The sequence below is a fragment of the Lissotriton helveticus genome, chromosome 4_2, assembly GCF_964261635.1.
Source record: "Lissotriton helveticus chromosome 4_2, aLisHel1.1, whole genome shotgun sequence".
Lineage (NCBI taxonomy): Eukaryota > Metazoa > Chordata > Amphibia > Caudata > Salamandridae > Lissotriton > Lissotriton helveticus.
Window position 1 is genome coordinate 89043822 of NC_136064.1, and position 273309 is coordinate 89317130.

General features: G+C 45.0%; 1 protein-coding gene across 1 annotated transcript; it reads left to right on the forward strand.

The window, feature by feature from the left end:
* Positions 1 to 48215: 48215 nt before the first annotated feature.
* On the forward strand, positions 48216 to 243536 carry LOC144752209 (diacylglycerol O-acyltransferase 2-like). The gene is made up of 8 exons (XM_078640168.1): positions 48216 to 48600; positions 112557 to 112685; positions 123802 to 123909; positions 152117 to 152187; positions 163874 to 164078; positions 205889 to 206063; positions 228799 to 229001; positions 241924 to 243536. Exons 1-8 carry the CDS (start codon positions 48561 to 48563, stop codon positions 242076 to 242078), a joined length of 1086 nt encoding a protein of 361 aa, XP_078496294.1. The 5' UTR covers positions 48216 to 48560; the 3' UTR covers positions 242079 to 243536.
* Positions 243537 to 273309: the final 29773 nt, after the last annotated feature.

Here is a 273309-nt window from a genome sequence, read left to right on the forward strand (position 1 = left end):
CATAATGGCCATTTCAATTGATAATGTGTTGTCTGTAATGGCAGTGCACTATCACACCTTGTATACTCCACACTTTGCCACTCCACTTTACAATACTCCACTCTTCACCACTCTACACCACTTCACTCTGTAACACTCAGCTCCGTTCTATGCCCTTCCACTCTATGCCATGTCATGCCACTCCACTCCACTCTACGACACTCCACTGTAAGTCACTCTACGACACATCTCGCCACTCTACACCCTTCCACTCTATTCCCTTCTACACCACTTACCCCTCCAATCTACCCCGCTCCACTCCAACTTACCACACTCCAATCTACCCCACTCCACTCCAGTATACCCGACTGCACTTCACCATAGTCTACCTCAACCCACTCAAATCTACCCCACCCCACTCCAACCTACCCCACCCCACTCCAATCTATCCCATTCCACCCCACCCAATCTGTAGTGTAGTTCCTATATTCCCAATAGGCTCTGCGCATTGGAATAATATATCCTGCAGCTTAGACGTAGGACTTAAGTTGACTAGGTCTCTGCCGAATATATTAGACTTAATTGTGAGTGCCAGCTAGCTCAGAGGTCACTAGAAACTTTCTCGAAAGTACAAGAAGGGATTAGTCTCTGACATAGAAACAATAAATGTGGGGGAGGGTCTCAGGGTAAAAAAATATTTAGAGACCTAATAACATCCTATCCCCTTAATCTAACTGACAACAAATACACGAAGGATGCTAAAGGTCTGTGTGTGGCTCAGAAAATTATTATATGCTAGTTCAAAATTTAATGCATGAAAAGTGCTGAAAAGTAAGACAGAGAATAGTGTCTTGAAGAGGAAAAGAAATACCCATCAGCCCACCAAATGGCGGAGACTCATCATCTGGGATTTGTGGTAAGACTGGTATCTACTAGGTTACTCACTAAGATGACGTGAGAAATCCTAGTATATGATCCACCAGTGATGGAAGCCAAACAGATGTGGTACAGGTGCTGAAAATGGGAAAAAGTTGCAGTGCTCAGAAAGGTGTGTGAAACAAGAAAGAATGTGAAGGTTAAAATTGTCTAATGTGGCGCCATAAACGAACTTTAATGGAGAGGTCGCCACATTGACAAGGTTAAGAACAGAGTGTAGATAGTGCCAACAAATACTACTATCAAAAAATGGTCGACATGTTTCAGCCACTAAGTGGCTTTCTTCAGGACCTATTGATGTCAAAAACACTACTGCAACATGTGAGGACAGAATAGGAAGTGTCTGTCCATGAAAACAGAAACAATTTGTACCATGCTAAGCAGAATAGCCTACCGTACTTTAAGCACTGGTGGTTGGAGACATGGTCAATTAAATTTTTCACCTGTAAACAAACAACACAAATACATGCAAAAACAATTTTATGAAGATAGACAATATATATATGAATATAAAGAAAGGCTTAAAGTCCAGTTTAGAAGCCACTTTATAACATTAATTAATGACTCACCCAATTATTTGATGGGGAAAAGCCTCACCTCGCCTGGCAATCGCTCAGGTTAAGAGGCCCCGCTCTAAAGAGATTGGAGAAAGCGGAAAAAAGAATAGACAAAAATCCATTTCTTTATTGGCATACAATGTAAGGATAAAATCTACCATCTCTTATATAGCAGTCTCAGGTGCAAAGATGAACAAAAACAAGATAGCGACCTCAGCTGGCCCATGTGATTGACGCCGAGCCTTTGTTTAATTATTTAAAGCAAAAAGATATCCAACAGTATCTACAGTGGAGGGATAAATTGATGTTATACCATTAAAAGGTATAGTATAGGTCCAAATACGAAGACCCGCTAGTAAAGATATATACAAAGCCAAGCCATGCATAGGGAGTAATAACAAAAATGCAAAAATTGCAAAAGCCCTCCACAGGTATCAAGAACTCTCTCCAGCAGTAGTTCAAGATAAAATCCTGCACGGAAATCCTGCACGAAAATCCAGTGTTCAGCAGAAAAGGCCACCCACCGGTCCGTCGGTACCTCGGGCTAGAACTGAGCCGAGGGGAAGGTACCGGGACAGGCGGGACGGCCATTGAAAAAAGGAGGTGGCGGACCAAAGAGAGAACAAGTGTCCTCTATTATGATTGGTTGGTCCGCAAGCGGAAAACAGTGTCACCACAAGGTTGTGTATTTTTATCATGAGTAAGAATAGTAGCGGACCAAAGAGAGAGCCAGGTCTCTCTATTGTGAATGGTTATACTGAAACTGGAAACGGAAAGTACAAATGCCGCAGAATCTATGCGGCTCGAAAAAATTGGAAATTAAGTGCATAATCAATGTTAAATGTCTGTGCTTAGCAATCAGACAATATGTTTTGAAAATCAGGCCAGATAGTTATTTGGTTGTTATTTGGTTATTGGCACAACGTACAGGGGAAAAGCATGTTCCTCCATGAAGACAGTGTCAACAAATACCAGGAAAAAGGTGGTGGGTCACTATGAACCAATGAGGCAACAGCACCCTCCTACTTCTGAAGTGAATGGCTAACTGTAACCATCTGGACAAATATTTCACTGCCGTTCTTTTCAAACAGATCCATGTACAGAATGGACGTAAATGTCCATGGATTATCGCACAGATGTCTCGTGTGTCAATTTCAAAAGAGCGTTATACTCTGGTCTTGTGATAAAGTCTCTATTGCCTTTCTTTCTGCCTTTGTGAGATTTTGAAAAGTATCTTGTTTGGAAAAATTTAAGGCATCAATTTCGTGAATCACTGCTTTATCAAAGGTCCCGACCATGGAGGGTACCTGTTGGGGAAGAGGAGTAAAAGTAGATTTGTTTTTGAGGCCAGTATTGGTTTCAACATCTACCTGTTCCTGATCTCTCTTGTCTTTAGAGAAAAAGAAGTGAAGGCGAACTTTACGAAAGAACTTTTCAACTTCATATCGCAGTTGGAATGCATCACCACTATACGTGGGAACAAAACCAAGTCCCTTGTTAAGGACTTGATGTTCAATAGGACTCAAGGTTCGTGTGCTCAAATTAACTATCAAGTCCTCATCGCTTCCCGGGGTAGCTACTGCTGACCCCGCCTGCTGCGAGTGTTTGGTGGCTCTTGCTCGTCTTCCCAATGTACTAATGGTTGACCCCTCCGTCTGCCCCTGTTCCGGCCACGGCCCTGTCCTAAAAAAACCTGGCCGTCATAATATTGTGGTGGCGGGTGAAATTGAGGCATCGGTTGTGGGAAATGAGGATATCCCCATGGGGCTGGTGGCCACCACGGGCCTTGTTGGTAGAGATGGCCTTGTCCAGTTCTTCTGCGACTTGGTCGATTGTATTGACCTCTGCCTCTCATTGATGGCGTATTATTAGTCCCTGTCTCAGAATCACTAGAGTCAGGATCCGAACTTGATGTAGAATAATTAGATCCATATCTTTTACCCTTTTTAGTGAAATCTGGAGGTGTATAGCTTTCACTTGTGTAGGGGTAAATCTTCTCATGAGAGAATTTGTCCAAATCTTTCTTAAACTTATCAATCTTAGTAAAGAAGATGGAGTCTCTATATTGCTTGTTAGTCTTATTTGTCTCATCCAGTTGTTTCTGGAATTGTTTATTGGTAAGAGTGGTCTTGATCTGACCCTCCAGAACCTGGATCTCGATGAGGATGGCGTCAGCCACCCTCTTTGCGGTCGTAATAATAAGGATGAGCCAATCGTGGGTACATCGCCACGCAATCAGGGACCAATCTTTGAGGAAGATTTTATCTGTGAGGAACAGTCTAGGGGTGTTAGTTACTAGGAGTCCCGTTGGGGCACACTTCCCATGTAAATATTCCGCCATTATTTGTCCATGAATTATAGTTCGGGTATGGCTTTTTTTCAGTTCGCCTTCACTTCTTTTTCTCTAAAGACAAGAGAGATCAGGAACAGGTAGATGTTGAAACCAATACTGGCCTCAAAAACAAATCTACTTTTACTCCTCTTCCCCAACAGGTACCCTCCATGGTCGGGACCTTTGATAAAGCAGTGATTCACGAAATTGATGCCTTGAATTTTTCCAAACAAGATACTTTTCAAAATCTCACAAAGGCAGAAAGAAAGGCAATAGAGACTTTATCACAAGACCAGAGTATAACGCTCTTTTGAAATTGACACACGAGACGTCTGTGCGATAATCCATGGACATTTACGTCCATTCTGCACACGGATCTGTTTGAAAAGAACGGCAGTGAAATATTTGTCCAGATGGTTACAGTTAGCCATTCACTTCAGAAGTAGGAGGGTGCTGTCGCCTCATTGGTTCATAGTGACCCACCACCGTTTTCCTGGTATTTGTTGACACTGTCTTCACGGAGGAACATGCTTTTCCCCTGTACGTTGTGCCAATAACCAAATAACAACCAAATAACTATCTGGCCTGATTTTCAAAACATATTGTCTGATTGCTAAGCACGGACATTTAACGTTGATTATGCAATTAAGTTCCTACTTTTTCGAACTGCATAGATTCTGCGGCATTTGTACTTTCCGTTTTCGGTTTCAGTATAACCAATCACAATAGAGAGACCTGGCTCTCTCTTTGGTCCGCTACTATTCTTCCTCATGATAAAAATACACAACCTTGCGGTGACTCTGTTTTCTGCTTTCCGGTTGCGGACCAACCAATCATGATAGAGGACACTTGTTCTCTCTTTGGTCCGCCACCTCCTTTTTTCAATGGCCGTCCCGCCTGTCCCGGTACCTTCCCCTCGGCTCAGTTCTAGCCCGAGGTACCGACGGACCGGTGGGTGGCCTTTTCTGCTGAACACTGGATTTTCGTGCAGGATTTTATCTTGAACTACTGCTGGAGAGAGTTCTTGATACCTGTGGAGGGCTTTTGCAATTTTTGCATTTTTGTTATTACTCCCTATGCATGGCTTGGCTTTGTATATATCTTTACTAGCGGGTCTTCATATTTGGACCTATATTATACCTTTTAATGGTATAACATCAATTTATCCCTCCACTGTAGATACTGTTGGATATCTTTTTGCTTTAAATAATTAAACAAAGGCTCGGCGTCAATCACATGGGCCAGCTGAGGTCGCTATCTTGTTTTTGTTCATCTTTGCACCTGAGACTGCTATATAAGAGATGGTAGATTTTATCCTTACATTGTATGCCAATAAAGAAATGGATTTTTGTCTATTCTTTTTTCCGCTTTCTCCAATCTCTTTAGAGCGGGGCCTCTTAACCTGAGCGAGTGCCAGGCGAGGTGAGGCTTTTCCCCATCAAATAATTGGGTGAGTCATTAATTAATGTTATAAAGTGGCTTCTAAACTGGACTTGAAGCCTTTCTTTATATTCATATATATATTGTCTATCTTCATAAAATTGTTTTTGCATGTATTTGTGTTGTTTGTTTACAGGTGAAAAATTTAATTGACCATGTCTCCAACCACCAGTGCTTAAAGTACGGTAGGCTATTCTGCTTAGCATGGTACAAATTGTTTCTGTTTTCATGGACAGACACTTCCTATTCTGTCCTCACATGTTGCAGTAGTGTTTTTGACATCAATAGGTCCTGAAGAAAGCCACTTAGTGGCTGAAACATGTCGACCATTTTTTGATAGTAGTATTTGTTGGCACTATCTACACTCTGTTCTTAACCTTGTCAATGTGGCGACCTCTCCATTAAAGTTAGTTTATGGCGCCACATTAGACAATTTTAACCTTCACATTCTTTCTTGTTTCACACACCTTTCTGAGCACTGCAACTTTTTCCCATTTTCAGCACCTGTACCACATCTGTTTGGCTTCCATCACTGGTGGATCATATACCAGGATTTCTCACGTCATCTTAGTGAGTAACCTAGTAGATACCAGTCTTACCACAAATCCCAGATGATGAGTCTCCGCCATTTGGTGGGCTGATGGGTATTTCTTTTCCTCTTCAAGACACTATTCTCTGTCTTACTTTTCAGCACTTTTCATGCATTAAATTTTGAACTAGCATATAATAATTTTCTGAGCCACACACAGACCTTTAGCATCCTTCGTGTATTTGTTATTAGTCTCTGACAACCATATAACATGACAACTTTGTTTCCCCAGAATGAAACGTATCCAATCAGACCAAAAAATCATACCCATACCAATACACACATTCACATTCAAACAAGAACATTCAAGAAAAGCGCCGACGCGCGTTTCGGAACAGTCCGTCGGCGCTTTTCTTTAATGTATATTTTTCTACGTCAATAAAAAGAAATATTTGATATGATCCTACTGGTTCCTTTTGGGCTTTTCCTGTAGAGTTATTTAAAAAAAAAATATTTCCCTTTTAATTCTGGGAACCCCCCTTTCATGTTTTTCATATAATTATCTCGCCCTGGCGGGTTGTTCCCCCTTAGCTTGTTTAGTCTTCAGGGCCCCTCTTCTGTTCTTACATTCTAATCAGCTCCGTACCTTGGTTTAGAATGAAGGAGGTCTTGTATCTCTATCTCAGGACTCGATTTCCCAGCAACCCGCAAGGGTAGCCTGGAAACACTGGAGCTGGATTTCTCGGCAAGAGAAAAGACAGCGTCTTCTCAGTGCGTCAGTTGGAGGGTCGGCTTCCTTCGGCACTTGCTGCTGCAGGGCGTCGGGCAAGTAGTAAGTCGATCTGCTCCAAAACAACCGTGTGTTTGACTGGGCAAATGTAGGCATATTTATACTTTGAAGGTGCCGCGTTTGACGTAAGATTGGACATAATATCGATACTAGTGCCTCAGTTCCTTGAAAACTCCAGGAATTCTTGGATAAATAAATATTCAAGCAGGGGGAAGTCCCTGACTGCTGAAGGCGGGTTTTTCCAAGAAATCGTTGTGGATTCTCGGAGTTTAGTGGAAGTAGCCATGCCGTATTTGGGCTGCATAGGCTAAGACTAAATAAGGTAATGATTCCTATGCCTATATAAGGATTGGGGGAATTATACCTATATATGGGCATAAATCGGGAAAATTACACTAAGGTCCTAGATTCCTACATAACACCCACTCCACGGTTATTAAGTTCAATAATACCTAAGCACTGAACATATCTAAAGCAAAGTGTTCACAATCCCACCCCAAAATACAAAAATGCATTTGAATAGGCTTGTTCACATGAAATGAGTATATACTGTATGCAAAAGTTATAGGCGTCATCTGAAATCAAGCATAAATCATGAGCATATATTCTCTCATTAAATAAAACGAAAGTACATTCATCAATTGATACCTGAAATCTGTCCAATAGTATAAGTTTTTAACTGTGTTTGTTTTCAAGGTTGAAGCCAAGTATTGTCATTTAGGAAGTTCAAACACGAAATCTTGTTCTCTAAGAATAGTTCTACTTTAAGGAGATTACTCTGTGCCAAAAGTTCTATTTTGGAAAAAGTTCAAATTAGTAGATTGTTTTGAAAAATGAAGGCCGAATTGCAGAGTTCAGGGAACGCTGTGTGAAATAATCAAAAGTTATTCTCAGCAGTGTCAGGAGAAAGCACCAGATCATCTAGGCCGGCAAAGAAACCGTCTACCGTAGTAGGTGAAAGTGGAACCACTTCAGTTAGCAGATCAAAAGTGCAGAAGTGTGGATCATCGCCGTCAGCGTTTGATGCATTAGCAATGTCCGTAGTAGATGGTACCTGTACGCCTGTAGTTTCTCATATCTCACCCTCAGTTAGACTTGCCGGTGAGACCTCAATGAATGCCGTCATCAGAATAGGCAGCCGTTGGGGGCAACACGATGCATGAGCCGTTACTGGACCTAGCAAAGCGTCAACATCTGATGGCAGTACTGATGGAAGTGTAAGACAAATATCCAACACGCATTCCTGTCCGCAAAGCAGGCATCGAAGAACAGGTAAGATGCAATCTTGCCAGATTGGTCTGAATGATAGAAACCAGGTTGTGTTCAGATTTCTTAAACGAGCCAAGCCAAGAATCTAAAATTCTCTCACGATACCTCATGGCAAGGAGGCATTGTCCCATGGTAGTTTCGGTGTTGCTGGTGACCGGACTTGCCATATCGGAGCAGAAGGAACAAAAATAGAAATCCCGCTACTAGTCCCAAGATGAGAGGCAGGCCGTCGAACACAAAGTGCACGAAATTTGGCAAAATGCAGAGGACTGCTTCAAATGGTGTTAACAGTCCCGAACAAATCGTCTTCAATACATGTGCGATGACGCTCGTATCATACATGTTTAAGATTCTACGTAACATTTCTGCGAAGTGTATTGTGCAGTTTGTTGATAATAATGCATGTATCTCTGCAGAAGACCTTGCTACTTGCAGATCATACGTTTCTCTAAAAGAGGTCAGTGGCACATTTGTTTGTAAAAGAATGGCTTTCATTCTGCTTAAAGTATCAATTCGTATAGAAGAGATATTCAGTGAAGGCCATAAAGCCGTCTCCCTTCCTGTCTAATTTTTTGGATACAAAACTTGCATACAACAAGTGACCGTGGAGGACACAGTTACGAGATAACTTTTTCCTGGCAACATGCCACAACAGCTATGATCATTGAGCATAACGTAGCTGCCATTAGATAGCTGCCTGAAAATCGATACTATCGCTGTAGAGGGTGATCCGTGCTGGTGGCAAGAGAGGTTATTTGCAGAACCGTCGCAGGCTCCGTGCAAATTAATACCCTGGCACAAAAGTGTACCACTCAGTGAGTTTTTACAATTCTTACCACTAAGGAATACTTCATGTCCCCCATTCCAACATTTGTGTGTGTATGCTAAAACCCAGGTCGACTTAATGTATTCTTTACCCAACCTTTCATACAGGCCCACTGATATATGCTCCAGACAATACTGAAATAGGAAAGACGTCACTGGTATCGTAATGGTGCCATGAATTATCCATTCAATGACAGGTTTCTCAGAAACTGTTAATTGTAATCTTTCGAGTTTTTCAATGCTCAGCACCGTTTAGTCTGCTCCTCTTTGTGCCAAAGAGATTTGTTTATCTGTAAGGTTAAATACAGCAAACAATGACGTGGCATTGATTAGATGCCATTGACATAGCCTGAACGCAGATTTTGCAACTTCCAGCCTAGCAGCATGATAGAACGTAATTGAGACTGGCCATGTTGTAACATTAACAAGTCTTGTACAATAATGTCAATGGCAGATGACACGATGCTGTCCAAAGAATAAATTCTGGAGGATAGTCGTTAACCCATTGTCCACTACAGAGAGGCTTTTTTCTAAATTAATACGATCAATTTCTCGTATTTTTACTGCAGTTTCCATTTGCGTCACTTTCCATATTTCGTTGTATGCCGCGTATATTCCGGCGTATATGAAACGTTTTTGCCGTGGTTTGCGAGGCCCCTTTAAGAAATCTTGCAAATCATTGCTTTCTTTAAGTAAAGATAAGTGTTGTTTAATTTCTGGAAGTGTAGATTTCTGAAGCCACTCAAGGCACAGCTTCCCTACTCTGTAAGTGGTTACTATCCCTGGATGTTGTCTCTGGGAATATCTTGGATCTGGCCTATTCACCGTGAACCCTTGTGTCTTGTTCAGGAATCTATCTTGACAGTTATTAGTGTCTGTTTGCCAGGTTAACCATTTTTTCCAATCAGGATTAGTTCTGTTCTGTTTAATGATATAGGGTACGTCTACCTCCTCATCTGAAGTGCTATTAATATCACTTATGGGTTTAGGTATAGACGGTTTGTTTAACTCTTTAATCTTAGCCAGGCCAAGACAAGACGTCTGTTGAACAGTGTCATTTAAAAACATAATTTGTTCTGGGATGATGCAGGCTCTAAATAAGGCTTCTATACCTTGTACCTGCCAATCTTTAGTGCCCCAGACGGTTTTCGTCTCAATGTTGTCTTTCCAAAAGTTAAAACCTAATGCAGACAATTGAGCATAAACGTTTGCAGAATAAATTTGTTAAGTATTGGTCAACATTGTTTTCATTCCTGTCTTATTTAGATTTTTAAAATAAAACGTTTCTGGATTGGTAACATTAAACCCTGAGAAGTACGAAAACTTTTCTTGAAATGTTTTATAGCTGCCTTTCGGCGGAGTAGGACAATGTTCCCATTGATTGTAATGAAACACATTTCTAGGGCTTGCAGATTTATGCAAATAATGGTGACCACCATAATGATTAAAACAATACATTTGTTCATAATCTGATGACCCTTCTAAGTAGTCATGTTCTGTAAATTTAGCTGACATTTCAAAATCTTTCATCATGTTGTTAACAGTCTCAAAGTCCCAATCATCAGAAAATGTACTGGGTGCGACAAAGTCACACAAAGAAACCTTAAACTGATGTGAAATCTTCAATAATTCCACCGGACGATAGATGTCATAATCAGTTCTGTCCCATGCTATACCCCCAGGTATAGGAACGGCTGTGATGTTCACTGCTGACAGGCCTCTTCTTTCACAATGAGATTATTTGTAAGGTTTCAGGACCAAGTTGATTTTCTTACTTGCTGTGTCCATAGTACTATATTTTCTATCAATCATCCTTTCCAAGCTTAACACTAGTACGAGCCAAAGCAGGAGGAAAAATATACCTAATCCAATCCAAAATTCAACCCATGGTGAAACCAGATATGTTTTTTCCAGTAGATGAAGGAGTTCTGTTACTTTTTCCTTGAAGTTATCGAAGTTGATAAAGTGGCCAGAAGCAGTTCTGTCAATTGTTGGGATTGCATCAGGATTACTTGAAATCACTGGAGCTGTTTCTTGTTTCGCCATGTTTGTATAGTCAGATGTCACATCATTGTAGACAGGCGTGTCTTGACTAACTGTTATTTGGGTTTCTAGAGGTACAAGTTTCATGGCTTTGTTGCATAGTCCTTCTTTTCTTACTGCAGGTTTATCAAAAGTGATAAGTCTTTCAGTTTGAACCTCTTGGATTGTAGCAAGATTTGGTCGTCTTCTACTTCTCGGGAGTCCACTGGGCCTACTACTTATTATCGGACACATGTTGTGGTTTGACCAGGTCGATGGATACAACTCTGTTCTCCCTTTTACCAGCAAGGGGCGGTAGTACTACAGATCTTGTTCCGTGGATGGCCAAGACAGGTACTGCTTTTCTGTAAGAAGGCCCCAATTCCTTCTTTACTCCGATTTTCTCCCTGACCAGATCCCCAATCTTTGGAATCCAGACAGGCCTTGCTGGGACAGGTGGTTTTTCTTCAGTGGGCGTTTGCTTCGGTATTGTATTACTCAGACTTCTTCTTGTTTCATTTAAGTCCTGTAAAACAGTCAAACGATCTTTGACATCAAAGGGCTTTTGTTCCACCACTGAAGTCTGACAATCGAGGTCTTCGTTTATCATTCTAGTACCAAACATTAGTTCATACGGAGTGACTCCACCCAGAGAATTTCTTGGCAGATTGTTAAGACTATGTTGGACACTTATTAGATGTTTGGCCCACCCATCACCCAAACCTTAGCTGTTATGGATTGCTTTATGTCACGGTTTTTTCTTTCCACTACCCCATTACCCTCAGGATGGAAGGAACTAGAATACCGCAATGCAATGCCCAAGCTAGCCATGGCCTCCTTGTCAGCTCGAGAGCTAAACGCAGGACCCTGGTCAGAATGTAGCGTGCCAATTGCGTATGTGCCGATAAAGACTCGCAAATTCTTTATAACAGTTCTGGCGTCAGCCGAGCGCTGGGGCAACATCCAAATAAATCTTGTGCAGGAATCCACTGCGACCATGGTCTATTTATAGTTACCATCCCTTTGTAAGGGACCACAGTGGTCCAGATAAACACACGCTAGCGGTTTATCTGAAATCAGGAGGGGCGTCTGTGCAGGACGTTTCACTGTTGACACTTTTATTTTCTGGCAGATTTCACATTCTAGAACATAGTTTCTAGTTTGTTTCCTCATGCGCGGCCACCAATATCTCAGTTGTAATAATTATACTGTGGCGGAAATGCCTGCGTGTGCAGATGCCAGTCCTTCATGTGCTGCGAAGATCAGTCCTAACCTATGTTCCATGTTTGGAATCGCCTTATCCCCCACTTCAGGGATTCGAGCAAAAGGAACATTATTCGCATCAGTTATATATGAGTACTTTATTGGAAAGCCTTTCGGCTGTGTCTTACCACTGTCTTTAACTGAAGCAGTGACAGCATGCATTATGTCGCTGTCTATTTTTGTTTTTGACCGAGTAATTGCAGCTTCGGAAGCCGTTTGTATAGCTGCCTTCGCGGCTTCATCAGCCAATGAATTCCCTGCAACGTGAACGCCATCACGCTAATGACTCAGCGTATGTGTCACGTGAGTTTTTTGTGGTTCTTTCTGCAAAATAACTATTTGTTTCCAAAGCGTTTTATGCTTTATTGTGCCACCTTTTGCGTCTTTGAAACCGTTTTGAACCCAGTTCTGCAGATATTCATTGTAAGACTGGACGCAGTAATACGAATCGCACACTATGAGTGTGGTGAATTCGCGATCGGTATTTTCAAGCGCCATCTTGAAAGCTTGTAGTTCAGCTCGCTGAGCTGTACAGTCTCCGAGTGATTGAGTTTTAGTGACCATAGGTCTGAATTTACCTTCGCGCCAATGACCTTTAACGATCGCGCACACAGCACTATAGGCTTGTTTACCCCCAATTGCGGGTTGTGCTGATCCGTCTGTATAGATTACACAGCCATAATGTTCTAGAGGTTGAATTTCGGTCAGCAGGGGACATTCGTATTCGTATTGTAGGAATTCTTGTGTCTTCAAGTAGGGGTAAAAAACGTATTCAACGTCTGTTGCAGCAAGAGAATTAACCCATTGTATCCATCTTGGATGTAAAGCATTAGCATTTGGAATACTCGCTTTCGTCACTGCCTCTAAGGCAGGTACAGGTGTAACGATCATTATGCGTTTACCCTGCGCGAGAGCTCTCTCTTTTGCTACTGCAGTTTGAACCGCTGTCAGAATTTTTTCTATTGAAGTGAATTTCATTTCAGCTTGTGTGTACAAGTGTGATTTGTATGCAATTGGTACCTTTTCACCTTCATTAAAGGTCAGGTATGTGAATCCGCATTTCCCTGGGATGGATCACTGAAATATTATCGACGGTGACATTATCGACTTGCAAAAATATCGTTGAATAATTATCGACTACAAAAATATCGACTTTGTATACTCATTACAGCAACTACAAAAATATCGAGTACAAAATATCGAGTAATTACAATATCTACTACATAAATATCGCATTAATAAATATCGACTCCAAATATATCGTAATTCATGAAATTACCCCTAACAAGACAAAAATATCGACTACAAAAATATAGAGTACACAAATATCGTTAAAAAAAAATTATCGAGTTCATTTTTGTACCCTTTCATATCTAAAATACCATATTATTCGTCTATAAAAATCATTCCATTCTACAAAAAGCATTTCATCTATAATACCTGTAACTTTTGTAACATTCCTATTTATCTACATTTCCTATACATTCTATTAAATGTGTTCTATCATTAGAAAAATATTCTTTATATTTAAATAACATTTTCATGAATTTTCCCCACTTACACATCTTTTTTATTTTAGAACTAACCTGCTTTAATGCGAAAATCACCACATACCACCATTCTCACATCAACAAACACACCAATTAATTCAAAAAAAATTCAAACTAGCCTATTAAATCCTTCCTTTCATCCTACAACCAATCAAATCTAAGCACACTAAATACACATACTATAAAAGGGATACATGCATTCTACCATTTGCTGCTGCTAACTCTATAGAAGAAGATGGCAACACTCTGAATATTTGGTTCCTGAACAAACATCTTTACAGATCCAGCTCACAAGCTAATTATTCAAGTAAGTTACAGTGCATTATTTATAAATCTAAATTAGTAGTCTACTATTTTACTAATATCTCCTAACTCTTGCACTTATGTAATTTTTATCTCCCCCTACATTTCTGATAGAAACTACAACAAATAAATTCCTAATACATGCTCCTATTTCTTCACCTGGAAAATCAAATAGTAAGTATATACTTATGCTCTGTTATACACCAACTGCTGTTTTTAAACCCTATTTCCCAAGATTTAATCTTTATTTTAAACATTTTATTCACAGATATTCTGAGATTTTCCTATATCAACACTACAAATGTATAAAAGTGCACTAATTAAATATTTAAGTCTATATGTTTGTGTTCATAAACACCCAATATTGTAAAAGCTATTTTCTAAAGAACATATCTTGCATATTACATCTTCCCTACAGATCCAATAAAAAGATCCTACATCAACTATACCAAAAGACAAGACTACCTTTGTAAAATAAAGTAAGTATACTTGTAATTTGTCTAAAACTTCCGAAAATTTTCAGAAAAATATGTTCTTAACACCATGTTATGTATTTCATATTTCCTCTACAGATATTGTGAATACATCATACATCTATTCTACCTACAGCAAACCAAGCTACTTATTTAGAAGTTAGTATACTTTTAAATATTTGCAATTTCCCAACAGTTCCAAATCGTTTGTAGAATATTTTACATGTATTTATTCTATCTTCTCTACAGATCTGAACTTTACTACCTTGATTTATTCCAGCAAATACTACAACTCAACTATTTAAACAAGTAAGTATATGTTATGCTCACATCAAATGTAGTACTAAGCAAAATAAAAAACTGCTTTTTCCTAGGAAAAACGTTTCTTATGTGTAAACATAAACTTAGCATTTCTATATTTTTATACCAACAGTTAAAAAAGAAATACATACAAGAAAATCCTTCAAAATACAGTTCTGCATTTGTGATTACTACTTTTAGTAACTGTAAGTATAAATACATCAGTAATTATGTTTGCACCACAAACTTAAATATATGTATTTTGATGTTGTATCTTTCTACTCTTTCCTAGAACAAATAAAACAAAATGACAGAAGGTGCAGAATTTGTGATGTCGCAGAAAAATAAATTACTATTATGTTATATGGGTTATATTTATAATCAGGAAAGACAAAGTGGTAGAAAAGTTTTCTGGAAATGTACAAAATATTACTCAAACAAATGTTATGGAAGGGCTACTACTGAGGAAACTAATGTGTTATCTACCAGGGAACACAATCATCCCCCCAATGTCACAGAAATTGAAGTAAGAGATGCTTTAGAAAGTATCAAAACTGCTAGCACACAAAGTAATAAACCAACAACACAAATACTTAAAGAAGAACTGTTAAAAGTCCCAGCCCATGCTTCAGGTCAACTACCTTCTATAGAGTCCCTAAAACGCACTATTGCATACACTAAAAGACGCACTTCCACAACCCCACCCAACCCTACTACTTTTGATGAAATTATTATTTCACCAGAAATGTCCATCACACACAATAAAGACAAATGTATCCTTTTTGACAATGAAAGCAGTACAAACAGAATCATAATGTTTGCAACTGCAAGTAATTTGAGAAAAATCCAACAATGTCCCCAATGGATGATGGATGGAACATTTAAACCATGCCCAAAACCTTTTTATCAATTATATTCCATCCACGGTTTATACCATAACTATAACATCCCTTTCATTTACTGTTTGCTACCAAACAAACAGCAAAACACTTATACAGAAATACTAAATGTTCTCAAAAATGAAATCAATAATTATTTTCCTGACAAAATAATTATTGATTTCGAATTAGCTATGATTAATAGCATTTTGAGAACATTTCCCCACACAGCAATCCAGGGTTGCTACTACCATTTCAATCAGAGCATATGGAGACATCTCCAGAAATCAACTTTAAGTATTCTATACTCTACAGATAGCACCTTTGCCTATCAAATTAAAAAATTTATAGCACTGGCCTACGTTCCTGTTACCGATGTAGCGGAACACTATAATTTATTAATTGACAGCACATATTACAAGAGGAATGAAGATAAACTAACCCCATTACTAGACTATTTTGAAGATACTTGGGTGGGAAGGTTGCACAGATCTGGACATCGACGCCAACCCAAATTCCAAATCCCTTGGTGGAATGTCTATCTTAGTACTTTAAACCAAGAGGCTAAAATAAACAACAGCGTAGAAGGGTGGCATAATGCTTTCCAAGCTACCACAAGCAGAACCAGACCCACATTCCATAACCTACTAGAAGCTTTGAAAAAAGAACAAAGCTATCAAGAACTAAGAATGGAACAATCTGTGACCCAAATTGGTCCAAAACTAAGTAAACAAACTAAACAAATGTTCCAACTACTGCAAAGTCAAGTCACACTATATCCTACAACTAGAGGATTAGAATATCTGTCAATAATAGCTAAAAGCCTACTCTAAAAAATTACCAAAAATATACTAATGTCCTCTGACAATAATTCTACATATACAAATAATAAACATTTCTACACAATTATAAATAAAACATATTTGTGTAACAAACGTATGAAAAATGTGAGCATTATTTCTGAACAAATATGCAATATTTATAATTACATCACACATACACATTAAATAAAGATCAACATTTCCCACCCAATACAAAAAGTACTTTAAATACTTACAATTTGTGTAGATGGAAAAGACGTAATGAAGCAAAAAGCAATCCATACAATCCATTGCAAAGTAGTCCAATTCCAATAAGGGAAACCATCAAAAACCCGAAAATTGTGAAAAAATTAAAAAAAACGCTCCTGGAAATTCCGAAAACAGTAGTGTAGACACTTTAGTATTTAAAGTGATATACACACAACTTTTATAAAACGGTCACGCATATCAATGTATCTATCCAAAACGAAAGGCTCCAAAAACCCGAAAAAATGTAAAAATAACATAAAATCCGCTCCTGGCAAACCCGAAAATAGGAGATACACGTCAAAATTAAAAACAAAATAAATCATACATTAGTATTACGGGAAAAAAACACGCTTCCTTCCATGTAGTTTTCATGCGAGGAACCGGAACCTGTAAAAAAACATACATTACGAAACCCACCCACAAATAGCCCATTACTTTTGTAAAGACACTAACAATGAACATTAAGCATGTAATAAGACATTTCCTAACACTTAAAATAACACTAGAACTAAAACATAGACGACGCATCTAGAACGACGACATTTCACCTAAACGCTACCTAAACAATTCATACATACACACAAAAACACTACACACTTCGAATATACTCTCAAACATTACCACTCAGTTATAAATTGTATATAAAATTCACCTTACCTCTCTCCACACGAAGCAACTCCCAACCGCGAGCTTCTCCAGTCCTGAATGAACCGCAATAACCTTACGCGGTAACAAAGTAGTCCCCTTAAACCATTTTAGAATAGGTATCATAGAAAATACAATGTAATAGTATAAAAATATAATACATACACATTGTTATTGTAACAAATTAATACATTATACTCATTATATTTTTAAATGTTTAAAAAATATAATTGTATTTAATATTAGTTAATATATAGTAATTATTATATATTAATAATATTAAAAAATAATGTAACAGTGGAAAAAATATATGTAAATATTTTCTTATTTTGTACATTTATAGGAATAAAATTGTGTTTATTTATTACTTTACTTAATAATTGTTTATGTAAAAAATTAATAATAATAAATAATAATATAAGTTATTTATTATTATTAATTTAAAAATTATAACCATTTACTATATAAATGATGCCCTAAAATAATCTTTATGTTTTTGTCTGAATGTATGTTTTTCTAAAAAGAAGAGATACATTTTAATTTTAATAATTAATAATAATAATAATAATAAAATTATTTGTTATTATTTTTTATTAATTATTAAAAAATGTATTATTGTAATTTCTAAGTATTATAAAAGTATATAATTGCATAAATAATCTTTAGCCAATACAAGATATTATTATAAAACATTGTATTCCCCTTTACAGTTATAAAGTTAACAACATAATATATGTATATGTTTTATTTAAAAACAACATTGTGTGAAAAAGGTTGTAAAAAATTTCTTCATTTGTATTTCCATATGTTGAGCTAATATAATATTAGTCATGTTTGAAAATAAAAAGGTCAATTTCCAAATAAAATATTTAATATTATTAATATCTAATATTAATATAATTAAATATAAATGGAAGAAGCACAAAAAAAACTTGTATTTTATTTTTTTAAATATAAATACTTGTTAGTCCAAGTTAATGTTGTGAAATATTTTTATTTACAGAAAAAACTGTTGTGTAATAATTTTTTTTGACAAATGAAAAGATGTACATAAATGTTAATGTGTTAATCAGCAAATAGTACATTTCCAAAAAATATTATATTTTTTTTGATTGGGATTGTATTGTAGTACAAATACAAAAATGTACAATTTGTAATAAAATATTGTGAAAACATCCATGTTGCATTATTTTGTAATATAATAACACAGTAATAAAAAATTATATTGAAATGTGCTGGACAGTGACCAATTAATAATTGCTATTCCTACTCCACTCAAACTATTATGAGAGTATTTGCAAGACAGTGAGCAATTATTATTTACAATTCCTACTCAACTGAAACTAATATCAGCAAAGGTGCTGGATACTGACCATGTATAAATTAGAATAGCTACTTTAGTATAATGTTATTCTTTAAAAAGGTGTCCAAAAAGTATATATATTGTATTATATTAATTAACATATATATTTAGGATATGTTGTGCTTAGTAGTACATAAATATATTATTTGCATTAAAATTAGCAACTTTGTGTCATTAAAATTAAATAAAATATTTTTAACAATTTTATTATATTTTAGCACACTTTATATACACAAAACTGACCCAGAACCCAAAAAATACCCCTTCACCCAAAAACTGAAAACTGACACTGAACCCAAAAAATACCCCTTTACCCAATAACTGAAAACTGACCCTGAACCCAAAAAATACTCCTTAACCCAAAAACTGAAAACTGACCCTGAACCCAAAAAATACCCCTTTACCCAAGAACTGAAAACTGACCCTGAACCCAAAAAAAAACTCCATAACCCAAAAACTGAAAACTGACCCTGAACCCAAAAAATACCCCTTTACCCAAGAACTGAAAACTGACCCAGAACCCTAAAAAAACTCCTTAACCCAAAAACTGAAAACTGACCCTGAACCCAAAAAATACCCCTTTACCCAATAACTGAAAACTGACCCTGAACCCAAAAAATACTCCTTAACCCAAAAACTGAAAACTGACCCTGAACCCAAAAAATACCCCTTTACCCAAGAACTGAAAACTGACCCAGAACCCAAAAAAAACTCCTTAACCCAAAAACTGAAAACTGACCCTGAACCCAAAAAATACCCCTTTACCCAAGAACTGAAAACTGACCCAGAACTCAAAAAAACCTCCTTAACCCAAAAACAGAAAACTGACCCTGAACCCAAAAAATACCCCTTTACCCAAGAACTGAAAACTGACCCAGAACCCTAAAATATACTCCTTAACCCAAGAACCTAAAACTGACCCTGAACCCCCAAAAAAAACCCTTCATCCAAAATCCCAAAACTGACCCTGAACCCTAAAAAAACCCCTTTACCCAAGAACTGAAAACTGACCCTGAACCCTAAAAAAACTCCTTAACCCAAGAACTTAAAACTGACCCTGAACCCCAAAAAACCCCTTTATCCAAAATCCCAAAACTGACCCTGAACCCTAAAAAAACCCCTTTACCCAAAAACTGAAAACTGACCCTGATCCCAAAAAATAACCCTTTACCCAAGAACTGAAAACTGACCCTGAACCCAAAATAAACCCCTTAACCAAAGAACAAAAAACTGACCCAGAACTCTAAAAGAACTCCTTTACACATAAACAGAAAACTGACCCTGAACCCTATAAATACCCCTTTAGCAAAATACCCAAAATTGACCCTGAACCCTACGAATTGTCCTTGACAAAAAAATATTTATTATGATATAATTACCAATTAATTAATAAATATAAATATTTACAGAATTATACTAATTAATTTACTAATTAATATTTTATTGTAATTAATTAACTAATTAACAATAATTAATTACCAAATAAGTAATTATTCTAAATGATTTTCTAACATATATTAATTAAATTTATTTTTTTAATTACTCCCCACCCCTAGCCACTATTAACCCAACATCCCACTCCTAAACATTAACTACAATTTATTATTATATTAAATTAAAAATAATTATTAATAATTAATTACCAATTAATTATTATGACCAAAAATATACAAAAGTATACTAATTATTTTACTAATTAATATTAATTAGTTAATTATTTAACTAATTATCCATAATTAATTACCAATTATTTATTTATAAAATTAATGTTAAAACATATATTAATTAATTACTTATTTTAAATTACTCCCCACCCTTATCCCCTACTAACCCAACATCCCACTCCTAAACATTAACTACAATTTATTATTATATTAAATTAAAATTAATTATTAATAATTAATTACCAATTAATTATTATGACCAAAAATATACAAAAGTATACTAATTATTTTACTAATTAATATTAATTAGTTAATTATTTAACTAATTATCCATAATTAATTACCAATTATTTATTTTTAAAATTAATGTTAAAACATATATTAATTAATTACTTATTTTAAATTACTCCCCACCTTTATCCCCTATTAACCCAACATCCCGCTCCTAAACATTAACTACAATGTATAATAATATTAATAAAAAATATATCTTTATACATTTTTTCTACATATTATCGATATTTTTCCCTTTAACTATATATCGATATTTATTCTTCTCGATATTTTTTAGTCGATATTTTTGTCCTCGATATTTTTTTGTGATTATTTATTTCGATATTTTTTCAAACTATATTTTTGTAATAGATATTTTCTTATTATCGATATTATTTACTCGATATTTTGTCTATTCGATATTGTTTAGTCGATATTATGTCTAGTTACCCCCTGGGATGACATGGATCACGAATTTGTACTGAACGCAAAATTTCTGTATGTTTCTGAGTCCAATTTGTTGGTTTGAAATCAGGTTTGATTAGTTCATAGAGAGGTTTCACCCTTTCAGCGTAATTTAGAACATAAATTCTTCCAAAATGTAGGAAACCTAGAATTGACTGTAAGTTTTTCAGCGTCTTTGGAGGTTGGAGCAGCGCACATTTCTCAAGAAAGTTTGCTGCCAGGCTTTTGCCTTCACTTGACAACTCGTATCCTAAGAATAGGACGTTGAGGTGGGCAATTCGTGATTTCTTAAAATTGAATTTGTACCCTTCAGAAGCAAACTCAAGTATTATGGTATTCACTCTTTTCAAGTGCACGTCCAAATCATAGCCTGTAATATATATGTCATCGACATAAGATAATGCCTCATCATCATACATTTGTAGTATTTCTGTTACTCTGGCTGAAAATAACCCTGGACTATTCTTGAATCCCTGGGGGAGATGGCAAAATTGTCGCTCTGTCGCCAAGATTGAGAAAAAGGTCAAGTGCCTACTTTCCGGTGCAATGCTATGACAGAAAAACCCATTTGAAATGTCTAATGTGGTTTTATATTTTTTGCGCACAATGTTATTCATCAGTGCTGCACTATGTGAATTTCGTACTGCAAAAGTTTTGCAACAAGAGTTTAGGTGTCTGTAATCCAAAACTAGATGATATGAATTGTCTGGCTTGGAGACAGGAAACAAAGGATTGTTCATAGATGAGGTGCATGTTTCAATCACCCCTTGATATTCAAGTTGATCTAAGATCTCCCTGATTATCATCAAGTTTTTGGGCACCACTCAAATGAAATGTAGTCAAATTAAGTCTCTCAGAATCCTGTTCCAAGCAAGAAGTCTTGATATTTGCTCAATTCGTATTTATTTTCTTATATCAATTTGTCAAAAGAGTCATCAGCCAACGCGTTTTGTTCTGAACACCAGAACTTCTTCAGGGCGTATGTAATTGTGAGCACCATATGCAACGATTTCCACAGATGTATATTAAATTCTTCTAAGACTCGAAAGTCGATATTTTTCAATCAGCAATCTTGTTCATATATACTATCTGAAATAGCGTAACTGGATGAGTATATTTCTCCCTTCAGTTTTCAATTTAAACAATTCTTCGTGGGATTTAGAAAAGAGGATATGATAGTCCCACCTCACATATTTATCACAATAGGAAACCTTATTAAAGGTCTTAGGGTCTGTAAGTATATATCCTCCTAACTATTCCAAATGCCAGTCCAATGAAGTGTAGAAACCGTTTCCGGACTAGGAGGCAGATTGGTGTACGGGCTTACATGACCCCGCTACATAGGTAGTGATTAATATCACGCTGACTACACTTCATTGGACTGGCATTTGGAATAGTAAGGAGGATATATACGAATAAATACGAATTGAGCAAATATCAAGACTTCTTGCTTGGAACAGGATTCTGAGAGACTTAATTTGACTACATTTCATTTGAGTTTCACGTGTGGTGCCCCTGGACAGAGGGCATCGGTTTTTGCAAATGGCACACTGAACTTATTTGTGAAATAACTATCAGTGTTTGGTTGATACGAGATTGGTGCTATATCTTGGTGCGCATATCCACTGTCCACTTTTTGGTTTTTGTAAGATCTCCCTGACTTGCTTTTTAGCTTCTTGCTTGACTGGATACTGCCTCTGAGCAGTAGGTTGATTTTTTAACTGGATTTTGTGGTGAGGAGAATCCTCATCCCATCCTACGTGATTTTTATATAATGCTGGAGCCTGAGCTACTGCCCATTTCCTGGCATATGTATATTTTTTATGAATTGGAATGTGATTTGTGAAGGCGGGCATAATTATCTCTTCGCCGTGTGGGCACTCCCTAACAACTGCAGGTGGCCAGTCTCTTTCAGCTAGAAGTTGTGTCCTCAGAATCCTAGGCATGTCTGATCTTTACACTTGCTACCTTCTTCTTGGTGAATTGAGTTTTCTTATTTTTTGGAACGTGCTGTTTGTCTTTGGACTTCACGCGTTCTTCTTTCTGTTCTGACCGTCCTCTTCTTTCTGATTTCTGTGGTGAAGTCTGAAAGGTACGAGAGGAACGTGTATCATTATCTTGATATCTATCAGGTTTTCTCAAAGTATCCCTATTTCTGAGGTTGTACCTCTTTTCAGAGGGCTCCCGTTGGGGAGACCTACCTCCTTGTTGGGGAGATCTTCCTCTGGACTGGGAATGCTTCTCTCTAGGAAGCGTTTGTTTAGTGTTCTCCCACTTCTTTTTAGGAATAGTGAGATTATTTTTATTAAAAGTTTTTTCAGGATTCTCTGTTAGTTGTGGTTTTAGTGGTTTCCCACCCAAACTATCTCTACCTAGTTCTTCATAGGATTTTTCAATAATTCTGGCAAGCTCATATGGTTGCTCAGTAATATCTGTTTCTTTTAGTTTCTGACGGATTGCCACTGTTGCTGCTTCACCTTTAATGTTGGCTAATAGTATAGCCGAGACCTGCGTGAAATCTTTCAGTAATTTCATACCTTAAAGCCGGTTCTGGACCGTATTCATTTTGAATCTGTCTTAGAACGTCTGGTATTACCGCCATGGACGGAACACAATGTGTTTTAGAGTAGATTGAAGCAAAGACTGTGCCCCAAGTGTCACAATCCTCTACGTGTGGTGCAATCCCCATAGGTAAACAGATTGTCAGAATCCTGTGTTTCTCATGAGGTGCACTATCAGGAAATACTGCCTCTATTGGAGTAATTGTTTGTGCTAACCAGAACGGAATTTGTTCTCGTTTTGCTGGTAGTTTACCAATGACTGACTGTATAGTCTGTGGTTTGATTTTGTTTGTGTTCCCCTGGTGAGGGGTGTGCTGTGGAATTCTTACAGCTGGTTGGACTATTAATGTCCGCATGACATATTGAACCAATTGTCTATGTATTTTAATTAACTGTTTTAGCTGAGCTAACAATTCTGCATCTGACATCCTTTTAATGTCTGGATGTAGTGTATAGCTGGCTAGTACCGGCCATGTTGCTCCTGGTCTACCTAGTAGACCGAGCCTGGTAATGTGATTTTCATGTTTTAGGGCACCTTTAAACCAGAGCTGATGCTCTTGGTAAGTTAATGGAATTTCAATGTCCTCGTAAGGAATGTATTCCTCGGAAGGTTCCTCTACTTTGTAGTAGTGAAACTCGTGTGTTCCACCATCTGCTGTATGCCCCCTCAAAGGAATCCTCCATGCTACCAAGCCCAATGCAGCCAGCCAAATCTCCAGCTTCTCTCCCGGGTATCCCAGAAATGTTGGCCATCGCACCACTGCACGAACCATTGTCGGAGAATAGGTTGGTCTATACAGATGTCAGGAATTCAGTGACAGTAATAGCTCAGGTGCACCAGATTGCACCAGAAACATCAGTCGCAACCCTCAAAACAAAAACCGAAGCGACTGCTGAAGGTTTCAAACTATCTAGAACTAAAACAATTACAAACGGAGACCCTGCGGAACCATTGGAGTCAGAGACCCCCATGGGGGTAAGCAGAGATCGTGAAAAACTCAACTGCAGCCTAGAAGGAACAATATCGGCATTGAAGGATTTAACACCTGCCGCAAATCTCAAGGTCGGTACAAGGAAGAGTGCCAAATAAATACAAGATGGTCTAAGGAGGAAAAAATCAACTTAATTAAATCTGCAGCAAACGCTGCATCAAAGGAAGTGCTGAGCAGCAAATAGTTCTCTAATATGAGCGACGCAAACCTGATTGAAATCCTGGAATCATTAGAAGGGAAGGAACAGGAAAAGGAACACCTAACCCCCAGGCCAAGGAAAAGAACCCCCACAAAGAAGAGCTAAATTGGTTTTGTCTACTCCCCTAAGCCCTCAGGGACAACAAGACGTTCAGTATACAGAGCTAGCGGAGGCTGGTCATAGCCCCATAATAATCAAGCAACCAATTCTTTCGTCACCAATAACCATCTCCTCCGGAAGTGGGTCAAGCTCCGGATCGGTTGCCCTGACGCTGCACACCGAACACAACTACAACATACAATGGGCTCAAACACTGATCCATACCCTTGAAAAATCGATAAAAGTATTAAACTTTAAGTCAGATAAAATGGACGTGCAAATCGACCTTATTAACCTCATTGCCAGTGACGTTTCTGGAGTAAACACAAAATTAGACTTAATAACATCGTTATTAAAAAAAAGAGAAACCCTGGATCAGCAAAAAGACAAAAATAATCAACTATCCTCATGCTATTGCAGCCCAATAATTGAGAAACTGGCAACCCTTCCGGAACTTTTAAAAGACGTTTCAGGGGCAGCAAAACACTCTTATAATAACAAGTGCCATGGAATACCTCAAAAATCTGTCGATCAAGAGGAAATTGCAAATCTCCCCAAAGCCAACAACGAGGGACCAAAAGATACCAATGTAGCATCAGCAAAATTAGAATTTGAGACACAACTAAACCAAAGCGACCAACAACCAGTGGCCCTTCAGCCAACAGCAATGGTGGGAGGCAAACCCACAAAACGGGAAATAAAGCGTACGAGGAAGGCTTGGCTTAAATATAATAAACAATCCAGCCCTGCCCAGGTCAAATTATTTTCACTCTTTGCAGCAAAAACACCCATGGAAAAAAAAATCACTCCCCCCTTGCCCAAGGCGGGAACCCTTGAGAGTGACCAAGCCCAATCTATTCAGCTCTCCATCTCAAAGCGACAGGGCCTTAGCCATATTGCCAAACCTCAAACTTCCCCCCAAATCTATCAAGGCGCCGGAAGCTCACCATTAGAGGACAAAGTCATCGAAAATGCAACCCCGGCCGTGCAGCAACAAGGTAAAAAAACATAATTTGACAAGGAGGAGGATGAAGCAGAATGTAGAAAAAACCAGCAAACAGTGGGAAATAAAAGCCCATGGAGCTGCAACGGTGCAAGTATACAACAATGCGCTTTTCAACAAGCAGAAATAAACAAGGGGCCTGACGTAGAAAAGCATAATCAACCTTTGGCGAATATGTTGGATGTCCCAACTTCATTCAACCCTCAAAACCTCCCCAAATTTATCGCCGTAACAATCAGGGGAAAGAATCGCCACTGCAAGCTCCTTAATCAGGATCAAGTGGAGCCACCAACTGGGAAAGTGGTCCAAATATCATCGGGAACACCTAACGCTAAGTTACAGATGCCAACCACATACATGGCCGAGTATGAACAAGAAAGTGGTCAAAACATCCCATTAATCTCAACACCAAACGGTGAAAGAAAGGAACTCGTACCCTCTTCATACAAAAAGCAAGTCGATTCAGTTGAGTACGAACCGAAATTGTCTTTCATCCCGGAATATTCGTCAAAAGGCACCCAAGATATATTAAATAGGGGAAACCTTTTGAGACTCTTTTACGAAATACTCGAATTAAAAGGAATCCGTTCGTGTGACCTAACTTCGGTGGAATTTAAGGAAACTACTGGGAGGGGAGTGGAGGAGTCTCTGACAACTTGGTTGTCTAAGGAATTGGTGGACAAAATAGTAGCTATGAGTGGAAGATTTGGAGCATGGGGCATCAAGCTTAAGGCACACCAACGCCCAAGGTACCCAGACCCCTTTCTTAAAAAACCAAACGAAATGAAAAGCCCAGGAAAACACCAGCCCACATGTGTAAGTGGTGCGCGCTCCAACTCACCGGCAGCTCCCTCTTGCAAGAATAGGCACCCCAAAAGCGAATATACTGGTAATACCGAGGAAGGCCTACAGGAACTCAAGGGCTGGTCCTGGATCCCAAGAACGCTGAACAATAAGTATTCCTAACCAAGTAAAAAAAAGCATAACAATAGCAACGGAAGATGCCCAAATAGCCAACATCTCGCTCTGCTCGTGGAACGTGCACGGCTTCAGGGATATGGGGCAAGACCATGAAACCGTATCATTCCTTATGCAACAACACATAATCCTGCTCCAAGAAACATGGAACATGGGGGCAAGCTCAATTCCTGGTTTCATTGACCATCACTGCCTGGCAGAAAGACATTCAAATTATGGCCATCCGAGAGGGGGCTTATCAATCTTCACCACTCAAAAATTGAACTGGGCAACGGAAGAACTAGACACGGGGGCAAACTGGATCCAAGTGATCAAGGTAAGCAGCAAGGAATTAACCAGACAACTCCTATTAATCAATGTCTACATCCATCCGGAGAGAAAAAAGCAGAAGGGCAAACATCAAACCCTAATAAAGTTATTAAAAACATTGCAGAAAAGCCACGTGAATACCCAAATAGTGATTTCAGGCGACTTTAACAGCAACCTTCTAACGACTCAACGGGGAAGAAATAGTAAATCCTCCCAGGGTGCGACCGACCTTGTGTGTAAACTAGCAGCCCTCGACATGACAATCATGAACGGCAAAGCTCCGGGGGATTCGCCACCCGCCACAACATATCTGAGCGGAAAAGTCGCCTCAACAATAGACTTCATAATTATCAGCAAGAGCCTGCTTTCACAAATTAACAACTTTAGAATTGTCCCACAAGCCGAAAGTGACCACCTCCCGCTCACTCTGAACTTGAAGAACAAAACAAAAATCGCCCAAAAGTTCAATACCATCATGCAGCCGCCTGAAACGTTCAATCTACGTGAGCTAAAATGGCAAGGAGTGGCCCCCCCAATCCATTCAGGAGAAAGTCAAGGCTTTCCAAGACAACCAAGGCCCCGTACTAGAGCACGCCCACGTAAGCCTCTGGGAGCGACTGGCCAAGTTTTTGGTCTTTAATTTTCCAGTTTCCACTGGACGGATTTCAACAAAAGTTACCAGAAAGGACCGTGGTTCAATCAAGACCTCAGAATGCAAAAAAGAGAGATCGGGAGAGAAGTGTGACGTCTATCTCGAGCAGGAGAAAAGGGTCCAAAACAAGAAAAAACAAAGTTGGACGCACTAAGGCGCACGTACAGGAGGAACCTGGAAAGAGCAAAAACAGCGCACAAAGGGTCCATCTGGCTGCAATTATTATCTGCCAGTAAAAAATCCAACAGTAGCGATTTTGGGGGCATAGTAAATACATTAACATCCGGCCCAACACTTCAGCAAGAAGAAGGAATTGGTGCTGATATATGGATTGCCCACGTGAAAACCCTGTTTAACAAATCTGCGACGGGACCCGAACAATTGCCCCATGGGCTAGACCACGAATAGAAGTAAATCCAAGCCTCATCCACTCCGGCCTCCGCAGAAGGCATCACATCTCAATCAAATTCACTTATCAACGAGCCCGACTCCCTGACAAACTCCCTGTCAAACGTGAAAGAGCTAAGTGGCCTCATAGCGAAACTAAAGTCTGAGGGAGCGTCCGGGCCAAACAGCATACCCAATGCAATTTTTAAGAATAACCCAGAGCTGTGGTCCTCCATCCTTACCCCAGTCTTCAATGAGATCTATATGCAGTCCAGCATCCCGGCTTCCTTGAGGGGGACCATCATCCACCCCATATTCAAAAAGGGAGATCATCGTAAGCCGGGAAACTATAGACTAATCTCACTGATAGACGTTGAAGCAAAATTGTATGCTTCGTGCCTGCTAATCCAGTTACAAGGTTGGATGGAGGAAAAAAACATCATTCCCAAATTCCAGACAGGATTTAGGCAAGGCATGGGTACTATATCCAACCTTGCCACTCTAGCACTTTTGGCGGAAAAAGCTCAAAAAAGGAAACTCCGCCTGTTCGCCTGTTTTGTGGACATCAAATCCGCATTCGACAGAGTGAGCAGGAGTCATCTATGGAAAAAACTCAACAGATGGGGCTTGCCGAACATACTTGGCTTAATGCCATTATCTCTTTGTATACTGACAACTAGGCAAGAGTCAAGCTGGGCAATGGGTTGAGTACCACCGCAAGTATCTACACTCAAAGCGGCCTGAAACAAGGCTGTGTCCTTCCTCCCAGCCTTTTCAACCTGTACTTATCTGACATAGCTCTATACATAGAAAAACCAGACTGTCATCCCCCGAAATTAGCCAACGAACTGGTTGCAATCCTACAATATACGCACGATATAGTCTTGCTGAGCCAAACCCCAATTGGGTTAAAGATATCAATAAATAATCTAGTATCCTACTTGGACAAGGAACAGCTGGAGCTAAATAAAGAGAAAACAAAAATCGTCCGCCTAGTTGATAGCAAAAAATCAAAGTTCAAATGGATGGTCAATGGGGTTAATGTTGAAGAAAAAACTCATACAAATACTTGGGCGTAACAATCGGGCAGGGTACAACTCATAAAGAACATAAACTGGCACTCAAAGCTAAGGCACAATCACTGATCTATGCTTATAGACTAATACGTAAAAAAATGGACTGCCCGAACTATTCCCACTTGCTAAAAGTAATGGCCGTCCAAATCCAACCCAGTTTGTCCTATGGTTTGGCCCCTTGGTGTGGCAAAGACTCGCACCTACAGAATTGGTTGCAGTCAAAAATTTACAAAGCTGTCTTTGATCTGCCGAAATGTGCCTCGCCCGCCCAGGTCAGATTGGAATTCGGCCTCCAGCATCAGAAGTACAGGGGAATGAGTAGCTTTATAAAATTCTGCAACACTCTCCGCTCCTCTGACCCGGGCACTCTGAACAGCCTATGTTGGGACGAAATCAAGTCTCAGAGGGAGCAGGAATTGCCAAACTCCTGAGGGAGCTTCCTGAGTACCTCTCTGGTCAAGATGGAATTACAATCAGTATGGGACAAAGGGATGGATAGAGGAACTTTCAACAAAATAATAAATGTCGCAGCCAAAAAGAAATCTTTACTGGAGGACAAAATGGCGCTCACCAGGAGGCGGCATGGATGGAGAGTTATAAACTCGTACAGGTTTTCAAAGCCACAAGCTTATTTATCTGCCCATTTCAGCTCTTATCTAAAAACGAGCTTCATAAAGTTTAGAATGGGCGTGCATGACTCTAAGGACCTATACCCCTCATGGAAACCAGCTTTCAATTCAGAATCCTGTCGACTATGCGGATTTAAAAAAGAAACCCTAATCCATCTACTATGCGCCTGTCCAGCCATCTGAAATCCCTTTTTAATGAATTGAACATCCGGTCCAGCAGACAAGCAGTTATACGCTGGTTGGGGGGCTCGTCGTGTATCCTGGCTTGCCGAGGAGTTAAATTCATGAAATCCGTCAATAGTCTCCTATTGCAAGCTGACAAAGACTAAACACAAATTCACGTTAAATTACCCTCACACCCTTTTCAAAGGGTATATTTTGTTACTTTTTGATACTCGAGTTTTAAAACCGTTAAAGTAATATTTTTAATAATTGAATTTTATTGCCATGTACTTTTTGTAATATAAAATAGTGATGTAATCGATTCTTTTATTGCATGATAATGCTATTCGCCTAGGCAGTTTTTATTCCATTTTCTAGGGGGATCTTTGTAATGATTTTAACTAATCAAACAATAAACTTTGACTTGACTTGAATCCATGAATAGAATACCTCTGTCTGCCGATATTCATGAGCCTCTATAACAAATATTACTTTACCACCGCTAGGTGATACTCCATTATTAATGAGTCTGTAAGTTATAGTTTTTCTTACGTTTACCGGGATGATTATAGCATCCGGGTCATTCTGTAGCCTATTTCTGTCATCTAAATCTGCTTGTACTGCTGCTGCAGCTAATTCTTCGTCAGTAACCATTATTTTTACTGTTTGAAGAGTTTGCAAAACAAGTTTCAAGGAAACAAAGATTAGGTGAACAATATTTTGGAACACTGTATCCTTCAACGTTGTACAGACCAAAAACTAATACATAGGGTTTTTCGTCCTACTCAGTTTTGGCGGATATTATCCTTTCACCCACTCCAGACGTCTTTTGGAGTTTTTACGGGAGAAAAGGGGTCTGTGTGAAAAGCACGACTGAGTTACTCTAGTATCTAGCGTTAAATTATCGCCTTACCAAACGTTGGGCGCCATATGGTGTAGTTCCTATATTCCCAATAGGCTCTGCCCATTGGAATAATATATCCTGCAGCTTAGACGTAGGACTTAAGTCGACTAGGTCTCTACCGAATATATTAGACTTAATTGTGAGTGCCGGCTAGCTCAGAGGTCACTAGAAACTTTCTCGAAAGGACAAGAAGGGATTAGTCTCTGACAACCAGATAACATGACAACTTTGTTTCCCCAGAATGAAACGTATCTCTAGAGTCGCGAAAACAATAGACGGCTATTTAACTCAGTCAGATGTGCATGCTTTGTTTCACCAGAGTTGCTCAGAAATAGAGAGACGGGCGTTTTCAATAAAAGTATTTATTGAACAGTCTTAATTCTTAAGCATAAGAAATGCACTGCTACAATTGAAATGCTGGTTAAGAAGTACAATGCATATAATACGAATAGTATTATAAAATAGTGCTGTAAAAGCATGATATGGTTTCGAAGCCATAAACATAGAATACATAAAATGCATAAAATACATACAGTGATAAAATAGTGGCTAAAAGTACTCAACTGGTGTTTCTAAAATACGCCTACCCCGGTGTACCTAACCTAAGTCTAGCACGAGGGAGGAGTAAGTGTGGTGTAGCTTAAGTCTAGTAATTTTCTGCCAAGAATCTGTTCCAAGAATTCTCTAAGGGTCTAATCAGCTCCGTACCTTGGTTTAGAATGAAGGAGGTCTTGTATCTCTATCTCAGGACTCGATTTCCCAGCAACCTGCAAGGGTAGCCTGGAAACACTGGAGCTGGATTTCTCGGCAAGAGAAAAGACAGCGTCTTCTCAGTGCGTCAGTTGGAGGGTCAGCTTCCTTCGGCACTTGCTGCTGCAGGGCGTCGGGCAAGTAGTAAGTCGATCTGCTCCAAAACCACTGTGTGTTTGACTGGGCAAATGTAGTCATATTTATACTTTGAAGGTGCCGAGTTTGACGTAAAAGTGGACATAATATCGTCACTACTGCCTCAGTTCCTTGAAAACTCCAGGAGTTCTTGGATACATTAATATTTAAGCAGGGGGAAGTCCCTGACTGCTGAAGGTGAGTTTTTCCAAGAAATCGTTGTGGATTCTCGGAGTTTAGTGGAAGTAGCCATGCGTATTTGGGCTGCATAGGCTAAGACTAAATAAGGTAATGAGTCCTATGCCAATCTAGTCCAATCTTCCCCACTTCAATATATCCCATTCCAATCTACCACAATCCACCCCACTCTATTCCAATCTACCATACCATAATCCACCCAATCTATTTCACTCCAATGCACCCCCTTTACCCTTATCTATCCCCTCCCCTCCACTCAACTCTCCACTCCAATCTATCCAACTCCACTCCAATCTAGACTACTCCAATCTATCCTACTCTAATGTACCCAAACTACCCTAACCAAGTACCCCACTCCACTCCAATCTACCCCGCTCCACTCCAATCTACCCCACTCCATTCCAATCTTCCTTGCTCTAATCCACCCAATCAATCCAACTCTAAGTACCCCACTTCACTCCAATTTACTCCACTCCATTCCAATCTACCTTACTCTCATCCACCCAACCTACCCCACTCCCCCTCCACTCCAATCTGCCCCAAGCCAATATACCCCAATCCACCCCACTCACTCTTCCTCAATCTACCCCACTAGACTCCAATCTATCCTAATATCACACCACTCTACCCCAATCTACCCCACTCCTATCTACCACACTCCACTCCAATATACCCCACCCGATTCCAGTAGTAGCTGCTATCGGACTGGAGTGGTGAGGCAGGAATGGAAAAAAATAAAAAGGACTTATCTGCATTGGACGGACAGCCCCCTCTCCTCTGTCCTCTTCATCTTCCAGCTTCCAGTCCCAGCCGGCAGCAGCAGCAGAAACCACCCAAGGCACACATGCTCTCCTGGGCCAATCACTATGCTGCAGTGCAGCATTGTGATTGATCTAAGTGCCGTGGTTCGGTGCTCAGACGGGGACAGGGATGCTTTTTAATGTTCCTCACCAGGCTCTGTAATGCAGCCTGGTGGGAAACATGCAAAGTGTGCAGGACTGCTTGGCCACCCCAAGAGGGCCAGCCAACCAATCGATTAGCACTTAGGGAGTGCAAACCACTCCTCATCCTGCCAAGCCCCGTCCCACGAGCCACTGACTTCCATAGGAAATCTAAAATGATAATAATAATAGGTTGTTATCATTGTATTTTTCCTTTTGAGCAGTGGGGTGACGCTCCTCTATGTTATCGGAGGAGTCATCATTGCCCCATTCCACTCCAATCTACCCCACTCCACTCTAATCTACTTCACCTCATTACACTTCAATCTATCCCACTCTGCTCCAGGGTACCCCTCACCACTCCACTCCAATGTACCCCACTTCACCCCACTCTAATTCAGACCACTCCAATCTACCTCACCCCACTTCAATCTACCCCACTCCAATCCACCCCACCACACTCCAATGAACCCCACTATACTCCACTACAATTGACCCCACTCTAGCCTGCCTCACTCTAGTTCAATATTCCCCACTACAATCTACCCTATGCTACCGCACTCTACCCACTCCACTCCAAACCAATCTACCCCACTCCACACTAACTCAATCTACTCCACTGCTACCCCACTCCAATCTACCCCACACAATTCCAATCTACTCCACCCCATTACAATGCACCCCCTCCCATCCCACTCCAATCTGCCTTACTCGACTCTACTCCACTTCAAACTACCCCACTGCGATCTATACCACTCCAGTCTACACCAATCTATCCCACTCCACTCCAAGCTACCCCAATCCATTCCAATCTACCCAGTCCACCCTACTCCACTCAAATCTGCCCCACTCCATTTACCCCACCCCACTTCAATCTACCCCAATCCACCCCACTCCACTCTTTCCCAACCTACCCCACTCCAATCTACCCCAATATACTTCACTTGACTCTGTCCCAATCTATCCTGATCTACCTTACTCCTATCTACCCAAATCTACTCTACCCCACTCCAATATAGCCCACCCAACTCCACTTCAATCTACTCCAGACCTCTAAAATATATCCCACTCTGCTCCACTCCAATCTACCCCACTCCAGTCTACCTCACTTTACCCCAATATACACCACAGCAGCCTACCCCATTCAACCCACTCTACCCCGCTCTAACCCAATCTACCCCACTCCATGCTACCCACCATATCCCACTCCATGCTACTCTACTCTAATCCAACCTACCACAATCTACCCCACTCCATGCTACCCACCATATCCCACTCCATGCTACTCTACTCTAATCCAACCTACTACAATCTGCCCCACTCCATGCTACTTCAATCTACCACATTTCACTCTACCCCAATCTACCCACTCCAATCTACCCCACTCATTCTACCACACACCACTCCAGTCTACCCAATCCACCCAACTATTCCTCAATCCACCCTACCCCACTCCAATCTACCCCACCCCACTCCAATCCACCCCACTCCACTACAATCAATCCACTCCACCACAATCTACCCCAATTAAATCTACCACACTCAATCCATCCCACTACAATCTACCCCACTCCGGTCTACCTCACTCTACCTAATATACCCTACTGCAGTCTACCCCATTCTACCTCACTCTACCCCACTGAACTCTAATCCAATCTACCCCACTCAATTCTAAACCATTCTCCCCCACTCCATGATGCCACCATCTACCTCACTCCTTGCTACTCTACTCTACAGCAACCTACCCCTCTCCACGCTACCCCAACCTACCCCACTCCATGCAACTCCAATCCACTCCGTTCCACTCTACCACAATCTACCCCACACCATGCCACTAATGTTTAGCGGTACTGAACAGCAGCCACACTGGTGTACAAAATTGATAAAACACATTGCCAAAGCCAATAGCTCTCACATTGGCGAAATCTATTGGCTTTGCCAATGCTTGTTTAGCTATCTGCTGCGGTGAGGGGGGCCCTTTATTTTGGTACCCGGGCCTGTGTTTTTGACACTGCCTGACCCTGGGGGAGAGAAGAAAATGGTTTGATGGTTAATTCCATCCCCAACATTATTTGCGCTACACCTCATGGTCAGTGTGAGTCTGTACTACGCAGCGCCTTTCTTTGCCGTGGCTTCTCCGGTGAGCTATCCATGACATCTTTAATAAGCCCTTTATGAGATTAATTCCCTTTTTAAAATTAGAAATGCCAACTGTTGTCGCTATCATATACGTTCTCGTTGCACTGTGGAAAATGTCCTGCTTGTACACAGACACCCCTCTTGTAACTACGAACTCGTGAAATGGAATAATAAACGTTCCTGGTTTAACTTTCCTATCATAAATAGAAGCCTGCAATAACCGTATACATGTCACTAATTTCCTCAGTAGCGGCTGCTGCCAAAATAAAATGGTAGGGCGCTGGGGTAAATCATTTTCAAAACTGCACTTACCTGCTTCCCGCGTCCGTCTGCCTCAGTGCTCCGCTTCCTGAGGTCCTGGCTAGCACAGGCTCCCAGGCCCCCCGCCCAATTCCGACCAGCTCCCATGCTGTGAGAGCAGTGCCTGGATTGGCCTGAGCGGCTTGGTTAGGCGCTCACAAAGGGACTGGGAGCCTGTGCCATGTCTTAACCCAGCTGTACAATGCAATTGGGTCGACAAATTCTAAATGCGCATGTCTGTTTAGCTGGCCTGAGGCGGCTGGACAAACAGACATGCGCATTTACAAGTGCCCGCCACTCCTCCTCCCAGCCCCTCACTAGTGTCGAGAGAATTGCCTGGCCCCGCCCTCCATCCAGCAGCATCGGCTGCCAGTGAAAAATAAATCAACAATAACATTGTTTTATTGCCGTGTTTTTCATTCTCAGTGAGGCGACGCTCCATCGCCATTGCGGAGGAGCCGCCGCTGAATTTCCATGTCACGGTATAAGTGTGTCACCGCTACAGCTGTGTTTTAAAAGATGACTTTGCTTCTCTCTGGATTATAACGTATTAAAGTCCACTTGTGTCCTCACAATGCCTGCTGCCAGGTGAAAGGTGGGTCACTGACAGAATCACAATTAATGCTTCAACAAACGCACAATTAGTAGCTTTCTGGCTGAGTTTGTTCTCATGGATATTTACATAAAATAATCGAATGAAACATTCACTTTACATTTATTGCACTGATGATGTTGATTACAGGAAAGCGCAGATCTGTAAATTAATCTAAGGCTGGGTGGAACTTGTAGAATTTGAGTCTGTGGAATTGCACGATTACATAAAAACTCAGCAAGATACCCTGCAATTCTGCCAATGTGCAGACAAAGATAGACTTAAGACAGACTTAAGACAGACTTAAGACAGACTTAAGACAAAATCCTACCAAGTCTGTCTTAAGTTTGTCTTAAGTTTGTCTTAAGTCAACCTTAAGACAAAATCCAAACTTTACTACTACTAAATGCCTTCTTTGAATATCAAAAGTAATACGTTTAGGATTTTGTCTTAAGTTAGTTCTGTGAATCAGGCCCATCGTGCTGCTCGAGCTGTGATTCAGCGCATAGACCAAGTTCTGCACTAAAAACTCAATGGGTGCGATAGAGGGCGCAGCGACTCGAGGTGATTTTGCTGCTGCTCAAGTAGATTTTCAGCTCGAGCTGCAGCCTTCTGACTGTGAAAGGTTGCGCCTGCCCACGGTACAAAAATATTGACGGTTATTCTCCTAACGACCGGAAATCGTGCTAGGGGATGCTAAACTTAGCTTACACTTGCCAAACTGCCAGTTCTGAAGCTGCACGGGAGAAAAAAAGACCTCACGCAGCACTTGGCGGAATTTGGCCGAAACTCTGCATTACAAGAGTATCTATCGTGGAGTCACTAAAATTCCACCAATTCATTGCGGAACTGAATTTTTTGCCCACCCCTAAATCAATCCATTCTCACTCAGAGTAAGCATGGGAGAGATTGAGCTTAAACTGCTTGAAGGGGTCACCAGTCTGCGAAAAAAAAGCTCTGCCATCATTCTAAGGACCTGCACCGAAAGGTCTTTTCATAGGAAGAGCTCAGGAGCAAAGGGTGGGGTCAAGGTGATGTGTGTTGCTGTGTATTAAAAGTAATAAAATATCCCCTGTGTAGGAGAAGATATATTGCAAGCCACATATGAGTCTGTAACCTTTAAAAGCTGGCCTTGGCTTCATGCGTTCTTCTTTTCGGCCATAGAATTCCCCGTGACACGGAATATCCTCATATTGTGCCGTATGTCCAGGGCCGCTGGAATTATGCGGCAGGGGAAGACCAAACTATGTGACAGAGTTGACGAAAGTATGCGGCAAGAACGTGATAATTATGTGGTGTAGGGTAACTCATTTGTGGTAACACATTTTTAGTTCTCCTGTACCTAGGTTGACCAGATCCTGAGAACCTAAAACCGGGACATTTTGGAATAATAGAAGAAGGACTAACATTTTTCATCCACCGAAGGCCGCAGAATGACAGCTCTCAATATAGGATCACAGAAGATGCATTAAGAAAATAAATATATGTAATTTCTACAAGCAACATTATACCTATTAATTAATTTCCTTTCTTATAACATGTGCTAAATAGCACAGCTTCAGAACACCCAAAAAAGTGCCTCTCTCTGCTTTCAATTGACCTGCTCGGACATGAGCCAAAATTGCCGAAATCTGCCGGGACAGCTGGTGAAAAAGCCGGGACTTTTCGGGCAAACCCGAGACATCTGGTCACCCTACCGGTACCAGACAGCTTTTGGCTTTCTGTAGGCGAAAGCCTTGTGTGGATTATACCAAAATCCTACTCCCTTGCGTGCTGCTTTTACCCGCATTTTCCCTTTCTGCACACTCAGCTTTATTTTTTATTTAATTCACCCCCATCCACCTCACCCACTACTGCTCCCCCCACTCGCTGACCTGTTGGTCGCCCACCCCTACCTAAATATATATTTTGACAGCTCTTGAAGGGCACCTCCCATTTGCTGCTGGACCATTTTGCTTGCAGAAATGCATTTAAAACAAATAAAAACCTGCATCCAGTGGCAGCTGCCACCTTGGTTCTGCTAATAATGCAATAAATAAAATGGGACCACCAACATTCACCAGGTGCGTGCGTGCGTAAGCGATTGTATGTGCATGCGCATCTCATGCATTCTGTGTCACCACGTACGCACAAGCATACTCTGAATGACGCAGCATCAGCAGCATCGTGACACATTTGTTTTTTTCCATTGGCAAACCCAGGGCACAAGTCCTAAAAAACAGAAGTGGGGAGACTATCCAAGTTAGGTGGTGTCACAGGAAGTGACACCACGGCCGGAAGTGACACCACAGCCGGAAGTGACATCATGGGTGGAAGTTACATCACAACAGGAAGTGACATCACAACAGGAAGTGACATCACAACAGGAAGTGACATCACATGTGCAGCAGATCTATCATTTGTACATAATGCAAGATTTAACAATTGAAGCTGCTCAGTACTTAAGCCTGTGACCTAAGGTCCCTGTATGGAGGAATTAACAGCCCAAATGTGGATGAAGTTTGGCGTACAACTACATTAGTCAAGCCATTAAGTGCTGTAAGTGAGGCATACTAAAACATGGCATGCCAAGTTTTCAGGATGCTTGTGTGTAAGGCTCCCCGTTTTCACTGATTTTTTAAAGATAAACACAGACAGAAAACAATGTGTTTTCTGTCTGCTCTTATTTTTAAAAGTGGATAAATACTGAAAATTGTCCTACTTTTAAGTGACACTCCATGCTGTCTTTCATGAATTACAGGTCAGCAGCTAGACAGCATGGAAATAAAAAAAAAACAGGATGTCATTTCTTTAAATAATGGCATATGTCAACATACATTTATGGTATAATGATAGTATTATCCAGTGGAGGTATTATTATGTAATATTTGGCAGCTTAAAAGCTAAAACTCGACAGACAGCAAAGTATGAGTGCACTTCTATCAGTTAAATAAATATGCAAATGTACAGTTTGACAACGTCATTTATATGCAAAGCACAAAATAAACATGGAAAAATACAAATAAAATGGCCGAAAGATAAGTATGGATAAATACAGAGGGACATGTTAAAAAAATAAATACCATAAAACCAGGAACCCTACTTATGTGTGACATTTCCATGGTTTCAGTTTGTAGGTGTGACACTTAAATTGACACTTTCCACTCAGTGAAAACCAATCTACAAAGTGCAAAGTAATAGATATCAGTCATTGCACCCTATAAAGCAACGAGAAGCTCCACAATATTTTGAAACTGCTGCAAAACACCTGAAATAAAAAGTTGTGTTTCCTACCATGCTCACACATTCAAATGCAATCTATAGTTTTAAGAAATTGGAGAGCAAATACTGATCAGCCTACACATGCTTCAAGCAATGAAAATGTAACTTTCTAAAAGCCAGCCAATTAAAAGCGATGGTAAAGTACCTATGCTTCATGGGAGCGTTGAACAAGATTGGCAAGTCGAGACACAAGTACTGACCACACATCTTACTCTTCAGATTTGTGTGGCTTTCACCACCATGTGCTTTCTTCACCTTCTGAACATCCCTGCACTCTGTGTTGCTCTCTCGCTTGTGTGCTTTCTCTTGCAAATCTCTGTCTTGCTCATTTCTCCCCTGCCCTTTTACTGTATCTCTCCCTCTCGTGCGCTTCTTTCCCCTTCAAACCTCCCTTGCCCCATGATCTCTGTTCCTCCCAATCCATTCTGTGCTTCTCCCCCAGGAAGATGCTCCGTCTGCTCTGTGTTGCTCTCTTCCACGTGTACTTCCCCTAGCAAACTCCCTCCATGCTTTGTGTTACTCTCTACCCACTCTGTGTGCTTCTCTACCCTGAAAACACCCCCGCCCCACACTCCTTGTCACTCTCTTCCTTTTGTGGTCCCCCAAACCTGGAAAACGGATCACTGACAGAATATCGACAGTCAAAATATCGACTTACCAAAATATCGAGGTAAAAATATAGAATGCCAGAATATCGACTTCCTATCTACAAACAGGTAAGTACAAAAATATTGACTCCAAAATATCGAAAGGAAAAAATATAGACAGTCAAAATATCGATTTTTTAAAATATCTTAAAAGTAATTTTAAAGTACTATAATAATAAATATAATTAATTTAAACATACTTAAAATACTTAAATAAACTTAAAATTAATAAATAATTATTGTAACTTTAAAAAAACAAAAAATGTAAAACATATATATATATAATATTAACAAACCATATACAATATTTTTTCCGTAGGATAGCGAGAGGTTTAAATTTACTATTCCCACTCCAGTGAGTGCAACAGTAGGGAAAGCGTTGGATAGCGTAGGGGTAAAAATTACTATTCCCACTCCAGAGAGTGCAACAGTAAGGAAAGCGTTGGATAGCGTAGGGGTAAAAATTACTATTCCCACTCCAGAGAGTGCAACAGTAGGGAAAGCGTTGGATAGCATAGGGGTAAAAATTACTATTACAACTCCAGCGAGTGCAACAGTAGGGAAAAGCGTTGGAGAGCATAGGGGTAAAAATTACTATTCCCACTCCAAAGAGTGCAACAGTAGGGAAAGCGTTGGATAGCGTAGGGGTAAAAATTACTATTCCGACTCCAGCGAGTGCAACAGTAGGGAAAGCGTTGGATAGAGTAGGGGTAAAAATTACTATTCCCACTCCAGCGAGTGCAACAGTAGGGAAAGCGTTGGATAGCGTAGGGGTAAAAATTACTATTCCCACTCCAAAGAGTGCAACAGTAGGGAAAGCGTTGGATAGCGTAGGGGTAAAAATTACTATTCCAACTCCAGCGAGTGCAACAGTAGGGAAAGCGTTGGATAGCGTAGGGGTAAAAATTACTATTCCCACTCCAGCGAGTGCAACAGTAGGGAAAACGTTGGATAGCGTAGGGGTTAAAATTACTATTCCCACTCCAGAGAGTGCAACAGTAGGGAAAGCGTTGGATGGCGTAGGAGTAAAAATTACTATTCCAACTCCAGCGAGTGCAACAGTAGGGAAAGCGTTGGATAGCGTAGGGGTAAAAATTACTATTCCCACTCCAGCGAGTGCAACAGTAGGGAAAGCGTTGGATAGCGTAGGGGTAAAAATTACTATTCCCACTCCAGAGAGTGCAACAGTAGGGAAGGCGTTGGATAGCGTTGGGGTAAAAATTACTATTCCCACTCCAGTAAGTGCAACAGTAGGGAAAGCGTTGGATAGCGTAGGGGTAAAAATTACTATTCCCCCTCCAGAGAGTGCAACAGTAGGGAAAGCGTTGGATAGCGTAGGGGTAAAAATTACTATTCCCACTCCAGAGAGTGCAACAGTAGGGAAAGCGTTGGATAGCGTAGGGGTAAAAATTACTATTCCCACTCCAGCGAATGCAACAGTAGAGAAAGCATTGGATAGCGTAAGGGTAAAAATTACTATTCCCACTCCAGTGAGTGCAACAGTAGGGAAAGCGTTGGATAGCGTAGGGGTAAAAATTACTATTCCCACTCCAGAGAGTGCAACAGTAGGGAAAGCGTTGGATAGCGTAGGGGTAAAAATTACTATTCCCACTCCAGAGAGTGCAACAGTAGGGAAAGCGTTGGATAGCATAGAGGTAAATTTTAATATCCCCACTCTACTGAAAATAAATTAATATAAATAAAATAATTATAAATTAATCAATTAATAAATTGTAATTACCATTTAAGAATTAATTAATTACCAATTAAAAATTAATTAACAATTTATTTAAAATAAATACCAATTAATTAATTATCATGTTTAATTAATTATATTAAATTACTTCCCACCCTATTCCCCTATAAACCCACAACCCGCCACTAAAAATACAATAATATTATTCACATAATTATCAATTAATCAATTAATAAAAATGAATTATTAATTAATTACCAATTAAAAATTAATTGACAATTTATACAAAATAAATACCAATCAATTAATTCATTAACATATTTGATTAATTATAATTAAATTACTTCCCACCCTATTCCCCTATAAACCCACAACCCGCTACAGAAAATAAAATAATATTATTCACATAATTGTCAATTAAACAATTATTTACAATTAATTATCAATTAACAAATAATTAATTATCAATTAAAAATTAATTAATTGTTAATTCAAAATAAATACCAATTAATTAATTAACATATTTAATTAATTATAATTAAATTACTTCCCACCCTATTCCCCTATAAACCCACAACCCGCTACAGAAAATAAATTACTAAAATTAAAATATTTATCAATTAATCAATTAAATTAATTACCAATTATATTTTTATCAATTACCAATTAATAATTAATTAACAATTAATTCTAAATAAATAACAATAAATAAAATAACATATTTAATTAATTATAAATAAATTACTTCCCACCCTATTCCCCTACAAACCCACAACCCGCTACAGAATTATATTACATAAAAAATAAAAATTAATATTAACTTACCTAAAACTCGATATTTTTGTTGTCTATATTATGTCTAGTCGATATTATGTCCATTCTATATTTTTGATTCGATATTATCTCCATTCTATTCGATATTAAAATGTTCTAGTCGATATTTTGGTAGTCTATATTATGTCTAGTCGATATTATGTCCATTCTATATTTTTTACTCGATATTATGTCTAGTCGATATTTAAAACTCGATATTTTGACTCTATACCCTGGAAAACACCTCCCCTGCTCCGTGTTGGTCTCTCTCTCATCTGCCTCCCTCCTCTAACCACCTAAACCCCCGAAACAGCATTGGCAAAACCAGTAGCCCATCTTGTTGGGGGTTTCTTAGTTTTGTGCAAGGAAGTGTCAGGCGACTTACAAATACTGGAACTAACACATGACGAAGACGCGAGAAACTTTAGAGAAGCTTGGCATGTGTATAACATTAATCCAAAGTACAGCAACTACACACCGTGGCAAACACAGGAGAAGATTCCAGGAGAGTGACAGAGATAACACAAAGAAGCAAATCAACGGAACCTAAGACAACATTAACAGAGGATCAAGCTGGCCAAAAGAGGTACACCCGATGCTTCCCAAACGTAAACAAAATGATAACGATAGAGACATTTCACAAGGTACCCAAAACAAGGACTGAATGCATGGTTATTGCACACACACATTGGCGCCACTAGAAGCAGCTGCTCAGAGTGCAGTGTGCTTTTGACCAACTGGGGTGGCACAGGGGTAACAGTGTGAGGGAAAACTGAGGAACACACAATCTGCAGGAAAGGAGGACCTAGCACAAGGACTGTTGCAGCTGGACACCACCGCGGACCATGTCTTAAAATGCTGTTTCTGTGCCCTCTGATGTGTGCTGGATTTTTTCGTGGTTTTTTTTCCTGACACATCTGTATTTCCCCTATATCTCACTTTTATTGTCACTATTAATTTTAAGACAACTATAAAGGATCATGGGGTTTAGGGGTAACTACTTGGTATACATAAACTAGGCTTGGCCTCTTTATGAATGCCATGCCACCTACTCAGTGTGCTATGCTTTCATAACCTCACCTTCTTGCATGCTTGTGCTCCGAATTTTGTGTGCCAGGAGTGCACACAATGAATATCATCATAACATTCCAGTTCCGCTTTTCCTGTCATAAATGGCTTTAGTCAGAAATGTATGTTTCGCAGACGAACACTCAGATTTTTTCACACGCACGTGGCTTGCCACTTTCGGTCACCAACCTTCATATCCTCCAGCCGAGTTCAGTTTGCTTCTCTTTACTTTGCATGTTGTGCCATGTGTTGTGTAATGCTAGCTGATGTTACACTGTGTTTTGCTAAGGGTGTAACATTTGCCGCCAAGGAGAGCTCTCTGTTGACATTCCAGTGGCCTCCATGCAAGTGTCCATGCGCCCTCATCGTAGGGTGCCAAGGCATCCCCGCGTGGTCCCCCGACTCGTGCTCTGGGCAAAACCAAAATCTCCCATAGGCGCGACCTATTGCCTTTGCCAATGCTTGTTTTCCCTTAAGTTCAAGGCAATTCCAGATTTGCAACAGTCTGTGGTGGTTAACTGTAGACATTTGTACCACTAAAGCGGTGCTTACTGCAGTGTAACTGTAACAACAGACCTGGGAAAAATATCAATTTATGAATCAAAAACCAGGAGACACATTAGTTTTAAAAAATGTGCTGGACAGGAGCTATCATTGTCACTGCAAGAGTTCAAAGGCCATCAAAGTGCAGATGGCAGAAAATTACAACTTCTCTGACCTGCCTGTCAGAATCAAGCGCCTGTCGTTTCAAGCGTCCTTGTGAAAACAGACGCTGAGATAGCTCACAGAAGCCTGACACATGCTTGATGCACGAAAGCCAGCAAGCATTGAATAGGGGAGGCGTAGCATTCACATGCATTTCCAGATTTACTATTCCTCGTAAATGTCAGGTTCCATGGGTGTTGCGTGGGAACACCCACAGCAACACCCATGGAACGCCCCTTTCATGCAAAGTGCTGCGTGAAAAGAGGCCATATTTACAAGGACAGGAAAAGCCTCGCAGGGTGGCTTTTCCTATCCTTGTAAATATGAAGCAGGAAGATACGCCACCAGTACGGCACAAAAAGTGACGTACCCCCTGGTTTCTCCATGCAAACGCGTGGGGGAGGGACACTTGACACACTGCAGATAGGCGAAAGTGACTAGAACTCTGCTTCTCTCGTGAGAAGAACAAGAGACCTTGACTACTTGATACAGAGTCCAATGGTAACACTTCTGACCTCCAGTTTTCGCTTCCTTGTGCCATCTTCGGAACAAGAGTGCCAAATTTGTAAAATAATAAGTACCAGGGTTGTCGTCAGGACCCTCTGCAGTTTGCACCACTCATTCCCACAACAGCCCTGCTGGTGACACTACAAACACACCTACGAAAATGACACTCCTTCAAGTGTGGCACTTCAGGCTATTCCAGGCCCGCAAACCTATAAGAATGACTTGGGAGGCAGGTATTAGGCATTTTAATTTTACATTGAATTAATAAACAATTATTGCTGTGGTCAGTTCTAATAAACACAAGCAGCGCCACCATTTGGCAGACTGTCATAGGACCCCATGTTTGCAATTAAGTGCAACTTGTGGAGAAGTGTGGCTCACTGGTTAGAGGAGGTAGACCTGGAAGCAGAGGTCAGCCCGGGACCAGGGTTCAATTCCCGGCTCGGCAGGGTCTTGAGTCCTAAAATGTCCATGGACTTGACAATTCTCGCTCCAGTGCCTACTCGATTCACGGGTCCACACTCTGCGACTCTGGGCAATAGCTTGCTTAATCTCCACAACGGCCCCTCGCAGCGGGATGCCTGGCTTTCACCTTGTGGATACCCTGCCGGGGTTATCTCACAGGGGAATACCAGGACGGGTTCCCTAAGCAAGCGCTTAGAAACCGCTTGGTGATTTGCGCTATATAAATTCCTGTACATTTATGGAGTACCGGAAACCACTGCCTCAAATTAAGCATGGAATTGCTTGCTAGAACAGTTAGGCTGAAAAGTGCAAGGTACAACACAGGATAACAGAATGGCAGTGCAGTGTACAATAGTGCTAAGGCTTGCCTAAATTTTAAAAGGAGGTAAAAAACACAAATCTCAATTGTTAATACAAACAACATGAAATTTGCATTTACATTCTCACCATGCATTAGTTATAAGATGCTCATGCAGTTCAGCTTTGCATTCTGGGGCTTGTAGTACTGCAATTTAAATAGCATATGGAAACTACAGGTACCAGAATGGAAAGAATAATAGCAGGACAAGGTAGCATATTCATGAAAGGCGTGGACCTTCCCCCCTTTCCCATTGCCACCTGTTCTCTTTGCCAACTTTTTAAGCCTTTTCAACAGTTCTGAATAACATTTTATTTACAGATAAAAACAATTATTAATGGATTGGGTTATTTTTATAAAGCAAACAAGAGGAGCATGCAGTAAAAGAGAAAAATTCTACAAGCACAGGGCAAAGTCTCTCTTCTATCTCACTTGTCTGATGCTACAAGTGGGTGTTAAAATGTGTAGTAGGAGTTATGGAAATGGAAACAATTTACTCCAAGATCCCGTAGCGGTGCTTGGCTTAGTAAATACAAAGTAACGCAAGGGCGGGTGTGGTGCTGCCATGGTGCCTTACTTTGCGTCGGGGAGGGGTTACATCGGTGTAGCAGGGGCGTTCACATGCCTCAACACCTGTTACGGTAACTCAGAGTTACCAACACTGAGTTTGCGCGAAAATGGTGTGCCTACTCGACAGAGGTGTAACGAGGAGAAGTATCTTTATTTCTCCTTGATTCCTCTTTCCATGTGTTCTGCATGGATGTATGACATTACAACGCATGCTTTTACATCGCATGCCTTTACAATGCGGTTTTTACAACGCATGCCTTTACAACGCATAGCGCTTCGGAAAGCTGGATAGTGAATTGTTTAATTTACTATTCCAACTCCAGTCTGGATAGTAGGGAAGGTGTTGGATAGTACATTAAACCTATTCCCTATCCTAGAGCGCCCCCCAGCGCAATGCGTTGTAATGGTTTGCGTTGTAAAAGTTGCGTCGTAAAGGCACTGCGTGGTAAAAGTTGCGTTGTAAAGGATGTTCCCCGTTCTGCATATTCTGCAGCAGACATAGAAGGAGAAATATATCTCTAAGGGTTGTTTGATGCAAAAAGTTATCCCTTCCTGCACAAAAACACTCCTGCCTGTAACGCAGACACCCTTGCCTTATGGTGCCGATATCGCCTGGTGGCAGGGAAGACAAGTTGAAAAGTACTGCAAAGAGGGGCTTTCCAGCTCCCCTCTGGAAGCTGGAAGCAGTCAGTGTCCATTAAGGGGTGTGAGAACCCCAGGACAGACAGGCACAGAGATAGATCGAGGGACACAGTCTCTTTTGACTGTGTTGATCCTCCCCTGGACCGGGGGCGTTGTGAACCCCAGGCGGGGTCGGTAGTGGGAGTACCTGCCGGGCGGTGACTTGGGGAGGGGGAGGGGCAGGTGGGGGAAGGTAAGCGTGGATTACGGAGGTTTACAGGTAAGTAAACATATAAATAAATAAAACAAATTTAGTTGCGTGCACTGCATCATATTTGGGGATGCAGTGCACGCAACAAAATTCGTTTTATTTATGTATCTGTTTACTTACCTGTAAACCTCCGTAATCCATAGTTTACTACCCCCCACCCTGCCCCTCCCCACGTCACCGCCGGGCAGGTACTCCCACTACCGACTGCGGCTGCCCCCTCGCCCCCTGCTTTAGCAGCTACGGGGCGGGGGGGGGAGTTCCTGATGTCACTCGTCTGTCTGCAGCTCAGCACACAAAGGCTCGTCATTAACGGGAAAAGGTGGGAGAGTGAGTGAGTGAGTGAGTGAGTGAGTGAGTGAGAGGACGGATACTTGGTTTGATGTGTAGGTGAAAGGCTGGATGGATGGGTGAGTGAAAGGGTGGATAGGGAGATGGCTGGACGAATGAGTGAAAGGATGAATGGATGAAAGAATACATGGATGAGTGAAAGGGTGGATGATTGCATGAAAGGATGGATGGATGAGTGAAAGGGTGGATGTAAATGTGGATGGATGGATGGATGTATTTGTAAAAGGGAGCATGGATGGATGAGTGGAAGGGTGGATGGAGTGGATGAGTGAAAGAGTAGATGGAGGGATGATGGATGGATGGACAGGTTTGATGGACAGGTTTGGAGATGAATGGTGAAAGGCTGAACGATGGATGACAGAATGAATGAATGGATGACAGAATGTAAAGGTGAAATGGTGGATGGTAGTATGACAGAATGAATGGATAGATGCATGGTTGAAATAGACAAGTGAACCCTTCTGGGGAGTGTCATGATGACGTGCTTTGCTTGCTTGGTGCCAGAAGGGCTTTCCTTCAAAGTGTGTGTGTGTGTGTGTGTGTGTGTGTGTGTGTGTGTGTGTGTGTGTGTAGGGATGGGGGAGTATTTTCATTTTAAGGCTGTTCCACATTCCCACTCAGTGCATAAGTTAAACCTGTCTCTGCCTTTTGCCTGCGCCTAGAGGCAGTGCATACACAGGGGCAGGGTTTAAGCACTTGTTTGGCGCAGTAGGGTCTAAAGTCGTACATTAAAACATAATTCTCTTTCCTTAACATTTAAATGCCACACTATAATGATATTGTGTGCAGATATGGGGCGACTCCCCACCCTCTTCCAAACCCAATTGGCGCCTAGGCTGGCTTGCACCAGTGGGGGTGGACGTCGGCCTGGGTTTGGGGCGGTGACGTCACGCGGCCTTGACCTGGGCCGGAGAGGGTGCAGCAGATAAATGAAGCACACGCTGGCGCCTCTCCAGCTGGTCGGAGTCCATCCGCCCGCAGCAGTGTCCCTGGTCCTTGCAACACTGTCAGGAGTGTACCATTCCCTCCCTGGAGGGGTGGCAGAGGCGGGCCCTGGGCACCCACAGACAGGGCTCCAACACCTGGCCTGCATGGAGGGCTGACAGTGCCGGCTCCACAGGTGTGTCTGGCCCACCTGTCCTGGCCCACCTCTCCGCCCCCAGGACTTGGCACTGCCCAGAGCGGATCTTTGGGGGTTTTAAGAGTCGGCTCCCTGGGCACCGGTGGCAGAGGCTGGACGAGGCTCAGAGTTGGATGTGGGGCTAGAGGCCCGGACCCGCGGGGGGTCGGCAGACGCCATGAAGACCATCATGGCGGCCTATTCGCAGGACCTGCAAGGTAAGAGGCTCTGACCCCTGCCTGGCACGTGCAGTTAGTCGCTTTTTGTTTTCTGTTTTACCAACATGGCACATTTTGGTGACTTTCGGGCACTCTCGGATACTGGGAGCTTCCTGAATTATGAGCGCAGTAGCCAAATCCATAACATGTGCGCAGTCGTACTACGCCAAGTTGGCAAAGTATGTAAAGGGGTTTAAACTAGAGCAGGAAGTTAAACAAGGGGTGTCAACTAGTGCAGGAAGTTAAACAAGGGGTGTAAACTTGTGCAGGAAGTTAGGCACTGGGTGTAAACTAGTGCAGGAAGGTAAGCTAGGGTGCTAGCTACTGCAGAAAGTTAAGCTAATGTGCTAGCTAGTGCAGGAAGTTAAACAAGGGGTGTAAACTAGTGCAGGAAGGAAAGCTAGGGTGCTAGCTACTGCAGAAAGTTAAGCTAAGGTGCTAGCTAGTGCAAGAAGTTAAACAAGGGGTGTAAACTAGTGCAGGAAGGTAAGCTAGGGTGCTATCTTGTGCAGGAAGTTAGAATAGGGGCGTAAATCAGTGCAGGACAGTTAAACTAAGGGGCATATGTACAAGCCCCTATCGCCACCACAGCGTCACTTTTAACGACATTGTGGTGGCGACAGGGGCTTAGCTTTATTTACTTAGTTTGACGCTGCCTTGTAAATAAGGCCTCCTTTCACACTATGGTTAGTTTGAAAGGGGTGGGCAGGGGGTGTTGCGCTGGGTGTTTCACCACCACACCCATTGATTTTGAAGCGGCCCCCTATGTACAAGACCTGCGTACATAGGAGGCAGCGCCAACATTAAGACCAGTGAAAACTTGGAAATAACTTAGTGAAACAAGGAGAAATGCATTATTTCTAGGGTGACCAGACGTCCCGAATTTGCCCCGACAGTCCCGGTTTTTCACCAGCTGTCGGGGCAGATTTCAGCAATTTTGTCTCATGTCCTGGTTTTTAGAAGGGATTGACTGAAAACATTGAGAGGCACTTTTTGGGTGTTCTAAAGCATTGCTAGTTAGCAACTGTAATAAATAAGCAATTTAATGAATACGTATGATTTTGATTGTAGAAATGATATTGTATTTACTTTCTTAATGCATCTTCTCTGATCCTATGTTGATGGCAGCTGTCAGTTTGCGTCATTTAGTGGATGACTAATTGTAGTCCTTCTTCTATTTTCCCCAAATGTCCCAGTTTTTGGTTCTCAAGATCTGGCCACCCTAATTATTTCTCCTTGTTTTTGCTTTTCCCATGTGTGTTGCATTGTGCAGCACACATGGGAAAAGTAAAATGCCATGGATTATTGATATACATGAAGGTTCCCCTTCCTGTACATAAACAATCTGTAAAAAACAATGCCATTTTGTGACTTCCGTGTGTGCTGCATGAAGCAGCCTGGCCACCCCAAGATGTAATACTGCATCTAAAAGGGGCAGAGCCTTTTCCGTACTGCTCCTGCAACTCTGGAACCAGCTGTCCGACCACCTATGCAAAGAACCGGCTCTCCTCCCATTCAGGCAACAACTTAAAACGCCCCTGTTTAGGGAAGCACTGGATAATGTTTAAACACACCACACTGTTGGGCCATAATATCTGCCCACGTCCTCTGGCTATTCCCCTTAAAGTGCTTAGAGACGCGCTGGTGATTAGCGCTATAGAAATATCATTTAACAATAACACTAACACTTAGCACTGTAGCGCCAACGCAGGCACCCTTGCACCATAGTGCAAGGGTGTCTAAGTGTAGGGGAGGATTGTTTATGTACAGGAAGGTGTCCCTTTCTGCACATATCGAACTGTAAGGGGCAGTGTTTCAGCCCCATGCCCAGTCGCACAGATGTTGTGGTGAAACTACCATATTATTCGATCACTGTACTCTGTTATTTCTCCATTTTATCCATGTACTCCTCAATGATTTCAACTTTCGCATATGGGGCGGATGAACGACACACGATGGGATGTCATGCCATTTTTCAAAGTTTCTTGTGCTCAAGCTGTGCCCATCCGGACCTCTAGGCAAGAACGCAAACTGACGTATGGTTCGTCCAAAAGCAGTGTTTATTAAAAACCCAATGCATTTCGGGCTATGCAAGCCCTTCTTCAGGAATCACTGTAAATAACAATAAAAAAATATTCACTGTTGCACTATAGTTTACTGTTGTAAATATCAACATCAATACTGCCATTCGTTTTGTCTATGGAACAAAACCTTTCAAACAACGATGTAAATGCAAAAAACGATGTGCCAGAAAACATTTCCTAAAGCCCTCCCGCATAATCGCTTTCCACATCTGGTGAAACCTAATTAAATCACCCATCTTTTTTGAAGCCTCTGGTATGTGATTGTCACCTAAACTTGTGTACTTAACACTCAACTCCATAAACTTGGCTCAACGTGTTAGTAACCAACCAGCTTCATTCCCCCCCACTCTTAATCTGAGAATACGCACTGTTTTTATCCCCTTATCTGGCCGTGTACTCGCCACTCGTCCTCATGAACGGAAATCCCACAAGCAAACCTGCGGCCGCCCTATTCCTTTTCATTCTCCCTCCCAATCTCCCTGATACCCAAGCAACACCCACGGAATCTGACGCTGCCCCGGATTTACAAAGTCATGTAGACCTGAGGAAGCTCCAAATCCGTACGCCTCCCGAGGTGAGGCGTAACAAGGAGAAATATGTTTATGTCTCATCGTTTTTTCCTCTTTCCATGTGTGCTGCAGACATGGCAAGAGGAACATGCCTGGTTGGGTTGCTTTTGTGCAGGAAGTTTCCCACAAAAACATGTCTGCCTTGAACCAGAGGCACTCTTGCATCATGGTGCAAGGGTGCCTACGTTGGCCCAAGGCCGGCGAAACGACACCAGCGCAGGGAGAAAGGACGGAAATGCACCGTCTTGCTTAACACGGTGCATTCCTGCCCTTTCACTTTGGCGTAGGGCAGTGTGGCAAGGTGCCTTGTTGCGCTTTCCTATGCCAAAATACCAGAAATGAGGTCCGCGGTTTATAAAGCGCGTACTACTCTTAACGAGATGATTATGTGTTTTTAGCATGCAGCAGGCTACTCTGTAATCCGAAGTTAGTGGCGTCATCACAATACCTTGCAACGCACATTGTGCCTGTCTTCAAGGCCAGTCAGTGCTTCAGCCCCAAGGCCAGTCAGTGCGTCAGCCCCAATCACAGGTCAGGGGCACAGGCCTTTTCAGCTGTACTCAACTGAAGAAGGCTTTTCCGAATATGCCCTATAAAATCTGTTCTAGTCCCGATAAGTAGGGTCCGGTGGCATCCCTAGATGCAATTTTTTGAAAAAATCAAAGGATAAAGTGATGCTATAGTAATGGAAAACATAGCATTGTAAACTCTAAAAATGACTGAAATTCACCAGTTATCGTTAACTGATGTAACTATAACTCGCAGGCCCGCCAAGCCCAGTGTTGTCATCAATGATGTCATTTTGAGTGTCATTAGTGGTGTTTTCCAGTGATGTAAGATGTAAGGTTAAGCAGTGTATGTCGAGGGAGCAAGTTAGTTACTTCAGTTAACTGTAACTGGTGAATGTCAGTGGTGGTTTTTAGAGCTTAAAACAAATGTTATGTTTCACCTAACTATAACATCACTTTAACCTTTGTTTTTTCCAGTGAATTTCCAAGTTTTTTATAAACATATAGTAACAATATAAAGGGTGTCATTTTAAGTAAGGTAGACCTACTGGCTTTGTCAAAGGGTCAGAAGACCAAAATATATAATTTAGGTCTATTGGATTTATCAGGGGTCACAACATCAACATATATAAAGTACACCTATGGGTTTTGCCAAAAAGTCACCACAATAATGTATCAATGACCATCATACAAATATTCCTTTTAAATACACACTTGCAATGCTTAATAATAATTGTTGTCATAAAAGTAAAGCATTTTTCATCCAAACAACCATAAACATATATTTGAGTCTTTTTAACACTGTTCGGGCCACAAAATGCAGCCATAGGACCAACCACAAGGGCTCCCTGCTTCCCAGCTGCAGATCAGAGAACTCTAGCTTGGAGTGCCTAAAAATAATGGTAAGCTCCCCTGGGTGTAAGAAATTCAGTTCTTGGTTGAAGGGGTGAAAATCCTTCACAAGCAACAACCGCAATCCTAGTCAAGGTGAACCACAAAAGTTACTAAATTCGCCTGTACTTACCCCGCTGATAGCTTTGCACAAATGCAGTCGGACTTAACTTAGAAGCAATGTCTGAAGAAATTATGCAGCACACAAACAGTAACAAAGTGTAAAGACAACACAAGAAAAATCCCACACCAATTTAGAAAAATAGAGTACAGTTTAACAATTGAATGAGACCAAAATGACAAAAATGCAAAGAGTAGAGTCAGTGATATGTAACTTAACATGTTTAAGTGCAGCTATCGCCAAGAAGCAGAAAGTGCTGGCTGTGGGTATGTGTTTATGGTAGACTGGGACAAAGTCACAAGTTCAGGCCGACCGTGATGGAGTGCGCGTTGGATACATGGACCAAGTTAGACCCACTGAAAAAGTTACCTTCTCAAAGTCCGGCGCGCAGAGTTAAAAACTTCAGTATTTCACAGGAGGAGCTCTACTGATGCCAGCCAAGGGTCCAGGACCTGGGAGGCACCTCTTGGGGATCACAAACTCACTCCAGCAGAGGCCAGAAGGGCTCAGGCAGGTCCAGTTGCAGTTCCAGGCAGGGCCAGTAGGTCAGATCGGCAGTTGCAGGGAGGACTCTAGAGCTTGTTGTGTCCATGTAGCTCGGAAACGGGAGGTCAGCCAACTGACCCTTGGAGTCCCTCTAGTAGTTCTGGGTTCAAGGAAATGGCCCTCTCTCCTTCAAGCAGCACGGCAGGCCTCAATCAGCAGGGCAATTCTCAAGAAGCAACACAGCAGTGCTTTGAGAAGCAAGGCAGGCCCCAAGCAGCGGGGCATTGCTATGAGAAACAAGGCAGGCCCCAAGCAGCGGGGCATTGCTATGAGAAGCAAGGCAGGCCCCAAGCAGCAGGGCAGTCCTCAAGCAGCAACACAGCAGTGCTTTGAGAAGCAAGGCAGGCCCCAAGCAGCACGGCATTGCTATGAGAAAGAAGGCAGGCCCCAAGCAGCGGGGCATTGCTATGAGAAACAAGGCAGGCCCCGAGCAGCGGGGCATTGCTATGAGAAACAAGGCAGGCCCCAAGCAGCGGGGCAGTCCTTTGGCACAGCTGTCCTCTGAGAAACAAGGCAGGCCTCAAGCAGCCGGGTCAGGCTTGGAGTACAAGGTCCAGAGGTGTACTGAAGGGTGGGTCTGAGGGTCTGCTATTTATGCCTGGTACCAGCTTTGAAGTATAGGAAACATCTGAAGTTTTCACCCCACATATATTTCTAGAGTTTCCTCCATCCCTGCTCAGGTCTTAAGATGTTTGGGGTGACAAAAGCCTGGTGTCAGGTGCTTTGTGAGTGGGCCGAGGTAGCTCCTTTGAAATGTAAGCGGGGCATGGAACAGCTTTGGCCCTCCAATCCTGGCAGAATGGCCCTCTCCCAGCTACACCCAGGTCCTATTGCTCACTGTTTGGGCCAATATGCATTCCTGATAGGGGAATAATTAACAGGCCCAGGCAGCTGGAAACACCTAGAAGGCCTCAGAAAGTTTAGGGCAGAAAAATACAAACATTTCTATAATGTACAATATCTAAGTCAAAAAAACTGATAGACTGTATCAAACCATCTACAACCTAAGATGCGACAACTTACATCACCTGCCCACAGCTAATCACATTTTAGCCTTTCTTGTGTACTCTTTCTACTTCCCCGGATTGCATCCTCTGCCAACATTCCTAAAAACCCTGCATGAAAATGAACCCGATTATATCTGGTGGTTTTTCCAGTTCCTGCCTAGTTATTTGAATGATACTCTCCTTACACCCCATACTCTGCCTGCCTAAGAGGCTGTGAGGGTTCCTTACTCTGTCACATGTCTGCCTCCTTACTTTCTACTAGGCTTCAGTAAACTAACCTTACCTCCTACCTACAAACCATAAACTCTCCTTCTGAGTAACCTTACCTGTAAGACCTAACCCTTTTCCGAACCCACTTTTTCATCCGGCTCCATCAATCCTAGTTTCCTGTTGTGTGTAATCGCTCCTTGCAATCTCACAATATCTGACCTCCTCCACCCTATTGACTTATCCCATGTTATCCACTTGATTGAACTCACTCTGATAATCACACCTACCTCCTCTTAACTGCATCCACCACTAGAAAGTGGAGGAATCCCCTCATTTACCTCGCAGCGCAAGAAATGAAATGAAAAATACTTTTATAAAGCGCATTGCTACCCAAGGGCGTCCCAGCGCTAACAGCGGGAAAGAGTAGCGTGGACACCAGACTAAGGGAACAGCCAGGTCGTTAACAGTTTACGGAAGACAAGATGGTTAGGTTCTTTTCGTAAGTGAAGAGGAAGGGAATTCAAAAGCTTTGGTGCATTGTAAGAGAACATACGATCCCCACTTCTGGGTTTCCTAATCCTAGGAACAGTGGCCAGGTGCAGGTCGCCTGAGCGAAGGCGTCGGTTGGCACGGTAGGGACAAATAATAGAATGATTAATGGCCGGGCCTTTTCCGACTAACGACTTGTGCGCAATACACATCGCGTTGGAGTTAACTCTCTCCCTGATAGGAAGCCAGTGGAGAGATTTCAGGGCAGGTTTTGCTGATTGGAATTTTGGGATATCCAGAAGAATTCTGGCTGCCCAATTCTGTACCGTCTGAAGTTTGGAAAGAGTTGTGCATGGGGCCCCTAAATAAAGTTAATCTCCATAATCCAGATGCGACAGAATCAGAGTCTGAACCATAAGTTTCCTAGCCTGAAAAGGGAGTAGGGTGAAGACTAACCCAATAACCAACACATTTACAACTTTATTATTAGCCACTGGATTCACTGATAACTTTGGATTATGGAGCAGCGTGCTACCTGCCCCAAAGCACTTCAATGCCTAGCCAGGGGCAGTAGGCGCCATATAAATGTAATTATCAGGACAGTCAGGGGTCTGCCTCCTGTTGTGACATTAATGGTGTCTGTACAAAAAACCTTCTCGTTTAATTTTACCCCCTGTCTCTCTACCTCATCTCTATTGACCCCACCTCTCTCTCTCAACCTTATGTCCCTCCGGCTGTTGTCTGGGCATACCTCTGAATCACTACCTCCCTACCCTCAAATTCTCTCTACCTCATACCCAACTCTCATACCACCATGTATCGCAAGGGTTCTCTCGCTCTGTATACTATACCTTATCGATCCTGTGTCTAACTTGCCTCTTTTTACTTCACCATCTGCATCTAGTTTCGCTATCGCACATCTGTCTCACTGCCTCATTACTCGCTACTCAAATTATTGCACTCTCACATTACCTCAAACCAGGGCTTTAATTGGGGGTGTCTGTGGGGGTCTGAGCCACCCCCCCAGTTTTTTGGGGGGGACTCGAAGGGGGCTCCAGGGGGCTCTATTTTCAGGCCTCAAATGTCAAAGATAGGGTGACCAGACGTCCCGGTTTTTGTTTGGTGTTACTAGTGTGGGTGACATGTCTTGATAGTGAAATACTGCCAATTTCGTTTTTCACTATTGAAAGGCTATCTTGACCATAGGATAACATGGGGAATGCTGTGTAACATGTTTACCTGCATATCTTCCCATAACGGCAAGATAGACATCTGGAATCTGGTAACCCTGAACTCAGAATTTAATAACACATCCTTTAGTGAAGATGGTTTTTAAATTCTAAGTTTGGAAATAGCACTTTTAGAAAGTGGCTATTTACCTGTTCAACCTCTCTGTGTGCCTCTGCCTAGTTGTGTATTGACTGTCTGGTTTGTGAGTGACAGGGGCTGGGGGCTGCTCCAGGAGGCTGGCTGAGTCAGCACAAGCTGAATAGACCCATCTGCATGTACTCTACATGCAGATGGGTGCACTCTGCCAGTGCACCTCTTCTTCCTTTGTGAGTGAGGGCCAGGGCCATCAGATGCATCGCAGGAGGTGGAGCCAACATTGTGGCAGGCAGGCACAGCCCTATTGAGACCCAGGTGATACTCCTCCCACCACTCTGGTAAAGTGTTTGGTATTTTATCAATCAATCAATCAATCAAGACACTAGTAAAGCGCACTACATACCCATGAGGGTCTCAAGGTGCTGGTGGGGGGGAGTGCTGCTACTGATCGAAGATCCAGGTCTTGAGGAGTCTTCTGATGGCCAGTAGGTCTTGGGTCTGCCGTAGGTTGGTGGGGAGGGTGTTCCAGGTCATGGCGGTGAGGTGGGAGAAGGATCTGCCACCGGCGGTCGTTCTGCAGATACGGGGGACTGTGGCGAGGGCGAGGGCGGCTGAGCGGAGCTGGCTGGTGGGGGTGTAGAAGATGAGTCGTCTGTTGAGGTATGCTGGGCCGGTGTTGTGGAGAGCTTTGTGTGCGTGGATGAGGAGCTTGAAGGTTATCCTCTTGTTGACGGGGAGCCAGTGCAGGTTGTGATAAGTAGATTAGGTAGGTAGCAGGACACGTCTTCAGATTATTAAGATATATTTATTAAGATAGCTCAGCAGAGCATTACACCTCGCCAGCTGACCAGACCATTAACTGCCACGACTAGAACTTTCACATACAAGCTAGAACACTCATAGGTACTATGGGAGGTTGGGAAGGTGGAAACACTAAGGAGGGACTACTGACACCAAGTAGCCATAATGAAGGAAGCACAAATATGCAACATATCTTCTTCCTTTATAGAGAAAACAATAAGAAAGACGGTCTCTCAGGAGCTTGGCCGGCATTCCTGCGTAGAGGGTGTTTCCGTAGTCCAGCCTGCTGGTGACAAGGGCCTGGGTGACTGTTCTTCTCGTTTCGGTGGGGATCCACTTGAAGATCCTGCGGAGCATACGGAGGGTGTTGAAGCAGGATGAGGAGATGGCGTTGACCTGCTTAGTCATGGAAAAGTTGCATTCATGGTCGGTGGGTGTCGGGGCTGGTCCTAGCTTTGTCGGCCACCAGGAGTCGTCCCAGGCTGAAGGGGTGGAGCCGAGGATGAGGACCTCCTGCTTGTCCGAGTTCAGCTTCAGTTGACTGTTCCTCATCCATTCAGCGACGGCCTTCATTCCTTCGTGGAAGTTGTTTTTGCAGGTGTAAGGGTCTTTGGTGAGGGAGAGGATCAGCTGGGTGTCATCGGCGTAGGAGATGATGTTGAGGTCATGCTGTCGGGCGACGTGGGCAAGGGGTGCCATGTAGATGTTGAACAGTGTCGGGCTGAGGGAAGAGCCCTGGGGTACGCCGCAGATGATCTCGGTGGCATTGGAGCGGAATGGGGGAGGCGGACACTCTGAGTTTTGCCGGAGAGCTTATACTTAATAAATATACCTTTTTGCCTATTTTATTATTCTTTGCTGGATGCGATTTCATGGTTTTCTTAAGCACACAATGATAGTTATCTTGATTTAGACCACTCCCCTAGTCTGATAGGTCACACCCCTTTATGAAATTTGCCACGCCCCTTTTAGAGCACCACCAGTTTTTTTCCCACTTAAGATCCTGCCTCAAACATCAATTTACTGCCCCACCCATCAGTTACTTTACTACCCGCTTCACCTCTCGACCTCTCCTCCTGTTCTTTCTGTTTTATTCCCTCGACCACTGCCCCTCTGAGCCTCACCACTCTCACTACCTCACCTACATGCCCGTGTCTCTCTCTCTGACTCTAGCTAATTCTAAGTCACACTTTTTCTATCTTTCTTCACTCCCTCTCTTTCTCGCCACATTTCCCTCAACCTGTCCCACGCTTTCTCTAACACTCTACCGTCATCTTCCTACCTCTCTTGAACTTTCTCTCTGGCTGCCTCGCCTTTCCTTCTTTACCTTGTGCCTCTCCTTACCTCAGCTGTATCTCCACCTCATCTATCACTCCATTCTCCGCTCCTTAGAGTCTCTCGCTGTCCCATCCTCTTTAACTCTTTATTGTTTCCTGTCTCCCTTCTCTCCCTTTTTCCCCGTGAGAGTGAGTGTCTCGTCAGACAAGTGTAGACACAGAAAGTGGTGAATGAGTGTCCAGTCAGAGAGGTGTAGACACAGAAAGTGGTGAATGAGTGTCTCGTCAGACAAGTGTAGACACAGAAAGTGGTGAATGAGTGTCCAGTCAGAGAGGTGTAGACACAGAAAGTGGTGAATGAGTGTCCAGTCAGAGAGGTGTAGACACAGAAAGTGGTGAATGAGTGTCTCGTCAGACAAGTGTAGACACAGAAAGTGGTGAATGAGTGTCCAGTCAGAGAGGTGTAGACACAGAAAGTGGTGAATGAGGGTCCAGTCAGAGAGGTGTAGACACAGAAAGTGGTGAATGAGGGTCCAGTCAGAGAGGTGTAGACACAGAAAGTGGTGAATGAGTGTCCAGTCAGAGAGGTGTAGACACAGAAAGTGGTGAATGAGTGTCCAGTCAGAGAGGTGTAGACACAGAAATGGTGAATGAGTGTCTCGTCAGACAAGTGTAGACACAGAAAGTGGTGAATGAGTGTCCAGTCAGAGAGGTGTAGACACAGAAAGTGGTGAATGAGTGTCCAGTCAGAGAGGTGTAGACACAGAAAGTGGTGAATGAGTGTCCAGTCAGAGAGGTGTAGACACAGAAAGTGGTGAATGAGTGTCTCGTCAGACAAGTGTAGACACAGAAAGTGGTGAATGAGGGTCCAGTCAGAGAGGTGTAGACACAGAAAGTGGTGAATGAGTGTCCAGTCAGAGAGGTGTAGACACAGAAAGTGGTGAATGAGTGTCCAGTCGGAGAGGTGTAGACACAGAAAGATGCCACGAGAGACAAGCCGGGGAAGAATGAATAATGGAGAAAACTACCACAATTCACAGATGAAGGATTGAAAATGCTGAAATCTTTTGATTTTCACTTTGATAGCGATAGTGACAGTTCTGAGAGGGGATTTATTTGTGATTATGAAGATTCCTCAGTTAAGCACTACGTGCGAATGTCCTACTTTAAAATGAAGCACGAATTCACCAAACGTCCAGCAAGTTTTCCTTGCTCGGTACAAGACAAAGCCATCTAGATCCAAGCACAGAAAGAGATGGCTTTGTCAGTGCTTGTTGAGGCCTTGTTGGCCCTGTTTGGCTGGGAGCTGCCAGGCTGCTCCAGATTCCAGCTATTTTTCCAAGTTCCCAGTCCTGAAAGTTTATCTTCACCCTTTGGCCTAGGTGGGGCCTGCGTTAGGTGAAGATGGCTGGGTACTGCATTCACAGTTATTCCAGAGAGAGCAGCTCTTTAGCAAACTGGTACTGTGCACTGCCCCAGGGTCAAGGCCGCGAGGGGGACCGGCCCTTCGGCCTTATCTGATGACACCTGGGGAACCACACCCCTCTGGCTTCCGAAAATCTCGGACTCATCTGTCCAGGGCTTCGGGAGTCGAAAGGTTCCTCCAGATAAAGAGCACAAACAGGTGCCGCCCCGAGACAATAACAGGCACTTTAAACACCTGTTATCTCCAGGAGGTGAAGCTACGCGGGAAGGACGCGCTGCCGCAGCGATTCTGTGCCCCCCCCCCCCCCAGCACGGAAGAGCACCTGCCAATCACGGACCAGACCACGAGCTGTTCTTCAAAGCACTGCTGACCCGCACCCGGCAACAAAACAAAGGCAGGACTTATACAAAGCAGTGAAGAGGGCCAGAAAGCAGATCTGGAACTCCAGATTTTTTGCAGCTTTTTTTGCGGGACTTTATCGGCATTCTTTTAGTTTTCGATAGTTTCAAGCCCCAAAAATAGTGCAGTGGAGAGTGATCTCATATTGACACGAGGCCTAGGGCCTCATTTATGAGGCCTTGCGTCAGTTTTGCGCTTCCGATGCGTCACTTTTTGTGATGCATCGGAGGCGTAAAATATGCCTCCTGTTGCGCACTATTTACAAAGTGACGCATCTAAGCAGATGCGTCACTTTGTAAACCCCTGCGCTACATTACACCTGCGTCAGGTATAATGTATGCAGGGGGGCGTTCCCCCGCAAAAAGCCTCGTAGAAGTGACGCAGTGAAATCTATGAGGTTTCACTGTGTCACTTCTAGGACGCCGTTGCGCAAAAATCTTGCGCCTGTCTCACAGCAGGCGTAAGACTGACGCGGGCCATTTCACAAGGGGGCTTGCCCCATGTGAAAGGATGCATTGCTGGAGTTGCGTCACTTTTGTGACACACTCCAGCAATATGTCACTTTTGCGCTTACAGATACGTCAGAAATACTGACGTATCTATGACCCCTTGCGACATGATGCGTCATACAGTAAATATGACACATCATTGGTGTCGCAAGGAGTACGCACTGAGAAGTGACGCATCGCTGCTTTCACGCAGTGATGCGTCATTTCTCATAAATGAGCCCCCTAATGTTTTGTTACACACCCCTGTCATGTGTGGTAAATTCGAAACCCTAGACCAAGCTCCTAACACCTAAAGCGGGACCTCATCCGACACCCCCCACCCAGAGGAAGCCTGGGTGCCCTCCCCCATGCTTCCGTGATCCGGAGCAAAACCTTAAGTAAGTGAAATGTGCAAATTTCAAGTTGTGTGAAATTTCTAGAAATCTCACATAATGTGATTTTGTGGAAGGAGAGTGAAATTTTCTGCTCAAACTAGTATGGGCGTGGGGGACCCTGTACTTTGACACCACGAAACAATATGTGCCTCAATAGAAAGCCCATAATTCAATGAATCGGAGATGGTGTTAAACCTCAATTTCATGAGGCAATGTGTCCCTGAGGTAAGGCACCTCCCAACACATAAAAATATCAGAAAAAAGTCAATAAAAGGGCTCACTCAATAACCGAGTTCTAGAGTAGCAGAATAATTAAAGAGATTTATTACAAAACTGAAAAAGCAAGGTGACACAGAGTCAATCCACACATGCTCTCAACAAATAGGGCATTAAGAGAGGTGCAAAATCAAGATTATCCAAAGTCCCAAGGGGGAGCAAAATCAAGAGAGAAATGGACCGCAACCCTAGCAGCATTGGAAAGATTTCTCGCTCATCCCCAAATTTAGGTTTTTTTTAACATTATTTTCCCATATGAAATTAGTAATTCTGCAGATTCATTGTGATATGATCAAATATGTAAAATTCCTTGCAAATCACAGCAGAATTCTATTCTGCATCATATTGCCTGAGCACACAGACACATAGGGCCCGATTCACAGAACTAACTTTAGACAAAATCCTAAATTTACTACCATTTTGGTATTCACAAAAGGCACTTACTCATTTTGGTATTCACAGAGGCACTTATTCATTTTGCTATTCACAGAAGTTACGAGTCCTAGCTTTAGGACGCCTAAATGCCTTCTGTGAATACTGAAAGCCTTAAAAATATGATTTTTCTCAGTTTAGGAGAAAAATCCTAACTTTAAGACTTTCAGTATTTACAGAAGGCATTTAGGAGTCCTAAAGTTAGGAGTCCTAACTTTACTAATCCTAAACTGAGAAAAATCCTATTTTTAAGGCTTTCAGTATTTACAGAAGGCATTTAGGAGTCCTAAAGTTAGGAGTCCTAACTTTACTACTCCTAAACTGAAAAACATCCTAATTTTAAGACTTTCGGTATTCACAGAAGGCATTTAGGAGTCCTAAAGTTAGGAGTCCTAACTTCTGTGAATAGCGAAATTTATTTATTTATTTATTTATTTATTTATACAGGATTTATAATGCGCATGGCTGCCTCAGCGACGAGGCGTCCCAGCGCAACCAGAGACCAAAAGGGCGCAGTGGGAGTTACAACAAGCGTCCTTTATTGGGTTTCGCCTGCCGAAGGCTGCTGCGCAGCCTTTCAGCGCAGGTGAAATCCTATGTTGACAATAAGCACTTCGGGAACGTCCCCCGGCTCTCATTGGCTAGCTCCATAAATGGAGGCTAGCCATTGAGTGCCGGATCTGTCCGTCAAGGCCGGACCAGATTCGGGGGCGTTCCCGAGATTTTTTCCCAGGGCGGAGTTACGTTTTTTCCGTTCCCTCCCCTTTCACTGTAAGTGAATTCAGATGCGCTGTCCATTCCCGCCCCCTCCGTGTGCCTTTCCGCCCCCCCTCGCTGTCCTGTGCACGTTTCCCGCCGTCCGTGTCCTCTCCCGCCCCCTCCCGCCGTCCTTGTCTTCTCCCGCCCCCTCCCGCCCCCTCCCGCCGTCCGTGTCCTCTCCCGCCCCCCTCCAGCCGTTCGTGTCCTCTCCCGCCCCCCTCCCGCCGTTCGTGTCCTCTCCCGCCCCCTGTGTCCTCGTAGGTGCTTGTTTTAGGTGAAAAGGGCACACACGGTTGTGAATTCCAGATTTCCGCTGACACAGGTTGCACAGCGGCCTCCCTATTACTCAGCTTCATCTGTATAGTGTTTGGAGCAGAGGTGGGCGACAGTCTTCTTGGGTACATAAAAGCATTGCTATCCAGATAGTCCCCTAAGCTGTCTGGCAATGGATCAGTGTTACTCCTTTTTGCTGCGAAGTGCAATCTTAACCTCCTTGCCATTTCGTCTTCCCGAGCATGCTACTGAGCGAAATCCACAAATGTGTCTGCAAAATAACAAAAGGCAGCTGCACCGAATACACCACTGGCATCGGGATGATTGTAAGCAGCTTGAAAGAGCTCCCAAAGCTGGGGTATGTGCCTCGGATACAGTTGAGGAAGGTCATCGCCAAACGATGCTCAAAATTCATACGAAATAGATAAAAGCCGCCTCGAGGATGCAGTTTGGAAAACGTCTTCTACTTCTCCCAGTCAAAACCCTCCACTTACCCAGCACTCGATCTAGCTGCAGGACACTAAAACACTGCCAACTGTGCTCCAATCAGTCCTCGTCCAGTTTGCATCAAAGAATCCCAGCAGGAACAACAGTCCTCCAGCCTTTCAAAGTTATAGAACGTTCTTGCTGCAGGCACACGGGCTTAGCCGTCCGCCACTTGAATCAACATGTCGAAACTCTGCAGCACTCCACGGCCGCTAATATTTTTACCCGTGGGTGTAGAATTACAGGAAGTCAGTAGGAATGAAGTCCCACATAATTGAGTATCAAAGTTGGGATTGAATTTCCAAATACTATCCATACTTGGAAACGAGCTAAGTTGGAGTTTTCCGGGAAGCTACCAGTGCTTATTATAATTTCAAATTGTCAAAGCTCACAAAAAAATAATCAAAAGCAGTATTTCTTAATAATACACTCTTGGAAACCACAACGCTGATTTCAGCACTATATTTTCAGTTCCAGCTGACTCTAGAACTAAATGTGCAAACCCTACATCTTGCAGTAACAAACTAAATATGCATTCAAATCCAATTTTCCGATGAGAGCGAGGGAACACACAGAGAAAGCATGCAGTGCGTAAAGTTTTAAATAACATCGACAGACTGCAATATGGAACAATCCTATATAACTTGGATATATGATATTGTGAGCTGCTTAGTACTGCAAACGACAGAATCACAAATGGAAACGCTCAAAATATCGTGCGAGAGTTACATTCCGTTTCTGGGGACACCAATAACTATACAGCCTGCTTTTTTATAGAAGGAATTCACGAGGCAGCAATTCAAAAAAAAAAATTCAATACACTGCACAACATGGCCCTGTCTGCAGATTCTGTTTTGGATCTGGACTATTCCTGTCCCAACGACTGTACAAATATGTATTCTTCACAAACTAAGCAGCAAATGGCTTGCTACTCACATGCACAACCACGTGTAAAGGAAACGTGTGATACTGTAAATTACAACTCAGATGTTTTATTTTACTTTCACTTCATACACAATCCTCTTCCCCAGACAACGCATGTAGACTGCGAAAGGGTCCCAAAAGTTACAGGCTGCAAATAAAGAAATAATAGCATCCAATTCTGAAAATGCCACCACAGATATCCAGAAATGAAAATGTATTTCAGATGTATGCAAAGCACAGCTTTATTGACTTATGTATGCAGTGCACCTAAAGTATCACTAAAGCCGGACCAAATTACAATATGCATAGGCTAAAGTATATTGAGGCTGTGAACTAATTTAAACTTTTACACAGTAGACAAACTGAGCTAGTACCTACTGGTAATGTAGTTGCTGCTCTCAAAGCGTGTGTGTGTGTGTGTGTATATATATATATTTTTTTATCAGCACAGCAAATTTACATGCCCACTTACATTATTACATTAAGGAGGTGTAAAGGCAACCGCGCGCCATCAAGCGTGAGCTAGTAAAGCAGATCACGCCACATTCTATATCGTTCCATGAACTAGCTAATTTGATGTGTAAAAACAACAAGCATTGGCAAAGCCAATAGGTTACACCTATGCGAAATCAATTTGGTCTGTCAAGTTTTTTACATGCCGCACAGCAACATGTGGAAAATCTATAAACGATCAATCACAAATCTGTAACCAAAAAGAAAAGTAAATGGAAAATACTAAACAAAACTAGAAAATCAAAACTATCTTGGAGGGAGGGTACGGGGGGGGCTTTTTGCTGGTCTACTCACAACTAACCTGTCCTGCAATTCTTTATTCCAAGGTAGGTGCCCACTGCCTTCAACCAGGTCGATGAAAGTGTTATATATGACAAATAGCGTTTATGTCAACAAATGCCCAAGCGCTTTGGGGCTATTTAAAGTCTTTACTAGTTTTGCAGTTTTCTGGTCCAAACATGCTGGAACATGTAGTTTCACTATACCCACTGTTTGAGCCAGAAGCCCAAAAATACTCTTCAAAAGCCCAGACAGGCTGAGTGAGTGGACCATGTCCAAAAAGACTGACACTCCAGTAGGGTAGTGTAGTGCTTTCAGCAAGCGTTGCCTTAATGTGCCACCCCAGCACGATTTAACCCCCTCAGCTGTCAATTGGGCATCTGTCATGTGACACCTGCAGACCAGACTCTGAATTTCTTCAGTGAAATCCAGTAGGGTACAATAGGTCTTACATTTGCAAGAGATTAAGCTGTTGGCAATGTAAATGACAATGCCATTTATTTATCTGTTTTCAAAACCAACACATAAATAAAAATATTGTCATTTACAATGCCAATAGCTCTAACTGGCAAAGGCGAAACCGTTGCATTGTAAATGCTTGTTATTAAATGCAGGGAATAACCATGCTTTTACAGACTTCCGGAACACCAACAGATTAGATATGACTCTGATGTTCACTGGGAGGGAGTTCCAAAGTTTGGCCGCCAAATAGCCAAACGAGCGGCCCGCGCCCTAGCATTCTTTACTCGGGGGACACAAACCAAACCACAGTTGGTGGATCTCAAGGCACGCCCAGGCACATAGGGCTTCAGTAAACCCGAGAGCCCAATAGAGGCTTTGTGCATCCAGATTTTATGGGCAATGCACAGCACCTTAAAGTGAACCCGGGCTTCGATGGGCAGCCAGTGCAACTTTAAGAGCACATGAGCCACCGACTGCGATCTAGGCAGTGCTCCTAGCATACGTGCTGCCGCATTCTGGACTCTCTGAAGGCGTTTAATACTTGCTGTATTTGCGCCCAGATATAGAGCATTTCCATTATCAAGTCTCGCCAAAATGGAGGCTTGCAAGATGGTTTGGCGCACTTCAGATGGAAAAAGACCAAGCAAAGGTCTAAGGCCTCTCAGAAGCCCAAAACAAACCGCAGCAACAGCTCTTGTCTGTTTCTCGAAAGTTAGACCGGTGTCGAACCAAACACCTAAGGGGCAGATTTATGTTAAGTGGCGCATCCCCAGGGATGCACCAGTTAATGTGCACCACAGTGCGCCACTGCTCCGCCACCCATGGTGCGCCGCATTTACAATGCGGCACACCATGGTGCAAGGCAGTGATGATGCGTGACGCATCTCTCGGCGTACGGGCGGCGCATTGCAAGAGTCATGTCGCAAGTGCGACATGACTCCTGCAATGCACAGGGGCCACCTCTTCAATGCATGTTGCGTCACCCTTACGCCTGCTTCAAGCAGGCGTAAGGAATTGACGTAGAAAGTGACTGAGTGAAACCTCATAGATTTCACTCAGCCACTTTTAGGAGGCGTTCCTGCGCAGGAACGCACCCCCCTGCGCAGGAACGCCTCCTTATGGCGCAGCAGAAAAGGGGGTGGTGATGAACAGAGTGTCTGAATTAAGCAGACCACTCCTACCCAGTCCAAAGATCAGGGCTTGATCCATCACCGTTATTTATCTCACTGCCCCATCCCAGCTCAGAACCTGGCTATATGCAAATTAGTCTGTCCCTGGCCCAGTGCATCATGGGAACAGGGCAGACCAAACTACCAAGCCAATTCTTCACCAGAAAGGAGACAAGCTACCGGGGACCGGTTTCTGGCATTTCAGCCTCTTCGGCCCGGCTTGCTTGAATCCTGATGGAGCAGTGAGAAAGGGACTCATGTCTGAGTATACCCTGCCACACCTATAGTGGCCAAAAACGATACAGAAAAGGGGGTGGTGATGAACAGTGTTGGATCTAGCCCTGATCTCTTGACTGGGTGAGAGTACTCTGCTTAATTCAGAGACTCTGTCCATCACCACCCCTTGTTGTAAATAATTTTGTCCACCCTAAGCGTGGAAGGGTATACTCAGATGTGAGTCCCTTGCTCATTGCACCATCAGGATTCAAGCAAGCCGGGCCGAAGACGCCTGAAATGGCAGAAACCGGTCCCCGGAAGCTTGTTTCCTTCCCAGTGTAAGAATTGGCTTTTGTAGTCTGGTCTGCCCTGTTCCCATGATGCACTGGGCCAGGGACAGACTAATTTGCATACAGCCAGGTTCTGAAACTGGGATGGTGCAATGAGCTAAAAAACGGTGTTGGATCTAGCCCTGATCTCTTGACTGGGTGAGAGTACTCTGCTTAATTCAGAGACTCTGTCCATCACCACCCCTTGTTGTAAATAATTTTGTCCACCCTAAGCGTGGAAGGGTATACTCAGATGTGAGTCCCTTGCTCATTGCACCATCAGGATTCAAGCAAGCCGGGCCGAAGACGCCTGAAATGGCAGAAACCGGTCCCCGGAAGCTTGTTTCCTTCCCAGTGTAAGAATTGGCTTTTGTAGTCTGGTCTGCCCTGTTCCCATGATGCACTGGGCCAGGGACAGACTAATTTGCATACAGCCAGGTTCTGAAACTGGGATGGTGCAATGAGCTAAAAAACGGTGTTGGATCTAGCCCTGATCTCTTGACTGGGTGAGAGTACTCTGCTTAATTCAGAGACTCTGTCCATCACCACCCTTTGTTGTAAATAATTTTGTCCACCCTAAGCGTGGAAGGGTATACTCAGATGTGAGTCCCTTGCTCATTGCACCATCAGGATTCAAGCAAGCCGGGCCGAAGACGCCTGAAATGGCAGAAACCGGTCCCCGGAAGCTTGTTTCCTTCCCAGTGTAAGAATTGGCTTTTGTAGTCTGGTCTGCCCTGTTCCCATGATGCACTGGGCCAGGGACAGACTAATTTGCATACAGCCAGGTTCTGAAACTGGGATGGTGCAATGAGCTAAAAAACGGTGTTGGATCTAGCCCTGATCTCTTGACTGGGTGAGAGTACTCTGCTTAATTCAGAGACTCTGTCCATCACCACCCCTTGTTGTAAATAATTTTGTCCACCCTAAGCGTGGAAGGGTATACTCAGATGTGAGTCCCTTGCTCATTGCACCATCAGGATTCAAGCAAGCCGGGCCGAAGACGCCTGAAATGGCAGAAACCGGTCCCCGGAAGCTTGTTTCCTTCCCAGTGTAAGAATTGGCTTTTGTAGTCTGGTCTGCCCTGTTCCCATGATGCACTGGGCCAGGGACAGACTAATTTGCATACAGCCAGGTTCTGAAACTGGGATGGTGCAATGAGCTAAAAAACGGTGTTGGATCTAGCCCTGATCTCTTGACTGGGTGAGAGTACTCTGCTTAATTCAGAGACTCTGTCCATCACCACCCCTTGTTGTAAATAATTTTGTCCACCCTAAGCGTGGAAGGGTATACTCAGATGTGAGTCCCTTGCTCATTGCACCATCAGGATTCAAGCAAGCCGGGCCGAAGACGCCTGAAATGGCAGAAACCGGTCCCCGGAAGCTTGTTTCCTTCCCAGTGTAAGAATTGGCTTTTGTAGTCTGGTCTGCCCTGTTCCCATGATGCACTGGGCCAGGGACAGACTAATTTGCATACAGCCAGGTTCTGAAACTGGGATGGTGCAATGAGCTAAAAAACGGTGTTGGATCTAGCCCTGATCTCTTGACTGGGTGAGAGTACTCTGCTTAATTCAGAGACTCTGTCCATCACCACCCCTTGTTGTAAATAATTTTATCCTTATGGCGCAGGGCTTTCCAACGTGACGCATCTCCTAGATGCGTCCCGTTGTAAATAGGGCGCATTGTTTGCGCCGCCGTTGCGTCACATTAAGTGACGCAATTGCAGCGCAAAGAGGCACAAGGGCCTCATAAATCTGCCCCCATGTTCTTTACCATCTTTTTCGCTAACGGAGCGGGTTTAAGATGGTCAGGCCACCACTGCTCTTGGTCTTTCCCATAGAGAAGAATCTCAGATTTACTGGCATTCAATTGAAGGCAGTTAGCCTTCATCCAGTCTGAGATCACCGACAGATCCGTCCTAAAACTTTCCAAATTAGCACTGCAATTTTTGGAAAAGGCAATCAACAACTGGGTGTCGTCAGCGTACGACACCAAGAATAGCCCCCTACCTCTGGCCACCTCCGCCAAAGGTCCCACATAAAGATTGAAAAGAAGTGAGCTCAGGATGGAACCCTGCGGCACCCCACGAGATAAAGGATGATCCTGCGAGTGAAAAGGGGGGACTGACACCTGAAATGATTGTCCAGTCAAGAAGGAGCGAATCCACTCCAGGGCAACATACCTGATTCCGATCGTCCAAAGGCGTTCAAGAAGAATTGCATGTGACACCGTATCAAAGGCGGTGCTTAGATCCAATAGGACCAAGGCCGCTGAGTCTCCTGCATCCAGCCGGTTACGGATAGATTCTGTGACGGCAAGGAGAGCTGATTTGGTACTATGGCGGGGGCGAAACCCATGCTGAGAGGGGTCAAAGATGTTATGAGTGTCCATGTGTTTAGATAGAACTGAATTTACATGTGCCTCCACCACTTTCGCCATAAAAGGTAACTGAGATATAGGGCGATAGTTACCTGGGTCGTCCGGATCAAGCGATGGCTTTTTTTTAGAGTGGAATCACTTTTGCATACTTCCACTCCCTAGGGACTGAGGCAGATTTCAGTGACAGATTAACTAATTCTACTGCCACAGGAGAAATAAGAGGAAGAAGCTGGTGGAAATAGGCTGAAGACATTAGGTCCGCTGGCAAGCCCGATTTGATTTTAGCACTCAGGGCCCCAAACTCCTGCAGCGACAATAGAGGAAAGGCCGACAAACAATTGTCCACCCTCAAATCATATCCTGTCAAGACAGCGTTCTCAATGGGGATACTCTCAGTGGAAAAGTCCTGGTAAATGAGTTCCACTTTCTTCACAAAATGAAGTGCCAGGTCTTCGCAGCGATGGTTCGACGTGACGGGGGAAAGATTAGACATCCCTGCACTCTTCATGTTTTTAAGCAAGGTGAAAATGGTCTTCGTAGGGTTAGTGCTGGCCATAATTTTATTGGCTACAAACTCTGCCCGCGTTTTGCGGATGAGTTTGCGATAGTCTTTAACTGCCTTTTGATACACTGCTTAGGCAGAAGGCTCATAGGAATGGCGCCATGCACGTTCAAGTTGTTCACATCCCTTCTTTGCCTGAGTTAGAAGGTCGGTGAACCAAGGGTTGGATAACCCACGTCCCTTCCCACCTCGCTTGGCTGGAATGCAACTGTCCAAACCAGCTATTCGCCAATCGTGAAAGCTCCTAAGTGCCCCCTCAATATCTGGCGGAAACTGGGGGCTATGCTCCGTTAACCAGGTAGCAAGCCGCTCCTGGTCTAGCTTATGCCAAGGCCGTTTCACCATTGTAAATGGGCGGGCTACATCAATCCTACCCTGCCACAGTAGGGAGAATGGAATTACTGAGTGGTCTGTCCATGTTAGTGCGACGGGAGAGGCAATTTTCAAACAATCAAGATTGGAAAAAATGGGATCAAGCAAGTGTACAGCTACATGGGTGCCTCCCGCGACCAGTTGTGGAAGTTGAAAAGCTTCTAGATCTGCGAGGAAATTATCATTCTCAGCCTTTCCTTCCGGCTCAAGATGCAAATTCAGATCCCCCAAAATGGTGAAGTTGGCTGCTTTACATGCCAGCGGTCCAATTTTGGTTACAAGGTCCTCACGGAATGTTCCGGAGGGCCCCAGGGGTCTGTAAATTAAAAGGGACGACAATGTCAAATTGCTGTTAAGTTTTATTTTAAACAGTGCACTCTCACAATCTAATATTTTTTCCTTAGACAGGCTAACGGCGAAAACAGCCGTGGCTATCACTGCAATGCCATCCCCTCTTACCCCTTCTCTATTAATATTATAAAAAGAATAGCCAACCGGGAGGGCTAACCCTGGTTCTGCCACTGTATCCTGAGTAGCCATGTTTCAGTTAGGAAAAGAGCGTCTGGACACTCATCTATTAATAAATCAAATACCTCCTCATAATGACTTACCAAAGACCGACAATTAAGGCTGAGAAATTTGAATTCAGTGCAACTGGATGAGCAAGTAGGTTGCTCCTCAAGGACCGCCTTAAAAGCACAGTATTTGCACGCAAAAATAGGCTCTTGAAACGCTCATAATACTGATGGACATTTAGAGGCCAGATGCATAAGTTGTGCCTTTTGTGAATACCAAAATGAGTAAGGGCCTTCTGTGAACACCAAAATGGTAGTAAGTTTAGGATTTTGTCTTAAGTTAGTTCTGTGAATCGGGCCCTATCCCACTAAATGAGTAATTATTCTGCTCGATCTCTTCTGGAGATGGTGGAACAAACTAGATGAGTGAACAACGGTAAGCTACTATGTGTAACTATGGTACAATTAACTAACTGAAGGACCTTGGAAAAGAGAGACAGTTTTGTGACTAAGTTGGTGAAGGTTAATTGAGACCAACAAGAACAATGACAATGGAAATAAACAAATATGATTCTGTTTGACTGTTTGCTGAAGAAACAACTACCAGTGAAATGTGCAGGGGGGGGGGAGACAGGAGCGGCAGCCATTTTATAAAAGATGGCGGCTAGGCCCAAATTGAGGCCTAGTTTACAAGGGTCTGGAAAACACTTGTTTATACATCATAAGAAACTCATGTAAAAGGCAACAGCAAAACACTAGTGTGTGTATGTGTAATCGAGTGTGCACAACAGATTTTGTCAATAATGCTCAAAAACAAAAATGCACAAAATTCCTCAACACTGGTCTCCTACTGCTTTCATGTGTGACTTAATCACATGAGGTGTGTCCTTGTGTACAAAAATGACATGATACAGCAGCAAACCACATTTCAGATAGATGTGATTGTCATGACATTTTACTGAAAGAAATGTTGCAATTTCCATGCCAATATTAAACACTCTACATTTAGCTTACTAGAAGCAGAATAGATGAGCATTTCTTACATTTCTTCTCACTGGTGCTTTCATGAAAAGTGCTTGCTTGTAGCAAAAGCAGAGAATTTACACTGTTTTTGGGAGTCGCAAACTCGCGATACGCTTATGGGTCTGCCTAGAACCGTATCATATAAATTGTACCAGTATAGGGTGAGGTTACACCAGCTGAATCCAGTTTTGCACCAGTGGCATGCAGGTTTGCAGTGGTTTTTGCACCTGATGTGTTGGTGCAGGAAGCGGCCAAGCGCTACTAGCTTTGGACTGCAGGATTCTCTGCTCCTACGAGGCGGCAGCTACTGGGAAATGAGAAGAAAGGAGAAAAGTTTTAAGCACCTACTATCAAGATTCATAGTTAAACTAACACTAGAGCGCAGAGACGCCCTTTGAGTGATATTGGGGCATATGTAGGTAATTTCCATTTTGCGATTCTCAAATAGCGATTTTTAAGGAATCGCTATTTGAGAATAGCAAAATGGAATGTAGGTAATAATTCGCAATTTTTTTGCGAATCTCTATCATTCCTTATTTGCGATTAGCAAATTGTGAATCGCAATTAAGGAATGAGTGTCCCATTCATTCCTATGGGCCAACAGGCCCATAGGAATGAATGGGATACATTCTCAAATAGCGATTTTCTGTGAGAAAATCGCAATTTGAGAATCACAATTCCAAGGGTGCCAGGGTGTCCAAAGGACACCTGTTGCACCCCTGGAATGTGCCTGTAAGTACATGTGGCGCACATACATGCCCTAAGGGCATGTCTGTGCGCCACATGGCACTTTGAATTTTTTTTAAAAATGCATTTTTAAAAGAAATCGCAAAATACCATCTACTTGAAGTAGGTGGTATTTTGCGATTCCTTACGCCAAAATCGCAATTTTTAAGGCACCCCTACATAGCATTTAAGGAATCGCAAAATTGCGATTCCTTAATTGCTATAAGTAAAATAAGGAATCGCAATTTTTGCGATTCCTTATTTTGATAAGTGCAACCTACATACCAAAGGGGCGTTTGCGATTCGCAAATGCCAAAATTCGGCGAATTTCGGCGTTTGCGAATTTCAAACGCCTACCTACATATGCCCCATAATGAATTAAACTGACTACTGGTGACTGGTTGGGCCAGCTTTCTCAAACATTCAAGGAAAATACTGCAGAAGCTTAAAATAACCAAAGTCAGTAGGTTAAAACAACCTTATCTACTCTTATACAAAAGAAATAAGTAAGACACCCCCATCCACATACACTGGACCCTACTGTCAGCAATTCAGCCCGGCACATGCACCCCATTTCTGTCTATTTCTGTGTTGCTTCTTCCCTAGCTGCATGAACTTGCCGTGTTGCTAGGCAACTTGCTCCATCCACTGTTTTCTATCTCATCCCGGTGCAGCTGCTCTGCAGACGCATGCAACGCGTGTGCCGCTGTTGTGCCGCTTTAAGCCCATTTTCACCCAATCGTGCTCTGCTCGAGACCAGAGCCTGAGACTCTGCTGGGCTTGGATCCGGATTCTGTTACTCCCGCTGCTTAATTTGAGCCGCTGGTTTTCGGTGCTCTGCATCAGCACTTAATTATCAACACCGGCACTTATGACAGTCTGCCACATGGTGGCGCAGCTCATCTAATTTAGAGATTAGCACAACAAAAGTTGTTCATGACTACAATTAACATTAAAAATTACCAACATCTGCCTTCCCAGCCATTCCTATAGCTTTGGGGACCTGGAATAGTCTGAACTGTCGCACTCGCAGAAGAGAGATGGTTAGTATTTGTTTTTGTTTTGTCAATGACAGCAGTGGCAGTGGCAATGCTGCTGCAGTTGCCTCCCGATCAGGGCCCTGGCACTTATTATTTTACAAATCAAGCACTGGCCCTCCTGAGCGTAATGAATCTCTGTACATCACTTGGTACATAGGGTTATATTTATCAAGTAGTTGTGTCACCCTTGCACCATGCAAAGGGGGGCAAGAGTGACACAACTACTAAGTTAGATTTATCAAGCTATGCAAGGCCACCTTGCGTGGCCCGGCGTGGCTTAATAATTCTAGAGTAGCAGAACGCAGCGCAAATCACTGCGTTGCATTACTCTGCCCCAGGGAGGCGTTCAGTGGGTGAAGTTTTTGTGTTACCACTCATCCCCCCATGGATTTTGGCTCATTCCTAGATTTACCGTTGCTGGTAGACCTGGGAATGTGTCAAAATGCTACGCCTCCCTAGGTGAGGCGTTACGAGGGCTACGCCTCCCTAGGTGAGGCGTTACGAGGGTTACGCCTCCCTAGGTGAGGCGTAACTAGGGCTACGCCTCCTTAGGTGAGGCGTAACGAGGGCTACGCCTCCCTAGGTGAGGCGTAACGAGGAGAAAAAACTTATTTCTTCTCTTTTTATGTGTGATGCATTCTGAAGCACACAGAGAAAAAAGAAAAGGCCTCAGACGATTACTTTTGTGCAGGAAGGTGGCCCTTTCTGCTAAAAAAACACCCCCCGCTTTCAATGCTGACACCCTTGCAGCTCGACACAAGGGTGCCTGTGTTGGTGCTAGGCAGTCAAAGGGCTATCAGTGCAAGGGAAGGACAGGAATGCGCAGTATTATGTGACAGGAGGTCACTAGTCTGAGGAAGGAGATGGCTGATAAAAGTATCATCAAGCGTAGGGCAGGGGTCCTTTGGTAACCTTCTGATGCACATATCACTGAGGAGGAGTTCAAGGTGTGAACCTCTAATCACCCCCATGGTGAGTGTTTTATGGCTAGCAAGGTTGGAGACTGTCCTGCTGTGATAGACTGCTCTCTGGAGGAGGAGCTCAACTGAGGAGTGGGCACTTCAAAGTGGTCCACCCGCAAAACACAAACTTCAAAGACAGAATCACTAAATCACATGTGTTTCTGGAAATGGATTATAAAAACAGGAGTTTAGCACTCCCAAATTGTTAAGCTGAAGCTGTACATCAGCGCGGGGAAGCTCCGCACGAGTCCTGCCTGTTCTGACCAGGGCTGGGCATTTAGGGTCTGCCAGTCCTCATGCTGGGTGAGGGAACATCACTCAGGAGAATCTAGAACACTCACCCGGTGGGTGGAGCACCAGATTCTGCCGGAGCCAATAGCAGTGGGCCCTGTGAGGGAAGGAGATTGAATGGAGGAAGTGAGGTCCACTGGTGGTCCTATTGAGAGGATCCCAGGAGCTAAGTATGAGATTCTTGTCTGTCGAGAACAGCGTACCTACAGGCCCGGACTGGCAGTTGCGGGCACCGGGCAATCCCCCGGTGCGCAGCAAGGGTGGGGGCCGGTTTTGGGCCCCTGGGGGCCAGTTTTGTTACAGAGCCGTTTTTGCAGCACAGCTGCAAAATCGGCCGAAAAACGGCCCTGGAAAAGAGTTCGGTCGCACCCCCAAACCCTCGCCCCGGGAGGGAGGGGGGGAGGCCGAGCACTTTGCCAGGGCCGGTTTTGGTTCCCAGTTTGACCCTGCGTACCTATGTGCACTGTGCGACCCGCGTATGCCAGGTGGGGGCCACGGAGATTACTGGACAGCCGCACCAATTGGCCTGCTCGCCCCTGTGCATTGTGTGATCCCTTGATGCCAGGAGGGGGCGGGGCTGAGAGGAAGAGGTGTGGCGCCGCAGCCAGGGCGACTGACTCTGGAATCTGTAGATCACGGTTCGATTCCCAGTGCCGGCGGCAGATTAGCCCAGCATCATGTGACTCTGGGCAATAGCTTGCTTAAGGTGAACAACCTTTATAACGCAAATTTTAGCACGCAGTGCTATTACAACGCACTTTAAAATGAAAACCATTACAATGCATTACACTGGGGGGCGCTCTAGGATAGGGAATAGTTTTAATTTACTATCCAACACCTTCCCTAGTGTCCACGGGGACTGGAGTTGGAATAGTAAATTAAACTATTCACTATCCAGCACCCCCCAGTGTAATGCGTTGTAATGGAATGCGTTTTAAAACTTGCGTTGTTACAGCATGCGTGGTAAAAGCATGCGTTGTAACAACGTACATCCCTTGCTTAATCTCCCCGACGGCCCCCAGCGCCTAGAGACCCTTACGAGTGATTGTTTGCGCTTTACAAACGTAGATTCTTATTATTATTATCCTCTAGTGATGTACTGCCAGGAAGTGACATCCGTCTTCTTTGTTAGGGCTCATCTTGAACAGGGTTGTCACCTTATTATTGTTAGTAAGTGATCCCTACATGACTGAAGGGGATCATGGAGAAAACCAAGGACTGTCGCCTGTGCCCCCTGCACATCAGGAGGTGCCAGACCCTAGAAAGGGGACCACCACCCTAGGACAGCATGAGGCCAAATCGCCAGCAGAGAGGGAATCAAGTTTCACCTACCTGAGTCAGGGAGCACCCAAGACCTGTCCCCAGACCAAAAAGAAGACTTACCCCCAGATGTGAGGAGCGATGTGGACATCTGCCACCTCAGCCTCAGAATCCAGAGACCTGCTCAAAGCAGGGCTGGAAATGCCTGCCCAGGGAATCTCAAACAAACAACCCGGCAAGTGCAAATGAGACTGATACCTGGCCGTCAGGTCCTGCAGGAACTTGGCTGACATGCCCAGGCTATCAGCCCTCATAGAACTTCTAAGGCTTGAACTCACTGGTGGGGTCTGGCTTGGATGTCGCCCTATGTGAATGGGGAATAACCATCATTCATAGATGGGGAAGTGGGACAAGAGCTGACACAGGTAACGCTAGTGGGCCTGCCTTAAGAAGACTGTGTATATTATATGCAGTGTGTGGTACTGTACTTTGCTTAATAGATAAATACTCATTTTTACCAAAAAAGCAAATATTTGACTGGAGAAACATTTGTTGGGGTTGCAGGGCGTATTTTGAGTTGAGAGTCTGTGTTCACCCTGCACCTACCTCCTTGCTGAGAAGCCTTGGACTGCTCGACCCGCGCTACCACTGACAGTTAAGTGCTGAAGGGCTACTTGGCAGAGGAGTTCAGAGCCCTTGGTAGGCCGGACCCTGGGACATCCAGAGTAAAAGGTCTCAACCCCTGCGTTTGGGCCATGTATCTCCTGCTCGCCTCATGGCCGTCTGAAAGGGGTTCTAACAGTGTGACTGTAGGTCTGTGAGGAATGCAAGAGTGCTGTCAGCAACGTGAAACTGTGAAGGGCATGAGAGTGCTGAGGAACACAAGGGTGCTGACAGAAATATGAACCTCTGAAGTGCATTAACCGCGGGGAGGGGGGGAGCGCGTGCGGCGCAGTGGTGCTCGTGACGAGCCCAGCTCGTCATGCTGCACAGTGGAGCTGTGCTCATGACGAGCTGGGCTCGTCACGACTCCGCCCACTCCAATAGAACCCCCGCACAGTCAAGGAATTAGCCGCGCGTGGGCCAGCCGCGGCAGTTATGACGAGCTCAGCTCGTTATGAGCACAGCTCCACGGTGCCTCATGACAAGCTGAGCTGGTCATAAGCATGCAAGGGGTTAAGAGTGCTGTTGGTAGTGTGAGACTGCTACTCTGAGAGGTGTGAGATTTCAGTCGGTAGTATGAAACTGTTAGTTTGTGATCTCTATGGGAGTGCTGTGGAAAGGGTGAGACTGCTACTTCGCGAGGCATGTGAGAGTGCTTGCAGTAGTGTGTGACTGGTGGTCTGTGAGAAGTGTGAGAGTGCAGTCGATAGTGTGAAACTGCTACTCTGTGACTGGAGTGGCAATGCTGTCAGCAGTGTGAGAGTGTCAATATGTGACTGCTGTCAGGCTACTGTCAGTAGTGAAACAATAAACTGCCATTAGGGTGGATGTGTGTCTAAGATGGAAAAATGCAGGGGCATATTAGCAAGAACCTCGTTAAAATGATTGCCATTTTAGCAGAAGGAAGCTGCCGCTAAAACGGCGATAATGGACTTGCTAATATGCGTTATAGAATTCCAATAGAAGCCGAGGTTAGATGTCCTGCACATCTAACATGGACTTCTATTGGAATTCTAAAACGCATATTAGCAAGCCCATTATCGCCGTTTTAGCGGCAGTTTCCTGCCGCTGAAACAGCGATAATTTTAAAGAGGTTCTTGGTAATATGCCCCGCAGTTTATTATTATTTGAATAACAGAACCATAACCTCTTATCTAATTTGTGTCTGTCACATCGGAACAGATATTAAAAGTACAAAGAGCGATGTTTACGCACGCGCTCCTTCAGGACTGAGGCATCGCTGCCTATGGGAGTTCCCTGGCCACGTCCATAACCCCGCTATCTCGTCATGCGCGATGAGAGAACAACTATAATGAACGCTCCAGCTGAGCGCGTGCACACTGCATTCAGATATCACGTATGACTCGCCACTGATTATATGATGTGTCGGCACGTGGCCGGCGTTAATGATTTATGTTGGAAAAAAATATGTTTACAACTTATGTTATCTATTGAGAGGGGAATCATGAGCAGGTCAAAGGGGCGTGTGAAGCATGAGAGCTGCTCTGTATATATATATAAATATATTTCTTTTTTTTATTGAAAAAAAAAACAAAGGTTAAAGTGACATTATAGTTAGGTATGGTAATAATATCTTACTTTGTGCATCAAAAATAAAACCGTAGCAACCTCCAAATCACAGGGAATATGTGCAAGCACAAACAAAAGTGATGTTCACCTGCCAGCGTCAGCTTCCCTACGGTGAAGCAAGGTCTTAATCAGTACGTAATTTGTAAAATAATACGTTCTAGGACCAAAGCTATGGAAAGTATTTTATTTCCATACTTACCTCCAAACCCCAACGGGCGAGCAACGCTATGCAGTGCACGGTGTTCGTCTGTGCTCGGCAGAGTGTTGTTTCTAGCGCCTGGTTAATACATGATTAAAAATAATAATACCAGGGTGCTCAGGCCATTCTTACGGGGCTCGGTCACCCAGCGCAGTCCAAATTGTAACACTTGTAGGGCTGTAATGGTAAGAAGGTGTTGTTGGTACTGGTGTTTGGCAGCCCTGGCAGAGACCTGAGGTGGCACAAGCAGCAGTGGCCTCTCGAGGACTTGGGACCAGGCAATTATTACTTTACAAATTAAGCACTGAGAAGACTGCTGTCTTGTTTCACCTTAGGGGAGGTGACGTTGGTAGGTGGAAATCACTTTTGTTTGTGCATTGGAGTTGGCTTTCCACACGGTGAAGCGAAGAGATTTACCTGTGGCCTGGGCAGGCGTTAACCCCTTCCTGCGGGGCTAATTCCCTCGCTGTGCCGGGGGGTAGGGTGGGGGGCGTGCACAGCACTTCGGTGCTCGTGACGAGCTCAGCTCGTCACGCAGCACGGTGGTGCCGTGCTCATGAGGAGCTGAGCTCGTCATGTTATGTTATGTTATGTTATGTTATTGGGGTTTTATTGAGCGCTCAGCTACTCTGGCAGAGTGTCCCAGCGCTATCAGACCATACACAGCATAACCCCAACAGGGAAGAGAAAACAACCACGTCTTGAGCTCTTTCCTAAAGGACATTAAATTCTCACTCTTTCTTAAAGAGAGTGGCAGGGCATTCCAGGCCCGCGGCGCAAGATATTTAAAAGACCGACCCCCAATCCGGGCACGCCTAATTACCGGGATCGTGGCCAGTGACAATGATGCCGACCGTAAGGCTCTGGACGGGTGGTGAAAGCCAATTCTCTTCCTCAGATAGAGTGCACCGGTGCCATGCAGAGCCTTAAATGCAATGGTAAGGGCCTTAAACTTAATGCGTTTCCGGATTGGCAGCCCATGAAGAGACTTCAGCAGTCCTGCGGCATGGGATCTACGGCCGAGGCCAGAGATTGCCCGAGCAGCCGAGTTCTGCACTACCTGTAAGCGTGATAGCAGGTACTCAGGCAGGCCAAGATAGAGTACATTAGCGTAGTCCAGTCTTGATCCGACCAAGGCTTGCACCGTGATTTTCCTGTGGGCAATAGAGAGGAGAGGGAGGAATTTCCTTAGCATTTTTAGTATCCCAAAACACTGTCCAACCAGACCCAGAATCTGTGGTTTGAATGAGAGACAATTGTCCACCTTGACTCCAAGATTCTTAGCCGCCATGGTGTCAGCAGTGGGTGGATACATACCTGCTGGCCACCAGGACTTCCAACCGGGGTCCGGAGGACAACCAAAGAAAAGGACCTCTGATTTGTCTGAGTTGCATTTCAGCTGGTTAAGTTGGAACCAGGCAAAGACCGCACCCAGACAGCACTGGGCATGGAGCATGGGAGGGGTTAAAGTGGTCTCAGGATAGGAATAGGGAGGAGAGAGAAAACCTCCAGACTTGATGGAAGTTTAGAGGAGAGTTTCTCCGTGGGATAAAATATTTTCTTGGGCAGAATAATATATTGTGTAAAAATACTGTTTTATGTTCAATTTACATATGTAAAGTTGTACACCTGTTATAATGTCGCATTTTGAACTATCTACACTGTTAAGCATTCAAGGAAAACGACCTCTGTCTTTGAATTCATTGGCTAGTTGTACAATGCCAAAAAGTACGATTCTTAGATACCTCTGTGAGCCGGGCCCTAAAAGCAGAACATGTATGCTTCTGTCTTACACGTACAACTATTTGGGAATTGGCAAAAGAAAAAGTGTATAGATGGAAAACTCCAATGTTTGTAGTTACCGGCATAACACGGTAGCCCTCCACCCCAGGCATGGTGTATTGGCTACTGGAAGACTATTCTCTAGTGCACCGTGCCATTTATTGTAATTTAAATTGTTTTACTTTATCTGCATCCAAGTTAACGTTGGGTGTGGTACATGGTCATTTTCTACTCTTTTGTGAACATTTTGTTGGTGTAAGTTTACTAGTCTTTTCAGGGTGGGGAACTACCGACAACTGGTTTGGGAAACTCACCAAGTACAGAGAGCCTGATTCAAAGAACGAACTTAAGACAAAATCCTAAACTTACTACCATATTGGTATTCACAGAAGGCACTTACTCATTTCAGTATTAACAGAAGGCACTTACTCCTTTCGGTATTCACAGAAGTTAGGAGTCCTAACTTTAGGACTCCTAAATGCCTTTTGTGAATACCGAAAGCCTTAAAAATAGGATTTTTCTCAGTTTAAGAGTTCTAAAGTTAGGGCTCCTAACTTTACTACTCCTAAACTGAGAAAAATCCTAACTTTAAGTTTTAAAGTTAGGATTTATTTTATTTAACTGTTCGTTTCTCACATTATTGCTTCTCATTTCATAGGGTGGGACGCTTATTTCTTCTAATATTTCCCATTGTGATTCTTTCTTACTTTTTCTACATTCGCGGGTTAATCGTTTCCATGAGCTATTCTTGCTTAACTTGAATTCTCTTCAAAGGAGCCAATCTGATACTTGTTGTCATCTCTCGTTCCATCCTCCGGTTTGCCATACTCTCCCTTGTAGACATACACACATGCCACTAAAATGCATGCACATGTACATAAACGGATGCATTTCTTAAAAAGTTGTTACAACATGAACAACACTTGTTGATTTATTTGTTGCACAATCCGATGGTATCGGAGCGCTCGTTCTGTCCTCTGTCTTGCCATAGAACGAAAACGAGCCACTGATATTGGAGCGCTTTAAGTGCTCACCAGCTACATTCCACAATGACACATTAATTTTTACCGCTGATCCTGCTTCAATCAAGGTATATTTTTACCCTTTCATTGTTGCTTCCTCCCACCCTCTCCCATCTATACTTGCTCACCTCCCCATCCCCTTCTGCTTCCCTACTTGACCCATTCCCTCCCACTACCTCCATTGTCGCTGCTGCGTTTCTTGATTTTTTTTTTCACGAGCCGATGGTATTGAAGCGCTTGTTCCTTCCTTCATCTTGCCATAGTGCTGACACCAGCCGATGGTTGGAGCACTTTCAGTGCTCACCAGTTACATTACACAATGACACATTCATTGTCGTATGCAGGGGGAAGCGTAAGGGATTTGCCCAGAATTACAAACTGTTCACCCTACCCCGAGATTCGAACCTGGTTCCGCAGTTCCCACTGTCGGCAGCTCCGTCTAGTACACCACATCTCACTTCACTTCAAAGCTCCTCTACTGCTTCTCACTATCACTTCCACATGTGTTCAGCAGGACTCTTTCAACACTGAACAAGCACTGGCAAAGCCAATAGTTTTCAGCAATGTCCGATCCATTGGCCTTGCCAATGTGAATGTCTTTTAACCATTGTTAGAAAAGGGGTTCTCTAGCTGGCAATGGCTGGCGCCACTGTCCAAATATGGACCCTTCTTCCCAAGTCAGGGCGAGTCAGCTACCCCCTTTGACAACCCCTACTCAACCCTGGGGTCACGTAGCACGAGCAGTTAGGCTTATCTCAGAGGCAGTGTGTGAAGCATTTATGACCACGTACAATAAGGCAGTAATGACACCACAAAAGGACACAACTCAGGTAGGTATAGAAAAATAATATCTTTATCTAACAGTTTAACTCAAAACTCTCAAAGCGTTTCAACAACTACAGTTCACGTCAACCCGTAGGACAATGACGTATTCACCGAAGTGTGACACTAACTGAGTTCAGGACCGGGGCCTACGCGACCCGTTGCGCACCAGATACCTGTCGTTGAAAGGGGACACTACACAACACAAAATAGAAGGGGGTTCCCCGAGGGAATTATTGATATAGGCAGGAGAAAAGGGGATTAACGCAATACAAAATAGAAGAAACAAACAACCCTGCCAAGATAAATCTCAAAAGGTCCACAAAATTATAAATGGGGTGACATCAACTATGTATCAGAGCCAATAACATCACTGATGTTTTAGTCCATTATTTTTTTTAAATATATTTTCAGATTATTTTCAGATTAAGCATTTCTTAGATTGGATATATTCCATATACAAACAATTAGGATTCATTTGATAAAACAAGCAAAGAAGAGGGGATATTTCACCCGATATATCTAAGAGAAGGATTAAACATACATAGGTGTTCCACACACTCCCATACATACAAGGTACATTCACATACATATACTCAGGGATTCAATTAAATACACATTCATTCGTACACATCATTCATACTTGTACAACAAAGCCTGCAACCGATAGAAAGAATTATGGTTGCATGGGCAAGGGTGCAGTTTATGAAGGCAGTACTGATGGAAAAAAATGTTGTCCACAGGGTCTAGGATGCTGCCGTCCATATGAATCACGCCGACGCGCGTTTCGGTGTTAGGCCGAGGTAGGCCGCCCCTTCGTCAGGGCAGGGGAGTTCAACCTGGGAGGGGGACACACAAGCTGTGAATAAAAAACATTTCTCATTACGATGATCACATATGGATTTAAAAAAAAACAATTTCAACATCAATAATACATCCGATATTTTGGTCATTCATGTTAACAGATATCTTTAGATATGTATGTCAAGGCTCTGATATCATATATTCACTCCCACATTTAGTCTTCCCAAAATGGAGAAGCCAAAGGTCAGTACATGATAGACCAGGGAGAAGGTGGGGATATCCGCATTCTAAACTTTCAACACTCATTCACTATATTTTATGGTTCATTCACACTCATCATATGTGCCGCTACATTTCCCTAAGAGTTCACGAAGGTATACCATAATGGGGCCAGAGTAGGCTTTGGTATAAAATATATGCCATAGAGGTTTTTTTTGGGATGTTCATCAAATAGTGCTATCGCTATACCCTAGTGAGGCCATAATGGGGCCAGAGTAAGCTTAGGTATAGAATGTCTGCCAAAGAGTTTTTTTTTAATGTTAATCATAGCGCTATCGTGGTGGTAAAATGAAGATTCCATAGGGGATAAAGCATATGAATCCAGATAACATAAGGGATACTTACACAGGGAGAGTCAAGGATGAAGATTTGTAAGAAATCACGTATATCCGGACAGATATTCGATCTCAGGTATTCTAAGCAGTAAAGGGGACAAATGTATCCGTTAAAAAAGCACATTCCCTGTGTTTAATGATAGAATCCAGAACCTTAGACTATTATACTAGGGTTGGAAAGTACCTGAGATTAAAATGATTTTCAGCCACATTTGGGGTTCAGAGGGTCCATAGTTGACACAGTGCTTCAGTAGAGTCTCAGATATAATTATGATGTAATCGAGTTTTTCTTCCCCATTCAGGTCGAGTTGCGCTAAAAAAGGGATCGTCTGGATAGGAACAAAAGGACAGAAGGATAGACATGCTTAGAGAATATATGTGTAAACCTAATTATCCGTTAGATACCCACAGCTTCAGAGTTCTCATTATCTTTTTAAGGATACGGCCATCTTTTTCCTATATATATGTGCATCTTATATGCACAAAACTAATTGCCCGTTGGAAACCCGCAACACTAAAGTTGTCAGTCTCTTTAAAGTAGACGGCCATCTTTTTTTCCCCTATACGTACTGTTTTTTTACGTCTAAGATTAGGCCTGGTTCGAATGAACACAGGGGGGCTAAGGAGGGGGATGATCACATATCTAGAAAAAGGTTAGGGTTCTCACAGCAATTCCCAGTATTCTAACTCATCCAATACATTTATGTTGTATGGAGATGTCCCCGCATGGGATATATCGGCGTTCTTTACTTCCGCATAGGTGTGATAAAAACTGTGGGGGAATGAGAGAAGTGTCATTATACTGTTTACTACAAAAAGATGATCACTAGAGGCTTTCGCATCGGGTCATAGCTATCGATTACATTTTGTAAACAGAGTGATTGTTATATGACTCGAACAGAGTCGGGTATTGGCCCAAAAGTGATATGCAGGGCTCACCTTACTGATAACCCGATTTCCAGCCGGAAAGGTAAGGGTAACGGTGTGTTCGCCTGCTGATCAGGGCATCCCTAACGTTGGAAATCCGGTAGAAGAAATTTCCCTAGGGTGAACATAAACAGAAGGGAGTTATTTCAACTTCCCGCTGGGAAAGCCTCTCGTTCAAAGTAATATGGGCGCAGATATGGACGGCTTACCGGGGCAGGTTTCAGTTGATGAATTTCCTGGCAGCAAGACGACGGACCCTCGTCTAGTGGTGAGGCGGAGTCCAAGGAAACATTCGAATTGTGAAAAAACCGCGATTATAAATAGGGCGTAAAATTGGTTCAACTCAATTCAGATAGTGATCGCGGGTAGATACGGATGACGGACCAGAAACCTTCATTCCAATATAGGGCGCCATCTTGTAATGATAATTTCCAATCCAGGTGAAGATCAAGAGTAGAGGTAAGAAAAGGACCAACAGAGATCGTGCCTACGGTATGCGCCATCTTGGAAATGTCTCACATATAGGTTCTAATGTGGTTAAAGGAAAGAGGCAATTCCCCAAGTAATACATGGGGCCTGTTTCATATGGTCTATAACTCGTGACTGAAGCGCGAACCCAGGCTAATTCAGAGAGGACAATTGATTCCCAAATGGAAGGGTGATATTTGGTAGTTAGTCAATCTATATATTCACAATCAGAACTTCCATATAGAGAATCGAAAAATTAGGTTTCTCAAAATTTAGACAGGAGAGGGTCAACCAAAGGCATACGGGGGTCGCCTTAAAGTTAAAGAAGGGCCCGAGCTTCAGATCCACTCTGCTTGCGATGTCTGGCCACAATGTCCCAATCAGGTAACAATCATGGTTTACTTATAAAAAGGCATTGTGCCAAGGGCATTCTTCATTCAGACCCTTGGTTACAGAATTCAGCATGAAGATCCAAAAGACCTCTCTCTTCTTACGGAGGCTGATAGGATCTATTCCCGGTTTAGCCTTGATTTTTTCGAGTATAAACCACCTAAGGTCTAATTCGGTATGGGATTTCTCAAGCCAATGTGTAACAAGGGGGGCCGATGTTTTTTTGTTCCTAATGTTGGATTTGTGTTCTCCTATCCTCACGCGACATTCTCGTCCTGTTTCCCCTACATAGGGGAGGTCACAGGGGCATAGGATCACATAAATCTCATTGGCAGTGCGACAGTTGGTAATTTTTTCATTGCATGCCACAGATATGGTACGTTCCGTCGTCGTGATTTTTTCTCCAATCACCGCATGGGGGCATGCGTGGCATGTACCACAACGGTGATTTCCAAAGATAGGTTTGAGATTGGTGACTGCAGCTTGAATACTCGGAGGGGCTTCTGGCATCTTACCTCTGACTAGGTAGTGCTTAAGGTTCTTGTTTCTTTTGAACGCGAAGATCGGCCTACTCAGTGGGGTCTTATTTTTCTCCAAGTTCAGTAGATGCCAGCAAGAGTTTATAGCCTGGCGGACCTTGTGGTTAAGATTGGAGTGGCGGGTGACACACACCAATTGGTCAACGGTTTTAGTAGGCTTGGGTTGAAACATGATGTCCCGATTGGCCCTTTTAAATGAATCCTTCACAAGTTTACGGGGGTATCCTCGATGTTTTAATTTTTCTTTGAGAGTATCGGATTGGGTCAAGAAATCCCGTATGTCAGTACAATTCCTTTGAATACGAAGGAATTGGCTGTAGGGGATACTCTCCTTCTGACACCGCGGATGCAAGCTGGTATACTGAAGCAAGGCGTTACGAGCAGTGGGTTTCGTATACAATGAGACTTTTATGGTGTTGTTTTGATGTTGCACCCATATGTCCAGAAATTCAATTTTGGAATGACTGGAATGGCAAGTAAAGCCTATGTTGGGATCAGCCACATTGAGCCATAGAATAAATTCCTCCAGAGTTCTCTGGTCCCCCTTCCATATAAAGAAGGTCTCGTCGATAAATCGTTTCCAGTTTTTTACGTTCTCATGGAAGGGGGCCATCTCGTTAAAGATGTTTATTCATTCAAATTCCCCCATGTAGAGGCACTCAATGCTAGGGGCACAACTCGCCCCCATGCTGACTCCCATTTTCTGCCTGTACATAGTTTGATCGAACTCGAAGTAGTTTTCGAACAATACCACTTCAAGGCACTGGAGAATGAATTCGGTGTTAGTGGCTTCCGGTCTCATAGATAAGATTTTTTCAATAGTGTCATAGGCTCCTTGCTGAGGGATGTTGGAATACAATGATTCTACATCCAGTGTCACCATTAATTCACGATTATCAAAGAAGGGGATACCTTCCACTAGACTAATGAAATGTCCAGTGTCCTTCACATAGGTTTCCAATTCTGTTACCAAAGGTTTTAGAAATTTGTCTATGTACTTAGACAGAGGTTCTGTGGCCGACCCTATGGTAGACACTATGGGTCTAAGGGGCGGATCTGCACTGTTTTTGTGTGTTTTTGGTACCCCATATATAATGGGCATCCTGGTCATGCTGGGAGTAAGAAATTCCGCTTCTAATTCACAGATGGCATTGGTTTCCACTGCCTGTTCCACTAGTGTGAGGATTCGTTGTTTTAGCGAATTTTCTGGTTTATGGGTAATTTGTACATAATGGCCTGACGAGGAAAGGAGGTCGTTCATCTTGTTTGTGTAAATAAAAGTATCAAAGATGACGATTCCTCCACCCTTATCGCAGAGTTTAATGGTGATGTTCTTATTTTCCTTCAATTCCATCAGGGCCATGTTTTCCTGTTTCGGTAGATTGGTAACCGGAATAGGTACATATTGGGTCATTTTCTCAATTTTTCTCATGACGGCTTTTTCAAAGATATTGACCTCCGGACCAACCATTTCAAGGGATGGACTAAAAGAGGAAGGGGGTCTACAACCGGACTTGTTATCAATGTCCCTGGTGGGGGGACAGTCCTGGAAGGACTTTTTAATGCGTACTTTCCGAAAAAACATTTGCAGATCTCTGGTAAGCTCAAACTTATCAAAGTTAGCAGCGGGGACAAATGATAGGCCACGGGTTAACAATTTAGTGGCAAAAGGATCAATCTCTTGATTGGTTAGATTAAATACAGGGATGCCCCTTATGTTCTCCAATACTGTTGATGGCGAGTTTGGACATATATTTGGGGTTGGCCTCGACCCGGATGGAAGTTCCTCGTTTGTGGGGTTTGTTGGGCGGGGCGTGAATTTCCCCGACGATTGCCTAAAAAATGGTTCTGAGGGTTGTTGCGTTCATATCCTCCATTCCTGATGGGTCGGTTAGAGCCATGTCCCTGATCATAGTTGGGATCATATTCGTCAGGTGTGTCCCCCTCAGAGTCGGTGGTGTCCGAAAATGTAGTTACCTTTTTGTGGCCCCATCTGGGTGCTTGTCCGCGTGAACTATTATCATCCTGATTGGTGTAAAATCCTGACGCTAGATAGGGATATGCGCGTTCTTGGGAGAACAGGCGGATGTCCTTACGGAGCTTATCCGTTTTTCTTTTTAGAAGATAATCCGAAAAGGAGTCAAGCTCCTGGTGGATTTCCTCTAATTTCTTTTTTCCAAGATCGACCGCATCTCCGTTCTGTAGTTTATCCTCCAGCTCTGATATCTCCTTGTTTAAGAGGTCGATGACTATCCGGGCGGTCTCAACGATGAGCAACATCCAGTCCCTGGAGCAACGGTTGGAGATAAGGGCCCATCGCTCCAGGAACTGTCTGATCTCAATGAACATGACTGGTATATTGCGTACTCTCAAGCCAATAGAAATTGTACCAGCCCTCAAGTAGTCTAACATAAACTGGGCATGTAACTCTGTTCTCTTAGTTTTTTTCTTTAAATTTAGTAACTTGGTCCAATCCCCATCTAACCCTTTGGGTAAGGAAAATTGTTGGTTTCCATCCGTGGAGGCGCCTATCATTTTGGCGAACTCCTCGTCGGAGAAACCAAAAGTCTTGATACTGTCCATATTGGCCCCCGGGCAGTCACAGGGTTTGTCTAAGTGTAACCTGTGATATGTAAGTGATGTAGCTTTCCACCACTTAAATCTTAAGGATGGGAGCGCCTCGTTCCAATGTCACAATCACTTCTAAACTACTCATACACACATTCACACCGGTTATCCACCTTCACCACATTACCCAGAAAACCCCCACAGCACAGGGCTGTGAAGACAATACAAAATAGAAGGGGGTTGCCTGAGGGAATTATTGATATAGGCAGGAGAAAAGGGGATTAACGCAATACAAAATTGAAGAAACAAACAACCCTGCCAAGATAAATCTCAAAAGGTCCCCTAGGGGATCCACAAAATTATAAATGGGGTGACATCAACTATGTATCAGAGCCAATAACATCACTGATGTTTGAGTCCATTTTGTTTTTTTTAAATATTTTCAGATTAAGCATTTCTTAGATTGGATATATTCCATATACAAACAATTAGGATTCATTTGATAAAACAAGCAAAGAAGAGGGGATATTTCACCCGATATATCTAAGAGAAGGATTAAACATACATAGGTGTTCCACACACTCCCATACATACAAGGTACATTCACATACATACATATACTCCGAGATTCAATTAAATACACATTCATTCATACACATCATTCATACTTGTACAACAAAGCCTGCAACCGATAGAAAGAATTATGGTTGCATGGGCAAGGGTGCAGTTTATGGAGGCAGTACTGATGGAAAAAATGTTGTCCACAGGGACTAGGATGCTGCCGTCCATATGAATCACTCCGATGCGTGTTTCGGTGTTAGGCCGAGGTAGGCCCCCCCTTCGTCAGGGCAGGGGTGTACAACCTGGGAGGGGAACACACAAGCTGTGAATAAAAAACATTTCTCATTACGATGATCACATATGGATTTAAAAAAAAACAATTTCAACATCAATAATACATCCGATATTTTGGTCATTCATGTTAACAGATATCCTTAGATATGTATGTCAAGGCTCTGATATCATATATTCACTCCCACATTTAGTCTTCCCAAAATGGAGAAGCCAAAGGTCAGTACATGATAGACCAGGGAGAATGTGGGTATATCCGCATTCTAAACTTTCAACACTCATTCACTATCTTTTATGGTTCATTCACACTCATCATATGTGCCGCTACATTTCCCTAAGAGTTCACGAAGGTATACCATAATGGGACCAGAGTAGGCTTTGGTATAAAATATATGCCATAGAGTTTTTTTTGGGATGTTCATCAAATAGTGGTATCGCTATACCGTAGTGAGGCCAGTGTAAGCTTAGGTATAGAATGTCTGCCAGAGAGGTTTTTTTTTTAATGTTAATCAAATAGCGCTATCGTGGTGGTAAAATGAAGATTCCATAGGGGATAAAGCATATGAATCCAGACAACATAAGGGATACTTACACAGGGAGAGTCAAGGATGAAGATTTGTAAGAAATCACGTATATCCAGACAGATATTCGATCTCAGGTATTCTAAGCAGTAAAGGGGACAAATGTATCTGTTAAAAAAGGACATTCCCTGTGTTTAATGATAGAATCCAGAACCTTAGACTATTACACTAGGGTTGGAAGGTACCTGAGATTAAAATGATTTTGAACCACATTTGGGTTTCAGAGGGTCCATAGTTGACACAGTGCTTCAGTAGAGTCTCAGATATAACAATGATGTAAGTCTCATTGTATACGAAACCCACTGCTCGTAACACCTTGCTTCAGTATACCAGCTTCCATCCGCGGTGTCAGAAGGAGAGTATCCCCTACAGCCAATTCCTTCGTATTCGAAGGAATTGTACTGACATACGGGATTTCTTGACCCAATCCGATACTCTCAAAGAAAAATTAATACATCGAGGATACCCCCGTAAACTTGTGAAGGATTCATTTAAAAGGGCCAGATATGCCAATCGGGACATCATGTTTCAACCCAAATCTACTGAAACCATTGACCAATTGGTGTGTGTCACCCGCCACTCCAATCTTAACCACAAGGTCCGCCATCCTATAAACTCTAGCTGGCATCTACTGAACTTGGAGAAAAATAAGACCCCACTGAGTAGGCCGATCTTCGCGTTCAAAAGAAACAAGAACTTTAAGAACTACCTAGTCAGAGGTAAGATGCCAGAAGCCCCTCCGAGTATTCAAACTGCAGTCACCAATCTCAAACCTATCTTTGGAAATCACCGCTGTGGTAGATGCCACGCATGCCGCCATGCGGTGATTGGAGAAAAAATCACGACGACGGAACGTACCATATCTGTGGCATGCAATGAAAAAATGACCAACTGTCGCACTGCCAATGAGATTTATGTGATCCTATGCCCCTGTGACCTCCCCTATGTAGGGGAAACAGGACGAGAATGTCGCGTGAGGATAGGAGAACACAAATCCAACATTAGGAACAAAAAAACATCGGCCCCCATTGTTACGCATTGGCTTGAGAAATCCCATACCGAATTAGACCTTAGGTGGTTTATACTCGAAAAAATCAAGGCTAAACCGGGAATAGATCCTATCAGCCTCCGTAAGAAGAGAGAGGTCTTTTGGATCTTCATGCTGAATTCTGTAACCAAGGGTCTGAATGAAGAATGCCCTTGGCACAATGCCTTTTTATAAGCAAACCATGATTGTTACGTGATTGGGACATTGTGGCCAGACATCGCACGCAGAGTGGATCTGAAGCTCGGGCCCTTCTGTAACTTTAAGGCGACCTCCGTATGCCTTTGGTAGGCCCTCTCCCGTCTAATTTTTGAGAAACCTAATTTTTCGATTCTCTATATGGAAGTTCTGATTGTGAATATATAGATTGACTAACTACCAAATATCACCCTTCCATTTAGGAATCAATTGTCCTCTCTGAATTAGCCTGGGTTCGCGCTTCAGTCACGAGTTATAGACCATATGAAGCAGGCCCCATTTATTACTTGAGGAACTGCCCCTTTCCTTTAACCACATTAGAACCTATATGTGAGACCTTTCCAAGATGGCGCATACCGTAGGCACGATCTCTGTTGGTACTTTTCTTACCTCTACTCTTGATCTTCACCTGGATTGGAAATTATCATTACAAGATGGCGCCCTATATTGGAATAAAGGCTTCTGGTCCGTCATCTGTATCTACCCGCGATCACCATCTGAATTGAGTTGAACCAATTTTACGCCCTATTTATAATCGCGTTTTTTTCACCATTCGAATGTTTCCTTGGACTCCGCCTCACCACTAGACGAGGGTCCGTCGTCTTGCTGCCAGTAAATTCATCAACTGAAACCTGCCCCGGTAAGCCGTCCATATCTGCGGCCTTATTACTTAGAACGAGAGGCTTTCCCAGCGGGAAGTTGAAATAACTCCCTTCTGTTTATGTTCACCCTGGGGAAATTTCTTCTACCGGATTTCCAACGTTAGGGATTCCCTGATCGGCAGGCGAACACACCGTTACCCTTACCTTTCCGGCTGGAAATCGGGTTATCAGTAAGGTGAGCCCTGCATATCACTTTTGACTCTGTTCGAGTCATATAACAATCACTCTGTTGACAAAATGTAATCGATAGCTATGACCCGATGCGAAAGCCTCTAGTGATCATCTTTTTGTAGTAAACAGTATAATGAAGCTTCTCTCAGTCCCCCACAGTTTTTATCACACCGATGCGGAAGTAAAGAACGCCGATATATCCCATGCGAGGACATCTCCATACAACATAAAGGTATTGGATGACTTAGAATACTGGGAATTGCTGTGAGAACCCTAACCTTTTTCTAGATATGTGATCATCACCCCAGAGCCCCCCTGTGTTCATTCGAACCAGGCCTAATCTTAGACGTAAAAAACCCGTACGTATAGGGAAAAAAAAGATGGCCGTCTACTTTAAAGAGACTGACAACTTTAGTGTTGCTTGTATCCAACGGGTAATTAGTTTTGTGCATATAAGATGCCCATATATATAGGAAAAAGATGGCTGTATCCTTAAAAAGATAATGAGAACTCAGAAGCTGTGGGTCTCTAACGGATACTTAGGTTTACACATATATTCTATAAGCATGTCGTAAGATATGGGGTTACCCAAATCTCCAAGGGGGTGGCATGGAACCAAGCGGGCAGGCCAAACTTCGAGGACATGTGAAGCACTCACGCAGTACCCACAGACGACACACCAGGCACACCACAAAAGAGGCCGGACACCAGTTTGAGTTGGAAAATTAAGAAGTTTAGTATCTCCAACCTGCAAAGCAAAAATGCATAACAGTGGTATCATTACACGGCGCCAACTGGCACCAGAACCAAGTGTATCCAGGGGGGATTATTTACATGGGAAGTAAGGGCTGAGTCTGTAAGTCCATCTGAAATATAAAAATGTGACTAAATTAACATTGAACCTGGGGCCAATACGGCGGGGCCAACTCAGGCTCTCATCCTTAGTGATAGGCTGTAATTGCAAAATACTATCAGCAGGAGTACACACCGTGCACTATAACTCCAGCCCGACCCCTATAAAGGAAAACTTCAGGGCATCACCGTAAATCCCAACATACAGGAACACCTGCAATAAATCAGCATAGGGATGTCAAACATCAGGCGGGAAACATTAATATGCATTGGCATCAGTAACATTACAACAGGGGGTATCCTTAAACATTTCCTATCACCTGGTCACTGTGCAGGAATAAACATGTCACTCGGGCCACCCTAAATACCTCCTCAGGCGTCTAACACTTCCCTAGAGGGGCAGTCGGCCTCAGCAGCATAACGCATGGGGATGCCCACCACTAACAGGGGCATTAACACTAGGCCGTAAGCCCACTAGGCGCAAAACCATCGGCCTGAACATCAACCCAGCATTAGCATAAATCCTGGCCCTAACTCTGGGGGCTTTAATACTTCCTTGGTGGACCCAGGGGCGCAGTATGGACCTCCAGCCTACAGTAGGATGCACCTTCCATTAGTTAAGCACATTCACCAGGCTACCGGCAACATTTCCCTTCACAAGGATAAACATCCCATTGGGTAAAGCAGTCTGTTCATAAAGCCGCCATAATAAGAATGTCCTTCCCCTAGCAGTCACTCGTGGCTCCACTCGTTTCCGGGGCCCTTAGGCCCTTGCCAGTTAACCGGGAGGGGGGGGCCGACACCAACCCTGTGTCCCGCTGCCCTCTCCACCCTCCGCTCGGTATAATCCAGGCCCCACTCTCCGGGCTCCTAGGCTCTTCTGACGTCAGGGGCTCTGGCCTCACCACTGCCGAGGCTTTTCTCCTGTGCTGCTCCTCCTCGTGGGAGCACAGATAGGTAGGGCAGTCGTGCGGCTGGCTTGGGCGCGTGGGGCTCTCTTTGGCGGTAGGGGCAGGCACGACAATGTGCCTCGAGGCCCCTGCTGCACAGCGCTTCACTCACGGGGCTTCCCTGACCAACCGGGAGCCCCGCGGGTCCTGCAGCACCCCCTCGTCATGGCAGGAGGAAGGAGGGGTTCGCGCTTCCTCGGGCGCCCCCCCGGCGGTATCTTCCTGCTTCTCCCGGGCCCCTCTGCTTCACGGGGACCCGGGACCTCCAGGCAGCCGTCACCTCTCCCGCGGGGCTCTCCTTCTCCCCAGAGCCCCGCCGACACCGGCGCTCTTCGCGACTTCCCCGCTCCGGCCTCAGGCCTCTTCCTCGGCTCTCCCGGCCGGCAGCCAATCGCTGCGCGGCCTTCAGGGGGCGCGGCCGCTGGGCCAATCCGTGCGCGGCGTGGCTGGGGGCGTGGCGGAAGACGTCACAGACGCCCCAGCCACGTGATGCGGGTCAGGCCTGCTTCAGGGCCTAGCGCGGCCCTCTCTTCACATCGGCGGCCCTCTCCTGGCACCGGGCGCCGCCGCGACAATATCCACAACGGTGGGGTGTCCCCACGACAGCGCCGGGCCGCGGCGGTGATTTTCAACAATTTATCACCGGCGCAAGGCAGCGCCAACACTCCTCGGGCTGCGGCGGTGATATCAGCGGCAATAAGCGGTAGGCTCCCTTTATTTAATTATTTATATGGCGCTATTCACAGCGCACCGCTCCTCCCTCTGCCCACACAGCTTTCAGGGCCAACAGCACTCCGGAGGCCACACCAGCCCCAGCGCTTCTCTCCCCACACCGCTTGGTAGGCAGTCCCGGGGCAGATTATCTGAGGCAGGTCAGCGAGACACATTCCTCGGGGGCACAATCCTCCCGGTCCAGCGCTTCCACAGGGGCCACAGCTTCCCAAGGGGGGTGGACAGTCCCAGAACAGCTCCTCAGGGGCACACTCCCTCTGCAGCGCTTGATAGGCAGTACCTCACAAGGGGCAACAGTTCCTCCAGGCAGCCCAGGGGCACACTCCTCACCTCCTGGGGCTTCTGTCGCGCTGCGCTGGCGCAGTTCCAGGTCCAAACAGCGTCAGTGTCCTGGGTAGGGGCCCTCCCTCTATCAGGGGCCTGGGGGACAGCGGAGGGGGGGGGGGTTTAGGGGTGCAGGGCCCAGCTCACAGGCCCATGTGGCGGTAGCACCTCGCAGCAGGTCCCCTCTCTTCCTTGTCCCAGCGCTGACTGACTCTCTGGTGGCACATCCCCCTTACTTATACCCTCCTCCCAGGCAGTGCCAGAACCTTCTAGAATGTTGGCAAAGCTGGCCTAAACTGGCTCAAGGGGAGGGGTTGAGCACCCTGGGTGCCAGGCTTTCCCTCCAAAAGCTAGGGGTAGCTGGGTAATATTATCTAGACCGCTGACCTATGGCAGTCCAGTGGCAAAACCCATGGTAATGGCATCCATTTTACACACAGTACATTCTAGTCAGGTGCATTTTACAATGGGGGTAAATTTACAAGTGCTCATCATTACATGACATTACATTTTTAACAAGGTCTCTCACACCACTCATGGCCTATACAGGTTTAATCCCATGGGGGAGACATTCCAAATTAGGGGGGCAAAAGCGAAAAATTTCAGGGGACAGGCCAAGTCCAACACATGTCTATCCTTCTGTCCTTTTGTTCCTATCCAGACGATCCCTTTTTTAGCGCAACTCGACCTGAATGGGGAAGAAAAACTCGATTACATCATTGTTATATCTGAGACTCTACTGAAGCACTGTGTCAACTATGGACCCTCTGAACCCCAAATGTGGTTCAAAATCATTTTAATCTCAGGTACTTTCCAACCCTAGTATAATAGCCTAAGGTTCTGGATTCTATCATTAAACACAGGGAATGTGCTTTTTTAACGGATACATTTGTCCCCTTTACTGCTTAGAATACCTGAGATCGAATATCTGTCTGGATATACGTGATTTCTTACAAATCTTCATCCTTGACTCTCCCTGTGTAAGTATCCCTTATGTTATCTGGATTCATATGCTTTATCCCCTATGGAATCTTCATTTTACCACCACGATAGCGCTATGATTAACATTAAAAAAAAACCTCTCTGGCAGACATTCTATACCTAAGCTTACACTGGCCTCACTACGGTATAGCGATAGCACTATTTGATGAACGTCCCAAAAAAAACCTCTATGGCATACATTTTATACCAAAGCCTACTCTGGCCCCATTATGGTATACCTTCGTGAACTCTTAGGGAAATGTAGCGGCACATATGATGAGTGTGAATGAACCATAAAAGATAGTGAATGAGTGTTGAAAGTTTAGAATGCGGATATACCCACCTTCTCCCTGGTCTATCATGTACTGACCTTTGGCTTCTCCATTTTGGGAAGACTAAATGTGGGAGTGAATATATGATATCAGAGCCTTGACATACATATCTAAAGATATCTGTTAACATGAATGACCAAAATATCGGATGTATTATTGATGTTGAAATTGTTTTTTTTAAAATCCATATGTGATCATCGTAATGAGAAATGTTTTTTATTCACAGCTTGTGTGTCCCCCTCCCAGGTTGTACACCCCTGCCCTGACGAAGGTGCGGCCTACCTCGGCCTAACACTGAAACGCGCGTCGGCGGGATTCATATGGACGGCAGCATCCTAGTCCCTGTGGACAACATTTTTTCCATCAGTACTGCCTCCATAAACTGCACCCGTGCCCATACAACCATAATTCCTTCTATCGGTTGCAGGCTTTGTTGTACAAGTATGAATGATGTGTACGAATGAATGTGTATTTAATTGAATCCCTGAGTATATGTATGTATGTGAATGTACCTTGTATGTATGGGAGTGTGTGGAACACCTATGTATGTTTAATCCTTCTCTTAGATGTATCGGGTGAAATATCCCCTCTTCTTTGCTTGTTTTATCAAATGAATCCTAATTGTTTGTATATGGAATATATCCAATCTAAGAAATGCTTAATCTGAAAATATAAAAAAATAAATAAATAATGGACTAAAACATCAGTGATGTTATTGGCTCTGATACATAGTTGATGTCACCCCATTTATAATGTTGAAAGGGGACACAGCACTCAGCTTCTCGAAGAATTGGAGACGGTGACAGGCGGGCACTCAGCGGCAGCAGCACGCGGCTGCGGCGGCCCCGGGCTGGTGGTGGCGATGACTCTCGCCGTGCAGCTCCGTGGTGGGCTCACAGCAGCAGCAGCTCTCTCTTAGCTGCGGCGGCCCACGAGACGATAGTGACAATCCTCAACCAGGGTGAACAAGGTGTGGGCACACATCGGCAGCAGCTCTCTCTCGGCTGCGGCGGCCCACGGGACAAATCCCAAGGATGCAAAGTTGTCAAAGGAGCGGGCGCTAAGCGGCTACAGCTCTCTCTTAGCTGCAGTAGCCCACAGGACAAATCACAATGAGGCAAAGGGGCCAGGGGTGTGGGCACTCAGCGGCTATAGCTCTCTCTTGGCTAGGGCAGCCCATGGGCCAAATCACAATGATGCAAAAGTTGCCAAAGGGGCGGGCGTCCAGTGGTCACAGCTCTCTCTTAGCTGCGGCGGCCCAGAGGACAACTCACAATGATGCAAAAGTTGCCAAAGGTGCGGGCACTCAGTGGCCACAGCTCTCTCTGAGCTGCGGCTGCCCACAGGACAATTCATAATGATGCAAAGTGCAAAGGGTTCGGGCACTCAGCGGCAGCAGCTCTCTCTTAGCTGCGGCGGCCCACAGGACGGGCCACAATAATGCAGAAGTTGGCAAGGGTGCAGGCACTCAGCGGTGGCAGCTCTCTCTCAGCTGCGGTGGCCCACACAACAGAGGATGGTCTCAGCCAGGCTGGCACTATGCTGGATGCTCAGCAGCTACAGCTCTCTCTTAGTTGCAGCGGTCCACACATATTCAGTGAACGGCTCGAAGGTGCAGATTCCGGCGGGCTCCTAGCGGCGGCAGCTCTCTCTCAGCGGCAGTGGACCACACTGACCCAGCAGAAGAGTTGAGGGTGCAGATTTAGGCGGGCTGTCAGCGACAGCAGCTCTCTCTTAGCTGCAGCGGCCCACACAGGTTTAGCAGAAGATTCAAAGGTTCAGATTCAGGCAGGCTCTCAGTGGCAGCAGCTCTCTCTTAGCTGCAGCGGCCCACACAGGATCAGTGAAAGAGTCGAAGGTGCCCAGTCTGCGGTCCTCACAGTAGAACTAGAGGCTCCGGATTACTTGACGGATGCCTCACCTGCAAGTAAAATTCCTTGCACAGGAATTCCGACTGCTGATGGGGTGAAGTCAAATGTCCCTGAGACTTCTGCAGTAGGCGCTCTTGATTTAGGCCCTCTGGTAGTTTCTTTGGCAAGCTTGGTGAAAGTTTCAAAGTCCTTTCCTCTGTTCACTCGGACAGAGTTTCGTCTTGACATCCAGAAGGAACACCCTCGGACAAAGTTCCAGCGCAGCATTTTATACCTAACAAGTCTTTGTTCTCTAAGGTGCCAAATCACTGAGTCCATGCAGAACCAGTTTGGTGGGGTCGAGGAGCACTTGGTTTACGAGGCGACACCCTGCCCTTTCAGAATGAGGGAATCTGCTTTCAGACACCCAGTGGGAGGTGGAGCCATCATTTACCTTACCAAGCACGGCCCTGCTTGGATCAAAGAGTCACCCCTCCCCACGCTCTGAATACCGATCTCTCTCTTACTTTGGTATATATGCTTGTTTAATGGGGTTACACCCTGAAATAAACTTTAAAAAGTGGAAAGAGTGGTCTTTGTGAGGTCCGACAGTCTTTTCTCCACCAATCCACTTGCTCTGCACAGCCTTCGGCAGTAACCAATGCATATTGGAAGAAGGTGTAGCCTTCATCCACGTATTGTACCTTTTCCAAACTCAGTGCTCTTGGTCACAGTCTTTGTTGTGACCAGAGGAAGCTTGGAACAGTTAGAAGTATAAAATGACTTGTGGCTATGTCTAGTGATGCAGCGGGTCTAACACAAAACCCATATATATATCTGCCAATTTTCCCCTTTAAAGTCCCCTTTTCCTTTTCCTTTTCTCTTGTAGAAATCTAAACCGATTTAATGAGTTGAAAATCTACATAACAACTGCTGCCTGCTCTCGAACAATTCACATATATTTTCATAACATATTGTTTTTTACACTAGGGTTCATTCAATTGGTATTTTGTTAACACTATTTAGAGTTATTTACACAGTGGTATATTTTTACTGGTGAAAGGGCCTATGTTTGGCAAGGGTAATAATATACAAGATTGCTCGATTGTGAGAAATTGGTAAATGAATGTACAATTCATCCAGCCTCTGATTTACTTGTAAATATTACTATGATGTATTTCTGTGTAAAATAATGAATTAAGTCTGTACTGTATGTATATATATACTAATCAATTGAGAAAAGATCACTCGTCCTGCACAACCTTAGGTATGCTGGAGGAACGGGGGTGTCCCAAATTAAAAGACCCTCATGCACGTGATGGGTATGGTGGTATCTGAGCGGTATATCTTGGTTCTCCGCTGTCTAATCACGTGTGTGCATAATCATCAGGTCGATCAGGTTATGCAGCCTCCACCAGGAGGTTCTTACCCAAGGTTGAAGCAGTAGTGAGCCAGTGATAAAGGGTCTTAAAAGGCCCGGAAAACCAGAAAAATAACTTTAATTAGGTCTGGGTTCGGGTCTGGTAAACTCTGGAACAGTGCATCTTGTGAACTTTTCTATGAGCAATAGGTGCACTCAGGGTATTGTTAAAAAATTGTGAGGGGGGAGGGAATTAAAAATTGGTCGACATGTTTCTGCCTTGTTTGCCTTAATTAGGACTTACGGGCTTTCATCAGGACCGTTCAGGACCGTTAAGGTTGTGCAGGACGAGTGATCCTTTCTCAATTGATTAGTATATGTACCCTGGAAACTGAACGGATCGGCTTTCCACCTCCCCCCCTTTGATTAGAAGACTGTATGTATATATATATCACATTTTTCATGTGGATATGTAAATAGGTATTTAAATATTTAATTGAGGTTATGTGTACATATATGTGTAAAAAGGTACAGAAAATCGAGGTAGACAAAAATCAAGCATTTAAGCATCAATTTTGTACAACGAGTGATGTGTATTAACACCAGATTGCAATAATTATCAGGCCTGCTTTTACAAAGTTTAGATTAATTTATGCACTGGCACTTTAAGGGAGTATGTCACATGACTTAAGCATCTACGAAAAAGAAAAAAACTGTAAAATATTTAAACCAATGGCTGAACCATGAGCGTGTCATGTGATCAAGTCCCCTGCGTGGGACGAAACGCGTCATGGCTGCCCCTGCATCGCAAAAGGGTTACCATTAAAAATTGCAGCTGATTTAGCCCATGTGGTCTGCGCTCTTTCTTTCACGCTGGATGTGAATTGGGGGGAGAGTCAACTGATATATATATATATATATATATATATATATATATATATATATATATATATATATATATATATATATATATATATATATATATATATATATATATATATATATATTACCTACTGGCGGTCGCCAGTAGGTATATATAGTTAGGATTTTTTCTCTATGGGTTTTTTGAAAATTCTGTGTCTAATAACTTTGGCGTTTGTGGACGGAATTGGCTGAAATTTTCAGGAAAATGGCACATTTTGTTTCTGAGCAGCCCCTGAAAATTGGGGGGGGGTTCGTCCAGGGGGGGTCGAGAAAAAAGGGGGGTCCCAAAACGTGTTTTTAACATTGAGTTTTCCATAGGGCGGTTGGCCTCACTTTTAGCCCGAACGGCTGAATGGATTTGCACGAAACTTGGCAAAATTGTAGGGACTGGTAGCCCGATGTGCCTTTTGTAGGTCTCAATATATGTGCTACAGTGGATTTTGAGAAATTAACGTTTAAAAAAAGATATATATCTGTAACAGCGGACCGGGCAGCGTTCCAGGACGCGTACTTTTCGCGCAACGGAGCTTTGTGAAGCGAAGCTGATTGGTTCTCCGGCGTCTGTCAACATTCCAAACAGTCCGTAGCGGCCGCCATCTTGTCTCTCGGTAGGATCGAGAGACAAGAGGAGGCCAAAGCGAAGGGGCAAATGACCATAAGGGGGAATAGTAGATCCTCGCTGACCCCCTAGGTTTGATGTGGAGGTTTTAAAAGGGCCCGCGGGGCAAAAAAAAAAAATAATAATAATAATCGAACGGCTGAATGGATTTGCACGAAACTTGGCAAAATTGTAGGGACTGGTAGCCCGATGTGCCTTTGCTAGGTCTCAATATAAGTGCTTCAGTGGATTTTGAGAAATTAACGTTCAAAAAAAGATATATATCTGTAACAGCGCACCGCTTCGCGTACTTTTCGCGTTACGGAGCTTTGCGAAGCGAAGCTGATTGGCTCTCCGGTGTCTGTTAACATTCCAAACAGTACGTAGCGGCCGCCATCTTGTCTCTCGGTAGGATCGAGAGACAAGAGGAGGCTAAAGCGAAGGGGCAAATGACCATAAGGGGGCATAGTAGATCCTCGCTGACCCCCTAGGTTTGATGTGGAGGTTTTAAAAGGGCCCCGCGGGGCAAAAAAAAATAATAATAATAATAATCGAACGGCTGAATGGATTTGCACGAAACTTGGTAAAATATTAGGGACTGGTAGCCCGATGTGCCTTTGCTAGGTCTCAATATATGTGCTTCAGTGCATTTTGAGAAATTAACGTTCAAAAACAAGATATATATCTGTAACAGCGCTCCGCTTCGCGGAGATAAAATTATATCTGTATTACCTAGCTGTTGCTAACACCAGTTAGCGACGGCTAGTAGGAGATAGCGACCATCTTGGGCCCCACTTTGCATGTGAGTGATATTTATCACTAATGACATGCAAAGTGGGCATGCCAAGATGTTAGCGACTGGAAACAGTCGCTAACATCGCTATCTCCTATTATCAACTTTTGGAAATATTCGAGATAAGCGCGAATATCTCCAAAAAGTAACAGCTGCCCTGAGCAGTTCTTAGCCATGTTATCCAATGGGAGGTGGATAACATGGCTAAGAGCATTAGCTCGGTAATGCATGAATATCGCTGAGTTTTCAGCGATATTAATGCATTGCGGTCGTTTTTTATCGTATTTGCGATAAACCTTGATAATAGCAAGGTTTATCTGCGATAATTTCTGACGGTAAAAAAATCTTTGCAATGCATCGTTAGGGATAAATATCGCTTAACTTTGGTAATATGCCCCAACGTCTGTTAACGTTCGATTCGAAGGAAATCAGGAAGTGTTGAAAAACATTGTCTGCGCCATCTTGTCTTTTTTCAAATGCCACACTTTTGTCGTGCACGGCAGCCATTTTAGATGCCTTGACCAGACCCACTCTGTGCACGCTGTCGATCCTTAGCATGGCTCCCCACCCTCGCAAGCATCTCACCCAGGCAGTGGTCACCCCCGCTCTCTGTCTTATGCATGGGTAATAAACCTCCCCCCATCTGCGCTGCTCTTCCCTGAGAATCACACCCTGTGCCCGCCCGACACCTCCCTTTCGCCCTATTCACTACCGCACCCTCTGACACTCCTTTTCTTCTGTGTCCGATTGTCCAGGCCGGTCCTAGGCTATCAGCTAGCCCTGCAGATGTAGTTTATGGCCACAGCTGTAAAGAATCACCCCTCTTCAAAGGAGTTATAGTAGATCAAGGCCCACACTCGATGAGATCCGTCACAGCAGAAGCGTTGCTATTATCTGAAAACCATCCTGTATTGTGATTGGGGAGGGGACCGAGCGTGAAGCGGAAGATTCCAGGGATGACTCTTTGTACATCAAAGTTTTTACAATTATGTGTCACATTAAAAATATATAGCACTCCGACAAAGTAGTAAGATTATAAAACTTTAATAATTTATAAATATATACAAGAAAACAAAAATAGTAATAACATATAAACATTTTTAGGGAAAAACAACGAAGTAGCGGTCGGCTGTGCGAATAGTCCCAACGCAGCACAACGTCCAGATTTCCGGCGTGGGGCGTCGCGGGGGGTGGGTCATCAGTAGCAAACTGTTGTGCGAATAGTTCCAAGGCAGCAGAACGCGCCGAAATCTAGATGACACGAAAGTGATGTCTAGTAAGTTGCCACCCAGCAAATAACGGCGTGGGGCGTCGCGGGGGGTGGGTCATCAGTAGCAAACTGTTGTGCGAATAGTTCCAAGGCAGCAGAACGCGCCGAAATCTAGATGACACGAAAGTGATGTCTAGTAAGTTGCCACCCAGCAAATAACGGCGTGGGGCGTCGCGGGGGGTGGGTCATCAGTAGCAAACTGTTGTGCGAATAGTTCCAAGGCAGCAGAACGATGGCACCAAGGTGATGTCCAGTAAGTTGCCGCACTGGTTTTGGTATCCTACAATGCTGCTCCGAATAACGGCGTGGGGCGCCCCGGGGGAGGCGGTGTGAACGGGCCTCTCCAGGTGGAGTGTCATCTGTTGTAGTGGGGCGCCCCTTTACCGTTTCAGTTGCCATTCCGTCCGTTTTTGGTCCACTGTGTCAAAAGCCGCAATTCAGCTGAGTTGCGCCCACTCTTGCGGTGCAGCGATAGGCGGCTGTCACAGGACTCTCAAAATGGCGGCAGGCTCTTTCCTTTTTGGGCCTGGTCCACTGAAATGGCCCTGGGACACCTTGGAAATCGGACGCTTGTCTGCTAGGTCTTGGACCCCATTCTCGAAAGCGTCCCCTCCGCCTTGAGAATTCATCAAAAGTTTTGGGGGCCCCGACTCCTGCAGGCTTCTGGTAGGGAGCGGCTGCCATGATTGCTCGCGGAATGACCACGACGGAGCTACGAGATGGTGGTGCTCTGATGCTGACACCAGTTTAGTCTGAAACATCCAGAAACAAGGTGGGGCTTTCATCGTTTGGGAAAAAAAAAAGTTTTCATCCAATGAAAAGTGTTGTTTTTAGGTCATATGATCAAGCCTTCCATCATTAGGAAACCAAAAGTAAAATGAACCAATGAAAAGTTTTATAAAGAAGTCACATGACCTGTTATGCGGCATAGGGTATAAAATGCGGAGAAAATACGTTGGCACGTGAGGCGGCGTCAGTAGCGGACCGATGTGCGAATAGGCCGAAGGCAATACAACGCGCCAAGATCCGGATGGCACTGAGGTGGTGTCCAGCAAGTTGCAGCACTGGTGTGGCCATCCTACAATGCTGAAAGTCGGCGTGGGGCGCCCCGTTGGCCTGTGAGTTTGCGTCAGTAGCGGACCGATGTGCGAATAGGCCGAAGGCAGCACAACGCGCCAAGATCCGGATGGCACCGAGGTGGTGTCTAGTAAGTTGCCGCACTGGTGTGGCCATCCTACAATGCTGAAAGTCGGCGTGGGGCGCCCCGTTGGCCTGTGAGATGGCGTCAGTAGCGGACCGATGTGTGAATGGGGCCGAAGGCAGCGCAACAATATTTTCGGAATAGAAGACACTACTAGGCGCTGAGATGCCAAGATCCGGATGGCACCGAGGTGGTGTGTAGCAAGTTGCCGCACTGGTGTGGCCATCCTACAATGCTGAAAGTCGGCGTGGGGCGCCCCGTTGGCCTGTGAGTTTGCGTCAGTAGCGGACCGATGTGCGAATAGGCCGAAGGCAGCACAACGCGCCAAGATCCGGATGGCACCGAGGTGGTGTCTAGTAAGTTGCCGCACTGGTGTGGCCATCCAACAATGCTGAAAGTCGGCGTGGGGCGCCCCGTTGGCCTGTGAGATGGCGTCAGTAGCGGACCGATGTGCGAATAGGCCGAAGGCAGCACAACGCGCCAAGATCCGGATGGCACCGAGGTGGTGTCTAGTAAGTTGCCGCACTGGTGTGGCCATCCAACAATGCTGAAAGTCGGCGTGGGGCGCCCCGTTGGCCTGTGAGATGGCGTCAGTAGCGGACCGATGTGCGAATAGGCCGAAGGCAGCACAACGCGCCAAGATCCGGATGGCACCGAGGTGGTGTCTAGTAAGTTGTCGCACTTCTGTGGCCATCCTACAATGTTGAAAGTCGGCGTGGGGCGCCTCGTTGGCCTGTGAGATGGCATCAGTAGCGGACCGATGTGCGAATGGGGCCAAAGGCAGCGCAACAATATTTTCTGACTGACACCACAAGGCGCTGAGATGCCAAGATCCGGATGGCACCGAGGTGATGTCTAAGTTGCGGACTGATGTGCGAATGGGGCCAAAGGCAGCGTAACAATATTTTCTGTATGGAAGATACCAGTAGGCGTTGAGATGCCAAGATTCGGATGGCACCGAGGTGATGTCTAGCAGGTTGCTGTACTGGTGTGGTCATCCTACAATGCTGAAACTCGGCGTGGGTCGCCCCATTAGCCTGTGAGATGGCGTCAGTAGCGGACCGATGTGCGAATAGGCCGAAGGCAGCTCAACGCGCCAAGATCCGGATGTCACCGTGGTGGTTTCATAGTTGAGAGGCACTTCATCTGCAGTGGGGCGCCGAGATCCGGATGGCACCGAGGTGATGTCTAGCAAGTTGCTGTACTGGTGTGGTCATCCTACAATGCTGAAACTCGGCGTGGGTCGCCCCATTAGCCTGTGAGATGGCTGTTCTTTGGATTTGGGCCTGGTCCACTAAAATGGCCCTGGGACACCTTAGAACTCGGACGCTCGATTTTTTTTTCCTTTCCTGTACATGCAAAAAAAGGTAAATGCCCGGTACGTTACACGCTTCATCTGCCACGATGAACTCTCCAGAGGAACCGAAAAAAAATATAGTTGTGGTAACTATACCATGCATCGTCATATGGAGAGGTGGCACCAATTAATTATAGTGCTGCATAAAAGAGAGATTTGGAGGAGAACCCCTGACCTGCTAGTACATTCATCAAAGAAGTGGCACTGAGAGCTTCAGAGGCAAGGGAAACGGTCCCAAATATTTAGAAGAACTTTGGAAAGATTAAAATGACATGTTTAGATTGTGGCAAATTAATTTCATGTGGACAGATGAGTGTTACTCTAATAAATACAGCATATGAACATCATCATAGTCGATGGTTGGTAGAGACATTTTGACTATATCCTGGACCTGCCCGTCCTCGCCCAAAATGGCGCCGGAATAAATGGGACTCGTAACTCCTTGTTGTGTACTGGTTGCAGAACCTTGAAATCACGAGATACGTATGCAGTTTTGAAGCACATGGCGGGCGGGGACGAGAATTGATTGAATATTTCGACATCCCTATTGATATTAAGTTCTGATGTGTTATTGATTACTGTACTGTTGAAAGTTCGAATTAACGTCACCCATGGTACTTGCCCGCAAATGTATATCTAGATAATTTTATTGTAACTGGCCCTGTCGTATTTTAATTATAAAATGTACGTCCACCGATTCCGTAACTGTTAGACACCTTAGTTCTTGCAACCTAATGGCCCGCCCGTTACGTTCCTCTACAGTGTAAATGTCTATTCATCATATACGATTACAGTTTGCTCTGTGGCAGGCCCACGTGGTTATAGGCTCGTATTTGTATAATGAAATTTTCACAATAAAGGTTTTTAAAAGAAAACATGGTAGTAGTATATACATTGGTAAAGTTTTTAATAATAGTGACTGTTTTAGAATCATTAAAAGGCAAGTGAAATAAAGCAGACCAAGTACATGAAGGGTAAAAGGTATAATACGAAGGAACGCAGTAAAGATAAATGGTCAAGGGCTGTTGTGTTTTCTATTCCTGCAACATAAAGTGATCGATAAGAATCTCATATTCAGGCGTATCGGCGACTAAGACAGCAGGTCGACCCTCTTTTGCTCAACGGCTCCGTCATGGGACGAAGAAACGCTCTTTTTCTCGAAAAAAGAATATATTTTACTTGCAGGACAGTTGTAAAATTTCCGGGAAAGTACATTAGCCTGGAACATTATAACATATATTTAAGAAAAAATAATGTTCGGAAGTAATGAAAAGCGTAATTTTTAGGTCATATGACCAAGCCTTTCATCATTACAATAAGAAAAGTAAAATGAACCAATGAAAAGTTTTATTAACAAGTCACATGACTTGTTATGCGTACATTACGCGCTGCGCGCCCCGGATGACTTCCGGATGCGCTAACGCGGCGCGTCATATGACGCATTACGCGACAACGCAGGTACAGAATATAGTCAAAATGTCTCCACCAACCAGCGGTCGGAACACAACCCCTTTCAGCAGGCTAAATAGTTCTGTTAAATGACAACAGAAGGGACAGGCAACAAGAACCATCAGTCAAAGAGGGGAGGGCTAGTTCTTCTCTACCGGGTTACATTGGGGCGCTACCGGAACTGATCGAATTGGTAGTCTACAGTGTTTCTGGTTGTTTCAGACTGAAGCTGGGGTTAGCATGAGAGCAGCACCATTTCGTAGCTCCGTCGTGGTCATTCCGCAACCAATCATGGCAGCCGTTCTTTATCGTTATTTTGGGCGGGGTGGGTGGCGGAGCCGAGCTGTTTTGCAGCCATCATTGTGTGGAGTTCAGTTCATCTCACTAGTTTTGTATTTGTCATGAGGGGTTGTTCCTAATGTTTCTATTTTAGCGAGGTCAAAAAGAGATCCCATTAGTGGCCTACTGATTTTGCTCGATTCCTTTTCTTTTTTTTTACACGATTTTTCGTTATCTGCAAAGACTAAACAGAGTATTGCGACTCTGTGTTTGTTTGTAAATAGAGAATGAACCAAAGAGAACTAATTCTAAAACAGTAAATACTTGGATAACAATCAATCAAATGGAGAGAGAAGCAGGCACGACGGATTACAACGGGGGCAAAGGCCTGCGTTAACTACCTTTCACTATCTGCAAAGAGAGAGTACTCCTAATAGAAATGAGGGGGTGGGGGGCACCATTCAAAGCAGATCAGTGTGCATAAACACGAAAATGTTTTCACTTACCACGTACTTGACATTCGACAGCTTATGATATTTGCTATTAAAAAACCATTGAAATTCACTGAAAAAACCATAGGTTATAGACCATATATAGTTAGGAATTAGCATTTACAAAACCTTGAAAATTCACTGAAAAAACCATAGGTTATAGACCATATATAGTTAGGAATTAGCATTTAAAAAACCTTATTTTACTCACACAAAACCATTGAAATTCCATATATAGTTAGTTGCACTAACTATATATCGCGCACCCGCAATCCACTGCTGATCATGTCACATATTACATCATTCATGACATGGTCAGTGACATCACTGATGACATCACTGATGACATCACTGATGACATCTCAAATGACATCACTGATGACATCTCATTTGACATCATTCTTGTGCTAATACGATAAACCTCTTCAGACTCTAATATAACCTTAGATACACTCAGTGTATACAGACACTCACACACTGCCACTCATCCATGGAGTTACTCACACACCCAGTCAGTCATGCAAAGAAACAATCTCACCTCCATTTCTTCAACTATACAGTTAAACACACCTTACTTATTGAAACATATACTAACACATATTTACTCTCTTATACAATCCCTGATACAAGTTCACAATGATCGATACAACCACTCACTCATTCAGTGGCTCTCATGCACAGTTATTTATATATGCCAACTCTCACATGTACTGTGTTTTACATATGTACTTACTATGACATGTAGCATTGAGATATCCATTCACTCATCAATACACTCATGCACACAGTCAACTGCCCATGTAGCTGTTTCCACATGCACTCTTGAACTCATACACCTAGTGAATAAACTGCTCACACATCTATGCATAGAGTCACACACCTTCCAGCCACCCCCACACAAACTCAATCTCCCATAGAAATACTTGGGCAACCAATTAATAACACATACAGCCTCTCGTATAGCTAATGATCAACACATGCAGCAGTTTACAGAACAACAGACATAATGATGCACAAATTAAGACAGTTTAGTCACTAACCCATGCATTCAGTGAGACACATTTAATCACTCACTCATACAGTCAGTCACGCACCTACTAAATCCTTCATCCAGACACTTATACATCCACTCATTCTTCAATATGTAAGACATATTTTAACTTTACAGAAACATACAGTCACTGGATGTTGTCATCAGTGATGTCATCAGTGATGTCATTTGAGATGTCATCAGTGATGTCATCAGTGATGTCACTGACCATGTCATGAATGATGTAATATGTGACATGATCAGCAGTGGATTGCGGGTGCGCGATATATAGTTAGTGCAACTAACTATATATGGAATTTCAATGGTTTTGTGTGAGTAAAATAAGGTTTTTTAAATGCTAATTCCTAACTATATATGGTCTATAACCTATGGTTTTTTCAGTGAATTTTCAAGGTTTTGTAAATGCTAATTCCTAACTATATATGGTCTATAACCTATGGTTTTTTCAGTGAATATAAATATATATATATATATATATATATATATATATATATATATATTTATATATATATATCACCAATCCAGGAGCAACCTCTTTATTTTACTCATCGATGGGGCCCATAGCACCGCAAGTCACACACAATTCTGCCCTTAAATCAGTGACAAGTAGACGAGCTGCAAGACATGCGGGGCACCTTATCAACCTATACAGTAACTTTATACATTACATATATTAGAATCTTAAACGCCCAACAGTCATAAAGAACAACATCAAGGTACTCCGCTATTTGGTCGATGGACCAACTATTAGGAATCAGTTGATGGCGATTAAGACCAGCTCAAACGCAATATTCTCATAACTTTTAACATTTAATCATCATGACTTTACTTTGATAAACACTGACTCGAGTTTATTTTTATAGAATTTTATTTAGATCCATTAAAATAGAGTTTTATATTGCGAAAAATGTATTAAACAAGTAGATTCTAAAACACTATTCAATACATTTTAAGTAAAGAAAATTAAAAGTACTCATTACCCCTTGGCCATAGGGCGATGATAGAACCGCAGAACATAGAATAGATTCCCAAGCTGACTGTCTTTCTAACCTCCTCGATGTCTCCCCCCGACATAGAATCTCTGCAACAGATCTCGTTTCTTTTCCCCATCAAAGTTCAAAGTCTAAAAATGTCAAAGTCTCTTGCACCATAAGAAAAATCGTCCCAACCGACAGCATGTCGTGGTGCGAAAATAACGGCCACACCGAGATCATTTACACAAGCTATTTTATACCCTTTCACTAACTATCTAAACCCAAAATTGAAACTTTTAGGGGCTACACTCATCTCTCATTGGTCCATTGGAAGGGTGACGATGAGCACCTCATGTCCTTCTTGCTCAAACCAGTTCGTAAAAGTGCAAATTCATACCATGGTTTCTCATGACTTCATCCAATGTTCACATTTGTATTTGTTTAGCACTTTGCAACAGTTCCTCGCATTTAGGTTTCAATGTTCATTCTTTCCCAGCCTTTTAAATGCAGACAACTTTGGCACAACTCCCGTTTGCAGGCCAGGCTGGCCTTGACATCTCTTGCTTCGGGCATAGGCCATACACTCGTGACTGAGCATCCTCTCTTCACGCATGCATGGGGGCCATCTTTAATTTCAATTCCACCATCGCGTTCTTAGCAACAGACACTTTTCAGACTAAGCCGATCAGGCCGTAATGGGAACTAATATGAAAACAAACACAACAGAAATTAGATATAGTAAATAAGCTCTTCTGTTTACCTCCCGCCATTCTAATTACCCATGTTAGGTTTTACCTAGCGAAGCAACATGTAAGCAATTTTACTTACCATCTGCATTCTTTTGCCACAATACAATTTTACTATATGCACAAATACATGCGTTTACTCTATTATATTTACGTTATCACAGTTCTATATTAGTTTGACTCATGTTTTATTAATAAATTAGGTTTTTTGCAAATCGCAGTTAGTTTTCCCACATGTAGTGTCTAATATAATGTGCATTTTGTTGATAAGTTTACATGCTTCACAAAATTAATAATATGAAAGTTATGAGGAAACAACATTGTAGGGGGTACAAAATGTTTTTGTTTCTCCCCTGCTCCATCACTAGCAGTTATGGGCACAAATATGGCCTTAGTGATGGCTCTCCTCCCAGGCCTCATCAAACATTCCTTGTGAGAATTTCAATGGAAAATTCAAGTTTTGGGATTCAGCTTCTCAACACCTTTTCTCTCCCTTTTCTGTGGGGGCAATTTTCTCTTCTTGTGAGGAAAAATGTAAATATTTTTACAGCCCCGTACTGCCGGGCTTTTCGCAGCAGTAAGGGATATTAGAACATTGGAAGGTTGGGAGCATTCCATTGTTGTCATTCAAAGCTGTTGTTGTGAATAAAGGCCTCAGGGTGCCCGAGGGGATTTCAGCCTCATCTGGCTCCTTGAGGCCTTTGTTTTACAAATTAAAACATTCTGCCCTCTATTTACAGAATTTTCTAAAAGCCTTACAGCCCTCCGTAGCGGGCTATACCGGCCTCGGGCTCGGGCCTTTAACACTGGAGCGGGCCTTTCATGCCCTGTTTTGCCCGCTATGGCAGACTATAAGGCTATCATAAAAATATAAAAATCTGTTCATTTGACCGTACACTCTAAACCAGATGGGCAGTTAGCTGGCCAAACATATGATGGCCTTTACTCTGTCCGGCTGTCGGACGAGTATATAAACCAGTAAATGAGAGAGGTGGACCTTTAGTTTGGCAGAGAGGGCTCACCGTCGTTGATGCGCACTGTCGTTATGGCTCCCGGTGACCTGTTGCTTCCAATGTCTGCACCAGTGCCTGCAATACAGCACTGGTGCAGGGTCAAAGAGTTTACTGTATATGCATGGGGTCGTGCCCCGTGTAAATGAGGGTGCACTCACATGGGATGGCACATGTGTAGAATTTGAGCCCATAGACTGTATGTTACTGAAGGGGCCCAGCAAACATCTGCAGCAGCTTCAGTAATACCAAAATGACCCAGAGGTGCAGCAATCAGATTTAAATTCTCTTATTGCCCCAAGGACACTTTCTTTATTCCGCCGCAGGACATGGGTCTAAAACGCAGTCTTGGTTCTCCTCCACGCTGCATTAAATAACGCGCAAATGGATTGTACGTGGTCAGGCGCAGGTTTGAAAAGTGTGTTCTCATTCCAGGCCTGTTTGCTTTCCGTGAAAACGTATTGATTTCCCCTTTCACCATAACAACATAATGTACCTGGTTAATCAGGGATTGTGTGTATACTGAGTGTGCCATGATGTTGACATATTCCTAAAAACAGACTATCTTGGCTCCAGCTGAGCAATGGGTGTGCTGCGCCACATCCCCTTGGCCTGAAGCACGCCTGACCCGTGAACAGAAACATTATTGATTTAGCATTGAAAAGCGCCTGGTCCCGCCCCCACCCGTGACCATGTCAATAGATCAATGAGCTGATAAGGCTGGATATAACCTCACTCTCTTTTGGATTCCAGGAAGCCGAGCCAGTGTCCAATCAGCGCTGCGCAACCTCTCCGTGGACAGCTGGCTGCCCAGGGTGGAGTTCACCGGATGTTTACAGCTGATCTCTGTCCTGCAGTGGCTCTTCACCTTCCTGGTGATGGGTGAGTGTCATGGATGGGCCACAGGCCTTTGTTTATAAAAACTTTGAATCCACCTCCTGCCGCTGGTGTCCTTCTATCACAGCACTTCTTCTCCTCAGCCACCGCCGACAGGGTGTGCAGGCGGTCTGTGCTTCAGCAGTAAAAGTTTGGTGGTTGTCTGCAGGTGAGGTGTGGCTCAACAATTGACAGTTGGACAGGGTGTGAAGTTGGTCAGTGATTCAGCACTAAATGTTTGGTGGTTGTTTGTCTGTAGATGAGGTGTGACTCAACATTGAGAGTTGGACTAGGTGTGAAGGTGGTCTATGCTTCAGCAGTAAAAGTTAGGTGGTTGTCTACATATGAGGTGTGGCTCAACATTGAGAGTTGGACTGGGTGTGAAGGTGGTCTGTGCTTCCGCAGTAAAAGTTTGGTGGTTGTCTGCAGGTGAGGTGTGGCTCAACAATTGAGAGTTGGACTAGGTGGGAAGGCGGTCAGTGCTTCAGCACTAAAGTTTGGTGGTTGTCTGCAGATAAGGTGTGACTCAACATTAGGAGTTGGACTAGGTGTGAAGGTGGTCTGTGCTTCAGCAGTAAGAGTTTGGCGGTTGTCTGTAGATGATGTGTGGCTCAACATTGAGAGTTGGACTAGGTGTGAAGGTGGTCAGTGCTTCAGCACAAAAGGTTGGGTGGTTGTTTGCAGATGAGGTGTGGTTCAACATTGAGACTTGGACTAGGTGTGAAGGTGGTCAGTGGTTCAGCACTAAAAGGTTGGTGGTTGTCAGTAGATGAGGTGTGGCTCAACATTGAGAGTTGGGCTAGGTGTGAAGGTGGTCAGTGATTCAGCACTAAAAGGTTGGTGGTTGTCAGTAGATGAGGTGTGGCTCAACATTGAGAGTTGGGCAAGGTGTGAAGGTGGTCAGTGGTTCAGCACTAAAAGGTTGGTGGTTGTCAGTAGATGAGGTGTGGCTCAACATTGAGAGTTGGGCTAGGTGTGAAGGTGGTCAGTGGTTCAGCACTAAAAGGTTGGTGGTTGTCAGTAGATGAGGTGTGGCTCAACATTGAGAGTTGGGCTAGGTGTGAAGGTGGTCAGTGGTTCAGCACTAAAAGGTTGGTGGTTGTCAGTAGATGAGGTGTGGCTCAACATTGAGATTTGGGCTAGGTGTGAAGGTGGTCAGTGATTCAGCACTAAAAGGTTGGTGGTTGTCAGTAGATGAGGTGTGGCTCAACATTGAGAGTTGGGCTAGGTGTGAAGGTGGTCAGTGATTCAGCACTAAAAGGTTGGTGGTTGTCAGTAGATAAGGCGTGGCTCAACATTGAGAGTTGGGCAAGGTGTGAAGGTGGTCAGTGGTTCAGCACTAAAAGGTTGGTGGTTGTAAGTAGATGAGGTGCAGCTCAACATTGAGAGTTGGGCAAGGTGTGAAGGTGGTCAGTGGTTCAGCACTAAAAGGTTGGTGGTTGTCAGTAGATAAGGCGTGGCTCAACATTGAGAGTTGGGCAAGGTGTGAAGGTGGTCAGTGGTTCAGCACTAAAAGGTTGGTGGTTGTAAGTAAATGAGGTGCAGCTCAACATTGAGAGTTGGGCTAGGTGTATTGTATTGTATTGTATTGTATGTTGATTTGTAGAGCGCGATTGCTGCCCGGGGGCGTCCAAGCGCTAAGAACCATCAGATCAAGAGGGGTGACCGGGGGATTTACTGAGGGCAGTTGAAGAGGAATGTTTTAAGCTGTTTCCTGAATGAGGAGAGATTGGGATTGGCTCTCAGATGAAGGGGCAGGGTGTTCCATAGCTTGGAAGCATTGTGAGCGAAGGTCCTACCGCCGGTTCTGGATTTCTTTATTCTGGGAATTGTGGCCATATACGTCAAGTTTGATCGGAGGTTCCTAGTAGGTTGGTAGTGCGAGACTAAGTTGAGGGTGATGAGGGGGCCCGTTTTTCAGAAGGCCTGATGCGCGATGCATAGGGCTTTGAATTGTATTCTTTGGCGGATAGGTAGCCAAGGTGGTCTGTGCTTCAGCAGTAAACGTTAGGTGGTTGTCAGTAGATGAGGTGAGTCTCAACATTGAGAATATGACTAGGTGTGAAGGTGGTCTATGCTTCAGAACTTAAAGTTAGGTGGTTCTCTGTAGATGAGGTGTGGCTCAACAATGAGAGTTGGGCTAGATGTGAAGGTGGTCGGTGCTTCAGAAGTAAACATTAGATGGACAGTATAGAATTGGCAGGTGAACAATATAGAATCTGCAGATGGACAGTATAGAATATGTAGATGGACAATATAAAATCTGCTGGTGGGCAGTATAGGATTTGCAGATTGATAGTGTAGAATCTGCCAGTGAACAGTATAGAAGCTGCAGATGGACAGCATAGAATCTGCAGATGGACAGTAAAGAATCTGCAGATGGACAGTAAAGAATCTGCAGATGGACAGTATAGAATATGTCAGTGGACAGTATAACTCCTGCCCTGAACCTAGTCGTATTCCACGTCGAGTGGCTGAATAGAATGTACGGGGCCCTGCAAACTCGAGGGGCCCGATTCACCTGTTAAATATAAGGGTGTAGAGTATATTTACTAATAAACCGAGGCGGAGCTCTCCACTTTTTATTTGCTGTGCACCATTTCCGAGTGGAGAGTTACATCTAGGTGTCGACTTACCACATCAGGGGGTGGAGCCTCGTGTAGTATAATTTATGAGTGGGGAGTTACTGCTCGTAGCTTTTCATTTCTTGGTGGGGATCTCCACCGCCGAGGGGAAGAACTCCACATGGCACAGTAAGGAACATCAATTAAGGTTTATTAATCTATTTAAAAAAATCAAATTATTTTAATGTATAAAATAAATTTAAATTAATTTAGAAAATGTTATGAGTCTAGAGCTATTACAATAAATGGTTACACTACATTAGCTTATCAACTTAAATGTATATTAAATAATACATCAGTTTCAGTATATTTGAATGTCTAAACAATGCAGTTTTAAACAATATGTATGTACGTAAGATATACAGCGCTTACCAACAATGCGATGTATATTACATGGCGTTGGGAGTCATCCTACAAGTTCATGTACAACTAAGAAGGGATTACAAAAATTTATTTTACACATTTTTACGTACAAGAAGATAGGTGCTTTGCCCAGAATCACACAATGTTGAATCTAGCTGCGAAGGCCAGGATTCAAGCTGGGTAAGTTGTTTCCAAAGGTGGCAGCTCGAGCCACTAGGCCACACCTCCGCCTTTAAAATGTTTACCTCCTTTAAAAGTGTTACGCACCCTCACTAAAATTTTTCTTTGTATTTAATATTGCCTAAATGTTGTTTAAAACTATTTGTTTGTGTAATTTAAATAGTTTTTCTTTTGTAATAGAGGTTTAATAGTTTAATTTATTTTTTGTTTAAATTACGTGTATTATTAAATTTTTAGCTAAAATACAACAATGAGGCAATAATTATACTGAGCCAAAAAGGCAGCAGAGTTTGGCACTGGGTCAAAGTGAAGGATATCGTCAACTAATGGTAGTAGAGGTAGCTGGTTTGTGAATTGTTACTGCCTTGGTATGTAGTGTTATTTAACAAGTTGCGTCTCCCGCTCTTACCTAAATTCAGGCAGCGTTGGGCGGTCCTTATGCATAAGGGGGTGTTGTTCCAGGTTCCGGGTGCATGCATAGGACACACATGTTGCTTTCTTTTTCCTTTTTACACTTCCTAATTTACAGTCTGATGGTGACCTGGCTCCAGTTGAGCCACAAGAAATGGTGAGTTTGTCTGCAAGATAAAGGGGGGTGCTGATTGTGATAGCTTTGTAAATAACGCCGCTGATTTTGAGGATGGTGGGCGCCCGTAAGCAGAGCCAATGGAGACCCACCAGGGTGGAGGCGATCGTAATATATTTAGTCAGGCCCTGGATGGGATGTGCTGCTGTGTGCGGGATGACTTCTGTGTGCCTGTGAGGCAAGAGAGGAGGGTGTCACCACCATCCAGATGTGAGAGTACAAGGGCTTGAACAGATGTTTTGATGAACATTTGCAGAAGAAACAGTTTCACTTTTTCCTATATTAGCTTCCACCAGGGCATCTTTGTTTTTGGCACTGTTCCTTGAGGATGAGGCTCGCGTCCAAGATGAATCCAAGTGACGTGATAATTCTGTGAAACTTGGGGATTCAAGATGTCAAGGGTCATGTAATTGAGCCATTTTGAACTAATTCCTGCTTGTTTTTTAGGCAAAACCCAGGAATTCTGTCTTGGTTGAGTAGGGCTTCAGGTGGGTGCTGGACATCCAGGTCTACGTGAGGTGCAGGCAGCGTTTGAGACATTGGATGTCTGGAGCACAGATGATTTTCAAGGAGAGTTGTGTACCGCATATTTGTGAGTAGTTGGTGAGTCTTGATGCTGGGATCTGTTAGTAGTTGTGAGTCTTGATGCTGGTATCTGTGAGTAGTTGGTGAGTCTTGATGCTGGTATCTGTTAGTAGTTGTGAGTCTTGATGCTGCTATCTGTGAGAAGCTGGTGCATGTTGATGCTGTTATCTGTGAGAAGCTGGTGCATGTTGATGCTGGTATCTGTGAGAAGCTGGTGCATGTTGATGCTGGTATCTGTGAGAAGCTGGTGCATGTTGATGCTGGTATCTGTGAGAAGCTGGTGCATGTTGATGCTGGTATCTGTGAGAAGCTGGTGCATGTTGATGCTGGTATCTGTGAGAAGCTGGTGAGTCTTGATGCTGGTATTTGTGAGTAGAGCCCAAGGAACTCCATGTAGAGGTTGAAGATGGCAGGATACAGAATAGAACCCTACAAGACTCTACAGGTGATGCAGGTCTTTTTGGACCTGGCAGTCCCCGTGCCAGCAAACTAGTGTCAACAGGAAAGGTAGGGGGAGAACCACTGAGAGACAATGCCAGTGAATCACATTTGAACTCCAGGGTATGGATGAGGGATGGGTGGTTGGTTGTTTCTAAGGCAGCGATATCAGCAGGCGGGGGCATCTTCATCCTGGGTAAAGAGGGTGTCGTCTATGATGTGTAAGGGAGTGGTCTCTGTGCCGCAGCATGACCTGAAGCTGGACGAGTAGTCATGCAGGAGATGATTAACATTGATGTGATCTTGTGGTTGAGTGTAGACTACTTTTTCAATCATCTTGCAGGTGGTAGATAGGTGAGTGATGGGCCAGTAGTTGGCGAGGTCATCATGGTCTAATGTAGGTTTCTTTGGGAGTGGGATCTGACCTGTCTTGAGAGCTTCTGTGATGATGCCTTGAGTGAGGGAGGCATTGACAATGGTGAGTTTGGGTGAAAAAGCTTCCATGAAGAGAGCTTTGATGAAGGACGAGAGTAAGACATCATCTTTATAGGAAGTGGTTTGGGGGAAATTGAGCAGGTTGGCAAGAACTGTGAGACACAAGACTTTGAAGTATGACCATTGTGGAAGCCTACGCGAAGGGGAGGATGCACGACAAGAAGGAGGATTGGTTTTGTTGATGTGCCCTTGAATTTTCTTTATTTGTTTCATCAAAGAAGAGGTTCATTACATTATACTTGTCTGTGGAGTGTTGGATAGATGGATCAGGTAGAAGGTTATTGCAGTGCTTGATTGTTGTGAAACCGGTTCTGCTTCTGTTATTGGCTTCATTGACGGTGTTACTTTAAATACTTTTCTCTGGATGATTTGATGAGCTGCCTGCATATTGGTCAGAGGGACTTCCATATAATGATGCCATTGTGAGTTCTGTTTTTCTTCATTTTCCTGTACTGAATATAGATGTAGAGTTCATTGTTATTATTATTTATTATTTGAAAGTTTTATATAGCGCGAACAAGATCTTTGCAGATATCAGAGCGCTTTACAAATGCAGGAGGTAGGAAACAAGAAACATGGGAGAGATTAACAGACTTTTGAGCATAGAATACTTGTAGGTAAAAAATGAAAAGCAAAATGAGGTGGGTACATGGGGTAGCATAATAATTGACTAAAACCAATGATACAAATCGACAATCGAACAAACAATAGTGCAGATAGGTGTATATCTTCAAATAGATCAAGAGTACAAGTTCAGGTGAATTTAGTCATGAGGATAGCTTTTACTTCTTTTTAGGTCTCGCCTGTCGATGCGCATGCGCATCGAGCAAGCGAGACTATAGGGGCTCATCGACTCTTTATCTAACTTGCAAGGAATCGTGGCGATTCCTTGCAGTGCCCGTGACTTTTAAGCTCAATGCGCATGCGCATTGAGCTTAAAAGCGCGTGCACAGCCGCCCGCATTCCTCCGACACCTTTGAAGTGAAGCTTAGCTTCACTTCAAAGGCCCGGCTTCCACGGCCGCCAGGCCACATCAAAGGCTTCCCCAGCACTGCCCCGCCCATCAATCACCCTCCCACTGCCACCCCCCTCCCTCTCCATATGGTGCGCTCTGCCTCAGGCCTCTGAGCCGTCCCTACGCTCCCCGCCCACCCCCATCCTTCACACCCTTTGTCATTACTTCGGCCCCGAGCCACCCCTACGCTCCCCGCCCACCCCCATCCTTCACACCCTTCGGCACCACTTTTACATGAGAGCTAGTTGCATAGTACAAGAACACATTGCCTTCTTAAAGCCGCAGGAACATTAACTAATTCTCCCACAGTCACAGTATAGTGAGCTGACATTCTAACTTGTACCTGGCTTTCTAGCTTTTCGCTTGCAGCTCTGGGCATTACGCCACATTCTTGTTATCTCATTCATCCTCCCTGGCTGACCCACATGCATGGCGCTCCTCCTCTCTTTAGATGCCGTCATCCTCCTCGCACTTCAGTCTCCCGCCACTCAGCTCGCGCCCCCTCTATGAACGAAGATGTTTACGGGCGTCGGTCTGAAACAGGCAATTGTCTTCCAGCTCCCGTGTTCTTAAACCCGGACATAGCGCAGAGCTGTAAATAACAGAACTCAACTTTTCAGAGAATATTTTGATCAATAATGTTCGTGTTTGTCTTCAGGCCCTATTACTTGAGTCAGAATGTGGCATAACGGCAAAAGCTGCCGACTTTGGAACTGGGAAACAGGGTTCGAGTCTAGGCGTCGGCTCAACATCCTGTTGTGATTCTGGGCAAATCACTTAATCTCCGTTGCTAACAAAAATGTGTTCTTGTGTAATGCAACTTGTGCTCGTGTAAAAAGCGCTCCTATACCATCGCGTCGAGTTCATGCTATATAAAACTGCAAAAACACATGAACACTCGGAGACGCAGAGCTGTGCCAGGGCACTGACTCAACTTTTCCTATTTTTTATTTTTATTTACTTTTGCCCCTTGCCTCCATCGGATTGCTTCCACGAGCCTTCTTCCGCCAGTAGTTTGAGACTTTGTTAATCACGTCTTAGCTCGGCCTCATTATTTATCTCTCGCCTATCGCCTAATGATATTTAGTGGTAGCCCTCCGCTCCTACCTTACAATTAAACTTCAGCTACAGCCCCGTTTGTCCGCTCCTGCGGACTCCCTGCTGTGTGCCTCACTTGAAAGCGCTACTGCTGTATGTGTTAGCACATAAAAACAAGACCTGTTCTCTTTACCAGTGCTTCTTTTAATAGCCTCGTATTCTTCATTTTCCAGGGTCTGTTTGCCTTAAATTACTATAGTGTTAGAGTGATCTAACAACCCCATCTCATGAGCCGAAATGGATAGAGCCACATGGCGGCAGGGCTTGAGAACCCTGCGCTCTGGCAACTTGACGAGCGAGGAACTGGTCAGTATTACAGAGAAATAACATTAGAAAGGTCAGAATGCTATTGGCATTGTAAATGACAATGCCTTTTATTTATGTTTTCAAAAGCAACACATAAATAAAAGGCATTGCCATTTACAATGCCAATAGCTCAAAGTCTAATAACTGCGAGACCTATTGCATTGCAAATGCTTGTTTAAAGAATGCAGAGGAGGAGATAAGTCTGGTTTCGGGAGGGAGTGAGTTCCAGATCCTGGGTGCCATTCCTGAGAAAGAGCGTTTATATGTTTTTTCCTTCCGGAATCTACGAGGTTTCAGGAGAAGATTCTTTGTGCTTCTAGTGGTTCTTGAGCCACCAGATATTCTCAGTTTCTGAGTGAGGTAGCCGGGTGAGTTGTGGTGTACAGCTCTGTGCGTCATGCAGGCAATTTTCAGATGTATTCTGGCTTCAAAAGGCAGCCAGTTCAGGGATTTTAAGTCAGGGGAAATATGCGAGTGTTTTTTTGATCCAGTGATGAGTCTTGCTGCAGCGTTCAAAGAGGCTCTCAGGGGTGCAGTTGTAGATAGAGGGAGTCCGCAAAGGGCGACGCTACCGTAGTCTAAGCGAGGAATTACTAGGGCTTGTACAGCAGTTTGGAAGTCTTTGGCTGGGAGGAAGGGTTTACGTTTCCTCAGGGTATTAATTTGGAAATTAGCTCCCTTAGTTGCTTTGCTGATATGCTGCTGCATGTTGAGATTGGTGTCAAGTGTAATGCCTAAGGATTTCGCTGAGTCCACGATGGTAGGTTGGACATTGAGTGCAGATAGGTGTTTAAGCCAGGTTTGGGTGGTGGAGATTTTCGCGGGAGGTGAGATCAGAAGGAACTCAGTTTTCAGAGCATTGAGTTTGAGGTGATTATCGGCAAGCCATGATTGGGTGTTTCTGAGCGTTGAGTTAAGAAGTTTGATGTCTTTGGGGGATTGTAATTGTTAGTAATGTTGTTAAGAAATTCCAGGGTGCTGAAGGTTGCCAAGCAATTGCTTGTTTTTGTTTGAGCATAGATGTTCACATAGTTTTCCCCAAAAACTTTTAAGCCATTTAGACGGTTGTTGGACCTGGAGTTGGCAGGGCGAGAATTCATTTCAGCCTCTAGATCATCAGTGGAGAAGTCTCTGAAGGATCTGAAGGTTTGCTTTTGGCCTTTTGGATTGATCTCTGTTTTTTTCGATAGACTGCTGAGCAAGGAGATAAGCATATTGAAGTGGTCAGTCCAGGAGAATGGGTGGTTCGCATTGCAGTGTTAGTGATGGTGAAAAGGCAAGATTGAGGATCTGGGCTTTGGAGTGTGTTGGTTGGCTGACGTGCCAAACCACGTTGCACGTGTCGAGGAGGCTGAGGTGGGTGTTTGTGATATTTTTTGAGGTTTTGTTGTTTGGGATGTTGAAACCATCCAAGTGATGGCGTGGTTGTATTAGATGGATGAGATGGCAAGGAGATCCGGGAATCCATCAGTGAAGTCCTTGTTCTGCCTGGAAGGCCTGTAAATGAGATGGATGGCAGCGCCCTGAGTCGCAGACAGAGGGAAATGACAAGTCAGCAACTCCATTGAGTCAAGTGTTTCTTACCCGCATAGGGTGCAGGACCAGGAGGGCTTATGGATGACAGCAAGACCTCCTCCCTTCTTATGTGTGTGGTCTACCCAATGGATGCTGTAGCCTTAGGAAGAAGAACATCTAGGTTGTGGAGGTGAACCATGTTTCTGTGATGAAAAAGATGTCAAGCTTGTGGTTGGTGATGAGGTCTGCGATATCTGGTGCATTGAGTACCTCAGAACAATTGTTAATGAGCATTGGTTGAAGTGTGTGTTCTGTGGTTTAAGGGTGCACGGCTGCCGTGGCCTGTGCAGGTAAGAGCAGTGGGACCGGGTTGTGGGGGTGGGGGGGGAGGAATTCGACAGACGACCACGAGGGAAAATTAAATAAATAATTAATGATCCCTCGTCGTCGTCTGTCGTGATCCCCCCACCAGACACACAGCCCTACCACTCTTACCTGCACGGGCCGCGCTGGTGCAAAGCAGTTAGTGGGCTAGGTATGAGGTTGGGCTTATGTGTTGTGAGGATGCTATTGGTTGTTGGGATTGGCAGTATGGGTTGCTGGGTGGGAATCAAGATTATATATGTTACCATGTAGGTTTTTAGAGAAACAGGGGTTCTGCCCAATGCTCTTCCTGGTCCTAACAGGCCAAAACTGGCAATGTCATTGTCTGGGTCTTTCCTTTACTGGAGACACACGAATGAGGTGACTGAAGTAAGGAGAAGTGAGAGGAAGTCATGTCATTTCCTGTGCAGGTGGATGATGGGAAATGCAGTGAAGTCAGTTCCTGTGCTGATGGGTGATGAGGAATAAAGGCCTCTCTTCTTCTTCTTCCAAAGATAGTTTTGGTGGGAAAGCAATGATGTAACTTCTTGTGCAGAGGGAGGGAAATAATGTTTGTGAATTGCATTTTTTAATATGTGAGTAGTACTAGGGTAGTTCTACTTATGTACTACAAACCCTCTCGGAGTGCTAAATTTCTCCTCCTGAAACCTCAGATCTTTCGCAAATAGAGAATGTGTCACCGAGCTTTTTCTGGCTCTGCGCCAAAGATCTGGAACTCGCTCCCGCCGGAAATACGCAGAATCTCCTCCAAGGCTGCCTTCAAATTGGAAGTAAAAAGATTCCTCATGAACAAGTTCCAACCTTCAAAGGGTCTTGGATCCTCTGCTCTAAGGCTTTGGACCTACACCCTAAGTCCTGTGTTTGGTGTTATTCTGCTTTACTAGTCACTTGCTCCCTTCCCAGTTGTTTTTTCCAGTTTTTATCCTATCCTTTATTGTCCCTTTCGATTGTAATCTTTTGGTTTGATATGCATATGTAATTTGTTGAGGTTGGTACCCCTTCTGACGATTGTACTGCTACTATTACCTTCCTTTCCCTCAAATTGTAAAGTGCTCTGATATGCTTCGGGATCACGTTTGCGTTATATAAAACTTTATAAATAAATAAATAAAATGCATTTTTTCCATTGGGTTCGTAATGTTTACCTTTCTTTGCTTTTATGAGGAGGCCCATTCTGACCAAGACACTACAGCCTGCTGGATACATGTCATAATCTGTGAATATCTCTATAAACTTCCTTCAGGGCCTGAATTAAAAAAATATTCTTACTCGAGGTTTATGCAGGCGGTACAGATGTGTAGAAAGATATAATCATATGAAAATAAATAGAGACCGATAAATATGACTTAGAGTTACACAGATATAAAGTTACCTGTCCAAAGGTCCAAACCAATACCTGGTAATGTCAGACCCCTCTTACCTCTCTGGATTTTGGGCGCTTCTCTGTGGAAGCGACGTGCACTAGGCTCGTAGCTGTGAATACTCACTCAGGTGGTTTGTCGGTGCACTCATTCTACCCTGTTCTCCTCACAGGAATTATTTTTCTGCTGATCCTCATCTATCTGGCATTCACCGTCTTCTGGCCTGTGTCCATCCTCTACCTAACCTGGTTTCTGCTGGACTGGAACACGCCGCAGCAAGGTAATGCTGGACATGCACACATTCATTCATGTGGGCATCAGCCATTTCATTTTAAATTTATTTATGTATGTTATTAAAGGATTGATAGAGATAATTTGTATATAAACACTGTAGAAAGACAAGGTACATCTTATAACACTGTAAGTCACAAAGTACAAATAAATTGAATTTACAAATATCCTAAAAAAGAAAGCTCGACACCCAGTAGTAACAATAGTCAGTCTTTCTCTACCTTGTGGTAACCATGCTTAATGGTTTGATCCTTGAAGAGCACTGTGGTTTTATACCGGGTCACAGCACGGCACTGAATATACAAAGGTTTACACTCGTATTGCTTTTGGTTTCAGATAGGGAAAAATAATTGGCACTGGTAGCAGTCAATCTTAAAAGAGCTTTTTTGGCACTTTGAACTGGGCCTATCTGATGGAAGTCCTGAGGCTCATGGGTTTTGGTCTTTCGAGGATGGGTGAATTTGCTGGAATTAAATCCTAGTCCCAGTGCCCGGAGCAGCCGGACGATATCCGTTGGGTGGAATATAGAACGTGGCACTAGACAGGGATGCCCACTCTCACCCTTACCCTTCACTCTGCCGCTTGAACCATTGTCAATCCCAATGAGGAAGAATTGAAAGAATAGAGGGTCACCGTCGGAGACACTACTCTATCACCTCCTTCGGTGACGATGATGCTTTATCTTACTTACAGCTGCCTAGGAATTCTGTACCAAGGCTCATGGTGCAATGGAGGGAATTTTGGAGGTATGCCCCCCCCACCCCGGCATCTACCTTTTCGACCTTTTTTTAATGACCTTATATCAGGTAATAAAAAAACCTTTGGAGATGCCCACCCTCAGGGCTCATATGGCAAGGAGTTTTTCCTGGCATGTACAACTAAAGGTGTGTTTAGATAATGCATGCTTCAATCCTACCAGGGTTAAGTTCTAGCAATCAAAACCATTTAAAGTGCAGTCTTGACAAACACCTGGTTTTGATAAAAATATTATTATTCACAATCATAAGCTTTTGGCAAAGTACAATCCGCCCTCCTATTTATTATGCATTCTGCATTTACTTCATGTATCTTAGCATTGTTTATGCACCTGTGCCTGGCTGGCTCATTCCATTCTGGAGCTTGTGGTAAATAAATAATTAATTACCGGTTCTATTTTTCAGGATACTCATATAAACAGATAGCTCAATAAATAAGAGTCAAGATTCGAGGTATCTTGAGTCACAGGCTTTAATCAGGCATAACAGGACAAGGAACAGGACAGCCTGCATGGGAATAGGATGGCAGCTGCCGGGGGGCCGGATCTGGGAATAATGCGCTAACATTCAGTAACAATACATTAGTATATATACCAAAACAAATACATTACATTCAATACAGTAGGCGTAGCAGTAGGCGTGGTTTCGTAGCAGTCGCGAAAGATAAGGGCAAAATGATGTAACAAGAAGGCGTGTACAGGGCGTATACATAGACATGTGATGTAAACGTAACAGAAGTGTCATAAATGGGGCGGAAACATGGAGGGGGCTACCTGAGCAGCTGGGACCTCTAACCTAGTGGTGCGCGCAAACGGGCAATGACGTGTTACCAGGGAGAACTGGGGGCTATGACTTCTGCGCTAGAAGAGGAGACTAAAGTCTGGAGTGTCAGAGCGACATGTACCCAAAGCATATCTAGTATCTGGTGTTTAGAGTACATGTTGATAGAATCCAAAAGTTATCAGGGCAAAGGCTACTGGATACTAAGACTGGTGCATGCATAATTCTACATGTAGTTCGTGTGCGAGGAATATTCTATGAATATTAATACAGTATTTCTCTTACATGGAGACATAAAGGCTAGACCATGACGGAAACTATTGATACGATTCAGTAGCTTAGGAATGCAGAGAAGGAGGGCTGGACTGATAACTAGAAGCATAACATACTCTTGGCAGACTGGGAGGCAGAGCCAGGCCGGGCCGGGCACTGCGAGGCATGAAGTAAGCGAAGGGTCAGGGATACAGGTGGGGGCTGTATCGCTCCTCGGAGAGGGTTCAGGAGACAGGAGCTGAATCTGAGTCCGGGCCCTTTTGAGGCCTAAAAACGGGGACAATTCAATGAATGAACGTGCACACTGTAAAATGTGGCAACGTAGGTTTACATAGGCCTAATATTCGTTGTTTTCATGATGACTGGAAACTGGCATACTAGAGATGGACACAACTGTAATTGCGTCTTTAATTGATCAGAAAGGGAATACATGCATATCGATCATGCACATATAACATAAGGTGGGGAACACGTAGGCACATATAACATGGCAAAATTTTTACTTTTCCACATTCCCTCCTTGTGCCCTACGTTTCCATCAGGAAGCATCAATATTCATGATACCATCTATCATTTCATATAGCATCATTTGCTCGTCTCGAATTGTCTTGGAACGGGATTTAGGACTAGGAATACAAGAGGTAGCACACATGCCGCAAATCGCAGGGCCACATTGTATACAGAGGCAGCAACTGAATATGATCATTACTGCAATACCTAGGAATGACAATACTTTCCATCCCCAGGCAGATATAATACTCCAGAGCCAACCGGACCATGTCCAGGTGCCTGGATTCTGGTGTAACTGATGGGCAATTTTATGAAGTCTGGTTATAGCTGAATAAACAGACGGCGCGTTATTAGGAATGAAAATGCAGCAACTAGATCCGATGACTCTACATGCTCCTCCTCTATCGGCCAGTATGACGTCAAGAACGAGACGATTTTGGAGCACGACAAATCTCATAGCAGATTGCTCTTCAGTTAAGTTACCTAGAGCAGAAGTAGTCTCATTCACTACTGCTTCAAGGGTTCTGGTTAACCTACGGATTAGCTTACTATTCTGGACAGGTCCTATAAAGAAGAAGAAACCTTTATTAAAATCTTGATACTGTTCTAGAGTAGTTTCAGTTTGATCGACAATTGGGGACTCGATCTCCCTTTTATGTCTGACGTGTACTAGATGTGTGTTTCTATGATAATCAGATGGGGCTAGGAAAACTGGTGGCAGTAGGAAGGCAATGTAACATGTTCCATCCCAATCGAGGGGCAGACGAACATATGCGGTCTGACCACAAACAAAATAAGAATGACGTGAGGCTTTGAAAATAGATTTCCCACTGTCACTATACTTGACAATAGTAGTACAATCACTATGTCCTACATGTGCGGAACCATTCTTTCTGACACATAATTCGCCTTTGACTGGTAGTACTGAAATAGCAGGTAAATCTGGAGTAGTATCGGACTGAACATTCAAAACCATGAAATTCGAAGAATAATTACCTAAATCATATACTTCATTTTCTAGGTCTAACCCTGTTCTATGGGAGAGACCTTGCTTGTCTGGAAAACATGTTCTATTCAGAAGGGACATATCAGTTGAGGATGACGTTAACGTGGACCATGCTCCACACGAACCATTATGTGAAAACGGATAGGGAAAGAGTGGCAGGACTCCCTTCGGTGTCTGGAAAGGGGGGAGTCGACCACACACCCAACAATTAGTGGCATTGCTGGTCTGGTGTGAATAGTGTAACATTCTGATAAATGTGTTATTTCGCATAGCAAGACGATAGGATAGCTCGTGAGGAGGCAGATCACTAAATGTGTGCTCTACTGTAGCATTAGAAAACATATTTACATGTGAAACTGGAAAACATAAATGTAAAGCATAACTTGTGCAGGTAACCATAAGACTCAAAAGTAGCAAAAAACTTAGAACAATAATACATTTGATAGAGTTTTGACTAACTCTCTCACTGTGGGGGTCTATCTCATACATGTCAGGGACCTGTCTAACCGTTTCACCCGAGAGGGACTTAGACAATTAAACTGGCTGACTTATTTTACTAGACCTTAATTTCTTTTTATACTCCTGTTGCGGAGTTTCCTCTAACAGGGGAGGCTTGAGTTCAGAATTAAGTTCAGAGTCTGTTTTTAGGCAGTCTTTAGAAATGCGGCAGTCCTTAGAAAAAGTCTTGTCTGGTAGTCCATGGAATTTCTTTATATGGGGCAGGTGGACCCATCCTTTCCTGCCCTCTAACTTCACGGCGGTCCTTGTTGTTAACAAGACGAGACGGGGCTCCTTCCAGCGGGGCTCCAGCGGACTTGAACGATCAAAATTCCGCACCAACACGAGGCTTCCTGGAATGACTTCATGCGGTTTCACCTCGGTGTTGTCTGGAAATGCGGCGGCAACCTGTGAACGACAAGAGTGTAGGGCAGACATCAAGGAAGCTAGGTAATCTGTCAGCATATTACTGGAAACATCTGTAATACTGCGGGGTCTAGGTGTACCCCACATGTTTGGGGGGCGGCCGAATACGACCTCATACGGGGACAGACCTGATCTGGAATGTGCAACCATCCTCATGTAGAATAGAGCAACTGGCAGGGCAACTAGCCAGTCTACACCTTTCTCTTTACACACTTTTGCAATGCGGATTTTCAGAGTTTGATTATGTCTCTCTACGAGACCGGCTGCTTCAGGATGGCGCACACAATGGAACTTCCACTGGTACCCTAACAGAAGGGAAACATGTTTCATAAGCTCAGATGAGAATGGCTGGCCGTTATCAGAATATACGACCCTAGGGAGTCCATAGCGGGGAAAGAATTCACGAACCAACTGCCTGGCAGTGGTCGCGGCTGTGTAATCTGGAACTGGATATGCTTCTGTCCACCTGGACAAAGCGCATACAACTACGAGGACATACTTGAAACCTCGACATCGCTCCATCTGAATATAATCCATCTGGAGGACTTCAAAAGGGTGGTCAGGAGGTTGGAATCCACCTTGTTCCACCAGGACACTTTTACCTGGATTGAACTGGCAACATATCATACAGGTACGGACTTTCTGCTTGGCTGCAGCTCGTAAGTGCTTGTTGAACCAAAGGTTCTGAATACTGTCTAACATAGCTTTTTCTCCTAGATGTGCTGGACTATGTGCGGTATTAATAATGACTTGAACCATAGAGTCGGGGAGAAACCATGTGGCTTTTCCCTTCGTCACCCATCCTTGATCTGTCTGGACCCCTCCTTGTTCGGACCTTTCTTGATTTCTTCGGGAGTAGCATGTAACTGTATGTCTATGACATCTTGTGTAGGGTCCTTAACTGTCATACAAGTAGTCTGATCTGGAGTGAGTGTCTGTGTCGTGTTAACTGGAATGTCTGGGGTCTGAGCTGTAAGCTTGGCTGTTCGATCTGCTAGATCGTTACCTTGGGAAATGATGTCAGTGACTTTCGTATGTGCCTTGCACTTCATGATAGCGATAGCTGTCGGTAAATGTATTGCATCTAACAGAGCTTGAATGAGGAGACCATGCTGAATCTTGGTTCCATGAGAAGTCATGAAACCTCTCTCCTGCCAGAGCACTCCAAAGTCGTGTACGACTCCGAATGCATAACGTGAATCTGTATATATGTTTACTTTCAAGTTCTTGGCACGTATGCAGGCTTGGGTCAGAGCAACTAGCTCTGCTGCTTGAGCAGACAGGGTGTTAATACGATGTGTTTCTATAACTTCGGTTTCAGTAGTCACTGCATACGCGGCTACTAGTTCTCCTGTACTTGTTCTCATACATGAACCATCCACATAAAGTGTCAGGTCGGGATTAGGTAATGGAATGTCTGTCAGGTCTTGTCTTGGCTTTGTCATGGTGTTAACAACTTCCACACAGTCATGTGTGGCAGGATTTGGAGTAACTGAGGGTAACAGTGTAGCAGGAATTAAAATGTTGCAGCGTCTGATTTCTATGTGTGGCTGAAACAGTGTCAGTTCATAACCTGTTAAACGTGCAATTGTCAAGTGCTGAGTCTGTGTTCGGTTTAAAAGAACTTCCACGGAGTGTGGAACTTGTACTGTCAGGGAGTGTCCTAACACTATGGAATCACTTTGTCTGATTGCTAGAGCTGTGGCTGCAACTGACTTGAGGCACGCAGGCAGAGCCTGGGCCACTGGATCTAATGTGCTCGAAAAATAAGCACAGGGCTTGTACTGTCCTGCTTGATCTTGTGTGAGAACAGATAATGCAGTACCATCACGTTCTGTGACAAAAAGTGTAAAAGGCTTACTGTAGTTCGGTGTAGCTAGGACAGGTGCTTGGCATAAGGCTTTCTTTAATTCATTGAAAACAAGTGTATGTTCCTGGGTCCAAGGGAGGACAGTCGATACGGCTGCCTCCTGTGTCGTTAACTGTATCAGTGGCTTGGCTAGAAATGCATACTGAGGAATCCATTGTCTGCAATAAGAAGTGAGGCCAATAAAAGCTCGTACCTCCTTCTGTGTCTTGGGCTGTGGAAGACTCGCTATTAACTGGATACGGTCTGGTGTCAACTGCCTACCCCACTTGGACAGTAAGTGGCCTAAGTAGATCACTTGCTGGACACAGAATTGTAATTTGGAAGGGGACACCTTGTGCCCCTGCTCGGCCAGAAAATACAGAACTGTAAGTGACGCTCGCTCGCAGTCACGTTCGGAACGGGCGGTGATCAGTAGATCATCGACATACTGGAGCAGGGCAGTGTCAGCTGGCATGTGAATATTGTCTAGTTGTCTCTTAAGTGCTTGACTGTAAATACTAGGACTTTCTGTGAAACCTTGAGGAGCTCGTGTGAATTTATAGCTCCTTCCATTTAAACAAAAACCGAAAAGGTACTGGCTGTCTGGATGAATGGGGACACTAAAAAATGCGTTTTTGAGATCGATGACAGTGAAAAACGTAGCTTCAGAATCAATGGCTGTTAATAGGGAAGAAATATCAGGGACTACTGGATACTGGGGTATGATACATTTATTAAGTTCTCGAAGGTCAATCACTAATCGATATACTGGAGGTGCATTTGGATCAGTACGTTTCATGACTGGAATGATAGGAGAATTACATACATTGGAGTCAGTTTCTACAACCACTCCTTGAGCAATAAGCTCGTCAATAATTTTGGATAAGGCTGCTACAGCCTCAGGTGGCAATCTGTACTGTCTGATTCGTGGCAAAACTATACCTTGCTTGAGAGTCACACGATGGGGTGTGATGTGCATATAACCAACATCAGTTGGACCTTGCGCCCATAAATGCTGTGGTACATTCATTAATCTTGGATCAAAATCACGTAATACATAGTGACCTTTAAAGTCACGTAAAAACAATCGGACTCCTTCTGGGGAACAGCATATAACTGCTCCTAATTCTTTTAACGTTTTAATGCCTAACAAATTTTCTGGACATGATTTCGTAAGTAACAAATCAGTAGTTCGGGACAATGGACCTACTTCTAGAGTAACTGGTTTTGAAATTTCATTAACAATCGGCTTTCCTGAAAATCCAAGGGAAACATTTCTAGAGCCTGAGAGCGGAGCCCCTGGAACCTCGTCATGACTGATAGTAGTCCTACTTGCCCCTGTATCAATAAAAAACTTTCTGTCTTTCCCTAACACTTGACTGTGTACATAGGGACCCTCTTGATCTACAGGTATCTCGATGAGAGGCAAGCCTACCTCCCTCTCTAGGCTGTTTCATGAATACTGTTGATACTCTGGATACTCTGACTGAGCATACTGGTACATCTGCTGTGTAACATGCTGTGTTGCAGCGATAGGCTGCAGTGCTGGAACTGTCTGTTGTGCATTCTGTGGTGGCTGAGAAGTCTGTGAAACTTGTTCTTGTCTAGGCGGACGTGGTCTTTCTTTAGTCTTACCAGTAGCTATGTTGTGTTTCAGAACTGCACACTCGTTTATAAAATGACCTGGCTGTTTACAGTAATTGCAAGTCCCTTTAACGGGAGCCGCAGGATGACTGGCTAGATTCGGACCCCTCTTCTGACTGTCTTGCGGAACAGATTGTGCAACTAATACTTTCATTTTCGTGTCTTTCATACGTCTCCTTTCGTGTTCCTGCTCTTCCCTGATTCTGTTCTGGTGATACTGGAGCATCTGAAGCATTTGTGACGGGGTATTAGCTTGCCAACTACTTTCGACTTTCAAAACTCGATTTTTAACTTGTGGACTTGAATTCTCGACTAGTTTGGTAACAAAGAGATGAGGGTACGATTCACTACTCGTCTTCAGACCACTGTTAATAATAAAACATTTTTCAAATCTAGAATAAAAATCACTAGTGTCTTCATCTTGTTTCTGTTTACAAGCTGAGATTGCATCCCAATCTTCCTTTTTCGTGGCTAGTAATCTTGGCAAAACCTGAATCAATAACTCGGGCAATTCTTTAACTTTAGCCCCTAGACCGGTACCTGGTACTCGTGAAGTATCTTCAGCTTCTAGAGCTGTCCAATCTATCTTTTTCTCTCCCACCTCCCATTCTTTTTCCTTGAGTTTTTCATATACCCCTGCGGGCAACAGGACCTTTAACATTTTAATGATATCAGGATACGTGTATTCTCCCATACGGAGCATGTCTTTTAATTCTCGATTAAACCCTGCTGGATCTTTGTCGTGACAGGGAATTAACTTTTTCATCTCTAAGAGTTCCATCTTGGTGATAGGGGTGTAAACAAATACTCGTTCTAGCTCACCACCCGCTGTCCTAACTGGGTGTACCTCTCGTAACGGATGCTGTCTATCTATGTAGAATGATTTACTTTCTGGAGGTGGGACATGAACAAAATGCGGGTTCAGAAACGTTCTATATTTGTGGCGCTGTTCTAGAATGATACTAATTAGATCGGTACCTAGACCTCTCCATCTATACTGGAGTAACTCGTTCAGAACATCATGTAACGGACCTGGATCAGAATGCTGTCCCTCATACAGTGTAATGAGGTGCTGGATCATATACATACCCACCAGTCGCTGCTCGGCTGGGGGCAGTTTCAGAAACATTTGTGCCACAATTTCGTCTAGAAAAGTGGTAGAATCAGTAGTCCATCGGACTGCTGATCGGGCTAGTTCTTGTTCATGCATGGTACTAAGTTCACTATAACCGATACGTGATTTCAGAATGTGATCGGTAGCTTGAAATACTTGCTCAAGAGAACCTTGTTCTGGTGCTGGAGGAGGGAATACTTTCTTGTGTTCTAGGCGTGAATGTCGGTCGGGAAGTCTAGTTCTACCTACATACGCTATTCTGGAGGGATTCTCGTCGTCTACCTCTTCAGTAGAAGAGTCGTTTTCTTTCTCGGACACTTGTATTGCTTTTCGTTTCTCGTGTAACTTTATTATTTCTCTACGGATCTTCTTGTACATACTCTCTATACAGGTCTGTGTCTTGTGTCTTCCCTCAGCTATGTGGTCACTCCACCTGGTCAGGACTTTCATTTCTTCCGGATTTTTATCCGGATAATCTTGTTCTCTTATTAAACAATTAATTAGAAACTTTAAAAGCATGAGCTGAATTTCGACTTTTCTTTGAGTCATGGCTTCGCCAATACTCCCTGGATCTGCTCCTGTACGGATGAAACGATATATTCTGTCTAGATATTCTTTCATATTTGGTAGGGTGTCCAAGTATTCGGTCACCCGTCTTACGCGCAATGAATATATGACCATATTATCATCGCCTGGGACTGGATCATAACGGCATTCGGTAAGGGCTCGCTTGATATCTGCAACGGACTGATGTTTGGGCGAACGCTGTAACGCTCGTGCATGTAACTCGATTAATGTCAGACGTTTGTGTTGCGGCGGGGTTCCAGGAGGACTTCCCCCCGAGGCCCCTTGACTAGAATCGTCGACGGGTATTGTACACGCTGGGAGAGTGACTGATGTAGCGGGTACATGTACTGTGGGCTGGACCGGGGGTACCGTAACAGGTGCTGTAACGGGTGCCCCGGTGGCTGGAGGAACAGGAATTACATTATTTACAGGAGCTGGCGGAGCAGGATTGGCATATTCTGGGACTGTGTCGTCCAAATAGGACGAGAGAAAAATATCAGCTGCGGTCGGTTTGTGACGTAGCTTAATCGGAACTAATGGCGGCGGAAAATTACATGGTGCTTCCTGGTTTGCTTTTGGCAAGCCCTCGGCAAGAAGAGGATACATACCCTTAATAAGGGCATTTCTCTGTCTGTCTGACTGTTCTGCTTTAACTCGTTCACCTACTTCGATTAATTCCCTTTCTTGGGCTCTTTCTGAGGATTCCCTACTTAATTCTGTTTTTCTGATTTCTTTTTCTGTTCTTTTATGAGATTCTTTGCGCCATAACTCGATGGCATCTTTCTGGGACTGTCTGGCTTTCTTTTTCCATAATGCTTCTTCTACTCGCATGATGCACTCGGCATCCCATGTACCTGACATGGGCCATCTATATTTCTCGTCTAATTCCTTGGTATACTCCACCCATAAGTCTAGATATAATATGGCACTTAAGCCATGCTTATGATACATAAAATGACCTGGACTGTCCCTAGGCGGGACAGGAACTGCTTCCTCGAGCAGACCTTTTCTTGTTTTTAACTGACGTAATTTCGAGAACAGAGGCATGACTTAGACTGGAATCTGGACACAAATCCAATACACAATAAACACAATAATAACTGAAAAAACAAATCATCCATACCACGACATTGAAAACACATGGAATAACATTTAACATAACAGTTCGGACAGAAATACTACCTGGAATACTGGGAACAGAAACACATGAATTTATCGAGAACAGAACTTACTAGAATGACTAGATGTACTGCTAAAACAGCACGAAACTTACCGGTCCCATAAAGAGACACGTCAGGACCCGCATCCACCTAGGTGGACACTTCGTGTTGGATCTGTGTACCCAAACCCACGGACCAGAGACAAATTAATTGACCCTGTCTAGATACTACCCCAGCAACGGTACTCACCGGGCAGCAAGAACGGAAGGCCTCGGACTGGACTGCTACGACGACGGACTACGAACTTCGGACTTCAGTTACAGGTGGGCCTCCGGATACCTCGGACCTTGGACTCTCGGCTTGGGCTCTGGTCGGGACTCGCCGCGTTCCTCCACCGCCTCGTCTGGACGCTGGACCGCAACCTCCGTCTCCTCCGTGGGCCTGAGGGATACTTGAAGCAGAAATATCTGCACGTGCACGGTATGGTTCCGTCACGGCTGCAGAGGATCAGGGGGCCTGCGTGGCTTCTCCGGCGCGTGGGGAAAGGGCAAGTCCCTATTCGGGCGCCATTATGTGGTAAATAAATAATTAATTACCGGTTCTATTTTTCAGGATACTCATATAAACAGATAGCTCAATAAATAAGAGTCAAGAAGCCACATGGGAGGAGGACATAGGGCGCGCACTACACGATTCTGAATGGACTAAAGCACTGGAGGCCCCTAAACGAGTCTCTAGAAACGCCCGCTTCAAGAACATCCAATACTACATCCTACACAGGGCATACCTCACCCCAGCGCGCCTGCAGAAGTTCTATCCCTCCACTACATTCCTATGCCCCAGATGCTGCTCTCCTACGGCGGACTTTCGGCACATGTTCTGGAGTTGCCCCAACCTTCACCCCTTTTGGCGGGCGGTACATGACACTCTGGCGGACCTCACGGGTCTCACTACACTAGCTACCTGGGAGTCCAGTGCACTAGGCATCTTTCATGTTCCCAAGAGAGACCCAGTGCGCAGACGTTTCGTATCACTAGCACTCCTGTTGGCAAACAGATGTATAACCATGCGCTGGCGCTCCCCGGAAGGTCCCCCTGTAGCGGCATGGAGGGGCGCGGTCGGTAAATGGGCGGCGGCGGAAGAGGATGCCCTTAGAGAGGAAGAAGCCAGGGGTGCGCGTAAGGTTCCCTTGTCCATGGACTGGGCCATGCTCCTCCACAGCTTCCGACAGTCCACATATGCAGAAGGCCAGCCTACTCCTCCCCCCCCCCCCTACCCAAGAGAATCAATAGCCTCTACATGGTACCAACCGTCCCAGGACCGTCTCCCGGCACCCTCTACATCCTGATCAAACTCTCGTATGCCTCGCCACCCACCTTGTTGCCCACATCCCCGAGGGTACTCACCCCCTGCTCACCCCTCTTGTTCCCCTCCCTCCCCCTCTCATGGTGCGTAGACCAACTGGCTCCGAGGCCCCCCCCTGACGCCCGTCGCCAGTATCCCCTTGCCTAGACCCTGCTAGCGCCTATAAGCTTCCCACCCACGGTTTTTGTCCCCCTCGTTATCAGGTGCCACCACTGTATGGACAGTGCAGACCTTGATCCAACGCTCTCAAGGTGGGATCCTATATACCCGCTATTATCCACCGCCCCATTGGCGATATAGATTCACTGTTTCCCGACCTGCGGACATGTTTGCACGATCTACATTGATCATTCAAGGAAATGTATGTTAGCGCCAGTTATGTAGATACTAAAAAACGTTGCACGCCTGACTGTTCGTGGCTGAATGTTGAGGCCACGTCAGCAGATCAATTACACTGTACCTATATACCTTGATGCAACAATAAAATAAATTTCAACAAAAAAAAATAAATAAGAGTCAAGATTCGAGGTATCTTGAGTCACAGGCTTTAATCAGGCATAACAGGACAAGGAACAGGACAGCCTGCATGGGAATAGGATGGCAGCTGCCGGGGGGCCGGATCTGGGAATAATGCGCTAACATTCAGTAACAATACATTAGTATATATACCAAAACAAATACATTACATTCAATACAGTAGGCGTAGCAGTAGGCGTGGTTTCGTAGCAGTCGCGAAAGATAAGGGCAAAATGATGTAACAAGAAGGCGTGTACAGGGCGTATACATAGACATGTGATGTAAACGTAACAGAAGTGTCATAAATGGGGCGGAAACATGGAGGGGGCTACCTGAGCAGCTGGAACCTCTAACCTAGTGGTGCGCGCAAACGGGCAATGACGTGTTACCAGGGAGAACTGGGGGCTATGACTTCTGCGCTAGAAGAGGAGACTAAAGTCTGGAGTGTCAGAGCGACATGTACCCAAAGCATATCTAGTATCTGGTGTTTAGAGTACATGTTGATAGAATCCAAAAGTTATCAGGGCAAAGGCTACTTGATACTAAGACTGGTGCATGCATAATTCTACATGTAGTTCGTGTGCGAGGAATATTCTATGAATATTAATACAGTATTTCTCTTACATGGAGACATAAAGGCTAGACCATGACGGAAACTATTGATACGATTCAGTAGCTTAGGAATGCAGAGAAGGAGGGCTGGACTGATAACTAGAAGCATAACATACTCTTGGCAGACTGGGAGGCAGAGCCAGGCCGGGCCGGGCACTGCGAGGCATGAAGTAAGCGAAGGGTCAGGGATACAGGTGGGGGCTGTATCGCTCCTCGGAGAGGGTTCAGGAGACAGGAGCTGAATCTGAGTACGGGCCCTTTTGAGGCCTAAAAACGGGGACAATTCAATGAATGAACATGCACACTGTAAAATGTGGCAACGTAGGTTTACATAGGCCTAATATTCGTTGTTTTCATGATGACTGGAAACTGGCATACTAGAGATGGACACAACTGTAATTGCGTCTTTAATTGATCAGAAAGGGAATACATGCATATCGATCATGCACATATAACATAAGGTGGGGAACACGTAGGCACATATAACATGGCAACATTTTTACTTTTCCACAAGCTGCTGTGTTGATTCCAGAACTATGTTGGGGTATAACGGTTTCTGCTTCTAGGGGTTGGTCGACTACAGCTTTGGTTAAATAATGACAATGTTTATTCACTTAAGTTGTGCGATTATTCACCAAATTATTGCCAGGGATTCACAGCATAATTTGAACCTTTTTAAAGGAGTGGGACACTTTATTTACATTTCACATAGCCCCGCTCACAAAAACACGATCCGCCTCCCATCTTACGGCTTTTCAACATATATTGAGGCAGATTTACAAATCCCCTGCTCCACCAGTACGTCACTTTTCGTGACGTACTGGTGGCGCAGGGGGCTCTGCCATATTTACAAGGACAGGAAAAACCACCCTAGGTGACTTTTCCTCTCCTTGTGAATACAGCCCCTAAGGTTGTATGTTATTCCAACGAATTCCGTTGCAACGCATGCCTTTACCACGCATGCGTTACAACGGAATGCTATTTCAACCCATAACCTTTTCCTCTCTTTGTTCGTGGTTAAGAGGAAGCGGGTTTCTTTCCGTTTCCTCTTAAACGACGCAGAGTGACTTTAGGTGAGTTTCTTGTTTTTTTGGGGGGGGGAGACCCCCCCAAACTCCCTTTTTTAATGTTAGCCTTTACCACACATGCCTTTACTACGTACCTCGTAGTAAAGGTATGCGTGGTAAAGGCTTTCGTGGTTAATGTTTCCGTGGAAACGGCCGCGTTGTAGTGGCCGTTTCCCAGCCCCTTCATACGCAGCACTTTGCGTTGAAGTGTGGTAAATAAATAATTAATTACCGGTACTATTTTTGAATACATTAATAATAACAGATAGCTCAATAAATAATAGGCAGGATCCGAGGAATCTGAGGTTAACAGACTTTAATCAGGCATAAGGGAAGGGACAGGATCGGGACAGCCTGAAATAGAATGGCATAGAAGGCACGGGATGGCAGCTGCAACGTCTCGTTAACAGTATACAGTATATATAGTAAAACATCACAATTACATTACATACAGTAGGCGTAACAAGTGACAAGCGTAAGATAAGAACACATGGGCGTAAAAAGTAGGCGTGCACAGGGCGTGCGCGAAGACATGTAATGAGAACGTCACAGAAGTGTCATAGATGGGTGGATGCATGGAGGGGGCTACCTGAGCAGCTGGAACCCTTAACTTAGTGGTGCGCGCAAACGGATTATGACGTGTATCTAGGGAGAACTGGGGGCTCTGACTTCTGCACTAGAAGAGGAGACTAAAGTCTGCGGTGTCAGGACGACATGTACCTATAGCATATCTGGTATCTCGTGTTTGGAGAACATGTTGATAGAATCTAAAAGTCATCAGGGGAAAGGCTACTTGACACTAAGGCTGGTGCATGCATATATTCTTCATGTATTGCGTGTGCTAGGAATCTTCTATGGATATTAATACAGTAATTCACTTGCATGGAGACAGAAAGACTAGACTATAGCTGAAGCTGTTTATGCGGTTCGTTAGCTTAGGAATGTGAAGACGGAGAACTGAACTGATAACTGGAGGCATAACATATTCTTGGCAGACAGGCAGGCAGAGCCAGGCCGGGCACCACGCTGCGTGGCAGGAAGTAAGTGAAGGGTCAGGGATTCAGGTGGGGGTTGCATCGCTCCTCGGAGTGGGTTCAGGAGACTGGAGCTTGAATCTAGCGTTCGGGCCCTCATGAGGCCTAGAAACGGGGACATTTTGCTGAATTAACGTGCACAATGTAAAACGTGGGCAACATAGGCCTGGAAGCCTAATTCACGTTGCTTTCACAGGGACTGGAAACTGGCATACTAGAGTTGGACACAACTATAATTGCGTCTTTATTCGGTCATAGAGGAATACATGCATATTAATCATGCACATATAACATAGGGTGGGGAACACGTAGGCACACATGACAAGGCAAAATTCAATTTTCCACATTCCCTCCTTGTGCCCTACGTTTCCATCAGGAAACATCAATATTCATGATACCATCTATCATTTCATATAGCATCATTTGCTCGTCTCGAATCTTCTTGGAACGGGACTTTGGACTAGGAATACAAGATGTAGCGCACAAGCCGCAAATCGCAGGGCCACATTGTAAACAGAGACAGCAACTGAATATGATCATTACTGCTATACCTAGGAATGACAATACTTTCCATCCCCAGGCAGATATTATACTCCAGAGCCAACCGGACCATGTCCAGGAGCCTGGATTCTGGTGCAACTGATGGGCAATTTTATGAAGTCTGGTTATAGCTGAATAAACAGACGGTGCGTTATTAGGAATGAAAATGCAGCAACTAGATCCGATGACTCTACAAGCTCCTCCCCTATCGGCCAGTATGACGTCAAGGACGAGACGATTTTGGAGCACGACAAATCTCATAGCAGATTGCTCCTCGGTTAAGTTACCTAGAGCGGAAGTAGTCTCATTCACTACTGCTTCAAGGGTTCTAGTTAATCTACGTATTAACTTACTATTCTGGACAGGGCCTATGAAGAAAAAGAAACCTTTATTGAAGTCTTGGTATTGTTCTAAGGTAGTTTCAGTTTGATCGACAATTGGGGACTCGATCTCCCTTCTATGTCTAACGTGTACTAGATGTGTGTTTCTGTGATTATCAGATGGGGCTAGAAAAACTGGTGGCAGTAGGAAGGCAATGTAACATGTTCCATCCCAATCAAGGGGCAGACGTACATATGCGGTCTGACCACACACAAAATATGAATGACGTGAGGCTTTGAAATTAGATTTCCCACTGTCACTATACTCGACCATAGTAGTACAATCACTATGTCCTAGATGTACAGAACCATTATTTCTAACACATAATTCGCCTTTTACTGGTAGAACTGAAATAGCTGGCAAATCTGGAGTAGTCTCGGACTGAACATTCAAAACCATGAAATTCGAGGAAATTACCTAGATCATATACTTCATTTTCTAGATCTAACCCTGTTCTATGGGAAAGACCCTCCTTGTCTGGGAAACATGTTCTATTCAGAAGGGACATATCATTTGAGGATGACGTTAACGTGGACCATGCTCCACACGAACCATTATGTGAAAACGGATAGGGAAAGAGTGGCAGAACTCCCTTCGGTGTCTGGAAAGGGGGGAGTCGACCACACACCCAACAATTAGTGGCATTGCTGGTCTGGTGTGAATAGTGTAACATACGGATAAAAGAATTATTGCGCATGGCAAGACGATAGGATAACTCGTGAGGAGGCAGGTCACTAAAAGTGTGCTCTACTGTAATATTAGAAAACATATGTACATGTGAAACAGTAGGAGGAAAATATATATATAAAACATAACTTATGCCTGTAATCATAAAACTCAAAAATGCCATAAATACAAGAGTAATAATACATCTGCTTCGGAGATTCTTTTGATAACGGATTCTCTTAGAGTTTCGACTAACTCTCTCACTGTGTGGGTCTATCTCATACATGTCAGGAACCTGTCTAACCGTTTCACCCGAGAGGGACTTAGACAATTAAACTGGCTGACTTACTAGACCTTAATTTTTCTTTATACTCCTGCTGTGGAGTTTTCTCTAACAGGGGGAGTTTAGAGTCAGTATCTGGGCAGTCCTTGAGAACCGGGCAGTCTTTGAAAAAAGGTTTTGGATGGAGTCCATGGAATCGCTTCACGTGACTGGAGTGCAACCACCCTTTCCGGCCCTCCACCTTGATAGCCGTCCTCGTTGTGAGTAGTACTAATCTTGGCTCCTTCCAACGGGGCTCCAGCGGACTTGAACGATCAAAATTCCTCACAAGGACTAGGTCGCCTGGTATGACCTCGTGCGGTTTCACTTCGGTGTTGTCTGGAAAAGCGGCGGCAACCTGTGAACGACAAGAGTGTAGTGCAGACATCAAGGAGGCCAGGTAATCTGTCAGCATATTACTGTCAACATCAGTTATCTTACGGGGCCTAGGAGTACCCCACATGTTTGGGGGACGACCGAAAATTACCTCAAAAGGTGACAGACCTGAACGGGAGTGAGCGACCATTCTCATATAAAAGAGGGCGACTGGCAGTGCTACCAACCAATCTACTCCTTTTTCTGCGCATATTTTAGCAATGCGGATCTTCAGAGTCTGATTATGTCTCTCAACGAGACCGGCTGCTTCGGGGTGTCGTACACAATGGAACTTCCACTGGTACCCTAACAGAAGGGATACTTGTTTCATGAGTTCGGATGAGAATGGCTGGCCGTTATCTGAATACACGACCCTCGGTAAACCATAGCGAGGAAAATACTCACGAACCAACTGCCTGGCAGTGGTCGCGGCAGTGTAATCTGGGACTGGATATGCTTCTGTCCACCTGGACAAAGCGCATACAACTACGAGGACATACTTGAAACCTCGACATCGCTCCATCTGAATATAATCCATTTGGAGGACTTCAAAAGGGTGGTCAGGAGGATGGAATCCACCTTGTTCCACCGGGACACCTTTACCTGGATTGAACTGACAACAGATCATGCAGGTACGCACTTTCTGCTTGGCTGCTGCTCGTAAATGCTTGTTAAACCAGAGGTTCTGAATACTGTCCAACATGGCTTTTTCTCCTAAATGTGCTGGACTATGTGCGGTGTTAATAATGACTTGAACCATAGAGTCGGGGAGAAACCATGTGGTTTTTCCCTTCGTCAACCATCCTTGATCTGTCTGGACCCCTCCTTGTTCAGACCATTTCTTGATTTCATCGGGAGTAGCATGTGACTGTATGTCTAGTACGTCTTGTGTAGGGTCCTTAACTGTCATACAAGTAGTCTGATCTGGAATGTCTGTCTGTGTCGTGTTAACTGGAATGTCTGGAGTCTGAGCTGTAAGCTTGGCTGTTCGATCTGCTAGATCGTTACCCTGGGAAATGATGTCAGTGACTTTCGTATGTGCCTTGCACTTCATGATAGCGATAGCTGTCGGTAAATGTATTGCATCTAACAGAGCTTGAATGAGGGGGCCATGCTGAATCTTGGTTCCATGAGAAGTCATGAAACCTCTCTCTTGCCAGAGTACTCCGAAGTCGTGTACGACTCCGAATGCATAACGTGAATCTGTGTATATGTTTACTTTCAGGTTCTTGGCTCGTATGCAGGCTTGGGTCAGAGCGACGAGCTCTGCTGCTTGAGCAGACAGGGTGTCAATACGATGTGTTTCTATAACTTCAGTTTCAGTAGTCACTGCATACGCGGCTACTAGTTCTCCTGTACTTGTTTTCATACATGAACCATCCACATAAAGTGTCAGGTCGGGATCAGGTAATGCAATGTCTGTCAAGTCTTGTCTTGGCTTCGTCATGGTGTTAACAACTTCCACACAGTCATGTGTGGCAGGATTTGGAGTAACTGAGGGTAACAGTGTAGCAGGAATTAAAATGTTGCAGCGTCTGATTTCTATGTGTGGCTGAAACAGTGTCAGTTCATAACCTGTTAAACGTGCAATTGTCAAGTGCTGAGTCTGTGTTCGGTTTAAAAGAACTTCCACGGAGTGTGGAACTTGTACTGTCAGGGAGTGTCCTAACACTATGGAATCACTCTGTCTGATAGCTAGTGCTGTGGCTGCAACTGATTTGAGGCACGCAGGCAAAGCCTGGGCCACCGGATCTAATGTGCTAGAAAAATAAGCACAGGGCTTGTATTGTCCTGCTTGATCTTGTGTGAGAACAGATAATGCAGTACCTTCGCGTTCAGTGACAAAAAGAGTAAAAGGCTTACTGTATTTCGGTGTTGCTAGAACAGGTGCTTGGCATAAGGCTTTCTTTAACTCATTGAAAACAAGTGTATGTTCTTGGGTCCAAGGGAGGACAGTCGATGTGGCTGCCTCCTGTGTCGTTATCTGTATCAGTGGCTTGGCTAGATATGCGTACTGAGGAATCCATTGTCTGCAGTAAGAAGTGAGGCCGATAAAAGCTCGTACCTCCTTCTGAGTCTTGGGCTGTGGAAGACGTGCTATTAACTGGATACGGTCTGGTGTCAACTGCCTACCCCTCTTGGACAGTAAGTGTCCAAGGTAGACCACTTGCTGGACACAGAATTGCAATTTAGAAGGGGACACCTTGTGCCCCATCTCGGCCAGGAAATACAAGACTGTAAGTGACGCACGTTCGCAGTCACGTTCAGAACGGGCTGTGATCAGTAGATCATCGACATACTGGAGCAGGGCAGTGTCAGTTGGCATGTGAATATTGTCTAGTTGTCTCTTAAGTGCTTGACTGTAAATACTAGGACTTTCTGTGAAACCTTGAGGAGCTCGTGTGAATTTATAGCTTCTTCCATTTAAACAGAAACCGAAAAGGAACTGGCTGTCTGGATGAATGGGGACACTAAAGAATGCGTTCTTGAGATCAATAACAGTAAAGAACGTAGCTTCGGAATCAATGGCTGTCAATAGGGAAGAAATATCTGGAACCACCGGGTACTGGGGTATGATACATTTATTAAGTTCTCGAAGGTCAATCACTAATCGATAAACTGGAGGTGCATTTGGATCAGTACGTTTCAGAATCGGAATGATAGGAGAATTACATACATTGGAGTCAGTTTCTACAACCACTCCTTGAGCAATGAGCTCGTCAATAATTTTGGATAAGGCTGCTACAGCCTCAAGTGGCAATTTGTACTGTCGGATTCGTGGTAATACAACACCTTGTTTCAGAGTGACACGATAGGGTGTAATGTGCATACAACCTACATCAGTTGGACCTTGCGCCCATAAATGCTGAGGTACATTCAATAACCTTGGATCAAAATCACGTAATACATAATGACCTTTAAAATCGCGTAAGAACAGTCTTACTCCTTCTGGGGAACAGCATATAACTGCTCCTAACTCTTTCAGGGTCTTAATACCTAATAAATTTTCTGGACAAGATTTCGTGAGTAACAAGTCTGTAGTTCGGGACAATGGACCCACTTCTAGGGAAACTGGTTTCGATATTTCATTAACAATAGGCTTTCCTGAAAATCCAAGGGAAACATTTCTAGAGCCTGAGAGTGGAGCCCCTGGAACCTCGTCATGACTGATGGTAGTCCTACTTGCCCCTGTATCAATCAGAAACTTTCTGTCTTTCCCTAATACCTGACTGTGTACATAGGGACCCTCTTGATCTACGGGAATCTCGATGAGAGGCAAGCCAACCTCCCTCTCTAGGCTGTTTCATGAATACTGCTGATATTCTGGATATTCTGACTGAGCATACTGGTACATCTGTTGTGTAACGTGCTGTGTGGCAGCTATAGGCTGCGGTACTGTAACTGTCTGTTGTGCGTTCTGTGGTGCTTGCGTGTTCTGCGGAACTTGTTCTTGTCTAGGAGGAGGTGGTCTCTCTTTCGTCTTACCAGTAGCTATGTTATGTTTCAGAACTGCACATTCGTTTATATAATGACCTGGCTGTTTACAATAATTGCATGTCCCTTTAACGGGAGCTGCAGGATGACTAGTTTGACTCGGACCCCTCTTCTGACTGTCTTGTGGAACAGACTGTGCAACCAGTACTTTCATTTTCGTGTCTTTCATACGTCTCCTTTCGTGTTCTTGCTCTTCCCTGATTCTGTTCTGGTGGTACTGGAGCATCTGGAGCATTTGTGACGGAGTATTAGCTTGCCAGGTACTTTCGACTTTCAATACTCGATTTTTAACTTGTGGTAAAGAATTCTCGACTAGTTTGGTAACAAAAAGATGTGGATATGACTCACTACTTGTTTTCAGGCCGCTATTAATAATGTGTGACATTGATCCACATTCTGTCCATCATTGTTGTGTTTGCAGTTACCGCTCTAAGTGTACTGGGGATGCTCAGACGTGAGTCCCAGGCACTCCACACCACTGGAATCAAGCTAGCCGGGCTGAAGAGAGGTGTTACCTCGAAACCGGGCCGGTCCTCGGATGCTTGTTTCCGTTCTGGGAAGGACATGGCTTTTGTAGTTCGGACTGGACTGTTCCCATGGGGCACAGGGTCAGCGCTGATTTGCATATCGCCATTGTCTAACCCAGGGTGGTGTGGAGTGGAAAAACGATGGATTTGGGCCCAGATCTTTGGACTGGGGTGAATGTGTGACATTGATCCACATTCTGTCCATCATTGTTGTGTTTGCAGTTACCGCTCTAAGTGTACTGGGGATGCTCAGACGTGAGTCCCAGGCACTCCACAGCACTGGAATCAAGCTAGCCGGGCTGAAGAGAGGTGTTACCTCGAAACCGGGCCGGTCCTCGGATGCTTGTTTCCGTTCTGGGAAGGACATGGCTTTTGTAGTTCGGACTGGACTGTTCCCATGGGGCAGAGGGTCAGCGCTGATTTGCATATCGCCATTGTCTAACCCAGGGTGGTGTGGAGTGGAAAAACGATGGATTTGGGCCCAGATCTTTGGACTGGGGTGAATGTGTGACATTGATCCACATTCTGTCCATCATTGTTGTGTTTGCAGTTACCGCTCTAAGTGTACTGGGGATGCTCAGACGTGAGTCCCAGGCACTCCACACCACTGGAATCAAGCTAGCCGGGCTGAAGAGAGGTGTTACCTCGAAACCGGGCCGGTCCTCGGATGCTTGTTTCCGTTCTGGGAAGGACATGGCTTTTGTAGTTCGGACTGGACTGTTCCCATGGGGCACAGGGTCAGCGCTGATTTGCATATCGCCATTGTCTAACCCAGGGTGGTGTGGAGTGGAAAAACAATGGATTTGGGCCCAGATCTTTGGACTGGGGGGAATGTGTGACATTGATCCACATTCTGTCCATCATTGTTGTGTTTGCAGTTACCGCTCTAAGTGTACTGGGGATGCTCAGACGTGAGTCCCAGGCACTCCACACCACTGGAATCAAGCTAGCCGGGCTGAAGAGAGGTGTTACCTCGAAACCGGGCCGGTCCTCGGATGCTTGTTTCCGTTCTGGGAAGGACATGGCTTTTGTAGTTCGGACTGGACTGTTCCCATGGGGCACAGGGTCAGCGCTGATTTGCATATCGCCATTGTCTAACCCAGGGTGGTGTGGAGTGGAAAAACGATGGATTTGGGCCCAGATCTTTGGACTGGGGTGAATGTGTGACATTGATCCACATTCTGTCCATCATTGTTGTGTTTGCTATTAATAATGAAACATTTCTCAAATCTAGAATAAAAATCACTAGTATCTTCATCTTGTTTCTGTTTACAGGCTGAGATAGCATCCCAGTCTTCCTTTTTCGTGGCTAGTAATCTTGGCAAGACTTGTATTAACAACTCGGGCAAAACTTTAGCTTTTTCCCCAAGACCGGTACCTGGAACTCGTGTGTTATCTTCAGTCTCTAACGCGGTCCAATCTATCTTTTTCTCTCCCACCTCCCATTCTTTTTCTTTAAGTTTTTCATATATGCCCGCAGGCAACAGGACCTTTAACATTTTAATGATATCAGGGTACGTGTATTCTCCCATACGGAGCATGTCCTTTAATTCACGGTGGAACCCTGCTGGATCTTTGTCGTGACAGGGTATTAACTTTTTCATTTCAAGAAGTTCTATTTTCGTGATAGGGGTGTAAACAAATACTCGTTCTAGCTCACCCCCCGTTCCCTTAACTGGGTGTACTTCTCGTAACGGATTCTGTCTGTCTATGTAGAATGACTTTCTGGCTGGGGGTGGAACAGGAACAAAATGTGGATTCAGGAACGTTCTGTATTTGTGACGTTGTTCTAAAATGACGCTAATCAAATCGGTACCTAGACCTTTCCATCTGTTTAGGAGTAACTCGTTCAGTACATCATGTAAAGGACCTGGATCAGAATGCTGATCCTCATACAGTGTAATGAGGTGCTGGATCATATACATACCCACCAGACGCTGCTCGGCTGGGGGCAGTTTCAGAAACGTTTGGGCCACTATTTCATCTGGAAACGTGGTAGAATCACTAGTCCATCGGACTGCTGATCGGGCTAGTTCTTGTTCATACATGGTACTAGGTTCACTATAACCTATTCGTAATTTCAGAATTTTATCTGTAGCCTGGAATACTTGTTCCAGAGAACACTGTTCTGGTACTGGAGGAGGAAAAACTTTCTTGTAATCTAGGCGTGAATGTCTGTCGGAAAATCTAGTTCTACCTACATACGCTATTCTGTCGGGATTCTCGCTGTCTACCTCTTCACTGGAAGAGTCATTCTCTTTCTCGGTTGCTCTCATTGCTTTCTCTTTCTCGTGTATACGTAGAATTTCCTTACGAATTTTCCTATACATACTTTCTACACTACCTTGTGTCTTGTGTTTTCCCTCGGCTATATTGTTACTCCATCTCGTCAGGGCTTTCATCTCGTCTTTATCTTTATCAGGATAATCCTGTTCTCTTATTAAACAGTTAATTATAAACTGCAGAATCATACTTTGAATCTCGACCTTTCTGTGTGCCATAGCTTCATGAATACTTTCTGAATGCTCCCCTGTACGGATAAAATGATATATTCTGTCTAGATGTTCCTTCATATCAGGCAGGGTGGCCAAAAAGTTGGCAACTCGTCGTAAACGTACTGAATACAAGATCATGTGATCTTCACCTGGTACTGAATCATATATGCAGTCAGTAAGGTGTCGCTTGAGGTCTGCGTATGTAGTCAGTTTTGGCGTACGCTGTAACGCTGCTTCTCTCAGCGTCATTCGTTTTACTTGAGGCGGGGTGGTAGGAGCACCTCCCGCCGCTCCTCCTGAACTAGAATCGTCTATTAATACTGAATGTGCTGGTAAGGTGACCGGCAAAACTCGTGACGTGGACTGGTCCGGAGGTACTGGCACATGGGCAGGGTTCCCGGGACCAGTGTCTGGAGGAACAGGAATTACATTATTAACAGGATGCTGAGGGTGAGCAGGCGGAATGGAATTTGCATATTCTGGGACTGTATCGTCCAAATAGGACGAAAGAAAAATTTCAGCTGCAGTCGGTTTATGACGTAGCTTAATCGGGACCAATGGTGGCGGTAAATTACAGGGTGCTTCCGGGGTTGCCTTCGGCAAACCCTCGGCAAGAAGAGGATACATACCTTTAATAAGGGCATTTCTCTGTCTATCTGACTGTTCTGCTCTAACTCGCTCACCTTCTTCTAGAAGTTCCCTTTCTTGGGCTTTTTCTGAGGATTCCCTACTTAATTCTGCTTTTCTGAATTCTGTCTCGGATCTCCTGTGAGATTCTTTGCGCCATAACTCGATGGCGTCTTTCTGGGACTGTCTGGCTTTCTTTTTCCATAATGCTTCTTCTACTCGCATGATGCACTCGGCATCCCATGTACCTGATACAGGCCACCTATATTTCTCTTCAAGATCTTTCGTGTAATCCGACCACAAGTCTAGATATAATATGGCATCTAAGCCATGCTTGTGATACATAAAATGACCAGGACTGTCCCGAGGAGGGACAGGAACTGCTTCTTCGAGTAACCCTTTTCTAGTCTTTATCTGGCGTAATTTCGAGAACAGAGGCATCTTAACTTTGTATTTAGACTTTAACACAATATACAATAAACACAGTAATGAAATGGCAAACAAATCACTCATACCACGACATAAAAATACATGAATAACAGATCGAACAGAAATATTACCTGATACATTGAAAACATAATACTTGAATTTCTCGAGAACAGACTTAACAGCAATACTGGATGCACTGCTAAAACAGTACAGAACATACCGGTCTCATAAAGAGACAAGTCATACCGTACCCACCTAGGTGAATACTTCGGACTGGATCTGTGTACCCAAACCCATCGGACCAGGAACAAACTAATGATCCTGTCTAGATACTTCCCCCGCAACGGTACTCACCGGGAAGCAGTAACTGAAGGCCTCGGACTGGACTGGACTGCTACGACGTCTGGTTACTACTACGCACTTCGGGCTTCGGTTACAGGTGGGCCTCCGGATACCTCGGACCTTGTTCTCTCGGCTTGGGCTCTGGTCGGGACGAACCGCATTCCACACCGCCTCGTCTGGATGCCGGACCGCAGTCTCCGTCTCCTTCGTGGGCCTGAGGGAGACTTGAAGCAGAAATATCTGCACGTGCACGGTAGAGTTCCGTCACGGCTGTAGAAGAGTCAGGGGGCCTGCGTTACATCGCCGGCGCGTGGGGAAAGGGCTCGTCCCTATTCGGGCGCCATTATGTGGTAAATAAATAATTAATTACCGGTACTATTTTTGAATACATTAATAATAACAGATAGCTCAATAAATAAGAGGCAGGATCCGAGGAATCTGAGGTTAACAGACTTTAATCAGGCATAAGGGAAGGGACAGGATTGGGACAGCCTGAAATAGAATGGCATAGAAGGCACGGGATGGCAGCTGCAACGTCTCGTTAACAGTATACAGTATATATAGTAAAACATCACAATTACATTACATACAGTAGGCGTAACAAGTGACAAGCGTAAGATAAGAACACATGGGCGTGAAAAGTAGGCGTGCACAGGGCGTGCGCGAAGACATGTAATGAGAACGTCACAGAAGTGTCATAGATGGGTGGATGCATGGAGGGGGCTACCTGAGCAGCTGGAACCCTTAACCTAGTGGTGCGCGCAAACGGATTATGACGTGTATCTAGGGAGAACTGGGGGCTCTGACTTCTGCACTAGAAGAGGAGACTAAAGTCTGCGGTGTCAGGACGACATGTACCTATAGCATATCTGGTATCTCGTGTTTGGAGAACATGTTGATAGAATCTAAAAGTCATCAGGGGAAAGGCTACTTGACACTAAGGCTGGTGCATGCATATATTCTTCATGTATTGCGTGTGCTAGGAATCTTCTATGGATATTAATACAGTAATTCACTTGCATAGAGACAGAAAGACTAGACTATAGCTGAAGCTGTTTATGCGGTTCGTTAGCTTAGGAATGTGAAGACGGAGAACTGAACTGATAACTGGAGGCATAACATATTCTTGGCAGACAGGCAGGCAGAGCCAGGCTGGGCACCGCGCTGCGTGGCAGGAAGTAAGTGAAGGGTCAGGGATGCAGGTGGGGGTTGCATCGCTCCTCGGAGTGGGTTCAGGAGACTGGAGCTTGAATCTAGCGTTCGGGCCCTCATGAGGCCTAGAAACGGGGACATTTTGCTGAATTAACGTGCACAATGTAAAACGTGGGCAACATAGGCCTGGAAGCCTAATTCACGTTGCTTTCACAGGGACTGGAAACTGGCATACAAGAGTTGGACACAACTATAATTGCGTCTTTATTCGGTCATAGAGGAATACATGCATATTAATCATGCACATATAACATAGGGTGGGGAACACGTAGGCACACATGACAAGGCAAAATTCAATTTTCCACAGAAGGGGCGTTCCATGAGTGTTGCTGTGGGTGTTCCCAGGCTACACGGATGTACGTTGTTATAACGCATGCTTTTACCACGCATGCTTTTACAACGCAGGTTTTTCAACGCAAATCGTTACAACGACTTGCGCTGGGGGGTGCTGGATAGTGAATAGTTTAATTTACTATTCCAACTCCAGTCCCCGTGGATAGTATGGAAGGTGTTGGGTAGTAAATTAAACTATTACCTATCCTAGAGCGCCCCCCAGCGCAATTCGTTGTAATCACTTGCGTTGAAAAACCTGCGTTGTAAAGGCACTGCGTGGTAAAAGTTGCGTCGTAAAAGATGCGTCGTAAAAGATGTTTCCCACGCTACACCCATGGAACGCGATGCATCTCTAGATTTATGAAAAATCGTAAATCTGGAGATGGGTCTGAATGCTACGCCACCCTAGAGGTGGCGTAGGGAGGTGCAACGAGGAGAGATTTTTCATTTCTCCTCGAATTTTCCTCTTTCAATGCGTGCTGCATTCCACAGCACGCATTGAAAGAGGAAAATGCATCTCCCCATGGCCCTGGCATCCTTGCACGCATGGCTGCAGTTTGTGCAGCAGCGCAGGGGAGAGCACAGAAATGCAACATATTCTTGTAAATATGTCGCATTCATATGCTCTGAAAGTGCTGCAGCGTGGCACAGCCAAAGGGCTTGCGGTGCTGCACTGCGGCAAATTCTTGTAGACCTGCCCCAGAGTTTCCATTTAAAATGAGAGGGGCACTTGGCCTACATTTCCCCCGCGACCCCGCTCGTCAAATGATGTCATCACACATTAAGCAATCCATGACGCAGGTAAGTCACTTGACGCACACATTCTCAGAATGTGGAATAACAAATACTTGAAGGCGTCCTTCTTGTTGCAACTCGCCAAGATGATCTTCTCCTAACGTGTTCTCATATATGTTCCTTGGTTTAGAGTGTGTCTACAAGGGTTTCCTTGTGAAACCCCCCCTCCCCCTGGGGGCCCTCTTTATTTCAAGTTAGGGATATATGCCTCAACCTGTATGAATGTGGACAGCATGCTATTCGGATCCCCTGCATGGATTTGCAGTGGTTTGCAGTGTGTACTTATCACAAGTGTTGCATACAGATTATTAGAATAGTCCTCGTGAGCATGGAATGGAAACTAGCACCTTCTATGTTGTGTAATGTTTGTCATTTTGACCATTTTTTTTCTTGTGGTGTCTATAAATATTTGCATTGCCCCAGTGTAATTATTGATTTGCAATGACGTGCCACGCCTTCTAACGTCTTCTCTGTTTTCCAGGAGGGAGACGGTCCTCCTGGGTCCGGAACTGGACGGTCTGGAACTATTTTCGGGATTATTTCCCTATTCAGGTGAGAACCCACGTGGATATTTTTACAGGTTGTACAAGGTGCAAATGCAGTAGCCACCTCTCTTACACATTGACAATGATCCTCAGGTCTTACACTGTGTCCGTTTCTGGTTTTTGATGAGTTGTACTGATCACATCAAGTGCGATGGAAGCCTTACTTCGATAAAGTTTGGTAAATCTCTCCTTGTGGTTTGTGGATTTGTGTGCTTCAACTATTGAGGTAGCACAACACATGGGGCCTCATTTATGAGGCCTGCGTGAGTTTTGCGCTTCCGATGCGTCCCTTTTTGTGACGCATCGGTGGCGTAAAACATGCCTCCTGATGCGCACTATTTACAAAGTGACGCATCTGCGCTACATTATGCCTGCGTCAGGTATAATGTATGCAGAGGGGGCGTTCACCCGCAAAAAGCCTCGTCATAGTGACGCAGTGAAATCTATGATATTTCACTGCGCCACTTCTAGGACGCCGTTGCGTCAAAATCTTGCGCCTGCCTCACAGCTGGCGTAAGACTGACGCAGGCCCTTTCACATGGGGCTTGCCCCATGTGAAAGGATGCATTGCTGGAGTTGCGTCACTTTTGTGACACACCCCAGCAATGCGTCACTTTTGCGCCTACAGATACGTCAGAAATACTGACGTATCTGTATCTCCTTGCGACATGATGCGTCATATTATAAATATGACGCATCAATCATGTCGCAGGGATAGCGCAGTGAAAAGTGACGCATCGCTGTTTTCACGCAGTGATGCGTCACTTTTCATAAATGAGGCCCATGGAGTGAGACACACACCTACCGTAAAGATCACATGTCTGCAAATGGGAATAAAGAAGGACTACGTGTATGTTCATAAAAGAGAAAGATGATGCAATATAGGTGCACCTTGACTTTAGGTTTATAGGTTTTATCCTTGTCATTCTTATATTATTATTATTTCATTCAGTGGTTCTCTTAGAGACTAGGAAATGTTAGGTGAAAAGCAGGAAAAGACTTTGCTTAGACATTAACATGGACATGTACAATCTTACAAATGTTCTGTGAGAGTTCATGTAGGATAATTGTTAGATTTGGGGGTCTCTAGTTGGCAGAGGTAGGTACCTTTGTCCAAGTGGGGACCCTTGTGATTAGTCAGGGTAAGGTGGTACACTCCTAAAATAGCCCCTGCTCACCCCTTTGGTAGCTTGGCACGAGCAGACAGGCTTATCACAGAGGCAGTGTGTAAAGCCTTTGTGCACACATACAGTAAACAAGTGACAACACTACAGATGGACACCAAACCAGTTGTATATTAAAAATAAGTATTCTTTATATAGATTTAACACAAGACCACAAACGACAAAAATCCACAATACTGTACTTTAAAAATGGTAGAAATAGCTCAGTTCTTTTAAGATTTAAAATGCGACACTTTGAGTTCAATATACCTATGGATGCGTAATGCTGTACAACGAAAGTGTTGCAGGGAAGGTGATGCATCGGTTCCTTACACGCAAGAACAGTGATGCGTCGGGTCCCTACTGATGCGTAGGAAATGAGTCGGTTTTTCTTGGCGTGGGGAGGTGGCATCGGTTTCTTACTGCGCTTTCGGGGCGATGCGACCAGCAGCATGGTGATGCGATGAAGATCCGATGCAATGAAATAAAGATGGCATCTTCTTCTTGATGCGACACGATGCGTGCACACCCGACGGCAGTGCGGCGACTCAATGATTCTTCTGAGCCGGAACAGGCCCTGCGACACGCTTCCCAGTGATGCGGCGAAGTCTGATGCAACCTTAACCCTTGAAAGGGTTGAAAGGGTTGACGAGTGCTTTCGGTGCTGCTTTGAATTGAAGACGCAGCAAGCTCGCCGGCGGTAGAGTTCGGTGTTTTGGACTGATTCACCCGTCCACGCCCAACCAACCCTTTCCAATCATCCTTCCGTGCTGTGGCACTAGGAATTGTACGATTCTTTCAACCCCTGCACAGCAAGCCGACTCCATGGCATTAGTGAAATGAGGGCACCCTAACCTATTACTCAGGAGGTCACTCTTGGGAATTTTGTTTACTGAGAAAAAAAGACTGAGACGCTTGGCCCTGATGAGAATCCTGGTACTCTAAAGGATTCGAAACGCGTAGGCCCTTTGGTCTGCTCATTCTACCTTGGTGTTTATTTGTTTTGCACCTCAAGTTCTGTTGCTAAATTTATTGTTGCAAAATGATATGAAAATTATTGCAACCCTATTGAATTACTAATGGTGCATTGTTTATAACATTCTAGAACATTATTGAATGCTTTTTTTGACTTTTGAGCAGACCCTATACTTTACCACCTGGTTCATTCCAGCCCCAGGTTGTGTGAGGTATCCAGTTTGAATGTTTGAATGATAGTGGTTTGAATGTGATATGTCTGATGATTCACGAGTGTTAGTTTGGACGAGTTTTTACCGTACCATTTGGTGTCCTGATGTCCTTTGTTTTTTCATGTTTTGCTTTTGAACTTGAATACTAAATTAAAACTGTGCATTTTCAAGAAAAACTTTTTTTGAATAAACAGCTATTCAATGGCATTCCTGAATATTGAACTGTTGTCTGTATTTGGGTTTGAAATATTTGCTTTGAATAATGTATCACTATTGGCTTTTCTTTCTTGTTATTTAGTTGATTGGGCTCAGCCTTACTGATTAGAGCCAACCCCTTTTGTTACAAGCCCACCAGCAGAATTTGATTTACAAGCCCTGGGCACACTCAGTGCACTGTAATAGGGTTTGACAAGTAAACCAAACCAGCCAATCACTGAGTCACTTATCCATACATCAATTTATAATATGGAGAGCATATGCACTTTAGCATTGATCAGCCATGGTAAAGTGCCCAGAGTCATAAAACAGCCAACAGGTCAGAAAAAATACAGGAGGAAGGCAAAAAGTCCAGGGATGACCCTGCAAAAAGGGCCAAGTCCAACAAGAATTATATGACTTACTTTGGAAATAGTAAGAGAATTGACATGATAGAATCCATTATGGAAAGATCTACTCAACACCTCAATCATCTGCCTTCTCGAGTGACTTCAACATACCAGATAATGCAAGCTAAAAAAACAAGGTATACCCTTGATACACTCAATATGATACAGCATGTCACACAACCAGCACACTCCAAAGTCCACGTTCTTGACCTAGTTTTCTTAATATCACCAACCATTCAATAATAGTCACCCATGCCCCTGGACTGGATCGACCAGTTCACCATTTCTCTCTCCCTGCTCAGCATCCTTCCATCAAACCAATGTCAACACAAAAAGAGAAGACCAAATCTTCTGATTTTTCAAAGAATTCTCCACGGACAATTCAATGCATGATCTCATCTCTCTCTATTTACTCCACGTCTGATGCCAACACCCTTCTAAACAACTTCTATGCTTTTATTGAAACCTACGTGAAAATCCATGCTCCAAATACTCCATGCAATTGTGAGCGAAAACCTTCAGCACCCTGGTACTCTAAAGAAATTGCTAACAATAAACGATCCATCCACAGACAGGAAAGACGATGGAAGAAAAACAGAACTCCTCCTGACCTTATTATACTGAAGTCACTCTACACAACACAAAGACAGCTCATTACATCTGCCAAAGCAAAGTACTGCACCAAAACCATCAATAAAGTCACCATCAGATGAACGACGCTGATTAAGACAGCTCATGCCAGAGCGACCTATTTCTCACTCCACAGAAAAGTGCAGTACCATCATCTTCTTCAGTGAATGATACAGAAGATTCAACGGCACGTCAAAAGTAAGTATGGGCGAATTTTGCGGATTTGCGGTCCGCGAAATCGCGCGAAATGGCAAAAAAATCCACGAGTTCGCGAAAAAAGTTGCGGACTCACAGATTTGCACGAATATATACTAGAGTACTGTCTACTCTACAGGCTAATCAGTAAGTGCTACCTCGTTGGGTAAATGTATAGTGCTTTTCCTACACTACAGCTGCATAAAGGGCCAGAAGAGTTGTCTCCAGTGACCATGTGAGTCTGTACCTTTGCCACCGCGCCGATAGGCGACGAGGTCCCTCGAGTGAGCTGTCCATCACAGTGGGGGTAAGGGCTGGAGGATGTTGCATACCCTAGTGTGTGGAGCGGGGCCAAACGGGCGGGGTTTCTAAGCGAGTTCACATGCCTCTTGTTTATAAAGGCTCAGAGGCCGATCAGAGCAGCAGATGAAGAGGAAGCAGCCTCCTGGTCAGAGGAAGAACATAGGGATTGCGCTCGAGAAACTCGTGGATGCAAAGACCTCCATCAAGGATTACAGTTAATTGTAGATGGTAGATCTGGGGAGAAAGCACACCTGCACAGCCTCGACCTTGCTCACTAGATTCTTGGGCTGATTAATAATGCGTTACTGAATTTGAGCTTCAACTCGGGCACCTGCTTTATTTATATCTGTAAGTGCTTCCTGTTGAGGTTTAAATTTTGTGACAGGACTATCGTGCCAGAATAAATCCTGCCTGCATATTAATCTACGAAGATGCCACTGTGTTGTGCCATACCTCTACTCAACTGGAGTACTTTCTACTGGCTAATCAGTAAGTGCTACCTTGTTGGGTAAATGTATAGTGCAAAAAAAATAATAATTTCGCCCGCGAGCGGATTTGCAGATTTTTGGGCAATTTCGCAAGATTTGTGGATCGCGAAATTGCAGAAAATCTGCAAATTCCGCGAGCGGCACGGATTTTCGGACCATACTTAGTCAACAGCACCAAGCAGGTTCATTCCTTAGGCCCACACCCCTTGTATAATCCTGCAAAACTCATACTTAAAACCCCTGTCTCTCACAGATCTCACTGACATATTCAACTCCCTCAAAGACACTGCCTCTAAGGATGACCGCTGACCTCACCCTTCATTACCATTCATCCGCAAGATAATTGAAAAAGCAGGCTATCTTCCACTCCAAGATCACATCATGCTAAGCATCTCCTGTACGACTACCAGTCTGGCTTCAGATCACGCTGCAGCATGCAGACGATACTTTCTCGACCACAGATGAATATGACCTCTGCCTTCTGATATTGCTGGACCTCTCAGTTGCCTTTGGCACAGACAGGCATCCCACCCTCATATGCACCCTGGAGTCTCAAATGGGATTAAACACCAGTGTCCATTACTGGTTCCCCTCCTACCTTTCCAACAGGCATCACTTTGTTCACATGGTCAGCTCCAGGTCACATAAGATCCCTATCACCTGCGGGGACCCTCAGGGTTTATACTGTCATCTGTTATCTTCAATATTTACATGGAGGAGCCACTTGGTGGTCTCTTCACAGATACCAGCATCAAAACTCACCAATATGCTGATGATACACAACTCAACTTGAAAGTCTCTTCTGTTCTGACTTCCATCTCCTCAACCACTGCTTGTACATCATCCAGACCTGGATGTCCAGCCCCTGCCTGCATCTCAAATTAACCACGAGAGAATTCCTGTTATTTGTAAAGAAAGCGAAACAAGAAGCAGTACACACCTGGTTCTATGTTATGAACCTAGTCAACTTTGATCTCTAACTTTGACTGAATGGCAGGCAACTTCGATTCAAGCATAATACAAACTTCACCTTCAAGAACCACACTGACCAAAAAAGAAGTTCTAGAGCCAGCTCTTTGTTCTGAAAGTCAAACTGTTTCTTCCAGAAAGCAACTTCAGAACTGCTGTTCAAGCGCTTGCACTCTCTCCTATCTGGATGGAGGTGATGCCCTACTCATGGCCTCCCAGGCTCCACGTTAGCACCCCTTCACGGCATTCTACATGTGGCAGCACGTCTCATCCAGGGCCTGAAGAAATATCACATCACCCCCCACTCCATTGACTCCCATATCCAGCCCACGCCCTCTTCAAAAACAGCTGCATCATCTACAAAGTCATGCAGACTAGACCTCCCTTATGTTGTAGGCAAACACTCCAGCTCGGGTGGTTCCTGGCACATGTGATGCCCGGACACCATCAGCCTGCAGAGTAAGAAGTGTAAAAAAGATAAACAGGACAGCAGGCCCTTCCCATCTATGCACCCAGTATGTGGAAATATCTCCCTCCCCCCAACGCTGTTTCAATTTAGGGAAAGAGATGAAGGCGCACCTCATCAAAGAACACTACATCACATTAACCATCCACAACCCAGAGACATCTCCTATCCCTCGTTGACTTTATGCATGACTTTGATCATGTACAGCGCTCAATTGCCTTTTGGCTAGGTTTTCAATTTATAAATCGACCTTATATGTATATATAGTGCATACACAGAAGATGATGGACGGAATGTTGCACAATGGCAACACATTCACCCCCAGTCACAGATCTGGGTTTAATCCATCGTTATTTTGATCACCATGCCACCCCAGTTCAGACATGGCCATATGCAAATCAGACTGACCCTGTGCCTCATGGGAACAGTCCAGCCCGAACTGCCAAGCCATATCTTCCATGGACCGGGATCAAGCATTCTAGGACCGGTTTCTTCAGCCAGGATAGCTTGACTCCAGTGGCGTAATGAGCATGGGACATAGTGCATACATACATACAGCCATATGCAAATCAGTCTTGACCATGTGCCACATGGGATCAGTCCAGCCCGAACTGCCACTGGACTGGAAACAAGCATCCTAGGACTGGGTTCGGGGTTTCACCTCTCTTCAGCCAGGATTGCTTGAATCCAGTGGCATGGAGAGCATGGGACCAACGTCTGGGCATACCCCTCCTACTCGGGGTGACAAATGCAAAAACAACAGTTGATGGACAGAATGCCGAACAATGTCATACATTCACCCCAGTACAGAGATCTGGGCCTAGATCCATTGTTTTTTTGCACTCCACACCACCCCAGTTCAGACATGGCCATATGCAAATCAGCCTTGACCCTGTGCCTCATGGGAACAGTCCAGCCCAAACTGCCAAGCCAGGACCTCATCAAAGAACACTACATCACAGTGCATTAACCGTCCACAACCCAGCGTCCTCTCCTATCACTCATTGACTTAATGCATGACTTTGATCATGTACAGCGCTCAATTGACTTTTGGCTAGGTTTTCAATTTAAAAAACGACCATACAGGTATATATAGTGCATACATACATACATATTTTTATGAGCACCATCGTCCTTTATCTATGGATTAGCAGGACATTGATGTTCTTTAAAAGCTTTTAAGATGTCTTTTGTATTTAGACCTTTATTTGTGCCCCGCTTTATGATCTGGTGTTAAGATGGCAGGGGACTGCAGAGCTGGTTATTCTTGGATTCGTACCTCCATGCTATCCACGTTTTATATGTTCTACTCAGTGCTTAGTTTGTAAAAAATGGTAGGTGCCAGCGCCCTTCTCAGGAGACCACTGCAGCTTGCATCACCCATTGCCCCTGCCAGGGCTGCCAATGACAGCAGTACCAACACAACTACTAACCATCACACTCCTACAAGTGTGACAATTCAGACTATTCCAGGCCCTCAATGCTAAAAATGTCTTGGGACGCAGGTAATAGTCATTTGTATTGTAAATTGAGTTATTAAACACTGTTGTTCTGCTCCTCTCAAAATTAGACAGACAGCGCCACCATGTGGTGAACTGTAATTAGTGCTGGTGTTGCGAATTAAGAGCCGGAGACCGATGGTTTAAATTAAAAGCTGGTTCTACACTGCATTTAGTTTGTGTTATAGTTGTTTGTCTTGTTGTCTGGTTTATCTGAGCTACCGCTTAATTTTAATTGGTCAGTCTTTAGATACTATCTTATCTCTCCCTGGCCTGTTCACTCCCGTTTTCTTCAATGGATAGTACATACATGCCAACATTTTAAAGCAGGGAGATTTAAAGAAAATAGTTGAAAGAATGTATTTCCCCATTGATTTATATTGAATTAGAAGACAATCTGTCTGAATCGGGTCTATTGGCATTTCATATTGGGCTGTTTAATAGCGTGGCACAAACAAAAACAGAGTTCTAAACTTTTTGGATATGTTATGAAAAACTGCCAAAAATAGGAAATAAAATGTCCAGCCTGTCACATGCTCTAACCTCTCCCTCCAAGGATTACTTACAAAGCGTTAACTTTTGATGCCAGAGATTCTTGGAGCGGGAGATGGGCGTGTGCGTGTCAGGCATCAACACTAAGCATGGGCGGAATTTGCGAATACGCAATCGCGATGCAAATTTTTTTTTTGCGAGTTGGCAAGATTTTTTTTACCAGTTCGGGAACGAGAACTTGCACATGCAGTCGCAACGGTCGCGAACATGTTGTTTTCACTTAACCAGCCTGCTCGCAATGGCTTTTTCCTGTTTCGGGTCGCCATGACGTGTACGCGTTCGCAATTTCCTGTTTCGGGTCGCAATGACGCGTTCGCAGTTTCCTGTTTTGGGTCGCATTGACGTGTTTGCGATCGTGGCATCGCTCAGCCAGCTACCAAAGTCTCGCAGCGCACGCGAACAGGGAGGAAAACTCATCAGCGAACGCAGAATCATGGTAAGTCAATGCAGCACGCGCAAGATTGCATTTTTGAAGCGTGAACAAGAAAAAAAATCCACCAACTCGCGAATTGCGGATTTTTGGGCAATTGTGCGTGATTCGCGGATTCGTGAAATTGCCAAATATTCGCAAATTCCGCGAGCGGAACGAATTTTCCGCCCATACTTAATCAACACTTCACTTCTACCTGGTTTCCAGCAGATCATTCATGATCCAGCAATCCAAACCGGGTTTCTGCATGCAGGAATGGGGAGGCGGGATACTAGCCTTGAAATCGGTACTCTCTGCCTGAATCGAGAGGGTTGGCATGCATGCGAATATAAACTTTAAATTGTTTCATTGAGTGGGAAAGGATTGAGACAACTAGTCAAAAGGAATTAAATATTTGAATATTTAGCTGGACACAAAGTGGATATTTGCCTACTCCAGGAATGACATATTATTGACAGCATTCTATCCTCTTTGATTAAAGGGCGAGTAGAAAAATTTGTCTCTTAAGGAAAATCAAGCAACAATCCTTTTTTCCAAAAACCTTCAACTGCAAATTTCCGACTGGCGCTCATAGACAGGTGGTAGGGCTGTGTGCAATGAAGTCAAGTTAGATAAATGTATTCTGCACTTAATTAATAAATATATGGTCCTACAGTGGACAACCTTATTTTTTGGAGGGATATTACTGTCACAAGTCCGCAGAGAGCCGTGTGGAGGAACATTCCTCAGGTGCTAGTCCACCAAACTCCACCCGGTAAGAACTGTAAGGGTGGAATAGGCAATCTCACATCTACTTGCTCGAAATTGGGGGACATGGGTAAAGGGGAGAGAAGAGAGAAATACCCTGGAGCAGAGGACACGTCTCTCAGCGGGTTGATGAAAGGACTCTGGTAAGCTTCTCTCCTCCTGGTGTCTTAAAGGGACCACCCACACCACAGTTTCTTCTGGTCTCGCCGAACAGCGAGACAGTTGTGAAAACTCTTGAAACTGTAGAACCTTTAGAAGAATACAATCCCAACCCCAATCCACCTTAGTTGATGCTCTGTAGACAAGGCGGGAATCGAGCTCAGGTAGTACCTTCTCCAAGTTTGGGAGTACCAAGAGGCGCTGAAGATTGGCGGGTATGAGTAATCAAGCGGGAAAACGAATCTCAAAGGTAAGGAAAAATGAGGAAAAGCGAGGATCAAAACAACAGTGCAGGGATACGCCAAGCGGTGAACAAACTGATCAAATGGGAACCATACAACTAGGCGGTCACAAGGCAACTTGTTCAAGCCTTTGGCTGCTTAAATTAACCAGGAAACAGTCCTTCCTGTGGACCTGATTGGCTGTCTTCCTCTGCTTGACCTGGAAGACCGCCTCCTGCATCTCAGCCCCATCCACTTATGAACCGGTCTCCTTGAGTCTCCACAGCTCTGCATGTTTCTTCTTCCCTATTCCTCTCCAAATCCTTCCATGAGTCATGATAGTTGCCTAATGAGGGCCCCCTCATTATTTAAAGAGGTGTTATTCTCATAGGGGCCCATTTTTAGATAGACCACCGCTACCAAGTTACGACCACCAAGGTCCATTTGCTTCATTTGGGGCATTGCTCAAGAATTCAAAGCTTGTTGATCAATGCACACATAATGTCCTTAAATATAAAAAAATCCTTTTATTTCCAACTCCACCTCTCACATTCCAAAAGTGACTGTTCACTTCAAGAAGTATATGCCCTTTAGGGCCAGATTTACATCTTGGCGGAGAGGGAACTCCTTCACCGCTGATTTAAATGTGGGTGGATCACAGTTTGACGATGGCAAAGACTTCTCTAACGGCCTGACGAATAAAGGGCCGTAAAGGCCGTTGAAGGGTTGGCTATATGTTCACCCACCATGTGTACTTCTTCCCACCCCGTTATACTCTCTCCCTTGTGTGATGCTTTTCGACTCCCCGCTCCCACCAACTGTCCCCATTCGCTCTTCCATTGCCTGCCAAACCTGCAATCTTTTTTTTAAGTGCACTTTTTCGCTAAAAAACTTTTTTTTTTACTTACTGATCCGTGGCATCTGTCATCTTGAATCAATAAATAAAAAGTTAAAGCAAATGGTGCTGCATAATTCCACTGGTGCGTGCATGCTAACGCATGCAAGCTCATAAATCATCAGGCATGCGCATGGCATTTGAATGACGCAACCTCTGGTGACGTTCATTATTTTTTTTATTTTTTTTGCCAATACTGTACAACATCAGTAAAAGCTCAGCCCTTTAGAGCGTTGGTAAAAGGTACTGGGAAAGCCAATAGGTCAGAAAGGCAAAACCTATTGGTGTTGCCAATGGTTGTTTTCATTGAAGAAAAAAAAATCTAATTAAACTCGATTTGTAGAGGGGGGATTTACTAAAATGTTTTTGCTTGAAAAGCTCCTTGTTTGTACAGAAACGCTCAGTCAAAAGCCTATGTGGAGGAAATTTTTTACCCAGGAGACAAAGGGCCTAATTTAGAGTTCTGTCGACAGGCTACTCCGATACAAAAGTGACGGATATTCCGTCTGCCTTACTTCGGTGCCACTGGATACAATGCACTTGTGATACAGTGGACAGGATATTCCTCGCGTTTGTGACAGAGTAACCCATCCGCCGAACTCTAAAACAGGTCCATTATCATGAAGCACAACAATTGCTGTGATCCTTTTGCAGACCCCTATTTAAAATATCAGGCCGCAGGCTGTGTGTCCAGACTTGAACAGCCATTCCTGGTTTTCTGCCCTGGCTGCACCCTCAGGGCAGCCCTTTCTCCAACTCAAAATTACTACTTTTCAACCTTTCCTAAAAATACGTGGGGAAATTCTAACTTTACCCAACATATTCCAGGACTGGAGCTAGAATAATAAATACGCCTCCAGCAATATTTGGGGGAAGGTTGCTCTTTTCTCAAATACCCTAGGACTGGAGTTATAAAAGTACATTTGACTACTTGAACAGTTCAAACAGTATCTGTTTGGGAACAACATATACTCGCACTTTGCACACGTATTCTTTGAAAGCTACACCGGGATTTCCAGCCTTCCAACCATGCATTGCAAAGGTTGGATGGAGACCATACCTTCTTTATCGCCCTCTTATGAACTGTGTCTGAATCATGTTTCTCCTTCTCCTCACTGTTCACTTCTTTGATGTTTTCACCCCCACATTTCACTCCCTAACCCCTGTGATTTTCCTCCCTCCAGCTGGTGAAAACCCACCCTCTCTTGCCTAGCCGCAACTACATCATCGGGTACCACCCCCACGGAATCCTTTGCATTGGCGCATTCTGCAACTTCATCACTGAGTCCACCGGATTCTCTGAGAAATTTCCTGGCATCAGACCCTTCCTGGCGACACTGGCCGGCAACTTCCGGCTTCCGGTCCTGCGGGAGTACATGATGAGTGGAGGTGAGCCCTACTCTCTGGTGTGACACGCAGAAGGTGTGTTGACGGAGGCAGACCACAGGCATTCTGGTGGTCAAGTACCAAGGATTTTGATTGGCTCATTTGAATTCTGATCAGGGTCTAGGTTAAAGAATGGAATCCACTTACTAATTTGAATCTTACTGAAGCATGAATTTGTCTGTGATTGCTGGTTTAGCTGCTGTGTGTGGGCTGTCGGCCAGTTGTGTGGTGCAGTGGGCCAGTTTTCAATCATCCTTTCATAATGACATTCAATATTATCCTGATCCATGTCAAAATTTCAAATGTCCACAAAAGATTAATTTTGTTATTTCCACTTTATTTCTGGTCTTCACATGTATCCAAAAATTCTGCAAGAAATTGTAGCCAACATGTGTTTCGTCTCACTGTAGAAATTCTATTGACTTCATCAGGGCTACAAAACAAATGACAACCAACCCCAAACCAGGAAGTAACCTTGAAAAATAGTGTAGAGTGTTAGTTCTCGATGCAATTGTATTGCAGTTCCATAGTTCATTCAAAGCGACCCTTATTCCACCACTGAGAGCAGGGAGTAAAATAGAGAATTTTAGTAAAAATAAGAAATTATAATAAGGATAAAGGTTGGAGGGGTGAGCTTATCCCCTTGCTAAGAGCCTACCACGCTTTACACCGCATTATCTTAACCTTATATCCAAAAAGCTCCAGTGATCATCATTACTTTGGCCAAGTAATCCATCCTACTCACCTGTACGTCTCTAACAAAGAAAGTCTCCAGTGCAGCTTCCAATATTCATTACCTGTGAGTCATTATCTCTATGTGTTTTTGACATGCATTGCAAAGGTTGGATGGAGACCATACCATCTCTAACTCTCTCTTAGGAGCTCTGTCTGAATCATATTTGTCCTTCTCCTCACTGTTCACTTCCTGGTTATTTTCACCCCCACATCTCACTCCCTAACCCCTGTGATGTTCCTCCCTCCAGTTAGTGAAGACCCACGCCCTCTTGCCTAGCCACAACTACATCATCGGGTACCACCGAGAAACATATTCAGTTCTCCAGTCACAGCAAGCATCTTGTGTTTACTGTTAGCGTTGAATAAATATCATAGTCTTACCGTATCTCTTTGTGTGGACACCAACCTGTATATCTGGCAATTCTTCTGATTAAGATGATATCTATTCCTCTGTAACAAAATAATTATTTCACATCGTCATTTCAGACACAACTACCTTCACTATCTCAAGGACCATATACTATCAATGTTAGTGCCTTCCGTAGGCGTAACAAGTATAATCTCATTTTGTTCTGTTCACGCGTCATATCTTCCATCACGCAATCAATAAAGACAGTTGGCATCAGCTAATTGTACCCATCCTTTACAGCTGAAAACACAGTGTCGTGTTAATAAAGGTTGCACGGCGGAACTACGTAGGGAAATACATCACTAGCCTTAACCACGCATTTTTTATCACACATTTTTTTACAACGTGTATGTTTTTACAATGGTTGCCATTGCCACACATTATTTATTTATTTAAAAACAAAGTATTTGTGGGGGGAGACCCCCACCAACTTACCTTATATGTGTGGTAAAGGCATCCGTTCAGGGCCAGACTGGGAACCAAACCCAGCCCAGGCAAAGTGCTCGGCTGGCCTCCTTGGGGATTGGTGTCGTGGCCGCGTTGTTTGCAGGGCCAGTTTCGTCCGTTTTTGTTACAAGGGCTGATATTGCTGCTATGCTGCAAAAATGGCCCTGTAACAAAACGGCCCCACAGGGCCCCAAAACCGACCCCCACCCTGGCGGCCCACCGTGGAAATGCCTGGTGCCCACTACGGCCAGTCCGGCCCTACATCCGTTGTACAAAACATACACGTTGTAAAAACATGCGTGCTTAAAAATGCGTGATTAACTCACAAGTTGGTATAAACCTCATTGTAAAGGCTGTTGCCCTTTTGCCCCATGTCCATTTAGAAGCCTAACCCGATGAAGAGCAATAGATGGTCGTGGGATAGCTTTCGCCAGTTCAAATATCAGTGGTGAGCACTGGAAAGACACTAGAATACTTCACAGCTACTCATACCATGTTGCACTGTATGTGACCTAGCTCAGTTTGCACCAGAGCTAAAAAAGATATTCCCAATGTTCCCAAACTCAGGGGCATATTTACAATCCCCTAAAGCCACCAGAACGTCACTTTTTTTTACGTTGTGGTGGCGATGCAGGCTTTACCTTATTTACAAGGCAGCGTTAATCCACTTACCATGGCTTAACGCTGCCTTGTAAATAAGGTCTCCTTTCACTTTATACTCAGCGTGAAAGGGATGGTGATGTTGCGGTGGGCGGGGGGAGGAAAGACCCGATCCAATCGAGAGCTCTATCTGTTATACCAGTTCCTTTAAATCTATCAATGAGTATGTTATGGGAGATGGTATCGAACGCCGCCGATAAGTCAAGCAATATCAAGATGGCGTTCTTTCCCTCATCTTGAATGAATTTGATGAAATCAGTTAATTCCATAAGAGCAGTTTCCGTGGAGTGCTTAGGCTGGAAGCCAGATTGTTGATGATGAAGGATGTTATGAGTTTCCACGAAATTAGAAAGTTCTTGATGAACCATGGCTTCAGTTATCTTACCGAGTATTGGTAAGAGTGAAATGGGACGTAAATTGGAGAGCTCGGTCGGATTTTTATTAGATTTTTTCATTAAAGGTTTAACTATGGCTTTTTTCCAATCTCTGGGTACAATGCCTGAACTCAATGAGTCGTTAACTATTCTGTTGATTCAAGGATTTACCATGTCCACAATTTGATGGAGAATAAACGGGGGACAGGCATCTTAAGGTGATCCAGATCTACAGGATATAATGGCATCTCTTGTAAGGGCAAGAGTGGCAGGCCTAAACCTCCTAAGGGGTTCATAAGTCATGGCCGAGGTGTCTTTAAATTCCTTAAGATTAGCCAGGGTTATTTGAGGAAAGTCCTTTTGAATGAGGCTTATTTTCTCCTCAAAGTAATCCGTGATCTGATCGCAGAGCCCCTGAGAGGGGGGAATTTCTGTTTGAAGCACTTTGGGATGGGTGAAGGATTTCACTATAGCGAACACGGTTTTTTGTTTTTGTTGGGCCTCAGAAATCATTTTAGTGTAGTAATTTTTCATGGCTGTTTTTATATATGCAAAATATTCATTCCTTTTTGTTATAAAAAGATCTTTTGCTGAAGGGTCATAATCCTTTCTCCATTTCCGTTCGCTTTTTCTACATTGGAGACGAATTTCAAAAAGGGCCTGTGAGTACCATGGGGCGCTTATCTTCTTAGGTTTATCATTTTTCCTAAGGCGCTTTGGCGGTACCAGATCATACGTTGCAGACTGTATCCAGGTATGAACGTTTTTGGAATCTTGCTCAACATCGCCGGTCATGATGGGGGCTAGTGCCTGGGCTGATTGCTTAAGTCTGGTACTCTTAGCAATAGCTGTCCAATTTTGTGAGATGGCAATAGGTTGTAGGGTTATTATTTTTTTTCAACTTTAGGTGGGCGGTAGGTATTTATGCTAAAAGGTATGAAGCAATGATCAGACCATATTTGGGGTATAGGAGGATAATCTACTAGTACTGGGAAGTTGGAACATATGCTGTCCAAAGTATGACCGGCTAAATGTGTAGCGTGTACTATTTTTTGAGAAAGTCCAAAAATGTCAAGGGTGTGTAGAAAATTTTCAACTTGAGGATCAGTCTTTGATTCGAGATGCAAGTTGAAGTCTCCCAGAAGAGTAAAATGAGGATAACGAAGTAGCTGCTGACCTAAGAATTCGCCCAGGGATTCCATAAATCCAGAGGCGTTGCCCGGACGATATATCAGTCCTCCTGTGAAAGACAACGAGGCGTGGAGGGAAATGGAAAAGCCAATGCTTTCAGCCCCTTTAATATGATCAAGGCTGAACGTATGACACCTCCAAGAATTTTTAATTATTATAGCTACCCCTCCTCCCCTGTCTTTCAGCACGTCCACTCTAAATATGACATAATCATCTGGCAGGGCAACAGACAGATCCGGGGCGCTCATTCTTTGAGCCAAGTCTCAGTTATAAAAAGAAAGTCGAGGTGATGTTTCAAAATCAGGTCCTTAATATCTTGGTTATGTTTGCACACAGATCGAGCGTTTATAAGCCCTCCTTTAATGCTACATTGAGAAGGGGAAGTATGGATCTGCCTTTCAGATACCGGCCAGGGCATAGCCCATCCACAGGTTCTGCAGGAGATAGGGCCCCATATATTCGTCATAGGGAGAAGGCACTCGCACTCAATGTCGTCATTAAGCTCTCTAAGTACATTCGCCTGATAGATCAGGTGAGGGGAATTTTTCCCCGCATGGCCTGCGCCTTAGCATGGGTCTCACAGTACACACATGGTAAGCATGGGTCTCACAGTACACACATGGTTAGCATGGGTCTCACAGTACACACGTGGTTAGCATGAGTCTCATAGTACACACATGGTCAGCATGGGTCTCACAGTACACATGTGGTTAGCATGGGTATCACAGTACACACGTGGTTAGCATGGGTCTCACAGTACACACATGGTCAGCATGGGTCTCACAGTACACATGTGGTAAGCATGGGTCTCACACTACAAACAAGGTTTGCATGGGTCTCACAGTACACACGTGATTAGTATGGGTCTCAAAGTGCACATGTGGTTAGCCTGGGTCTCAGAGTACAAACAAGGTTAGCCTGGGTCTCAATGTATGAGGATGGTTAGCTTGGGTATCGCAGTACACACGTGGTAAGCATGGGTCTCAATGTACAAATGTGGTTAGCCTGGGTCTAATAGTACACACGTGGTTAGCCTGGGTCTCACTGCAGTTACATTTCAACCCCAGGATAATGACCCCTCCCGTCTCTAAGCTCAAGACCTCAAACGCTCCATCATGAGCCCTATTGTAAAGAAACACTTGGCGTACCAATCTTTCACACTACCAATCTACCTGCGGTTGTAAAGGCACCTGAGACATTAGTCATCAGCCAACTTTCCTCAGCCCAGGATCAAAGGACATTGACAGTGACTTTCAAATGGGGGTCAGACCCTGCAGGAGCACAGAGCCAACACTTACAGATCAAGGCAGAACCACGGCATGTCCTGCACCTTGAGGTTCTCAGTCCTCATGTCAACAGCATTAACCACAAGCTTCTCCACGATAACCCCTCCTTTCGTAGCATCCACATCATAGAGATCTCCTTGTTTGCCTCCTTCCTAGGCATTTCGGGCCTCATTTATGAGGCCTTGCGTCAGTTTTGCACTTCCGATGCGTCACTTTTTGTGACGCATCGGCGGCGTAACACATGCCTCCTGTTGCGCACTATGTACAAAGTGATGCATCTAAGCCGATGCGTCACTTTGTAAACCCCTGCGCTACATTATACCTGCGTCAGGTATAATGTATGCAGAGGGGGCGTTCCCCCGCAAAAAGCCTCGTAGAAGTGACGCAGTGAAATCTATGAGATTTCACTTCGTCACTTCTAGGACGCCGTTGCGTCAAAATCTTGCTCCTGCCTCACAGCAGGCGTAAGACTGATGCAGGCCCTTTCACATGCTTGCCACATATGAAAGGACGCATTGCTGGAGTTGCTTCACTTTTGTGACACACTCCAGCAATGCGTCACTTTGCGCTTACAGATACGTCAGAAATACTGACGTATCCGTAACTCCTTGCGACATGATGCGTCATACATTAAATATGACGCATCAGGTATGTCGCAAGAGTGCGCAATGAGAAGTGACGCATCGCTGCTTTCACGCAGCAATGCGTCATTTCTCATAAATGAAGCCCTTCATTTTTTTGTAAGGCAAGTTTGCAGGAGTCTGCACGTGCATGGGCTCAGATGTACAGAAGACTGATCATGGATTAAGTTCTGGATAACAACTAAACATCTGTTGAGTGGTATTATCAGCCATGGGTATCCATGGTCTTATGTGTGCTGATAGAAGGGTGATAAGGCCTAGTTGAGCCTTCTGCAGGATAGCCTTGTGACGCCGGCATCTGTCGATAATTCTTATAATGGCAAAGCGTGTCTGTAGCCACATAGTCCCAGAATTCGACACCAGTCTCTCTGCGACAGAAAAATACATGCTACTATAAGCATTCATGCCTTGAGTTGACGACACTCCCCTATACGTATTACCCTTGCGTTCTTGACTCCAAACAACACAACCCAAGTGTACCGCTTAGCGTATCCTAAGCTCGTGACCTTAAGTCTAATACAACACATAGTTCAGCACTCCACGTGCTATCCGTAAAGAATCCTATATTTTTTTATGTCTTATACATAATCGTTTGTGGCCTCGAGGAGAGGACTTCCGCTGTGCGCTTGAAAATACCGGCGTGCTGTCGATATGCACTACATTAGATGCTGACCCAGATGGGAAACAGCCTTTACAACGAGGTTTTTATCACATTGTGACTTGACCACGCATTTTTAAGCACGCGTGTTTTTACAACATGTATGTTTTTTACAACGGATACCTTTACCACGCATTTAAGGTACATTGGTGGGGGTCTCCATCCACAAATACATTGCTTTTAAATAAATAAATAATGTGAGGTCATGGCATCCGTTGTAAAAACATACACGGTGTAAAGAAATGCATGGTTAAGGCTTTCGATGTATTTCCCTTCGTAGTTCCGACGTACAACCGGGGCAAAGCGTATTTAATGCACAAGATCATTTTTTGAAGATGCTCTTGGATTTCCCCAGCTTCATCCAAATGGGGTCGGTGAGTCTAAAAGCAGTTGTATGACATCAGGTTGGTTGTGTATCTGTGGAATACAGTTTCCTGGGACTGAAGAAGGATTCATTTTTTAGGTCTCGGCTAGAAGCGAGCGAAGCTCGCTCTCGCCAAAGACCTATAGTGAGCGTGTCAGCGTTCCAGGAGGACAGCACTGGCCGCGCGCGGCGATTTGTTAAGGTCACGCGCACGAGAACGCGCTCGCGGCCAGGTGCTGTCCTCCTCGAAAGCTGCCTCCCTTCCCCGTGCAGGGCGGGCCGCCGCGCTGCCTGCGGCGACCCGGAAGCATTGCCGGCCAAACCGGAAGTAGGTGCTCAAATAACACAGCTCGATTTAAAACAAGCCCTCTCACTTATGTTCATATTTGCTCGTCTGCCCCAGAGCTTTGAGGGACACTGTGTCTGGCTCTCAGCGTCGGTGCTGTGAGGCTGCTGCGACGCTGGGTCTGAGACTACAGGGTCTGGAAGCAGCAGGACTGAGTAGAGCATGTACTGGAGGAGGGGGCAGGCTACCGAGGGTGATAGCTGCGGCGGCGGAGGAGCGGGGTGAGTAATGCCAGAGCGCAGACAGAGGCACACTCCAGCCCTGAGCCTGCACGCACACACACACGGCCAGGCACCTCCAGCTGCCACTCTGCGGGAGCGCAGCCCTGCCCCACCCCCTCAGCCGGAGAGCAGCCGCGCACAGACCGCGGCCCCTCCGCCTCCAGCGCTTCTGACAGAAACTTGTGCCTGGACCCGCCGGCGCCCCGGACGGACCACGGAGGTGCCTTCAGGGAGACTGACCCATGCAGAGGGTACCGAGGAGCCCGCTGGGGACACCCCGGCATTGTAGAGCAGCAGGTAAGGGCCGGAAGCTGCTTCTTTAAAAAGTGTCCCATTTGGGAGTCTTACATCTACTGCATTAGTTATTATTGCATTTTTTTCTTAATTGGGATGTGGGAGAGCGCGCCACAACTGCCGAATTTTCTGATTAAAGAGCCTACTCTACAGACACATACATCTTTGATTAATCCCCTCAGCGTTTGGAGATGCTTCAGGAGCGCGATTTTGCAGCAGAGTAAGGCTCTATTTGTATAGCGAGCTGCTTAAAGAGTAAAACAGATAGAATTAATTATGTCCCAAAATAATGATGCCTATTACACAGGTGCCTACAGATAAAAAAAATGTGCAGGCTATCACGATGCAATAATTCACAATATATAATGTTCATTGAGCTTGGCAACGTCGTATATTAAATAAAGTACTCCTTGATGTCAATGAGGTGTAGTCAGGGGTAGTGGCTGCAAACCCTGGATAGACCACCGGTGCGACAGCAACAGGCAGGTTTTTAAGCCCTATTTACTGTTGTCTGTTACCACACTTGGACAATTCCCTAGTTACCACATCTATTTTATTTATTTTTGTAAAAATGTATTTATCTTGTGATGTTTTATTATTGCTCTAGTGGATTTCGAAGGAGTCAAAAGTTTGAAATAAACGTGCCTTGTTCCTTCCAGTTGTCACACTTTAACAATTCACTAGTTGCAACACTTTGACACTGACTCACTCACACTAACTCTCTTACTCACACTGACTCTCACTCACACTGACTCTCACTCGCACTGATTCTCTCACTCAAACTGACAGACTCTCCAACTCTATCACTCACTCACTGTCACTACCAGACTCTCACTGGCTGACTCTCCCACTCAGTAACTCACTCACTCACTGTCCAGACTCTCACTGACCGACTCACCCACTCTCTCTCACTCACTAACTGACTGACTCTCTCACTCACTGACTGACTCGCCCACTCATTCTCACTCACTGACTCACTCACTCGCTCTCAACACATATTGCAGTACAAATGCAATAGGTGTCACATTTGCGAAAGTTATAACTATTGGCATTGTTATACACAATGCCAATAACTCAAACTTTAATGCTGCGAGCCCTATTGCATTGTAAATGCTTGTTTTTTATACCTAACGCATTTTCATGAAGAAGTTAATTAACCCATGGTCTGACCAGGGAACTACTGGGAGCTGATAAGGAGGAGCTTAGTAATTGTGGAAAAAAAGTGAAGGCAATGTCCTTGCGAGTGAGCTGGGACACAAACACATTGGGAATCATGGGGGAAAGAGAAGTGGGTGAGTTGTCGATGTTACATAAGTATGGAAGTGTAGTTGAAGTTGCAAAGGGGTGTACCCCATGGTGTGCGAGACTGGGGAAGGATAGGAGCCTGTTGTGTGAGGATGCATGGGGGATTACAAAATATTTCAGCTGGAGAGAAGGTGTTCCTGCAAGAATGTGGAGCCATTCAGGCAGGAGGAAAGGTCTTCATACCATGTTAGGCCCTTAGGTTACAATCTCAGTTTCAAAGGTCCTGTTAGGGCTCCATTCTCCCTCAAACTGCAATATGCTCCCAGGTTTCACCCAGCACACATTCACCAACATTCAATGAGTCATCACATTCTCACAGCATCAATACCCACAATTCAACAGCATCCACACTCAACATTCTAACTACAGCATCCACACTCAACATTCTACCACATCCACACTCAAGATACTACAGCATCCATACGCAACAGTCAAAAACATTCACATTCAAAATTCTACGGCATATGCACCCCTCATTCTACAGCATACACACTCAAAATCCTATCTAGAGCATCACACTTAACATTCTATCTACAGCATCCACGCTCAACATTCTATCTACAGCATCTGCACTCAACACTCTACAGCATGCATACAAGTAATTCTACAGCATCCACACTCAACATTATATCTACAGCATGGAGAAGTGTGGCTCACTGGTTAGAGGAGGCAGACCTGGAAGCAGATGTCAGCCCGGGACCAGGGTTCAATTCCCGGCTCGGCGGGGTCTTGAGTCCCAAAATGTTCATGGACTCGACAATTCTCGCTCCGGTGCCTACTCGATTCACGGGTTCACACTCTGCGACTCTGGGCAATAGCTTGCTTAATCTCCACAACGGCCCCTCGCCGCGGGATGCCTGGCTTTCACCTTGCGGATACCCTGCTGGGGTTATCTCACAGGGGAATACCAGGACGGGTTCCCTAAGCAAGCGCTTAGAAACCGCTTGGTGATTTGCGCTATATAAATTCCTGTACATTTACATTTACATTTACACAACAGTCGACAACATCCACATTCAACATTCTACGGCATCTGCACCCATCATTCTACAGCATCCACACTCAACATTCTATCTACAGCATCTACACTTAACATTCTATGTACAGCTTCCACACTCAACATTCTATTTACAGCATCTGAACTCAACACTCTACAGCATCCACACCAATCATTCTACAACATCCACACTCAACATTCTATCTACAGCATCCACACTCAACATTCTACAGCATCTGCACTCAACATTCTACAGCATCCACACTCAACATTCTGCAGCATCCACACTCAACATTCTGCAGCATCCACACTCAACATTCTGCAGCATCCACACTCAACATTCTACAGCATCCACACTCAACATTCTGCAGCATCCACACTCAACCTTCTACAGTATCCACACTCAACATTCTACAGCATCCACAGTCAACATTCTACAGCATGGCTACTCAGTCCAGGCATACACAGACACATCACGTCACTACATCACCCCCTTTTATCAGACTCTGAACAAACCAAACATGGCAGACCACAACAGACCCAAACTCTTCCATTGCATTTTTTCAAAGTCCTTTTTTGTTGGGCATGTTTGACCTATGAGTATCATACATCAGCAGCTACAAGTGGGCAGAGCAATCAAGAAGGCAAGGTGGGGCTGCTGCCCCTTCATAGACCTTAACATTGAGGTCAGCTCTTGGGCAATGGGAGGCCACAAGTTTGAAGAGCAGCCGTTGTGTTGTGTGCACAGGGTCTAGACACCCTCACACTCCGGTGCCAAGACAAACTGATTACCAGCACCCACCCTACCTTACAGGGGCCAAGTATTGAGACAGCAGAAGTCCATGTTTGTCCCATTCACCCTATGCACTGTCAGCTCCTGGACCAGCCATGGACCATCGGGGAGTGTCGGCATCCTCACTGGCTTACTGCAGGTATTTGGGTGACCTCGTGGGACAGAAATCTGACCGGCTCACCAGGGCTCACGTTCAGATGCAAAATATCCATGCACAGCTGCCAACTCCCCTGTGCTGCAGGGTTACCAGAGGTTATAAATGCCATAGCCCTTGGCACATGTCCCAAATCAAACAGCAGGCAGACCGGCCGCCGGCAGAGATGCTGGGTGTCAAGAGCCCTCTAGTCCCTCACATCTAAGGATGTTTTAGGCTCATGTGATATTAGACAACTCACTCTCTCATATAACAAGCATATTCTCCTCATTATATAACTTACAAAAGCCTATGGTTCGCAAAGCGCAAAAAGTTGTATTTACGTCTGTTTCCTCTTCTTTCCCTCAATATGCTTTGTTCTCATGCATGCCGCTCTTACTGGACTAAGTTTATCTCTGGTACATAGTGCTGGTCACACCAAATTTCGAACAACTTCACCAGGTCCATGAAGATGTAAATTATGAGAAATCCCCAAAAGCCTATTACATTGTGTATTTTCAAAAAATATGCTTTCTACGACATCTAGAATTCTTTTTAGTTGAACCCCCACTTCGTCCTACTCTTGTCTACGTTGGAGAAAACTTGTATGAATCAGGGGGACATAGCTTGCATGTGTGTCATGTTGGACTTGTATCTGAGTTACGCATGCATAATTTACAACTTACTGTATGTCAGATGTATCTCTGTGAACATCTTTCTGAATTGTTCCGTAAATCAGCTGAGGAGTCACTCACATATTTGGCTCCTTACAAGGAGCAGAAATAGATAGGTGAGCATTCGCCGTTGATTTGTATTTATTTATTTAATGCATTTTTATATAGCACAGACTTTACCCAAAGGTGTCAGAGCGCTTCACAATAGAGCCAAGTACGTTACATGAGGAAAACATTTACATATTCACACATTACAGATACAAACGAGATAGATGAAAAAGTAAAATAAAAACAATAGGTGGACGTCACACAAAAAATGAAAACACATTAGGATGAGGATCATACAGGCATAGAGGCCAATTCACAGAAATTATTTACGACAAAATCCTAAACTTACTACTTTTGGTATTCACAGAAGGAATTTAGTAGTCTTAATTTAGGATTTTGTGTTAAATTAGGATTTTGTCTTAAGTTAGGATTTTGTCTTAAAGTTTTTTGTCTTAAAGTAGGATTTTGGCCTAAATTAGGATTTTGTTTTAAGCTAGGATTTTGTCCTAAATTAGGATTTTGTACTAAATTAGGATTTTGTCTTAAATTAGGATTTTGTCCTAAATTAGGATTTTGTCTTAAATTAGGATTGTGTCCTAAATTAGGATTTTGTCTTAAATTAGGATTTTGTCCTAAACTAGGATTTTGTCTTAAATTAGGATTTTGTCCTAAATTAGGATTTTGTCTTAAATTAGGATTTTGTCTTAAATTAGAATTTTGTTTTAAGTTAAACTTAAGACAACTTAAGTTTAATTTAAGACAAAATCCTAACTTAAAACAAAATCCTAATTTAAGACAAAATCCTAATTTAAGCAAAATCCTAATTCAGGACAAAATCCTAACTTCAGACAAAATCCTAATTTAAGACTACTAAATGCCTTCTGTGAATACCAAAAGTAGTAAGTTTAGGATTTTGTCGTAAGTTAGTTCTGTGAATCCGGCCCATAGATTACATATTTACAACATTGTAAAACTTCCTTGAGGGACAAACAATGGGATGTATTAATTTTGGAAGTTTCTTTGGAAGAGAAGAGATTTGAGGTCAGTTTTGAAGGTCCGGGTAGAGGTGGTGGTACGGAGTGGTGGAGGAAGCGAGTTCCAGATTCTAACCGCTTTGCCTGAGAAGGATTGAGTCATCGATCTTTCCCTTTTGAGGGTGGGGGCCTCAAGCTGTAAATGTTTGCCATTTCATGAAGGTCTAGAGCCTCCAGAGATTTTAATTTTAAGGAATTCCGTTTTGGAAGGATTCAGAATGAGTTGATGAGCTAACATCCAGTTTTGAATAAAGTTGAGAGTAGTGTTGAGGATTGAGATGTCGTGTGCTGAAGACACCTTAAGGTAGATTTGGGTGTCATCTGCTTAGACATGGTAATGGATCCCAGATTTACTTAGGAGATTTCTGAAAGGACACAAATAAATATTGAACAAAGTGGGTGCGAAGATAGACACTTGAGGGATGCCTTGACCTATCAGTATTAAAGACAAATGGCTGTTCGCTATTTTAATCACATGTGAACTGTTCAAGAGGACTGATGCAAACCATTTAAGCACTGTGTCTTCCAAACCCATTCTCTGTTTTAAAGTGTTTAGGAGAGTGGTGTAAATAACAGTGTCAAAGGCTGCAGAAAGGTCTAGAAGAATCAAAAGACAAGACTCCCCCAAGTCAAGTACACACTTGCAGCAAGGTTGTTTCAGTGCTGCAGACTTGTATGAAACCAGATTGGAATTCGTCGACAAGATTGTTATCCTTAATATGTAGGGAAAGTTGTTTAGCAACACACCTTTCTGTTATTTTCGCAAGAAAAGGGAGGTTGGTGATGGGCGGAAGTTGTTGAGGTCATTCTCTTCAGCGGAAGGTTTTTTAAGAAGTGGGGTAACCTGTCCAGTTTTAAGGGCAACATGAAGGGAGCCTTGGCTGAGGAAGAGGATAAAGCATCACATGAAAGTCCAATAGGAAAGAGTGCGGGTGTAGAAGTCAATGGCGATGTTACTCGGGATGGGGTCGGGGGAATGGTTAGAGGGTTTTGTTTCGAGGATGCATCTGAAGAGGGCACCTTCAGAGATGACGTCAAAGTTCTGCCAAATTACTAAGGATTCGCACTCCTCTAGGGGGGAAGGGTGAATGACCTGATCTACCAGTGATTTCACTTTTTTTTTTGGAGGATCGTCAGGCTTGATGGTTGAGGGAGAGACGTTTGTATTTTTGATGAGGTCAAATAGTTTTTTGGGTCTGTTTTTGGCTGAGTCGCGAGGGCTCTGAGTACTCACAGTAGCAGTGTAGGACTCTCCCACGAGCCCCAGGAAGGCCTGGTTTCATTGTGCGGCATGAGGTGACTGGAATTAGACTGCTGAGGTCTGCAGCTTGTAAAAGGAATGAGGGTTGTGTGTCATTAGAATGGAGGCCTTTATGAGGGCTTCACTCACCCCTGCTGGCGTGGTGTGAGCGATGATGAGGTGGGGGTTTATTAAACAGTCTTCTGTTGACTTCTTGGGTGGAGAGGTATTGTTTATTCAGAAGCAGTCGATCCGGGATCAGGGCCCACAAACATCACATTTTACCCTCTCTTACACACAGGTTGGTAGAATTCTCTCTCTCTCTCACACACACACACTCACACACACACACTCACTCTCTCTCTCACACACACTCTCTAGCTGTGCCTCTTTTTCAATTTCTTTCTTTTGTTCTCTGTCTCTCCCTCTCTCTCTCTGTGTCTCTCTCTCTCACTTTCTCTCTGTCAAGCGCTCTCTGTCTTTCTCTCTGTCTCTCTCTCAGTCACTTTCTCTCACTCTCTCTCACTCTCTCTCACTCTCTCTCTCTCACTCTCTCTCACTCTTTGTCTCTTTTTCTCTCTCACTTTCTGTCTTTGTCTCTCTGTCACTCTCTCTTTCTCACACACACTCTCTCACTCTCTTGAAACAAAGGGAAGAAACTAACACATACCTGTTAAAATACTTAGTTTTGTACTTCTGCCACATACTGTTGTCGGGTCTTCAGTTTCCAACTTGTCAGTGGGTGTTCTCTATTTCCCTCTCATCCCCATCACCCATCCTGTAGCACTTTCCACGCACTCTGTGACGTTCATTAGACAGGGAGACACGAGTCTGCCCTGTGGCGCCTTAACCTCACACTAACTTCAGTTTTTGAGACCCCTTCTCCTCTCTCTCTCCCTCTGACTCTCTGCCACGCACCTGCTTTCCTTGCTGTTACCTGTTGTCCTTCCCTTCTGGTCCGATTGTCTCCATCATTTACACTGATCCGCCTGGCTCTTGATTCAGTTTGTACCCTCGATGCACCTCTACCTGTAATTAAGCCTAGACGCAGTTTGCGGAGCATTGCTTAGTGGAACTCTTCAAAGTGCCAGATAACTCTTCCGCGCTCCATGGAGTTCCGCCAGCAGTGGAGTCTGTTAAGTCGCGCTGCTCACACCGAATTTTAGCACCAGTATTTTGGCCTGTGCTTTAAAATGAGCGGTAATGGCCCCATGCGTCGAGCTAGAGGGCGCTGCTGCTTTCTGCGCGCTCGAGTAGACATTCTACTCGAGTGGCAGCTTTCTCAACGTGAGTGGCAGATTTTTCAACACAAGCGGTTGCGACCTGCCGAGACCACCCACAATTAAAATCTGGCTGGGAGGAGGTCTAGATCGTGATTTTTTTTTTCACAAGCCATCGTAAACTCACTGAGCCGCTCGAGAGAAAAAACTGCTCTGCGTTACTTCGTGAGTTTTTCAGGACTCCACAGGGAGCACAGAGTGGGCAAAACTCCACAAACTACACCGGCGAAGCGGATGTCTTTGCGCACAGCTACCTGTAATCTCTGTACGCCAGTCTATAGTTGGTACTCACTCTATCACAACAGCTTTCCCAATGCAGTTCATAGCTTGCTGCGTGTGCCGTTACATCCATGAAAGTGGGGTTCAGTCTCTCCCTGATATTTAATAGCCCCTGGATTCACCCTCTCCTGGCTGTATCCTCATCACCCAAGAGCACAAAGGCACAAGCTTGGGATGTCCACCCGACAGCGAGTCTCCTTTCAGTGGCTGGCTACAGAGCGCCTTAGGGGGCTATGCAAACGGGGGTTCAGTTCATGGGTGTGACACACCCTGAGAAGCCCCTCTCTGTTTCTGTCAGCTTCTGCTGCAGCTCCATTTTCAAAGCTTCATTGGTCCCTTGTAGACTGAAAGTTATGTTCACTATCTTCTGCTTTCTAGACCAATCATCTCTTGCGTTGGTTGGCTGACCGCAAGCACACCACCAATGTTCACACCCCTCGTCCAATGAACATGCTCCCTTGAGTAGTCCTCTTTCATTACTTATTACCTGGAACCTACCCGTCAAGCTCACTTATAGATTGGTAACAGGAAGGGAACATAGACACCATAGTGTCTGTGCAGGTAACTCCTGTTCACCCTCAGGACACCTCGAGAAACGGTCTGCGGGGTAATTATGAATAAAAAAAAATAAAAAAACGAATGACTGGATAACAAGAAATGAAGCAGACTTCCTTATCAATAATGACCCCAGGATGCCGAGGTTCTACGTTCTGCCCAAAATACATAAAAACAAATTTTCACCACCTGGCAGACCTATAGTTTCAGGCATAGACTCTGTGTTAGAACCTCTATCGCAGTTTTGCGACTGGTTCCTTAGACCGATAGTCCAAACATCAAGGTCGTATCTACGAGACACTAAAGATGTCCTCTGCCATCTCCGAGATATGGATATCAACCAAGAGGAAGACATCTTTATTACTATGTACATCGAGGCACTCTATACGAGTATCCCACAGAGACGAACATTGGAAGTGGTCGAACGAATACTTTTCGACCAGGAATGGAACTATGTTACACCACAGCATTTTGTGATGGGATGCTCAGAGATAGCGCTTACGGGATTTTTTTTTAATTCAACAACGTCATATACCATCAGATACAAGGCACGTCAATGAGGAGCACATTTGCTCCCAGCCTGGCGTGCCTGTATGTCCGGCAATTCGAGGAGGACAACATCTTCGAAGACACTAATCCTTTTGCCATGAATCTAAAAACATGCAAAAGATTCATAGATAATGTCCTTATTGTGTGGAGAGGCACTACAGAGGAAGCACTTCTATTTGTGAAGTGGGTTAATGGAATTGACCCACACTTGAGATTTACTTATAAGATGGAAGAAAAGCATGCCATATTCCTGGATTTAGATATAAATCTTACCCCAGAAGGGATACGAACCAAGGTCCATAACAAACCAACAGATAAGAACAGTCTGTTACTCTTCGAGAGTTTTCATCCCAAGGCTTTGAGACAAAATCTCCCAATGGGCAATTTCTAAGGATCCGTAGGAACTGTTCAGACATAACGGATTTCATGGCACAAGCAGAGGATCTAGAGAAGAAACTTCTGATCAGACATTATCCAAAGAAATTGATAACCAGATCAAAAAAACGAGCAAGAAATAACCATCGTGAGTCACTATTGGAAACCACACAAAAAGAGAAAACAGACAGACCGGTCTGTGTAACAACCTTTACTCCTGCTTCCAATAGAATCCAGAACATTATTCGTAAGAAATGGCATATTCTAAATTCAAGCCAGATGAAGTGGGCACAACCACTCTTCGCCTTTAAGCGGAGTCGTAACATCAAGGATGTACTGGTACACACAACAAATACCACACAGGGAGGAGATAATCAGCTAACACTATGGGGCCACCAACGACCTGTGGGCCATTACCCTTGCGGTGGTTGTGTTGTATGCCAATTCAATGACATCATGAAAGAAGTGGACATAGGGACTGGCAGACCCTGGGTTCTAAACAACTTTAGCAACTGCAACACTGAACACGTGGTATATATGTTGACCTGTCCATGTAAGAAAATGTATATTGGTATGACCACACGAAAGGTGAAGATTCGCATCAGTGAACACCGCAGCACCTTCAGACGGAAAAAAGATAACACCAAGCTCACCAGGCATTTTCTTGAGAGTAACCACACAGACTCGGATCTGAAATGGACTGTACTGGAAGTACTGAAAAAGGAAGCAGTAAATCGCACACATGCCCTTCATGTGAGAGAACACCGCTGGGTGTTTAGTCTTAACACTTCCAAACTTGGCCTCAACGATGATATCCCATGGCTACAAATGAATTAATGAAAATTTGGACATACACATGCCTGGGACACACACACATAAGAACAATGGTATATGGCTCTACCCGGTGTTTCTCTTACCTAAACAACAGTGATGGTCTGAAACTGAACCCCGAACCCTGCACTTAGCGCCCCGGGGTGCAACCTGGGCACAGACAGATAACGTCTAACTTACAGGACTGCATGACTGTCATTCAGTATGGCAACACATTCCAATACTTTAGATCGTGCACATCATACATATAACATCAATGCACATGACCGCTCAATACTCATTACGCGCGGTAATGTGTGCATGTATGATAAATATGTAAACTTTATATATGCCATTGCAGATCTAATGCTCTAACGTTAATACTGACTGGATAAACATCCTAACACTGTCTCTATGACATCATGTACTATCTCACCTGCAGTGCATCCCATCTATAAAAGTACGGGACTATAAGCCCCCTTTTCTATTTTTAACCGTCCTGTTTATTTCACCCCGCCTGTGAAATTACGGACTGCCAGCCCCTGTCTTGCGAGCTATGCACCTTTCTGAAGTAATATCTGGCCCCATTCGACCTTTGGGCTGTAAACGCTTTGACGCGCATTTGAGTAGAGCGTCTCTCGTTTCCATAACTACTAGACACGGACGTCCATCGCCGGGCGTACATGTGTCTAATCACGTGCCCGCTCAAACCAATCCTATCAGGAGCAGGTCACGTCCAGGCAAGAGAGACACGCCCGCCCGCCACTGTCCTGCAAACTATGCACCTTTCTGAAGTAATATCTGGCCCTATTCGATCATTGGGCTGGAAACGATGTGACGCGCATCTAAATAGAGCGTCTCTCGTTTCCATAACTACTAGACACGGACGCCCATCGCCGGGCGTACACGTGTCTAATCACGTGCCTGCTCCAACCAATCCAATCAGGAGCAGGTCCTATCCAGGCAAGAGAGACACGCCCGCCCGGGACACCGGATATCTCCCACGTCCCGGCAGTGCGCTGGATTTCCAGGTACGGATCAGACCTTTCACACGCCCTCCCCCAGGCATATAATCCAATCGGGTTTATCCTTTAACAAATTCCCTTCGGACACAGGAAATTTAACGTCATAGAAGTGCGCTTAACCGTCCTGTTACCTTGCTAACGGGAATCACTTCACCTGCGCACAATAATTCAAGGATGGGCCACACTATAAATACTCCCTTTTCCACACCATACGATGTCGCCGGGGAGGAGGAGAGATGCATACCATAGGTGATCCTACAGGGAACAACCCAACAGTCAGTAAGTCTCTATCTCTAGCCTGTAATTCTTCATTCGCTTGAAATATGTATCCGATTGACCCGTATACCAATATGGTGTATACATCACCCTCTGCTTTCCTTCTCTCTCCAGCTGAGTGTGATCACGGGGTACTCCCTAGTCCTCGCCTCCCATGGGGCAAGTCGTTCCTTCCTAATGGGTAAGATGAATGACTGAACATTTGTCCTTGTTTACAGCATAATCCCTGTTAACTGGCATTTCTCTAGATTAACTCAATAATGAGTCTACAATCTAGTACAATAGACCACGTATGATTGAACACATGTTATATAAACAATAATATGGTTTCATTTTTTGCTTTTAAAAATTCTACAGGTCAATGGACCCCCTGAGTGGACGGTGACTATAGGTCACATCCGCAGAGTGGCACGACCAGTATTGTATGGTAAGATTGGAGCCCCTCAGTTCGGCCCTGATGAAAGCCACGTACCCACAGGGACCTTTGGCTGAAACATGTTGACCTATTTCTCAATATTCACATAGCGGTGACGGGATGATTGTTTTCTTATTCACTGCGCCTTTGTTTTTAGACTCCACACAGTTTCCTTACTGAATAAAGTCGCATGGGGGAACTGTGATGGCTTTTTAAACTCACTATTTTCCTTGGGCCCCCACTCACTTTACAAAGTGCATCCCTGTCGTCAGGTGTATGCCCGCCCTCCACCAAAGGGGTTTCTGGAGGGCGAGGACTGGCAGATGATGAAGCATGACACCTGGTGGTGTGTGATGCCAGTCTATCACTTTTTGTGAGATGCCCCTGTCACCACTCGGCACTTCACATTGACTTGGTCATATTCTAGAAGTGGTCTCTATTTGTGATATATGTTTGACTGGAGGCTGACCATCTTCTAGCGCCCTATTGCCTCTTGTTCCCTCTTCGGGTCACAACCTGAGCTTCCTTGTGTTCTCCTTCCAGTCTCATCCATGTCTGAGTTCATGCTGAGCGACAGCCCCTCATGGTCAAAGCTGGTCACCTTGGGGTCCTCTCTGTGAGGAAGTCACAAAGAACCCCTGGGCAACTCCTAACTAAAAACAAGTTCATTTCTGGAGCATGTAAACTACAATGGGACCTAAAGAGGAACATGGTATGTGTTCTTCTTGACCCAACTGTTCATAGCTTCAGGGTCAAGGTTCATCTGACTGCTCCCAACTGTCTCTTCCGCATCATCATTCCAACACAGACCAGCAACCAATCAGAGTCCTCGCAAACATGACAAGCTACTGGCTGTCATCACTTGACCAGCCTGCTTACATGGCATACAGGGCAATCCATCCCCTCCTTGCATAACCCGTGTTCACTGTGCCATGGAGGCCCAACAGGAGAGCTTGGTGTGAGATGCACCAGAGATGCTTCAGCGCAGCCGTCGACGACGTAAAATGGACCACCTCCACATTTTCCATAGAAGGGGAAGACGACCATTTTCCCTAATTCCTGTTCTGTCCCCTCAACATTATTTCCAGCTCCCAAAACCACTCACGGTTGTCGCCGAAGGTGGCACGTGCCTCTTCCAACCTGAGCCACAATGTAGGCGTGGCCCTGAAGCGCCCAGAAGTTTGACTGGGTGCCTAGATAACTAGCCTTGCAGACTCACCCAGAGGTGCCAGCTCGCCTTGCCAGCAGGTTCTCCTCAGGCAGCATTTATTCCATGTACTTTGGCACAGGGGGCATTCTCCCGTCCAGGTCTCTTGGGTCGTGCCAGGTGATGAGTGCCACCTAAACTGATGCCAGCTGGACCAGCAGGGGTGCCCAGATAAGAAACACCAGAGGAAGCACAACTCACGTCTCTGATTGATGGTGCTGTCTGTTTTCACTGCCCACTCCACACTTTGCAATTCTTTTTCGTGCGTATAGCAGAGGACAGTCAAACTCTTCAAAACTTTCAAAGTGTCTCGAGCAAAGCACAAGGCTGACAACCGTGAGACTGCTGCTAAGTTCGTGGATCCGGGGTACTTCATCCAGACACCCAGAAATGTCCATGTGGAACTCCGTGTCAAAATGGGAACGTACCACGAGAATAGGGCTTGCTTGGTATTCCTAATTGCTCCTGTAATTCCTCATTTCTGAAGGCACCTCAAGGTATAGCTTTCTCTGTAATTCCTCATTTCTGAAGGTGCCGCAGGGTTCAGCTTTCTCTGTAATTCCTCATTTCCGAAGGTCCCTCTGGGTACAGCTTTCTCTGTAATTCCTCATTTCCAAAGGTGCCTCAGGGTACAGCTTGCTCTGTAATGCCTCTTTTCTGAAGGTGCCTCAGGGTACAGCTTTCTCTGTAATTCCTCATTTCTGAGGGCACCTCAGGGTACAGCTTTCTCTGCAATTCTTCATCTCTGAAGGTCCCTCAGGGTACATCTTTCCCTGTAATTCTTCATTTCTGATGGTACCTCAGGATACAGCTTTCTCTGTAATTCCTCATTTCTGAGGGCCCCTCAGGGTACAGCTTGATCTGTAATTCCTCATTTCTGAGGGCACCTCAGGGTACAGCTTTCTCTGTAATTCCTCTTTTCTGAAGGTACCTCAGGGTACAGCTTTCTCTGTAATTCCTCTTTTCTGAAGGTACCTCAGGGTACAGCTTTCTCTGTAATTCCTCGTTTCTGATGGTACTTCAGGGTACATCTTTCTCTGTCCTCTTTTCCGAAAGTACCTCAGGGTACAGCTTTTTCTGTAATTCTTTGTTGCCGAAGGTACCTCAGGGTACATCTTGCTCTGTAATTCCTCGTTTCCGAAGGTACCTCAGGGCACAGCTTCTTCTATAATTCCTCATTTCCGAAGGTCACTCAGTGTACAGCTTTCTCTGTAGTTCCTCGTTTCTGAAGGTTCCTCAGGGTACAGCTTTCTCTGTAATTCCTCATTTCTTAGGGCACCTCGGTACAGCTTTCTGTGTAATTCCTCATTTCCGAAGGTGCCTCAGGGTACATCTTGCTCTGCAATACCTAATTTCCGAAGGATCCTCAGGGTACATCTCCCCAAAAGCTGAAGTGACGTCACAGACATACTTAATCATTGGAATTGTATTTTTGTAAATTACTCAACAACCTGAAAGAATGTATAGCTATGTTTCCATTACTGCACTGATTCATGTTTTTATGGTGTACTCAACTATGTTGTTACACCTGCCAAGACTTCAGGAAATCCAAGCACTCTGGAAATATTAACCTTGTAAGCACATGACGCAATCACACTGATTCCACTGCAGCAGTTCAGTGTTCTTTGATACGTTTTTAGTTTGATATATTGTTTTTCCCATTTCCATTTGAGTTCCCTGGAGAGAAAGCATGTTTCCCTGGATTCTTTCAGGGTAATTGACTGTCACAACCATGATGGGTTGGGTTAGACTCACTGAAACATTATGTCCCAGAATTTCTGAAGCTGTCACTTGTGCAAAGCGGCAGAATGTGACATTTTTATTTTTTATTTATTTATTTAAAAAGTTTTGTATAGCGCGAACAAGACCCCGAAGAGTATCAGAGCGCTTCACAATAAAGGAAGGGGAGAACAAGGTAAAAGGGGAACATCGTGGAGGGAGTAAGAGAGGATAGCATAATGAGCTAATAAAAATGTACAAGGATTCGCACAAGCATTACTTGGTACGGTAAGGTAGACAATACTGGGTATCACAGTTGTTAGGCCAGAATTTTTTTTTAAACATGTTATTTAAAATGGGTCTGTGGTGGAAAGTGGCATTTTTCTCACAGCAAACCCTCTTTATGTTAAGTAGTGTTACTGGGGCAAATCATCGAAAATATCCAAAGGTTTTAATCAGTGCTTAATTTGTAAAATAATAATATTCCACAAAGGTATGAGAGGCAATATATATGTAAGGTAAAAACTCTAGAGTATGTACATAAAGTAAAATAATACTTGCTTGTGATCTTTAGTTGCTTTTATTCATGATGCACTTGGTTTTCAAAACAGCCAACGCGTTTCGCCCAGACATGGGCTTCTTCAGGGCAAGGCAAGTGTTAGCTGCAGGGCCTCGGGGTAAGGTTCTCGTCCAATATTAATCAAGTCTGTGTTGGGACAGAGGATAAATGAGGAAAAAACCCTCTCAGTAATGTAGCAGAGGTGGTCCAAGATTTAGGAGGAAACAGTAATCTGCCTCCTTCTGGCTGATCCGTGGTAGGTATGTGGGTATTTCGGTGAAGTGCTCCATGTTGGGGCAGCCATCAGCGCCGTTCCGTCTTCGCTGGAGCTGGTGGTACCAAATTATTGTAAAATAATAAGCATAGATCAACTGACCTACAGGGCAGTCAAACGGAGCCCGATGGGCTGGTCTGACTGGTCAGTGTGTGGGCCGGTTTTTGGCTGTTTGTGGGACGGGTTTATCGTCTGGTGGGCCAATTTTATACAGTGTGTCTGTACAAGTTCAAAACTGCCCCAATTTGCAAACATGTGCCACTTTCTTAGCTATCTAATTCACTAATGGGGCCCATTTTTATCTGGGCACCCGGGCCTTTTTTCTGTCCCGGTCAGACCTTGAGAATAAGTGCTGCGGCCAAGGTTTTGCTCAGAAGGCTGAGGCCAGAACTGTCTAGTATCGGGATTGCCGAATGAAAAGGCTGCGTAGTCGTGGTTTTTTTTCCCACTGAGTTTTATATAGCGCAAACTTGACCCAAAGGTATCGGGTATCAGAGCGCTTTACATAGCACCAGTTGCGTTAAATGGGACACATTCATTTTTGTTAGGCAGGGGGAGATTAAGTGATTTGCCCAGAATCAAAATATGTTCAATATCGTTGCCGAAACTCGAACCCGGTTCCCTAGATTCGTGGTCGACCGCCCTAGCCGTTAGGCCAACTCCTCTCCTCAGGTTTCCACTTTATGGCTCTTAAATCCTCCCAAGATTCTACCTGCCTCCCTATCTCCCTCTCGCATGGTCTATTTCATCCAAGGCATTCTCTCTTTGACATTGCTTTTATGCCATTTTCTTCCTTCTCCTTTCCTCCTTTTGTACTTTTCTCTCTCTTGCTTCGGATCTAAGTCTGTTGAGGAAAAATAAGAGCCGAGGTGCCCCACCTCGAACCACATCCTAGCATACAACTTTGTCCCAATAGGTATCTGCCAACATGACTGTGATTCAAGCCTTGATTATGTCAAGGCTTGATTATTGCAATATCTTGGAGTTACTCAGGGAAGAATTAAAAGACTCCAGAGAGTGCAAAACCCAGCAGCACCCCTACTACTGAATTTGCAGAGGTGTGCCAATATTTGGTCTATGCTGAGGAAATGACATTGGCTGCAGAATAAGCAGAGGTCAGCTTTTTTCAAAGCACTGTGCTACTGTCACTAGGCTTTTACCAATAAAGTGACAGGATACCTTCAATCCCTAGTAAACCGTGTGAACATTTAAGGGGCTTAAGATCAGCAGGGGAGATGCTGGCGATTGTTCCTAGGGTCAAGAGAGGTGGTTCTTTTGGTCACCTGGGGCAAAGGTTATGGAACGCCCTGGCTTTTCGCTTCAACGGGTGCAATCAGAAGAGCTTTTAGGAGGAGACTTATAACCTGGTTTTTGTGGCATGAGGTTTGAGAGTTGAAAGTGGTGCAAAGGGGGCGGAGTCCAGCTTCTCATGTGAGGTAGTTATGCGCTTTATCAATTATATAATTATTATTATCATTAAATGCCAACTTTAGAAGATTTGTGTAATACTTAAGCAATGTATTATGAAGCGTCTAAAGTTGCTAAGTGAGGATACGATTACAAACCACAATTTGCGTAAAGATATCACTTAATACATATATACTTAAATACAGCAAAAACAGACAGTAGAAATGTGTAAAAAATACAGGTACTTGGTGTAATGTGAATACAAAGTGCTTAAAGAGTTGTGCAGTGGGCGTGAAAAAGTTATCAAAATAAAAAATGTTTTAAAAAGATGGCAGGAACTTCAAGGCTTTGTGAGCTAAAGAACTTGCAGTGACCATAGTCCACAAAGGATCAAAGTATTGTTCAATGGCTATCACTATCCTGCACGATTATCAGTTAATCAAAACCCTTCTCCGTCAGGTGGTTGGCGATGATGTTTCGACCCATGCCACTTTAAATGGTCATCATCAGGACAAAAGCTGGGTGTAACTGAGCACACTAAGCAAAGTTTTATAATGCAGATCATCTGTGCATAGAATTCTTTTTTTTTTTTAAATATATTTTTATTGTTGTATTAAACACATCATCTGCGTAAAAGATAGTGACACGGGCTGGCTTCAACATTCAGCCAGAGTCCGTATGGACCGCAACTTTTCATTTTCCAACGTGGCGTATCCTCCCCCCCACCCCCCGTAACAGTGCAATTCAAACCCAAGCATGCTATAACTGCAACTCAGTGAGAAAAACAGCCCCCCCAACAACAGCTCCTGCCAGCCCGCCCCCCGCCCCCACCCCATCGTCCTTCCATACTTTCTCAACGGAGTCAGCCCCCTTGAACCAACGCAGAGCAACTCCCCAGTACAGTTTAACAGGCTCAGACTCTTCCCCCCCTAAATTTGTATATGCCTCTCTCATCTGGTGTAACAGTGCTTTCCTTTAGAACTCTAGTGTCTTCACTCTAGTCCGTGGTAGAGCCTCCACTTTGTCCATACTCTCCTGAACTTCTTTGGGCACCCTCTAGCCTTGTATGTCACTCTCTCCGCCGCCATGTAGAGGTCGAGCCCCCTCCTCCACTCCTCTAATTCTGGAGGCTCGGCCGCACCCCATCGCCTAGCGATGTCCCTCTTAGCCACCACTAGGGCTAGTAGTAGAAATATGGTCAGAGGGCGAGCCAAGTCGACTTCGGTCGTCAAGCCCAGCAGTGCTAGCTTGGGGTCATGTGGTAAAGTGGTCTCCAGGACCTCTTCCAGTTCTCCAAATACGTCCTCCCAGTACCTCTGTATGATTGCACATTCCCAAAGTGTGTGGTAGAAAGTTCCCTCTGGCTGGTGGCACCTAAGGCAGGACGTGTCAATGCCCTTCCCCATTTTAAACAGTCGTACCCTGTCGTAGTATACTCTATGGAGCACTTTCAGCTGAATGAGACGGAGTCTGGACTTAATTGCAACCTCACGAGGGTGCATGAGGACTAGCTCCCAGTCCAAGTCTTCCATCTCCCCTACATCTGCCTCCCATCTATTTCGCAGGTCCTGTAGTGTTCCTAATGTATTATTAGTCAGTGTTCTGTATGTTAGGGACACCGCCCCTCTCCCAATATGCTCCTGCAGTAACCTGCCCTCTAAGGGGGCGTATTCCGGGATGTCTGTCAGATCTATGTTTTGTGCCCTCCAGGCGTGTCTGAGCTGGGTATACCTGTAGCGCTGAGTGTCGTGCATGCTAAATTCATCCTGTAGGGCGCCGAATGTTTTCAGTTCTCCCCCGGCAATCACGTCCCCGATAGTCGAGATGCCGATGGTGTCCCATTGTCTACAGCCCGTCAGTTTGTGGAGTTCGCCCAACCACCTACAGTGCCATAGCGGGGTCTGCCGGGTGGGCCGTTTGTCCCATCCCATGCGTTTAATTGCCCTGTTCCACGCCGCCAGTGTGATCTTGGTAGCCGGTAGGAAATGTCTCCCCGCTGGACCACCGTAGAGGTAGTACAGAAGGTTCGTGTGATACCATTTTGAACGTTCTAGCGCATATGTGGGGTGGTCCATTGGTGCGTGTAACCATTCATTTATCAAGGCGAGGTGTTCTGCCCAATAGTATGCCTCGAGGTTGGGAAGGGAGATCCCACCGCTGTACTGGTGGCGTTGCAGCGTGGTTAAGGCTACTCTTGGGTGTTTCCCCAACCATAAGAATGTTCGCAGATCCCCGTGTATAGTAGACAAGGTTGCGGGAGGGAGTGGATAGTATTCATTCTGCAGGGCATAGAGGAACTTTGGCAGCAGAACCATCTTATATAGCGCTGCACGTCCCAATATGGTGAGAGGAAGCTGCTTCCACCTGTCCATGTCTACTTTAGCACTCGCCACGACGCGTGTCACATTTTTGGTAAAGGAGAGTGTTTCATTTAGTGTTATGAATATCCCCAGATACTGGAAACCCTCAGTGGTGTGAATGAGGAGTTCCCGCAGGCACTCCCTCCGCTCTCGGCCGTGTGGGTCATATAGAATCGATTTATGCCAATTTATGGTATGGCCCGCTCGCGCCCCAAAATCATCCAACTCCTTGAACAGGGCCGGAATCGTGGTCTCCGGTTCCGTCACAAACAGCAGGACGTCGTCCGCATACATTGAGATTTTTTCCTGAGCAGACTCCGGGGTTCCCCAGGTAAACCCCCTGATCCCTTGATTCTGTCGGATCCGGATCGCTAGTATTTCTATCGTCAAAGTGAACAGTAGGGGGGACAGTGGGCACCCCTGACGTGTTCCCCTGTTAATGTGGAATTCGCGGGACCGTCGTCCATTTACTCGCACTCGTGCCTTTGGACCCGAGTACAGGAGCCGAAGCCATTGCAAAAACATAGGTCCAAAGCCGAACCTCTGCAACGTCACAAACAAGAAGGGCCAGTGTACCGCATCGAAGGCCTTCTCGGCATCTAACGAGAGGAACCAGTGGGGCTCGCTCCTCTCTCGGACTTCCTGCAGCCAGTTATGAGTGCGGCGGAAGTTTAGCTTGGTCGCCCTGTCTGGAAGGAACCCGGACTGATCTGCATGCACTAAGTCAGAGATGACCCCCCGTAAGCGCCTGGCTAATATCGTAGCCAGAATCTTTGTCTCCATATTAAGGAGAGAGATCGGGCGGTAGGAGGCGCACCTGTCTCTAGGCTTACCCTCCTTATGTATAGGGACAATTGTGGCCAGGGCTAGATCAGGTGGAAAGCTCTCCGCTTGGCGTGCCTCGGCAAATAGCTGTCTCATATGGCGTTGCAGGAGGTCTGCTGTACGTTTGAAAAATTCTGCCGGGAAGCCATTAGGACCCGGCGTCTTCCCCGGCTTCAGGGACGTTATTGCGTCTCCTATTTCTTCGAGCGTGATCTCAGCCTCCAGTTCCGTAGCGTCTTCCTGAGACAGTTGCGGAACCTCCATGTCACACAGATAGTGGTTAGCGTCTGTCTCGTCCCCCAAAGCCCTAGCTCTATAAAAGTCCTCGTAGTACGTTGCAAAGGCCTCCGCTATAGCCTCGTCTGTACAGGCTGTTATGCTCCCTGCCACTTCAATCCTGTCAACCCATCGCTCCGCCCTTTCTCTCTTGCTCAGCCACGCTAGGAGTTTTCCCGATTTGTTCCCCACGTCATAGAGGCGGTGGATTGTCGCCAGGGCTTGTGTGCGTGCCTCCCCCGTGACCAGTTCTCTATAGTGTCTTTGTGTGTCTAGTAGTTTTCTAAGTGTCTTTTCTTCCTTTCCCTGGTGGTATTCTGATTCGAGGGCTAAGATCGTGGCCTCCTCTGTCGTAACCGCATGCTGTAATGCCCTCCTGGCAGTTCCCAGTCTGCTATTTATACGATCCCTAAGTACTGGCTTCATTGCTTCCCAAAGCGTGATCCTCGATTCTACTGAGCCCTCATTCTCAGCCATATAGACCTTTATGTCCGCTCTGATTCCCTTCAGTATATCTGGTGTTTGCAGATCCCACGCTGCGAGGCGCCATTCCCTAGTTGCTTCCCTTCTCCCTCTTCCCAAGTGTACATACAGGGGGGAGTGGTCCGAGATTCCCCGTGGTTTGTAGTCCGCTAAGTCATTAACCGTGATTTCTTGCCTAGAGGTAAATAGGTAATCTAGTCTGGAAAAGACCTTGTGAGCCCCGGAGTAAAAGGAGTAGGCCTCCCGTGTCGGATGGAGCCATCTCCAAACATCAGTGAGGCCCAAAGTGTGCATCTGTCTAGCCAGTGCCGTGCCATGTCCTGCTGTACGTGGGGACCCGATCTATCTCTAGTAGTACACATTACATCGTTAAAGTCCCCCCCCACTATCTGAATCGTGTCCGCCGTGTCCAGAAGGATAGCCGTGACCGCAGTGAGGGTGCGTGCCTGCAGTTTTGGTGGGGCATAAACTGAAACAATTGTGTATCTGCACCTCTTCCATGTTCCCTGTACCCCTGCAAATGTCCCCTGCGGGTCCAACCATGTGCGGGTGACGGCAAACGGTGTGGATTTTTTTACTAGGACTGCCGCCCCCCTGGAATCTGCCGTGTAACCTGCGTGTGCCAGTACCATGTGCCTACCTCTAGCTATAAAAGCGCATTGAGTGCCTCTGAGATGCGTCTCCTGAAGTAATACTATGTCAGGCGCTAGCCTCCTAAGATATGCATTCACCAGACCCCTTTTAATCTTAGACCCAAGGCCATTCACATTCCAAGAGAGTATCGTGACGCCAGAGTCACCAGTGCGGTTGTGATCTAGTGGGTCTGCCATTGTGTGTTTCTTCCGTAGTTCCCCGAATGGCACTCGCAGTGATGTGGTGTAAGGAGCGTAATGACATGCAGTCGCTGTTTCTCAACCTCCCCCCTCCCCCAACTCAAGAGAACTCCGGTCCACATGGACCCCCCCCCCCTCCCCACCACCCTCCCCGTCCAGACTCATCCCCATATAGGACCGAGCTTTCAGCGGGAGACGGTCTGTCGCCCACCCTCTCTACCCCTTAACTCAACTAAACTCTTACCTTTCCCCCCAACTTGAAAGGCAGTGAGCGCACCCTGTCCAGTGTTTACCTAGTCCAATGCCTCAACCAAATCAGGAGAGAAAACATATACACTGAACAGGGGAATGACAACCAATACAAGGGAGGACTGGGAACTTGCTCCTCCTCGTGCCTCCCGGCCGTCTGCTTCAGTAAGCCACTCTGCAGTGTTCAGGAGTGTGAGTCTTGCGTGGCGGTGTCGGTCCCGCTCTGTTTGCCGGATGAGTCTAGTTCCAGATGGTGGATCTCCTTCTCCAGCGGGTGCATCGAGCCACTCTCCTCGCCCGGGTCTACTTCCCCAGGTTCCGAATCCCTATTGTCTGCTCGAACTTCATCGTCACCTTCCGAGAGTGCTGAATGGCGTGGGATTTGTCGTCTTGTGCCTGCCGTGGAGGACCCTCCTGGCGATTCCGATCGGCCTCTCCTGGCCCCAGCGGGCGCCCGCGCTTGATATGGTGTCCCAGTAGCACGGGAGTGTAGTCTCCTCGATGTCCGCCGTTGTGGCTTTGGGAGCCCCCAGCCGACTCTCTCTCTCAACGACCTGTCCAATTCCTCGCGTCCTGCCGTCTCTCTGCTGTTGAGGACAGGCCTCTCCTCCAGCCACTGCCAAGCATCGTCCGGGTGCGTAAAGAAGATCGATTTGTCCTTGTATAGAACTTTAAGTTTCGCTGGGAACAGCAGCATGTAGGTGATATTCAGTGTTCTCAATTTTGCTTTCACCAGGTCAAAGGAGCGTTGCTGTTTCTGAACCTCCTGGCTGTAATCCGGGAAGATCATGACGTTGGTATTCTCTAGCCTGATCTCCCCCAATTTCCTGGCCTCACGAAGAATTAGATCGCGATCCGCAAAGTTCAGGAAACGTGCTATTACTGGTCTAGGCCTTGCACCCTCCGGGGGTTTCGCCAGCAGCGCCCTATGGGCTCTTTCGATTTTGAAGCACGCTGAGAAGCGTGCCGTAGGGAAGGTCGAGGTCAGCCACGTGCGGAGGAAGGCCGCCATATCGTTCCCCTCGATTCCCTCCCTAAAGCCCACAAAGCGGAGGTTATTGCGGCGTGCCCTATTTTCCGCATCATCCACCTTCCAGAGGAGTTGTCTATGAGATGCTTGGAGTTCCACCATTTCTCTGCGGAGCGTGGTAATGGAGCCCTCCGCTTCTCCAAGTCGTGCTTCATTTTCCGTGACCCGCGCTGAAAGGTTCCTGAAGTCCTGCCGGAGGAGGGTGACCTCCGACCCCACCTCGCCTATTTTAACTTCCAACGCCGCTCTCGATTCCTGGATGTCGGATCTTGAGGCTTGAATGGCTGCTAGAAGCCTGTCAGTGTCTGGCAAGCCCTCTTGCGGTGCGCTGGGGTGTTCCTTCCCTGGGCGGGAGGTCGCGAAGTTGTCCATTGGGCCTTGCTTCAGGGATTTGGGAGCCGGATTGTTTTTCCCCATGGCCACCTACCGACAAGGCGCACGCCTCCGGGGCCAGTGAGGTCTGCTGCCCCTCCTTGAACTGACGGATGTATTCCGTGTGGATCTAGTGATTGCAGATATCCGCCGTCAAATCCCACTCCGTAGCCCGGGATATCGCCATGCGTGTCTGTTCCCTGTCTGCTTGGTGTCCTCCACTCCGTGGGCTGACGGATAATCGCTTCTGCTGTGTCACAGTGTGGAGTGAGGATCTACCCGTAGATGAGGAGGCCGAATGGGGCAGGGTCAGAGTAGGAATCCCCACAGACAGAATCCGCAGTGTCACTCAAGACTCAGATGTTGACTGGGTATCCCACTGCGGGGTCTCACACGGCTTCCCCGCACTCGTGGATAGTATTGGGTGGGCGGGTGGTCGAGAGGGAGGAGGCCCACGTGGATGTGGTGACTGGTAGGCCTCCGGGCCGGTAATCTGGTCCCACCCAGGTCTGGGGGTGTCTCCGTTTACTTCTGGGCCTGTCGCCCCAACAACACAGAGCCGGCACTCCGGTGACCGCCACCGATTGTCTCCCGATGGCGCCCGCTCCTCAGACTGTTTCTGTCCGCCTCCCCTCCGTGGTCACACCGAGTTTGTCTCTCGGGCTGTTCGTGTTCAGGCGCGGGGCCACCTTATTTGGGCGCCATGTTGGTAAAGGGCGGCCCCGTGTGAGTCGGGTTGTGTGGGGCCGCTCCCCGCCGCGCCAGCTCCTCCGTGGGTGGTAGGGATGTTTCCCCCAGTCTTGCACCCCAGCCCCAGGCAGGTCTCGCCGCCCCCCGGCAATCCCGGACCCCCAGCTGCCAGTCAGGCCGCCATGTTGGTAAAGGCTGCCGGTGTTGCGGCGCGGTGCGGGGGGAAGGGGGTCGGGGGGGGCACCTCTCTCCTCACCTGGGGCTGGCCGCAGGTCGCCGCCGCCGCGGGGGGGTCCCAGGCTCCGGTCGGAGTCAGCTATGCTGTGTGGTGGAGACCCCCGGCGTACCCTGCTGTAATCTTCTTCGCCCGTACCTCCGCCGACTGTTGCGGCTCCAGCCTCTTTCGGAACGATTCGTGCGGGTAACCTGGCCGCAGCAGACTCCTCTCTTGTTCCGCGCCCAGTAGCGCCAGCGCTATCACCTCTCAGAAGCCGCTGTGTGCTCCCGGTGCCCAGCCGAGTCTAACGCCGAGCCCGGGGCGCCATCTTGGTTTTCGCCGTCTCCTCCGTTTTCGAACAGGGGATTCACGCGATGTAGGCTCTCTGCCCGTCTGCGGACTCCTGCCGCGGCGTCGAGGCTTCAGGGTCCCTTCCGGAGCTTATAACAGTGATTTTTGCGTTCGTGGCATGTAATTTAAGGCGGATTTGGTTAAAGACGGCCGGGAGCTCCCGAGCCCTGGGTCTAGCTCGGCATGCTGCTAAGCCACCTGTGCATAGAATTCTTGGAATTGCTCAAGTTTATATTGAAAAATCCGTTGATGGGCGTAGAAACATCTCACAGGGCAGTCCTGTAAACAGCAACTCCAGCTGTTGTCAAATGGTTGTAAGTAGAAAACAAAGAGATTGAGACACCAGCTATCCCAATTATGAGTGTTAGATGGCCACGTGCAACAATTAGAAGATTCCAGGCCACCAACAAAAAATAATACCAAGTCATCAAGTGGAAGCCCTTCCTGAGAAGGAGCACTCACGCAAGCAATCCAATCTGGCCCAAGAATCCTGCCAGGATTGGGCAACCGCGGCCCCTGCGGGTAAGAGTGGTGGGGCAGGGTTGTAGGGGATTCGACAGACAACAATGAGCGAAAATTAAATAAATAATTAATTTGTCATCGTCTGTCGAAATCCACCCCCACCCGTCCCGCCGTTCTTACCTGCAAGGCCACGGATGGGATTGGACAGGATTATCTGGCCAGACTGGATCACTGATTCTTTAATAGTTGAAGCCTCTGTCCTATTTGGTCGACGGGTCGCTCACGTGGTATTTACATACTACTTCCAACCACAGGCTGAAATTAAGCACTGATTATGATGCAAAGCCTGATCTACTAAGAGAGCCAGACCACAACTACTTTAGGCGGAGCAACAAGAAGAAATATGCTCACACATATATGTGGCAGTGCACGGCACACATCCAATGCATGCTAACCTCTCTTGGTCTCTTAATGATTTCTTCCTGGAGAAGATTGCCAAGATTAAAGCCAATATTCCTTCCACCCCTCCCTCTCCCCCTTCCTCTCCCCCTCCTTGTCCTCCCCTCCTCTTAATCAGTTTCCCCCTATCTCCCAGGATGCTTTCTTGGCTCTTCTCCAGAAAGTGAAGTCCGGTTCCCCTGCCGACTGTGCGCCAGCTCGCATTTTGAAAGTACTTTTCACCCATTGCCCTGACACTCCTCTTTTTCTCCTTAATTCCTCTATTTCCTCTGGTTTAGTCCCCAATTATTTTAAATCTGCTATAGTTCGTCCCATTCTAAAAAAAACTGGTTTGGATCCTTCCCTCCCCTCTAACTTTAGGTCTATTTCCCTTCTCCCCTACCTCGGAAAGATCTTGGAGAGCTATGTCACCTCTTGTCTCTCCTCTTACATCGAGGATAACCATCTCCTGGCCTCCCACCAAGCGGGCTTTCGACCGGCTCACTCCACCGAGTCAGTTGTCCTGTCCGTCTTGGACGAGCTAAAGAGTAAGGCAGACTCTAACCTGCCCCAAGCCTTGGTGCTCCTCGATCTGTCCGCTGCGTTTGACACGGTCGACCATGCCATCCTTCTCGACCGTGTCTGCGCAGCGGGCGTCCGGGGCACTGCCCTCTCTTGGCTCGCCTCCTTTCTTAAAGATCGGACTCAGGCGGTGCATCTTTCCAGTTACTCCGCCCCTTCCCGCTTGGTCTCTTGTGGAGTTCCCCAAGGCTCCTCCTTGTCCCCTCTTCTTTTCAACCTTTATATCCGTCCCCTTATTCTTTCCCTTCTTGCTATGGGGGTCTCCGTGTATAACTACGCGGATGACCTCCAGCTTGTTTTTGATCTCTCTTCTCCCCTGCACTCCCTACCCAAATTCCACTCCACTCTGGTCTTTATTTCAGATTGGATGAATCGGAATCAACTGAAGCTCAATCTGGACAAGACGGAGCTGGTCCTGACTGGCTCTTCCTCTTCCCCTTGGTCGACCGCCTTTTAGCCTTCCATCTCTGGCCCTCCACCTTTACCAACGGCCTCGGCAAAGACCCTGGGCATTAAAGTCAGTCGGGAACTCTCTATGCATGCCCAGATCAGCTCGGTTGTCTCCTCCTGTTTTCTTTCCCTCCGAATCATCCGAAAGGTGTCCCGTTTCTTTTCTTCTGACGCCCTTAAGCTCATCATCCTGGCCATGATTCTTTCTCGCCTCGATTACGGGAACAGCCTGTATGTGGGCATTCAAGCGTATGAACTTCACCGCCTACAGGCTGTTCAGAATCAGACCGCCCGCCTTATCCTTCACCTCCCGAAATCTTCCCACATTAACCCCGTTCTGAAAGCACTTCACTGGCTCCCCATCTCTCAGAGATCCCTCTTTAAGATGGGCTGTCTGGTCTTCATGGCTCGGGCCCGCATTGGCCCAGCCTTTATCAATTCTCTCATCACTCCCTATACCCCTAACCGTTCCCTCCGTTCCTCTAATCAGTTCCTTTCCAATGTACCTCGGTTTCGTAGATCCAAAACCGGAGGCACCAGATTCTCTGTTTTAGGTCCCTCTTTCTGGAACAGTCTCCCTCTGTCGATCAGATCAATCACTATTTACTCCCAATTTCGTAAGGCCCTAAAACCCCATTTGTTTTCTATTGCATATTCTTGTTAAACAGTTCTGGCTTCTCTCATCTCCCTCAGCTTCTACCTCTAGCGCCAGGAAGCCGCTTGGTCACAGTGCGCTTTATTAAGAACCTTTTTCATTTCATTTCATTTCATTTCAACATTCTGAGGTTGTCTATGCTTAGACATTTGTACAGAGATTGCATGCTTCCAGTACAACTCCTATGCCACACAGACTCCACTCACCATTGCAGAGGGCTGTGCACTGCTCAAGGCAGCCTTGTGTGAGCAGAAGTACAGAGGATGCATCAGCAGCAGCCAGGCTTAGTATCTATGGTTCTGTGCTGTGTTTTCTCCCTTACGCAACACAACCAAATTCCATGCAGCACTGAGTTTGATTCAAAATGAGTGAATCTAGGACTCCTTGGAAAATAAATCCAGGAACAGACTGAGAGGTATCTCGAGACATGAGCTTGCACCTGAGCTGAGGAATGAGTGCGAGTTAAGAAATGATTTACTTTGAAAATGTAGCAGCAAGAAATCCAAACTATAAAATGCAGATGGAAGGCTGGATGAATGTCACTATGAGACCAGCACTGTAAGCCAGCTGTGGACAGGCGGCCGCCTGGAGGCAGGTCAACCAAGGTTTGATGATATGGCTGGAAGAGAAGGTGGTGGAAGAGCCAGAATTATAAGCTCAAACTTTGGTGATATTTCAAATGGGAGTGTTAATTTAGCATTTAGAAAAACTTGATGCTAACTTTAAAAAAAGGTATTTTAGTGTTTGAAGTGTGAAATAAAAGTGTTCGCTTCATCATGACACCATCATGAAGTTACATGGAATACGTAACCTATATACACTCGTAAATATATGCATCAGGAGCTAAAATCAGATGAAACCGTGTTGCTGAATGATGGCATTAGAACTACCCACAGCCGTAGCGCCAATATAGGCAACCCTGCCCACGCATGATGAACACAGTATGCACTGCATAAATAATCACACAAAAGCAGGTTTGTTGGTAAACAATATGCTGCAGGTTTATTACATGCAAGAAGTATGCCGACATGGTGGTTAACTTATAGGTGATCCAAGGACAGGCAGCGGTGACTGACCTAAGCTGCCCTGCCCACCTGATGAGCCGAACTGCACCTTGGCCAACCCAATAGGTGCTACCATCTACCTGGGGGATTATGCCCCATAAATTACTGTGAACCCCCAGACCAATTGCCTTACTCATGCCTTTTTAGGGGCAGAGCGCTACAATGGAAGCCATCAGTTCTTCAGCTTACAACCGCCCGAAGGACTAGCGAGGCGCTGATGTTTTCATCCAGGGTTCTGCCATAAAGACTCCTGGGGTTTGGAGTAGGGCACCCCTGTTGTAATAATGAGCTGGGACCCCTACATACCAATCAGCCTCCAGATCGCCCTGTACCTCCACCTACAATACAAATTGACATGTTAACATGTTCCCCACCTGACTGCACCCTCCAGCCAGCACACCGGGTATGCGGTAGGGAAGGAGACGGCGTGACCAGGAAGGATAAAGAAGGAGGCCAGTGTGCGGGGGCAGGTATGAGTACATCGCCCGACGCTCTCCGCTTTGAAAGTGACGCGGCCTCGGTGCTGAACGTTGGGGGGACTCCCCAGGGTCCCAATGACAATAGCGATGTGAAGTGCCGGATGCTGGGCTAAGGTGGTCACGCCTTTTATATGAGCACACTGCATGTGCCATGGGCAGCCTCATAGTGCAAGGCAAGCCCCCGGTTGCTCAGGCTTACAATTGCCTGAAGGACTAGGAGGGTGCTGATGTTTTCATCCAGGTTTATGCTGTAAAGACTCATGGGGTTTGGCATGGGGCCCCCCTGTTGTGCTCCTGAAGATGGTACCCCTATGTACAAATCATCCTCTGGATCGCTCTGTAACTCCACCATCGCTCTGGATGTGGCAGCCGTCAAATCCAGGGCTCCCCCACCAAGGCAGGCAACTTCCTTCACTTTCAACCCACTGTTAACAGGGCTTCACCGAGGTCCAACAAGAACAAGTCCATGCCCACCTTTGACAGGCGTACCCTGTCCTCCTCGAAATACCCCTTGGTGTTGGCTTCTATCAGTCAATGTCTTATGAAGCCAAAACCCCTGTGCTCCGTGTATCTGCGCATGGCGCTGTTTACCCTTCTGCGGGAATGATCGAAGGCCTCCCTCGACCTGGCCCTGTGCCAGCGCCTCCTCGAGGTTATCTCTGACCACCATAACTCGCATTGCCCCATGCATTTGCTAATCTCAACCATCGGGGCTTTCATTGCCTGTATTAGTGCACCTCGCCCCATAGACGTAAGGTCATTGCCACCGAGGTAAATGACTAAAATGTTAGCCGGGGGTCCCTTCCAGCTAGTCTCTGCTGCAGCTTGTTGAGCAGGCTGTGCCATTACATGCCCGGGGACCCCACCCAAGCTATCTGTGTGCAGTAGAACCCGTGACTCCAGGTCCTGGTCCCTGCCCATTGTGCCAACCTAGTGATGCATGCTTGGCCGATCACCCTCACCTTGAACCCTGACGAAATAAAGAAATGTGAATTTGTACACACCATTTAATTTTACAAACACAATACACCTTCATGAATCCTGAGTATGCATGATTACAACTACAAAACCACAATGTAGGTAAACAATAAACACTGCACGCCGTAAGCTAATGACACTTCTACAAACCACACAAATTTATTTTGTTCGCCCCCTTTTTCCTTTATGACCCCTTATGGGCGAATATAGTGCTTATAGCACTGGGAGTCCCACCGCCCCACCTTCTTGATACGGCAGGGGGGAAGGCCCACCTTAAAGGCTGAGGTGGCCGCTCCAATCTGGAAGGAATGGCTGGAAAAACGCTTTCACGGCCCAGAGTTTCCTGAAAACTCAAGGCATGAACTCATACCGGCTCAGCTTGGAATTTGGTGAGGGGAATGATGTCCACATGTATTAACAGGCACCCCCCTGTGTTGGGGCGGAGGGCCATGTAGTCTGAGACCAGCCCCACAGGGCAGTACCTCCCGTCACCCAGAGGATGTAGCTTTATGTCTTTCCTCTGCTCCGCCTGGTCCGTTTTGGATCTTCTCACAGATTTTCTTAGAGAGTCTCCTAGCAAATGAGGGCCTTTTTTATGAGAAGTGTTGCATCACGGTGACAAAGCAGCGATGGAACACTTCTTAGTGCGCCTCCCATGGGTGCGCCGTATTTACAGTACGGCACCTCATGTCGCAAGGAGTTACAGATACATGAATATTACTGACGCATCTGTAGGCACAAAAGTGATGCATTTCTGGGGAATGTCTGAAAACAGACGCAGCTCCAACAATGTGTCCTTTCAAAGAGCCTGTGTCACCCTTACACCTGCCATGATGCAGGCCTAAGGTTTTGACGCACTGGCATCCTAGAAGTGGCGTACTGAATTCCTATAGATTTCAATTCACCACTTCTACTATGCTTTGTTGCAGGAGAATTCCCACCTTGCATTCATTATACCTGACGCAGGTATAATGGAATGCAGGGGTTTACGAAGTGACGCATCTGCCTAGATTAGTCACTACGTAAATATAGAGCAATGTGGCGCATATTTACGCTGCTGCAGCGTCACACAAATGGATGCAACGGTGGCGTAAATGTGATGCAGGGCTTCATAAATAAGGCCGTGGATGTCCTTTCTGTATATAGCATCACCTGACCCATCCTTTCTAGATCTGGCTACCAGCTCACTGACTCTGAAGGCCCCAAAAAAATGCCAGGCTGAATACAGCAGCAAGAAGGCAGGCCTCATATGTAGAATATGTGGTCCCGTACACTTCATCTATCATACCCTGTAGCGTGTGGAATTCAATATGTGATCTGAAGTCTGGTACCTGTGTCTCCTATCTAGCCCATCCCTTAAGTGCTGCCCTTATGGGGAACGCCCTGGCAGGGCCCTGTTGCCCCCTGAGTTTGGCGTGGTGGCTCACTGCAACTAAGTGTCCCATGATCCAGGAGTGGCTCTTGACCTGATCCTTGGCCCATAGAATAAAATGTTGCACCCTGTCCTCCAGTGTTACTGTATACCCGGCCCATGCCCCTGACACCTTGCAGAAAATGGAAACGCAGGACTTGCACCGCCTCCTGGTCCCCGGTGTGAGAGACAGTTTGCCCAGTTCCATTAAACACTGGTCCATGTAGTAGGTGTCAGAGGTGTGCAGGGAAAAGAGTCATCTCTGCTCCCACTAGCAACTAAGCCTCTGGGAAACGGAGCCACTGAAAATGAGAACCAGCGTCAGCTGCCACGTTCTTAATCCCTTGAATGTCCCAGGCCCGAAACTCTACGTTGTTATGCAGGCAAGCCCTCACTAGTTCCCTTAGTAGGCAGAGTACCAGTGGACACTTTGCAGATTGTGCATTTATGGCCTGAACCACCGCTATGCTATCAGACCAAAACAAACCCCCTTTTGCCACCAAGGCCTCTGGCCATAGAAGGAGCGCTGCCACTATGGGGAATAGTTCCAAAACTGTGACGTGGGCTGTGATCTTCCTTTTTTGCCATGAGGTAGGCCATATCTGTGCACACCACGCACTCCCCATTATTGTGCCAAAGCCTTCCCTGCCTGATGCCTCTGTAAACAGGCACAATTCGGGGCTGCCCACCCAGGGTTCTCTCCATATCAGTGTGCCATTGGAGTCAGCCAAGAATTCCACCCATATTCCAAGGTCCTGCTTCAGCCCTTTGCTAGGTCTGACTAGGTGGTGTTTCTTTTGAACATTAGCTGTGGCCCTGGCCAGCCTTCTGGCAATCACCCTACCTGCTACCATCACCCTTGCTCCCAAATGTTGTTTTCCCAGAAGGCTCTGAACGACATCCAAGGACGCTTTGTCCTTCGCCAACGTTGTCTGTATGTCCTGCATCAGGGCCTGCACCTTGCCCACTGGTAGTCTGGACACACCTGCCACCGTGTCTAGCTCAATGCCCAGAAATGTCAACACCTGTGCTGGGCCCTCTGTCTACCCAGGTGGCAAGGGGACCCCTAGGTGTTCAGTCAGTCCCTGGAATGTTTGCAGTTCCTCCATGTAGTCCCGTGTCCCCTCCTCCTAAAGGTACAAAAAATAATCCAAATAGTATGTCACGCCCTTTACAACATAAGACCATTGGAGTGACCAATGCAAGAAGCAGCTGAATGCCTCGAAGTAGGCACAGGACACTGCACAACCCGTCAGCATGCACCTGTTGTAAAAAAACTGTCCTTCCAACTTAAAACCCAGCAGGTGGTGACTGCAGGGGTGAACCGGCAACAGGAGGAATGCTGATTCGATGTCCAGCTTTGCTTACCACACTGTCATGTCGAACGTGCAGTAAGTGACAGAACAAAGCCCGCCCTCCAACCAGTGGTTCACTGAATTACCCTTGGGGTATGACAAGTGGCGTATCAATCTGAAACTCCCTGGCTCTTTCTTGGGGACCACTCCCAGGGGAGAAGCCACAACGTTGTTCAGCAGGTAATAGAGGAAGGGTCCTGACACCCGCCCTAATGCTAGTTCCTTCGCGACCTTATCCTGTACTGAGGGGAGCTCAAGGGGTGCAAGGGGGGTGTATGACATAATAGCAAAATATGAATAAGAAAATATGAAAGAATGCCAAAAGATTGCAGCCTTTCATTCAAACACAAGTCCTTTTGCCCCGTCTTATCAGTTTGTACTTCATTGTCTCCAGTCTCGTAGATCCCCATCCCTGGGTGTAGACGGCTTGGGTTCTGGGATGCTTTCTCATTGGCCACCATGTTATGTTCTGTTATGTTAAAAAGGCTTATATAGCGCATGGCTACCCCAGCAACGAGGCGTCCCAGCGCTGGCGGAACAAGGCGACAGAGATGGAAGGTGAAAGGCTAAAAGAAGGACAGCTCAGAAATGCCCAAGATGTAGGCGCCACGGGGCAGAAGTGCCCAGCACAGGCATCGTTGGCTAGATGGAAGAGAATAGCCAGGTTTTAATCTGCTTTCTGAAAGCCAAGTGATTTTCGGTGCGGCGGGCCGAGATTGGAATAGAGTTCCAGAGGGCAGGAGCCAGGGACCTGAATGAGCGCCCACCCGCTCTGCTCCTGCACACCCTGGGAGTACAGGCCAGGTGCAAATCTGCAGAACGCAGAGCACGTGTCGGCACATACAGTGAAAAGAGCCCCTGCAGAATCTGGGGGCCCTGATTGTACGGGAAACATCCTTTACAACGCAACTTTTACAACGCACTACCATTACCACGCAACTTTTACAACGCAAGTCATTGCAACAAATTGCGCTGGAGGGCGCTCTAGGATAGGCAATAGTTTAATTACTATCCAACACCTTCCCTACTATCCATGGGGACTGGAGTTGGAATAGTAAATTAAACTATTTACTATCCAGCGGCCCCCAACGCAAGTCGTTGTAACGACTTGCGTTGTAAAGCCTGCGTCGTAATGGCATGCGTTGTAAAAGCATGCGTTGTAACGTCATACATCCGATTGTACAGAATCTTACCATTCCATTTACATACAAGTTCCCTTAAATGTACTTCCTCCATCTCCAGCTTTACTTCCGGGGTGGGTGCATCGGTTAAATACAAAAGCTTCTTAGACCTTTGGATTTGAAGCATGTTTTACAATATTGGTGCAGTTATCAGATGTTGGCTCTGCTGAAGCGGGGTAATGGGGAACTGAGTGATATGGAAGGAGGCAGCTTCTTACATGGGAGGCCAAGGAAGAATGACAAGGCTGAATAAACAATGATTGTTTGAATACACGTGTATTAGGTTGGGTTTGCTATGTTGCTGTTAGACAGTATCATCTGCAGAGTGGAGAAGGGGTGGTAACAAAGAATATTTGGAAGAAGTTAAAAAAAGAAAAACAAACTAGTGCGCAATAACCCGGCATCCCCATATTTGTAACCCCCACAATCGCTTTGAGATGGATGTACACCTACAGATGTTGATTTCTCCCTTTCCTTGTGGTTTCTTCCCAGGTCTGTGCCCTGTGAACCGAAGCTCCATTGAGTTCTTGCTGTCCCAGAATGGTAAAGGGAACGCTGTGGCCATAGTCATCGGGGGCGCCGCCGAGTCCTTGTCCTGCAAACCTGGAGTGACGACTCTGATACTCAAGGAACGCAAGGGCTTCGTGAAGATGGCGCTACGACACGGGTGCGTGAAGTGTCCGTCATTCTGTATCCAAGCTCCGCCCACTCCTCACTGGTCTGTTCTATCTCTCTGCCCTAGCCTCAGCCTCTCCCCTCAGAAGCCAGTCTCAGGGTCCCTTCTTTCTCCATCACCAACGTTAGCTGCCTCCCTGCTTTAGCTGGCCATGAACCATCACTGGCCTCTGGGAGCTCCCTCTCTGCTTCAGCAATCCCTGGCCCTTCACTGCCTCTGGCAGCTGTCTCTCTCTGCTTCAGCTGGCAGTGGCCCGTGACTGCCTCTGGCAGCTGAGTCTCTCTGCTTCAGATGGCCCTGGCCCTTGACTGCCTCTGGCAGCTGTCTCTCTCTGTTTCAGCCGGCCCTTGACTGCCTCTGGCAGCTGTCTCTCTCTCTCTCTCTTTCTCTCTCTCTACTTCAGCTGGCCCTGGCCCTTGACTGCCTCTGGCAGCTGTCTCTCTCTGTTTCAGCCGGCCCTTGACTGCCTCTGGCAGCTGTCTCTCTCTCTCTACTTCAGCTGGCCCTTGACTGCCTCTGGCAGCTGTCTCTCTCTGTTTCAGACGGCCCTTGACTGCCTCTGGTACGATAAGCAGAAATTCTATTCTGCAATTCCACCCTCCAATCTAGAGAATTAACTCTAGCTAACTGAATTCCCTCTTTTAATGTCTTGTTTAACCTTTCCAGAGAACCATTAGATTCAGGATGATATAACGATATTTTTTTGTGAACAATACCACAGGCTGACAAGTAATTTTCAAACTCAACTGAACAAAATTGTGGCCCATTGTCTGAAAGTAATGACTTTGGAAAACTTTCTCTTTTAAATAATGAATCAAGAAATGTTATCACAGAACGAGAAGTAACCTCTCGCTCAGCACTAACTTCCACCCACCGAGAATATAAGTCCATCAACACCAACAAATAAGGAGTATTCTGCTCACCATGTAATGGACCTACAGTATCTATTGCAACTTCATCCCAAGGACACAACGGTAATTTCCTACAAACCATAGGTGAACACCTCAGTTTGAGTACTTTGTCACTTAGTTGGCACGCCACACAGTCACGAACAGCTCTCTCCACCATCAAATCAAGTCCGGGCCACCAAAAATCTTGCCCGATGCGCTCCTTTGTTTTCGAAATACCCAAATGACCAATATGAGCCATTTTGATAATATTGTTTCTCAAACTCACTGGAGGAATTAATCTAGTTCCTCTTGCTAGAATCCCATTCAACACAGCCAGTTCATGAGAAATTAACAACCAAGGTTTTGCTAATTTCCCATTAAGATTCTTAGATACATTATTCATTACTTCAACCAGTTCACTATCCTTAGATAATTCCTCCTTCCACTCATCCTCTTTTATCGCACCTAATGTGATTTCACAAACTCTGACTTCACTTTCCTCATCTCCTTCATCAATATTCTCATTATTTTCCACGTCCTCCACACAATTCACTAAACGTGACAAACAATCTGCAGAAACATTAGTACTACCAGGAATATTTTCAAACTTAAAATCAAATTCCTGAAGTGCAATTACCCATCTCCTAATTCTTGCAGAAACAGCATCAAGACCTTTTTTTCCAATATCTCTCTTAAAGGTTTGTGGTCCGACCTCACTACAAATGGACAACCCCAAACAAATTTTCTAAACTTATTAATAGCCCAGAAAATGGCAAGGGTCTCTTTCTCTATCACTGAGTAATTTAACTCAGCACCTTTCAAACACCTAGATGCACAAGCAATGAGATTTTCTCTACCATTCCTAACTTGAAACAACAAAGCTCCAAGCCCTTTACAACTCGCATCCGTTACTATGAAAGTAGGTTCACCAGGTCTAAATGTTTGCAAATTCGGTGCAAGTTTGAGTTCCTTTTTAATTTGTACAAATTCCTTATTGCATTCATCAGTCCAGACAAACTCACTTTTCCTACACATCATACTTCTTAATTTCTCAGTTTTGTCTGCAAAGTTCTTAATGAATTTATTGTAAAATCCCGCCATGCCCAAAAATGACAAGAGTTCCTCCTTTGAACAAGGTTCCTTTAGTTCTTCAATTGTTTTAACCAAATCCTCTTTGGGTCTCACACCAAAACCAGAAATATGATGACCTAAATAATCCAGTTCTGTCACTCCAAATTTACATTTGTCACGTCTAAGAGATAGCCCTGCTTTTAACATTTTCCTTAGCACACACTTCAAACTACTATCATGTTCTTCCTTAGTACTTCCACAAATGAACACATCATCCAGATAACATTTCACGCCATTTACACCCTTAAACAAGTCATTCATAATCCGCTGAAACACCGATGCTGCAGAAATTAGGCCAAACGGCATTCTTTTAAATTTGTAGGAACCGAAGGGAGTTATGAAAGCAGTCAACTCTTGTGATTCAAAAGACAGTGGAACCTGATGATATGCTGAAGCCATATCTAACGTCGTAAAGTAACATGCACCGTCCAATGTTGCAACCAACTCTTCTATGTTTGGAGGAGGAAATGTATCTACAATTACCTCCTTATTCAAAGCACGAAGGTCCACACATAGACGAATCTCATCATTGGGTTTTCTCGCAACAACAATGGGGGCCAACCATTCAGTCGCCTCCACTGCTTCAATCACCCCAGTTTTTAATAGTCTATCAATTTCTTTCTTTACAGCATCTTGCATGCAAATTGGCACACGCCTAACTTTTGCTGCAACAGGGATAGCGCCAGTTTTCAACTTGATTTTGTGTTTGTAACCTCTCAAATATCCAAGTTTTTCACTGAACAATTCTTTAAAGTATCTCACCACATCTTCACTATCATCATCCACAGATTGCACTTGAATTGGTGGATTTGCATTCGGATTGAGCACCACACCCAAATTAGCCTGATGTGACCAGCTTATTAAGCTATCACCTTTTTCCGCAACATAACACTTCCCCACAACATATCTCTCATTGTATTCAATATTCTCTGTGAAGTAACCTAACATTTTGATAGGATTTTTCCCATAACCTGTTGGTTTCACATCTGTTTTTTTTTAACACAAATTTTCCTTTAAAATGTTTTAAATAATCCTCTTTTGAAACAAATGTTAAGTGTGAGCATGAATCAAACTTCTTCTTAATCTTAACTCCGCCTACACTAACCCAGTCAGAGGGATGTTCTATGATGCCATCATTAATTTCAAATGTAACTTCTTTAATTTCAACTCTAGTCTCTCTTCTAAATGTTAGTCGATAATTCTTTCCCAAATGACCTTTCTTCCCACACACATTGCAGACAACTTTCAAAATTGGGCAATTTTTATCATAAGCCATATGTCCCAATCTTCCACATCTGTAGCATTCGCCTTGAAAAGTACTCCCACTTTTCTTTTCTAACACTGCTTTGCCCGCTTGACTATCACTAACGCCACCTTTCGTATCAACAGAATCTTTCTTCTTTTTCTCCTCTAGATTCTTCACTTCCTGAACTTGTACTTCCTCTATCTTTTCGTTACTGCACACATTTTTCCCTGCTTTGCTCAACTCTCCCACACACTTAACCATGTGTTCCACCCGCTTAGCAATACTCATCACTTCATCCAAAGGTGGTTCATCCTTCATCCAAAGTTCTTCTCTTATTTTGTCATTGGTACATCTCAACACAAATTGATCTCGTATCCTCTCTTCAGTTAACTCACCAAACTTACAGCTAGAAGCTAATTTTCTTAAAACAGTTACATACTGTTCAACCGTTACTTCTTTTCCCTGCTCTCTCAGTCCAAAATAATATCTCTTCATTATAGTGCTTACTTTTGGCAGAAAATGTAGGTCTAATTGTTTTATACAAATTTCATACTCATTAAGTCCCCTTTGATCAGCCTGACTTAATGTAGGTACATTCTCTAAAACGTCCTGCCCTTCACCTCCAATGCAATGCATCAATAGAGCATGCTTCCTTTCCGCACTTAGATTTGTGCCACAGACCCTTGCGTAATTCTCAAACATTTTTTTCCACTTCTTCCACCTAATCGGTGGGTCACCTGGATCAGATAGAAAAAACGGTGGCGATGTTACATTCTGCATATTCACACACCCTTTCTACTTATCTTCACCACAGTCTAATTTTTTTTATAGTACTCTACTTATTGTAACTAAATTTAATCCACCAAAACTTTACTTCATCTCACAGAGAGTATATATTACGAACGTATTACATGAATCACCATAACATCACTTTACTTTACAATAATATGTTATATCTAACTTATTATACACAACAAAATACATTTTGGTGTGCTTGTCACCGTAAGCACAAACTCCTTTTCTTTTGCGCAAGTTTCCAACTGTTTGTGACAACTAAATACTTCACTAATGATATCCCCTCCTTTCCATGTCTATGTTGAACGGCGTTCCTTTCTTAATGAAACAGATTCTTCCTTTTAAAAAAAAAAATAAAAATCTGACTCCAGACGGTAGTGTCTTTGTTTTAACCTCAACGCTTTTCACCAAAAGAGCTTATTTCCTTTTCTTCACTTTTCCACTCTTAATATGCCTGCAGCGTACATGAATTCCCCTCAAGTGACGTTTTGAATAAATCCGACTTTACTTTCCAATGATATCCAAGTTTTCTTTGTTCCGTTTTTTTTTACACTTAAGATGGCCACCACGTGACGTTACACACACTCGGTTCTTTTCTTTAGGCAATTGGGCACACTTTCCAACAGTCAGATAATTTTCTAGGGAGAGTTCTGCTTGTATTCTCAAACTCACGGCAGTGGAACGCAGGCTGGTTTTATGCGTTTCACCCTTAAACACATCTGCTGATCGAACTGTACGAAGCGCCACAGCTCTCCCTCAGCAATCCGCCTCTCAGTTCGCCAGCATCCAACACCGCTTTCCGCTCACCGCCGTTGTAAAACCTGTTCGGGTCGGGGACAATCGATATTTGCCCGGCGGTATTGCCTCTGTGACCCACGAATTATTAATCAATGAAGAGGCAGGCGCTGGAGACTGGAAAGCAGGAAACAAGGTTTTATTCTCTCCGGAGGAGAACACAGCAAAACAGACAGCAGGTATCGTTCTGAGGTGCTCTAACTTATTTCTGAGGCCTGGCCCCTTATATACAGCCTTTTGCGGTTTTATTACAGTTTACATACTCATGGCAATGCTTTGATGTACGGAAAGACATCCCCGGAATCCCCCCTTCGGGCCCGTTCCCACACATATTTACAGTAGAAGTCCCCACCCTGGTCACAACGGGTGATGACTATCGCGCAGCTGGATATTCCGCCAATTCATGGAATGCGGAGTTCGATCAGATCTCATGGGGTGGGGGCTTTGATCAACTCGGGGGTCCTTTGATGAGGGAAGCTTTCTATTGTACGGGGAGGGGCAAGGAATAGTATCGGCAGAGCTGGGCGTCGGCCTGGGAACGAGGAAGACAAACGGGCACACGGGGAAAAAGGGGTGTGCATCAAAGGGCCGGGGACCAGGAAAGGGAAGAAGGGAGGTGTCGTGCTGGGAACAGGATGAGGTTCTGAGGCAGAGCCGCGCTGAAGAGGGGTTTATGATTCAAGGCAGGTGCGAGCAGGGGGGGTTGGTCAGCGTGCAGGCTTGGTGAGGGCGAAGGGCTATGTCGGGGGCCAGTGGCATGCAAAAAGGGATGGTCCTGATCGAGGCACCTAAAATGGCGGGCGCGCACGACAAAAGTGTGGCATCAGGGAAAAGGCAAGATGGCGCAGATAATGTTCACCAAACCGTACTAATTTTCCACAGTCCTCCCTTTAACATATTCAAGACATCTTGCTGGTTCATTTTCTACTCAGTTCTATTATGGTGGGCATAAGAAAAAGCAGTAGGAACCCTAGGTGAAGGAGTCGTAAACATTACATTTAAGATCTCTAGTTTTAGGAGGCGGACCTATTGATAAACTTTGATAAACTTGTTTAGCAGGGAAGTCATAGTAATGCAATACAAAAATGATTCGAAGTGCGGGCAGTGAGTACATTTCATAAGGTGAACTGATGGGTTGTTACATAATTAATACAATGTTGGCTGGGAGAGAAACGAGACGTAGCAGAAATGATAGTGAAGGAATGTTCGAAGTTTAGTAAGTCTTCAGCAATTTTTTCGTCTTCTGTTGGCACTGTGGAGCACCGGCGGTGAAGCCACGAGTCCAGCTCTATTCTAAGTTCCGTGTTGCAGGGCACGACCTTTCCTCTCGTTTCTGATCAAGAAAGGGTCTTTTTCGCCCTGTGTCCTTTGGAATCAATAGTCAAAAGTTCAGGTGGAAGAAGAGGGTACAAATAGTCCATCGGGTAGGTCGGAGAAAAAGGGGGATGGAGCAAGGCCAGATCGGGAACAAACTAGGGGAACGAGAGATTTCTGGTAGGCGGGCTCATGACCGGGTCTAGAGAGCGGGGACTTCTCAGCACACATTCGAACATTGAGCAGGGGCATCGGGTTAGGCCTTTCCTCTCATTTTGTCGGAGATAGTGCCTCGTCCTGCAGCTCCGTTCAGTCGCGGTCTCGCCTTGGCCCATGTCGCAGACGTTCCATAGTCTGTAGTCAGGCCACGTGCTCCCACATCCGGTCCTTCTTTCCTCCGACAGCCGTACCCTTGAAGGAGTTTGAAAAGACAGTCTTTAGAGAATTGGTAGAGGAAAGTAATCACATAAGTCTATTTCTCTCCCAGCTCCAGGTAAATGAGAATAGAAGCGTCCGTTATATTAGGGTTCACAACTGACATATTAATGATCGATGGTGAGCCTGCTGGGTTTACTATGACTTTCCTTCACAACTGTTTACTATAGTCATGACAGTTCATCTGATGGGGACCCACCTTTTTTAATACAAGCCTGACAATGCTTATACCGTTCTCTAGGGGTTTATATTTACAAAAAGGGTGTTGTGAGCTATCAACATGGTACTAATAGGCCTCTCGCTGAGGGACGAACATAGGCTAAACATTTTTCATATTATCAATGCATCCTGCCCTTTAACTAAACATTTTCACTTTCGACAAGGTCCATTGTAATGATTTTCTTCGCTTCGGTCTAAACTTTAACTTTGTAAAACATCATTCTGGTTCCTATGCAGCCTCTCACGGCCTGATTACTAAATTAGAAAAGACAGGGGTCTCATGGGAAGACAACTAGGGACATAGAAAACTGTGATGGGGGGGGCATCATCTTACTTCGAGTTATAAGGGTACTATCGGCCGAAGGCCATAGTTCAGTTGGTGAGCATTCAGTGGCGTTTCTCGAATTCCAAACTCTGAAATTTGCCTATATAAAAAATCATTTCTAGGAACCACAGCTGGCCTGTGTTAGTCGCGGGTCGACCCACCTTTTACAATCGGGGGATGAAGGATAGTTAAAAAACTCTTATCGGGGGGGGCAACTGAACGCAATACTGGGTGCGTCCTGAGAAGATGGGGAGGTTTCGATTACCTTTATGGTTTGGGTATCGCGACAATTCGGGACGGGGAAGGTCGCGTCATCTGAGGCATTTTATCTCATAATAGGAGCCGCTGACATGTAGTTCCCTCATTTCGGGTCAGATTAGGGAACCTCAGTCGTCTTACCTGTCCTTTCCTTTATGGCCAAATCTCGGTTTCATCGAAATATTTTTCGGAAAGGAGAGGTGGTGACACAGCGTTAGGGTGATTTTATTAAAGACAAGTTTTGTGCAAATACTGGCGGTATTTGGAGCCAATCGGGTGGTGCGCTAGGGGTGGCAGTCTGCCAATTTCGGAGCTGATCGCTCGGCTGAGTAGGAGAGAGAGAGAGAGAGAGAGAGAGAGAGAGAGAGAGAGAGAGAGAGAGAGAGAGAGAGAGAGAGAGAGAGAGAGAGAGAGAGAGAGAGAGAGAGAGAGAGAGTGCAACAGCAGGCTAAATAGTACACGTGCTACATGGAGAGTGGCGGTGTATTTAAGAAAGGCTATTTAGTGCATTACACAGCAAAGGACATTTACGGGTCTGTGTTAGAATCTTGAAAGCATGCAGTTTGAGGCGGGCGAACATTAGACAGGGTAGAGGGGACATGCTTTGAGAAGAGGAAAAAAGGAGGTACCATTGTGTCGCACTTTCTTGCATTCTTGGTCCGTCGACCAGTTGAGTCAACGCTTCAGTCACACACGCACATTCTCTCATAGTTTCGATTCACCCGTGACATGGGTTCATTCGCGCAGCCTGGGTTAAGGGTGATCACTTTTCATCAGATCATACTGGTTTTACGGGCTCGTTTGCTACATGAGTAGTTTGTAGGCGTGCTTAGGCGCCACCTTGCAGCGTTGGTCCGCTTCGCGTATTAGACGGGGCAAAGCTTCAGATCTTCGCCATACCTCGGTTGCGGCCCCTGATGTAACCTGTAGAGGGAGGAAAAAAGAGGGGAAGGGAGGGGGGACAACATTCGCGCATATCAAATACATGGATTCGAGAGTCCTTTACTTACCTCATACTCGTCTTTCCTCCTCGGGGTAGAATCCCCGGGGATATGGTTTCTGGAGTCGGGGGGGGGCAGTGTGTCCTTAAAGGTCGTGTGCGGGGAAACATAAAAAAGGAAACCAGAGGTGCCTAGTGCGAGGTATCTAGTTAGTAGATGTATCTCACTATCGGGGTCCTTAAAGCTCCTTCAACACTGTGACGTTCTAAGGTTCTTCGGTTCTTGGGTCAGCTCTGTTCCCTAATACCTTTGGACGTCGTACTTTGTAACATTTACGTTGTTTTATTTTACCCTTCTTTTACCTTCCCTCATATATACCGTTCGTTTTACCCATCCTTGGAAGCCGAGGTCTTCCTCCACGCGAGAGTTCATGAGTCGGTCGCGTACCTTGGAGGCAGAGTATCGTGTCGTAGATCCAATCCGTCCTCCGGGGCTGGGCAACCATCTTCTAATAACCTTAAAGAGAGAGCATAGTAGGGTGCACAGGAAAGAACTCTTCCGCCCATCCCATATTTCAAATAAAGCATGCAATACCCGTTCATAATTTCAAAAACCTTTATTTTTGCAAAATCATAGTACGTGGATTTATGAGGGTGCAGTCGTATTTGGCCGGACACGGCAATGGCTAAAGTGCGTACAGTGGGGGGTGTTGTTTTGCAGCAATAAAAACATTAGAAAGTTTTAGCAATTCATTTGTAGCAAACTAGAACGTCTATCAGTTGGCCGGGGGCTCGGGGGCGTTTATTTCATAATTTAGAAGCATAGTCAGACTAGTTGCAATCAGATTTCCTATATGCATACCGTGTGCGTGCGTCATAAGCGAGGTTATACATCGGCTATATATATAAAAAATATAATACATTGTACATTTATAATCATCATTTTTAACGGGATCCCTTTACATGTTCCTTGAGTGAGCTCTCCTTTCTTCTTGTCAAGTGTACAAAGGGTCATATATGTCTCAGAACATTAAGTTTGTATAGTAAAAAGGGACACCACGAGGTGTTCGTAAGTTCCTATCGATACCGGCGCCATTTTGGGCGGGGCCGGGTCAATCCGGAAGCAGCATCAGAAAAAGTTTCTTACAACCGGCAGTTGGACCAGAGTCCCTTTCGGCAGTTCTAGAATTCATGCTAACAGAAGGAGTGGCAATGTCATGTTTATTTCGTTGGCGACCAAGGCAGTTGTCCCTTACCGGAGGCCTGCAGTGGCCGAGGGTTCCTCCGGGGACCTTTGTAGAATCTTCAAGGCTGTGGAGATGTTGTCGGAGGTGGGGGCTCGTGCTCCGGTGGGCGAGCGACCGAGTTACATTGCTGTTCAAAGTTACTCTAGCGGCCGAGGTCTGCCTTCCAGCAGACCCAGACGCCATTTTGAGGCCCAGCAGCAGTCCCCTCTCATCGAGTCTGCAAGAGTGGAAGAGACCTTTTTGGGGACAAAAATAGAGAGTGGAACTCCGTGTTGTGGAAGCGGGACATTCGGCTGGGGTGCGGCTGTGATGCCCCCACCTGGGGGGGCGAGGGAGACTCGTTCGCACCGTCTCCTTCTTCCGGTGCACTCCAGGCTGCTCTTTTTCATCGGCCCGCACGATGGTCTCTCCACACCCTGTGCTCCACAAGGCCCATGCCCAGTGCTACGGAGGTATGGCCACCTGCGGCGCACATTCGGTGCTGCGCAAGTATCGGTGCAGTTATTGCATATTCGGTGCTCCGAAAATATGGGCACCATTGCACGTTCGGTGCTGCGCAAGTATTGGGGCGCCATCGCCTGGCTGGGGGTGTTCGGCGTTGGGCCGGGGGCTGGGAGACCTCCTATCCATGGAGGTGGGAGAGGCTCGTCCGCGTCGCCTCTCCCTCCCAGCCCGACCTGGACGCATTCCTGCAGAGGTATGGACAGGGCATCCCGCCGCCCGGAGCTGCTGCGGCTGTCACGGAAGGGAAAAGAAAGAGGTGTCTCGTCCTTTTCTGGGCCGGGCTTTCCTTAGGTTATCGGCTGCAGCCGGACTCAGGTGGCCCCGGTCCCTGGCCATTGGTGGCCGGACCGGGTGGACATGTGGCGGGACTACCTGAAACTATCCAGGCCCGTTGCGGCTGGGCCGAGGAGGCATGTGGTGGGACTACCGGCAACTACCTAGGGCCGCTGCGGCTGGACTCCGCTGGCCCCTGCCTCTCCTCCGGCTCCCCCATACGTTAAGATTTCCTGACCAAGGGTTGGCAGCAGGGCCCGCCTTATATGGGTTGCCGCCGGTTGGGCGTAGCCGTAACCCTGCCCTACTTTGGAAGGTTCCAGAATGTGGGGGGGTGTTCTGTTGACTTTCATGTTCTACAGTTTACCGTTCTTGTTTTTCTAGCGTTATTGTGTTTTTCTTTGCTTGTTATGTAAAAATAAAAGTTCGTGTTTATCAGTGGCTTACTGATTTCGTTTCCCATTTCTTTCTTTCCAGGTTGTTTCATGCTAAAATTTCTATTAACATAGTTTATGTAACATGGAAGCACGTGCAGGGGGATGACGCAGATTCATATATTACGTACACACAAACTCAGACGGGGGGACAGTAAAAAGCATGATACACAAGATCCAAAGACAAACATAAAACAGTGATTGGCCATAATTTTTCTCTTTCTGTCTGTTAATTTAGAACTAGTCTGGGTTCCCGTTTTTACATTGTCCGACCTAGGAAAATTCGAACATGTCGCTGAAATCGTTCTGGCGAAATCTGTGCCATCGGGCATAATCAAACGTGGTGGTTCTATCTGGTCTGTCCATGTGAGTCTGATTCTTCTTTGCCTCGCGCTTTTTCTCATTCTGCCGGCCTGTCGTTCCTGTCGGCCCTCTGCCCCTACTCACGCTCAGTAGAGTCGGGCATTGGGCTTTCCAGTGTCCGACATATCTACAAAAAGCGCATTGGTCTTGCCCTAAGTCTGGCCGTCTTTTGCGTAGTGTCGGGGGATAATTTTTGGGTCGTGGTGCCCCGGGGTTGTCCTGTCGATATGTTTCTCTACCTGATTTGTCCTCGTCTTTTCTCTGTCGTTGCATAGCCTCTCTGCGCCACATACCGAGACTGTCGAGCATAATAGGCGTTGTCTTATTATTGCGAAGGGCTATTTCCAACGTTTCTATTTTATCAAGGTCAAAGGACCCTACCAGTGGCCACTGTTTGTCTTGACTTTCTTTGGTATACCTGTGCCACAATTTATTATAGGCTATGGTGACTAATCCATAGTTTATGAACATGTCCTTATTAGGGGTGCCTTCCAGTGGAGCTATATGATACACCTCTAATACACGGTCCGGGCTGAACCAATTATCAATCAGTGGGGAGAAGACAGACATGACGGCTCGTAACGAGGGACAAAAAGTCAGCACTGCCTATCTTATCACTGTGCGCAAAGACTAGACAGAATATTTCTATTCTACGTTGTTTGCAGGCAGTGAATACCTCATGAACAAAATAAAAAAAAGAGTAACCAATAACGAGGAATAATCAATAATAAATAAGATAGAGTAGAATCAATGGGGAGAGTAAGTAGGGCGCAAAAGTCTGCGTCCTCTACCCTTTCACTATCCGCAAAGAGGAATCTGTTATTTCCGGTTTGCAGACAGAGAATCTCCAGAAGACAATCTGCGAACAGTAGTTCGGGGTCAAAGAACCCAGTTAATCAGTGAGGGAGAGGGAATCTCCCAAAAACCGTTAATAAATAATAGAGTCAGTGGGGGAGAAAAATAGGCACGACGGCTGCGTTACCTACCCTTCACTGTTTGCAAAAGGGAAAGAGCCTACTGTTTCTCCGCGTGCAGACAGTGAATCTCCAAATAAGTTAACAAAGAGTAATACTAGTATTTTTTTTTTAAACAATCAAGCAATTATTTCGCAATTCGTCGTGTTTACACGACCTTACCCGGACCGTATGGACAGTTTCTTGTCTTCCGAATCCAGCGCCCGTTCGTCCTCTTTTTCTCGTACTTCTCACAGCACTCCTAATGGTTCCCAGTCAGGACCGTAGATCACTCGAGAGAGGTCTGTTCGGAACTAGTGAAGTTCGGATGATCGGCTGCCAGACGAGGGTCTATTGGGCAAGAGCTCTCCCGATCGTTGCAGTCGTTCACTCTGTCGTCGGGACCTCTCCCACTGGATCCACGAGTCGCTGATGGGCCCCACGCTTGGGACGCCAATTGTAAAACCTGTTCGGGTCGGGGACAATCGATATTTGCCCGGCGGTATTGCCTCTGTGACCCACGAATTATTAATCAATGAAGAGGCAGGCGCTGGAGACTGGAAAGCAGGAAACAAGGTTTTATTCTCTCCGGAGGAGAACACAGCAAAACAGACAGCAGGTATCGTTCTGAGGTGCTCTAACTTATTTCTGAGGCCTGGCCCCTTATATACAGCCTTTTGCGGTTTTATTACAGTTTACATACTCATGGCAATGCTTTGATGTACGGAAAGACATCCCCGGAATCCCCCCTTCGGGCCCGTTCCCACACATATTTACAGTAGAAGTCCCCACCCTGGTCACAACGGGTGATGACTATCGCGCAGCTGGATATTCCGCCAATTCATGGAATGCGGGGTTCGATCGGATCTCATGGGGTGGGGGCTTTGATCAACTCGGGGGTCCTTTGATGAGGGAAGCTTTCTATTGTACGGGGAGGGGCAAGGAATAGTATCGGCAGAGCTGGGCGTCGGCCTGGGAACGAGGAAGACAAACGGGCACACGGGGAAAAAGGGGTTTGCATCAAAGGGCCGGGGACCAGGAAAGGGAAGAAGGGAGGTGTCGTGCTGGGAACAGGATGAGGTTCTGAGGCAGAGCCGCGCTGAAGAGGGGTTTATGATTCAAGGCAGGTGCGAGCAGGGGGGGTTGGTCAGCGTGCAGGCTTGGTGAGGGCGAAGGGCTATGTCGGGGGCCAGTGGCATGCAAAAAGGGATGGTCCTGATCGAGGCACCTAAAATGGCGGGCGCGCACGACAAAAGTGTGGCATCAGGGAAAAGGCAAGATGGCGCAGATAATGTTCACCAAACCGTACTAATTTTCCACACCGTGCCAGCTACACTCCAAGCTGATCTTCTCAGTTCGCAAGCGTCAAACACCGCTTCCCGTTCACCGCCGTGCCAGCTACACTCCAAGCTGATTTTCTCAGTTCGTAAGCGTCAAACACCCCTTTCCGGTCTCCGCCGTGCCTGCTACACTCCAAGCTGCTCTTCTCCTGTAGGTGCCATTTTTAAATTCTCCTTATTCTCCAAAATGTCCTTGTTGTTGAGGTTGTAGACCACTTCGAACATCGATTCATCACACCATCAATCGTCGCCAGTGTAATAACGATGATAACAAAGATATTAAGGTCGAAGCAAGAGGTCTTTATTAAACAACCTCACCCAACATCTAACAGGAATAACTGCCAAGCTTAGAACATTCACAAGACCCCTAAGGAACATTCCCCTGACTTGGTTCTATGCTGGAACACTCCTCATAGAACCAAATCACATCATCACACCTCTGGCAGCTGTCTCTCTATGTTTCAGCCAGCCCTTGACTGCCTCTGGCAGCTGTCTCTCTCTCTCTCTCTCTACTGCAGCTGGCCCTGGCCCTTGACTGCCTCTGGCATCTGTCTCTCTCTGTTTCAGCCGGCTCTTGACTGCCTCTGGCAGCTGTCTCTCTCTCTCTTCTTCAGCTGGCCCTGGCCCTTGACTGCCTCTGGCAGCTGTCTCTCTCTGTTTCAGCCGGCTCTTGACTGCCTCTGGCAGCTGTTTCTCTCTCTCTACTTCAGCTGGCCCAGGCCCGTGACTGCCTCTGGCAACTGTCTCTTTCTCTCTACTTCAGCTGGCCCTGGCCCTTGACTGCCCCCTTTTGTACCGCTTTTGGCCGCCATAAGTGTGGCAGGGTATGCTCAGACGTGAGTGCCTTGCTCACTTTGCCACTAGATTCAAGCAAGCCGGGCTGAAGACGGCTGGAATGCCAGAAATTGGTCCTCGGAAGCTTGTTTCCGGTCCAGGGAAGGCATGGCTTGGCAGTTCGGACTGGACTGTTCCCATGAGGCACAGGGTCAGACCGATTTGCATATAGCCATGTCTGAACTGGGGTGGCAGAGTGGGCTAAAGAACGGTGATGGATCAAACCCAGATCTTTTGACTGGGTGTGAGTGTTTGATTGGTTCTGATGCTCCGTCCATCACCACCCCCTTTTGTACCGCTTTTGGCCGCCATAAGTGTGGCAGGGTATGCTCAGACGTGAGTCCCTTGCTCACTTTGCCACTGGATTCAAGCAAGCCGGGCTGAAGACGGCTGGAATGCCAGAAACCGGTCCTCGGAAGCTTGTTTCCGGTCCAGGGAAGGCATGGCTTGGCAGTTCGGGCTGGACTGTTCCCATGAGGCACAGGGTCAGACTGATTTGCATATAGCCATGTCTGAACTGGGGTGGCAGAGTGGGCTAAAGAACGGTGATGGATCAAACCCAGATCTTTTGACTGGGTGTGAGTGTTTGATTGGTTCTGATGCTCCGTCCATCACCACCCCCTTTTGTACCGCTTTTGGCCACCATAAGTGTGGCAAGGTATGCTCAGACGTGAGTCCCTTGCTCACTTTGCCACTGGATTCAAGCAAGCCGTGCTGAAGACGGCTGGAATGCCAGAAACCGGTCCTCGGAAGCTTGTTTCCGGTCCAGGGAAGGCATGGCTTGGCAGTTCGGGCTGGACTGTTCCCATGAGGTACAGGGTCAGACTGATTTGCATATAGCCATGTCTGAACTGGGGTGGCAGAGTGGGCTAAAGACCGGTGATGGATAAAACCCAGATCTTTTGACTGGGTGTGAGTGTTTGATTGGTTCTGATGCTCCGTCCATCACCACCCCCTTTTGTACCGCCCTTGACTGCCTCTGGCAGCTGTCTCTGTCTGCTTCAGCCATCTCTGCTTTAGATAGCCCTAGCCCTTGACTGCCTCTGGCATCTGTCTCTCTCTGTTTCAGCCGGCTCTTGACTGCCTCTGGCAGCTGTCTCTCTCTCTCTCTTCTTCAGCTGGCCCTGGCCCTTGACTGCCTCTGGCATCTGTCTCTCTGTTTCAGCCGGCTCTTGACTGCCTCTGGCAGCTGTCTCTCTCTCTTCTTCAGCTGGCCCTGGCCCTTGACTGCCTCTGGCAGCTGTCTCTTTCTCTCTACTTCAGCTGGCCCTGGCCCTGGACTGCCTCTGGCAGCTGTGTCTGTCTGCTTCAGCCATCCCTGGCCCTTGACTGCCTCTGGCAGCTGTCTCTCTCTGCTATAGATAGGCCTGGCCTTTGGCTGCATCTGGCAGCTGTCTCTCTGTGCTTCAGCTGTCCCTGGCCCATGACTGCGTCTGGTAGGTTCGTCTTTACTGTAGCTTCAACCGAAAGTATTCACACTAAGCTCTCAACATTACCTACTTCTGAAACTGTAACTGCTCCTTTGCCACATTATCCCAATGATAGTTACTTCTTTACTCTAGTTCCCAATTCAAGCCACTATTCTCCTTTACCCTCCAACCACAGCTTTAGCGTTGCCATATTACCTCATTATTAGCTTCTTCTTTTTTGAAGCCAATTCTTAGCGACTTCTCTCTTTGCTTCAACAGTAGCTGTTCCTTTGCCTTATCCCTTAATGTTAACTACTTTTTTATGTTTTATCCCAACAATAACTATCTCTTTTTTCCCTAACATGAGCTCCTCATTGTATTATCTTCCAATGTTAACGAGCTTTTGTCGTTACCTCCAATGCTAAACGCTTCTTTGTGTTACCCTCTGTTAGTGACTGCTTTGCCCTAACCCCAGCCTTATCTGTGTGTTTGCCTCATGTAAATGCTATCTGCCTTTTATCCTGGTGCCAGTCTTGCTTGCTTCATCGCCCAGCTTCTGTTCACACCTGTAACACAAGTTACCTCTTTGCCCTACCTGCCAGCCCTAGCTGCTTCTTCTTGTAGAGGCCAATCTTTGCTACTCCCTTTTCCACGGTCACTTTCCTTAGCTCTTTGTCTCCCCACCTGCCACCTGCCAAGGTGAGCTGCAGCAGGAGTACAACTGCTCACTAGCTCACTCCTATCACTGCTAACCTGACCTGTCCTGTATTTGAAGCCCACCCTACCCTTGGCCTATGTCATTGCCTGACCTACACTCTTGTCATGGCTGCCAGCTTTCTCTCCACCAATAGCTGCAGAGCAGGCTTTGTTTGGACCACCCCTTGCTGTGCCCTTTGCCATTTCTGTGGTAGGGCAGAGAGTGTGAGTTGAATGCCTCTTTTGATGACCCAAACATTATTGCATTCAAATTTACACAACAATGGACCCTTTTTCCACTGAAGCCCCAAAATGATTCCACTTGTACCTCTATCCTATGCGCAATTGGATAGAGGTAGACATTTATGTATTTATGTGGTACTTATATTGCACAAAACTACCCAAAACAAAGCAGTGGAGGTCTGTACAGTGTCAAGGTCTCCCGTACAGTTCTGAATGGACTAGCGAGGGTAGCTATTCCGTGATAGTGGAGGTGGACATTGTCAGATCATAACACTGTGTTCTTCACAGAGGTGCATCTTCAGGTACCTTCTAAATTAGACCAGGTTTGGGGGTGGTCCTGATGGATACAGGGAAGTTGTTCCATATCCTAAATGCAAAGGCCCTTTGGCCTTGTTTCCTCTGCTGTGTACTTCATTGTCTCCAGTCTGTTGATGTCTTGACTATGTGTGTTCCCAGAACCACCAGAGATGGTGGGCTTCTCAGCCTAGTCACTAGGGTGCTGGATGCGATGACGAGTAGTTTGATGACACATATATCTACATCATTACTTCAAGTCTGCATAGTCAAGTACACGTTGGCTACAGAGACGTCTTCACCTATAACAAGGCTTTCTCCATCAATTCACTGACCTAGAACTTGACTACTGTGGTTTTGCCCCTAATGTCACAGGTAAAGCTTGATTCTAAAATCAGAGCCTCTATATTTTTTAACAATTCTATGGATACATTGATTTTTGCCCATTGGTGTCATCGCACACACGCACTCATACTGGTCGGTTTATCATCCATATGATCATATCACTAGCTTGTTGGGGCCCTATAGCTACAAGTCGGTTCTCACCGGGGCGCTTCCTATCGGCTCTCTCAACCAGTCCACTATGCATGTAGGTACATCACTTTCTGAACTAGTGGTTCGTTATTTGGAAGGGACGCCATAAACACGCTCTCACAAATACCGAATTAGAATTAGGTCGCAAATATGAATTGCGGTTTTGTAACAAGTTACCAAATTGCAAGTTGGTGTTAGTCTATTTAAAAAAGCAGATTTGCGGTCGCAAACGGCCCGATTCTGTGAATCAGGCCATTTGCGCCCTCAAAAATGCTTCGTACAAATGGCCCTTAGTTAATTTATAATCCTAACTGTATTCTCTCAACAAAGCATCTCCAGATTGACACTCAAAGTGGATATGCGTTTCATAGAGGCCCACTGTATCAAGGCTGTAATGATAACTTCAAGCTCCATTTAGGGTTATAGTAGCTCAAAGACTCAGGGTTCACCTAATGACCTCCTAGGTTTCAATAATTTGTATGTTAAAAATTGTGATGTCAGAACTTTCATTGCATAATCCACCTATTTACACATATCATTTTGTCAAATGAAGTATATGTAATAAAGAACATTACATAGTTGCCATGTGTCAGTGTTGTTAATTTTCTGTTTACATTTTCTGTTAGATACAATGTTGCTAACACTGCCCGTATCCCTGTACTTGTTTTTTCCTGAGCCGGCCCACATCGCCGCTTGTTTTTTTCCTTTGCTGCTCCCCAGCGCCCCTGTCACCCCCAGGAACTACTTATTGAAGGCTGCAGTGCAGTCGCACAGCAGGTGTGCCGATGGCACGTCAAAGGCAAGCCCGTCTGTGCCAGTCTGCGCTTGCACCACGCCCAGCACCAGGACCCCTGGCATTCCCTCAACTCGCAGATACACAACCGACTATCTCCGAGCCCTGGATCCCTGACTCCACAGCAACAACTGCTGCTGCACCTCCCCTCAAGCCATGGTAGGACCTTTTTCCTGCCAGCACTGTCTCTTCTGCAACACCAGAGCACCCACATGCATGATGACAACCATCACCACGTCGACCCGACAGCTTCAGTACTACTCCACTGCCTCCTGCTCAACGCATGCCACTGAGATGTGGGCACCATCACCTCCCTCATCCCGAGGCCCTACCCTTTTTTATCTATATGTAGCGCCATTAGCTGGAATCATTAGGGCCTGTGGTTTCCTTCCTGTGTCGTACGCAGACGACACTCAAATTGTGGTCTCAATCACAGATGACATCTCATATACGGCAGATAAATTAAAAAACTGTATGAGACAGGCCAGCCTATGGATGGGGAGAAATTGTTTAAAACTCAATGGAGACAAAAGTGAAGTAATGATATTGGGAACACACAATGAAATCTGGTCCCCGGACTGGTGGCCAGCTAATCTTAGTAACTGCCCATCACCGGTTAACAAAGTCAAGAATCTAGGGATGGTTCTGGATAACAGACTTACATTTGACGCCCAAACTGACAAATTAGTAGCCACCATGTGGTATATTCTGAAAATGATCAGAAAACTATTGCCATACATACCTATGGACTCCCGTAAAACTGTGGTCACTGCTCTGGCTCTGTCGAGACTTGATTACGGGAATGCGCTATATGCCGGGATACAGGACCAGCACCTGGCCAAATTGCAACGTCTGAAGAACTCAGCAGCCAGGCTGATATTAGATATCCCTAGATCAGAACATATATCCCATCACCTGGATACCCTACACTGGCTCCCCCTGGTAAAACGTATTAAATTCAAATCCTTGTGTCTAACATACAAGGCACTCCAGGGCTTTGGATCACTGTTCCTTAGATCACGTCTCAAGCTATATATCCCGAAAAGAGATCTATGTTCCAGTCAGGCAAAACTTATACAAATCCCCCACTTCCAACAAGCAAGGTGGGGAGGTAGAAGTTTCCTACTGCATGGCACCAAGGACTGGAATCGGCTTGCACTTGCTATCAAGAACAGCACCTCTTTGTTGTCCTTTAGGAAATCTGTAAAAGCCTGGCTGTTCTCTTCATGCTAAATCATGTCTCCCCTCACTGCACTAGTCATACGTTTCTATAGCGCTAAGACGCCTATGGGCAGATGTGCGCTTTATAAAAATCCACAAATGAAATCAAATCAAATCTTCTTCACCAAGACTGCATCCGGGCCTGACATCACCCGACGGCAACAAAATAGCACGCCGCGACCGCATCAACAAACACGGCGGTGAAATCGCCATCATTCACAAAGAAACCATCCACTGCACCACCTCCGCAGACAACACCACACCGTGCATGGAACATCTCAACTTCCAACTCCATAATGACGGCAAAACCACCATCAGAGGCACCCTTGCCTTCAGACCCCCAGGACCTCGCCCCAGCTTCAGTGACGCCATCCCCGAATGCATCGCCCCCCACGCCATTGATTCCAAACACTACATCTTCCCCGGTAACCTCAAATTTCACCTCAACCACCTTAACAACACCAATACCGCCAACCTCCTTGAAAGCATGAACAACAGCGGCCTCACCCAGCTAGTAGCCAACCATTCACAAATGATTGCCGAAGGCACCCAGCATACCTTATTATTGCTTCACAGCACGACTCCATCCACAGCCCCCCTACTATTAAAAACAGCCCTAACCTATTGGCAAAGATCACTCCAATACACAAACCATAGGATCCTGTACGCCCCTAATACCCCACTGCTAGGGATCCCGACTTCAGTGGGATTAGCAAGTAAGCGGAGCATACAAAAGTGGGAAGAAGAGAGGGTAAACGGGATGGGGATGTTCTTCATAGATGGTATACAGCGAAATCACGAGGACTTCGCCCATGAACAGGGAGTACCCCGGTCCCTCTTCATGTTACAGGCCAACATAACCAAATTCATAAAGAAACACTGAATCTCTTACACACAAATTTGTTCACACTGTATACTTGATGGGAAATGGTCGTCACTTGATCAAATGGTTTTATAGGGGCATACGTTCACATGCAGCAACCTCACTTACAACTCTCAGGTAAAAATGGGATAGAGACTTAGGCAGGAACATGTCGGATAAGGAGTGGGACTCACTCCTCGAATATCCCAGGAAGGTATCCCGTAATGCTAAATTTAAAATCATACAATACATGGTGATGCATAGGGCCTATCTCACTGTCCACAGTGTACAACATGTAGGTTCTAAAGAAAAACACTGGTCCCTCAAGGGGGGAAGTTTGAACCTCTACTTCCTTGGAGAAAATTATTTTGGCCATCAAAAGATTGGTTCAATTTCTCAATAAGACAGTTTTATTCAATTTGTTCAACATTAGAAAAAATAGTTGCAATTTTATATTCAAGCCAAATTGAAAGTAAAAAGATGATCTCAAGGTGCACAATGGTGAGGTGCAAGTGAAATAAGAGAGTGTAACGTGCGCTGGTGCCATACAGTCTACGTACGTAGTGTGCATAAGTAGTGACTGGTCCAGGATGCAAAAGTGGTTGGTACACACTCTGACACAGGGTGAAATGCTTCTGAATCCCCCAAAAATATAGGGCCTCATTTATGAAAAGTGACACATCGCTGCGTGAAAACAGCGATGCGTCACTTTTCAATGCGCCCTCCTTGCGACATGCTGGATGAGTCATATTTACAGTATGATGCATCATGTCGCAAGGAGTTACAGATGCGTCAGTATTTCTGACGTATCTGCAGGCGCAAAAATGACGCATTGCTGGAGTGTGTCACGAAAGTGACGCAACTCCAGCAATGGGTCATTTCACATGGGAAAGTCCCATGTTAAATGTGCCTGCGTCAGTCTTACGCCTGCCATGAGGCAGGCGTAAGATATTGACGCATTTGCTTCCTAGAAGTGACGCACTGAAATCTTATAGATTTCACTGCGTCACTTCTACGAGGCTTACTTGGATCCGAACGCCCACCCTGCATACATTATACCTGGCTCAGGTATAATGTGGCGCAGGGGTTTACAAAGTGACGCATCTAGCTAAATGCTTCACTTTGTAATTATGACACAACATGGCACATTTTTTACGCCGCTGGTGCGTCACAAAAAGTAATGAACCAGTGGCGCAAAAGTGACGCAAGGGCTCATAAATAAGACTCATAGTACACTAATATTGTGCTGACGTTTCGACACTACAAGAGCACACGATGTCTGTAAGGAATGACTTACTAGGGAGTTTATAGTCGGTGTAATAGGAGTGAACACTTTGTCTTTGAACAGGATATGTTGGGAGGTGGGGTGATGGGGCAACAAACAGTAAAAGGGTACCAAACATCAAAGGGGTTCAGGGACATGGGCAATTCAGTGTTCACCGCCTGTGCATCCATCCATCCATCCACCCATCCATCCATCCATCCATCCATCCATCCATCCATCCATCCATCCACCCAGCCCGCCCATCCATCCATCCATCCATCCATCTACCCAGCCTGCTCATCCATCCATCCATCCATCCACCCCTCCATCCATCTATCCATTCATCCATTCATCCACCCATCCATCCATCCATCCACCCAGACCGCCCATCCACCCATCCATCCATCCATCCATCCATCTACCCAGCCCACTCATCCATCCATCCATCCATCCATCCATCCATCCATCCACATCCATCCATCCATCTACCCAGCCCACCCATCCATCCATCCATCCATCCATCTACCCAGCCCACCCATCCATCCATCCATCCACCCAGCCCGCCCACCCATCCATCCATCCATCCATCCATCCATCCATCCATCCATCTACCCAGCCCACCCATCCATCCATCCATCCATCCACCCAGCCCGCCCACCCATCCATCCATCCATCCATCCATCCATCCACCCAGCCCGCCCATCCATCCATCCATCCATCCATCCATCCATCCATCCATCCATCTATCCATCCAGCTACCCAGCCCACCCATCCATCCATCCATCCATCCATCCATTCATCCATCCATCCATCTATCTACCCAGCCCACCCATCCATCCGTCCATCCATCCATCCATCCATCCATCTACCCATCTACCCAGCCCACCCATCCATCCATCCATTCATCCATCCATCCATCCATCTACCCAGCCCATCCATCCATCCGTCCATCCATCCATCCATCCATCTACCCAGCCCACCCATCCATCCATCCATCCATCCATCCATCCATCCACCCAGCCCACCCATCCATCCATCGATCCATCCACCCCTGCTTTGCTACACAGGTGGTACACTCCTCTCTTTCTCACCTGCATGCTGTCACTTCTTGCAGGGCTGACCTGGTCCCCGCCTTCTCCTTCGGCGAGAACGAGCTGTACCAGCAGGTGGTGTTCGAGGAGGGCAGCTGGATGAAGGCCATCCAGCAGCGGTTCCAGAAGCTGGTGGGGTTCGCTCCCTGCTTCTTCTACGGCAGGGGTCTGACCTCCGCGCACTCCAAGGGGTTCCTGCCCTATTCCAGGCCCATCAGCACTGTCAGTAAGTGAGTTATGTCTGTGTTCAGGATCCTGTGTGCTGGACTACAAAGGAAGGGGGGGGGGGTTGCCTCTCAGCATTGCGTTTCATTATTGTACATGTCCAGGGTCCCAGTGATGCATTTGAAGGGGAGGGTTATTTGTAAGATCTCTGTAGTCCTTCCTTTCTTTCCACTGCTCCGAAGTCTGGTGTTTGGAAGCAGACTCTGGCAAAGGTAGTCCCTGCAGCAGTGCTTAATTTATATAAAAAAATTAAGTGCCAGGGCTCTCGTCAGGACGTTACTGCAGCTTGCACCATGCATTGCCCCTGTCAGCGCTGCCAATGATAGTGACAAGACAACAACTAACCATCCACTCCTACAAGTGTGACAATTCAGACTATTTCAGGCCTCCAAAGCTACAAGAATGGCTTGGGCGACAGGTAATGGTTATTTTTAATGTATATTGAATTAATAATTAACTGTTGTTGTGGTGATCTCTAAATTAGCCAGACAGTGCCACCTTGTGGCAGAATGTCACAGGTACCGTGTTGAAAATTAAGCGCCGGTGCCGAGTCCCAGAAACCACAGCCTCAAATTAAGCACTGCCCGGCAGGACCCAGAAACTAAGGAGCTCAGGACCCAGGGTAGAAGACAAGTCAACAGTGGGAGTCAAAAAGCACATGATACTAACTGGAGGGGTGCACAAGGGCCAGAGAGGCGCAGATGGGGAAAAGAAGCTGGGCGTGAGTCACACACCTTGTAGCACAGATGTACTCACTCATTTGATATGAGTTCCGCACATTACATTAGATGTGAATCTCACATTGGGCTGCACAGTCTCTCTCATGTGGTGCAAGGCTCTTGTGAGGAGCAGCATCACAGTCACTGGGTCTGAATTTCACTTCTTGCAACACAAGAGACACTCATTGAGCATGAGTGCGACACCTTGGATCACGGTCACTCAATGGGTATCAAGCCCTCACCTTGGTGTACAGTCTCTCTTACTGGGTGCGATCTCAATGGGTGTTAGTTTCACTTGGAGCATGATATCACTCACCGAGCCAGTATTATGCCTCAGAGCAGTCTCACTCATCAGGTGTGAATCCTTTACTTTGGTGCACGATCTCAAGTGTGAATCCTTTACCTTTGTGCACAGTCTCACTCATCAGGTGTGAATCCTTTACTTTGGTGCACAGTCTCACTCACCAGGTGTGAATCCTCTCCTTTGGTGCACGATCTCAAGTGTGAATCCTTTACCTTTGTGCACAGTCTCACTCACCAGGTGTGAGTCCTTCACTTTGGTGCACACTCTCACTTACCAGGTGTGAATCCTCTCCTTTGGTGCACGATCTCAGGTGTGAATCCTTTACCTTTGTGCACAGTCTCACTCACCAGGTGGGAATCCTTTACTTTGATGCAATGTCTCACTCACCAGGTGTGAATCCTTTACTTTGGTGCAATGTCTCACTCACCAGTTGTGAATCCTTTACTTTGGTGCAGAATCCTGAGTGAATCCTTTACCTTGGTGCACAATCTCAGGTGTGAATCCTTTACCTTGGTGCACAGTCTCACTCACCATGTGTGAATCCTTTACTGTGGTTTCAATGTCTCACTCACCAGGTGTGAATCCTTTACTTTGATGCAATGTCTCACTCACCAGGTGTGAATCCTTTACTTTGGTGCAATGTCTCACTCACCAGGTGTGAATCCTTTACTTTGGTGCATGATCTCAGGTGTGAATCCTTTACCTTTGTGCACAGTCTCACTCACCAGGTGTGAATCCTTTACTCTGGTGCACAGTCTCACTCAACAGGTGTGAATTATTTATGTCCATGCACAGTCGCACTCACCAGGTGTGAATACTTTACCTTGGTGCACAGTCTCACTCACCAGGTGTGAATCCATTACTTTGGTGCACAGTCTCACTCACCAGGTGTGAATGGTTTATTTTGGTGCACAGTCTCACTCACCAGGTGTGAATGGTTTATTTTGGTGCACAGTCTCACTCACCAGGTGTGAATGGTTTATTTTGGTGCACAATCCTGAGTGAGTCCTTTACTTTGGGGCACAGTCTCACTCACCAGGTGTGAATCCTTTTTTTTTTTAATTTTTAAACTCTGTTTATTGAGTTTTTAACACAGAACAATACAAGGGTTGGTATTGCGGCTGAAAGTAGTGACACCTGGATCATTCATCATAGACAGTTCATGGCATTTCAACAGTATAATACAGTAGTAGCCGGTCATACATTGTCATACATTGTATGTCAATCAGGGATAGTCCCGCAGTGCCATTGTACATTAGAAGAGTGCCATGTTGCAGCTCATCGCGAGGGAATGTAAAGGGTAGTATCTAGTATTTCATGCATATCAACATTGAACATCAGCAAGTTACACTAGTCGTTAGGTCATACAATCACATATGCAGCAAATGTTCATACTCTTAAGCCACACATTGATGGCACCACATGTATGGTTAGACACATCTCACCTGGCTATCACCGCCCCTCCGGATCCCACCTCCATCTGGACCCTCATCCCCATCTACCTGAACTAGCAGATATCCGACTAGAGGGCCCCAAATGTCATTAGACCTGCTGGAAATCGGAAGTAATTCAGCAAAAATCGCGTATTGTTCCTGACAATGAGTCATATCTGCGAGGCAGTCTTTAAACTTTGGGGCCCTTCCACGACCCCATCTACATGCAACGCGCCGTTTTGCAAGAGGCAAAGCAATATCTAAGAATTTCCTGCAGGTCTTAGGGATGTGTGGTGTGTGCCCCATGAGCATTAGTAATGGAACAGGATTTATGGACTCTCCAACCATAGATTCAAGGGCGCCATGCACCTGTTGCCAATAGGTATGAACAAGGGGGCATTCCCAGGCGCGATGCAGGAAACCAGAGGTGTGAATCCTTTACTTTGGTGCACAGTCTCACTCACCAGGTGTGAATCCTTTACTTTGGTGCACAGTCTCACTCACCAGGTGTGAATCTTTTATGTTGCTGCACAATCCTGAGTGAGTCCTTTACCTTGGGGCACAGTCTCACTCACCAGGTGTGAATCCTTTATGTTGCTGCACAATCCTGAGTGAATCCTTTACCTTGGTGCAAAGTCTCACTCAACAGGTGTGAATTCTTTATGTCCTCGCACAGTCTCACTCACCAGGTGTGAATCCTTTACTTTGGTGCACAGTCTCACTCACCAGGTGGGAATCCTTTACTTTGGTGCACGATCTCAGGTGTGAATCCTTTACCTTTGTGCACAGTCTCACTCACCAGGTGTGAGTCCTTTATGTTGTTTCAATGTCTCGCTCATCAGTTGTGAATCCTTTACTTTACTGCACGATCTCAGGTGTGAATCCTTTACTTTGGTGCACAGTCTCACTCATCAGGTGTGAAACCTTTACGTGGGTGCACAGTCTCATTCCTCCAGTGTGAACCCTTTACGTTGGTGCACAGTCTCATTCCTCAAGTGTGAACCCTTTACGTTGGTGCACAGCCTCACTCACCAGGTGTGAATCCTCTCCTTTGGTGCACGATCACAGGTGTGAATCCCTTACCTTTGTGCACAGTCTCACTCATCAGGTGTGAATCCTTTCGTTTGGTGCACGATCTCAGGTGTGAATCCTTTACCCTTGTGCACAGTCTCACTCACCATGTGTGAATCCTTTACTGTTGTTTCAATGTCTCACTCATCAGTTGTGAATCCTTTAGTTTGGTGCACGATCTCAGGTGTGAATCCTTTACCTTTGTGCACAGTCTCACTCACCAGGTGTGAATGGTTTATTTTAGTGCACAATCCTGAGTGAATCCTCTACCTTGGGGCACAGTCTCACTCACCAGGTGTGAATCCTTTATGTTGCTGCCCAATCCTAAGTGAATCCTATACCTTGGTGCAAAGTCTCACTCAACAGGTGTGAATTCTTTATGACCATGCACAGTCTCACTCACCAGGTGTGAATACTTTACCTTGGTGCACAGTCTCACTCACCAAGTGTGAATCTTTTTCTTTGGTGCACGATCTCAGGTGTGAATCCTTTACTTTGGTGCAATGTCTCACTCACCAGGTGTGAATTGTTTATGTTGGTGCACAATCCTGAGTGAATCCTTTACCTTGGGGCACAGTCGCACTCACCAGGTGTGAATACTTTACCTTGGTGCACAGTCTCACTCACCAGGTGTGAATCCTTTACTTTGGTGCACGATCTCAGGTGTGAATCCTTTACTTTGGTGCAATGTCTCACTCACCAGGTGTGAATGGTTTATGTTGGTGCACAATCCTGAGTGAATCCTTTACCTTGGGGCACAGTCGCACTCACCAGGTGTGAATACTTTACCTTGGTGCACAGTCTCACTCACCAGGTGTGAATCCTTTACTTTGGTGCACGATCTCAGGTGTGAATCCTTTACTTTGGTGCAATGTCTCACTCACCAGGTGTGAATGGTTTATGTTGGTGCACAATCCTGAGTGAATCCTTTACCTTGGGGCACAGTCGCACTCACCAGGTGTGAATACTTTACCTTGGTGCACAGTCTCACTCACCAGGTGTGAATCCTTTACGTTGGTGCACAGTCTCATTTATTTCGGGGCCTATTTATGAAAAGTCGCGCAGTGCAGCTCAGCACATCACTTTGCCTCTCTGCATTGCATGATGGGGAAAGGGCAGGAATGTGCCATATTTAAGGCAATGTGACACATTTCAGCCTTTTACTGAGCGCTGGTGCCCTGTTGACAGCCTCGTGCTGACGCAGGCACCCTTAGACCATGTGCAAGAAGGGGCACCTTCCTGCACAAAAACAATCTTGAGAGGCATATTCCTTCTTCTATGTGTGCCATAGAATGTCCATTTTGCGTTTATCTGAGATACTTACTTTATGTGGTCAAGTCAAATCAGGCTCACCTATGGACCGATTTATCCCAGATGTGTTTATTAAACTTCAGGGGCCTCATTTATGAGAAATTACGCATCACTGCGTGAAAGCAGCGATGCGTCACTTCTCAGTGTGCACTCCTTGCGAAATGATGGATGCGTCATATTTACAGTATGACGCATCATGTCACAAGGCGTTACAGATACGTCAGTATTTCTGACGTATCTGTAGGGCGCAAAAGTGACGCATTGCTGGAGTGTGTCACAAAAGTGATGCAACTCCAGCAATGTGTCCTTTCACATGGGGCAAGCTCCATGTGAAAGGGCTTGCGTCAGTCTTACGCCTGCTGTGAGGCAGATGCAAGATATTGACGCATTTGAGTCCTAGAAGTGGCGCAGTGAAATCTGGTAGATTTCACTGCGTCACTTCTATGAACCTTTCTTGCGTGGGAACACCCCCCCTGCATATATTATACCTGGTGCAGGTATAATGTAGCGCAGGGGTTTACAAAGTGACGCATCTACCTAGATGCGTCACTTTGTAAATGTGGCGCAACAAGGCGCATTTTTTACACTGCTGGTGCGTCACAAAAAGTGACGCACCAGTGGTGCAAAAGTGACGCAAGGGCTCATAAATGAGCCCCCAGGATTCTCTGCTCCCACCCCGCCTAGAACTGATCAATCTGTCTCTGGCATCAGCATCTGTACCTAGTCCTTGGAAGCATGCCAAGGTCATCCCCCTCCTGAAGAAACCTACTTTGGATGCTTCCAACCCTGAACATTTTCACCCCATCTCTCTCCTGCCTTTCCTTACTAACATAGCAGAGAAACATGTCAGTGTCACCCTAACCAAGTTTCAAGAAGAGAACCAGATTCTGAGCACCTCTCAGAATTACTTTAGGCCGATGAATAGTGCAGAATCTGCACTTCTTGGGTTTAGAATTTATATTCAACCTTTGTCTCAGGTCGTGAATTCTTTGTGGCTTGAGTTGTTGTCTTATGCAGATGACACTCAGCTCGTACTCTCCTTCTCTGACAACCCCAGGTTACACCTGGTCAATTTTCAAAGGGGAATGCTTGCTGCTGCAGAGTGGCTGGATTCAAACTGCTTATGCCTAAACACGAGTAAAACTGAAATCCTCTTATTAGGAAAAGATACCCACTCCTGGGGCGGTCATTGCTGGCCCCCCTCACTTGGGTCCTCCCATCAAGACTGCTGTAAAAAATCTAGGTGTCTGGGTGGATAACACCCTATCTTTTGAAGTGGATTCAAAATCGGTGGTAGACACATGTTTTGGCCTATTGCGAACTTTCAAGCCCATTCTTGGATTTTTCGATCCTTTCACCTGTCAACTCATCTTTCAAGCATCTATTCTAACTCTGTTAGATTATTGCAATAATCTATATTTGGGAATCAATAAGGTGTACGCCTCTCCTGGGGAGTCTTGTAAATCTGGGAATGCATCAAAAACCATGGGAGTTGCGTGGGAACACCCACACAACACCCATGAAATGCGTTCCCAGGGCAGAGTAAGGCAACGCAGCGATCTGCATGGCGTTGCCATACTACAGAGTTATGGAGCCACTCAGGAACATGCAAAGTGGCCTTGTGTGGCTTAATAAATCTCACTTACGGTTTGCGTCATGCATGTACACGTTGCGTGGTGCTTGAGCGGTAATGTAAACTGATACTTGTATAGCGCACTACTCACCCGCAAGGGTCTCAAGGCGCTTGTACGAATACCGCTGTGGAACCCATCCTGGCTTTCCCTGTGAGGTGTCCACTCCTGGGCACCCCCAAGGTGGAGGCCAGGCATCCTTAGCGTTGTGGGGGCCGTTGTGGAGATTAAGCAAGCTATTGCCCGGAGTTGCAGAGTTGGACCCATGGTGGTTTGAATAGGCACCGAGGCGAGAATTATCAGGTCCGTGGAATTTTGAGCCCAAGGCCCGCCGAGGCGGGGAATTGAACCCTGGTCCCGGGCTAGACCTCTGCATCAGGGTCTGCCGCTCTAACCATTGAGCCACACTTCTGGTACAAACCAGCCCGTAAATAGGCCCCCTAGTGTGAACCATGCACCTCTGGAATCCAGCCTCCCTACCTGGGTGTAAGTCTCAATTGTTGATCAACAACCTTACTCTTGACCTTGATACAACACAGCTTACCTCCCACCCCTGTGGACTCTTGGACTTGAGATCTCTCCTGAATAGTGCCCGCTTCATGATGAACCCTGGCTTTATCATATAGCAATGAGGAGTCAAGACGCTGTAGGATCAGAGAAGGATTACGGAAGTTTTTTCTGCTTGGAGTGATAACCACTCCTTTCGCCAATGCCACGATTCATGTTTGAGAACTTCTGATTTCAGAGAGACGGAGTGGAAGAGCAGAGGAGGGAATGAAAAGAGCCAGTGGGAGAGCAGAGGAGGGAATGAAAAGAGCCAGTGGGAGAGCAGAGGAGGGAATGAAAAGAGCCAGTGGGAGAGCAGAGGAGGGAATGAAAAGAGCCATGTAAAAATAGTGGAAATAGTGGGTTCCCGGGTAGAAAACAGCCCTCCGATGTGGTCACCTCAGGGGCAGATTAGCTGCAGGGGCCAGTAGCCCATTGTCCACTTTCACCCACACCTCTAACACCCCTAAATCTAGGATTTAAGTTCTATTCCTGACACTAGAACCTCAGTTCTGATCTGACTTGCAAGAAGGACAAAGAAAAGACCTGTGTCTGGGACAACAGGAGCGGCACATAGCAAAGTTGCGATACTCTGCACCTGTAACAACATTTCTGGTACTGCACAACAGCAAATCATCTTGAACCAAGGTTCGGCTCCCACAGACAGAGGGACCCCCCTTTGAGAGCAAAAGGCAACTCTACACTCCCCTAAACTAGTGGCACTCACTAGTCTCCTGCAGTCCGCAGGTAAAACCTTATACCAGAACCAAAGATTTTCTAGCCATCGAGCCCTCCGAGGTATTGCCCAAACGTAGATGGTTCAGTGCATTGTGGGAAATGTAGTCCTGCCTTCCACGAAGTTACAGGCAGCTACAGTGTTTCCCGGGACCTCCAGTTGTCAAAATATCTTTTTGTTGTGCTTACTGCTGCCAAGGCTTGATCGCCAGTCCAGTAACTAACCCCTTTACTTGATGCTGCACCTCGAGGGAACTTTGCACAATATTCATCCAATGTCAGCAGCAGCTCCATTGTTGAGATTTTGTATCCGGTTTCCTAGTAGCACCATGTGAGTGGTAAAAGCAGCTCTTCCGTGGCTACGGCTTCAGCACCACGGACAGCCAGGACAACTCTGCACCCGGGCTTCTTGAGCCAGGTAAAATCGAACTGACTGTCGTGCCTTGGCCCTGGGACCTGCATCACCTCTACGCTCCTTGGGTTCCACGCAACTCGACCTGCCAGTGACCGATTGTCACTACCACTTTTTCCCATTGACTGTAATGCAAACGTCCTGCAGTAGTGAATTGCTGTGATTTATATTTTCTTCTAAAATCCATAATTCTGGTTACATGGATCTGATATCATTCGTTTTGGTGTCTAAATTAATATAAAAATCTGTTTTATTTGGATAAATTGATGTCGGATTTCTTTCAAGTCATGTCCATTTCTCATAGTCCATGTGGGTACTCTGAAACACTTAACACATGTTCCTTTAGTAAAAGCCGGACTCCTCTTTGCCCCTCTATCATGACTGAGCTATGGATTTATTATTGTGCCTCCAAGGACCATCTTTGGGGTATTGTGAGACTATTGCATGGTGCGGCCTAACCAGAATCACCACATAACACTCCACCTTTCTACCTGTATCTATAATATTGAATCTCCAGTCACAGAGAGGCACCTGGGTGCCCCATACATGAAGCTATGGCAGATTGAAGATATCACACATGACATGCTATGAAAACTCATTCCTAGAAAGTGTTATGTCATGTTTTGACCTCTCTTCTATCCGCATGCATGCTTAATAATTTCTACAGATCCATGTTACTACAACATGCGCTGAAAGATTAAAAAACGTATATGTTTGTCATGTCTTGCTCTGGATCCCAGCTTTTGATCAAGGACAGAAGAAAAACACTACCAAACGATCAAATATGATGTAAATTCTCTCAAATTCTTCACATCGTGACCGTATAATTAGATTATTTGTGAAAATATGATTGTAAATCTGTGTTTATCAATATATATCTCTTCACAGGCTGCTAGGAAGTCTGGTCTCCCTCCCCTTGGTCCGCCCACTTCTCAATCTAAACAGGGCTTTCTGATCAATGCGAGGTCCTTGATCAAACATAATATAGATTTCCACGACTTTGTAAGTACGAGACAACCTGACTGGGTCTTTGTTACTGAGACTTGGGCCTCGGAGTCTTCTGGTCATGACCTCCTGTTGGCTATTCCAGAAGGATATGCCTTTCAGAGGTTGGACAGAGTGCGACGCAGAGGTGGTGGACTGGCTATTCTTTTCAAGTCCGCACTCTCCTGCACTATAAAATCTCTATCGGTCCCCTCAGACCCATTTGAGGCCCTATACTTTTGTATTGGGAATGCCCCCTCGAGCTCCTTCACTGGAATTCTTCTATACAGACCCCCAGGATCCAGAACTAACTTCTGTCCTGAGCTCTTTAGAATTCTGGAACCATATTTTGGTAGATCTCATTTTACCATCCTGGGTGACACGAATTTCCATCTAGAGGATCTGGCATCTAAGGACACATCCTCCCTAGTTAACCCCTTGGAAGCATGTGACTTTGTCCAAAGAGTGCTCCATCCGACCCACAAGGCTGGCCACATCCTAGATGGGATATTTTCTAATGATTCTAGATTAACGGTCGGCGTACCTGTGACGATAGTTTGGTCTGATCATTTAGCTGTTCCACTGTCCTTGGATATTTCTTGTTCAGAGGGTAATTTGGGTACTAACAAGAAATGTCTTAAAAGAAGCTTTAGGAACTTTACGAATGAGGCCCTGGCCCCTTTTATTCAAAGTACGAATATTACATCCCAGCGGATGGTGGATGAAACGGCCCAAGAACTCGCGGACTCCATCACTAAAGCAGCTGATGAGTTAGCTCCCGCCTCACTCAAACATGTGGCACGACATAAGCCGACAGCCCCATGGTTTACGGAAGAACTTAGACTCCTCAGACAAAAATGCAGAAGGAAGGAACGATGCTGGCGCAAATCTTGGGATCCCAAAGACCGAGAAGTTTATAAGGGCCTGTTACGAGATTATAAAAACAGAGTCATTAAGGAGAAACAGGATTATTTTACCAACTTAACCTGTTCTCTCACGTCATCTAAAGAGCTTTTTAAGATCGTTGACTCCTTATGCTCACTCCAGTTACCCGACCCTGTGGTTGTCTCACAGGAGCTATGTAATAACATCTCAGATTTCTTCTATAAAAAAATAGATGACATCTATGTGGCTCTTCAATCACAGAGGAACTCTCTTAGTGAGGAGGATTTTTCTCGAGTTAAACATTTGGAATCCTGGGATGCGGCTGCTCCCCAAGTCCTGAATCAATTTCCTATGCTCTCCTTGGAGGGTCTCAATCTCCTACTAGATAAAACAAAATCTGCTTCTCCTTTGGACCCGGTTCCTTTGAGAATACTAAAGAACTGTAGGGATACTATTCTTCCTCCAATGTTGAAAATAATGAATGGTGCTTTGGAGCAAGGTATTTTCCCAGTGGCATGGAAGAGGGCCATTGTAAAACCCCTCCTTAAAAAGCCCACCCTTGACCCTGGTCTACTGAAGAACTTTAGGCCTATTTCTCTTTTGCCGGCCCCTGCTAAGATGTTGGAGGCCCATCTGAATTGTCATCTTTCCAACTTTCTGGACGCCTCAGGGTTTTTGGATGGGTCCCAACATGGCTTTAGAAAGCTGCACAGCACGGAGTCTGCTTTGACTAAGGTCGCAGATAACATCCGTCGGAAAGTCGATCTTGGGCAGACCACCGTGCTAGTCCTGCTGGATCTTACAGCAGCTTTTGATACCCTGTCTCCCTGTACTTTAACATCTAGGTTAAGGGAGGCAGGGGTAGCAGGACCGGCTTTGAGTCTCCTGAACTCCTTTTTACATCAGCGAGAGCAGCGAGTGATGCTTGGGGATTACCTCTCCCCTGTCAAGTCGTTGCAATGTGGGGTGCCACAGGGGTCGGCATTGAGTCCGACCCTGTTTAATATCTACGTGGCCCCCCTTGCAAGACTATTAAGATCTCAGGGGATGGAGGTAGTGTCGTATGCCGACGACACGCAGATTATGGTGTCCCTGACCCACTCTGTGAATGTCACCGCGTCCAACTTTAAGTCCGGTATGCAACTTGTTGCAGACTGGATGATTCTCAACTCATTAAAGTTGAACGGTGACAAAACGGAGGTCTTGGTCTTCGGCAAAGACCAGGGAATGTGGTCAGGTGAGTGGTGGCCCTCATCTTTAGGCATCTGCCCCACACCCACACAATCTGCTAGGAACCTAGGAGTCATTTTTGACACCCGGCTTTCCATGGAACTTCAGGTCAATAGGACAGTGGCCACCTGTTGGGGGGTCATCAGGATTTTGAAAAGAATTGCTCATTATCTTTCCCCACAGGCACGTAAACAGGTTGTGATCGCCCTTGTTGGCTCAAGGCTTGATTATTGTAACTCACTCTATGCCGGGGCCAACAAGGGCCTCCTACAACGCCTACAGGTTGTACAAAACGCCGCGGCGCGTTTTGTTTTGGCTCTCCCGTGGCGGTCTTCTGCGACCCTGGCAAGGAAGAATCTCCATTGGTTGCCTATCCCTTCCAGAGTTTCGTTTAAACTTCTCTGCCTTACTTACAGCGCCTTGAAGGCAGGCCCGAATGATGCCTTGGGATCCTTGCTATCCAGGTATGTCCCAAACAGATGTCTCCGCTCTCTAGAGCTTAACCAACTGGTAGTCCCACGCGCCAGGATGGCGAGATGGGGGAGCAAGGCCTTCTCCATTCTTGCACCACAACTATGGAACACTCTTCCCCTGGAGATCAAGTTACAGCCTTCACTTGATCTCTTCAGGAAAGCTTTGAAAACTTGGTGCTTCATTAAAGCCTATCAGTGAGCTCTTGTTTCTGGTTGCCGTCAGCTAGTTTTTGAGTTAGGCGCCTTGACGCCCACTGGGCATAGCTGCGCGTAGACAAATCACATTTCATTCATTCATTCATATCTTTTTCCACCCTTTTAGTGGAATTTAACTAGTACTTGCAAGTTAAAACTCAAATCAGGAAGGATTGGATATGCAATACCTGTTCATAAGCAACCATCATAATCTTAACTCTTTGTTTAACATTTTCCATATATATATCCTATGAACTGGAAGTAACTATTGTACTAACTATTATAATGAGTTAACTGGATAATTAAAGTTTATCAGGACCTACAGAAGGGTCTCTCATACCCTTGCCTGGAGTTCCAGTGTAAGCCACAGAGGACTTTAATGGGGGTCTATCTAATGGGGCCGTTAAACAGCGTTTACAACGAATCTTTTACCCCACAGGGATTCACAACACGTTCGTTACAATGACCGCGTTGTGATTCCGCATACCATTACTCCGCAAGTCGGAACAACGACTTGTGGAGGGGCGGGGACCTGTTGGATTTAAAATCCAACACCTTCCCTAGTGTCCGCACAGACTGGAGTTAGAATAGTAAATTATACTATTCCAACATCCAGCGCCCCCCTCCGCAAGTCGTTGTTCCGACTTGCGGAGTAATGGTATGCGGAATCACAACGCGGTGGTAAAAGAATGCGGGATTTAAAGGTATATTCAATGGGGCCTGATTGATCAATTATTATTTGTAATTAACTTAATAATGTTACACTATAGTACATGTGCCAAGCTGGAATGTTTTGCAGTGTGCGACCATTATTAAGTTTATTATTGCACGTATCATAGGCTTGGTGATCTTCGAGGACATTGCATTATGACATGAAATGTAGTCACAGTTCTACAGTTTTGTCTTCTACAGCTTCCCCATTCTGTCCTATCACTCCCATTCTCCTGCAGCAATTTCTTGACTGCTGTCCTCTTTCTCTGTGTTTCTCTTGCAGTGGGAGAACCCATCACTGTGCCAAGGGTCGAGAACCCGAGCCGCGAGATGGTGGAGCGCTACCATACCATGTACACGGAGTCCCTCGTCAAACTCTTCAACACTCACAAGACCGAATATGGCCTCAAAGAGAGTGAGACGTTATGCATCATCTGAGAGAACTGAGATGGCCACCTGGGACATGTTAGGACCTCTCGGTATTAATGTTTATGCCAAGGTGACGAGCAGAGGAGAGCATTGATGGACTGAGCTATGAGCTTCCTCTGTGGAAGGCCACTCTTCCTTATTGGACACATAGAGGGCTTGAAATGGTGTTGATGCAGCCTGCATTGTAGCGCTTGACGAAATTCAAGAGCTTTTCTTGACTTTCATGTGTTGGCAACATCGAGCTCCCCACAACTGAGAGAATTACGACTGAGGTATTCATCTCGTTCTAGTGCTGGTGCATGGATTTTCCTGGAACAATAAGCTACGAAGGATGTGGGATCTTCTTCCTGCAGAGACTTGTGGGAGTGGCAATCAATTATTTAGAGAAGATTTTTTGAAGATTTTGGAGGATCAATTCTTTCGCCCTCGCTTTCTGTAAATCAATCATATTTCCTGTCTATGCTAAAGAAGACATCATATAGTGAACACTTTGTGCCAGCATTGAGAGACAAATATTGTAGTGGCAAACCTCTGCAGATATTGAGAGGCAGTCACTGGGTGACCACATCCTATTGGTCATTTGGACAAGTCCTTTGCTCTTTGGACCAATTTTGAGCAAAGAGTTTCTGCAAATATTGGTGGGAGGCCAATCATTTGATGACCATTTCCTGTAGATGTTGGGGACCAATGACGTAGCAACCACTTCTTGCAAATATTGAGGGACCAATCATTTTGTGGAAACTTCATGAAGTTAATGGTGGTGGAGGGGGTACCTTCTTCTGTTGTTATTGACGGCTGCATCTCTTCTTTCAGAAATTGGTGGATGAATTATTTAGGGTCTAAATAAAAAAACGTTACCAATAATTTACTGATAAATGGTCTGATTTAGAGTTTGACGGACAGGTTACGCCGTTAAAAATGTGACGGATATCATGTTCACCTAATTACAGTCCATTGGTTCTAATTATGCTTGAATGCACTTGTAATTTGGCGGACAGGATATCAATTATATTTTTGATAGAATAACCTGCCCGCCAAACTCTAAATCAGTCCCAAATTTCTACAAATTTTAGGTAAGCAATAGATGCATGATCACATCTTGTAAAGTTAGTGGCCCCACCCTCCAGATTAAAGTCTCTTCCTTTGCATATCAAGGGAACAAACATTTTGACTACTTCATGCTCATACTTCAAATAAATGACATAATGCTCTTGATCCTGAGAATACTGGAGACCAGTTATATAGTGGCCACTTGTGCAGCATCACAGATGCAACCAGTTACTGGGCTTTTCACAAGGGTAGCTAATACTAGTGAGTAATTGGCATTTATCATTTATTCTCACACTGTTGAGTAATTTTATTACTTTGAGATATTCACAAAATCCGAGTGTAAAGTTACTCAAAATTGTAGACTTACGTGTCCCCACCCCCTGAGTAAGGGGTGGAGTCGAACTTACAAAAAAGAAACATTAGTAAGTCCAGCACCACACACGGCCAACCACTGGTAATGCAACCTCCCTGTAGAAAATAATGGCGGTAGGGACTTAGAACCCGATTTAATTCTTGGTGGTAAGGATACCCCATCGTAGCAGCAAAGGAGTATCCTAACTGCCAAGAATACAGTCTGTACACCACATTTATATGCGGGCTGACCTTCTGGTTAATCACACCACATACTAATGTGTGTCTGTCTTGATTAATCTATTCTGGCGGCCCTGTGGAATAAGTGTTGTCGGAGGCTGACCTGTCATTCCACCCACCTAATTTAGATGGACGAAATTACAGGTCAGTTTTCACAACCCGTCACCGCCAGTTAGATCCTGGCAGTAAGGGGCAGCGAAAACTGCTAAATGCGCCTCTCGCCATGTGAGACAACTCCCATGGCAAGGGAGACATTTTAGTTTTTATTTTATGCTTAAAAAAAAAAACTTTAGGGATTTTCTTTTTGAAAATAAAAAAGTAAACTGTTTGGTGCAGGGCTCCATCCTGCTGACTGAGCCCTGGAACAAACAGGAAAATGCATTGACAGGAAATTCCACAATGACGATTCCTGCCAGTGCTTTATAAATGACCACAAGCTTGGCAGTCATTTATAAATTTGGAGGGATGAGTAGTCTTGGCCTGGTGGACGTAAAGTTCTCTAGCAGGCTAATGGATATTACGTCATGATCGAACTCTTAAATGAAAACCCTGTAGGAAATAATGTTAAATTAAATTATTTAAAATAGTTAAAAATATAAATACATGTAATTAATGTTTAAAAAGCATCTAAAAATAAAACATTTATTATTTAATCATGAAATAGTTGAACTCTTTTTTTTGCATATATTGATCAACGTAAGAGTACATTGTCTTAAAATATATTCAAACTACTTTTAGTTCCACACATCACTTAAAACTTCAGAAAAAAACGTGTTAGTTATTTCATATATTAAAATGAATTCGAGATTTAGTTCAACATTAGTTTGATAGTGCTGTAGCATTTTTTTATTTCTACTACATTTAAAAATATATAATTAGTTTACATTAGTATTCAATATAAAATATTTCTATTTGATTTATTATAACATTTAATAAACGTTTTACATTTTTTCCTACACTTTACTATAAGGAGATCTTCACCACAACAGTGAAGCTTCCCTCATAGTAAAGTATAGGGAAAAGTAAAAAAGTTTATTTAACTGAAAAAGTAGTAACAATATTGTAAATATTAATGTAATATTATGTTATATCTGAATTTCAATTGTAGAACCAATTGAAAAGTGCTACGAAGTTTAAAAAAGCACTATTAACTTATTTTTAATTAAAAATATAATTTACCTATATTAAATGCAAATATTTTTTTCTGAAATTTGAATTAAAAAAGAAATGTCTACCTTACGTAAAAATGTTTTTTTTATTTAGCATTAATATTCTTAAAAGTGATGTATAGAAATATTAAACAGTAGTTAAAATATGTTTAAATGAAAAATAATGTTACATTACTTTATAAATTCAAATAGGATGTTAAAATATTTTACAATTAAATTATGAATATGTTTTCTTTTCAGATATTTTTAACATTCTGTTGAATTTTTTTATATGTTTAACTATTTGAAATAGTTAAATGTCATTTAATTTACCATAGTTTAATTTAATTTAATTTACCATTATATAATGTGGGGTTTTATTCTAAGTCCCATTATTTTCTATGAGATGGTATAGCATTATCCATGGTTGGCCATATGTGGTCCTGAATTTACTCCACTTCTGAGCAGGAATAATTTACTAGTGTTTAGGTTCCTTTTATGACGGTAGTATCTTTAGAAGTGCAGCCTGTGAATAGCAATGAGTTTACTCTTTTGTGGGTGTGTGAATGTCCCTCTTTAAACCCCACGCTAACCCGAACTAAGCCCCTCTTACTGCTCCCTATATCCCTCCCATTTAGTAGTAAGTACGCCTCTTTTTCGAGCCACTTCCTGGGTCCCTCCCATATTTGCTACTAAGTAGAAAAGTTACATGTGTGAGGATCTCCCCATAGAAAAGAGAGGAGCGGTGGAGGTGTAGATTTACACTCGTAGGTTTGTGAATAGCATTTGGGAGTAATTGAGTAGTACTAGTGTAGTACTACTAAACATTCAGCAAAATGTAGTTTGTGGATTGGCCCTCTACTGACTAGTTCCTGTACATACAGCAAGACCAGCAGATAAAAACTTTGGACCAGCGATTTGGTGACCACATCTTGCAGACACTGAGGGCCCGATTCACAGAACTAATTTAAGACTAAATCCTAAACTTACTACTTTTGGTATTCACAGAAGTTAGGATTTTGTCTTAAGTTTGTCTTAAGACAGACTTAAGACAGACTTAAGTTAGGATTTTGTCTTAAGTCTGTCTTAAGACAAACTTAAGACAAAATCCTAACTTCTGTGAATACCAGAAGTAGTACGTTTAGGATTTTGTCTTAAGTTAGTTCTGTGAATCGGGCCCAATGTAACCCAACAATTTAGCGAACCTAAAGCCTGTGATAAAACGTGGCAATTCCCTGGAAGTATGGGCTCAATATGTAGTGCCCACGTCCCTAATATGATATGAAACTGATCATGTCATGTGTAGATGTTGAGTTTTCAGAAGCACTCTTCATAGGTTTCCTAATGCTAGTTATCTTGATGACCACATGTGGTTATACCATTTCATGGGCCAATTTGATCTGTTTCCTGCATAATACCTAGAGCTCCATGTTGTTTTAACTACTTCTTCCTAGGGGACCTCTTTTTATACCCACACCCTGCCTAATTCTTGGGCATCCATTTTGTTTAATCCACTTCTTGTGTATTGTGAGGTCACTTTCATACAGTGCCTCCATCTTGCATATCCCCAGAACCCTCCACATGGGGGACCATTTACTGACCACATTGGGAGACGACCCATGTGTTGAACATTCTGAACCATATAGTCCAATAGGCCTGTATAAGACTTTCTGCTCCCGAGACGTTGCTCTGCCTTATAGAGGTGGATTCTTACTAGCAAGTGTAATCCAGAGCAGGCGAAGATGACATGGCCTATTCGCAAGAGGTGCTGACTTTAGTACATGGGGTATCAGGTTTAATTCCTGGCCTGCACCCGGCAGAATATTCCTACCCTTTACCGCTGTGCCACCACCACGGAATCCTGGATCCAGGCGGACGCGGCAGTCCTGTGGCGGTCTGACTGTCACACTCAAAATACTGTGGATGGACTCGCAGTGGTTGTGGTGGTCGGACCACCACCGCAAGTACGGCAGTCCTAGGACCGCCATACTCGTAATAAGTCCCTTTGTCTCTCAATGCCTAAAAATGAAAAACAAAAGTGAAACATAATCTGGTTCAGTCGTAAAGCGCTCTAATCCCCACTGGCCAGGTTTGTGCTGTAAAAGCAGCTGCAAGAATAAAAAAGAGAGCGGCTAAACCACTAGCTGATAATCAAAAGGTGAGACGCCATACCTTTCTTTCTGCTCAAAGTGATTCCAGAGTACCCTCAATTTGATGTAGTACCCGCAGACTAGTAGTTAATAAAGATATGAGATTGTTTTTTCTTAATTGTGCGGGTTATGCAAGCAGTGTCCTACTCACATCATTGACCAAACTCATCCTAGTCAATACCACATTATGAATTATAATGCCACTTTTCTACATACTTTTTGCATTGACATTTTTTCCTTGCAGAAAATCACTTTTTTAAATTGCAATTTTTAAAAAAATGTCAATTGTTTTATGAATACACATTAACTATGGCTAAAACACGATGCATAAGGAGTGAACTACTTTGCTTGCGTGTCTAAAACACATTTATGTAAATAACTTTGTGGTTGTGAAAAAAGTTCAAAAATCATTTCTTAAAAGCATGCAATTAGACCAAAGGAGAGGCCAGGGTTCAGAACGGAGGGCCTGATGAGGATGGCGGTCCCACTGCTACCGACAGGCCGTCGGTAGAGGTCCGACCACCATCCAGCATAGGGGTCCGACTGCTGCATTATGATGCAGTCGGTGTGACTGCAGCGGTCGTAGGAACCAACCAACGCCTTCGACAGGAGGAGGGAGCCCATTGGGCCGTCGGGCGGATCGTAATCCCTACAATAGGGGCGGTGCCTGCGCAGGCACTGCCATAGGGATACGATGTCCCTATCCGACAACCTTTCCATGGTGGTCCGGCTGCCATGGAAAGGCTGTTGGAAAGGGACTTTGGGGGCCCCTAGCAGGGCCCTGGGCCCCTGTGGACCTCTATTATGAGGCCTGGGGGGCACCTGTGGTGCCCCCCAGGCCTCATGACCCGTGTGCCAGGCACACAGGCATGGATGTTCCAAAACATCCCCTTTTCCACTGCGGCTTGTGCTGCAGCACTTTTACGGGCCGCAGCACAAGCAGCAACGGAAAAGGTGATGTTTCTGCCCGCCTTCATGGCGGTCGCTTCTTAATTTGGAAGGTGGAACCACCAACTACATGTAGGTTAGTTTCCAACCTGTGCCATCATAGTTAGGCCCTTAGGGGCATATGTATCAAAAACGATTTTTGCGATTCTCAAATTGCGATTTTTAGCAAATCGCAATTAGAGAATCGCAAAATGCAATGTATGTAGGATTGGCTAAAAATGTAGCGAATCCTACATATTCCTTATTTGCAATTCGCAAATTGAGATTCGCAAATAAGGAATTTCTTCCCATTCATTCCTATGGGCTAGGAGTCCCATAGGAATGAATGGGAAGACATTCTCAATTTGCGATTCGCAATTAGAGAATCGCACATTGATAATGCAATTTCAAGGGTGCAAGGGTATCAAAAGGACACCCTGTTGCACCCCTGAAATATGTATGTGTGCACATGTGGCGCACATACATGCCCTAAGGGCATGTATGTGCGCCACATGGCAGTTTGCAAAAAAGTGAATTTTTCAATGAAATCGCAAATTACCATCAACTTGAAGTTGGTGGTAATTTGCGATTCCTTAGGGCCAAATCGCACTTTTTCTGTGCTTCATACATTGCATTTAAGGAATCGCCATTTGCGATTCCTTAAATGCAATAGCAAAATAGAGAATTGCAAATTTCTCGATTCTCTAATTTGAGATGCACTTTTGGGATGATACATCCCAAAAGGCCTTTTCCCGTTCACAAATGGACCGATTCTGAGAATCGGCCCATTTGCGAACGGGAAAAGGGCTTGATACATATGCCACTTAGTCTCCTTGTTCCCCATTTCCAAATAGTCCACTGGACGGCAACTTTGTTAGCAGTGATTCTGACGCCAAGGCCAAGCGTCTGCTCTCCTCAGTGAAACGTCAGTGGCCCGATTCACAAAACTAACTTAAGACAAAATTCTAAACTTACTACTTTTGGTATTCACAGAAGTTAGGATTTTGTCTTAAGTCTGTCTTAAGACAAACCTAAGACAAAATCCTAACTTCTGTGAATACCAAAAGTAGTAAGTTTAGGATTTTGTCTTAAGTTAGTTCTGTGAATCGGCCCAGTGTGTTTTGGTCGTTGCCCAGCTTTAGAAGACCATGGGGCATATTTATGGGACCCTTGCGCCCCCGTAGCATCACTTTTTGTGATGCTTCGGTGGGGCAAACCTTGAAATCATATCTATGACGCCACTCAAAGCCACACTGAGTGTTGTGGCCTCTTGCTAATTTATGCATTCTCCCCACAGTGTTTATGTTCCCTGCTGCTCAGCCACTGAGTGAGGTCATTCTATGGTTGGAATGTTGAGAGTGTTTGTGCCTGGATGAGTGGACAGTTGGATTGAGAAGGACCGAGCAGCGGGAGGCTGCCGCTGGTGGGGCCTCAACTGATGTACTTGTAACCTAGAACTAAGCTAATAAACCTACATCTTTTGTAACCTACAAGACTACAGCTTTGATTGTAAGTCTCCTTGTTCCTCATTTCCAAATAGTCCACTGGACCACAACTGAGCTGGCAGTGATTCTGATGCCCAGGGGCTGCTGTCCTCAGGGAAATGTTATGTGTGTTATGGTCCTTGCCCTGCTTCAGAAGACCATGGGGCATATTTATGAGCCCCTTGCACTGCCATTGTGATGCTCCAGTGGGTCAAACCTTGAAATCATATCTTTGAAGCTACTCAAAGCCACCCTGTGTGGCTTTGAGTAACTTCAAAGATATGGAGTAAGGTAAGGCAGCGCAAATTGCTGCGTTGCCTTACTATGTGTCCGGGAGGCGTTCCATGGGGGATGTATGACATTACAATGCATGCTTTTACCACGCATGCCTTTACAACGCGGTTTTTACAACGCATGCCTTTGCAACGCATAGTGCTTTGGGGCGCTGGATAGTGAATAGTTTAATTTACTATTCCAACTCCAGTCCCCGTGGACACTAGGGAAGGTGTTGGATAGTAAATTAAACCTATTCCCTATCCTAGAGCGCCCCCCAGCGCAATGCGTTGTAATGGTTTGCGTTGTAAAAGTTGCGTCGTAAAGGCACTGCGTGGTAAAAGTTGCGTTGTAAAGGATGTTTCCCTTCCATGGGTGTTGCAGTTGGTCTTCACACCCAACCCCATGGATTTTGATGCTTCTCCAGATTGACAAGACCATGTAAACATGGGGATGTGCCAAAATCTGAGGCCTCCCAAGATGAGGCATAACAAGGAGGAATAACTTTATTTCTCCTCTTTTATTCCTCTTTCTATGTGTGCTGCATTATGCAGCACACATATAAACGGGAACAAGACTCAATGGATTGTTTCTGTGCAGGAAAGTGCCCCTTCTTCACTTAAACAATCCTGTCGGTTGCACCATGGTGCAAGGGTGCCTACATTGGCTCTAGGCTGCCGAAACTGTGCCAGCGCAGGGGGAAAGGACAGGAATGCGTGCATTGGATAAATACAGTGCATTCCTGCCCGTTCACTGTGGCATTCACCTTGCTGCACTGCCCTACACCAAATCCCCATAAATGAGGCCCCATGTTTATTTCCAGCTTATTTAGGTAAGTGGTAATTCTGATATCAGTCAGTCAAATAATCTTTATTTCGGTCGTAGACCATAAAAGATACATACATACCATCGACATCATTTCAAATATTTCAGCACTAAAAAATGGCACACAGACCGAATATATACAATTTATAAAAATATAAAAAAAGATTAAAAAAAATATTAAACATTCAAAAACACAAATTAACAGTTCAGGTTTAGTTTCTTGGAAATAGAGAAACCTAAAAATAATTTCGTATAAAAATGATCTTCTCCTTCGCCACATAGCGTCAATGAAGCGCAAAACTGAGAATACAACAGGGTTAGAGGTGTCACACTTGAGTATTCTGAGGGCCTCTTTAAAAAATCTAAACCCCATAGTTCTACAGATTTTGACAAGCCAACGTTGACGTATGGATTTATACTTGGGGCAAAAGAAGATAACATGAAAATCAGTCTCTTCCTTAGCCCCACAGGCCGGACATTCTACTGTCTTGCTGGGTGTCCATTTGTGGGTGAAGGCCCTAAGCGGGAGTGTGCCATATCTAAACTGCAGATATAGTTTTCTCGCTACAGTAGGTACGATCTCGTCTAGAAATGGCTCAACTTTATATTCATCTTTCCTGTCAAAAAACTGGACAGTAAGTGGACCCAAAGAAGAGTTATTAAGAGTAGCCATAATTCTAAATCTGTTGTCAAGTAGCTGTGGCTGTATGTTGATAGCTAAAGTTTCAGATTATTTCATTCCATTTGGATACCACAGTTGTTCCTTTTTTAAACTTCTTACACGCCAACTTTTAGAAAAGGTAAGTGGGAGATTTTGAAAAATAAATTGGGAGAATGGATTTCCCCCATTGATTAGTACTGAAGCAGAGGAAATGTCAGACACCTGAATTGGATCTATTGGCATGTCTCAACCTTGTCTCTCAAAAGTTGCAATAGCAAGAAGTCAAGGCTTACTCCAGGAGCTGATAAAGAGATTAGAACTCAAATGCAGTATGAGTAGTAATCACACTTGATACTACACTATTTGAGTTACAGATTTTAAAATGGCCAATAATGTGCTTTAAGGCTCATAGTCCCCCTCGCTCCCCAGCAAATGTCTTCTGGGTTTTCTGAACCATATGAAGCATCTGCATTAGACTTTTTTGGACAGCTCCTACCGTCATACACAACCTTCCTAGCATGCATCAGTCCATATCTCGCTTCCAGTCTCTAAAGCATGGCGCCATTTCCACCTCCCACAATCGAGCAATATTGCGCTTGCCGATCTCCAGACCCATTGTCGTCCAGGTGCACTGCATACGATTCAAGTCTGTTACGTCCCAAATATTGAGCAGGCACCACTTGGCACCACTTGGCCGAGAGTGGCATCTTACTGCCGCATAGATTGTTCATATAGTTTAGCACAGCTTCCCAATAGCTCTACACAGCCGGGCAGTTCCATATGATATGATAGAAGATACCCAGATGCCCACACAGCCGGCAATCCGCATCTGTTGCCCTACCCATTTTCACCATAGTGGTGCGGTCATAGCGTGACCTATGGAGTATCTTAGGCTGTACTAAGTGAAACCCAGACCTAATCGCTCTCTCAGGGAGGCAAGAGGCTCAGGCCATTCGTCATCTTCCAAACCTCCCAAATCTAGGTCCTCTTGTTTCCGTAGACATTGGGGAGTGTCAGGAGAGTTGTTAATCAGTTTGCGGTGCGTGAGTGAAGTTGCCTTGCTGGGCATGTAGGGGCAGGTTTACAATAACTGGAGCATCACTGCATGTCAGCAGGGATGCGCGAGTTATTGTGCGTCACGGCTCCGCCACCATGGATGCGCCGCATTTACAATGTAATTACAAAAAGGAGGTGGTGATGGACAGAGTATCTGAGTTAATCAAAACACTCCTACCCAGTCAACAGATCAGGGCTTGATCCATCACCGTTTTTTAGCTCACTGCACCATCCCAGTTCAGAACCTGGCTATATGCAAATTAGTCTGTCCCTGGCCCAGTGCATCATGGGAACAGGGCAGACCAAACTACCAAGTCAATTCTTCACTGGAAAGGAAACAAGCTTCCGGGGACCGGTTTCTGGCATTACAGCCGTCTTCGGCCCGGCTTGCTTGAATCCTGATGGTGCAATGAGCAAGGGACTCATGTCTGAGCATACCCTTCCACACTCATGGTGGCCAAAATAATTACAAAAAGGAGGTGGTGATGGACAGAGTATCTGAGTTAATCAAAACACTCCTACCCAGTCAACAGATCAGGGCTTGATCCATCACCGTTTTTTAGCTCACTGCACCATCCCAGTTCAGAACCTGGCTATATGCAAATTAGTCTGTCCCTGGCCCAGTGCATCATGGGAACAGGGCAGACCAAACTACCAAGCCAATTCTTCACTGGAAAGAAAACAAGCTTCCGGGGACCGGTTTCTGGCATTACAGCCGTCTTCGGCCCGGCTTGCTTGAATCCTGATGGTGCAATGAGCAAGGGACTCATGTCTGAGCAGACCCTTCCACACTCATGGTGGCCAAAATAATTACAAAAAGGAGGTAGTGATGGACAGAGTATCTGAGTTAATCAAAACACCCCTACCCAGTCAACAAATCAGGGCTTGATCCATCACCGTTTTTTAGCTCACTGCACCATCCCAGTTCAGAACCTGGCTTTATGCAAATTAGTCTGTCCCTGGCCCAGTGCATCATGGGAACAGGGCAGACCAAACTACCAAGCCAATTCTTCACTGGAAAGGAAACAAGCTTCCGGGGACCGGTTTCTGGCATTACAGCCGTCTTCGGCCGGCTTGCTTGAATACTGATGGTGCAATGAGCAAGGGACTCATGTCTGAGCATACCCTTCCACACTCATGGTGGCCAAAATAATTACAAAAAGGAGGTGGTGATGGACAGAGTATCTGAGGTAATCAAAACACTCCTACCCAGTCAACAGATCAGGGCTCGATCCATCACCGTTTTTTAGCTCACTGCACCATCCCAGTTCAGAACCTGGCTATATGCAAATTAGTCTGTCCCTGGCCCAGTGCATCATGGGAACAGGGCAGACCAAACTACCAAGCCAATTCTTCACTGGATAGGAAACAAGCTTCCGGGGACCGGTTTCTGGCATTACAGCCGTCTTCGGCCCGGCTTGCTTGAATCCTGATGGTGCAATGAGCAAGGGACTCATGTCTGAGCATACCCTTCCACACTCATGGTGGCCAAAATAATTACAAAAAGGAGGTGGTGATGGACAGAGTATCTGAGTTAATCAAAACACTCCTACCCAGTCAACAGATCAGGGCTTTATCCATCACCGTTTTTTAGCTCACTGCACCATCCCAGTTCAGAACCTGGCTATATGCAAATTAGTCTGTCCCTGGCCCAGTGCATCATGGGAACAGGGCAGACCAAACTACCAAGTCAATTCTTCACTGGAAAGGAAACAAGCTTCCGGGGACCGGTTTCTGGCATTACAGCCGTCTTCGGCCCGGCTTGCTTGAATCCTGATGGTGCAATGAGCAAGGGACTCATGTCTGAGCATACCCTTCCACACTCATGGTGGCCAAAATAATTACAAAAAGGAGGTGGTGATGGACAGAGCATCTGAGTTAATCAAAACACTCCTACCCAGTCAACAGATCAGGGCTTGATCCATCACCGTTTTTTAGCTCACTGCACCATCCCAGTTCAGAACCTGGCTATATGCAAATTAGTCTGTCCCTGGCCCAGTGCATCATGGGAACAGGGCAGACCAAACTACCAAGCCAATTCTTCACTGGAAAGAAAACAAGCTTCCGGGGACCGGTTTCTGGCATTACAGCCGTCTTCGGCCCGGCTTGCTTGAATCCTGATGGTGCAATGAGCAAGGGACTCATGTCTGAGCATACCCTTCCACACTCATGGTGGCCAAAATAATTACAAAAAGGAGGTAGTGATGGACAGAGTATCTGAGTTAATCAAAACACCCCTACCCAGTCAACAGATCAGGGCTTGATCCATCACCGTTTTTTAGCTCACTGCACCATCCCAGTTCAGAACCTGGCTTTATGCAAATTAGTCTGTCCCTGGCCCAGTGCATCATGGGAACAGGGCAGACCAAACTACCAAGCCAATTCTTCACTGGAAAGGAAACAAGCTTCCGGGGACCGGTTTCTGGCATTACAGCCGTCTTCGGCCCGGCTTGCTTGAATCCTGATGGTGCAATGAGCAAGGGACTCATGTCTGAGCATACCCTTCCACACTCATGGTGGCCAAAATAATTACAAAAAGGAGGTGGTGATGGACAGAGTATCTGAGGTAATCAAAACACTCCTACCCAGTCAACAGATCAGGGCTTGATCCATCGCCGTTTTTTAGCTCTCTGCACCATCCCAGTTCAGAACCTGGCTATATGCAAATTAGTCTGTCCCTGGCCCAGTGCATCATGGGAACAGGGCAGACCAAACTACCAAGCCAATTCTTCACTGGATAGGAAAAAAGCTTCCGGGGACCGGTTTCTGGCATTACAGCCGTCTTCGGCCAGGCTTGCTTGAATCCTGATGGTGCAATGAGCAAGGGACTCATGTCTGAGCATACCCTTCCACACTCATGGTGGCCAAAATAATTACAAAAAGGAGGTGGTGATGGACAGAGTATCTGAGTTAATCAAAACACCCCTACCCAGTCAACAGATCAGGGCTTGATCCATCACCGTTTTTTAGCTCACTGCACCATCCCAGTTCAGAACCTGGCTTTATGCAAATTAGTCTGTCCCTGGCCCAGTGCATCATGGGAACAGGGCAGACCAAACTACCAAGCCAATTCTTCACTGGAAAGGAAACAAGCTTCCGGGGACCGGTTTCTGGCATTACAGCCGTCTTCGGCCCGGCTTGCTTGAATCCTGATGGTACAATGAGCAAGGGACTCATGTCTGAGCATACCCTTCCACACTCATGGTGGCCAAAATAATTACAAAAAGGAGGTGGTGATGGACAGAGTATCTGAGTTAATCAAAACACTCCTACCCAGTCAACAGATCAGGGCTTGATCCATCACCGTTTTTTAGCTCACTGCACCATCCCAGTTCAGAACCTGGCTATATGCAAATTAGTCTGTCCCTGGCCCAGTGCATCATGGGAACAGGGCAGACCAAACTACCAAGCCAATTCTTCACTGGAAAGGAAACAAGCTTCCGGGGACCGGTTTCTGGCATTACAGCCGTCTTCGGCCCGGCTTGCTTGAATCCTGATGGTGCAATGAGCAAGGGACTCATGTCTGAGCATACCCTTCCACACTCATGGTGGCCAAAATAATTACAAAAAGGAGGTGGTGATGGACAGAGTATCTGAGGTAATCAAAACACTCCTACCCAGTCAACAGATCAGGGCTTGATCCATCACCGTTTTTTAGCTCACTGCACCATCCCAGTTCAGAACCTGGCTATATGCAAATTAGTCTGTCCCTGGCCCAGTGCATCATGGGAACAGGGCAGACCAAACTACCAAGCCAATTCTTCACTGGAAAGAAAACAAGCTTCCGGGGACCGGTTTCTGGCATTACAGCCGTCTTCGGCCCGGCTTGCTTGAATCCTGATGGTGAAATGAGCAAGGGACTCATGTCTGAGCATACCCTTCCACACTCATGGTGGCCAAAATAATTACAAAAAGGAGGTAGTGATGGACAGAGTATCTGAGTTAATCAAAACACCCCTACCCAGTCAACAGATCAGGGCTTGATCCATCACCGTTTTTTAGCTCACTGCACCATCCCAGTTCAGAACCTGGCTTTATGCAAATTAGTCTGTCCCTGGCCCAGTGCATCATGGGAACAGGGCAGACCAAACTACCAAGCCAATTCTTCACTGGAAAGGAAACAAGCTTCCGGGACCGGTTTCTGGCATTACAGCCGTCTTCGGCCCGGCTTGCTTGAATCCTGATGGTGCAATGAGCAAGGGACTCATGTCTGAGCATACCCTTCCACACTCATGGTGGCCAAAATAATTACAAAAAGGAGGTGGTGATGGACAGAGTATCTGAGGTAATCAAAACACTCCTACCCAGTCAACAGATCAGGGCTTGATCCATCACCGTTTTTTAGCTCACTGCACCATCGCAGTTCAGAACCTGGCTATATGCAAATTAGTCTGTCCCTGGCCCAGTGCATCATGGGAACAGGGCAGACCAAACTACCAAGCCAATTCTTCACTGGATAGGAAACAAGCTTCCGGGGACCGGTTTCTGGCATTACAGCCGTCTTCGGCCCGGCTTGCTTGAATCCTGATGGTGCAATGAGCAAGGGACTCATGTCTGAGCATACCCTTCCACACTCATGGTGGCCAAAATAATTACAAAAAGGAGGTGGTGATGGACAGAGTATCTGAGTTAATCAAAACACTCCTACCCAGTCAACAGATCAGGGCTTGATCCATCACCGTTTTTTAGCTCACTGCACCATCCCAGTTCAGAACCTGGCTATATGCAAATTAGTCTGTCCCTGGCCCAGTGCATCATGGGAACAGGGCAGACCAAACTACCAAGCCAATTCTTCACTGGAAAGGAAACAAGCTTCCGGGGACCGGTTTCTGGCATTACAGCCGTCTTCGGCCCGGCTTGCTTGAATCCTGATGGTGCAATGAGCAGGGGACTCATGTCTGAGCATACCCTTCCACACTCATGGTGGCCAAAATAATTACAAAAAGGAGGTGGTGATGGACAGAGTATCTGAGGTAATCAAAACACTCCTACCCAGTCAACAGATCAGGGCTTGATCCATCACCGTTTTTTAGCTCACTGCACCATCCCAGTTCAGAACCTGGCTATATGCAAATTAGTCTGTCCCTGGCCCAGTGCATCATGGGAACAGGGCAGACCAAACTACCAAGCCAATTCTTCACTGGAAAGGAAACAAGCTTCCATGGGGCAAAAACGGACAGATGCGTGACGCATTTGTGCGGTAAAGGCAGCGTTGCGTCGCAGCAAGGCTCTGGGGTGCCCTATCTTTACAATGCTGCGTCAATCCTTACTCCTGCTTCAAGCAGGCACAGGGTTTTGACGCAGCATCGGTTCAAAAGTGACTGAGTGAAATCTTGTAGATTCCACTCAGCCACTTTCAGGAGGCGTTCCTGCGCTGGAACGTCCCCATCCCCCCCGTGCAGGAAAGCCTACTTCTGGCGCAGAGCTTTACAACGTGACGCATCTCCCAGATGTGTCACGTTGTAAATACCCCACAGCATGGCGCTGGTTTTGCGCTGCCGCTGCATCACAAAACTGATGCACCGGCGGCGTAAAAGATGCGCAGGGCTTGTAAATCTGCCCCGTAGTTGTCAAGTAATCTATCATCCAAATGGAAGGGGTCAGGTACTACCTTGCCTTGGGGAACAGCATCTGCAGTAGAATTTTGATCACAACCTTCTGGTCATGGGTACAAATTCATGGTGGGCAAACCATTGAAAGGCTTGTTCTCATAAGGATGAAATAATGAGTGAGACAACACCAGTTAATAATGTGTTTCGAAGTTGCAAACCAGAGGCAGGAAATGCTGTATGTAAACCACAAATGCTTGTGAGAAGCCAAAGGCAGTTATATGAATGTCTGCCTCTCTAATGCACAATTAATACAATTCACACTGTTAAACATATGTTGTACCTCTTCACAAAGCAAACATAATTGCCAAGGGCCTCATTGCATGTATGACACATTCAGGTGGTCGTATGACATATTCAGGTGGTGTTGCAATTTGGGTCTTGTCGGCCCACATTTAAGATGGGCAATTTCAAAACCACAGTTCCCATAATTCAAAGGGCTACGGGCAAAAGCCAAGCCTTGCCGGGTGTCACTCAACCTACCTACCTGCCTGAAAGTGAAGCACCTTGTGGAAGACAGAGAAAAAACCTGTAAAGGACCTTGGGAACTTAAACCACCAGCCGCTAGGGGCACCCTGGAGAGTCACTGCGTAGAAGACTCGCTAGTGCTGGACGTGTTCATGCTTTGAGTTGATGGCCGGCGTGATCCTATCACATGCTAAAAACATAAACAATTTATTTATTTATTTATTTATTGAATTTATAAGGCACAACAGCTACCCAAAAAGGGTTTCCCGACAAGCAGCAGTCATATGTAAGACCCTCAAATTAAGGGCTGGTTTGTGCTTTCAAATAAATACAGCAATTTATGGTTAATGAAGGAATTGTTTCTAAGACAATTCTGCAGAAAACAGCAGCAAAAAAAATTATATTGAATGTACTGTGGCAATCTGCATCTCTCCAGGCAAATCAGTCTTGTGTACCCAACTGCTTCTATTTTCTTCTAAACTAATAAAACCCAAAAGGTCTCCACAGCCTGCGGCCATCTTAAAGAGTGGAGTTCTGTTAACTCCACCCTGGGCCACTGTAATTGTATATACAAAGTACTTTCAACCCCTGATGAGGCGTTAAAGCTTATTTCTGCAAGTAGCACGCTACTCTGGGACCCAAAAAAGATTAGTGGTAAATGAGTATAGGGAAATATGAATTCATTTGAGTGTTGGGCATGCAAGTCTGTTAGTTGGATTGAATAGGATAGAATAGGGAGGAGTGTTATTAGGGAGATCACAGTAGTACAATGAGGTTTTGGGATGAGTCAAAGGAGGGATACATGAGGCCAGCATGAGAGATGGCCAAAATGCAACCCTATTGATCCAGTTGAAATTTAAAGCGCCTTCCACTATGACATCTGTACTGTAGTTAGTGGCGAAGGCGCTATAGAATGGAGTCAGCATTTCTCAGGAAGGTTTTCATCCAAGAATACATACGCTTCTGAAGGAGGAGCCAGGCAAAGAAAAGTGTGGATACCAATAATGTATGCCCATCTAATAACAGAAAACATGGAACTTTGAAAGAACTAGAAGACCTGGCCAGAGGGACAACAATGAACGAGTATCTAGATCTTATATTAATTTTCTTTATTTCATATTCATAATTTTGTAAAGAACAAAACCTAATCGTGAAGACAAATGGAGCACTAGTAAACAAACAAAGAGTGTCTAGATAGGTAGGTTTGCCAAAGTAGGGAGCAACAAACTCAAGTTTATGAGACGACCTCACTGGAACGTTTAAAGAAAGCCCTCACTCACCACCTAGTGATGGCATGCTTCATCATCGGGCTTCACCCAGGAGACCGAATGTCTCTTGGGTGTGCTGCAACGCCAGAATTACTGCGGAGCGGGTTAGTGAGTACAGGGCGTGTTGAGTGAATTCTAAATTAGTGAGTGATGAGGGTAATAAAAAAGGTCAGTAGTGTATCACAATGAAAACTTTATTCTATGACCACTAAAGACAATAATTAAAATAATGTGTATGGAAGCAGTCCACCTTAAATTGAGTGGAGGATTCCTATGCATCAGACGACATGTTTCTTGCCATTGAAACGGTGTAATTTTACCCGGCAATTCATCAGGACTAAAAAGTGTTCTAAACCCTGGTGGTATGGACGCGCTAAGGCCCACCCTTACCTAGGGGCGTGAAAGTGAAAATTAAACAAAAAGTGAAAAGTGCAAAAAATTAGGAAGAATAAATGGCTTCCTAATAACTCCTGGTTTAGGAGGCTTCGATTTTGCGATTTCTGCGCCTGGAAAACAAAGGGAGGGACATAGACATACATATAAGACATAACAAACATTTAGTTATGAACCTGAATGTTGCTGTAGGTCTATGGTGCTCCATTCAGTGGCAAAGAGACAGTAGTGGTAGAATAGCGTTATTTTTATCACCACCGCTTGTCCCTGGGTACATAACTGTAAACTTTGGCAAGTGCTGTGCACTCTATGTGCTCTCAGTGTAATAAAAACAGAGGGAGAGACTTCAATGACAGCGATCAAATTAATTTGCATCGTTTGATCCCAGCTGAAAAGTAAAAGAAATTAAAATGTCTCACTCTTCTGGCGTTAAATTAAATCACCATGGATCTCAGGAGGGGGGTGGGAGCGTATTCGGCACACCCTATTCAATGTCGAAATTTAAGGGGAGAAAAGGACATGACATAACTATGAGTACGGAGAAACAATTATAGTCGAGTCGGTACTTAGCTTGGTGCTACCGATCATGCTGATCTGGAGAAATTACTCACGCCCTCGACGCTCGGCACCCTCAGTCTACCTGCATCGCCCTCGGACTGGATCCTGAAGATGTCCGGGCGGCGTTCGGTAGCCGTTTTTGTTAGTGAGGCACCGAGGCGGCGATTGCTTCCGGGTAGGCGCGGCCTCCGGGGGTGTTTCGTCACGCGTCGTTTGAACCAATCAGCGGGCAATGAAGCTCATGACGCGGAGGTCACGTGAGCGGGCCTCGCTGAGACGCGGTTGCTAGGTAACGGCAAACAAACTGCTACGGGGCGAGTTTTAGTCAAAAGTTAACAACTCCAGAGGGGTTTAGTTATAGGAGCGTCAAGGCTTGCATCGAATTGGATGCATTGCTCACAGTCGTTTAAACCAATCAGCGGGCAATGAAGCTCATGACGCGAAGGTCACATGAGCGGGCCTCGCTGAGACGCGGTTGCTAGGTAAATGGAGCACAGCATGGATAAATTGTTTAAATAATATAAGAACAAAATGTTTTTAAAATGAGAAATGATTAAACAAATGAATTACAATTATCAAGATAATAGCATAATAATCAAAGAGCCATAACAACAATAAATAACCAATCAAAATGTTAGATAAACATATTGTACTGAGCAAAAAGCACAGAGTACTAGTCTGTAGAACAACATTAACGGGCAGCTAAGAAAAACGTGTTTCTGAAAAACAAGAGTGGAAAAAGAGTAATTTTGCAAACTTCCTTGTTTCAGAGATGAGAAATTTCCTACGAGAAGACTTGACCAAAGTACCTGGCACATAGAAGTTCTAAAGTAATGGAATTTCCCACCACTTTGTGAGCCCATGGCCACCTGACGGCTTCTCTGTAGTCAACTCATAGTGTGATTGGCTCGCGAGGAGTGACTTGAAGGAGATGGTGCACAAAGGGGAAAGAATATGTGCAGAGGTGACAGGTTTAGCTGAAAGAGAAACAGGATGACCTGATGAAATATCCAGATCCCTGAAATAAGACAGGCTGTGAGTGAATAAAGGCTCACGGCGACATAGCCAAAAGGTAGCTCAGTCAAGCGTTGCCACTGAGCAGTCTAGAAAAAACCTATGACTGAGCGAAGCTCTCACAGGCATCAGTGTGTGAGGAGTGACACTTGGGTTCAGGAACATTGAAGAGACTTCTCATTGTGGAGATTCCACCACAAATGTGGAGACTCCCCACAACTGCGGGGCCTCCGTCACGAGTGCAGAGATGTCCGCCACGGGTGGGGAGGCCTCTTTGCGCAATAACTACACTCCAGGCTGTTACTTGAAGCGTACAAGACCATTTTATTGGGACAAGGAAGCAACATTTAAACTTTATTAATGGTACATAATTACAAGAATATACTTCTTCCATCCCATACCCACACATTCTCCCTTCACCACTCTCAAAACCATCTCACCTGTTTGACTCTTCCCTTTCACTCGGTGACCTCCTTCATCTCCCCATTCTCACCTTCACTTGCCCTCTGAACATCCTCTGTTGAATTTCCTTCATTGCTCATTGCTCCCGCGCCCCACTATCAGTCACCTGTGTACCCTGCCCCCACTGAGGGGCGCATCCTCCCAGATGTCACTCACCACCCCTCCAAAGTACTGTAACGCCACTGCTCTGCAACCTGCCCTAAACTGGCACACCAAGATCAACCAAGCCCAAGCACCCTGCCAACAACTTGTAGGTTGGGTGCGTGGACTAACTTTTCCTCTGCCTTCCCCGGGGGCTGTCATTGTCAATCAGGTGCTCAGTGACTGCGCATGTGCCTTGTAGAGTGCTGTGGTTGTGAATAAAGAAGCATTGCCCTTTTTCGACAGGGAGGAGGGGACCATTGTTTCAGAATAGTCGCAGCTCTTCTGAAATGACTGACTCGGCATATGGGCGATGGATGCCACTGTGTGACCTTGGACAGCAGCAGAAAAGAGGACAATGTGCAGTTCTAGAGATGGGGAGTCAGAGAGTGCGACAAGGGAGGTTCGCAGTGATTGGTTGAATAGAAGGTTATTAAACTCAAAGAAACATGACGGCCTCCTAGCCTACATGAAAGCATAGAGTGTGGGTGACTTGCAGCTTTGAGAGTATAACTCCCCCCTAAATCACCCCTTTTCCCCTTACTATTTTGAGGTACACCCTGTTGAGCCGTTGAAGGAGAAATGAGTGACGGAGCACATATCGCTCCTTGAGGGAGTGTGGCTTCAAAAATCCCTGTTTTAAATGTATACAGTATGCGCTAGCAAGGTGAGGCAAAGGTGGGGCCAACTGATAAAATTTAACTAATGCCCATGTGTGCTTTCGATTGGCTCTGTTGGATAAACTGGAGCACGGTTGGATTCACCTCTTGGTGCTCACTTTAAAGGCTTTTTTACTTGGGTTGAGAGCTCAATGGGGCATATTACCAAGGGTGGCGATAGGCAATTATCGCCAGTTTAGCGGCCGTTTTCAGCCGCTAAGCGGCGATAATTCTATCGCTCTATTAGCAAGCTGTCGCTAACTGATGTTAGCGACAGCTTTTCGGCGATAGGGAGCGGTTTGGGGCTCACTTTGCATGTCAGCGATATTTATAGCTAATGACATGCAAAGTGGGTGTACCCAACCTGCTAGCGTCTGAAAGCAGTCGCTAACGTCGCTATCGCCTATTAGCAAGGCAGGCGTAGCGAGGGAAATATTCCCGCTATCGCCAAAAACCAACGCCTGCTCAGACCAGTTCTTAGCCATGTTATCCAATGGGAGGTGGATAACATAGCTAAGAGCATTTCGTCGCTAATGCGTGAATATCGCTGTATTCTCAGCGATATTCACACATTTCGCCGCTATCGCTGGATATTTTAGCACAATGGAGAAAAACGTTGCTAATAGCATGTTTTCTCTGCTAACATATCCAGCGATAGGCAGCGATAAAAAAATCGTCGCTAAGCCTATTTAGCGATAATTATCGCTACTTGTTGGCAATATGCCCCACAGTTCGCTTGCTGATAATTTTAGCAGGCATTCATTAAAAAATCAATTGTGTAGTTGATTCAGTGAAACATCTGGACATAATTCAAATAGCAAACTTCTGAGGTACCACAAATAAAACAAAAAGAACCAACACATTTCTTCCACTCCCACACATATTTCCTTATCCCCAGGGCATATAAAACATCTTTTATAAGGACCCTTCTTATAATTACATGACTCACCCGCCCCTAGGACATCTAGGGGAGTGATATCTTGGGCACTTGGGTGGAACTGATGCAGCGTGATGCATCTTCTCGCAGCTCAGCATCGGAATTGCCTCTCCTCAAGTAATCTCTGATGCAGGATCTTGTATCAGTCTTCGCAAAGAAGAAAGAACTGTGATGACAAAAGTGGATGAGAACCTAAGCAATGTGTGCACTGTTGTACACTACCACACAGAACGCAGATCAGTTGTCTCCAACCAGTCAATCAGGAGCTACCAGTAGCTCACAGACACCTTTAGTGATTTTTATCGAGATATTTGCTTGAAATGTACGTCAGATCTTTGAAGGATACGAATTATATTTAGACCCATATTGTATGGGACCTGTTAGATTTGGGGGTCTCTAGTTGGTACAGGTAGGTACTTGTGACAAGTAGGGACCCTCTCCTCTAGTCAGGACAAGGGGATTATACACCTAAAATAACCCCTGCTCACCCTCTAGGTTGTGTGGCGCGAGCAGTCAAGGCTTATTTCAGAGGCATTGTAAGTTAAGCAGTTGTGACCACATACAGTAACCCAGTGACAACACTACAAATGGACACCACCCAGGTTTTATATAAAAAATAAGTAGACTTTATATAGAGTTACCACAAGACCATTAAACGACAAAAATACACACTATGATTACTTTAAGATGGTAGATTTAAGCTTAGTTCAGTTCAGTTCTTAGATGCGACACTCTGCGTCAATGTACCTTAAGTTGCGATGCGCTTCCACGACAAGCAATGTCGCAGCGATGGGAAATGCGGCAAAGTCAGGTGCAAAGAAATAAAGACGTGAAGATCTTCCAGATGCGGCACGCTTCTCGGGGATGCGAGAAGTTCTCGGTCTGATGCGTGAACTACTTCGGCGACATCCAAGATGCGACGGCAGCAGCTCCAGCGGCGACGCTCTTCTCCCATGATGCGTGAAGCTTCCGCTCGATGCGACAACTACAGCGGTGACATTCAAGATGCGACGGCAGCAGCTCCGATGGTGGCGCGCTTCTCGGGGATGCGAGGTGCACTTGGTCAATGCAGTGCAATGTGACAGTTCCAGCGGCTACACCCTCCGGCTTCTGAGTTGCGACGGCAGGCACAGCGATGGCGACATCCTCCGACCTCGTTGCGAGATTCTTCTCCTGATGCGGTGCAGTGCGACAACCACAGCGGTGACACCCTCCTTCTTTGGAGTTGCGATGGCAGCAGCAGCGATGGCGACATGCTTCCTCTTCGTTGCTTTACAAAGAAGAGAAACCCACACTTCACGTTATTTTAGCTAGTGTCATTCAAATAAAGAAATGAACCAACTTTATCATGTTCATTTCGGCAATTATTTAAGCCTTTTATTCGTATTTTTAGAATAAACAAAGATGTTTGTACCAGGAAGAGAAAGCGTTCCTCACAAACATAGCCACAAAAATAAGTTGTCTGAATTGTACCACAACCTATGTGTAACAAAAGTGAAAAAACAATTAACAATTCATGCGATTCATTTCATAGTACAACGTAGTGTTCAAAACGGTTATAAAACAAGTGAAAACAGATTGAAAAAATCTTATAAGTGAAAAACGATATCAAAATTATTTACAATGGACATCAATACATAAACACATTTTTCAAAAATACTAGATTGTCATAAATCCCAAAAAGTACTCAGTATAAGTCACTAGAGGTACTCGATAAACAATTAATGTCAACAATAATTGCAAAAAAGGTTATCCCCTGTGTGAACAATGTTTTCAAGGGTCTAGGATTCAATCCTTTTTGCCGACGCGTTTCGAGTGCGGGTCTCCAGTACCCAGACTCTCATCAGGGCCAATTTAATCGTTTTTCAGTCTTTTGACCTATTGATGGAAAAACAAATTGTGCATGCTTATTAAGGGGGCTTCCTTTCAACTTCTCAGCTTCTTAACATGGTTCATGACTAGGTTCCTTACCTCGGGAGTGCGGAGGGAAAGGTCACACTTTGGAGCCTGTTATTGGAACTGTACACACGCTTCTAAAATTAAGATTGTTGTATATTTATTAGTTACCATAATCCAACAATCGTCCTTAATAACAAAGTTTAAAAGTCAAAAGTCGGGGCAGGGGTTCCTACCTGGCGCGACGTGTTTCCAAAATTCAATGAGGGTAACTATTTCCTTCCCTCGTCTTTTTGACGCAATAAATCATGGTATCATTTTCCTTCTGTGAAAAGAGTGACCAAAAATGCCATTGTTGTGTCTGTATCTATATTGAGGGTGACGACCGTGAAGTTAATGGGGGGGCCACTGGTCAACTCACCGTTTATTTTCTTTGCATTTGGACGCGGTGTCTCTCACCCGCCCTCTTAAACGGTAACGATTTCTCCGCTGCAGTCCTGCAACAAAGAATCGCCCGTTAGGGACGCTGCGTTGAAAGCATGTAGTGCGATCTTTTGCTAAAAGCGGAGCCCTGCTTACCTATTTCTTCCGCTTCTTGTCTCTCAATGAACCCCGTCTGCCTGAGTCACCAGTGTGGGTCAAGCGAGCTGTCGCCTGTACGTTTCTTTAAACCAACTTGACCAATCATATGTTTGCAGTGCGGTGATGCCTCAGAGGTGCATTCTGGGAGTTGTAGTGAATTGAACGGCTGGTTGTCATTAAAGTCTGTTCAGTTCACTCATTGAGTTGAGTCCTTTGTTGATACTATCGAACCTCATTATTAGGTACGCTTCCTTGCGTAATAGCGCTTGTTCTACATTTGGGGATCGGTGTTTTGGGTCAACGCTTGTTAGCACTGTCCAAGTAAAATCGGTCTCCTTGTGGTTGGAAGCCACAAAATGGTCGACCATTGGGGCATTTGGTACTCTTTTCTTAAGTCGTGAGCGGTGTTGTGAAATTCGAATGTTAACTTGCTGGCATGTTTTGCCGATATATACTTTGTTACAAGCACACTGTACTGCATATACAACATTCTTGCTTCTGCAATTTGTATGCAACTCATGTCTCCATTTGATGCCGTTATGGCAAAATTCATTTCCTTCTATAGTACTGCTGCAGGCGACACACATACCACATTTGTGGTGTCCAGTGATGGGTTTTAATTTCCACTGTGATATAAGGTCACTCTTGGGTTTAGGGACATAACTGTCTGCCCGAATGATTTGTTGGCCAATGCTGGGATTTTTTCTCATGGCAAATATTGGCCTTTCCAAAGGGTGTTCGAGTCCCTCTAGTAGGTGCCAGTTTCTGAGGATTATTTGCCTGAATTTATTGGTATGCGCCCCATAGGTGGTGACACAGACCAATTTATTTAGTTCCTTTTTTGATTTTATTTTTAGGAGCTCCTCCCTTGGGGTATACCTCGCTCTTTTTGTTGAATGCTTCAGCAATTTCTTTGGGTAACCTCTCTTGTTCATTTCCTCACAAAATGTGGCTGCATGTGTATCAAAATTAGATGTATCAGAACAATTTCTTCTGATCCTCAATAGCTGACCATAAGGTAAATTTTGTTTCAGACATTGGGGATGCGCACTCTTATAATGTAAAATGGTGTTTTTGTCAGTCTGTTTTTTAAATAGAGAGGTTGAAAACCTGTCTCCTTCGATGCCTACTTCCACGTCCAAAAAGGTCATTTTCTTATTGCTTGATTCAATTGAAAACTTTTTCTCTGGATGACGTGCGTTCAACCAACCATAAAAGTCATCCAGTTGTGCCTGGCTCCCTGCCACAGGAGCCAGATGTCATCAATATACCGTGCCCACTGTTTTATATTGTCACTGAAGGGGTTGTTCCTATAAATGAATCTTTCCTCGTACTGGGCCATGTACAATACCGCCATTTCCGGCGCATAGGGACAGCCCATGGCCGTACCCTTGATCTGAATAAAAAACTCATTTTCAAATTTAAAGTAATTGCTTCTCAAAGAAATTTCTGCCAATGATATAATGAAAGCAGTGGGTACCCTATGGGGTCTCTCCCGCTGCTCAAGGTAAAATTCCATTACTTCAAGGGCTTCATCCTGGGGGATCTGTGTATATAACGAATTGACATCCATTGTGGTCATCAACTCATTCTCTGCATCAAATGTCATATCCTGTAATTTATTAATGAAATCGATTGTATCCCTCAGGTAAGATTTAACCTGGGATAAAAAAGGTTTCAAAAAGAAATCAATATATTTGGAAATTGGTTCCAATGCTGAATCACATCCAGAGACAATGGGTCTCCCGGGGGGTGTCTGTTGGTTTTTGTGAATCTTCGGCAAGAAGTATAGAACTGGCGTTCTTGGTGATTTTTTATTAAGAAATTCGAACTCTTTAGGACCCAGGAAACCATCCTCTAGTCCTTGTTTAGTTAATTTGGCGATCTTATTTTGAATTTCAAACACAGGATCTTCTTTAACGGGTCTATACCAATCCATGTTATCTACATGTGACCTGCCTTCAGACAGGTACATTGTGCGTGGCCAAATTACCACCGCACCCCCCTTGTCCGCTTGCTTGATTACAATTGAGGTATCTGCTTTAAGGTCTTGGATGGCCGTCAGTTGGTTCTTACTAATATTGTGATGCATGAAGCTCTTACTTTTTTCTAGCTTTGTACGTGACGACAACACCGCCTGCTCAAAGGCGTAGATTTGTTTGGGTATATTTGACGTTGGCAAAAATTTGGATTTTACTCTTAGTTCAGTGGTTTCCCTATTTGGAGTGGGTTCAGAACCGGCAAAGAAGGCTTTCAATCTAATTTTTCGGCAAAATTCAATTGCCTCTAGCTTGAGTTTAGTGAAGTCTGTTCTTCTAGTAGGCACAAATTTTAAACCCAAGCTCAAGATTGTTTTTTCCTCTGTTGTTAAAGTTTTTTCGGAAAGGTTAACAATTGTAGAGGTGTCTAATTGTTGTAGTTGTTGTAATATCTGTTTCTCGTGCGCATCTCCCATGGCTGTTTGAAGCGACCTGGTAGTTGGTCGCCCTTCCCTAAAAAAGGCTGGTTAAAGCCCTTTTTAATCTGTCCCCCTTGTCTATCTTGTCTGGACTCAGGTGAAGACCCCGACGACGAGGTCGAGGAAAAGGTGGTGAACCTTGTTTTTGATCTTCCCTGATAGGAGTTTAAGGCCCTTTTTGACTCTGCTGTTGTGTAGTAGTCCTCCTTTAAGAACGGATACACTTGGTCAAGCTTAAATGACTTCGAGTCTCTCTCGAATTGAGAAGTTTTAGTGTTGATAGTGATATCTTTAAAAGTTTGTATTTCTTTTTCAATCTTCTCTAATAACGCTTTAGCCTCAGTGTCTGTCTTGTTATCAGCAATGGCCTTTATTAAATCAGCAATCTCTTGTTCTTCCTGACTGCATAGGCGTTGGGCCGTCTCTATAGTATGGACCATAAGGTCCCTACTACATTTTGTATTGATGTAACTGAAACCTTTTTTGTATTCTGTGTCCTCGACAAAAATCACAGGGATATTTTTAACTTGTAAACCCCATGGTATGGTGCCTGCCCGCAGGTGCTACAGAAGGAAATATCCATGTAGTTCGGTTCTTATGTGTTTCTTTTGGAGGCGAGTTAATTTGTCTGCCTCATTTTGATGTTTTGCAGTATTACTCAACGAAAGACCTGAGAAGGGATTGGAAGCTATCAAATTGCTAACGTGGCTTTCTGAAAAGGACAGCGTTTCTTTCTCGGACATAATTTAACAGGAGATTCTTCTCCTGATTTAGAATTAATCAGAAAATTTAAAGAGGGACCGTGAAGGTCACAGTCCAACCTGCTCGGGTAACAACCCGCTCTAAACTTCTAAAGGCTTCTGAGTTGCGACGGCAGGCACAGCGATGGCGACATCCTCCGACCTCATTGCGAGATTCTTCTCCTGATGCGGTGCAGTGCGACAACCACAGCGGTGACACCCTCCTTCTTTGGAGTTGCGATGGCAGCAGCAGCGATGGCGACATGCTTCCTCTTCGTTGCGGCACGCTTCTCTCCGATGTGGTGCAGTGCGACAGTTCCAGCGGTGACGCCCTCCTTCCTCCAGAGTTGCAACGGCAGGCACAGCGACACTCTTCTTCTCGTTGAGTCGTGCTTCCAGCTCCTTCTGACACGCAGTTCCTCAGAAGGCCCAAAACAGCAGCAGGCACTTCCAAAAGAACTCTGGGGAGCTGGGGGGTGAAGTCTGTTGTCCCTGAGACTTCAGCAGGAGGCAAGCTCTTTTCGGAGCCCTTAGAGATCCTTCACAAGTTGAAAGCAAAGTACACAAAGTTCCTTTCTCCTTCCTTTGGCAGTAAGGCAAGCACTGCAGGCCAATCCCCCAAGCAGCACTTCAGCTTGGGAATAGTCTCTCCTCCGTTTCTTCAGGTTCCTCTCCTCAGTAAAGGTTTCTTCTTGTAGTCCAAAGTGATCTAATTTCATGGGATCAGGGTCCCAATATTTATACCCAGAAATCCTTTGTTCTCTGAGGGGAGAGGGGCCTTTGCCTAGTCCAAGCCAGTTCTGAAGCACTCTGTTTACCAGACTTCTCCTTTCCTTTCACAGTGCAGGGCATGCACATCAGACGCCCCACAGGAGGTGGAGCCAGCATTGTGGAAGGAAAATACAGTCCTGGAGCACTTTGTTTACAGGACTCCTTCTCTTCTTCCAGTGTGCAGGGCAGAGACATCAGCCGCTCCCCAGGGGGTGGAGCCAGCATTGAGGAAGGCAGGCACAGACCTATTCAAGGTTCAGGTGAACTCCTCCCTTCCATCTAGATGCAGATCTCTCTATTCACCACTGGGTGACTCAGCCTGTCTCCTGGAATTCCCCAGCCCTGTCACTCACAAAACCAGACATAGGAATACACAAACTAGCAGAGGCAGGTTTGAATGATTAGACAAGCAAATACCAACTTTCTAAAAGTGGTATTTGCAAACACAGAATATTAAAATAAACTTTACTAAAAGATGTATTTTATTATTCTGAGTTCAGGCATACTAAACTTGAATTTCTACCATGTTCTCTGAGCCTGTTAGGATTATAAAGTGTAACAATTCTAACAGCCCATTCTGGCCTATGGAGAACAGGTAGTCTTGCAATAGTGAAAAACGAAAATGGCTGTAATTCACTATTAGCACATGCCACACACATCAGGGCTTGTCCTACCTTGTACTTACAATGCACCCTGCCCTTGGGCCAACCATAGGGGTGACTAATATGAAGAAAAGGGAAGGTTTAGGGACTGGCAAATGGGTACACTTGCCCAGTCAGCATGACAGTACCAGACTGCATGCAGGCTCTGCAATGGCAGACCTTAGACACATTTTACAAGGCTGCTTCTGTGGGTGGCACAACCAGTGCTGCAAGCGCACTAGCAGCATTTGGATTTAGACGCCCTGGGCACACTCAGTGCACTAGACTAGGGTCTGATAAGAAAACCAAATAGCCAAACATGGAACCACTGATTAGTACATCAATTTACAGTGGGGAGCACTTGCACTGTGGCACATAATAGCAGTGGCACAGTGCCCAAAGCATCTAACACCAGCAAAAACACATGAGGCAACAGAAAAAATGGAAGGGAGACCCACGCCAATGGTGCCAGGTCTAACAGGACCACACACAGGTTTTACCTGGGGTGTGGTGAATCGGCTTTCAGAAAATAACGCTTGCCCTGAGGAAGTCGTTTGGCGATTCCCCGAGACGAAACACGTGTCCACTATAGGCTACATTTTGGTTACACCATCTATACCAATTTATTATCATGAACCAATGTACAATACATCCACGTTTGAGAACAGGATGAGAGAAACGAGAAAATAAAGGAGAAAAATACCTGAGAATATTTTGGACTGACATTTTATTGAACTGATGCTTTAATGGCTTAATCTTGATTGTTTACTTTTTTCTTGCTCGGGAGCGATACCTTGTTTTGTGTTAAAAATATGGCACTGTATCTAGAGGTCACTGGGAGCAAGATGCCTGCTGTTTGTAAATGTGAAATTTTGTTTTTTGGAATCTATGTAAACATGAATCAGTTTATTTTTCTCCCATTTCAAAGTGACGCCTTTACCTCTACACACTGCAGGCATCTTCCACTCAGTGGCTGGTAGACACTAGCATATTTATCACTGAAAAATGCAACCATCATTTTAAGTGGGAGAAATTTAAACTGCAGAAAAATATTCTATAATATAAACATTTTAGCAGAACATGTTTCTGCACTTTAAATTTCTCCAGTTTAAAAAACATGGCTTTATGTTAATGTTATACATGTAACTATGCCACATATTGTGAAAAGTATGTCCTGTGCTACAAGTACATACAACAGAGGCTCACAGTCACCCATTCACATATATCCCATTTATACCCACACATGTTCATGCATCTGCAAAGACCACCCTCTCACTGACACATTGTAGCTCTGTCCTAGTTCCCCTAGCCATAGTATTTAGTTCAAACCATAATATCTGGCTCTGTGGACATTAGTCTTACAGTCAATGACGCTGGGCGTGGGCGTCTCTGGTGACAATGCACGAGTTGTTTGGCCTTTAACAGCTCACAATGAAGTAGCTCTCATTACAGAAAAGGCTGGAGACCCCTGACATAGATTAAACACTGTTTCTGTCCACGACACCTACTAACACTGAGCTACTTACTTTTTCCTGGTCTGTAGTTATGCCATTAATGCTCCAGATGGCGCTGTTGCTGTGATTATGCTAAGTACTGAATTAGAATGACAGAAGTTCCGACCTGAGGCTTTCTGCAATTTCCTGCAGCCTGAGGGGAGTGACTGATCAAAAACGGAAACAGACAGAGAGGACTTGAATATTAGGAGAAATGGAGGAAAGCGGTGCTTAGAACACCTGTGGAGCAAACTCGCTTGAGTCCAAACCTCTGCCCTGCCCTGCAGACGCGCAGGTGTCAGGCCATCTATTCTGCAGGCTGTTTGCTTGCATTTTCACAGACCGCCCTCTGTGCAGGACTTCCAGAGCCCCAGACTCGGTAACAGTTGTTGTTTTGGAGCTCTCGTTCCTCTCGCAAGAAGGACAGTATTTTGAGCCGTGTGTTGCAATCGAGAGCCCCCTTGTGGCCGTGAGCAGTGGTGCTGTAAGGCAGCCGCCTACAATGGACATAAGGGAGGAGCGGGGTCTGAATCCAATGCTTTACATTTCGAGTTGGGGTGCCACTGCACCCGATGGCCTGGTGATCTGGACCCACTAAAGGTCATTTGTTTAATTTTGGCCTCTTCTATCTGCAGACAAAGGTTCCAACAGGGTATAAGGTGGCAGCAAGGCTGTGTGGCGGGGCTCCAGGTCTGATAAGTGAGTCAAGCTAGAGAAAGAGAGAGACGTAAATGATGAAAACATCAAAAAGCAGGGTGGGGCAGGCCCATGTGGCAACCAGGCAGTGCCGATGGGCTGGTCTGACAGGACAGGACAGGGTGGGCCAGGTTTGTTAGTAGTTTTCGGCCCATGTTAAAGCCAGATGGGCCGGTTTTTCTTGTTGATTTCCCTGATATTATCACATTTTTTTTAACTATCTGCTTCGCTACTAGGGGCCGCTTGTATTTTCATGCCCGGGCCTATTCATTGTCTTAGCCCGACCCTG

Bases quoted from the DNA above. Each gene is read 5' to 3' on its own strand.
- LOC144752209 (XM_078640168.1), top strand. From the start codon at position 48,561: ATGAAGACCATCATGGCGGCCTATTCGCAGGACCTGCAAG. The intron at 123,910-152,116 runs GTAATGCTGGAC...TCTGTTTTCCAG, and splicing joins CTGGAACACGCCGCAGCAAG to GAGGGAGACGGTCCTCCTGG. The intron at 206,064-228,798 runs GTGCGTGAAGTG...CACTTCTTGCAG, and splicing joins AAGATGGCGCTACGACACGG to GGCTGACCTGGTCCCCGCCT.